General features: G+C 45.5%; 1 protein-coding gene across 4 annotated transcripts; it reads left to right on the top strand.

Annotated features, from left to right (window-relative positions):
- Positions 1-70,899: 70,899 nt before the first annotated feature.
- Positions 70,900-212,992, top strand: LOC122945262 (probable S-adenosylmethionine-dependent methyltransferase CRG1). Of its 4 annotated transcripts, XM_044304283.1 has the most exons (7): positions 70,900-71,005; positions 83,737-83,888; positions 108,367-108,533; positions 108,625-108,838; positions 109,214-109,317; positions 167,437-167,574; positions 212,791-212,989. In XM_044304283.1, exons 2-7 carry the CDS (start codon positions 83,778-83,780, stop codon positions 212,876-212,878), a joined length of 822 nt encoding a protein of 273 aa, XP_044160218.1. In that variant the 5' UTR covers positions 70,900-71,005; positions 83,737-83,777; the 3' UTR covers positions 212,879-212,989. The 4 variants fall into 4 exon arrangements, with proteins under 4 accessions (XP_044160218.1, XP_044160216.1, XP_044160217.1 ...); XM_044304281.1 differs by lacking the exons at positions 70,900-71,005; positions 83,737-83,888 and adding an exon at positions 95,236-95,502 and having other exon boundaries at positions 212,791-212,992; XM_044304282.1 differs by lacking the exons at positions 70,900-71,005; positions 83,737-83,888 and adding an exon at positions 95,236-95,484 and having other exon boundaries at positions 212,791-212,991.
- The last annotated feature ends 36,025 nt before the right edge of the window (positions 212,993-249,017 follow it).

Raw genomic sequence — 249,017 nt, 5'->3', positions numbered from 1 at the left:
ATTGCTGGTTAAATGCACTTGGTGTGACAGCTTGACCAACTACACTACTGAGGGTTAAATGCACTTGGTGACGGGCGCAGCTTGCCCCTGATGTAGTATATGGCCAAAAAATGAACAGACTATTGCTGGTTAAATGCACTTGGTGTGACAGCTTCACCCTGATGTAGGCTTTAGCCAAAAAACAACCACACCATTGAGGGTTAAATGCACTTGGTGACAGGCGCAGCTTGCCCCTGATGTAGTATATGGCCAAAAAATGAACAGACTATTGCTGGTTAAATGCACTTGGTGTGACAGCTTGACCAACCACACTACTGAGGGTTAAATGCACTTGGTGACGAGCGCAGCTTGCCCCTGATGTAGTATATGGCCAAAAAATGAACAGACTATTGCTGGTTAAATGCACTGGGTGTGACAGCTTGACCAACCACACTACTGAGGTTTAAATGCACTTGGTGACGGGCGCAGCTTGCCCCTGATGTAGTATATGGCCAAAAAATGAACAGACTATTGCTGGTTAAAAGCACTTGGTGACGGGCGCAGCTTGCCCCTGATTTAGTATATGGCCAAAAAATTAACAGACTATTGCTGGTTAAATGCACTTGGTGTGACAGCTTCACCCTGATGTAGGCTTTAGCCAAAAAACAACCACACCATTGAGGGTTAAATGCACTTGGTGACAGGCGCAGCTTGCCCCTGATGTAGTATATGGCCAAAAAATAAACAGACTATTGCTGGTTAAATGCACTTGGTGTGACAGCTTCACCCTGATGTAGGCTTTAGCCAAAAAACAACCGCACTATTGAGGGTTAAATGCACTTGGTCGCAGCTTGGATGCACTTGGTCGCAGCACCGCACAAGACACAAAATGGCCTCCGATCACCCCAGAAAAAAGTGACTGACAAACGGTCTGGGCAGCCTAAAAACAGTGAGCAATTGAATTTCAGCAGCTCAATGATGCACAGCTGCAGATCGATCGATTAATCAAGTCCTTTGGAGGAGTTAATCTGCCTAATCTCGCCCTACTGTCGCAGCCGCAACCTCTCCCTACGCTAATCAGAGCAGAGTGACGGGCGGCGCTATGTGACTCCAGCTTAAATAGAGGCTGGGTCACATGGTGCTCTGGCCAATCACAGCCATGCCAATAGTAGGCATGGCTGTGACGGCCTCTTGGGGCAAGTAGTATGACGCTTGTTGATTGGCTGCTTTGCAGCCTTTCAAAAAGCGCCAAGAAAGCGTCACAAACGCGCCAAGAAAGCGACAAACACCGAACCCGAACCCGGACTTTTACGAAAATGTCCGGGTTCGGGTCCGTGTCACGGACACCCCAAAATTCGGTACGAACCCGAACTATACAGTTCGAGTTCGCTCATCCCTAATCAGAAGCATTCAGCTCTCCATCTCATAAACCTTTGATAGAAAGCGTAAATTCCCACCTAGCCACCCTCGATCCCTGGCCCTGAATGCCAGCATTTCTAAACTACTGGTCTTTAAAATGCTGTCATTCAGGCTGGTGGAGACGGACAGCTTCAAACTGCTCATGTCGCTTGCTGTCCCACAGTACGTTGTTCCCAGCCACCACTACTTCTCCAGGAGAGCTGTGCCCTCCCTGCACAACCAAGTATCGGATAAAATCAAGTATGCCCTGCTCAACGCCATCTGTGGCAAGGTCCACATAACCACAGATAAGTAGACCAGTAAGCACGGCCAGGGGCGCTATATCTCCCTAACTGCACACTGGGTAAATGTAGTGGCAGCTGGGCCCCAGGCGGAGAGCTGTTTGGCGCACGTCCTTCCGCCGCCAAGGATCGCAGGGCATCATTCTTTGCCTCCTGTTGCCTCCTCTTTCTACTCGGCTTCCTCCTCCTCTTCTACCACCTCCTCTTCCGGTCAGCGACAGACCTTCACCACCAACTTCAGCACAGCCAGGGGTAAATGTCAGCAGGCCGTTCTGAAACTGTTGTGTTTGGGGGACAGGCCCCACACCGCGCAGGAGTTATGGCGGGGTATAGAACAACAGACCGACGAGTGGTTGCTGCTAGTGAAATCTCGTTGCAGCTCTGGGACTAGCCGGATTAACGCACAACCCTTGCCTGGCGCATTTGCTGAATTTGGTGGTGCAGAAATTTATTCACAACTACCCTGACATGTCAGAGCTGCTGCGTAAAGTGTGGGCTGTCTGCTCTACAGCGTAACTTCAGCCTTCCCGCACACCGCCTCATATGCGACATGCCCACCAGGTGGAACTCCACCTTGCACATGCTGAAGAGACTGTGCGAGCAGCAGCAGGCCATAGTGGAGTTTCAGCTGCAGCACGCACGGGTGAGTCACACTGCGGAACAGCACCACTTCACCACCAATGACTGGGCCTCCATTCGAGACCTGTGTGCCCTGTTGCGCTGTTTTGAGTACTCCACCAACATGGCCAGTGGCGATGACGCCGTTATCAGCGTTACAATACCACTTCTATGTCTCCTTGAGAAAACACTTAGGGCGATGATGGAAGAGGATGTGGCCCAGGACGAAGATGAGGAAGAGGGGTCATCTCTAACACTTTCAGGCCAGTCTTTTAGAAGTGGCTCAGAAAGAGGATTTTTGCAACAGCAGAGGCCAGGTACAAATTTGGCCAGCCAGGGCCCACTACTGGAGGACGAGGAGGATGGGGATAAAGCATGTTCACAGCGGGGTGGCATCCAACGCAGCTCGGGCCCATCACTGGTGCGTGGCTGAGGGGATACAGAGGACGCAGACGATACACATCCCACAGAGGACAGCTTGTCCCTACCTCTGGGCAGCCTGGCACACATGAGCGACTACATGCTGCAGTGCCTGCGCAACAACAACAGAGTTGCGCACATTTTAATGTGTGCTGACTACTGGGTGGCCACCCTGCTGGATCCCAGTTACAAAGGCAATGTGCCGTCCTTAATTCCCTCACTGGAGCGTGATCAGAAGATGCGCGACTACAGGCGCACACTGGTAGATGCGCTTCTGAGAGCATTCCCGACTGACGCCAGGGGACAAGTGGAAGCACAAGGCGAAGGCAGGGGAGGAGGAAGAGGTTGTCAGCGCCAGCACCTCAGAAGGCAGGGTTAGCAGGACCGACATGTGGAAAAGCTTTGTCACCTCGCCGCAACAACCGACCCAAATGCTCATATGGAGCGTGTTAGCAGGAGGCAGCATTTGAACAACATGGTGGAACAGTACCTGTGCAACTGCCTACACATACTGACTGATGGTTCTGCCCCATTCAACTTCTGGGTCTCCAAATTGTCCATATGGCCAGAGCTTGCCCTGTATGCCTTGAAGGTTCTGACCTGCCCTGCAGCCAGTGTACTCTCTGAACGTGTATTTAGCACGGCAGGAGGCGTCATTACAGACAGACGCAGCCGCCTGTCCACAGCCAATGTGGACAAGCTCATGTTCATTAAAATAAACTAGGCCTGGATCCCACAAGACTTGTCTGTACCTTGTGCAGAATAGAAAGTTCTAACAGCCTCAACCATCCATGCTTGTACTCAAGTGCACTTATTTCTTTTTTATATTTTTATATGTCCCAATATTTTAGGGGATACCCCTATGTAAAAATGCTAAATAACACACATCTGTGTTGGCTACCTATTCCTCCTTCGCCGCCCTCTTCCACCTAGACCGCCACGTGAGCCTATACGGCCACATCCACCCATTCACTGCCTCCTCAACCTCTTCCTCCTACATCATTCCTAATTTTTATTTTTTTAAGGTCTTTTATGTTTTTTTATTCATTTCCCTAATCACATTTGTTTGAAGAGCATTTGCCATGCTCTTAAGCACATTTTGCTGCCTTTTGCAGCCCTCTAGCTCTTTCCATGACATTTTAACATTTTTACATTTTAGTGCTCAAAAATTCAGGTCCTTATTGACTTTAATGGGGTTCGGGGTCAAGTTCGGGTCCCGAACCCGAATTTTTTTTTTCAAGTTCGGCCGAATCTGCTGAACCCGAACGTCCAGGTGTCCGCTCAACTCTAAATATGACAGCAGTATATAACGCATGAATTTCACACGTGCAGATGCAGCAAGGGCTGTAAAATTTTATATTTTGCCCAAAAAGTGTTTTTTATTAAACCCAGAAAATTATAGCTGTATTTCTATCTTAAATTGCACACTGCCTAATGCTTCAAAGGCACCAGATATAGGATATTGCCAAAAAAGGGTGTTTTTTTAAAACCAGATTTATTGCAGTATTTGAAGCTTGGATTTGAATGTCACAAAAGCACATATGCAGTGCTGGTGCACTGAGCTTGCATAAAATGGCCGCTGCTGCCCACCTAACTAACAGACGGATAAAAGTTATTTTTCTCTGTCACTGGGCCCAGGGCAGGGTAAAAAGATTGTGCACTGCACCCACACAACAAAATCTATGTAGATCGCTGAGTTCAATTGGAGTTCTGATTAAACTGTCCTATTTTCTCCCTCACAGCAGCAGCATCCTATCCCTACACTAAGAACGTCAGAGTGACATGCAGCGCTACGTGACTCCAGCTTATATAGAGGCTGGGTCACATGCTGCACTGGTCAATCACAGCAATGCCATTAGTAGTCATGGCTGTCATGGTATCTAACGGCACACAGTTAAACGCTTGTTGATTGGCTGCTCTGCAGCCTTTCAAAAAGCGCCAAGAAATCGCCGAACACCGATCTCGAACCCAAACTTTTACAGAAATGTTTGGTTTCGGGTCCTGGGTCTAAAAATCCTAAAGTTCGGTATGGGGTTTCTCCCCCAAACAGATAAGTTTTAAAACTGCCTGCTGTCGTTTACCCCTGGCTGTGCTGAAGTTGGTGGTGAAGGTGTTATGCTGACCAGATGAGGAGGCTGTAGAGGAGGAAGAAGCAGTTCTCTCAACTCTAACCGCTGGCTTGTCAGAACTGCTAGCCTGCTAACTACTGCCCAGTAAATTGTTGGACTTGGAGGCTTTTAGAAAATTTGTGGCCATTGGCACACCGCAATGGAAGGTCCCCGGTAGGAAATATTTCTCCCAGAAGGGCATCCCCGAACTATGTTGCCACTTTCAGCAGCAAGTTAATATATCTCTGGCACACACTATCGGTGCCAAGATACATCTGACCACAGACATATGGTCTAGCAAACATGGGCAGGGAAGGTACATAACTTTTACTGCCCACTGGGTGAACCTTCTGATGGCCATCAAGTATGTAACCTGTGGCACCCGTGTAGATTTGGTGTTACCGCTAGGGATTGCATGCAGGGCTGCCTTTTCTTCTGCTCCTCCTACTCCATCCTCCATCTCCTCCTCAGCTGACTCCTCCTTTTCCACCACTACTGCCTCTTCCCCAGCTCCCCAAAACCTATTTGACGTGCCAGGTGAGACGTTGCCATGCTGTGCTGCGGCTGTTGTGCCTGGAAGCCAAGAGCCACACCGATCCTGAACTCTACTTTCAGCTCTACGATCACAGGTCGATCAGTGGCTAGCCCCGCTCCATTTGACAGTTGGTAAAGTGGTGTGCGACAACTGTGCCAATGGCATACGTCCTGAACTTAGTCGTGCAGCGATTTGTTGCCAAATACCCCGGGGTTTAGGACGTCTTGCGGCAGGCCAGGGAAATCTCTGGCCATTTTAGAAGATCTTACACGGCCATGGCTCGCATTGCTGATGTTCAGCCGCGACACTACTTGCCCGCCAGACGTCTGATTTGTGACTGCCCAATGTGCTGGAACTCCACCTTGTATATGCTTGATAGGATACTCCAGCAGAAATGTGCCATTAACAACTACCTGTACGGACTCTGCGGCAGGACAGGCAGTGGGGAGCTTTTTTTTTTTTTTTCACCGTGCCAGTGGCTGCTCATGCGCGACGCAAGCAGTCTTCTGCGGCCATTTGATGAGATCACCAAACTGGTGAGTCGCAGAATCAAATGTTACCGTCTTTCTTTCAGACAAGAACTAGAGGTGCAGCACATGGACTATGGCTGTCTTTGATGATTTTTTAATCTTTCATCTCTTGGATCATCTTTTTCACAGATTGGTACATAGTTGGTTGTTTAGGCCAGTGCCTTTCTTTGATTGGAGGATGCGAACCAGTAGGGATGGTGTGCTTGATTACACTGACCTCTCCATAATCTGAAGGATGTTTACTGAAGGCTTGATGATGTTCCTTCACGACTTTTAAGACTCCTTCAATTTGTTCCTCAGGTGTAGAAGTATCTCCCACATTGAGTTCTTTCCACTATAATGTATTTGGAGTATGATCTTGAGTATTCAGCTTCCAAGTAGACTGTTCAGTTGTAGCTGCAGGTACACTGGTAACATCTTGAAAAGTGACTTGTAACCACTGAGCAACAGGGTGGTGCTTAATCAAGATTATACTGCTACTACTTAAATTCAGGAGACAAATTGCCACTTTTACCTTGAGAAACGGTCACTAAGCTTCTTGAAGCTCGGACTAGAGGATGGTCCTCTAGGTTGATAGGTTCTACTAGGGCTTTGTAGTCTTGACCTTGAATTCCAAGAGCAGCTCGGCACCATAGGAGAGTTTGTTTCACTAGTTGGTTACCTTTGAGGTGAGCACAGCAAATCTCTCCTTTCTCATTAGCAGATTTCTGTTGTGCACTTAATACACGGATGGTCTGTTGTATCACCTTTTTGGAGGCCGGTGAAGCGATAGGCATGGACTTGTGTAAAGCTTCAAGCATTTCAGTATAACAGTTCCTAAGGACGTTCATTCCTAGAACTACTGGAGGGTTGTTGTCTTCCCTGACTTGTACAACAATGATACCTTGCTGGGATAGTATGGTTCCTCCCACTTAGAGTTGGCTCCCAGTACCCATGCACTCACAGGTTTGCTGTTGCTGGCTATAATAATGCTCAGCCAGGATTCTGGTGGCTGTGTCAGCTGATCGTGGTCCCAGTATTTCTCAAATTCAGTCTGTTGGATAGTTGTGACTTCAAACCTGGTGTCCAATAAGGCAACAAAGGGAACCCCATTGATTCCGAGAACCACTTCTGGACGGTATACTACATATCTAAGCATCCAGCTGGGATTTTCTGGACCAACTGCTCTACCTCCCGAGGGGCAGTCCTTGGTCTCGGGGGCGACCTTTTAAACTGCCAGCATATCCTTTCTGTATGGCCTGGCTTGTGACAGTATCTACAGATGGGTCGCTTTTGCTCGTTAAAGCGGTCAGTGGGGCGTCCACCAGGGTTTCTGTGATAAGTGTCTCTACCATCAAGAGGGGAATGTTTCCTTGGTAACTGTGGCTCAACCTCCAACAATAGGGGTTTCTCCCACTGTTCTAGTTTTTGGCAAACTTTGACCAGACTTTTGGTTAGGAAGTGGACTTGATTTATCAAGGCAGCAACTGCATCAGGAACTGTAGCTTTGGCTTCCTGAGATATAGCTGGCTTATTCACAGACATTTCAGCAGGCCTAGCAGGCTTTGGTTGTGGGTCTTTCCCCAGGATACTGATGGCTAACTCTTTCAAGTCTAGGAAGGTAGAATTTGGGTGACGTGTAGCTAACCTCTTTAACTGGCTCTTTAAGGTTTCTGTCCTAATGCCTTCAATAAATTGTTCTCTCGGTTTTTTATCTTGATCCCCTGCTTCATGGGTGTCTACCTGTATAACGACTCACAGGGTTTCCTGTAAGGAAAATGCAAAGTCTGAGTTACTCAACGGGCTTCTGTTTCTTGCTGAAAAATCTCATCAAAAGTGGTGTAGAGTCATTCAAATATCTGCTCCACTGTTCTTCTCTCTAAACTTGGCCAGGATTTCACTTCTCTGAGGGCAGCACCTTTCAATTGTGCAATGAGGATTTCCATTTGTTGTTCTGCTGACAGAGGGTACAATCTGAATATAGCCAAAATGATTTCTTTAAATTCCCTCAAAGTATGAGCTTCCCCAGCGTATCGTGGGAACCAGGGTGCTCCTAGAAAAAGAAGGCATTGTTAAGGACATGATGCTTGGTGCTGCAGAAGCTGCGGCAGGGGACCTGCTAAGGTCAGGCTGCTTATTATATCCTTGTTCAGACATGACAATGACAGCCTGTAAATATAATACAGGTTAAATACAGTTTTACACACTTTTTGCTATGGGCAACGTCAGCAGAATTGGTGTGTGGCTCCTTTGATTGTCGCTGTGACAGCTTTATATAGAGGAGTATGGTGCTCTATAAGGCAGATTGTAATCCCAAACAGTCCTTATTAAGGTTAATTTTCCCAAACTGCACTCACTCTGACATTCATGGATAATTCTCAAACTGCAGGGAAGTTGGACCTCTATTTTATTTTTGTTTCAAGGTCGAGCTGCTTTCACTTCCTCTATGTGCACAGCAGTTTTTTCTGTCCTCCTAGGAACTTGCACTCAAAGACTTTTGTTCCTCTGTGGAGGTGGGTTGTTTGTCTCCCTCAGTATGTGGAGAGCAAAAACAAGATGGCTGCTTAACCCCTGTTTCACTAGCAGCAAATAAATGCATTACAGTCGTATGGGGTTTGCTGTAAGCTTCAGCAGTGATCTGAGAGCTCGTATATATATACACATATATATATATATATATATATATATATATAGTCTATAGTAAGGAACAGAGGATTTGAATCCAGCTTAAATAAGGAGCATAAGATTTGGATCCTGTTCGTGACACCCCAAATTATGCAGCAGACCAGACTGCAGGGGCAACACGTGGGACACAGTGGGCCAATGGGAGTAGTAGTAGTTCAACTACTCATGGTTAGCAGATCCTACCTGGGTCAGCATTCAGTGATGAGAAAGACAGCACTAAATCCTCTGGGGCACTCTCTATTGCAGGGAGCACCAGCCAGATGGTAGTTGAGGTGCCCTTGATGGTAACTGGTATCTAAGGTGCTTTGGTGGCTCGGGCCCTGTGTTGTGTTCGTGAAGCCAGCACTGTTAGGTGCAATTAGGAGATGAAGTGGAATAAGGAGACCAAGTTTCTTAATAAACTCCCAGTACTTTACTGAAGCTTATCCAAAGGTCATCAATGTATGCAAAAGTAATTTACAGCAAGGCAGCTTTTACAGTGATTCAGATTAGTTCCCAGAAGTTGCATAAGGGTCAGTTTTCTATGACAATCAATCTTTCTCCCTTGTTGCTCCAGGCTGGAGGGATGGACTATCTCTGCTGTACTGCATAATCATATACCTCTGTATCCTCGCTAGGAACACTATATTCTGACAGATGGCCTTTCTGTCCTTGGTTATGGTGGGCAGCTTGTAGCTTAGAATCTCTCCACCTAATGCAAAGGAGACAAGAGCCTGATAAACGACATTTACCTTCCTTTGCCAATATTCTTACTCCCTCTTTGAGTTGCCTGGTTCTTCTGTAATCTTCCCCTTCTATGAGCTGGTGCATGGAACAAACTTTGGAGTTTTTATAACTCTCCAAGATGGTGGCTGAGGTGTAGCTTTTCCTCAGACATCTCACACAAACACACACACACACACACACACACACACACACATTCTTCTTCTCTGTACTGTGTGTAGGGCAGAGTCATCCCTAGGAGGCTTGTTAGAACCTCCCCCTCCCTATGCAACTTTATTGGAACTCCTATAAAAGCACAATTTACATGAAACACAATCACAGTATTAATCAGTGTGTTTCAGGACACTGCACAATGACAGAGTCTGGAAGTGGCGGCAGCAGCATCAGGAGAAGCCACAGAGTGGCACAATGACCGAGTCTAGAGTTGGCAGCAGTATGAGGCAGCCACTGAGTGGCACAATGACCGAGTCTAGAGTTGGCAGCAGTATGAGGCAGCCACCGAGTGGCACAATGACAGAGTCAGCATTCAGTGATGAGGCAGACAGCACTAAATCCTCTGGGGCACTCACTATTGCAAGGAGCACCAGCCAGATGGTAGTTGAGGTGCCCTTGATGGTAACTGGTATCTAAGGTGCTTTGGTGGCTCTGGCCCTGTGTTGTGTTCGTGACGCCAGCACTGTTAGGTGCAATTAGGAGATGAAGTGGAATAAGGAGAAGGCCACCGAGTGGCACAATGACCGAGATATGACATCCCTTGCCTGGTGCATGTGCTGAATTTGGTGGTGCAGAGGTTCCTTAAAAATTACCCAGATATGTCAGCTGCTGCATAAAGTGCGGGGTGTCTGCGCGATCTTTCAGTGTTCAAACCCTGCTGCTGCTCGCCTGTCAGTGCTGCAGCGTAACTTCGGCCTTCCTGCTCACCGCCTCATATGGGACGTGCGCACAAGGTGGAACTCCACCTTGCACATGCTGGCCAGACTGTGCCCAGCTGCAGCAGGCATGGGTGAGTCACTCTGTGAAAATCACCACTTCATCACCAATGACTGGGCCTCCATGCGAGACCTATGTTACTTGTTGTGCTGTTTCGAGTACTCCACAAACATGGCAAATTAATTACTGAATAATTTATAAAATTTATTCCCGGTCACCTATGCATAGCAGGTGTTTATTTACGTCTAAAATTGTCTAATGTCAACCCAAGAATGTAACAGAAAAATTATTGAAATTTAACTAGGTAGAGGAGGGGCATATTGCACCCAAAAATTGGTGAATTTCACCAGAATATATAAATGACAATTCATTTTTTTTTAACCTGTCAGGTATAGCAGTGGTACTATACACCCAAAAATTTGTTAATTTCACCCGAAAAGTAAATGACAAAGTAGTGAAATTATATAAAATAAAACACATACAAAAAAAAATGGTTTATGAGGTGGAGTTCCATATGGAGTAGGAGTTTGAGGAGGCGGTGGACGTAGCGGAGTAGGTGCAAGCGACGGTGGAGGAGGACGAGATAGCCAACACAGATTTTTGGTTTTAATTTAATTTTGTAAAATTAAGGTATACGCCAAAAGAGTGTGAAATATCCAAAATACAAACATGAGCAATTTCGCTGCAGTATAACAATGGCTGGTTAGTGACAGTATTCATGTCTATTCTGGACAAGGTACGGACAAGTCCTGAGGGATCCATGCCTGGTTCATTTTAATGAATGTGAGCTTGTCCACATTGGTTGTGGACAGTCGGCTGCGCTGGTCTGTGATGACTCCCCCTGCCGTGCTAAACACACGTTCAGATAATACACAGGCTGCAGGGCAGATCAGCACCTCCAAGGCGTATAGGGCAAGCTCAGGCCATGTGCCCAATTTGGAGACCCAGAAGTTGAAGGGGGCAGACCTGTCATTCAGTACGTGTAGGCGTGTGCACACATACTTCTCCACCATGTTGTTGAAATGCTGCCTCCTGCTAAGACGTTCCATATCAGCTGGTGGTGCCGGTTGTTGTGGTGTGCTAACAAAGCTTTTCCATATATCGGCCATGCTAATCCTGCCTTCTGAGGTGCTGGCGGTGCCCCAGCTGCGTTGGCGACCTCTTCCTCGTCCCCTGCCTTCGCCTTGTGCTTCCACTGGGAATGCCACCAGCAGCGCGTCTACCAGCGTGCGCTTGTACTTGCACATCTTACGATCACGCTCCAGTGAGGGAATTAAGGACGGTACGTTGTCCTTGTAACTGGGATCCAGCAGCGTGGCCACCCAGTAATCAGCACAAGTTAGAATGTGGGCAACTCGGCGGTCATTGCGGAGACACTGCAGCATGTAATCGCTCATGTGTGTCAGTCTGCCCAGAGGCAACGAAAAGCTGTCCTCTGTGGGAGGTGTATCGTCTGTGTCCTCTGTATCCCCCCATCCACGCACCAATGATGGCCATGAGCTGGTCTGGGTGCCACCCTGCTATGAACATGGTTCCTCCTCCTGCATCTCCTCCACCTCATCCTCCACCTCCTCATCCTTCAGAACGGTGCCCTAGCTGGACAATTGTGTATCTTGGGTTTGTGGTTGCAGGAACCCACCCTCAGAGCCACTTGTGAATGACTGGCCGGAAACCCTACGAAATGATCCTTCTTCCTTCTCCTCCTCCTGTGCCATATCCTCTTCCATCATCGCCATGAGCAGTTTTTCAAGGAGGCATAGAAGTGAGATAGTAAAGCTGAGAACCGCGTTATTGGCACTGGCAATGTTGGTGGAGTACTCGAAACAGCACAACAAGGAACACAGGTCTCGCATGGAGGCCCAGTAATTGGTGGTAAAGTGGTGCTGTTCCGCCGAGCGAAACTCCACTATCGCCTCCACTATCGCCTGCTGCTGCTCGCACAGTCTGGCCAGCATGTGCAAAGTGGAGTTCCACCTTGTGGACAGGTCGCATATGAGGCGATGAGCGGGAAGGCCGAAGTTACGCTGCAGCGCTGACAGGCGAGCAGCAGCAGGGTGAGAACGCCGAAAGTGAGCACAGATGACCCGCACTTTATGCAGCAGCTCTGACATATCTGGGTAATTTTTAAGGAATCTCTGCACCACCAAATTCAGCATATTCTCCAGGCAAGGGATGTGCGTCAAACCGGCTTGTCCCATAGCTGCTACGAGATTTCGCCCATTATCGCACACCACCAGGCCGGGCTTGAGGCTGACTGGTACAAACCACTCATCGGTCTGTTATTCATGGCCGTCCACAGCTCCTGCGCGGTGTGGTGTTTTTCCCCCAAACAGATACGTTTTAAAACTGCCTGCTGTCGTTTACACCTGGCTGGGCTGAAGTTGGTGGTGAAGGTGTTACCTGACTAGATGAGGAGCTGGTAGAGGATGAGGAAGCAGAGTAGGAGGAGGAAGAAACAGGAAGCAAACTGAAGCGCCCTGCAATCCTCGGTGGTGGAAGGACATGCGCCAAACTACGATCCACCTCAGGCCCAGCAGCCACTGCATTTACCCAGTGTGCTGTTATAGTGATATGACCGTGCTTACTGGTCCACGTATCCGCAGTCAGGTGCACCTTACCACAGATGGCGTTGCGCAGTGCACACCTAATTTCGTCCCCTACTTGGTTGTGAAGGGAAGGGATGGCTCGCCTTGAAAAGTAGTGGCGGCTGGGCACGACGTACTGTGGAACATCCACCGCCATAAGGCCTTTAAAACTATCCGTCTCCACCAGACGGAATGACAGCATTTCAAAGGCAAGTAATGTAGAAATGCTGGCATTCAGGGCTAGTGGTCTTGGGTGGGTAGGGGGGTACTTCCTCTTCCTCTCCAGCGTTTAGGATATAGAGAGCTGAACGCTTCCGTGGGACATTGTGGAGATGCTTGGTGACCCAGGTGTTGGTGTTGCTGGCAGATCCTCTGTTTGCCCGGTGCCAGGTGGCACTGTCACTCCAAAGGTGGATGAAGAGGCCGCGACTGCAGCAGAAGAGGAAGAAGGAGGAGCCAGAGACCTTTCTTGGTTTTTAAAGGCATCTACTCCACTGCAGCTCGTGCTTTGCACTTAAATGCCTTTTCATGCAGGTTGTGCTCAGGTTGAGAACGTTTATGCCTCACTTCTGGCTCTAATTGCACATTGTGCAAACCACTCGTGTCTTGTCGTCAGCACATTGTCTGAAGAACTGCCACGCCAGGGAACTCCTTGGAGCTGGCTTTGGTGTGCTCGGTCCCTTGCTGCGGTGGGCAGTAGTAGGCGTACTGTCTAGAGGACGGCCGCTCCGCTTTTGCACCCTGCTCCCTCTTCTGCTGTGCTGGTGGCTCTGTGCGACCACCGCCTCTTCCTCCGAACTACATAGGTCACTCGCATGACTTTAAATCCAGGTGGGGTCGAGGACCTAATCGTCCTCCACATAATCTTCCACCCAGTCTTCACCCCTGCCTTACTTGTCGGTCTGCACACTTTCGAAAGCCCCAGCAGTTGGCACCTGTGTTTTGTCATCATCCGAGACGTGCTGCGATGGTCCTCCCATTTACTCATCTTGAAAGAAAAGTGGTTGGGCATCGGTGCACTCAATCTTTTCCACTTCTGGGGCAGGGCTAGGAGGATGGCCCTGGGAAACCCTGCTAACAGAGTCATCAAAAAGCAGAAGAGACTGCTGCATGACTTGGGGCTCAGACTGCTTGGCTGATTTGCAAGGGGGTGAGGTGAAAGACTGATGGACATTGGCTGCAGTTTCCAACTGTGGTCTTTAAGCAGGAGACTGGGTGGGAGACAATGTGAAGGAACTGGATCCACTGTCAGCAACCCAATCTACTATCGCCTGTACTTGTTCAGGCCTCACCATTCGTAGAGCAGCATTAGGCCCGACCAAATACCGCAGCAGGTTTTGTCGCCTACTTGCACCTGAGGAAGGGGTTTCACTTGTGCGTGTAGCTGGCACAGATTGACCATGTCCTCTCCCTGCAACAGGAGCTCCACCAGCAGCACCACGACCTGGGCCACATCCCTTATTTGACGCTCTCCGCATATTTTTTCGAATTTAGGATCTTGCCCTAAATGGGTGTTTAATTAATAGTAGAATAGAACAACAGTATGTAAAGGGAGTATCTCACAGGGCCTGAACCAGTGTAGGCCAGAAGTAAATATATCTTTGCCCAAAATGGCTGCATTTCAAATGGCTGTATTTCAAATCCCTGATTCAAACCCCTGTATGTAGAGGGGGTATCTCACACAGTGTGAACCACTATAGGCCTGAGGTCAAAATGTATTTGCACAATATGGCTGTATGTCAAATGGCTGTATTTCAAATCCCTTAATCAAACCCCTGTATGTAGAGTTGGTATCTCACATGGTCTGAACCAGTGTAGGCCTGAAGTAAATATATCTTTGTACAAAATGGCTGTATTTCAAATGGCTGCATTTCAAATGCCTGAATCAAACCCCTGTATGTAGATGGAGTATCTCACAGGGCCTGAACCACTGTAGGCCTGAAGTAAATATATCTTTGCCCAAAATGGCTGTATTTCAAATGCCTGATTCAAACCCCTGTATGTAGAGGGGGTATCTCACAGGGTCGGAACCAGTGTAGGCCTGAAGTAAATATATCTTTGCCCCAAATGACTGTATTTCAAATGGCTGTATTTTCATTCCCTGATTCAAACCCCTGTATGTAGAGGGGGTATCTCACAGGGCCTGAACCAGTCTAGGCCTGAAATAATTATATCTTTGCACAAAATGGCTGTATTTCAAATGGCTGTATTTTAAATGCCTGATTCAAACCCTTGTATGTAGAGGGGGTATCTCACACGGTCTGAACCACTGTAGTGAAAAAGAGGGGCAGTAACGTATTAAAACCTAACGTTTATTAGGACAATTAAGATCCCCGGATTGGGAAAAGGAAACCCATACCAAACAAACTGAACAAACAACGGCAGGGGACCTGGGTAAGCAGGTCACCTAAAGGTCAAGTCCACATAGACACTTCTAGGTGGGGCAGAAGTGGAGCTGACCAATAAACAAACAGTGTTGAGACCACGGCAGTGTGCCAAAGGTCTAATAACATGCCACTAGGCAAAAGAAAAGGGTGGATCTTACCGGTGGTGGACGTCAGGACTGTGTAGTCCAGTACCCAAGGGGAGGGGATTCTCACGCTTGAATACGTCCTCCAATGGGTTGTACCCTAGTGCAGGAGGGCCACAGGGAAAGTCTGTCCCTGTTAATTCCCTACTTGGCCTGTTGTGCCCTAAGGTAACCTCCTAACACAGAGTCCTATCCTCGCAAGGGGTGGCCCCGTCTGGAACCTAAATTAACTAATGCCAACCTAGGCAATGAGACCTATCTTGACCCAGGTATTAGTTTAAAACTTCACTTTTATTTCTGAATAGACTAAAACCTAAATATCAATAGGTGAGCGAATAAGTTGCTTATCTTTATTAATTTTCCTACAGATCAAAAACTAAGAGTTAAAATTACAGTCCCCACTTCAACTGGAATATAACTTGATAACCAACAATGGGAAGGACGCGGGAGGGTGCACTAACTACCACCTTCTCACTGAGGTGCCTCAGTGTCGCTGTTTGCGGGGCTATTACTACCTCTATACTGCTGGCCGTTTGGCAGTGTAAAGCATGGGGGCCTATACAACGTCAACCCTCTGACAGGGGGGACAATTTGCTCCCACACACACAGCAGGTCAACTTGATACTGAAAAGCTAGGAGCACCACAACTTAGGCAGACACTATTAGGCTTGTGACAAGACTGACTAGTTGAACACTGTGCTGTATGCTAGTCCATGCTGACAACCACAGTTTATTCACTTTGAAGGAGGAGACTGCGCATTAAAACAACAAACTGCCCCCCGACATGTTTCGCCAGATAACTGGCTTCTTCAGGGGAAATGGGCAGCAATTCTGAGATCAACTGAGACGCTTTATGCGCTATTCACATGGTGGGTTGATATTCCCATTTCTCCCACCACTCTATATGGCTGTTATTACAACCATTCTCAGCTGGCAGAGTCACCACGGACGGTGGTACAGTAGTGTTCTGCCCTTACAGTGGTAAGGGTGAGAGAGAGTGCACATCTCTTCACCCTGCCTAATTGTCAAAGCAATACACTTACCAGTGAAGTGGTGTACTGTGTTTTTTAACACCCCTTAATTTTTGGGTTCTGTTTAAGTTCAATTAAAGAGTGCACCTCGCACACACTTAGCATTTAGGTTTTACTTGTATTCAAATAAAAGGAAGTATTAATTTATACCTGGGTCAAGACAGGTTCTATTGCCTGGATAGGCATTTGTAAATAAACTAGTAAAATTACCTTACCCAGGTCAGGTCCTAATTATCGGAGCAGGATCCTCTGAATCACATCCCCCAGGAAAAATGTGAGACAACGCATCTGCCTTGACGTTTTTAACCCCCGGGTGAAAAGTAACCACAAAATTGAACCTTGTAAAGAACAGTGACCATCTAGCCTGTCTAGGATTCAGACGCTTGGCAGATTGCAGGTAAGCCAAATTCTTATGATCAGTGTATACCGTAACGGGATAAGACGCCCCCTCCAACCAGTGACGCCATTCCTCAAAGGCCAATTTGATGGCCAGCAATTCCCTCTCTCCTACATCATAATTCCTCTCGGCAACCGAGAGCTTCTTGGAAAAAAAAAAGCACACGGAACCCATTTGCCAGGAGATGAATCCTGCGACAGCACAGCTCCAACCCGCACTTCTGATCCATCAACCTCCACCACGAATGGCTGAGACACATCGGGCTGCACCAGAATGGGAGCAGACGCAAAACATTCCTTAATAGCCGAAAAGGCCTGCAATGCCTCCTCCGACCAGACAGAGACGTCAACGCCCTTCTGAGTCATATCGGTCAGAGGTTTTACAATGGTAGAATAGTTCAAGATAAATTTTCTATAATAATTAGTAAACCACAAAAACCGCATCACAGCTTTCTGATTCTCCGGTCGGTCCCATTCCAGAACCCCTCGGACCTTTTTGGGGTCCATAGGAAAACCAGTTAGAAAGCAGATATCCCAGAAACGGAAGCTCCTACACAGAAAACACACATTTCTCCAATTTAGCATATAATTTATTCTCCCGAAGGATCGACAAAACCTGTCTCACGTGATCCTGATGGGTCTTCAGATCAGGAGAGTAAATTTGAATGCCATCCAAGTAAACTACCACGAACCTCCCCACAAAATGATGGAAAATGTCATTGACAAATCGCTGAAATTCCGCTGGTGCATTAGTTAACCCAAAAGGCATAACCAGATTCTTGAAATGACCCTCATGCGTGTTGAAGGCCGTTTTCCACTCATCCCCTTCCTTGATTCTGAGCAGATTGTAGGCCCCTCTTAAATTCAACTTGGAGAACACCTTGGCTCCAACAATTTGATCAAAAAGACCGGAGATAAAAGGAAGGGGATACGGATCAATTCCCGGAAATCCAAACAAGGTCTCAGCGATCCATCCTTTTTCTTTACAAAGAATAAACCAACTGCAACTGGAGACTTAGATGGCCTAATATGACTTTTTGCCAAACTCTTGGCAATATACTTCCGCATGACCTCTCTTTGAGGTTGAGAAAGATTGTAAAGCCGAGACTTTGGTAACTTAGCCCCTGGGATGAGATTAACTGGACAATCATAGTCACGATGAGGGGGCAATTCCTGAGCCCCACCCTCCAAAAAGACATCCGCAAAATCTGAGAGATACTGAGGTAAAGCCGTAATAGACACACCAGAGATAGATGTGCTAAGACAATTGTCCGAACAAAATTCACTCCAACCAATGATCTGTCTTGCTTGCCAATCTATAATTGGGTTATGTTTTGTCAACCACGGTAAACCTAAGACTATAGGAGCGGGCAAGTCCTTCATGACAAAACAAGACATGAACTCAACATGTGAATCACCCACCCTTAACTGGATACCATGAGCAATATGAGTGAGACTCCTTTGAGAAAGAGGGGAAGAATCAATTGCAAAAACCGGAATCTCTCTTTGTAAATAGTGTTGATCACGAATATTCGAATTTCGAATTTTTATCGCGAATATAGGTACTTCGAAAATTCGCGAATATTTCGAATATAGTTATATATATTCGTAATTTCGAATATTCTATTTTTTTCCCGATTTTTTCCTTTTTTTTTTTTTTTTTTATCAGTACACATGATCCCTTCCTGCTTCTAGCTTGTGGGCCAATAAGAGGGCTGCAATATACTTGACTTTAGGAGTAGTGATGAGCGGCAGGGGTCATATTCGAAAATGCACGATTTTTTTTTCTTGAAAAAATCGGCAAGGTAATGAATGTGTAATATGCGAATTTTCGTAATTCTAATTTTCGGATTCGAATTTTTTATTGCAAATTTTTCAACTTTTAGACAAAGAAGATTATAGCACTATATTAGTTAAATTGCTCTATATTCGTTTTTTCGAATATTCGCTATATTGCTATATATTCTTGTTTTAGAATATTACAAATATTCGAAAAAACGAAGTTATAGCAATATAGCGAATATTCGAAAAAAAACGAATATAGAGCAATTTAGCTAATATAGTGCTATAATCTTCTTTGTCTAATAGTTGTAATTTTTTTCTCATCTGAAGTTCAGATTGGAAAAAAATTACAACTATAAAAAAAAGATTATAGCACTATATTAGCTAAATTGCTCTATATTTGTTTTTTTCGAATATTCGCTATATTGCTATAACTTCGTTTTTTCGAATATTTGTAATATTCTAAAACAAGAATATATAGCAATATAGCGAATATTCGAAAAAACGAATATAGAGCAATTTAACTAATATAGTGCTATAATCTTCTTTGTCTAATAGTTGTAAGTTGAAAAATTCGCAATAAAAATTTGAATACGAAAATTCAAATTACGAAAATTCGCATATTACACACTCATTACCTTGCCGATATTTTTCAAGAAAAAAAAATCGCGAATTTTCGAATTTTCGAATATTCGCCGAATATTCTAAAAAATATTCGCGAAATATCGCAAATTCGAATATGACCCCTGCCGCTCATCACTATTTGTAAAGTGCAAGTACTTATACACAGATTTTGAAGAAAAAGAAAATCAATAAGGTTTACCCCAGCACCACAGTCAATGAATACTTAAACAATAAATTTTCTTGAGTCTAGCGCCACCATAGCTGGAAGGAGAAAATGAGTATTACACGGAGCTTGCATACCTGCTTGCTCCACCAGCCCATTCACACTACCAAGAGTCAGGGATGTTTTTTTTTTTTCTTTAAGTAAACCTCTTTGTGATTCTTTCTCATCAACATGCAGTTTAACAAAAGGACAAGCAAAAATAAAATGACCACTTTTTCCACAGTTTATGCAACCTCCTAAAGTTCCTACTACCACAACGGATAGACACCTGACCCGGCTGCATGGGTTCCTCCCCTACCCCAGAGTTACATGTCATATCACTCTGGGGAGCAGGTAGGATGAAACCACTCACAGAAGGGATCCCTTGTGCTGAGGGAATCTTACACCTCTCTCTAATACATCTATCGAACTGTACTGCCAAAGACATAGCATTCTCCAATGTATCCGGGTACTCATGAAAAGCAAGGGCATCTTCAATCTCTCAGATAACCCCTGACAAAACTGACTACGTAATGCGGGGTCATTCCACTCTGACTCAGAAGCACATCTCCTAAACTCAACGCAGTAAGCCTCTGCAGTATGTTCACCTTGTAATAAATTACGCAGATTCTGCCATCGAGACCCGATCTGGGTCATCATAAATTAATCCAAGACTTTAAAAAATGCCTCCACCGACCGGAGGGCCAGAGAACCGGAAGGCAGAGAAAAGGCCCAGGATTTTGCATCCCCTTTAAGCAGGGATATGATTATCCCTACCCTCTGACTCTCATCACCAGACGAAGATGGACGCAGCCGAAAATACAGCTTGCATGTGTCACCACCAGACATCTGAGAAGCTCTGACAGACATTCTTCAGAACCTCCTCCTTGAGGTTCCTTTTGTTTTGCTTTCATTTTCTCATCTCATTAGCCTCTCTCAGCTGTCATGTAGGTGCACTGATTGCATCCCTTTAAATCCCTTCCCATACTGCATCACTTTGCGGTTTATACAACTTCCTGGAGTGTGTGCATGTTGGATGCTACTACTGAGTCTTCTACAGATAAGTTTTGTTCATTCATTTGTATTTTCCTGTTTGCTGGATCCCAGGTGACCCTGACTCCCTCCGTATCAAGTGTAGGGAGCCGGTGGTCATGTCCCCTCACTATTATAGGGTGTTCAGGTGTTATACAGTCGAGGAACGAGGATATGCGATCATCTACCATTGAGATTTTTGCATAGGCTGAGCAGTTAGGGAGAGAGCCAGGTCTGTTGCAGGGCTATCCCTTTGGTTCCTTAGTTTTGGATCCAGTCAGTCGGATCTTCATTTTGTGTCTTCTAGTTTTCTATACACCTTCCGTGACAGCATGACTCTCTAAAGCAGATAAAGTCATCCCCACCCCCTGCAAATCTATCAGGGAGAGCGACTGCAGGCTCCCCATAAATTTGACTTCCTTCTATTGCACCTGATGCCAGAGCATTCTGACACCGTGTGACCGAATTACGCAGATTAGTAACCTCTAGGGATAATCCCTGCATGCAATCAACTAGCGCATCAATTGACTCCATCTCAAAACAGCAGAGAAATGGCAGTCTAAGTATTGGCGGGTTATAATATCACGCTGGACAGGATACAAGATACACAAAAGACCACCAAACAAGTGTCTAGGCAAGAAGCTGGGGATAAAGGTCACCTCCTAATAAATCCCTACCAGCTCTCCCTAGACTTCTATGCCCACGTTCAGACCCTAATGGTGGGAATAAACGTGTCCCCGTGCCTAGGCTGAAGACTCCCTAAAATCTCTAAGATGGTGAAAGGGGGAAAGAGGCAGCCTGCTCCCTCAGGACCTGGAGGTGGCAGGCGTCTCTCTAACAGCCTAGACAGAAAACCACAAGAAAAACAAAATCAACTTATCTTGCTACTGAGAAGGAACAGCAAATCCTTCCTTCCTTCTTCTGAGCAAGACAGAAGCTATAACCCGCACAGGACACTGGGAGTGGGCGTAATTTAAACTTATATCAACGACCCCACCCAGTGCACCTGAAGGGAGGCGGATACATCCCAAAACAAAAACAAAAGGCTACACACGTATTGCTAACCTGGCAGACCTCCGCACATAACCTGAGCAGGGCATGACAATGACATGGTAGTGTTCGGGGCTTCCTTTGAAGATTACCTCCAGAAGCTGCGACAAGTCTTGGGACGGCTACAAGTCCATGGGCTCAAGATCAAGCCAAAGAAATGCCAGCTGTTCCGACAACATATAGAGTACTTAGGACATGTGGTCACCCAGGAGGGGTAAAACCACCCCCCAGCAAGGTGGAGGCCGTTCAGAAGTGACCCGGCTAAGTACGCTACGGGAGGTACGGGCATTCGTGGGACTGGCCGGCTACTACAGGAGGTTTATACCCAAATTCGCTCATCTGGTGGGCCTGTTAAACGAGTTGCTAAGACGCACAGCTGGAGGCCCGAAGAAACGCCCCATCAACTGGGGGCCCCAACAACAAGAGGCCTTTGAAGCGGTGAAAGAGGCGCTGACCAATGCCCCGATCCTGGCTTACGCGCGGTTTGATACCCCATTACTGCTGTATACTGATGGAAGCCTACATGGTCTGGGGGCCGTATTGTCCCAAGTCCAGGATGGATGGGAGAGAGTCATCGCCTATGGGAGCCGATCCCTAAGAGAGTCAGAACGCAACCCTGATAAATATGGCTCCTTTAAACTGGAACTACTGGCACTGGTGTGGGCCATGACCGAAAGGTTTGCAGAATATCTGACTGGTGCAGAAGTGACCATGATAATGGACAACAACCCATTGGCACACCTGGAGAATGCCAAGCTCGGCGCACTCGAGCAAAGATGGTTGGCCCGCCTCTCTAAGTACCAATACCACATCAAGTTCTGGTCTGGTAGGGAGAACGGCAACGCCGATGCACTCTCTCGAGTTCCAGTAGGACAGTCGACTCAGAGAGCCGATGAGGAGTTGGAGGATACTGAAACTCCTAACCTTGGTCGCCTTCCTCTGTTTCCGGATGTGGCACATTCAAGTGGGGTGGCGTCTGGAATGACGCTGGTGCTGGGGAAAACGTTGACTGATTGGGAGAGAGTCCAGGATAGCTGCCAGTATTTGTGGAAAGTGAAAGAATGGGTTTGGAGCAAGATCTGGCCTCGGCCAGAAGAACAAGCCCTCCTGACCCCAGAGGGTCAGAAGTTAAGGCAGTGGGACAAGCTGACAATTACCCAGGGTCTCCTGTGCCGGATCATATACTTACAGTCAGAGCTGCAGTACCGGAAACAGATTGTTATTCCCATGTTGTTGGGATCGGAGGCCGCCAGGGAAGCTCATGAATAGGGAGCTCATTTTGGGAGCGACAAAACGTTCAAGTGGCTCCAACGGCTGGTACTGAAGAGCGGCTCCTTTGCAGAACATCCGCACCTCAGCGCCCCTAGAACTTCTGATGATCGATTTATGTACAGATCGAATATTCTACCTCGGGACACTCGTACTGTCTAGTTATGACAGATCACTTTACCAAGTATGCGGTGGCTGTGCCCGCAGAGTCGGCCACCGAAGCTGTCTGTAAACACTTTATACAGGTGTTTGGGTGTCCACGGAGGATACAATCTGACCAGGGAGCATGCTTTCAGGGTACTCTAATGAATGAACTGTACCAACTGTATGGGATTGAACGCTCCCGAACCACTCCATATCACCCACAAGGAAACGGGGCGTGCGAACAATTCAATCGCAACTTGCTTCAGATGCTGCGGACTCTGAAAGACAGAAAAAAAGCCCAGTGGCCCGCATACCTACCTGAGTTGATGTGGGCCTATAATAACAGAGTACACAGTACCACCTGATACTCTCCACATATGCTCATGTTTGGACGAGCCGGACGGGAGATTAAAGATCTCCACATGCCTAAACCGATGGAGTCCCCACCGAGAAGTACCACTGCATGGGTGCAGGAGCACCACCGCCGGCTGAGAGCGGTCCACAAGGTTGTGGGGGAGCGCCTGAGACAGGTGGAACACCCTAACCCAAGGCCAGTGCAGAAATATGGGTATGTCCCCGGTGATCGGGTGATAGTCAAAGCCAAACAGCCGTCAGGGAAGTTGGATAGACGGTGGGAGGCAGTTCCATACACGGTGAAGAGAAGGGTAGACCCTGCTATTCCGGTCTATGAGGTAGAGCCAGTAGGGACAGGGGGACCCTCACGGAACTTACACCGCAATATGTTGAGACGTTGCAATTTTGATGAGCTGGTGTGCGTAGAGGGGGTGCCTCCTCACGCTCAGGGTATGGAGCAAAGCCCCTCAGATGAGGAAGAGGATGAATGGTGGGTCGTCCCTTCTCAAGTGTCCACAGAGGTTCCGGCCGTGGCAGGTTTGCCACCCAGATGCAATGCTAAGCAATCAACAGATCCTCTCTTGTCAACTATGGCTGATGTCCCCAGTATTTCAGAAAAACCCCCAATCTGAGAAGGTCAGCGAGGCCCAATGCTGGTGTGCCTCCACAGCGTTATGCCCAGGATGAGGTTTTGTATGGGGAGAGTTGCTGAGGACGACAACTTCTAGTGGGGTGGCATGTGAGATTGTGAAACAGCTATTTCTGCATAATGTTTGTACTGAAACTGTCATTTGGCATTCCGGGCACTAGAGGCCACTGTTTTGCAGCTACAGCCAGCACACTCTGGGATTTGAATATGAAAAACAGATGATGACTCATGCTGATGACATGCTGTGTGTGCCAGACAGAGCAGGAAGTGGTGATCTGACATGGTGGAAGGATTGTGCTGTGAGGGACTGAATCCGATTCCATCCTGTCTTGCAGATGGCCGGCAGTTAATGGACACTCAAAAGAAGGAGAGTAACTGTTATACCCTTACTAAATCCAGCTCTTTTGAAAGAGAGGTTGTCCCAGGAAGACCAGTTCAGTGTGTGGACAGAAGGCCTCATCATCAAGCAAGGCTGCACGGTTGCTGAGAGGTTGGTGGCCATCCCTGGTAGGCTGCATCCTCGGGCCCAGAACAGACGCAGGTCAGTGCACCCGGTTACGGATTGCAATATATTGTGTGGCGCCTGAAGTAACAAAGACTAGCCTAGGCCTCGCGTTAGTTAGTTAGGATTATATCAGTTTGCTAGGCTTTTCTGTACTGGACTGCAGCGCAGTTATTGACTTGCAGGCTCTGCTGCGTCTGCCACCGGCTAGGGGTGTCCTCTGTAGCGGCACAGCACGACTTGCAGGCTTTGCTGTATCCACCATCGGCTAGGCCTGTCCAGTGAGCAGGGACATTGACTGTGGATTTGGGATATATAGCGTTTTTCTATGCATGTTTGGATTGTTTTGGTTATGTTTGTGATATTACTTTTTGCATGAGTAAAGTTTCTGTTCTTGCATATTAAGCTGGTGTCAATGTCGCTTTCCTTGTCTGTGACTTCACTGTATGCTGGGTAGCCCACCCCGGTACACGGCTTACAAAGGGTGTATCTCACAATGACATTTGCATCAAAGGCTGCCAACTACGTTTTTGGGCCCAAACGAGTGTTTGTTTAACAACTGAATTTGACAGCAGTATATAAGCCTGTAATTTCACACGTGCTAATGCTGCAAGGCCTGAAAATAGTGTTTTTTGTCAAAAAAGTGTGTTTTTCAAACCCCAGAAAATTATGGGTGTATTTCTACCTTTAAATTGCACACTGACTAATACAGATGTTGTAGATTGCCAAAAAAGTCTTGTGTGTTTTCTAAACCTCAGAAAATGATGGGTGTATTTCTACCTAAAATTGCACACTGACTAATCCAGATGTTGTAGTTTGCCCCCCAAAAATGGTGATTTCCAATGTCTCAAAAGCTCAGATGCAGTGCTGGTGCACTGAGCATGCATAAAATGGCTGCCGCCTCCCACCTAACTAACAGAATTATAAAAGTTTTTTTTTTGTTGGTCAATACCCTCAGGGCAGTGTAAAACGATTGTGTCCTGCACCCACACAACTATTTCTAGGTAGATCGCGGAGTCAGATTCTTTCCTATTCTCTCCCTGAAATCACAAGTCCAGCAGCATCCTCTCCCTACACTTGTAACAGCAGCGTGACGTGCAGCGCTACGTGACTCAAGCTTATATAGAGCCTGGGTCACATGCTGCTCTGGCCAATCACAGCCATGCCATTAGTAGGCATGGCTGTTATGGCCTCTTGGGGCAAGTAGTATGACGCTTGTTAATTGGCTGCTGTGCAGACTTTGAAAAAGCGCCAAGAAAGTGCCGAACACCGAACCCGAACTTTTACGAAAATGCTCGGGTCCGGGGTCCAAAAATCCTAAAGTTCGGTACCAACCCAACTTTACAGTTCAGGTTCACTAAACCCTAGTCTTGTATTGTTATTTATCGTTACTACCTTTCCGAGTCGGGGGTGGGTAATTGCTGCACGCCCCCTCCTTAACTTGGAAGTTTATGCTTCAATACTTTGTCCCACATTTCCGCTCGATTACATTTAATTTCATCCATTGACTTCCCTTGGATTTGGTATCCCTTTCTTAGGCTCCCTCTCTGGCCTGGAACTCTGATTCCCTGCCTCCCGTGATTACCATGGTAGGCGCATAAAAGAACATCGAAAGTTGATAGAGAAGATATCCAATTGGATCGTGGACATTACGGGGATGTGCGACATGGTGGAGCAGTATGTGTGCACACGCCTACACTTGCTAAAATGATGGGTCTGCCCACTTCAACGTCTGGGTACATGGCCTGAGCTTACCCTTTATGCCTTGAAGGTGCTGGCCTGCCCTGCAGCCAGTGTATTGTCTAAACGTGTGTTTAGCACGACTCGAGGGGGTTATCACAGGTTATATTTCGCAATGTTTTGGGGTGTACCCTAATTTAAATTTTTTTTTATTTAAAGCAAAAAAGCAGTGTAGGCTACCTCCTCCTTCTCTACCACCGCTTCCACCTACACAGCCACATCCACCGCCTCCTCAACCTCCTACTCTATATGGACCTCGTCCTCCTAGATCAAGATTGCTACTTTTTATTTTTACGTATTATGTTATTTAAAGTCATTTCCCAAGAACACTTGCCATGCTCTTAACCACATTTTGATGCCATTTGCAGCCCTCTAGTTCTTAACATGACATTTTTGCAGCCATGTTAGTGCTGAAAAGTTCGGATCCCCATTGAATTCAATGGGTTTCGGGTTCAGGGTCAAGTTTGTGTCAAGTTCGTGTCTCGAACTCTAATTTTTTGTGAAGTTCGTGTCATGGTCTTACCTTCTGCTGTTTGACATGTGCTGGCGGCCATCTTGGTTTCTGGGTTTCTTGTAGCCTCCCACCCTGCGGCTTCTCCTTCCCACTGGGAGGAGCTGGATGCCTAGCTCATATATATATAGGAGGCCTGTGGCTTCAGTTCCTTGCTTGGTCCTCCTGTGTTCACATGCTTCTAAGACTGCTGCTGCTTCTGGTTCCTGATCCTGGCCTCGTCTGACTACCCCGCTGGTTCCTGATCCTGGCTTCGTCTGACTACCCTGCTGGTTCCTGATCCAGGCTTCGTCTGACCACCCTTCTGGTTCCTGACCTCTGGCTACGCAAGACCCTGCTTCGGTTTAGCCATCCGTTTGGACTTTTGCTTACAGCTTGATTTTCAATAAAGCCTTCTTATTTCCACTTATCTCTTGTTGTACGTCTGGTTCATGGTTCCATGACATTAGGACCAAGCCATGAATTCTGACGGTACAGGGCCATCCTCGCTACCTACGCTGGTTGCCAGACTTGATCAGCAGGATCACCTGTTGGGTCGGTTCGCTGTGGCGTTGCAAACCCTGCTTGAACGCACGGCTCATTTCGCTTCCGTTGCCGATGGGTCAGTTGTCGCTCCTGGGCCCGCTCCTACTGCCGCTCCAGTTGTTGCGCCAGAGTCTACCCCGACACCTGTTGCTGCGCCTGCGGTGTCTCGGGGTATGACCGGTTCTGCCCCCCTTCCACAGCGCTTTGGGGGAGAGCCAACTCAGTGCCGAGGTTTCCTTAACCAGGTGGGCATTTATTTTGAGTTGCTGCCACATGCCTTTCCTACTGAGAGATCAAAGGTGGGCTTCTTGATCTCGCTGCTCTCGGACAAGGCCTTGGCCTGGGCCAGCCCTTTATGGGAGAACAACAATCCGGTGGTTGCCGAGTTTTCCGGTTTTGTTGCTTCTCTTCGGAAGGTATTCGATGTGCCGGCTCGTGCTGCCTCTGCTGCGAAGCTCCTTATGCCCATCAGACAGGGTTCACGATCCGTAGCTGAATACGCCATTGAGTTTCGTACCCTGGCAGCAGAGGTGGGCTGGAATAATGAGGCTCTGGTCGCTGCTTTCTCTCATGGTCTCTCGGATGCCTTGAAGGATGAGGTTGCAGCTAAGGACCTACCAGTGGAGCTCGAGTCTCTTATTTCTTTCCTGATTTTGATTGACACCAGACTCAGGGAGAGACCTTCCTTTAAGGAGAGCCTGCGGAGGTCTTCTAACAGATTGGCGCCTACGTTTGCTGTCCCACCCGTGCCTCCCTCTCCTCCCACGCCTCCTGGGGATGACTTGTCTGGGGGTGAACCCATGCAGCTGGGGTTTGCTCGCCTGTCCGAGGGGGAGAGGGTACTCCGGAGACACGAGGGCCGATGCATGTACTGTGGTCTCGGTGGGCATTTTCGGTTGGCATGTCCGAACCGTCCGGGAAACGCTCGCACCTGAGATCCTGTCGGGGGCAGATCTTGGGTGGAGGCTCCTCGTCCCCGGTTTCCCGTGTTGACAAACCACTGATCACTGTTGTCCTCTCCTGGGTCGGGGGCTCGGTGACGACCCAGGCGTTGGTGGACTCTGGTGCTGGTGGTTTGTTCATTGATAGTGTGTTCGCTGCCGCCAATTCCATTCCTCTGCAGCCTCGTGGTTCCCCACTGGCTCTTGAGGCGATAGACGGCAGACCCCTTCTGCCGCCACACGTGACTCATGAGACCCTTCCAGTGGGGATAGCCATTGGTGCCGTTCACAGAGAGTCGGTCTGTCTCCAGGTGATTTCGTCTCCACACTACTCGGTGGTCTTGGGGTACCCCTGGCTCCAGAAGCATAATCCGACTTTCGATTGGAGATCGGCCGAGATCCTCTCGTGGTCACCGCAGTGTGGGGCTAGTTGCATCCATGGGCCTGTCAAGTTGCTGTGTACTTCCTCAGACTCTCTGTTGCCTCCTGAATACGAAGAGTACCGGGATGTATTCGATAAGGTGCGCGCGGTTGCCCTACCTCCGCACCGCCCATACGATTGTGCCATAGAGTTACAATCTGGTGCCGTTCCTCCTCGTGGCAAAGTCTATCCACTGTCGGTAGCGGAGAATGAGGCCATGGAGGAGTACGTGAGGGAGGCGCTTTCACGCGGACACATTCGCAAATCCTCGTCTCCGGCAGGGGCTGGATTTTTCTTTGTGAAAAAGAAGGGCGGTGAGTTGAGGCCTTGCATCGATTACAGGGGTCTCAATCGCATCACGATCAAGAACGCTTACCCGATACCCTTGATTTCCGAGCTGTTCGATCGCCTCAAAGGGGCCACGGTCTTTACCAAACTCGACCTGAGGGCGGCATATAACCTGGTAAGGATCAAGGCGGGCGATGAGTGGAAGACCGCGTTTAACACCAGGACCGGTCATTATGAATCCTTGGTTATGCCCTTTGGGTTGTGCAATGCGCCCGCAGTCTTCCAGGAATTCATCAACGATGTTTTCCGTGACCTGTTGCAGCAGTGTGTGGTGGTCTATTTGGATGACATCTTGGTATATTCTGAATCCATGGAGGCCCACATTATGGATGTCAGACGAGTGTTGCAACGGTTACGAGAGAACAGGCTGTTCGGTAAGCTTGAGAAATGCGAATTTCACCGATCCCAGGTAACCTTCTTAGGTTACATCATTTCCGCTGAGGGGTTCTCCATGGATCCTGAGAAGGTTTCGGCTGTCTTACAGTGGCCCCAGCCCAGTGGTCTCCGTGCCCTGCAGCGCTTTTTGGGCTTCGCCAATTATTATCGGAAGTTCATCAGGGACTTTTCTATGCTAGCCAAGCCTCTCACGGATCTGACCAGGAAGGGCAGTAATTTCCAGGTCTGGCCGCTCGAGGCCATCCGAGCTTTTGAGGCTCTAAAGTCCGCCTTTGTGTCGGCTCCGATTCTGTCGCATCCCAACCCTGGGTTGCCCTTTGTCCTCGAGGTGGACGCGTCTAAGACGGGAGTAGGCGCCCTTCTGTCTCAGCGTAGAACACCAGAGGGCCCTCTGCTTCCTTGTGGGTTTTACTCCCGGAAACTGTCTTCCGCGGAGTGCAACTATCAGATTGGTGACAGGGAGTTATTGGCCATCGTGCAGGCCCTTAAAGAATGGAGGCACTTGCTCGAGGGTTCGGTGGTTCCGGTTCTCATCCTGACGGACCACAAGAATCTGACCTACCTTTCTGAGGCCAAGAGATTGACACCACGTCAGGCCAGATGGGCTCTGTTCTTGTCACGTTTTAATTACGTGGTCTCCTACCTACCCGGTTCCAAGAACATCAGAGCGGATGCCTTATCACGGCAGTACTCCGAGCTGTCCGGGGAGGAGTCGATTCCGACTTCGGTCATACCTCCGAATCAGATCCTGGCCGCCATTCGCACCAGCCTGACCTCTCCCCTGGGTGAGCAGATTTTGGCGGCTCAATCTGGTGCTCCCTCTGGGAGCAGATGTTTTGTGCCTGAGGAGTTGCGCACTCGGTTGTTGCGAACCTACCATAACTCCAAGGCCGCGGGGCATCCTGGAAAGAATCAGCTGTCCTGGGCTGTTTCACGTCTGTTCTGGTGGCCTTCTCTACGTTCCGACATCGCCGCATATGTAGCGGCATGCTCCGTTTGTGCCCAGAGTAAGTCCCCTCGGCACCTTCCGTTGGGCCTTTTGCAACCCATAGCCACCGGGGAGCGCCCATGGTCACACCTGGGGATGGATTTCATTGTGGACCTCCCTGCATCCCGAGGCCATACGGTCATTCTCATGATTGTGGATCGGTTTTCCAAAATGTGCCACTGTGTTCCTCTCAAGAAGTTACCCTCTGCACAAGAGTTGGCCACGATTTTCGCCAGGGAGGTCTTCCGGTTGCACGGTTTGCCCAAGGAGATTGTGTCGGATCGGGGGGGTCAGTTTGTGTCCAGGTTCTGGCGCGCCTTTTGCTCCCAGTTGGGGATTCATCTCTCTTTCTCCTCGGCCTACCACCCTCAGTCCAATGGGGCCGCAGAATGATCCAATCAGGCCTTGGAGCAATTCCTTCGTTGCTATGTCTCCGATCACCAAGACAATTGGGTTGACCTCCTGCCTTGGGCTGAGTTTGCCAGGAACACGGCGGTGAACTCTTCCTCTGGGACGTCTCCCTTCATGGCCAATTATGGGTTCCAACCTGCCGTGTTACCGGAGGTATTCTCTCCCCAGGATATTCCGGCTGTGGAGGATCACCTTTCCGTCCTACGTGCTTCTTGGGTACAGATCCAGAGGTCCCTTGAGGTCTCTGCGCAGCGCCAGAGACTCCAGGCTGATCGCAGATGAGCGCCCGCTCCTTCCTACCAGGTCGGAGATCGTGTATGGTTGTCCACCCGCAACCTCAACCTTTGAGTGCCCACTCCCAAGCTGGCGCCTCGCTTTGTTGGTCCCTTCCGAGTGCTTCGCAGGGTAAACCCGGTAGCCTATGCCCTTGCGCTTCCTCCTGGCATGCAGATCTCCAACGTGTTTCATGTCTCCCTGTTGAAGCCATTGGTGTGTAATCGTTTCACTTCCTCGGTTCCTCGGCCCCGTCTGGTCCAAGTGGGCAATCGTGAGGAATATGAGGTGAGCAATATCCTGGACTCACGCCTGGTCCGCGGTCGGTTGCAGTTTTTGGTCCATTGGCGTGGTTATGGTCCAGAGGAGCGTTCCTGGGTTCCCTCCGCAGATGTCCATGCTCCTGCTTTGCTCCGAGCCTTCCACGCACGCTTCCCTCAGAAACCGTTCCTTACTCCGCGGAGGAGGGGCCCTTGAGGGGGAGGTACTGTCATGGTCTTACCTTCTGCTGTTCTCCTTCGTTTGACATGTGCTGGCGGCCATCTTGGTTTCTGGGTTTCTTGTAGCCTCCCACCCTGCGGCTTCTCCTTCCCACTGGGAGGAGCTGGATGCCTAGCTCATATATATATAGGAGGTCTGTGGCTTCAGTTCCTTGCTTGGTCCTCCTGTGTTCACATGCTTCTAAGACTGCTGCTGCTTCTGGTTCCTGATCCTGGCCTCGTCTGACTACCCCGCTGGTTCCTGATCCTGGCTTCGTCTGACTACCCTGCTGGTTCCTGATCCAGGCTTCGTCTGACCACCCTTCTGGTTCCTGACCTCTGGCTACGCAAGACCCTGCTTCGGTTTAGCCATCCGTTTGGACTTTTGCTTACAGCTTGATTTTCAATAAAGCCTTCTTATTTCCACTTATCTCTTGTTGTACGTCTGGTTCATGGTTCCATGACAGTTCGGCCGAACCCATCGAAGCCGAACATCCAGGTCTCCGCTCAACTCTAGAGGTCAGCCAATGGGCAAGACTATAATCTGGCATAATCTTTTACATTCTAACATTTGGGCCATGGAAGCTTGTCTTATCCCAGATGATTGCGACGACGGCACGGTTGAAGGTGGAATGGAGAACAAATGGGAGGAGATAGGAGAAGGAGAAAAGGCAGGACGTGGAGCGCCGGGAGTGTGCCTTTGTGGGTTCTGAAGGTATTGCTCCCACTGGGCTCGGTGATGGGAGGCAAGGTGCCTTCTTAAGGCGTTCGTCCCTAGTTGAGTGTTGGGCTTACCGCAAATTATGAGTTCACAGCACAGGCTGCAGATAGAAACACTACTGTCAGCAGCTGACACATAAGAAAACAGCCCACACTGTGGAACCAGGAGCCGGCGTCCTGGGAGCGCAAGCTGTGACTGTGCATGGTGGATGGCTTGCTCCTGATACATTTGCAGTCTGCGAGTTCTGTCTGCTTCTCCTCCTCCTCTTTATCTGCTGCTCCGTATCTCCCTCTGAACTCCCCTCCTCTTCCTCTCTTGTGGGCACCCATGTGCTGTCCATCGACACATCATCATCATCACCTTCACCACCACTGACATTAGAGATCTCTGAGTAGGCAGCAACAGCGAGGACCACCCTCCTTGGGTTGATCTGGGTACTGTCGTCAGAATGCTGGTTGACGGCCGTTGCTACCTCCTCTTCCTCATCCGATGCCAAGAATGGATGCACATCGGTAAGGTCTGGGAATGGATGGGAAAATAATTCCTCTGACTCGAGTGGAGGGACTATGGTGGTGGTGGTGGTGTTTTTGGGGGTGCACACAGCAGAGAGTGAGGAGGGTGCAGAAGCGGTAGGCTGAGTGAGCCACTCAACCAACTCTGGTGTGCCCTTTGAAGTTATAGCACGCGCCTTCTCCAACTTGCCACTTAGGCTACGGCCTGGTTCACCTGCCCGACCCCAACCATCGCTGCATAACGGTCTGCCTCTTCCTTTGCCTGTCATTTTCTAAATGACCCTCTGCCTAAGTCTGTAGAGAAGACCAGTATTTGTGGAAGAAGGTATATCGCATCCCTCAATCAGTATTTGGTGGAAGATGGTATATATCAATAGCACCCCTCAATCAGTATTTAGTGGAAAAAGGTATATGGCACCCCTCAATCACTATTTAGCAGAAACAGGCATATGGCACCCCTTAATCAGTATTTTGTGGAAGCAGGTATATTGCAGCGCTAAATCAGTATTTGGTAGAAGAAGGTATGTAGCAATAGCACCCCTCAATCAGAATTTAGTGGAAGAGGGTATATGGCACCCCTCAATCAGTATTTGACGGAAACAGGTATATGGCACCCCTCAATCAGTATTTTGTGGAAGCAGGTATATCGCAGCCCTCAATCAGTATTTGGTGAAAGAAGGTATATACCAATAGCACCCCTCAATCAGTATTTTGTGGAAGAAGGTATATGGCACCCCTCAATCAGTATCGTGGAAACAGGTATATAGCACCCTTCAATCAGTATTCGGCGGACACAGGTATATGGCGCCTCTCAATCAGGATTTTGTGGAAGAAGGTAGATCGCAGTCCTCAACCAGTTTTTTGGGGGGCAACAGGTACACTACACCCGTTGCAATTAGTTACTCTATTAGCATTTGCCCCTCTATCTAGCTGCGGTATCGCAGCAGAACCACACACAACTGCTGCACAATACAAATACACTATAATATAATTTATATGTTAGAAAGTATATTATAAGTATTTCACACCCCTCTATATCACACCTATCAATAGCACACCTATACCAGTCCTTAAAAGGACTTTTGTGGCCCTATTAGCTAGCGTTTGGTGTCCCTAACTGTCCCTGCTCCAAAATGCAACCTCTCCCTACATTGGAAAAACACATAATGTAAAATGGCTGCCAGATCGGGTTCTGTTATAGGGTTGGGGGTGTGTCCATGTGCTGGAACGTCTCAATTGGCTGTCCCATCCACCTGATGGAAGTGTCATGGGTCAAAGTTCGGCGCTATACAAAAAAATATGGCACGTGCGAATATCGCCATATGTTTGCATTTTTGGCAAATCGCAAACGAGCAAAGTTCACCGCGAAATGACTGCCGGGTGAAACACACGACCATCTCTATTTGCAATGCACCTGGAACTTTCCAAAGATTAATGCAACGCTGTTTAGGCCACAAGAACTTTGAAACTGTCTTGTTATACCTAGATGATGTCATCATCTACTCTAAATCCTATGAAGACCACTTAAAACATCTTACAGAAGTTTTTCAAGTCCCCATCAAGCACGGACTCAAGATAAATGTGTCTAAGTGCTACCTACTAAAACCAGAAGTCAAGTACCTGAAGCATGTTGTTAGTTCTGAAGGTGTCAAGCCAGATCCAGAGAAGATAGCTGCATTCCAGAATTGGCCTACTCCTACCACATTAAAAGAGTTGAGAAGTTTTCTTAGTTTTGCAGGATACTACAGATGTTTCATCCCTCACTTTGCCCAGCTTGCTGAACCACTACAAGAACTCCTGAGAGGACATCCCAAGAAGTACCGGAAAGCCAAGATACCAATCGAATGGAATTAAGATAGAGATATCGCTTTCTAACTCATGAAGAAGTTGACCGAACCACCTGTCTTAGCCATTCAACCTCTACACTGATGCCAGTAAGAAAGGCCTGGGAGCTGTTCTGTCTCAACTGCAAGAAGGTAAGGAATGAGAAATTACCAGAACTACAGTTACTTCAAGATGGAATTCCTCGCACTCATGTGGACTGTCACTGAAAAATTTAAAGACTACCTCGCAGCGACCCCATTTGTGATAACAACCCGCTGGCGCAGCTCAACACAGCCAAGTTAGGAGCCCTAGAACAAAGATGAGCCTCAGGTATTGCCAACTACAACTTCGTGGTCAAGTACAGAACAGGCAAGTCAAATGAAAATGCAGATGCCTTATCCAGCCTGCCTACAAAAGAAGACCCTATTGAACAGGAAGACATTTGGGAAGTAGAGATGCCGGATTTCTACAAACAATTTGCCCAACAAGATCAACAAGATCACCATCAAAGGTAAAGAAGTCCTCAACTTCAAACAATGTAGAAATCCTGAATCGCAAGTTGAGAAAGAAAGAAAGGTGGATCAAGTTGCAAGCTGACAGCAGAGTATTAGGTGAGCTACATGATTTCTTCACTAGTGGAAGAACACCAGATAGAATCTGCAGAAAGTATGCAGATCCAGAGCTGCCCAAGCTATGGATACACAGAAAGTAACTGTTTATGCAAAAGGGACTTATGTTAAGAAGAACCCTAGATCCCGTCACCAATGATCGGCTGCATCAAATTATAGTATCACGCCGAGATGCCAGAATTGTCTTTGAAATGTACCATGATAGGTCAGGACACTTTGGTGTACAAAAAACAGAAGGTACAATCCGCCGAAGATTTTATTGGGTTGGAATGTGAGAAGATGTTGAAAATTGGTGTCGAGAGTGTTCTACTTGTGCCATTGGAAGAAGTGAGAGACATGACTAAAGAGCACCATTACATCCCATTGTAAGCCAAACACCTCTAAAGATAGTGGCCATTGATCACTTGAAGTTAGAACCAAGTCTCTCAGGATATACCTACGCCATGACAATAATTGATCATTACACCGAATTTGTAGTAGCAGTACCTGTTAAAGACTTGACAGCCAAAACTGCTGCAAACGTTTTCTGGAAGAATTTCCTGCTGCCCTATTGATGCCCTGAAAATATTCTCACAGATCAAGGATCTGCCTTTAAATCCCAACTCTTCCATGAACTATGTTCACTTCACAATTGTCAGAAGAGGAGAACAACAGCTTACCATCCTCCAGGTAATGGACTTTGCGATAAAATGAACAAAACCTTGATTGAAATGTTAAGAGATGTACCACCTGCTAAAAGAACTGGCCGACTCTACTACCTCATCCATTGTTCTACTGGATACACCCCATATTACCTTATGTTTGGCCGTCAAGGCAGATTACTGTAACTGCAGATCTCACCTTGAATGTACAAGTTCTAGATTCCATCAATCTTTTACCAGCAAAAGTGAACATCAAAAATGCCTAGCTGATGCCCAAGAGATTGTCCAGATCTGCATGGCGAATGCACACCAAAAGCAACTGAGACTATGATCAGTCTGCAAAAGCAGAACCCTTAAAAATTGGTAGAACTGTAAAGTTCGGGTTCGTAACGAACTTTAGGATTTTTTTACCCCGGACCCGAACCCGAGCATTTCCGTAAAAGTTCGGGTTCGGTGTTCGGCGCTTTTTTGGCCCTCTTTCAAAGGCTGCACAGCAGCCAATCAACAAGCGTCATACTACTTGCCCCAAGAGGCCATCACAGCCATGCCTACTAATGGTATGGCTGTGATTGGCCAGAGCAGCATGTGACCCAGGCTCTATATAAGCTTGAGTCACGTAGCGCTGCACGTCACTCTGCTGTTACAAGTGTAGGGAGAGGATGCTGCTGGACTTGTGATTTCATGGAAAGAAGAGAATAGGAAAGAATCTAACTCTGCGATCTACATAGAAATAGTTGTGTGGGTGCAGGACATAATCATTGACCCAAAAAAAAATTGCTTGTATAATTCTGTTAGTTAGGTGGCGGCAGCAGCCAATTTATGCAAGCTCAGTGCACCAGCACTGCATCTGAGCTTGAGGGACATTGCAAATCACCATTTTTGGGGGCAAACTACAACATCTGGATTAGTCAGTGTGCAATTTAAGGTAGAAATACACCCATCATTTTCTGTGGTTTGAAAAGCGCACTTTTTTTTCAAAAAACAGTATTTTCTTGATCTGCAAGTGTTAAATTCAAGTTTAATATATACATCTTTCATATTTCTGTTACCAAAAAAACACAATTTTGGCAATCTACAACATCTTGATTAGTCAGTGTGCAATTTAAGCTAGAAATACACCCATCATTTTCTGGGGTTTGTTGTCAAATTCAGTTGTTAAACAATCGTTTGGGCGCAAAAAAATGTGTTGGCAGCCTTTGATGCAGATGTCATTGTGAGATACACCCTTAATACATTTGGGTTACATTCAGAGACTTTAAATACCGCCATTTGGTGCCCCAATATTGAATTCAGGCCTACACTGGTTCAGGCCGTGTGAGATACACCCTCTACATACAGGGGTTTGAATCAGGGATTTGAAATACAGCCATTTTGTGCAAAGATATATTTACTTCAGGCCTACACTGGTTCAGGCCCTGTGAGATGCTCCATCAACATACAGGGGTTTGAATCAGGGATTTGAAATACAGCCAGGGTTTATTTCCTGTTTGTGGTACTGGGTGTACCATACCCTCAATTGGGTGAACAGCATATATAATACCTACTGGTTTCCCAGAGCCCTAGCTTTGCCCTACACTTGACCGTACCTAATTGCGTATGACTTTGCGTATTTTCATGGTGTCCTTTTGTATTGACTCACCCTGTGCTTCTCCGTGTACTGTATGACAACATTCCGTTGTTTCTACACTGGTTCAGGCCTTGTGAGATACTCCCTCGACATACAGGGGTTTGATTCAGGGATTTGAAATACAGCCATTTAGGGCAAAGAAATAATGAATTAAGGCTTACACTGGTTCAGACCGTGTGAGATAACCCATCTACATACAGGGGTTTGAATCGGGCATTAGAAATACAGCCATTTTGTGCAAAGATATATATTTACTTCAGGCCTACACTGGTTCAGGCCCTGTGAGATACTCCCTCTACATACAGGGGTTTGAATCAGGGATTTGAAATACAGCCATTTGAAATACAGCCATTTTGGGTAAATAAATATTTAATTTAGGCCTACACTGTTTCAGACCGTGTGAGATACACACTTTACATACTGTCATTCTATGCTACTATAAATGTAACACCCATTGAGGGCAAGATCCTAAATTTGAAAAATATGAGGAGAGCGTCAAATAAGGAACGTGGCCCAGGTCGTGGTGCTGCTGGTGGAGCTCCTGTTGCAAGGAGAGGACGTGGTCGATCTGTGCCAGCTACACGCACAAGTGAAACCCCTTCCCCAGGTGCGAGTAGGCGATAAAACCTGCAGCGGTATTTGGTCGGGCCTAATGCTGATCTACGATTGGTGAGGCCTGAACAAGTACAGGCGATAGAAGATTGAGTTGCTGAAATTGTATCCAGTTCCTTCACCCACAGTTGGCACCTGCAGCCGATGTCCATCAGTCTTTCACCTCACCCCCGTGGAAATCAGCCAAGCAGCCTGAGCCCCAAGTCATGCAGCAGTCTCTTCTGCTTTTTGATGACTCTGTTAGCAGGGTTTTTCAGGGCCATCCACCTAGCCCTGCTGCAGAGGTGGAAGATATTAAGTGCACCGATGCCCAACCACTTATTGTTCAAGATGAGTACATGGGAGGACCATCGCAGCACATCTCGGATGATGACCAAATACAGGTGCTAACTGCTGGGGCTTTCAAAAGTGTGCAGACCGACAAGGAAGACAGGGGTGAAGACTGGGTGGAAGATAATGTGGAGCATGATAAGATCCTCAACCCCACATGGAACCAAGGTCATTCGAGTGAACTATGTAGTTCGGAAAAAGAGGCGGTGGTCGCACAGAGCCACCAGCACAGCAGAAAAGGGAGCAGGGAGCAAAAGCGAAGCGGCCGTCCTCAAGACAGTACGCCTCCTACTGCCCACCCTGGTGTGGCAGTTCTTCAGACAATGTGCTGACGACAAGACACGAGTGGCTTGCACGCTGTCCAATCAGAGCCTGAAGTGAGACATAAACGTTCTCAACCTGAGCACAACCTGCATGACCAGGCATTTAAGTGCAAAGCAAGAGCTGCAGAGGAGTAGACATCTCTGGCTCCTCCTTCTTCCTCTTCTGCTGCAGTTGCGACCTCTTCTTCCACCTCTGGAGTGACAGTGCCACCTGCCAGCAACACCAACACCTGGGTCACCAAGTATCTCCACAATGTCCCACGGAAGCGTTCAGCTCTCCATATCCCAAACGCTGGATAGGAAGAGGAAGTACCCACGCACGATCCCCAGCCCTGAATGCCAGCATTTCTAAATTACTGGCCTTTGAAATGCTGTCATTCCGTCTGGTGAAGACGGATAGTTTAAAGGCCTTATGGCGGTGGCTGTCCCACAGTATGACGTTCCCAGCCGCCACTACTTTTCAAGGTGAGCCATCCCTTCCCTTCACAACCAAGTAGGTGAGAAAATCAGGTGTGCATTGCGCAACACCATCTGTGGCAAGGTGCACCTGACTACGGATACGTGGACCAGTAAGCACGTTCAGGGACGTTATATCTCCATAACAGCACACTGGGAAATGCAGTGGCGGCTGGGCCTGAGGCGGATAGCAGTTTGGCGCATGTCCTTCCACCACCGAGGATTGCAGGGCACTTCAGTTTGCCTCCTGTTGCTTCCTCCTCCTACTCTGCTTCCTCATCCTCTACCATCTCCTCATCCGGTCAGCGTAACACCTTCACCACTAACTTCAGCACAGCCAGGGGTAAACGACAGCAGGCAGTTTTAAAACTTATGTGTTTGGGGGACAAACCCCACACCGCGCATGAGCTGTGGACGGGCCTTGAACAGATCGATGAGTGGTTTGTGCCAGTCAGCCTCAAGCCCGGCCTGGTGGTCTGCGATAATGAGCGAAATCTCTTAGCCGCTCTGGGACAAGCCGGTTTGAGGCACATCCCTTGCCTTGTGCATGTGCTGAATTTGGAGGTGCAGAGATTCCTTAAAAATTACCCTGACATGTCATAGCTGCTGCATAAAGTGCGGGCCGTCTGTGAGCGCTTTCGGCGTTCTCATCCTGCTGCTGCTCGCCTGACAGAGCTGCAGCGTAACTTTGGCCTTCCCGCTCACCGCCTCATATGCGACATGCCCACAAGGTGGAACTCCACCTTGCACATGCTGGCCAGACTGTGCGAGCAGGAGCAGGCGATAGTGGAGTTTCAGCTGCAGCACGCACGGGTAAGTCGCTCGGTGGAACGGCACCACTTCATCACCAATGACTGGGCCTCCATGCAAGACCTGTGTTCCTTGTTGCGCTGTTTTGAGTCCTCCACCAACATGGCCAGTGCCGATAATGCCATTCTCATAGTTACTATCCCACTTCTATGCCGCCTTGAAAAAGTGCTCCTGGCGATGATGGAAGAGGATGTGGCACAGGAGGAGGAGGAAGAAGGATCATTTCGTAGGGTTTACGGCCAGTCATTCCCAAGTTGCTCCGAGGGTGGGTTCCTGCACCCACAAACCCAGGGTACACAATTGTCCAGCCAGGCCACAGTTCTGGAGGATGAGGAGGTGGAGGATGAGGAGGAGGAGATGGAGGAGGAGGAACCATGTTCACAGCAGGGTGGCACCCAGACCAGCTCATGGCCATCGCTGGTGCGTGAATGGGGGAATACAGAGGACACAGATGATACACCTCCCACAGGGGACAGCTTTTCATTGCCTCTGGGCAGCCTGGCACACATGAGCAATTACATGCTGCAGTGTCTCCGCAACGACCGCCGAGTTGCCCACATTCTGACTTGTGCTGATTACTGGGTGGCCACGCTGCTGGATCCCCGTTTCAAGGACAACGTACCGTCCTTAATTCCGTCACTGGAGTGTCATCGTAAGATGCGCGAGTACAAGCGCACGCTGGTAGACGGCCTGCTGCTGGCATTCCCACCTGAAAGCAGGGGCGCAGCAGCCATTGTTATACTGCAGCACAATTGCTCATGTTTGTATTTTGGAAATTTCACACTCTTTTGGAGTGTACCTTAATTTTACAAAATTAAATTAAAACCAAAAACCTGTGTTGGCTATCTCGTCCTCCTCCACCACCGCTTCCACCTACTCCGCTACGTCCACCGCCTCCTCAAACTCCTACTCTATATGGAACTCCACCTCATAAATCCTTTTTTATTTTATTTTTTGTACGTGTTTTATTTTATATCATTTCACTACTTTGTCATTAAAATTTTTGGGTGAAATGTACCAATTTTGGTGTGTATAGTACCACTGATATACCTAGTGGAACGGTTAAAAAAATAAAAAAAATGTCAGTTACATTTTCTGGCGAAATTCACAAAATTTTCGGTGGAATATTCCCCTCCTCTACCTAGTTGACAGCTTAATAAATTTCAATAATTTTTCTGTTACATTCTTGGGTTGATATTATACAATTTTAGACGTGAATAAACACGTGCTATGCATAGGTGACAGGGAATAAAATGTAATAAATTATTTAGTACTTAATGCGCACCTTTCATTCAATGCTTAAACTTTAAAAAGTTGTCACACTTTTATGCTTTAATAATTTCTCCCATATTTCAACTCTAATTTTAAATTTGAAAAAATGAATCCTCCCTTGGATGTGGTCTCTCTTTCTCACGCTCCCTCTCTGGCCTGGAACCCTGATTCCCCGCCACCCTTGGTCACCATGGTAGGCGCATAAAAGAACATTGAATGTTAATAGAGCAGATATCAAATTGGATCGTGAACATCGCGGGGACGTGCAACATGGTGGGGCAGTAAGTGTGCACACGCCTACACGAACTGACTGACAGGGGTCAGCCTCTGCAACTTCTGGGTCTCTAAATTGGGCACATGGCCTGAGCTTGCCCTTTACCCCTTGGAGGTGCTGGCCTGCCCTGCAGCCAGTGTATTGTCTGAATGTGTGTTTAGCATGACTGGAGGGGGTTATCGCAGGTTACATTTCCCAATGTTTTGGGGTGTACCCTAATTTTAAAAATAAAATTTAAAACCAAAAACCAGTGTAGGCTACCTCCTCCTCCACCGCCACTTCCACCTACACCGCCACATCCACCACCTCCTCAACCTCCTACTCCATATGGACCTGGTCCTCCTAGATCAAGATTATTTATCTTTTTCTTTTTTTCTTTTATGTTATTTTAAGTCATTTCCCTATCCACATTTGTTTGCAGAGCACTTTCAATGTTAACCACATTTTGACGCCCTCTAGCCCTTTCCATTACATTTTTACAGCCATTTTAGTGTTCAAAAGTTCGAGTCCCCCTTGACTTCAATGGGGTTCGTGGTCAAGTTCGGGTCCTGAACTCTTTTTTCTGAAGTTTGGCCGAACCCATCGAACCCGAACATTCAGGTGTCCGCTCAACTCTAGTAACCACGTGTGGCTGAAAAATAATCATCACCTATTATTAGACTCAGAACCTCCACACTGTTTTTTTACACCATGGCTTAATCTCCTTGTTCCCGCAAAATCGAATACAGTCCCACTTCAGCCAGAACTACCTAGTAAAGGATTCTCACTAGCTCAAGATGTACCAAGTTACCTGCCCGATAGCAGGATTAACTGTTACTGCATTCCTGCATCATTTGAAGCTACAGAGCCAGGGTAAGAGACTCATTGCTTTGATTATTTGCCTTGCTCTAAGGACTCTCTAAAGACTCCTCTGCCCTTGTTTTGCAACGTTCGAGTCATGTGCCCGGAGATGGACTTTCACGCACTAAAGCCCTCCGTGATGTTCTGCAACCATTATTCTTTATGTCCAGGGAACTGACTCATGCCCTGTGAGCCTCCTGAGAAGTTTCAATTTTTTGTTTACATTATGGATTATCCTGGTCTTTACTGTTCGCTGTGCCAGGTCAGCGCCCCCAGATCCCCAATTACAAGAGAAACTATGGCCCTTTACAATCATTTTATATTGTGATATTCCTGATATGTATGCCTAACCCAATTTTCTTATAGGCAAAGAAGAGAAACCACAAGAATGGGGTAATAATACTGTGTATATGCATGCATGCCCCTTTTTTATTTTTCAGGTGATGAATCATCGTGGCAAGAGTGCGCCGAGGACGACATACATTAAAGCAGGGGGGATGCACTGTCTTGAAACACACTGCTTAGCTTAATATTGTGATTGTGTTTCATGTAAATTGTGCTTTTATAGGAGTTCCAATAAAGTTGTATAGACAGCGGGAGGTTCTACCAAGCCTCCTAGGGCTGACTCCGCCCTACACACAGAACAGAGGAGGAGAAGAAGGAAGTGAGTGTGTGTATGATGTCTGAGGAAAAGCTGCACCTCAGCCACCATCTTGGAGAGTTAGAACCAGGCAACTCAGAGAGGGAGTGAGAATATTAGCAAAGGAAGGTAACTGTTGTTTATCAGACTCTTGTCTTCTTTGCATTAGGTGGAGAGATTCTAAGCTACAAGCTGCCCACCATAACAAAGGACAGAAAGGCAATTTGTCAGAATATAGTATTCCTAGAGAGGATACAGAGGTATATGATTATACAGTACAGCAGAGATACTCCATCCCTCCAGCCTGGAGAAACAAGGGAGAAAGATTGATTGTCATAGAAAACTGACCCTTATGCAACTTCTGGGAACTAATCTGAATCACTGTAAAAGCTGCCTTGCTGTAAATTACTTTTGCATACATTGATGACCTTTGGATCAGCTTTAGTAAAGTACTGGGAGTTCATTAAGAAACTTGGTCTCCTTATTCCCCTTCATCCTCCTAATTGCACCTAATGGTGCTGGCATTACGAACACAACACAGGGGCTCATTCACCAAAGCACCTTAAAGGGGTTGTCCAGGTTCAGAGCTGAACCTGGACAGCCCTCCATTTTCACCCAGGCAGCCCCCCTGACATGAGCATCGGAGCAGTTCATGCTCCGATGCTCTCCTTTGCCCTGCGCTAAATTGCACAGGGCAAAGGCATTTTTCTGAGTTCCGGTGACGTACCGGGCTCTCTGAGGGGCTAACAGGAACCCTGGTGACGTCACCGGCACTGATGGGCGGGATTTGGCTCTGCCCTAGCCAGTAAAACGGCTAGGGCAGAGCTAAAGCCCGCCCCCAGAGCCGGTGACGTCACCGAACACACTGCTGGGCGGAAGTTACCGCCCGGCAGTGTGTTATTGAAAACACAAGAGCCTGTGCCCTGCGAGATCTAGCGCAGGGCACTGGAGCGCATCGGAGCATGAGATGCTCCGATGCTAGGCTCAGGGGGGCTGCCGGGGTGAAAATAAGGGTATGTCCGGGTTCAGCTCTGAACCTGGACAACCCCTTTAAATACCAGTTACCATCAAGGGCACCTCAACTACCATCTGGATGGTGTTCCCTGTAATAGAGAGTGACCCGGAGGAATTAGTATTTCTCATCACTGCCTGCCAAGCAGGGAGGCTCTGTTAACCGTGAGTAGATGAACTACTACCTGAACTACTACCCCCATCGGCCCACTGTGCCTCACGTGTTGCCCCTGCGGTCTGGTCCGCTGCAATTGTGGCACTCGGTGGCCTACTGCTGATGCTGACAACTCCATACTCCGTCATTGTGCCACTCAGTGGCCTTCTCCTGATGCTGCTGCCGCCACCTCCAGACTCGGTCATTGTGCCACTCGGTGGCCTCCTCATAATGCCTCCAACTCCATACTCTGTCATTGTGCCACCCAGTGGCCTTCTCCTGATGCTGCCAACTCCATACTCTGTCATTGTGTCACTAGGTGGCCTTCTCTTGATGCTGCTGCTGCCACCTCCAGACTCAGTCATTGTGCCAGTAGGTGGCTTCCTCATACTGCTTCAACCTCTAGACCCTGTCATTGGGCCACTCTGTGGACTTCTCATGCTGCTTGAACCTCCCCACTATGTCATAGGTAGAGTTGGCCTTGCGGTTCGCCCGGCGGTCTTTTCACGGCAAACTTTGCTCGTTTGCAATTCGCATATGCTGATGTCCGCCGGTGCCAAATTCTTTTGCATTGTGCCGAACATTGACTCGTGACACATTCATCCGGTGGGATAGGACAGCCAATTGAGACGTTTCAGCACATGGACACACCCCTACCCTATAAATAAACCCAATCTGGGTTACATTCAGTCTTCTGCCAGTGTAGGGAGAGGTTGCTGTGTGGAGCAGGGACAGACTGTTAGGGACACCAAACGCTAGCTAATAGGGCCACAAAAGTTGTTTCAAGGATCAGTGTAGGTGTGACATACTGAGGGGTGTGATATACTTTCTAACATAGAAAGTATATTATAGTGCATTTGTATTGTGCAGCAGTTGTGTGCAGTTCTGCTGCAATACCGCAGCTATTTAGAGGGACAAACGCTATTGGAACAACTAATTGCAACTGGTGTGATATACCAGTTGCCCCCCAGAAAAACTGATTGAGGCCGTGGTGTGATATACCTATAATATACTTTCTATATAATGCCTTGCTATTGTTCGGTTCTGCTGAGAGCACGCAGCTATACAGAGGGACAAACGCTATTGAAACAACTAATTGCAACTGGTGTGATATACCTGTTGCCTCCCAGAAAAACTGATTGAGGCTGTGGTGTGATATACCTATAATATACTTTCTATATAATGCCTTTCTATTGTGCGGTTCTGCTGAGAACACACAGCTATACAGAGGGACAAACGCTATTGGAACAACTAATTGCAACTGTTGTGATATACCTGTTGCCCCCAAAAAACGGATTAAGGGGTTGATATACCTGCTTACAGCAAATACTCATTAAGGGGTTCTATATATCTGCTTCTACAAATACTGCTCTTCTATAGGGACTTTGTCACAGGGCCATTTTGAAAATGACAGGCAGAGGAAGAGGCAGGCCATAGCCCTGGGAAACCCTGCTAACAGAGTCATCAAAAAGCAGAAGAGACTGCTGCATGACTTGGGTCTCAGACTTCTTGGCTGATTTGCAAGGGGGTGAGGTGAAAGACTTATGGACATCGGCTGCAGGTGCCAACTCTGATCTTTCAGAGACTGGGTGGGAGACAATCTGAAGGAACTGGAGGCACTGTCAGCAACCCAATTTACTATCGCCTGTACTTGTTCTGGCCTCACCATTCGTAGAGCCACATTAGGCCCTACCAAATACTGCTGCAGGTTCTGTCGCCTACTTGGACCTGAGGAAGGTGTTTCACTTGTACGTGTAGCTGGCACAGATCGACCACTTTCTCTCCCTGCAACAGGAGCTCTACCATCAGCACCACGACCGGGGCCACCTGCCTTATTTGATGCTCTCCTCATATTTCTCAAATTTAGGATCTTGCCCTAAATGGGTGTTTTTTAATAGCTGAATAGAACAACAGTTTTTAAAGGGTGTATCTCACAATGACAGATGCAGCAAAGGCTGCAAAATTAAGATTTTTGGCCAAATGGGTGTTTTTTTAATACCAGAATAGCACAACAGTATATAAAGCTTGTATCTCACACGTACAGTTGCAAACAAGGCCACAAATTAAGTATTTTGACCAAAATGGGAATTTTTTTTTTGCAGCAATGCCTGTAAAATTGAGTATTTTGCCCAAAAAGGGTGTTTTTTAAAACCCTGAAAATTATTGCTGTATTTCTAGCTTAAATTGCACACTGACAAATGCGGCAAAGGCACCAGATGTAGGATATTGCCAAAAATGGGTGTTTTAAACCCAGATTATTATTGCAGTATTTCAAGCTTGGATTTGAATGTCACAAAAGCACATATGCTGTGCTGGCAGTGGCAAAGCTACAGGGGTCGCAGCGGTCGCAATTGCCCCTCCACTGCCTCCTATTCAAAATCCAGGCCACTAAGTTGTGATCTAATAGGGTGCAGTGCCAGAGGGGGCGGCCGCGGAGGCAGACATTGAGTGAGGTCTGACTGAGTGAGGAGGAGCCGGAGGCGTGGTTTTCGCGCATCTCTGGATCCCAGTCAGACACTCAGAAGCAGGTGGCAGTGCGGACGTGCGGTGGCTGGCGGCGAGGTGAATTTTGACTAGTCTCTGAGTGGCAGGCGGTGGCAGCGCAGAGCAGAGCCCAGCCCAGCCCAGAGTCCAGCTTGATGATGGGATGGAAATGGAATGGGACTCTGAGTGGCAGGCGGCAGCAGTGCAGAGCAGAGCCCAGCCCAGCCCAGGCCCCAGCTTGATGATGGGATGGGAATGGAATGGGATGGGATCATGGAGTGAGTGGGACAGTGGGAGTCTGGGACTCTGAATTCTGTGGGAATCTGTCTCAGTGGCTGAAGTGGTTACTGGACACACTACTTACTGTGTGTGTGCCAGGCCCAAGGGGCAGGCCGCAGGCAGGCAGTGTGTGGGCCTGCACCAGGCAGGGGCACTGGCCCCTGGCCTGGGCAGGCCAGGCAGTGACTGCTGTTACTGTGAGCCAGGAGAAGCAGTGCACTGCAAGCAAGTGTGAGTGCATGCCACTGTGCCAGCCTGCCAGGGGCAGGCAGCAGGCAGCGGCCCGGGCCCTCAGCGTGATGCCCACTGTCTGTTGCTGACTGGTGCTGGGCACTTAAATTAATGACAGTGTGTGTGTGCCAGGGGCAGGCCACAGGCAAGCAGTGTGTGCGCCTGCACCAGGCACGGGCACTGGCCCTCGGGTAGGCAGTGACTATGAGCCTTGTGTGCAATAATGCTGGACTGACCCATACATCGGCTATATACGATATTACCAGTCCGTCCGTATATAGCAGGTTAATGGGTCAGTCCAGCATTATTGCACACCATGTGCTGTCTGAAGAATTTTTTCACTGCACATCTATCAAATTTCGCCCTGAATTTAATTTGTAAATATATTATTCATTGTATTTAAAAAAATAAAAAAAAATAAAAAATAAATAAAAAATATATTAGCAATTAAAATCAAAATAAGAACTTTTACTACTTTTAAATGGCATCCTTATTATTATGCATTTATTGGATCAAAATGTATTTTCTCTGTGAGATTTTAGTTCTGCCATTAGGCGTACATGGGCCTGGTGGTGTTATGAAACGGTATTGAGGGTAGGGGGGTCCAAACTGAACTCTTGCACCAGGGCCCATGAGCCTATAGCTACGCCCCTGTGTGCTGGTGCACTGAGCTTGCATAAAATGGCTGCCACCGCCCACCTAACTAACAGACGGATAAAAGTTATTTCTCTGTGTCACTGTGCTCAGGGCAGGGTAAAAAGATTGTGCACTGCACCCACAAAACTAAACCCATTAAAAGTGTCCTGTCTGACCCAGGAAGAAGTACATCAGCGACTTAAAAAGATTAAAATAGACAAATCTCCAGGACCGGATGGCATACACCCCCGTATCCTAAGGGAATTAAGTAATGTCATAGCCAGAACCTTATTTCTAATATTTGCGGACTCTATACTGACAGGAAATGTCCCACAGGATTGGCGCATGGCAAATGTGGTGGCAATATTCAAAAAGGGTCCAAAAACAGAACCTGAAAACTATAGGCCGGTAAGTTTAACATCTGTTGTGGGTAAACTGTTTGAAGGTTTTCTGAGAGATGATATCTTAGAGCATCTCAACGGAAATAAGCAAATAACGCCATATCAGCATGGCTTCGTGAGGGATCGGTCATGCCAAACTAATTTAATCTGTTTCTTTGAGGAGGTAAGTTCTAGACTTGACAGCGGCGAATCAATGGATGTCGTATATCTGGACTTCTCCAAAGCATTTGACACTGTACCACATAAAAGGTTAGTATATAATATGAGAATGCTCGGACTGGGAGAAAACGTCTGTATGTGGGTAAGTAACTGGCTCAATGATAGAAAACAGAGGTTGGTTATTAACGGTACACACTCAGATTGGGTCACTGTCACTAGTGGGGTACCTCAGGGGTCAGTATTGGGCCCTATTCTCTTAAATATATTTATTAATGATCTTGTAGAAGGCTTGCATAGTAAAATATCAATTTTCGCAGATGACACTAAACTGTGTAAAGTAATTAACACTGAAGAGGACAGTATACTGCTACAGAGGGATCTGGTCAGATTGGAGGCTTGGGCACATACCTGTAAGTGGCAGATGAGGTTTAACACTGACAAATGTAAAGTTATGCACATGGGAAGGAATAATGCAAGTCACCCGTACATACTAAATGGTAAAACACTCGGTAACACTGACATGGAAAAGGATCTAGGAATTTTAATAAACAGCAAACTAAGCTGTAAAAACCAGTGTTAGGCAGCTGCTTCCAAGGCCAATAAGATAATGGGTTGCATCAGAAGGGGCATAGATGCCCGTGATAAGAACATAGTCCTACCACTTTACAAATCGCTAGTCAGACCACACATGGTGTGAGTTCTGGGCTCCTGCAAACAAGACAGACATAGCAGAGCTGGAGAGGGTCCAGAGGAGGTCAACTAAAGTAATAACTGGAATGGGGCAACCACAGATTATCAAAATTAGGTTTATTCACTTTAGAAAAAAGACGACTGAGAAGAGATCTAATTAATATGTATAAATATATCAGGGGTCAGTACAGAGATCTATCCCATCATCTATTTATCCCCAGGACGGTGACTGTGACGAGGGGACATCCTTTGCGTCTGGAGGAAAGAAGGTTTGTACACAAACATAGAAAAGGATTCTTTACGGTAAGAGCAGTGAGACTATGGAACTCTCTGCCTGAGGAGGTGGTGATGGTGAGTACAATAAAGGAATTCAAGAGGGGCCTGGATGTATTTCTGGAGCATAATAATATAACAGGCTATAGCTACTAGAGAGGGGTCGTTGATCCAGGGAGTTAGTCAGATTGCCTGATCGGGAAGGAATTTTTTATTCCCCTAAAGTGGGGAAAATTGGCTTCTCTTTCACAGTTTTTTTTTTGCCTTCCTCTGGATCAACATGCAGGATAACAGGCCGAACTGGATGGACAAATGTCTTTTTTCGGCCTTATGTACTATGTTACTAGGTAGATCGCTGGGTTAACAAGCACTTCTGATTTAAAGATTCTTTCCTATTCTCTCCCTCACAGCAGCAGCATCCTCTTCCTACACTAGTAACAGCAGAGTGACGTGCAGCGCTACGTGACTCCAGCTTATATAGAGGCTGGGTCACATGCTGCACTGGCTAATCACAGCCATGCCATTAGTAGGCATGGCTGTGATGGCTTCTAAGGGCACAGAGTTTAACGCTTGTTGATTGGCTGCTCTGCAGCCTTTCAAAAAGCGCCATAAAATAGCCGAACACCGAACCCGAACTTTTACTGAAATGTTCACGTCCGGGGTCCAAAAATCCTAAAGTTCAATATGAACCCCAACTTTACAGTTCGGGTTCGCTCAACCCTCCAGCGACATAACTACTTGATCTTTTCTGTACGTTGAAACGCTAAATTTTTGGGGCCTGTAATGTAACTGGCCAATAGTAAAATTGTTCTATGGTGACCGCCTAATGTACCTCCAGCCACATAATCACTTAATGTTTTCTGTCCGGTGAATGCCTAATGTCTGGGGCCTGTACTCCACTGGCCTGCAGTAAACTTAATATCCATTGACCGTCTACTATACCTCCAGCTACATTATCACTTGATGTTTTCTGTCCGGTGAATGTCTAATGTTTGGGGCCTGTACTCCCCTGGCCTAAAATACAAATTTTCTAGGTTCCAGCAGGGCACATTTTTGAGAGTTTCCCTTCAAGACGCATAAAAATGGCCCCTGATTAAAATACATATTTATTGTGGGAATGTTTGCCATTGATGCACCTCTGGTATGTTACTGTCCATGTTGTGGGATGATTTGTCCACTTCTAGTAAGTATTTGGTGGCTGCAAATATGACCTGAAGGCTTTTCAGGTTCACCTGCCATTAAAGTGAATAGGGCCCGCCGCAAACTTGTGGTTCGTGAACATCTGATTGCGTTCATGCATTGTCCTGGCCGATGTGCAGCCCGCAGTGTGTTATGTGAGACCGCCATACTCCCTTCCTGGCTCACAGATATGCATTTACCCTGCTCTGGTTTAGAAGGGGTCACCCAGCACAACCCTGTTACTAAGCCTCTCTTGATTACTCCCTCCACTAAGTCCCAAAGCCAATCTCCACAGTTACATCTGCCCACTGGAGTAATGTCACAATTTGTTGTAAGCCAGACATGTCCTTATAACCTATTAGGCTCAGATTTTCTTCAGAAAATACGGGCCAACATCCAGTTCAAGGAAAATGGTACAGTTGTTTTAGGTACGGCGTTGAGTCCTGAAGAAACCTGCCTCCTAATGGCATTAAAATCCCAGTCACTTGAATCACATGAACAAGGGGATTCGCTGCAAAGCATTTTGCACCTCATCCCTGATACCCTTTGGACCAAAGGTCCCCAAGACATTGGGCGTCTCAAAGTCCCGCCAGTCACTGTAACCTTGAAGAATCCTAACTTACTGCCATATAAAGCACAATACCCTCTCTCCATTTCCCAGAGAGATGCTATCACCCTCCAGATACAGGCTCTTCTTGCAAATGGAGCTATTAAAATTACCACCTCACCATGTAACACTCCCTTATACCCAATTAAAAAGAAGAGTGTGAAGGGACAGCCTCCTGTATATCGCATGGTACAAGACCTCAGAGCAATTAATGAGGCTACGGTCTTTGAAACCCCCATTGTACCAAATCCCCACACTTTGCTTGCTAGCATTCCTCCTGTGGCTGCTATCTTTACTGTCATTGATCTAGCAAATGCCTTTTTCTCTGTCCCATTACATGAAGACTCCCAATTTCTCTTTGCTTTTACACATGATGGAAAACAATACACCTGGACGGTGTTGCCTCAAGGAGCTCATAATAGTCCTTCCTGCTTTAGCAAAGCAATGGCATCCATCTTACAACCATGGCAAGCAGATCACCCAGAGGTGGAACTCTTACAATATGTGGATGATTTACTCCTCTGTGCTGACTCACACCCCGTCTGCCTGAACTCATCTGCCTCACTTCTTGCCTACCTGGCGGATGCTGGGTGCAGAGTCTCACGTTCTAAATTACAGTTGTGTCTTCCAAAAGTTGTTTTCCTAGGTCACTGCATCTCACAAGGCAGTAAGCATCTTACGGACGCCAGAAAGATAGCAGTCTCAGACATCCCACTGCCAGATACCCCTCACCAACTGCAAACCTTTCTGGGACTAATTTCATACTGTAGACCATGGATCCCTGATGCATCCGTTCTGATGCAGCCACTGTTTGATTGCATACCCCGTATTGCTACTGTCCCTTTCCAAATGACTGCAGAAGCCATAAAAGCATTCCAATCTCTCAAACAAATCATTGTCACTGCCCCAGCTCTTGGCATCCCTAACTATCAGCTTCCCTTTCGCCTTTATGTCATGGAACGTCAGGGTCATGCCACTGGAGTTCTCACCCAGAGCCATGGGGGTCGTAGTAGACCTCTAGGCTACTTCTCAAAACGTCTAGACCCTGTAGCCAGAGCCACCCCTTCCTGTGTCAGGGCCGTTCATGCTGCTAGTTCTCTCCTGAACGCTACCGCTGACATCGTCCTGGGACACCCACTCACCATCATGGCTCCCCATGACATCTCAGCTATCCTGCAACAAACACAACCTAAACACCTCACTGCACAACGCCACCTCAGGCTCCAGTGTAGTCTGCTTCTGCCAGATAATGTCACCATCCAGAGATGCCACATCCTCAATCCTGCTGCACTCCTTCCTCTCCCAAGGGGGGAGTATACTGCAGATGGAGATTCTGAAGATTTTATTGATCTACGTGCTGAAGAAGATCTTCAGTAAGAAGAACTATGGGCCTCAACCGACTCTCTTTACAAAGAACAAGAACATGATTGCATTACAATGATGGAAGCTGAAGTAGGAACTCCACCATCAATACAGGATACTCCTTTGCAAAACCCACACTGGACACTCTTTGTAGACGGTTCAAGGTATGCCGATGACAAAGGGAAATTCCATACAGGCATGGCAGTTACTAGTGAGTATGAAGTACTGTGTGCAAGGCAATTGCGCCCAGACCAGTCAGCACAAGAGGCTGAACTCATAGCCCTTACTAAGGCCTGCCTCATAGCAAAAGACTCCACTGCTAACATCTACACAGACTCCAGATATGCTTTTGGAGTAGTTCATGATTTCGGAATAATATGGAAGGCCAGAGATTACATTACAGCAGCAGGAACCCCAATTAAACATGCTTTAGCAGTGGAGGCTTTGATGACTGCAGTACTCCTGCCCACCAAAGTAGCAGTAATCAAAGTAAAGGCACATACCCGTGCTGACACACCAGAAGCCAAAGGAAATGCATTGGCTGACCAAGCAGCCAAACAGGCAGCAATGGAAGAGGAAAGAGCACAGCCAGATAAAATCATGTTAGCACAACCGGATGTCAAGCAACAAGAAGTATCATGGGATCTACTGAAACAGATGCAGAAGCAAGCCACCCGCTCAGAAAAGGAAACCTGGCTAAAGGAGTCAGCCCTGGAAGAAGAATCCGGACTTTGGACACAAGGGAAGAAAGTGTGCTTGCCTAGAGCACTCTATCCTGTAATAGCCTCTGTGGCCCATGGGCCCACTCATCAATCTAAGACAATAATGAAAGAACTCATCGATAAAATATGGGTAGCCCCAGGAATCACTCCTGTACTAGTGAAATATGTCCAGTCATGTTTAATCTGTGCCCAATGCAATCCAGGTAGGACTGAGCCCACGCCCACAAAATGTCTCCCAAAAGCCTTATACCCCTTCCAGAGGATCCAGATTGATCATATCCAGATGCCAATGTGCCAAGGGTTTCAATACGTGTTAGTAGTGGTAGACATGTTCTCTGGGTGGCCAGAAGCCTACCCCGTCAGGAATCAGACAGCAACAACTACTGCTAAAAAATTGATACAGGAAACTGTCTGTAGGTACGGGGTACCTGAGGTCATTGAGAGTGATCAGGGCCCAGCATTCACTGCTAACCTAACCCAAGAGGTCTGGAAGATGGTAGGGTCACACCTGGCATTCCACACCCCTTACAGACCCCAAAGTAGCGGCAAAGTCGAGAGACTGAATGGGGTATTAAAGTCAAAAATGCTGAAAATGACTAGGGAGACAGGGCTCAATTGGGTTCAGTGTTTACCAATAGCACTCTTTGCAGTCAGACACACTCCCAAACCTCCCCATAAGCTGACTCCACATGAGATATTGTTTGGGTCGGGACCCCGGATGGGGCTGTACTTCCCTCAACAGTTGCAAATGCATTATGAATCTGTTTCAAAGTATGTGATAGCTTTGAGCAAACAGTTGTCTAACATCCATGTACAAGTCTTTTCTTCCATTCCAGATCCTGACTCCCTAGAAGGCAGCCACACTCTGAAACCAGGAGAGTGGGTAGTGGTCAAGAAACACGTCAGAAGTACCCTAGAACCACGCTTCGAGGGGCCTTACCAAGTACTACTGACCACTCCAACTTCTGTAAAGCTCGAAGGGAGATCCACCTGGATCCACGCCTCTCACTGCAAAAGGATAAGGAACCCGCCAGATTCAGAAATAACAAAATGATTTTCTTTTATCTGCTAGCACTGGTGACACTCACCAGTGCATACATTCCTCCCCCGGCAGAAATGGATGATGACGGGTGGGACAATAAGTTTGTCAAACATCATCAAGTGTTGTATAAAAGCCTGAAGGAAGGTGATTCTGACACCACCACCTCTTCACTAAAAGATTGTTGGATATGTACACATGGCCCAGTAAATGCTAGAGCTATGCCTTATTTAGCTGTGCCCCTAACCTTCCAAGAGATAAAAGATTTGGCAGGATCAGCTGTTTTCCTTTCTAGCATAAATGAGGTTAATACCAAAAATGCCAACAGAAAAGCTTCCCTAATAGTAGTAGCATGGGATGGGTCCCCATGGCTAATGATAAACAGAACAGGACCCTCAGCTCAGAATAGCAATATGCCCTGGAATGACTATATGTGGAGCAATGTATCCTGCTTCCCAAATTGGACCCACTGTTACTGCCTACAGGTACAAACCCATGGTATGGTTTTCAGTTCCCATAACAGATCAGGCTGTAATGATTCCAACCCAGACAGTCCAGTACAGTGCATTGGTATATATGCTGAAGCAAGTGGTGATCTGGCCTGCGCCCGGCGCAGTGTAAGGGACTTGACAATAGGAATAACTAGTAAAACCACAGAGGGTCAAGAAAAGGGTCAAAAACTAGCAGAAGGTATCATATTAGCCCACTTAATCACTCGTTTGTTCAATAGTACAGTGGTTTCGGTCCCAAAAAAATATATACCTAGTATGTGGACACAGGGCATATAAATGGCTCCCTTCGGATTTCAAAGGTTTATGTACAATTGCTAGGCTCACACCAGCCACTTTTACACTGCCTCATGGAAAATTAAATGTCAATACTATCCCCAAACACACCTTATATAAAAGAGCCGCAGATAACATTCCTAGACCAAATGGAAAACCCCATCTTGTAGAAATGAGTGGTGCCAACAAGTTCTTTAGTACTCTATTAATCTATCCTATGCTTACACAAACATATGACAAACTAGTAATGGCTACCGACTACTTGGATGATCAGATTTGGGAAATTATGAAACTGATGAATACATCTAATGTTGTCCAGAATCAGCTCATCATAGTCACTAATCAACACACTTTAGTATTAGACTATTTGACTGCAAAGGATGGAGGTATGTGTCAGGTAGTAGGTACTGCATGCTGCCATTATATCGATCCACAAGGTAATCTACAAGTAAAAGCTGGTTTGGAAAAGATGAGTGAGATACGTGATGAATGGCTAGAGGCTCACAGTGCAGATGAGTCAACATGGTGGTCTGACACTTTCTCATTCCTTAATCCCAGTAACTGGTTCAAGGGAATTAGTGGATGGACGATGGGAATAATTCAGGGAATATTACAGATAGCCCTAATATTGATGGTAATCTACATATTTATCAAAGTTGTTGTTTCCTGCATTAACCGCATCACCAACAGAAAGAAGCCTGCTGAGGAAACCATACTACTTCTCTATGAACAAATGGCTAGCACCGCAATAGATGTGGATGTGATCCCTGCATTCCCGACACCCCCGCCTTCTCCAACTCCCGCTGATGAAGCTCCTCTACCCAGGCCTGAAGATCCAAGAGATGATGAGAATTAGGGACAAATGAATCCCAGGGTATTACCAGAAGTCCGCTCAATCGGGAACTTATTCACAAGGGATAAGTTGTCGCCACTGTGGGTGAAGAGGATACGAATGGTATGCCAGGGGATTCGCTAGGTTTAGGGAAAGTCTACAATCAAGTCTACAAGGGGGGACTGTTGTGGAATCATATATCTAGTATCAAATGTATACTTGCTTGTATTATATCTAACAGTTTGCTTAACAAAATGGCCCCTGAAGTAGCAGCCAGCTCCCTTAATAATCCCTTACTAATCACTTTATGATATTGAAATTGCTGACATATTGCTGACATAATGCTGACTTTTGCTAAAGTATGGAGTGATAATGTGATACGTTATCATGGGACTTAGTAATGTGACAATTAGATCATCAAATTAGCCGAGTCATAAAGTTCCCCTTTTCCTGCTATAAAAAATCATGTAATCTGAATAATAAACGGAACATCTAGCATTGACTTCTCTGTGACAGTCTGTGTGTGATCTCTCGAGGCGTACGTATGCCTATCATTTCATACCATTCGGAGCAGTACATCAACCTTCCCTGACTATTAGGTCAGATCCAGAATCAGAGCCATATCAGGTTCACTCTGTGGACTTCTTATGCTGTTCCCACCGTCCCCACTTCATGACTAGTCCACTATGTTGGCTTTCGGCCTGGCTGACATCCTCATTTATTTGACCTTTCTTCTGATCTGTCAGAAGGAAGGAAAAATGAGATGCACAATGGATCCTGTCTGTGTAACAGCTGTAAGGCCTGTATGGTCCCATCAGAATTGGCTTATGAATTGGTAGCCAAAAGCAGGAGTGGGTACAAAACACAATATACATTGACAATAGAATACCCCCAACCAACTGACTTGGTAATGTATGTCTTGAGAAAGTATCCATCTGATAATTATGGGCCATGGGGACAGTTCTACCTTAAGGTTATCACAAAAAGGCCTGTCCCAAATCCTACCCCCAGTTCACTCCCAGTACAAGAGCTCAACCCCTTGTTACCAGGGAAAGTAACTAGACCCCTGTTCACAGTAGAGGAAACACTAGCAGTGGAAACAGGATTCTCTGACTGCAACATTTGTTTGTAATGGATGAAGTATACAGCATCACAGGTAAACAGATCTGGGTGTATCACCTGCGCCACAGCCAGGCCACACTTAGTAACTTTTCCCCTCCACCTGAAACCTAGTCAATATTCATGTTTTACAAGCATGTATGTGAATCAGACTGCCAATAAGACTGAATGCAAGGTATATGCGAGGGATAACCATATACAAAGGGTATTACACATGCTTTGAAGTTGCGGACAAAAAAGGGAAAAACATGGGTAGGTTTCCAGAAGGGTATTGTGGAACTGTGGTGAATACCACTAGGGAAACCTACCAAAGCCGTTTGATGAATCAGACACAAGCATTGGGAGATGTTATATGGTTGTGCGCAGATATGAAACTGAGGACAAAGTTGGCATTTGTCTGGCATGGACAATGTGCCTTAGCCTTAGTGTTAATGCCTTTCCATGTATTTATCCCCCTTGACTGGAAAAAAAATAACTGTAGTAAAATTAAGGAATCCTGAGTTAGGATTTGATTATGCCCAAGGGGAGGCAATGGTAAGAAGAAAGCGGGATACCAGCCCTGGAGGCAGCCTCGATTTCCATGTATACATAGATGCCATAGGAGTGCCCAGGGGGGTCCCAGATGAATTCAAAGCCAGGAGTCAAGTGGCAGAAGGGTTTGAATCTCTAATACCTAGAGTCACTATAAACAAAAATGTGGATTGGATCAACTATATCTATTATAATAAACAGAGATTTGTAAACTACACCAGGGATGCACTAAAGGGTATAATCGAACAACTGGGGCTCACTAGTGTTACGGCATTTCAAAACAGAATGGCCCTGGACATGTTACTAGCAGAAAAAGGGTGTGTGTACAAAATGATTGGTAAGACCTGCTGCATTGTAATTCCTGATAACTTAGATCCAAATGGCCAGGTTATGAATGCACTCAAGGGGCTTACTTCCCTCTCAGAAGAATTAAAGAGAAATTCTGGGATAGACAATTGATGGGAGAATTGGTTTGAAAACTGGATTAAAAATTGGAAACACACCTGGTTACAAATTGTAATTATTATAGTCAATGTATTATTGATCCTTGCAATAATTGTCTGTTGTGTCATCCCCTGCATTAGGAGGCACCCCGGAGATGATTATGGGAGAGCTGCATGAGGATAAGAGACAAGGTCCACTTAATTCTATTGGTCCCCCCCTTACAATACCATCTGGAGAGATCATCAACAGTAGGGACAGATGCAATGTGCCAGACCGCAGGGGCAATGGTGTGCCAAATGGGTGTAGTAGTTGTACTCACTTTTCTGTAGCTCCCTGGGACAGCATTGCAGTGGAGGGGAAGACAGCACGAAATCCTCCGGGGCACTGTCTATTGCAGGGAACACCAGATGGAAGTTGAGGTGCCATTGATGGTAAAGAGTATGCTTATGGTGTTTGGGTGGCTGGGCCCCTGTGTTCGTGATGCCAGTACTGTGAGATGCAATTAGAAGATAGATTAGAATGATGAGGAAGGCAGTAGTTGAACCAAACAGGAACTTTACTTGTGAATCTTAATCTTGCAATAAGTATGATCCAATAGCAGCACTTTGTCATACATCAAGATGGTATAACTGCAAATCCCAATAGCAGGTTTAGTGAGGTGGTGTAGGTAGGTCTTCAGCCCAACTATGTAGAAGTGATGATCTTACTATACATGGTTCCTGATCTTGCTCTGGTTACTCAGCCTTTCAATATAGTGTGGATCCTCTGTAACTTAATAGTCATCACTCAGCAATATTCAGTGCTTCAGTGATTCAGCAACCCAAGGGTGGTCTCTCTCGTGGCAGGCAAACTCTGTGCACAAGATACTGCAATTATTCTCTTAATCCACTGAAGGGATCACTGGAAGGGTGTATTACAGTAAAGGATCAATAAATCCTAGTCTTGGACTACAAAGGTTGCAGTAGGATTGTCCCCTGGGCTAGGCCCAGGAGGACAGAGCCAAGTCTTTCCTCACCTCCTCATTCCTAATCTCTCTTCTCCCTCCTCCTAACTCCTGTAGCTGACCTATATAAATGGTGTTAGAGACCTCTAGTGTTGGATGTATGTAATGCACCCACCAGCCTGTAATAGGAATTTAGCAGCATTGACAAAGGAAAATACAATAAATAGTGCAAAATGACCTCGAAACACATCTGGTGCTGTATACTGATGCTTTAAAAGATTCCTTTAAGCATGGCCATGCGATTTAAAAACTCTACAAACGAATCTAGCGATCTGTGAGACGATCTTTCAGCCACATTAGAATACAACGCAAAAAGAAACCGAGCCCGTGACATCGCACTCAAGTTCCCACGAGAACTATACACGGAGCCATACACAGAGCAGTTTGAACAACTGCACGACAGTCGGACCCCACCACAGGTTATCGATCCGCTCCAAGTGCGCACACAGGAGCGCGCACCAGCCAGTGTGAAGACCCTATGCCAGGTGGGGTGAGTGCTCAGTGAGCAAGATTTTACTATCCGCATGTTGACACTTTACTGCGGTTACAAACTTTCCCAGCTCGCGGTTCCAACATAACCCGCAGACAAGCTATGTTAGAAAGTATATTATAAGTATATTACACCCCTCAGTAAGTCACACCTATCGATAGCACACCTATACCAGTCCTTAAAAGGACTTTTGTGCCCCTATTAGCTAGCGTTTGGTGTCCCTAACAGTCTGTCCCTGCTCCACACAGCAAACTCTCCCTACACTGGCTGAACGTAACATGGCGGCCAGATCAGGTTTATTTATAAGGTTGGGGTATGTTCATGTGCTGAAACGTCTCAATTGGCTGTCCTGTACCACCTGATGGACATGTCATGGGTCAAAGTTCTTCACAATGTAAAAGAATATGGCGCCGGTGAACATCGCCATATATTCGCCATTTAGGCAAACCGCAAACAAGCAAAGTTCGCAGCAAAACAACTGCCGGGCGAACAGCAAGGCCATCTCTAATTAGGGTCTAATTTTTTGCAGGATGAGATGACTGTTTCATTGGTCGGATTTTAGGGTGCGTATGAATTTTTGATCACTTGGTATTACACTTTTTGTGATGTAAGGTGACAAAAATAGCTTTTTTTACAATTATTATTTTTTTTTTTACGATGTTCACCTGAGGGGTTTGTTCATGTGATTTTATACAGCAGGTTGTTACAGACGCGGCAATACCTATTATTTATTTATACTTTTTAAAATGTATTTAAGTTTTACACAATAAAATAATTTTTGAAACAAAATCATATTTAAGTGTCTCCATATTCTGAGAGCCATATTTTTATTTTATTTTTTTGGGCGATTGTCTTAGGTAGGGTCTCATTTTTTGCTTTTTTTACACCATTTTAATTTCACTTTTTTTATGGTGTTCATCTGAGGGGTTAGTTCATGTGATATTTTTATAAATTAGGTTCTTACGGACGTGGCAATACCTAATATGTATACTTTTTTCATTTATTTAAGATTTACACAATAGCAACATTTTTGAAACAAAACAATCATGTTTCAGTGTCTCTATATTCTGAGAGCCATAGTTTTTTTAATTTTTTTGGTCGATTGTCTTAATTAGGTTATTATTTTTGGCAGGATGAGATGATGATCAATAGGTTTTGGAACCGCGCTGCTGGACACTATGTGTTCCGGTTACAAGTGGATGATGCAAGGGTGTCCACCCCTCTCCTTAATGCCAAGGAATACGATCCTCACAGATCTCCTCCTCTACAGGATTTAAGGTGATACGAAGAATAGTGAAGCACCCTTGAGAATCTTATCTTAAAAGGTTTTATTCTACTTACAACAGATCAGTAGACAAAAGGCATAAAATACAAAATGATCGTCACATTCCTTCCCGACCCGGGTTTCGCTGCCTCGCTTCTTCAGGGGCAATAACCGAGCATGCTCACCATCGAGCCCTTTAAATAGCCCAGCTGTCTCATTATACTAGTGGGTGTGATTCCGATCAGTATAATATACTTTCAAATTTCAAGTTTTAGATCATATATCATAAAATTACAATCAACAATTCATTAGGTGCAATCACCTTTAAAATATAGACAAAGATAACGTAAAATACAAACACACAAGAGAGCAACTTCTTACTCCCTATTATCAAGTTAGACTAGTTTCCGCTAGTATCCGCATTCAATATATAATCAGCCTTCTTATAGGGATAATTCCTCCAAACAGTTTTCTCATATCTTAAAAGTATTCCAACTCTAACTATTATGGTCCTATCTTCCTATCTATTCCGTCCCGTCCTAGAATATTCAGCAGGTAATATCCGTCTGCTCCCAGAGCATCACGTAGATGGCTACCGCCCACTTTTGGAGCGTCCGTTCATTTCTGGGGCGTCACTCAATTAATCAACTCCCATTCTTGGAGCATCACTAGGGCGGACACCACCCACTCCGGCAGCGTCATTCAGGTGCTCTCGATCCAGCCTCCACCTCTGATGCTCCTACCACGAGCCGTCATTGACCAGTGAAACAGCCAGGATCCTGACGTCATTCAAAGGTCCTTAGGAGGCTAGGTAGAGAACAGTCAGATGGCGCCACCAGTAATTTCATTTTACAGTAAGCACGGTTTCAGGTCAAACTCAATGTTGAGACCACTGGGTTGGAGGGTCCCTAGCTGATAAATCCACTCCACCTCTTTTTTATTGATTTGTGTCAGCGAGTCCCCTCCACGCCAGTGTGGCCCAACAATTTCAACTCCAGCGAACTTTAGCCCATAAGGATTCTTGCCGTGTATTAATTTAAAGTGTGCTGATACACTATGGGTCATTAGGCCTTTTCTGATGTTCCGTAGGTGTTCTTGTATCCTAACCTTCAACTTCCTAATTGTCCGTCCTACGTACTGGAGCCCGCACGGGCATTCCAGTACGTAGATAATGCCTTCATTTTCACATGAGCAATTGCTCTTTATACGAAATTCAACCCCATTCTTTTTGGACACTATATGTTTAATATTTATTTGGCGTTCTTTAGAGTTCCGATTTTTACAGCCTGCACAGAAACCACACCAAGTAAATTTACCTTCTTTTTTCTTTTTTAAGTTTGTTGGGGGTATGGCACTGCGTACGAGTTTTTCTCTGATGTTGGTCGCTTTTTTAAAGATAAAGGATGGGTTCGCAGGTATTATTTTACTTAATGTTGGATCATTTTTTAGCACCCCCCAGTTCTTTTTCACAATTTTTTTGATGTTGTCTGACATGGAGCAAAATTTGGTCACAAACTAAAATCTGTAGTCCTTATCTTCCTTTTCCACTATTCCTTTTGTATGTTCCTTTTTTGTTTTTGTTTCCACCTCTACATTTTGTATGCATGCATCTAGATTGGTCTCATCATATCCTCTCTCCACAAATCTATTTTTTAATACCCCACATTGTGTTCTATAGTCACTCACTTCTGTGCAATTCCGGGCCATCCTTTTGAACTGCCCTTTCGGAATGTTCTTCAGCCATGGACCATAGTGACAACTCTTCATATCAATGTAAGAGTTCACGTCTGTTTCTTTAAAATAGGAGCTGGTGAGAAAACGCCCCTTTTCTATACGGATGCATAGGTCCAGAAAATTAATACTTGTATTGCTGATTTCTCCCACAAATCGTAGATTCCAATCATTCTGGTTCAATTCTGCGATGAAGGACTCAAGTCCCTCCCTCCCTCCTTCCCACACTAGGAGACAGTCATCAATATACCTCCTCCAGAAGGTCAATTTCCCCCCTGGAGTGTCTGCTCCTAGTGTGGGAAGGATGAAGTTTTCCTCCCACGCCCCCATGAAGATATTAGCAAAGCTGGGGGCGAATTTCGCCCCCATCGCCGTGCCAATACACTGTACGAAATATGAATCTTTGAACCAAAAATAATTGTAATCAAGGCAGTAGCTGAGGCATTCCAAGATAAAGTTACCCTGTTGGTTCCCCATTCTTACATCATTTTTTATTCTGTTCTCCACTGCATCCATTCCTAATTTCTTTGGAATCACTGTATACAGGGATGCCACATCAATAGTGGCCATCCATGTATTCACAGTGGGGGGATTTAGATCTTTAATGAGCTCCAGTACAGACCCAGTGTCTTTCAAGTGGGAGGGATTTTGCAGAACATATCCTTGTAAGAAGAAGTCAACATACTCCGTGACTCTGCACGTCAATGAGTTGAGCCCCGAAATTATCGGTCTCCCCGGGGGGGTCTACTGGATTTTTGTGGACCTTGGGCAGATGATATATTACTGGCACCAAGGGAAAAGGGATGGTGAGATAGTTAAACTCTTTTTTATTAAGTATTCCTTTTTTGAGGCCCCCTGTTAATATACCATCAAGAATTCGTTTGTATTCCTGGGTAGGGATATTCTGGAAGAGATGAATATGGAGAAGGCGACATATAATCTCACCTATAAAGAGAGAAAAGCTCTCAAAGATCTGGAAAAAAATCCGGATATAATTGTGAAACCGGCAGATAAAGGGGGAGGGGTGGTGGTAACGAGCAAAGTGAAATATGAGGCCGAAATGGCAAGACTGGTATCCGATACTACAACCTATAGGAAATTGAAGAATAACCCTACCCAGGAATACAAACGAATTCTTGATGGTATATTAACAGGGGGCCTCAAAAAAGGAATACTTAATAAAAAAGAGTTTAACTATCTCACCATCCCTTTTCCCTTGGTGCCAGTAATATATCATCTGCCCAAGGTCCACAAAAATCCAGTAGACCCCCCGGGGAGACCGATAATTTCGGGGCTCAACTCATTGACGTGCAGAGTCACGGAGTATGTTGACTTCTTCTTACAAGGATATGTTCTGCAAAATCCCTCCCACTTGAAAGACACTGGGTCTGTACTGGAGCTCATTAAAGATCTAAATCCCCCCACTGTGAATACATGGATGGCCACTATTGATGTGGCATCCCTGTATACAGTGATTCCAAAGAAATTAGGAATGGATGCAGTGGAGAACAGAATAAAAAATGATGTAAGAATGGGGAACCAACAGGGTAACTTTATCTTGGAATGCCTCAGCTACTGCCTTGATTACAATTATTTTTGGTTCAAAGATTCATATTTCGTACAGTGTATTGGCACGGCGATGGGGGCGAAATTCGCCCCCAGCTTTGCTAATATCTTCATTGGGGCGTGGGAGGAAAACTTCATCCTTCCCACACTAGGAGCAGACACTCCAGGGGGGAAATTGACCTTCTGGAGGAGGTATATTGATGACTGTCTCCTAGTGTGGGAAGGAGGGAGGGAGGGACTTGAGTCCTTCATCGCAGAATTGAACCAGAATGATTGGAATCTACGATTTGTGGGAGAAATCAGCAATACAAGTATTAATTTTCTGGACCTATGCATCCGTATAGAAAAGGGGCGTTTTCTCACCAGCTCCTTACATTGATATGAAGAGTTGTCACTATGGTCCATGGCTGAAGAACATTCCGAAAGGGCAGTTCAAAAGGATGGCCCGGAATTGCACAGAAGTGAGTGACTATAGAACACAATGTGGGGTATTAAAAAATAGATTTGTGGAGAGAGGATATGATGAGACCAATCTAGATGCATGCATACAAAATGTAGAGGTGGAAACAAAAACAAAAAAGGAACATACAAAAGGAATAGTGGAAAAGGAAGATAAGGACTACAGATTTTAGTTTGTGACCAAATTTTGCTCCATGTCAGACAACATCAAAAAAATTGTGAAAAAGAACTGGGGGGTGCTAAAAAATGATCCAACATTAAGTAAAATAATACCTGCGAACCCATCCTTTATCTTTAAAAAAGCGACCAACATCAGAGAAAAACTCGTACGCAGTGCCATACCCCCAACAAACTTAAAAAAGAAAAAAGAAGGTAAATTTACTTGGTGTGGTTTCTGTGCAGGCTGTAAAAATCGGAACTCTAAAGAACGCCAAATAAATATTAAACATATAGTGTCCAAAAAGAATGGGGTTGAATTTCGTATAAAGAGCAATTGCTCATGTGAAAATGAAGGCATTATCTACGTACTGGAATGCCCGTGCGGGCTCCAGTACGTAGGACGGACAATTAGGAAGTTGAAGGTTAGGATACAAGAACACCTACGGAACATCAGAAAAGGCCTAATGACCCATAGTGTATCAGCACACTTTAAATTAATACACGGCAAGAATCCTTATGGGCTAAAGTTCGCTGGAGTTGAAATTGTTGGGCCACACTGGCGTGGAGGGGACTCGCTGACACAAATCAATAAAAAAGAGGTGGAGTGGATTTATCAGCTAGGGACCCTCCAACCCAGTGGTCTCAACATTGAGTTTGACCTGAAACCGTGCTTACTGTAAAATGAAATTACTGGTGGCGCCATCTGACTGTTCTCTACCTAGCCTCCTAAGGACCTTTGAATGACGTCAGGATCCTGGCTGTTTCACTGGTCAATGACGGCTCGTGGTAGGAGCATCAGAGGTGGAGGCTGGATCGAGAGCACCTGAATGACGCTGCCGGAGTGGGTGGTGTCCGCCCTAGTGATGCTCCAAGAATGGGAGTTGATTAATTGAGTGACGCCCCAGAAATGAACGGACGCTCCAAAAGTGGGCGGTAGCCATCTACGTGATGCTCTGGGAGCAGACGGATATTACCTGCTGAATATTCTAGGACGGGACGGAATAGATAGGAAGATAGGACCATAATAGTTAGAGTTGGAATACTTTTAAGATATGAGAAAACTGTTTGGAGGAATTATCCCTATAAGAAGGCTGATTATATATTGAATGCGGATACTAGCGGAAACTAGTCTAACTTGATAATAGGGAGTAAGAAGTTGCTCTCTTGTGTGTTTGTATTTTACGTTATCTTTGTCTATATTTTAAAGGTGATTGCACCTAATGAATTGTTGATTGTAATTTTATGATATATGATCTAAAACTTGAAATTTGAAAGTATATTATACTGATCGGAATCACACCCACTAGTATAATGAGACAGCTGGGCTATTTAAAGGGCTCGATGGTGAGCATGCTCAGTCATTGCCCCTGAAGAAGCGAGGCAGCGAAACCCGGGTCGGGCAGGAATGTGACGATCATTTTGTATTTTATGCCTTTTGTCTACTGATCTGTTGTAAGTAGAATAAAACCTTTTAAGATAAGATTCTCAAGGGTGCTTCACTATTCTTCGTATCACCTTAAATCCTGTAGAGGAGGACATCTGTGAGGATCGTATTCCTTGGCCTTAAGGAGAGGGGTGGACACCCTTGCATCATCCACTTGTAACCGGAACACATAGTGTCCAGCAGCGCGGTTCCAAAACCTATTGATTTGACTTTGCCAGTGTGAAACCTACCACACTATTCCGGGACCAGCAGCAGCGCAAGTAATTGTCCGTGTTGGGACAAAGGACTGACCTCTTTGTTATATCGGGATGAGATGATGGTTTGATTGGTATGATTTTGGGGTGCGTATTACTTTTTTGATCTCTTGTTATTACACTTTTTGTGTTGTAAGCTGACAAAAAATTGCTTTTTTTACACCATTTATTTTTTTTATTTTTTTTGGTGTTCACCTGAGGGTTTAGTTCATCATATTTTTATACCGCAGGTTCTTATGGACGTGGCAATACCTAATACTGTATGTGTACTTTTTTTTATTTCGTTAAGTTTTATACAATAACAGCATTTTTTAAACCCAAAAAAATCATGTTTCAGTGTCTTCATATTCTGAGAGCTGAGAGCCATATTTTTTTTTTTCTGGGCAATTGTCTTAGTTAGGTTCTCATTTTTTGCGGGATGAGAGGACTGGTATGATTTTGGGGGATGCGTATGACTTTTTGATCTCTTGGTATTACACTTTTTGTGATGTAAGATGACAAAAAATAACTTTTTTTTTACACCGTTCTTATTTAATTTTTTTTATGGTGCTCACCTGAGGGGTTAGTTCGTGTAATATTTTTATACAGCAAGTTCTTATGGATGTAGCGATACCTAATACTGTATGTTTAATTTTTATTTTATTTCTTTAAGACCTCCTGCACACAACCGTAGGTGTCCCATTGCCGTATTGTGGACTGCATTTGCAGGTCCGCAATACACGGGCACCGTTCTGCGTGCATTTTGCATCACAGATATGGACCCATTCACTTCAATGGGTCTGCAAATCCAGAGATGCGGAATGGTGCGGAACGGAAACACAGAACGGAACCCTACGGAAGCACTGCGGAGTGCTTCCATGGGGTTTCGTCCCGTACTTCTGTTCTGCAAAAAAAGAGAGGACATGTTCTATCTTTTTGCGGAACAGGTGGATTGCAGACCCATTAAAGTGAATGAGACCCGCCCCAGCTTTCCCAGGGTAGATGTTCGTGCAGTGTGGCCCGCAGTACGGCCACTGGGTGCACACGTTCGTATGTAGGAGGCCAAAGTTTTAAACAATAACAGCATTTTTGACAAAAAAAATCATGTTGTAGTGTCTCCATATTCTGAGAGCCATATTTGTTTTTATTTTTTGGGCAATTGTCTTTGGTAGAGTCTCATTTTTTGCGGGATAAGATGACAGTTTCATTAGTATGATTTTGAGGTGCATTTGATGTTTTAATCGCTTTGTATTACACTTTTTGTGATTTAAGGCGACAAAAAATTTCTTATTTAACATTGTTTTTATTTAAAAAATGTTTACGGTATTCATCTGAGGGGTTCGTTTATGTGATATTTTTATATATCAGGTTGTTTCGGACGCGGCAATACCTAATATGTATACTTTTTTTATTTATTTAAGTTTTACACAATAAAAGCGTTTTTGAAACGAAAAAAATATCATGTTTCATATGTCTACATATTCTGAGAGACATAGTTTTTTTATTTTTTGGGCGATTGTCTTAGGTTCTTATTTTTTGATGATGTAATGATGATTTGATTGGTTTGATTTTGGGGTGCATATGACTTTTTGATTGCTTGGTATTACACTTTTTGTGATGAAAGGTTTATATATGATTTTATATAAAACATAGTTTTTTTTAATTTTCAGTGATTGTCTTATGTAGGGTGTCTTTTTTTGCGGGATGAGTTAACTGTTTGATTGGAATGATTTTTGGGTGCATATGACTTTTTTATTGCTTAGTATTACACTTTTTGTGATGTAAGCATTTTTTACACAGTTTTTTTTTATGGTGGTCACCTGAAGGGTTAGTTCATGTGATATTTGTATATAGCAGGTTATTCCGAATGCGGCGATACCTAATATGTATAATTTTTATTATTTTATTTAAGTTTTTATAAAATAAAGCATTTTTGAAACAAAAAAAAAATCATGTTTCAGTATCTCCATATTCTGAGAGCCAGTGATTGGTGATTCTTAAGTAGGGTCTAATTTTTTGCGGGATGAGATGACTGTTTGATTGGAATGATTTTGGGGTGCATATGACTTTTTAATCGCTTGGTATTACACTTTTTGTGATGTAAAGTGGCAAAAAACTGCTTTTTTTATGGGGGTTAGTTCATGTGATTTTTTTTTTTTACAGCAGGTTCTTACGAATGCGGAGATACCTAATATGTATTTTTTTATTTATTTAAGTTTTACACAATAACAGCATTTTTGAAACAAACAAACAAAAAATCATGTTTCAGTGTCTATATTCTGAGAGCCATAAATATTTTTTTTTTGGGTGATTGTCCTTGTTAGGTTCTAATTTTTTGCGGGATGAGATGACTGTTTGGTATGATTTTGGGGTGCGTATGACTTTGTGATCGCTTGGTATTACACTTTTTGTGAAGTAAGGCGACAAAAAATGACTTTTTTACACTTTTTTTATTTTATTTTTTATGGTGTTAATCTGAGGGGTTAGTTCAGTTCATGTGATAATTTTATAATAGCAGGTTGTTATTATACCTAATATGTATACTTTTTTTTATTTTTACACAATAAAAGCATTTTTGAACCCCTTAAGGACACGGCCATATTTCACCTTAAGGACCAGGCCATTTTTTGCAAATCTGACCAGTGTCACTTTATGTGGTGATAACTTTAAAACACTTTGACTAATCCAGGCCATTCTGAGATTGTTTTTTCGTTACATATTGTACTTCTAGACACTGGTAAAATGGAGTTAAAAAATAATTTTTATTTATAAAAAAATAGCAAATTTGCCAAAATAGTTATTACTTTACATTCCCCATATGTTATGTTTGGGTCATTTTGGGAATGATATTTTATTTTTTGGGGATGTTACAAGGCTTAGAAGCAAATCTTGAACTGTTTCAGAAACTTTCAAAAACCCACTTTTTAAGGACCAGTTCAGATCTGAAGTCACTTTGTGAGGCTTACATAATAGAAACCACCCCAAAATTACCCCATTCTAGAAACTACACCCTGCAGGGTATTCAAAACTGATCTTACAAACGTCATTAACCCTTTAGGTGTTCCACAAGAATTAATGGAAATTAGAGATACAATTTCAAATTTTTTTGGCAGATTTTCCAGTTACAAAGCAAGGGTTAATAGCCAAACAAAACTCAATATTTATGGCCCTGATTCTGTAGTTTACAGAAACACCCCATATGTGGTTGTAAACTGCTGTACGGGCACGCGGCAGGGCACAGAAGGAAAGGAATGTCATACGGTTTTTGGAAGGCAGATTTTGCTGGACTGGTTTTTTGACACCATGTCCCATTTGAAGCCTCCCTGATGCACCCCTAGAGTAGAAACTCCAAAAAAGTGACTCCATTTTAGAAACTACTGGATAGGTTGGCAGTTTTGTTCCTACTAGTTTAGGGTACATATGATTTTTGGTTGCTTTATATTACACTTTTTGTGAGGCAAGGTAACAAGAAATAGCTGTTTTGGCACCGTTTTTTTTTTGTTTGTTATTTACAACATTCATCTGACAGGTTAGATCATGTGGTATTTTTATAGAGCAGGTTGTCATGGACGCGGCAATACCTAATATGTATACTATTTTTTTATTCATGTAAGTTTTACACAATGATTTAATTTTTGAAACAAAAAAATCATGTACAGTATTAAAACCAAGTTTTATGTGAATCGACTTCGGACTTTCCATCCGACGTCGATTCGCTCATTCCTAGACAGCACAGCAGGGCCGACTAGTACTAGTAGCATAACTGTGCAAAGCAGGTTACTAAGCTCCTGTGTTGCACTGAAAGAGTTAACAGGACAGCTCTGATCTGGAAAGGAAAGGGTTACCCAGATGCTGCCACTTGCTGTATTTCTGTGATTTAGGGCAGCAGGAATGACAAAGGCGAGCAGCTCAGCCAATAAAAGAGAGAAGGTGAGTCAGGACAGCCAATCAGATGTAAGACCCTCCCTGTCTGCAGTTCATAACAGAGTAAAAACACATGCTTCTGCCTGGGCTCTTAGGTTTGCCAGAAATAGCAAGGTGGGGAACACTGCATTGTGTATATTGTGTATATTGTGTATATGGGAGGGGGGGGGTCAGCGACTACATAGTGTATAATGTGCTTATGTGACATGGGGGTGACTGCATAGTGTAAAGTGTGCTTATATAATGTGGGGGTGACTTCATAGTGTATATTGTGCATATGTGACACACATCACACTGTGTTGCCATGTTGGCTGGCTGCCTATACTGGCTGCGGTTGATTATTCTCTTTTGTGTGCTGGTTGTTTGTGTGGTGCATGCTGGCTGCAGTGTTTTGTGGCGATGTGTGAACCTGTCTCCTATGACCTGTGTGCTCTGTGTTTATATTCGTGGCGACAGCTATTTCCTGGCTACAGAGAGCTTTTATAGTGGTGTAGAACACTGTGCCTTGCAGTAACACGCATAGGGAGTCTGCTGTGCTATTGAAATAATACTGAGTCAGTATGACTTGCAGATGACAGGCGTCGCTCTTAGAATCACTGCACACTTCATTTATTTGGGCAGTCACGGGGCCAAAACTGACCGTGTATCCGCAAAACATGGATGGTTTCCGTGTGCGTTCCGCAATTTGCAAAATGGCACAGACAGCCATTAATATAACTGCCTATTCTTGTCCGCAAAACGTGGTCAAGAATAGGACAGGATATATATATATATTTTTTTTTTTTGCAGACCATGGAACGGAGAAACGAATGCAGACAGCACACGTACAGAACCTGTTGTATTAAAGGCTTATACAAGTAGGGCTCCCTGACACAGTGGAGAGGGTGTCAGCAGTAAGTTTGTGTTGACGTCACAAATTATTTCGCCTTTACTCTGATCCGTCAGAACAATAACCCCCAAAAAACGGATCCTGTCTGTTGAGCATCCGACTTCACTTGGTCAGCAATTTGTAAGTTGAGATGGCTTGCGGTTTGCCCAGTGGTCGTTTCGCGGTGAACATATGGCGATGTCCACCGGCGCCATATTCTTTGCATTGTGCAGAACTTTGACCCATGACACCTCCATCAGGTGGGACAGGACAGCCAATTGAGACGTGTAAGCGCATGGACACACTCCCTACCCTTTAAATAAACCCGACTTTTACATTCCGTTTTTTACCAGTGTAGTGAGAGGTTTCTGTGTGGAGCAGGGACAGACTGTTAGAGAGTATAGATAAAGACACCAAACGCTAGCTAATAGGTCCATAAAAGTCCTCTTAACTGGTATAGGTGTGACATACTGAGGGGTGTAACATACTTAAAATTTACTTCCTAACATAGAAAGTATATTATAGTGCATTTGTATAGTGCAGCATTTGTGTGCAGTTCTGCTGAGATACCGCAGCTATTCAGAGGGACAAACTCTATTGGAACAACTAATTGCAACTGGTGTGATATACTAGTTTCCCCCCCAAAAAATGTAATTGAGGCAGGGGTGGGATATACCTATAATAGAATTTCTATATAGTGCATTTGTATTGTGCAGCATTTGTGTGCTGTTCTGCTGAGATACCACAGCTATACAGAGGGACAAACGCCATTGAAACAACTAATTGCAACTGGTGTGATATACCGGTTTCCCCAAAAAAAATCTGATTGAGGCAGGGGTATGATATACCTATAATGTAATTTCTATATAGTGCATTTGTATTGTGCAGCATTTGTGTGTGGTTCTGCTGAGATACCACAGCTATACAGAGGGACAAACGCCATTGGAACAACTAATTGCAACTGGTGTGATATACCAGTTGCCCCCCCCCCCAAAAAAAAATGATTAAGGGGTTCTATATACCTGCTTCCACAAATACTGCTCTTCACTAGGGACTTTGGCACAGGGTTATTTTGAAAATGAGAGGAAGAGGCAGGCCGTTCCACAGGGGTGGTAGGGGTCAGGCAGGTACATCAGGCCGGAGCCTAAGTGGGTAGTTGGAGAAGGTGTGTGCGATTATGTCAAAGGACGCACCAGAGTTGGTTGATTGGCTCACTCAGCCATCCGCTTCTGCACCCTCCTCATCCTCTGTATCTGCACCCTCCTCACTCTCTGCTGTGTGCACCCGCAAAGACACTACCATCACCACCATAGCTGCTTCACTTGAGTCAGAGGAATTATTTTCCCATCCATTCCCAGACCTTACCGATGCGCACCCATTCTTGGCATTGGATGAGGAAGAGGAGGTAGCAACGGCCACCACCCAGCGGTCTGACGACAGTATAAAGATCAGTCCAAGGAGGGTGGTCCCCGCTGTTGTTGCCTACTCCGAGATCTCTAATATCAGTGGTGGTGAAGGTGACTATGATGACGTGTCTATGGAAGTCACGTGGGTGCCCACGTAAGAGGAAGAGAAGGGGAGTTCAGAGGGAGAGACGGAGCAGCAGATAGGGAGGAGAAGCAGGCAGAACTTGCAGTGTACAGGAGGCAAAAAACAGACTGCAAATGTATCTGGAGCGAGCCATCCACCATGCACAGTCACATCTTGCGCTCCCAGAACGCCGGCACATGGCTCCGCAGTGTGGGCTTTTTTTTAACATGTCAACTGCTGACAATAGTGTTGCCATCTGCAGCCTGTGCTGTCAACGCATAAGTCGTGGTAAGCCCAAGAGTCACCTAGGGACCACCTCCTTCAGAAGGCACCAGGCCTTCCATCACCGAGCCCAGTGGGAGCAACGCCGTCAGAACCCACAAAGCCACACTCCTGGTGCTTAACGTCCTGCCTCTTCTCCTTCTCCTCTCTCCTCCCATTTGTCCTCCACTCCACCTTACACCTTACCGTCGTCCGTTCATCTGTCACAAATCAGGCTTTCATGGCCCAAATGTTCGAGCGTAAAAAAAATGATGATGCCGGATAATTCTCTTGCCCAATGGCTGACCGATGGTTTGTCAGCACTGCTAGCCCGCCAACTACTGTCATATAAATTGGTGGACTTGGAGGCCTTTAAATTTGTGGCCATTGGCACACCACAATGGAAGATCCCCGGAAGGAAATATTTCTCCCAGAAGGCCATCCCTAAACTATATGGCCACGTTCAGCAGCAAGTTAATATACAGTATCTCTGGCACATAGTGTCGGTACCAATATACATATGACCACAGACACGTGGTCTAGCAAACACGGGCATGGAAGGTACATAACTTTTACTGCCCACTGGGTGTACCTTCTGATGGCCGTCAAGCATCTAACCCGTTGCACCCATGTGGATTTAGGGTTACCGCCACGGATTGCATGCAGGCCTGCCTCTTCTCCTCCTCCTACTCCCTCCTCCGTACCCTCCGTAGCTGACTCCTCCTTTTCCACTGCTACCGCCAATTCTGATGCACCCCCCAAGCTCCCCAGAACCTAGTTGTCGGGTCAGGTGAGACGTTGCAATACTGTGCTGCGGCTATTGTGCCTGGAAGCCAAGAGCCACACCGGTCCTGCACTCCTTTTAGCTCTGTGGTCACAGGCCGATCAGTGGCTAACCCCGCTCAATTTGACAGTTGGTAAAGTGGTGTGTGACAACGGTGCCATCCTGCTGAGCACGCTGAAACAGGGCAAAATGACACACGTGCCGTGCATGGCACACGTCCTGAACTTAGTCGTGCAGCAATTCGTTGCCAAATACCCCGGGGTCCCGGACGTCTTGTGGCAGGCCAGGAAAATCTCTGGCCATTTTAGAGGATCTTACACGGTCATGGCTCGCCTTACTGACGTTCAGCATTGACATCACTTGCCCGTCAGACGTCTGATTTGTGACTGTCCGACACGCTGGAACTCCACCTTGCATATTGTTGATAGGCTTCTCCAGCAGAAACGTGCCGTTAACGACTACCTGTACGAACTCTGCGCCAGGACAGGTTCTGGCGAGCTTGGTTTTTTTTCACCGCGCCAGTGGCTGCTCATGCGCAACGCATGCAGACTTCTGCGGCCATTTGATGAGATTACCAAACTGGTCAGTCGCAGCCAGGGCACCACCAGTGAGCTTGTACATTACACCTTTCTGGAGTGTGCATTGCGTTGTCATTGATCAAGCCGTCGAGGAGCAGGAACAGGAAGATGAGGAAGACGCAATGCTGAATGAATTACCAGGGGGGCTACTCCATCTGAGACAAGTTAGCAGGAGTCTAAAGAGGAGTCAGAGGAGGATGGTGCCTGGGGGGAGGAGGAGGAGCAAGAAGAATAGGCTTTAAACTTTTAGGGGATCCCTGGTGTTGTCCATGGATGGGGAGGAGGAGACCAAGGACGACATTCTCCTTGGTGATGAGCAGGTGCCACTGTTTCCAATTTAGTGCAAATGTGGGGCCTTCATGCTCCAGTGTTTGAACAGGGACCCCCATATAAAAAGCATAAGGGCAAGGAATAGTACTGGGTGGTAACGTACTTAGACTCCCGGACATGTTACCAGCATCACAGAGGGCTATCAGTAGTAATAATGCAGCATTTCCAGGCCTTGCTGCGAGAGAGGCTGCATTCTACTGTTGCGGGCACTGGCAGAGGAATTTCCACCCACAGAGTAACAGTTGCGAGTACCAATCCTACAGCGCATGCAAGAAGAGGGCGGTTTGAAGATGTGTTGGTCACTTCGGATATGAGATCATTCTTGCAGCCAACCCAGCGACTGCCGCACTCTGGATCCAGCCACAGGGATCGCCTAGACCGACAAGTGTCCGACTACATCGGGTTAACGGCCAATGTGGACGCTCTGAGAAGCGAGGAACCCCTTGACTACTAGGTGTGCAGGCTTGACCTTTGGCCAGAGCTGGCACAATTTGCCATGGAACTCTTGGCTTGTCCCTTTTCGAGTGTCCTGTCCGAAAGGATGTTCAGAGCAGCAGGGGGGATCGTGAGACCGATAAGCGCACGCGCCTAGCTCACAACAGTGTGGACTACCTCACATTTCTGAAAATGAATGAGGTATGGATCTCGGAGGAATTAAACACCTGTGACGACCACATTTAATTGAATTTGCTCATGACAGACGACAAATATCTGCCACTACCCAGAACAAATAATGGTCCCTGTCTTAAGTAAAAACAGCGGCATAAAAGGCCTTTTCTGTCCGGTGAATGCCTAATGTTTGGGACCTCTGAGAAATTCAACACCTGTGACGACCACGTGTTATCAAATTTCAACAAAGGGGGAGGATTTTGTTAGCCATGGTTTTTAATCCAATTTTATATTTTTTGTTCTTTTAAACATATGTATTTGACATCTATTTGTACTGGCCTGCAGTAAAATATATATCCAATGACCGTCTAATATACCTCCAGCCACATAATTACTTGTTCTTTTCTGTCCGGTGAATGCCTAATGTTTGGGGCCTGCAAAATATTTACTTTAATTGTTAGGGTACTTAAACACTTGTGGCAGAGGATTCCAGCAGGCAGTTCCGTCGCCGGAACTGCCTGCCAGATCCGTCAAAACGTATGCAAACTGATGCCATTTGTCAGACGGATCAGGATCCTGATCCGTATGACAAATGCATTGAAATGCCGGATCCGTTTCTCCGGTGTCATTGTTATACGGTACTACACTGGCCTGTACTACACTGGCCTGCAGTAAAATTGTTATTGAATGGCCATCTAATATACCTCCAGCCACATAATCACTTGATCATTTATGTACGGTGAATGCATAATTTTTGGGGCCTGTAATCTAACTGGCCAACAGTAAAATTGTTATACAGTGACCGCCTAATGCATTTCCATCTACATTATCAATTGTTCTTTTCTGTATGGTGAATGAATAATTTTTGGGCCCTGTAGTCCACTGGCTAGCAGTAAAATAGATATCCAATGACCGTCTAATATACCTCCAGCCACAAAATATTTACTTTAATTGTTAGTGTACTTAAACACTTGTGGCAGAGGATTCCAGTAGGCAGTTCTGTCGCTGGAACTGCCTGCCAGATCCGTCAAAACGTATGCAAACTGATGCCATTTGTCAGACGGATCAGGATCCTGATCCGTATGACAAATGCATTGAAATGCCGGATCCGTTTCTCCGGTGTCATTGTTATATGGTGACCGCCTAATGTACCTCCAGCCACATTATCAATTGTTCTTTTCTGTACGGTGAATTAATAATTTTTGGGGCCTGCAGTCCACTGGATAGCAGTAAAATTGATATCCAATGACCGTCTGATATACCTCCAGCCTCAAAATATTTACTTGTTCTTTCTGTTCGGTGAATGCCTAATGTTTGTGGCCTTTACTCCAGTGGCCTACATTAAAAACATTTTTATCCATTGACCGCAAAATGCACCTCAAGCCACATAATCACAATTTATTTTATGCCAGGTGAATGCCTAATTTTTAAGGACCGTACTCCCGTGGCCTAAAATAAAACAAATTCTAGGCTCCAGCAGGGCACATTTTTGAGAGTTTCTCTTTAAGACATTCAAAAATGGCCCCTGATTAAATACATCTTTTTGGGGCTATTTTTGCCATTGATTTCCCTCTGGTATGGCCCTGTCCCTGTTGTTGGACGATTTGTGCACTTCTTGTAAGTATTTGGTGGCTGCAAATATGACATGAAGGTTTTTTATTTTCGCCTGCCATTAAAGTGAATGGGGCCCATTCGCGAATCGTCCCGGCCAATGTTCGTCCATCACTATTGATGAACAATCCATCAGTATTGTTAATGTCCCAAAAAAACTGGAGTGGATCCAAAACAGAGATGACTGAGTCAACCATTCAAGAACCGCTGGGTTGCTGGTCAAGACACGACCACTAGATGACACTGGTTGCTCAGGCCTCTCGCTGCGACTCCTGCTGCCACTCCCTCTTACTCTGCTGCGACCTGTGCCAGAAACATTTAGGTCTCTGCCACCTACCTGTGCAGGGCCTGGCATTTCTCTGTCTAACATACTGTTAGATCAGATAAATAAAAAGGAAATTAAAACACCCTCAAAAAAGTCTGTAATTTTCTCACTTCACCACACTTCGGCTAATAAGCCTTTTTTTTTTCTTCCACTAATACACGACAAAAAGGGCTGTAATTTTCTCGCTTCACCACACAATGGCAAATACTTTTTTTGTGCCACTAATATGTGCAAAAAGGGCTCTAGATATTAAAACTGCACCGCTGAACGGCAAATATATTTTTCTTTTACCACTAATACACAACAAAAAGGACTTTAGAACATATAACTGCACCGCTGAACCCTTATTTCCCTTATTTTTTTCCACTTATACACAACACAAAAGGCTTTAGAACATATAACTGCACCGTTGAACGGCAAATTATATTTTTCTTTTTTACACTTATACACTCCACAAAAGGGCTTTAGAACACAGCTGTACAGCAAATAGGCCCTTATTTTTTTTACACTTATACATGACACAAAAGGCTTTAGAATGTATAACTGCAATGCTGAACGGCAAATAGGCCCTTATTTCTTTCCACTTATACTGTATTTCTGGTAGGTGACTTTGCTTCAGGTCCCTAGTAAACCAGAGTAATTTGGTGAGGTTGACTGTAATGCTTATTTGGTATGCTTAGTCCTTTTGTTTCTGTATCTTCCAAGCCCTTAAACAGGTAGCTATTATGTATTCAATGTATGGTGAGGCTGCGTGTAGCTAGATTGTCCTCCACCATGTGCAAAGGTGCCCATTAAGCCTTTAGTAGTGGCTGTTATCACCAATGTCTCTCTTTAGCTTGGTTATCTTCTTCCAGGGATGAAAATGCTATCCTCTGGTTATAGGATCTAGGATCTAAGAGGGTCACAGGAGGAAAATGCTCTCCTGCGCCTCATACCTTGGCTCTACCTAATTTCTGTATCTTGCTTCACCCACTATTCCGTGGTATGTAGCCTCGGTTTCACAACTGGCTCTGCTCTTCACCTAACCTCCTAATGACTCTAGAACCATCCCACTAGGCCTGCACTAAGTATTTATATGACTTAAGTACTATCTCCATCTAGTGGTGGGATGTATAAATTACACCAGACCAGCATATGAACAGGGATACAACAGGTGTTGCAATACAAAATGACATGCAGTAGGATAATGCTGTTTTACAGTAATTTTGCAGTTCCCACGTTTCCTGAGTGGGACGCTGCATACACCCATGGTAAAATATAAGTCGCCCTCGAAGTTGGTAATATCTGAAGCTGTGGATCTCTAAGCCAATTCCTGAACTACACCAAATACACACCACCAAGTATACACATATGGATCTAGACATTGCAATGCAATATCATTACTCTTCGATAACCTCCTGTAAATAAAGAGTTATGCACAAAAACACATTCTATGCAAATATATAAGATATCACATACACTTTTTTATTTTTTTGAGGTAAATGTGTTACAGACAAAAATGCTGATTGAATAATGATCTCACATAAGGGCAGTAAAGTCCATGATATGGTTCAAAATACATAGTCTATACCTAAAATGGGGTATAAAACATGTATAAAAACTTTTTAAAGTGCAAAATGTTTTGTATAAAAAGGATGTGCACAGAAAAGTCAGGGTAGTGTACTTTAAACATTACATCAACATAGTCCCTTGATAACCTGAAAATGGGATAAAAAAAGGGGTTAAATAGATTAAATAAATTAAAACACAAATAAAGTGCAACTATGATTCTTCTTTGGATTCAAGTGGAGTCCTTGATGGAGTCCTTGCAAATACAACACCGAGAGGTTCTCAAAACAAAAACAATAACAGAAGTCCTCTCAAACAAATGGCAGCTCCTGCTCCATATAAGGGTTTAGCAACGGCCTACTTTAATTGTAGGGATCTGAACAGGATGACACATCCGTAGGGATTGGACTTTCAGAATCCCAGGAATCAGGAGAAGATCCTTCTGGATGTCCCTCCATCATCCGCTGTTTAGGATTGGATGGCAAGTTCAGTTCCTTTTTCACCTTTTCAAAGATAGGGGGCTGTTCTTTTTTTAAGGTTGTAATCCAGCGCAATTGCAGGGTCAATCCTGGTTACAGGGTTTGATTGCTCTGGTGGATCTTTCATTGATGAAGAATTTGCTGGTTTCTCTTTATAGGTTGGGATAGTGTATCCCTGATGCTGTTGTACAGCTAGTTGCTGAAATAGAACTGCACAGTCCTCTACAGCTGTACTGAGGCTTTTTGGTTTGGGCCTTCTTCTCCTAACCCGTTCCCTCTGGGGTCTAGGTTCACTGACAGGGTCTTTGGTAATAATGGTGGGCTGCCATAGAATATTGGTGCCTGCAAATCCTGTGGCATATTGGTTCTGAGTGCTAGGTGGCACATACTTTGCAGGCCGCATGGGGGCGGTAGAAGGTTCTTGTTCCAGATCCTCCTCAGACTCAGAGTCTTTGGCAAGCTCCTGGGTCTCCTTGGGCTGTCCTGGCCGACGTACTGCAGTAGTGCAAGGTCCACGCGTATCTTCTGCAGGGGTGAACTCAACCACTCATTGACATACAGACTATGTAGCCAAGCAGAGAGCTCCTTTCTCTTCACAGATCGGCAATGTACGTAATAGTCCCTGTTAGTCTCCACTCTCCATATCACGGATAAATCCAAATACTCATTGCTTACAAAAGTCAAGAACTCGGCCCAATCTCTGCACCAGAACCGAGAAGTCTTTTACAGGTTCCTCTATTAACTTGCGAGTTAGACCCTCGTTATATTTCTTACAAGCATGGGTGCGCGGGAGTGGAGCTGACTTAATCTCCGCTGACAACTTGGCCCAAAGTGCTGTCTGTTCAGTAGTGCGCCACGCTATGGTGGGGGAATCAGCAACCAGACCAGACCTGTCGGCATAATGTGGAGGCCGGTGTCGCAGCATCGCGACTGCGTACTGACCTGCACTGTAATCCGCCGATTCAGTGTTGCGAACCACACTGCGTTCCCTCCAGTGGCGATCCCATAAGTCCTGGACACGAACCTGCAGTTCAGGAGTAATAGGCGTAGTGGTCCATGTCGGAGCGCGCAACAAGGTCCCGTCCGGATCCAATCTCTTGTGCAGAGCTCTCTCGCTTCTCTGCCATGCTGCTTCGGCAAAACACCTCTCTCTCCATGAAGCAATCAGCGTCTCTCTTTTCAACGTGCGCACGCACGTCACGCTCTTCCTGAGTGTTAGGCCCGCCTCCCAGGTCTGTATGACTGACAGGAGCGACGCAAACATTATCCACCGTACAAGGGGCGGTCTCAGGGAGTCGGGTGTCCGGAGCAGCACTGGTCAGTATTCCACTTGGGTTTGGTGGTTTGATGACACACAATAATGGAGCAGTTTTTTTGTGCATTAAGGCCTCTTTCACACTTGCGTTGTCCGGATCTGGCGTGTACTCCACTTGCCGGAATTACACGCCGGACCCGGAAAAACGCAAGTGTACTGAAAGCATTTGAAGACGGATCCGTCTTCAAAATGCTTTCAGTGTTACTATGGCAGCCAGCACGCTATTAAAGTCCTGGTTGCCATAGTAGGAGCGGGGAGCGGGGGAGCGGTATACTTACAGTCCGCGCGGCTCCCGGGGCTCTCCAGAATGACGTCAGAGCGCCCCATGCGCATGGATGACGTGCCATGCGATCACGTCATCCATGCGCCTGGGGTGCCCTGACGTCACTCTGGAGCGCCCCGGGAGCCGCACAGATGGAAAGTATGCTGCTCCCCCGCTCCCCACTACACTTTACCATGGCTGCCAGGACTTTAGCGTCCCGGCAGCCATGGTAACCATTGAGAAAAAGCTAAACGTCGGATCCGGCAATGCGCCGAAACGACGTTTAGCTTAAGGCCGGATCCGGATCAATGCCTTTCAATGGGCATTAATTCCGGATCCGGCCTTGCGGCAAGTGTTCAGGATTTTTGGCCGGAGCAAAAAGCGCAGCATGCTGCGGTATTTTCTCCTGCCAAAAAACTGAACTGAAGACATCCTAATGCATCCTGAACGGATTTCACTCCATTCAGAATGCATTAGGATAATCCTGATCAGGATTCTTCCGGCATAGAGCCCCGACGACGGAACTCTATGCCAGAAGACAAGAACACAAGTGTGAAAGAGCCCTTAGATAATCATATGTGGCTATATTTTTGTCACAACATCCAATAGGTGGGCACATCGATATTCCACACATGGTTCCACACATTCAGTTCTGTGGCAGAACTTTTCACAGGGCAGAGGAGGCGGTGCTGCGTTTGCTTACAGGGTTCGGCCTCTCAGAGTTGATACAGCAAAGGTAGGATAGGCTTGGCTGGACAATTTTACATAAGTGGGCGGCACTAGGTTTTCCCGCTCTTCAGGGGGTGTTACTAACTTATCCACAGTGATGGTGCAGTATTTTTTCAAACAAGAAGGCCTCCGGCGGCCATCTTAAGTGCATAGAAACAGTCTATTCAATGACAGCAAGCCATTTTAGTGACACACAAATGTCTGCTTCTCTCACTTTTAACACTGTGATTTCTATGCTGATGACTAGTATAGCACTTCCATGCAATTTTCAAACAGTTTAAACAGTTCTGTAGCCCAGTGGGCTTATTCACATGCGACAGTCTCTAAAATATGGCGCAGGGATTAATATCTTGTTCGTAACACCAAGAAAATATATGCAGCCAGCCAGAACCGCAGGGGCATCACGTGAGGTGCCCGGTGGGCCGATGAGGGGCCAAACAATAACACAGTTCATCGGTTTACTCACGGTTAGCAGAAAGCCTCTCTGGGCTGGCAGCACAGTGTTGAGGAAGACAGCACAAAATCCTCCGGGGCACGCTCTGTGAGAGGGAAGCATCAGCCTAGATGGAGGTTGAGGTGCCCTTGGTGGCAGTGGTGTTTAGGGTGCTTGTGGCAGCTGGGTCCCTTGGTGTTATTTGTCGTGACGCCTAGTACAGTTAATGGTGGTACAACCAGTGGTAAGAATGAAGTAGACAGTGGTAGGATACAACTCACAACTTTTACTGATGTTTGTTCCAGTTGTGGCATATACATCCAGACAGAATACAGTCTTTTGCAATTTAGAGGAATTCTGTTGATCCACTGTTAATAGGTTTGGCTGGGTTTAGCTTAGCTTGAAGGTTCTGTATAAGTATTTCTGGTTGGTGACTTTTCTTCAGGTCCCTAGTAAACCAGAGTAATTTGGTGAGGTTGCCTGTAATGCTCATTTGGTATGCTTAGTCCTTTTGTTTCTGTATCTTCCAAGCCCTTGAACAGGTAGCTAGTCTGTATTCTTCAATGTATGGTGAGGCTGCCTGTAGCTAGATTGTCCTCCACCATGTGCAAAGGTGCCCATTAAGCCTTTAGTAGATGGCTGTTATCACAGATGTCTCTCTTTAGCTTGGTTATCTTCTTCCAGGGACGAAACTGCTATACTCTGGTTATAGGATCTAGGATCTAAGAGGGTCACAGGAGGAAAACGCTCTCCTGCGCCTCATACCTTGGCTCTACCTCATTTTTGTATCTTGCTTCACCCACTATTCCGTGGTGTGTAGCCTCAGTTTTACAACTGGCTCTGCTCTTCACTAACCTCCTAATGAATCTAGAACCATCCCACTAGGCCTGCCCTAAGAATTTATATGACTTAAGTACTATCTCCATCTAGTGGTGGGATGTATAAACTACACCAGACCAGCCTATGAACAGGGATACAACAGGTGTTGCAATACAAAATGACATGCAGTAAGATAATGCCGTTTTCCAGTAATTTTGCAGTTCCCACGTGTCCTGAGTGGGACGCTGCACTTTCCCTACACATTGAATAATCTTTCCGTGAACTTGTAAATCCTTTTTTTAGCACAATGAAGTCTTTCCTAGCACTGTCCCTAGCGCCTGCTGAGGTCTCTCCCTGCACTAAGTACACTGGAAAATGACAGAATCCAAGATGGCTGATGCTATTTACAGGGATGTGATATCACAGGGCTGGCTGGCTGCTGATTGGCTGCATGCATGACATTATGGGTGATCCCGCGTTCCCAGAGTTCCTTGCTCCATATCCTCACACATGCAGCAGCCATTTTAGGAAAAAATGTGATTCGTTACCATGAAGCTTAAGAACTTTGGATTCAGTGCAAATCTTATTTCTCCTGAAATTCGGATCGAATTCCACTTCATCAACTTCGATTCCCTCACCTCTAGTTGTCACAGTTTCATTAGCTTTGTCTGACTGGGAATGCCATGCATCCATTCTGCATGGGTTCAGGTGTCATGTCTGAGCAGCTCTGTCTGTGACCGCCATGCATCCATTCCGTATGGGGTCCAGGCATCTGCCTGTCTCATGTCTGTGCAGCTCTGTCAATGACCTCCATGCATCTGTTCCTCATGGGGTCCAGGCATCTGCCTGTCTCATGTCTGTGCAGCTCTGTCAATGACCTCCGTGCATCTGTTCCTCATTGGGTCAAAGCATCTGCCTGTCTCATGTCTGTGACAGGCCAATCTCTTTTTGGACAAGTCAGAAAAGAGTATGTAAATCCTAGTTGTGCCAAATTGAGCCACTTTTTAGACACCTTCTAAGTGCAGACATTTTATTACATTTGAGCCTTTCAATGTACATAGATTGATGCTGTTTATAAAGAATACCATTAAATGTTCATAAAAAAATTAAAATATTGGGGCAAAAATTGTTTTTATTTGACAGATTTTTACATTACAACTGCAACAGCCAAAGCACATATCACCATGGCAGTCGAAGTGTTCCAGAAGGCGACATTCTCTTCTGTGTATCAAAAATATATGATTCCTGCCTCCAGTGAAATCTGTAATATGATTCTATCCTACATGAAAGCAAAAGTAAGATATGTTATTAAGTGGATTATTACAAGCCTATTTATTTGTAATGTAGTTTAAGAGGACTAGTCGTCCCCAGGTATGTCTGTTTAAAGGGATGTTTCCGGACCAGGGCTGGTTCATTCCATCCAGCCGCTGCTTGATTCCAAACTACATTTGGGACTTGCCAGTATATGTCAGATGACACCTACAGCCAATCACTGCCTGCCACAGTGGCTGCGGTGGTGGTGTTCCACATACCTGCTCATCACTAGGTCTGGATTGGTTGACAAGGTGAGCCCCCTCTCTGAAAACCAATTAATGCCGTGATTCCTATTGACCAAGGCATCAAACAGACTAAATGGTGGGATCAGTGTTACCTCAATTTCAATTGCTGCACAGCGTGTATAGATTACCTTTATATGTGTGGCACATTGGGAACGCCTTCCAAATAGTGCCATCTATATGGTATATGGTGGATGTTGGGAAGACATTATTGAAATTATTTTCATTTTCAGTTTTTTGGTTTTGTTAATGTTTTATTAATATTTTGTATACAATATTTTGAGATATTCTCGGCGTAGTATTGTTACCTAGATCTCAAATGTAGCTTTTCAGATAGCGGCGTGTAATGCAGTGGATTCAAGATTATATGAATAAAGATGTCAAACACAAAATATATATCAATCTGTTCAGCTCATCCTGCTCTGTAACATGATGCCTGCAGATTGTACTACATTTCATGATGACAAGTCCTGTTTAAATACTATATAAATCTCTGTTTGACTATGTATCACAACCAGTTCCCAAAATGTGACTCCCTAATCTTGTTTAGTATTAGAGATGAGTGGACTGATTCCAAGAGAGAAAGAGACTTGAGACACTCAGTACTCTTGTGTACTCCTGCATGTCTCACTTAGAGAAGTATTGTCTCTCTCTTTCTGGTCTTATAGGAACTATATTTTCCCTGGTATTTGATATATGAAATTATATGATGTCCTAGGAGTAGTGTTGTGCGAATTTGCGAGTTTTCAAGCTTCGGGTTATCTAACTCCATAAGTGTTAACAGAATTCCATAACTGAATTCTTAGATAACCCGAACCTTGTACGCTGAACTTGAAAACACAAGTTCCCTCATCCCTACCAAGGAGATCTTAGAGTGTTACATACCAACTAACAGGACAATTTGTGCATATTTAATTCAGTTAGAATCAATTCGGACCCGAATAAAGAATTTTCAACAATTCAGTGAATGAGAGATTAAATGAATTTCAAGAAGTTTGCTCAGCTCTACTTAGTATGAAAGTAAACATTAGTCTTAACAACAAGTGTGTTTATTATGTAAAACAGGGGTGTTTGCCAAGATGTATGTGGCGTGACAGTCAGCATGCACATCCTGCTTCCTGGTTGAACATAGACATTATTGGGATCATTTAGATGCCTGTTTTAATAACCCTTGCGCTAGAGCATAATGTGCCTACGCTATGTATAGGCACTGGCCTCTATGTAACTTAGGCACATCCACTGCTGATGTAAATCTATGCTAGCCCCCTTGCTGGAGTAGAATTCATTCATTTTCTACGCCTAAAACGGGCCTAGAAAATGATAAATGACAGCATGTAAATTGTTGCTTTGAAAAAGGACAAAACAGTTGGCTCACTTTGGTTTGACCACGCCTGGTGCTCAGGATCAAAAGAAACACCCCTAGTTCTGAATAAAATTTGCAAAAGATGGAACCGGCACTCAAAACACTTGTAGTTCACGTGGAGATAAAATAGATACAATTTATTAAATGTACATGTGCATATATAACCTAAAATGTCAATTACAATAAAATTCTAATAGCAATAAAATTCTATACAGGATCGCAGATGGCTCTATAATCGCACAGGTATAGGTGTATCAGATTTCGGATCCGCTAAATCGAACCCACTGCATCCGTATCTCCCCAGTGGGGGTGATTATTAGATCGCAGTTAGTTCAGATAGAGCGGTTTCCCCAGCCTGACCTAAACCGTTGCCGGCAACACAGATTGTGACGTTGCTATAGATGTTTCTATACGTCTTGTGTTAGATCCAAACAGATGGTAGATTAAATGATGGATTAGATGGTGTACATCTTTTCTTTTAAATGATCTTACTTAATATAACATTCAAATTGTCCATCCAGTTTGTGATATCCTATTGTGCCAATGTGTCATATGCAGTCCCAGCCGTATTTCGGCTGTTTGCCCCCAAGTGAAGGAGGCTTTGTGTCCTTATTCAATATCGATCTATTCAAATAATATCGCTACTCACTGTGTACCCCGATACTTTGTCTCATTCGGTGTGCGGGAATGTCTGCTGTGGCGTCCCACAGATCAGCTGTTCTCCTCTCCGGCAATGTTAGTTCTGGCTTGATCGAGATCTCGTCTTGCTTCCTGCTTGAGCTTGGTACAGACGTGAGTAGGATAATACTTCTTTCGATAGTGCTTTTTTCGGTGAAGTCTCACTCAGATTTTCGCATGTTAGTACATGGCCATTGTCGAGATTCCTTATTACACAGGTATTCCGCCCAGACGCGTTTTGAGACCCCCTTGTCTCTTCCTCAGTGGGTGACCTGTGTGTTATGTGGTCTCGACTTTATACCTTCCTCATTATCCTTTTAATTGATTTCACTTGGTATGTGAGGCTTGGCACTTATGACGTAATCCTCTAGCTATGCAAATTTTCCGTGCAGCTTCTCATGTGGCTTGTCATCAAGTGATTTTCTGTGCGATTTTTGTATGGTCTTAACTCCATGTCCCTTCACATTATCATACAATTTTCGATCCAAATATTATTTCCCTATCAATATCTGTGTAAATGTATACGGGAAGAGCAATTCTCGTTCTAATACAATAATAATACAGTACTATAATGATCTTCATACATAGCAATCCCTATGTAAAAATATATAATACTTCTTTACAAATAAAATTTCTCGTAGGTGTCCTCCCGATAGTTTTCCCAAAAGACTCCACCGAGACATCTCGAAGAATCTTCCGAGAAAAACGGTGAAGGCAACTTTCGAGCATTAAAATCTATCTAACACTAAAGATGAATATCTCAGTTTTCTGAACATCATTGGGATCACCTCTCAGAATACTCTAATATTATCGAGAAAGGTTTTTAAATATTAATATGTCTTAGATCGAATTGCATATTATCTTGCTTATCTCGATCTTTAATCAAATCTTCTCCAATATGTGTTTTTCATGCGTTTTATTTTTATGCTTTATTTTTTTCCGCACCTGCGTTTTTTTCAAGAGTCATTTAGATAGCCCTATATATCTTGTGTGTGTATATATATATATATATATATGAATATAAATGAGCAGGGCACTCAAGGAAAACCGTGACCATGTAGTGAAAGCAATGATAAGCTTTTATTACTAAAATAGATATAATTAATAAACAAGATATGTTTGATAAAACAATGTATCACAATAGGATATACAACATACAATAAACTGCCGATAACATATGATCAATTGACCAGCTAGCAAATGATCAATATCCAATCGAACGAATATACCTCCAGTCCAATGGTTAGCATCCGAAAAACATTATCGAAAATTCTGATCGTTATTTATCGAATCCAAAAAAGTCCTGCAATGTTCCAATTTAACACGGCGGTATCTCGCCGAAACAACGTGGGTAGCGGCGTCCCGCTACTAAATAGCTTGCAAGTGAAAGTGATCCGTTACCTTTATATCGACCTGATGTTCGTCCGAAAATATTACATGAGCCTTCAGATGTACTCACTCCTAGAATATGCCTTTTGATGTTTGTAGCACTATTCAGTCAGGATATTGAAGACGGCTCACTATTTGGTTGCGGTCGGTTTGTTGGTAAGGTAAACGTCTCAGTACAGCAATGGGGTGTAGCACCAGACGCGTTTCGGGGTCCAACCCCTTCCTCAGTTGCATGCTTCACCCCATTGAAAGACCCCTCTTTTATACTGAATTTTCTTTGCTTTAATTGGTCTCAATTTAATCGTCACATCCTGTTTGCCGATTGACTCAGGTGTTCTCCATTACAGCTCCAGCATGGATATAGTGTTGTGTGGAATACAAAAAGTTATATGGAGAAGCTGTAGAAAAAACTGTCATTTGGGTAGAACATAAATCTGTCATACAAAGGATCCCCCGCAAGTCGAAATTATGACGTTGATATTTATTATTGTAGTAAAGATGTTTGGGGGGACAAGTCTTGTCCGTATTCTATTGAAAAAGCGAAAAACACATGGTTGCCGCATCAAAAACGCAGAATGCATGGATGCGTTTTTTATTTTAAATAATGCAGAAAATAGTAATATATAACTGGAAAAAATTGCAGAAGTATGTTGAATTGCTAAAGGTGTCTAAAAAGGTTTTTTCTACAGCTTCTCCATATAACTTTTTGTATTCCACACAACACTATATCCATGCTGGAGCTGTAATGGAGAACACCTGAGTCAATCGGCAAACAGGATGTGACGATCAAATTGAGACCAATTAAAGCAAAGAAAATTCAGTATAAAAGAGGGGTCTTTCAATGGGGTGAAGCATGCCACTGAGGAAGGGGTTGGACCCCGAAACGCGTCTGGTGCTACACCCCATTGCTGTACTGAGACGTTTACCTTACCAACAAACCGACCGCAACCAAATAGTGAGCCGTCTTCAATATCCTGACTGAATAGTGCTACAAACATCAAAAGGCATATTCTAGGAGTGAGTACATCTGAAGGCTCATGTAATATTTTCGGACGAACATCAGGTCGATATAAAGGTAACGGATCACTTTCACTTGCAAGCTATTTAGTAGCGGGACGCCGCTACCCACGTTGTTTCGGCGAGATACCGCCGTGTTAAATTGGAACATTGCAGGACTTTTTTGGATTCGATAAATAACGATCAGAATTTTCGATAATGTTTTTCGGATGCTAACCATTGGACTGGAGGTATATTCGTTCGATTGGATATTGATCATTTGCTAGCTGGTCAATTGATCATATGTTATCGGCAGTTTATTGTATGTTGTATATCCTATTGTGATACATTGTTTTATCAAACATATCTTGTTTATTAATTATATCTATTTTAGTAATAAAAGCTTATCATTGCTTTCACTACATGGTCACGGTTTTCCTTGAGTGCCCTGCTCATTTATATTCTTATGCTTTCTTGTATTGAGTGAGTGGTCTCAACTTGCAGGAGCACCTGGTGTTGTTTCAGTGCCTTAGTGCGACATTTCATTCATTTGTCATATATATATATATATATATATATATATATAAAAAATACAAAAAAAGAGGGGACAATCTATCACTTTTTGCCATTCCATTATATGGCGATTGTCCATTTTATCATTTCTTATTTTAATTTTAATTTTTCTAAGTATTGCTCTAATTTTAGAGGCGTCCATATGGATTTCTCTTTTGTGGTGCTTTGATATTACATGTAGTAGAGTTTTGGACCTAATCTATTGCAGACTAAACAACCTGTATCACATATAGAGAGGAGGTCACATTCTCAAGACAGACAGCTAGAAAGAGGGGAAAATGGCAATAATGACCAGGGTGGGTACAATATACCCATACAAAACAGATATAAAACTCTACAAGACCAGTATTTTTTAGACAGGACCCCACCACATCACAAACCACGAATAAGACACAGACTATCACGATCACCAAGACTAATTCAACACATACGGACACCATCAAGGAATTATATACAACAAACTCCCCCAATACATCCATACAATCTGAGACAGCGGAACCTGTCCCCAATATACCATCAACAACCATACAAACGATCATACAAGGGACCACATCACCAACCAATGAATCCAACTGTAGAAAAACAAGGAGAGGACAGAGAAAGAAGAGGGAGAGACAGAGGGAGACATTAACCACCTCACCAGACTCAATAGTAAATTTGAGTTCTATAACACTCACTGATACACAGAAGAAACTCCTGGATAGGGGCTTAAAATTTGCACCTACGTCTAAACTGAATAAATTTGACACATATATTGGACTACAAAAATGTATGAGGAAGGTATGTCTGAAAAAACACTACCAGAAGAACCTGATAATAGTAGAACCTCCAGTGAAAAATAGTTATGAACAAGGTGAGATAATACAACATACAGGGTTAAAAAACAAGTCAAAAAAATTCCCAAGAGGCGAAATTGGCCATGATATGGCCACTTTCCAGAGATCAGTCGAAAATGACTTGAAAAAAATCAAGGTAAAGAATGAGGGGAACAACCTGACAGGAAGAGAAATCCGAGCGATCAAAGATTTACAGAAGCAGGAAAATATCACAATACGCCCTGCAGATAAAGGGGGGCTATAGTGATCTTGGACACAACACAGTACAATGAGGAATGCCTAAGACAATTAGGGGATATAACCACGTATAAGAAATTAAAAGGCAATCCGGGACAGGATTTCAATAAAATCCTAAGTACTGTGATAGGGGTCTGAAAGAGAAAATCTTATCTGATCAAGAACGGAATTTCATCTTGGGCACACAGGGAAGACTACCTGTCTTCTACTGTCTGCCCAAGATCCACAAGAATTTAGAGAACCCAACAGGACGCCCTATAGTCTCTGGAATAGGGTCAATAACATCGAACCTTTCCCAGTACATCGATGTATTACTGCAGCCTGTGGTGAGGAAGACCCAGTCATATATTAGAGACACCACTGACATCATTGGGACAGTGGAGGGTCTGGACGTCCGGCCCGGCTGGATCCTCGGCACGCTGGATGTCCAGTCCCTTTACACTAGTATCAAACATGACCAGGGCCTCGCTGCAGTAAGATCACAATTGGAAATGGACGGTACCATGGGCTCCAAACAGATAGAATTTTTGATGGAGGGTATTAAATCTATACTACACCACAATTATTTCCACTTTGAGGGTGACCATTTTTTGCAGCTTTGTGGGACAGCCATGGGGACCAGGTTCGCCCCGAGTTATGCAAATTTATTTCTGGCGCAATGGGAGCATCACCCCGAGGCTGGGGGCGGACCTGATCCTCTGGCGTCGCTACATCGATGACGTTCTTTTTATTTGGGGGGGTGATACCCATCAGTTACGTCCATTTTTGGAGAATCTCAATAACAATGACATGAACCTGGTCTTCTCTAAGATGGGAGAGGAATTTACAGAATTCCTGGACATTCAGATTACACGACGGGAAAACCAATATATGTGCAATACCCACCACAAACGGACAGCTATAAATAGCTTTATACCTTTTTCTAGCTGTCACCTACCCCAATGGCTCCTAAATATCCCCTCAGGCCAGTTTTGTCGAATAAGACGTAATTGCACTGACGAAACAGACTTCGAATTTGAGGCCCAGAGGATGAAACAACAATTTGAGTGCAAAAATTACCCAGAGAGAATCCTACAAGACGCCTTAGAAAAAACAAGGAAAATAGATAGAAGTACATTCTTTTAGCCACGTATGCACACAGATATAATAAAAGAGTGTGAACTTAGGATAATCTTACCATACAGTGCACAATTTAAGCAAGTTCGTCACATTATAAACCAACACTGGCACTTTTTATTAAGAGACAAGGTCATTGGACCTACACTTCACACCTTTCCCCTAATCACATTCACTAAATCACCAAATTTAGGTATAAAAATTGCACCGTCAGTTAAAAATCACAAGAAAAGAGAAGCACCAACAGTTTAAAAATGGCTGAACATGAATGGGTTCTATAGATGTGGGAAGTGTCTAGGGTGTAGGAACACGTCATTCCCAAAGAAGACAACTAATGTTCAATCCACTCAAAACCAGTTCGCCTTGGACATCAAAGATTGTTTAACATGTGACTTCTCCAGTGTGGTCTACCTTATCCAGTGCCCCTGCCATAAACAATATATTGGCAGAACAAAGTGGCCCCTGAGAGTGAGAATAACAGAACACCTAAACAACATCAAAAAAGGATATGAGAACCATTCCTTATCCAAACACTTCAAGGTGGCACACAATAGTGACCTCAGGGGCATTACGTTTGTGGCCCTGGAGAAGGTGGACACACACTGGAGGGGTGGCAATCACATCATGAGGATGTCCCGGGCAGAATCGAGAAGGATTTATGATTTTGGTAGCCTTCTCCCTGCAGGTCTGAATTCAGACCTGGAGATTTTTGGTTTTAATTGAAGTATCAATATTAATATCAATACTACTATAGCAATAACATCTATTAATAATACTGATGAGTGAGAGATAAGTAGCAGGAATAATATTCCAAAACTCTACTACATGTAATATCAAAGCACCACAAAAGAGAAATCCGTATGGACGCCTCTAAAATTAGAGCAATACTTAGAACAATCGCCATATAATTAGGAATGGCAAAACGTGATAGATTGTCCCCCCTTTTTAAATATTTTTTATATATTTTTATATATATATATATATATATATACAAGATATATAGCAGGGCTGGCCAACCTGTGGCTCTCCAGCTGTTGTAAAACTACAACTCCCACCATGCTTTGCTGTAGGCTGATACCTGTAGGCAGTCTGGGCATGCTGGGAGTTGTAGTTTTGCAACAGCTGGAGAGCCTCAGGTTGGCCATCCCTGATATATAGGGCTATCTAAATGACTCTTGAAAAAAAACGCAGGTGCGGAAAAGAAAAAAAGATAAAAGAAAAAAGAAAAAAAAGAAAGAAAACTTAAAAATAAAACTTTTGAAAAAAGCATATTGGAGAAGATTTGATTAAAGATCGAGATAAGCAAGATAATATGCAATTCGATCTAAGACATATTAATATTTAAAAACCTTTCTCGATAATATTAGAGTATTCTGAGAGGTGATCCCAATGATGTTCAGAAAACTGAGATATTCATCTTTAGTGTTAGATAGATTTTAATGCTCGAAAGTTGCCTTCACCGTTTTTCTCGGAAGATTCTTCGAGATGGTCTCGGTGGAGTCTTTCGGGAAAACTATCGGGAGGACACCTCAGAGAAATTTTATTTGTAAAGAAGTATTATATATTTTTACATAGGGATTGCTATGTATGAAGATCATTATAGTACTGTATTATTATTGTATTAGAACGAGAATTGCTCTTCCCGTATACATTTGCACAGATATTGATAGGGAAATAATATTTGGATCGAAAATTGTATTATAATGTGAAGGGACATGGAGTTAAGACCGTACAAAAATCGCCTCACATACCAAGTGAAATCAATTAAAATGATAATGAGGAAGGTATAAAGTCGAGACCACATAACACACAGGTCACCCACTGAGGAAGAGACAAGGGGGTCTCGAAACGCGTCTGGGCGGAATACCTGTGTAATAAGGAATCTCGACAAAACATGGCCATGTACTAACATGCGAAAATCTGAGTGAGACTTCACCTAAAAAAGCACATTATCCTACTCACGTCTGTACCAAGCTCACGCAGGAAGCAAGACGAGATCTCGATCAAGCCAGAACTAACATTGCCGGAGCGGAGAACTGCTGATCTGTGGGACGCCACAGCAGACATTCCCGCACACCGAACGAGACAAAGTATCGGGGTACACAGTGAGTAGCGATATTATTTGAATAGATCGATATTGCATAAGGACACAAAGCCTCCTTCACTTGGGGGCAAACAGCCGAAATACGGCTGGGACTGCATATGACACATTGGCACAATAGGATATCACAAACTGGATGGACAATTTGAATGTTATATTAAGTAAGATCATTTAAAAGAAAAGATGTACACCATCTAATCCATCTTTTAATCTACCATCTGTTTGGATCTAACACAAGACTTATAGAAACATCTATAGCACAATCTGTGTTGCCGGCAACGGTTTAGGTCGGGCTGGGGAAACCGCTCTATCTGAGCTAACTGCGATCTAATAATCACCCCCACTGGGGAGATACGGATGCAGTGGGTTCAATTTAGCGGATCCAAAATCTGATACACCTATACCTGTGCGATTATAGAGCCATCTGCGATCCTGTATAGAATTTTATTGCTATTAGAATTTTATTGTAATTGACATTTTAGGTTATATATGCACATGTATAATAAATTGTATCTATTTTATCTCCACGTGAACTACAAGTGTTTTGAGTGCCGGTTCCATCTTTTGCAGATAAATGAGAGCAGCCTGTAATAATAAGCAGATATTTGCAGTAAAGTGATCTGTATAGACCATGAAGTGGAACTGATTATTAGTGGGGATGAGCGAACACCTGAAAGTTCGGGTTCAGCCGAACTTCAGCTCAAAGTTCGGGACCCGATCTTGGCCCCAAAGCCCACTGAAGTCAATGGGGACCAAACTTTGGGGCACTAAAATGCCTGTAAAATAGACATAGACATAGTGAGGGCTGCAAAAGGAAGCAAAATGGGGGTAAGAGCAGGACAATTGCCCTGCAAACAAATGTGGATAGGGAAATGACATAAAATAGAAAAAAGTTAAAAAAATAATAATCTTTGACTAGGAGGCGGAGGTCAAAGTGGAGTATAAGGTTGGGGAGGCGGTAGACGTGACTGTGTAGGTAGAAGTGGTGGAGGAGGTAACGAACCCTTTATTTTTTATTTTTTTATAAATTTGGGAAGACCCTAAAACATTGGGAAATAGAAAAGAGAATGCAAAGAGAAAGTGCGATGGAGTATAACAATGCCTGGTTGCAGCCGGTATACTTGTCTATTCAGCACAAGGTACGGACAAGTCCTGTGGGATCCATGCCTGGTTCATTTTATTCAACGTGAGCTTGTCCATATTGGCTGTGGACAGGCGGCTGCGCTTGTCTATGATCACCCCCCTACCGTGCTAAACACTAGTTTGGACAATACACTGGCCACAGCACAGGCCAGCACCTCCAAGGCGTAAAGGGCAAGCTCAGGCCATGTGCCCAATTTAGAGACCAAGAAGTTGAATGGGACAGACTCATCAGTCAGAACGTGTGGGTGTGAGCACACTTACTTTCCACCATGTTGCTGAAATGCTGCCTCCTGCTAAGACGTTCCATATCAGCTGGTGGTGCTGGGTGTTGTGGCTTGCTGACAAAGCTTTTCCACATTTCAGCCATGCTAACCCTCCCTTCTAAGGTGCTGGCAGTATCCCATCTGCGTTGGCGACTTCTTCGTCCTCCTCTGCCTTCGCCTTGTGCTTCCACTGAGCCCCCACTGTCAGGTGGGAATGCCAATGTAAGATGGAGAAACAGCTCATACTGTTTCTGTACACATTACTTTATTAGAACTGTCATTCTGCATTTTGGCACAAGAGGCCGCTGTTTCCCTACACAGCTAACATACTGCAATAATTGAATATGCATTGAGAGGTTTTTTTTACTAGCTGAAGAAGAACCAGGAAATGACTCGACAGACACAGAAGCTGGAAGGCAGCATCTAGTGGCATCCAGGTGCCAGTAAGATCTGGAGTGGCCAGAGTCACTGTTGGAAGTGACTGATGACTGTCAGCAATCCAGATGTCATCCAGGAAAGAGAGGATTGGTTCCCGGAAGGCTGGAAAAGTTGTGGAACTGAGCTACAGACCCTGCAGGGCCTCATTGTGGACATACTTGTTATTTGGTTTAAGTCACTATCTGATGAAGAACAGACCCGGGTCGGTAAGACAGATCGTGTATGCACCGCAGTATTTTGTGTGAGCCTGGAAAAACTAGAGACTGTGATCTAGCTTGCATTTAGTTAGTCAGATAGTGATCCTGTGTGAGGCAGGCTGCAAGGATTGTGCTACAAAGATTCTGAAATTTCCCAACACCAGGACCTACTATTGTAAGTTTATAGCTCGCTCCTGGATGAAACAAGGGACTTCACTGCAAACTTCAGCTACTCCAGCGTCTTGACTGGGAGTATTATGGACACGTGTCACGGTGTCGTTTAGGAAGAAGGGAAGGGAAACTATTATATAAACCTGTAAGATTGTGAGCTCTTGTGCTGCACTGCGGGCCACCTATATCTAGCACCACACACAATTGTTCCCGTTTCCTAGGGTAATAAGCGGTATGGCGGGTCAGTGATAGTTGTGCCCGCAATAGGTAAATTATTGCAAGTGGTGTCTGTCGGCCATCTTAGGGCACCGTGTTGTGCAGCACAGGGGTCTCAGCGTCCAGGCCAAGCGTATGTAACTTTATTATATGTTCACTACATTTGAGATTGTGTTTCATTCTTTTGTTCAGTAAAGTTTTTGTTTTCTGAACAGCTGGTGTCGGTGTTGCTTTCCTTGTCTGTGACTTTGCGGTATCCCGGGGAGCCCACCTCAGTTCATGGTCTTCAGCAGCAATCAGCGGCACGTCTACCAGCATACGCTTGTACTCGCGCATCTTCTGATCACGCTCCAGTAACGGAATTAAGGATGGCACAGCGGCACGCTGTCCTTGTAGCGGGGATCCCGAAGGGTGGCCACTCATTAGCAGCACTGGTTAGAATGTGGGCAACTCGAAGGTCTTTACACAGGCACTGCAACATGTAGTCGCTCATGTGTGCCAGGCTACCCAGAGGCAACGACTTCCTCTTTCTCTCCACTGTTTGGGAGGTGGACAGCTGAACGCTTCCATTAGATCTTTCATGGTTTTTTAGGTGTTTACTCCACTGCAGCTCGTGCTTTGCATTTAGATGCCTGGTCATGCAGGTGGTGCTCAGGTTTAGAACATTTATGCCTCACTTCAGGCTCTGAATGCAAAGCGTGCAAACCACTCGGGTCTGGTCGTCAGCACATTGTCTGAAGTACTGCCACGCCAGGGAACTCCTTGGAGCTGGATTTGGTGTGCTCAGTCCCTGGGTGCGGTGGGCAGTAGAAGGCGTACTGCCTAGGGGACAGCCACTCTGCTTTTGCACCCTGCTCCCTCTTGCTATGCGGCTGGCGCTGTGTGACCACCACTTCTTCTTCCGAACTGCACACGTCAACTCACATGTGCAATGAGCAGGACACTAGTACAGTGGGTCAGTATATATGTGTAGTAGTTCGTGACGCCAATTGCAGCTTGCGCAGGTACTGTAGCAGGGCCCTTTAAGATGTTATAGCTCACGTACCAGGTGAGGAATGCCAGAGGGGGATAATGTCTCTGTATTGTAGATATGGTAGTTTCAACGGTGTCTCCTACCTTGGTATGGCTGGACTCCTGGATCCTGGCTCACTTGCAATAAAATTGAGTGTGGTCAGTAGGAGTAATTAAGGAATGATTGAGATCCAGACAGGAGATATAATCCAACTTGTCTTTACTTAATGGCAACAGATATCCATACGAGTTACAGCTTTACTCTTTTGGGTCCCAGCAGGTATTGGCAATATGTTGCAGGAATTTATATCTATTCTGCTTCTTGGCATATGCCTAGTGAATCTGGCAGGTATTTGTCTTCTGCTCTGTCTGTCTTCTGCTTGTAATGGGCCTGACTAGCTGAGGAGGTATTTGGCTTCTTCTAGACTCTGGATTAGTACTCACAGGAATGCTTGCAGGGAATGGCCTCCTGGAGATCTGAAGTTCTAGAGGTTGTTGCTTGCTTGTAACCCGCTGAGGTAGATGACTCAGGCTGGGAAGAGTGATCCTTGGCCTCAGCCGAGGCTGGATCCTAGGTTGGGATCCCTGTAACCGGGAGCTCCTACTAACACAGCCCTTCCCAGCAGGGGGGCTGGTACACACTAACTTAACTTCCTCTCCTCCTCATGAGACAGGACATGGGACAATCCCACTTCTGCTCACACAGGGGAGGCTAGACTGGAATGGACTATTCCAGGCTAGGTATACTAAACTGGCTATGGCCTGCTAAACATATTGCTGCCACCTGCTGGTGGACAGGGAAATGACAGCATAATATATCACACAGGCCTGGAAAATACATATAATGATGGAAATGCACAGTTAAATTACACAAGATGACAATAAATATAAACTTAACATGTTGTAGCAGGGAGACATAGTTTAGTAACATACTCTGGGATGTTACACATGACCTTGATTCCATGTGGGGTCTAGGACCTCATCATCCTCCAAATTATCTTCCACCCACTCTTCACTCTGCCCTCCTTGTTGGTCTGCACACTTCAGAAATCCACAGCAGTTGGCACCTGTGTTTCGACATAATAAGAGATGTGCTGCGGTGGTCCTCCCATGTCCATATCCTGAAACATAAGTGGTTGGGCATCGATGCTAGCAATCTCTTCCACTTCTGCGGCAGGGCTAGGTGGACGGCCCTCGGAAACTCTGCCAGCAGAGTCATCAAAAATCATAAGAGACTGCTGCGTGACTTGGGGCTTAGACTGCTTGTCTGATTTGCAAGGTGGTGAGGTGAAAGACAGATGCCCATGGGCTGCAGGTGCCAACTCTGTGCTTTCAGCAGGGGACCGGATGGGAGACTATGTGAATGAACTGGAGGCACTGTCAGCTACCCAATCTACTGCCGCCTCTACTTGTTCTGTCCTCACCATTCGTACACCGGTATTCGGGCCTACAAAATAACGCTGAACATTCTGTCGCCTACGTGCACCTGAGGAAGGTGTCTCATTTGGGCTTGTAGCTGGCACAGATCGACCACGTCTTCTCCCTGCAACAGGAGCTCCACCAACACCAGCAGCACCACGACCAGGACCACGTCCCTTATTTGATGCTCTCCTCATTCTTTGAGGTCACCCACCAAACTAACAGACGTATTAACTATATTTAATTTCCCTGTCACGTATGCAATGCAGATGTACCTCACACAAAAATGTTGTATATTTCACACACCGAACTAACAGATGAATTAACTATATTTATTTCCCTGTCAGGTATGCAGTGTAGGCGTACCTCACAACAAGAATTGGAATATTTCACACACCAGTCTAACAGACGGGTTAACTATATTTATTTCCCTGTCACGTATGCAGTGCAGGTGTACCTCACACAAAAAAGGGAATATCTCACCCACTGAACTAAGACAGATTAACTATTATATTTTTGTGTCGGGTTACAAAGAGGGTGGATTACACCGATAGGATCCCCCATGATCTCCTGTACGGTACTACCTGTGCCCAGAGCGGTGGTCAACACTCCCTCTTTATGTATGTATGGGAGAGCCGACTATACAGCACTTGTGTTAAATATACACATATGATGTAAGAGTATTTATTTTCACTTAAAACACTGCTGACAAATGTATTGCACATTTAATACAGACTAAAGGATACTATACCAAGTGTTTTTGTTTGTAGTTGATCTTTATTATCGCTTACATATCTTTTGTTCGTGGGGTCCTCATGTTCGAGTTTCGCCTAAGGCCTCACAAAGTCTAGAGCCGCCTCTGCCTAACACTCTCCCTCACTTCAGCTGCCAGCTTCCTGTCCCTGCAATACTCAGAGCTGATGGGCGGTGCTATACGTGATCCAGCTTTTATAGAGGCTGGGTCATATGATGCACCAGCCAATCACAGCCATGCCATTGAAAGGCATGGCTGTGATGGCTTCTAAGTGCCTACAGCTTAAAAGCTTGTTGATTGGCAGCCCTGCAGCCTTTCAACAAGTTTTATTAAATGCCCAAACACAGAACTCGAACCCAAACTTTTCTGGCAAAGTTCGGGTTCGGGTCCAGGTACCCAAAAATTTTGGTACAGACCTGAACTTTACAGTTCGGGTTCGCTCAACACTAATTATTAGGCTTAGTGGCCAGTGTGAGAACTGCAGGATTTTTTGTTAAAATTTTTTTTTAACATAGATAGTGACGTGGAAACGTAAAGGCTATGTACACCTGTGGGGGCAATTTATTTTAAATTATCTCATTATACCTTTTTTGAGCTAAAAATAATTTTTTCAGTTGGTCTTTATTAACAATATGGAATCCTTTTTTGTGTACAGAGCTGAGATGCTCTACTAGCTGCCTGTGGATTTTTTGCCTTTTCCCTCATCTAGGAGTAGATGCAGGCTCGGACTGGCCCACAGGGGTACAGATGAATCCCCCAGTGGGCCCCTGAGCAAGGTGAGTCCCTAGTCTCCCCTTGCACAAGTGGCACATAACACAGTAGACTTTTTGCACTACATATATCCAGTGTACAGCATCTCGACCAGCCTATGTTCATATAAAAAAAAACTTGATAGATTATTAACCCCTTAGCGCCATTTGACATGTACACTCGTCATGGAGCACTGATACTTTGCGCTCCATGACGAGTATACACATCATGGCATTAAACTGTCACCACAGTAGCGTAGTGTGGGTTGCTAGCACCCGGGGCAAGCTAAGTATTGCGCCCCCCCCCCCTCCAACCTGTGGCCACGCCCCTTTTTACAGATAATGTAGTAGATATCACTTGCAGTCATACGTAACACCTCAGATAACACAGTGATAACTCTCTGAGTACATATAATGGTAGATGGGTGTGAGCCCCAAGAATTCAGAACACGGATAATGTGACCTGAAGTCTGGGGCCAGGATGCGGCAGGGTGGGCCAAATTCTATAGCCACCCTGCCGTCACTACAGAACATATAGGGTAATACAGCTCCCCATACCTCTTACATCCAGTGATGTCTCCTTTGATGTAGATGTTCTCTTTTCTCATCTTCTCCTTTCAGACCAGACCACCTTTTTTCAGCCATTTTTAATCTCTGCAGTTTGACAAAAAAAATCTTAGTTTACTACTTTTCCATCATCCTCCCATCTTCTGGACAAATCATCCTACCACCCCCAATACTGTGCCGCTGTGCTCCCCAATATTATACTGCAGAAACTAATAAACCCCCTGAAAATACTAGTACCATGCAAATAATGCCCCCTTAAATAATTATTGGCACACAGTGCCCTAAAATACCTGTGCCCAGCAAATAGTGCCCCTGACACTAATAGTGTAAACATAACGTCCCCAAAAATAATTGTGGTAAGCTGATACTGTGCCAAGGTGCCCCCACAGTAATAGTGTTCCCAAAAGTCCCACCAATAGGAATAATTCTCTGCTAGAGCACACACAGTGCCCCCCAACATATCTCTGTGCCCCAGAGGTAATACTGCTCCCATAGTGCCCATACTATTAATCATGTTCCCCATAGACCCCCAGTAGTAATAAAGCCCACCGTTATACCCCCAGTAGTAATAATTCTCCTTATATTGTGACAGTACAAAAAATGTCCCCTATAATGTGTGTCAGTGCAAAAAATACTCCCTTTTAATGCCCCCAGTTGAGCTAATGTCCCAATAAAAAATTCCCCATATATAGTGCCCCGGTAGATGCAAATTATGGGGGACACTAAGGGCATCTACTGGGGCACTATATATGGGGCATTTTTTATTGGTACATTATGGTGGGCACTAGGAGGAAGCGGGGAGAGGAGCACTATGGTGGCATTTACTGGGGGTACTATATAGGGGCATTTTATACTGGCACATTATGGGGGACACTGAGGGCAAGTATAAAATACCCATTCTTAGTGCCCCCCGTGGATGACCCCATAGTACCTCTCTCCCCCCTTCCCCATAGTACCCACTAGAGATGAGCGAATTTCATATTTTGAAATTCGCTCACAATTCGTTTGGTGGTAAAAGGTGAATTACGTTATGGATTCCGTTACCACAGACCATAATGCAATTCTATGACGAAATGCATAACGGAATATTAGGAATGCCTAACGTCATAGTAGAAGTCTATGGGCTGCAAAATGCATCCGTCCTGTTTCCGTTGTGCATTCCGTCATAGAATTACGTTATGGTCTGTGGTAACGGAATTAATAACGCAATTCACCTTTTACCACCAAATGAAGTATGAACGAATTTCAAAATATGAAATTCGCTCATCTCTAGTACCCACCATAATGTTTCCCAGTATAAAATGCCCCCATACAGAGCCCCCCCATATAAAATACCCCTTCTTTGTGGCCTCTGCAGAAGCCCCCATAGTGGTCCTCTCCCCCCTTCCCCTATAGTGCCCCCATATAAAATACCCCTTTTTTGTGGTCTTATTAGATGCCCCCATATTGCCCCCAATAATGTGCCAGTAAGAACAGCACATCTTCCTTTGAAAGGCATTTACCACCTTAACATTTCCTTTAAATGTGCTCTTGCTGCCTGTCTGATAAAGAATTTTTGCACATTTGTGTGTGAAAGCCAGGTCCCAGGATCCTTATTTATGACCTCATATGGCCAGCTGACACTGTCATCACTCACGGTCTGTCAGTGTCATGTCGCTCAGTCACACACAGGCCGCCGCTGCACTCTGTCCTGAAGTGGCAGCCATCTTCTTAAGTTCTTCTTCTTAAGTTCTCAGTGTCTGGAAGGTGGGTGGAGCCTATACAAGGGCGTACTGCCGTGCGCGCCCTGGTGATTCATCAAGTTGTGTGCTCCTTCAGCTGACAGTTTACCGCTCCTCGCTCACTCTGTGCAGTGCAGCATAGCAGAGCGAAAACATTAAGTCAGTGTTTTTTGCTCCAGCGGCCAGCCAGCCACCCCTGCAGTCTGGCGCCTGGGACAACGCCCACCCCCCCGCCCATGGTGACAGCGCTGAGACCCCGGATGTTACACACAGCCAGGGATCTCAGCTAAACCGCCCGGGACCAATGAGGGCGGTCCCGGGCCGGCGATCGCTCTGATTGGCTAGTCTGTACAGACTAGCCAATCGGAGGATTCTGATGCTGGCTGTCAGGTTCTGATGCCCACATTCTGTGACTGTGGGCATCAGAACATTGTTATATATGTGTGTGTGTGTATGTATATGTGTATATATATATATATATATATAAAAATAATAATAATTAACCCCCCCCGCAGCTTCTTATCTGCCCCCTAATTTCAGGATGGCCGGGCGCGATCCCCTGCCCCTCCTCCCCCATTTTCAGGATGGCCAGAGCAGTTTGCAGATTGTCAGCACATAGTGCTTGAAACTACTGACATTGGTGTTGGCACCGATGGCAGCCGTTTAACCCCTTCCATGCCGCAGTCCATAGGGACTCCCCCATCGGGCGCTGCACTGCTGTGGCAGCAGTCCCGATGGTTACCATGGCAACAGGTCGCCTTCACAGGCCATTGGCTTGCCATGGTATAGTTAAGCCTGATCAGCCTCCTGCTAAAGGCAGGAGGCTGATCAAGCTGTGTAAAGTCACAATACACTGCAGTACACTACGGTATATAGCATACTGCAGTGTATTATAGAGGAATCAGATCCACTGGATCTGCAAGAACCAAGTGGGTCTGGGTTAAAAATAATGTAAAAAAAAGAAAGGGGTAAACAAGTTTAAAAAAAAAAATCTAATTTCTTCTTATAGCCGCACATTAATAATTGATTAAACATTTAAAAAATAAAATATACTACACATGATCTATAAAACGGTCATGTTACTTTCTCCGCAGGGTGAACGCCACAGAAAATAAAAAACTATATGAAAAAAATAACTATGATGGAAACTTTTCCTAAAAAAGGTATAAAAGTGATCAAAAAAGTTGTATGTACCCCGAAATCGTACCAATCAAAACGTAACCTCATCCTGAAAAAAATAGCCCCTATGTGAGACAATCGCCCAAAAAATAAAAAATAAATATGGTTTTCAGAAAATGGAGACACAAAAACATGAATTATTTTTTTCTAAAATGTTATTATTGTGTTAAAGTAAAATAAATTAAAAAAACATACATATTGGGTATTGCTGCGTCCGTAAGAAAAAAAAACAATTTTTTGTCACCTTACATCACAATAAGGTATAATATCAAGTGATCAAAAGTCATATGCACCCCAAAATAAGTATCAATCAAACCATTATCTCATACCCCAAAAAATTAGCCCCTACATAAGACAGTCGCCCCAAAAACTAAAAAAAACTATGGCTTTCAGAATATGATACACGGAAAAAATCTTTTTTTTTAATGCTTTATGTCAAACTGAATCAAACAACCAAAAAAGTTGTCATATTTGGTATAGTCGCTTTCGTAACATCCTGCTCTATAAACATACCACATGATCTAACCTGTCAGATAAACACAGTACATAACAAAAGATAAAAACAGGCCAAAAACAGCTATTTTTTGTTACTTTGCTTCACAAAAAGTGTAATATACAGTAACCAAAAATCATATGTACCCTAAAATAGTACAAACAAAACTGCCACCTTATACTGTACTTTCTAAAATGGGGTCTTCTTTTGGAGTTTCTACTCTAGGGGTGCATTAAGGGGTCTTCAAATGTGACATGACAGCTTAAGTGTAAAAAAATAAAAATAAAATCTAATTTCTTCTTATAGCCGCACATTAATAATTGATTAAACATTTAAAAAATAAAATATACTACACATGTTTGATATTACTTTCCCCGCACGGTCAACGCCACAGAAAAAAAAAAAGAAGTGAAATCTGCCCTCCAAAAACGATTTCCTTTCCTTCTGTGCCCTGCCGTGTGCCCATACAGCAGTTTACGACCACATATGGGGTGTTTCTGTAAACTACAGAATCAGGGCAATAAATATTGAGTTTTGTGTGGCTGTTAACCCATGCAGAGCAAGCCCTAAGTCCACAACTGGTCGACCATCCTTATGCTGTTAAGTGCATGGAGTCCCAGGATTAAAACCTGATCGGTCATGACTTGGCGCTCCATTAGTCAATGGGGGGATGAAGAAGCCCAGACCGCAGCAAAAGAGGGAGCAGGAGAAGCCTTAGATCTTTTGTGGTTTTTCAGGTGTTTACTCCACTGCAGCTCGTGCCTTGCATTTAGATGCTTGGTCATGCAGGTGGTGCTCAGGTTAAGAACATTTATGCTTTGCTTCAGGCTCTGGCTTCAGGCTCTGACTTCACAGCGTGCTATCTTGTCATCAGCACACTGCCTGAAGAAATGCTGTGCCAGGGAACTCCTTAGAGCTGGCTTTGGTGTGCTCAGTCCCTTGGCGTGGTGGGCAGTAGCAGGCATACTGGCTAGGGGCCAGCCACTGTGCTTTTGCACCCTACTCCCTCTTTTGCTGTGCGGCTGGTGCTGCGTGACCACCACCTCTTCCTCCACATCATCTTTCACCCACTCCCCACCCGTGCCCTCCTTGCTGGTCTGCACACTGCAGAAAGCTGCAGCAGTTGGCACCTGTGTTTCGTCATCGTCCAAGACGTTCGGCAGTGGTCCTCCGATGTCATCAACCTCAAAATAAGCGGTTGGGCAACAATGCCCTCAATCTCTTCCACTTCTGGGGCCGGGCTAAATGGATGGCCTATGGAACCCCCACCAGCAGAGTCATCAAAAAGCATAAGTGACTGCTGCATAACTTGGGGCTCAGACTGCTTGGCTGATGTGCAAGGGGTTGAGGTGAAAGACTGATTTCCGTGAGCCGCCGGTGCCATCTGTGCACTTACAGCAGTGGACTAGCTAAAAGACAATGTGAAAGAACTGGAGGCACTCTCATCAATCCAATCTAATACCGCCTCTACTTGTTCTCTCCTCACCATTCGTACAGCAGTACTTGGGCCTACAAAATGACGCATGCACCAGAGGAAGGTGTTTCATTTGAGCCTGTAGCTGGCACAGATCAACCACGGCATCTCCCGGCAGCACTACCAATACCAGCAGCACCACTGTCACGTTCCTTATTTGTCACCCACAATATTGACAGACAGACGAACAATTGTATTTCTGTGTCAGAGGTGCAAATGAGGTGTATCTCACCCCAAAAAATGTCTATAGGTCACACACAGAATTAACATAAAGATGAACAATAGTATTTGTTTCACAGGTGCAGAGCCTTATTGCAGACTGCACACACAGCATTTTGCAGACTTTAACCAGAACATTATTGCACACTCTGCCTAAAAAGCGGTTTTGCAGACTGCCCCTTCACAGCCTTATTCCCAACTGCACCCAGAGCCTTATTCCTGACTACACCCAGAGCCTTATTCCTGACTGCACCCAGAGCCTTATTGCCGACTGTACCCAGAGCCTTATTGCCTAACACTGTGCCTCACTCGAGCTGTGTCCTGTCTCCTACCCTATTTAGAGCAGAATGGCAGCACCACACGTGAATTGGCAGTTATACGGGCCGTGTCACTTGCTGCGCGGGTTCAATCACAGCCATGCCAATACTAGGCATGACTGTGATGGCTTTGAAGTATCCACAGCTAAAAAGATTTTAGATTGGCTGTGCTGTAGCCTTTCAACAAACTTTATTCAGCATCTGAACACAGACTTTAGTGACAAAATTCGGTTTCAAGTGCCTGAACCCCCGATGTTTGGTACGAATCTGAATCTTTCAGTTCGGGTTCACTTGTCCCTACTCACTAAACACTTTTACAAAATCTGTGTGGGGTGTAGTTTCCAAAATAGGTTCACTTTTTGGGTACCTCAGGGTGTCTTCCAGAAAATGAAAATAAAAATGGAGAACATTTTGAAATTTCACCCTTATTTTCCTTTTAATTCCTGTGGAACACCTAAAGGGCTAATAAAGTTTGCAAAATCAGTTTTGAATAATGTGAGTGGTGTAGTCTCTAAAATATCATTTATGAGTGGTTTCTATGTCGTAAGCCCCACAAAATGACTTCATACCTGAGATGGTCCTTTAAAAATTCGGTTTAGGACATTTTCTGGATTTTTTTTTTAATTGCTTCTAAAATGTTGAGCCTTCCATCTAACATCCTAAAAAAATTAAATTACATTTACAAAATGATGCCAACATAAAGTGTAAATATGGTGAATGTTAAGTAATTATTTTATGGAGTATTGTAGCAGACCTTGGGGGTACTACAGCAGGATATGGATGGCAAAGGGTTAACAAGGAACAGGGCTAACCAACCTGTTCCTCCCCTCTTGTTAGGGGTGGGCTGGTACTGCTTTCTGCCAGGAGGGGGGGGGGGGGGTTTCTGTCAAGAGACGGAGTGGAGAGGAAGCTCACGGAGTGGAGAGGAAGCTCAAGTCCGGGCTCCTGCTCTGAATACTCCCAAGAGATCAATCATTCATCTTTCTCAAGGAAAGACTTGAAATACTAGACAGCAGAGTGAACTGCTTTGACCAGCATTAAAGACAGTGCTGCAAAGTGAGGGATTACAGCCAAGACACCCACCACCTAAAACAATACTAAGTCAGTACAACCTAAGTGCTAAATTGCCGCCATCCAACCTTCCTCTGTAATCTTTGTTGGTGCAAGAGAAGATTTGCACTTAGTCTGCTGCCACAGAATGCATTTGAAGTTCTACGTTGCACTTAATATAAAGACTTTGTTGCGTTTAATTTTGGCCTAGTTCTTTAATGCTACATTTCCACATCACCAATATACAGGGAGCAATGGCCTGAGGGAGTACAGCGTTAGCCCTCATTCACACATATACGAGGATTTTCACGGACCACGGTCCATGAAAACGCAGCCTGCCATCCTGCTGAGTACACGAGCGCACAGCGTCATTGGTTGCTATGACGCCATGTGCTTCGTGCCACCGCTTTACATTAATATACTCCTATGATTTATGCAAGTGTTTTACTGTACAGCGGCGGCAGGAAGCTCACGGCGTCATAGCAACCAATGACGCCGTGCACTTAGCAGGACGATATACTTCATCAGGGACACTTATACTCCCATCCTCCACACTAGCTCCTCCAGGGCTTGCTGCAGTATCAGTCTCAAAAGCAGAGAAACTCAAATATTGAAAACTGGTAATTTTTTCCTAATTTTCTATAATTTTTGTATTTAATAAAGATAAAACATTAAGTACAAACCTGAAATACAATATGTTACAAAAAAAATCTCTATCTCAATTGCTTGGAAAAGTAAAAGCATTTCAAAGTTATTACCACATAAAGTGACACATGTCAGATATGCAAGAAATAACCAGGGTCAGGATTCAGGAGGATTAATAATGCTCATTTGTGTAAACAGACATTTCTTTACAAATGTCCCCTAATGTTCTCAAATGAAATACAATGTATGGAAGTTGACAGACACAAACCAAATGACAATTGTATGTACCATGTACTGCTGTCATTATAACAAACATAATGTGGAAGATTTATGCACCAGCATACATTCAATTAAAACTTTTCAATAGTAAATGTGATAAAGTAATAGAAGGAAGAATTGATGCTCACCATTTTTCTTTCCCGCCTAATCCAGCATTGTGCTCTGGTCCTACACAGATGAAGTCATCTTCTTGGCTGCAGCAGTGATGTCCCATACACAACACACTATGTCAAAGAGCAACCAATCACTGCCTCAGCAGAGTACTACACACGAGTGCGGAAGCAGTGATTGGCTGCAGTGGTGATGTCGGGTGTGCAGGACGTCACTGCTGCACCCAGGAAAGTAAACACTGACGAGGAGGATTGTAGGACAGTGCAAGAACTGATATCACTAGTTTTGCATACAGTATTTACTCGAAATGTGCTTTTAGCTAAATTGTGGCATGAGGTAAGATAATGGATGGGATAAACTCAGCCTAGATAGTCGAAAGGTGAGCGGGATTGATCATCCCCCATCAACAAATGTGATTAATCCGTTGCATTTTTTGACGTGATTAGTAAAACTGCCCCAATGTGTTTAGAAAAATTTCAGCTTTACAAAATATCCTCTTCCCTTCTCTACAGACAAATGGGCAGCCCCTTGGAATGCTGGTGGATGTTGCCTGTGGGACTGGACGCTACACTTTACCTCTAGCTCCTCACTTCGAGAAGGTCCTGGGAATAGACATTAGTGAATCCCAAATGAATTTGGCTAAACAAAGTACATCCGCAAACAACAATGTGTCGTACATGTGAGTACTGCGCTGGAATTACTAGTTCTGCTAATATAATGAGAGGATTAGATGGCCTCAGTCACCCTGGGAATCACTCTTCTGTCTATAGGGTGGCTTCAGCAGAGAAGATACCTGTGAAGAATGATTCTGTGGACCTGGTGCATTCTGGACTTGCTGCACATTGGTTTACAATAGACAAGTTTCTCAGTGAGGCAGTTCGAGTACTGAAGACAAATGGATGCCTGGCTTTACATGCTTTTTATCCAGCCACTGAGATTGAATACAAGGATTTGTCACGTGATCTGAGCGCAGTAATGTCAGAGGTAACGTGCTGATGAATATTAGTGATAATGCAGATATAATTTGTACATCTTTTTTGTGTATACTAGAATTCTGTGCTGTATTTGTATATGGACTTAGGATTCTTGGGCCCACCAGAGCAATTGATTCTGAGGGTACATCCTCCACCTATACAGAACATGTGTCCATGTTTAATTGCAATCTGTTATCATAGGTTGTGCATTATATCAATAAGGTCTAATAGGTTTTTTGTTTATGACACCAATGAGGTTTTATTGTACCTTTGGAGACCTGATATATTGTGTCAGGGCCTTGGCACACTAAAGGATTGCGGATCAGTTCAACCCTCATGAAAGTAATCATTCAATTAATTTATTGATTGATTGTATTTTTTGCAGGTATGGGATACTTTGCTCCAGTATGTTCAAAAAAGCGTAATACAGCCCCTGCTTTGCCAGTACCAAAATATATACGAGGCTATTCCACTAAAGGACAAGGAATTGTAAGTTTTTACATAATTAATGCAGAGATAAGTGAACCTTTTGTGATTCGGTTTGATTCAGGTCTGGCGAAATTTTCAAAAAGTTTGATTTGGACTTGAATCGATTCTACCCAATCCCAAATTGTTCCAATTGCCCTGAAAATTGTTATATGGCTCCATCTAATCTCCTAGGAAAAAAATGAAAATTATTTAATGCATTTTTGTATTTTTTTTCTACCCCCTCGCCTCCCTAATCTCTTGAATTCAATGACATCAATAGTAAATCATGTCTGAATGACTGACTGACATAAATAGCTATGGGTATACTACGCATGGTTGATGGTGTTAATAGCTTATATAAAAACACTGCACGATCACATAAGTTATGCCTTTTCATAATAAAAGGTTCCAAAAACTATTTTAAAAAATGTATTGGGGCAGATAATGATTAAATACAACTACGGTGTTATGAGAAATTACTGTCACGGACGGTGTACAGGAAACAAGACAAAGCAACATGCATATATGACTGAGTGGATCCAAAGCTAAGGAACCAAAAGGGAGACCCCTGCACAAGACCTGAGACTTTCCCTGGCTGCTCAGCCTATGCAAAGATCCGAAAGGTGGAAGGTTGCATATCCACGTACCTCGACTATATAACCCCTGAACACCCTACAATAGTGAGGGGACACGACCACCGGCTCCCTACACCAGACACGGAGGGAGTCAGGGTCACCTGGGATCCAGCAAACAGAAAATAACAGATAAATGTTCAGCACTTAACTTTGTAGCAGACTGGAAAACAAGATCAGCATGCACACACACTCCAGGAAGTAGTATAAGCCGCCCAGTAATGCATTATGGGGCGGAATTTAAAGGGATGCAATCAGTCCAACTCCATGACAGCTGAGAGAGGCTAACGAGATGAGGAACTGAACAGCAAAACAAAGAGAACTCAAGGAGGAGGTTCTGAAAGGCCTCTGTCAGAGATTCTCAGCTGTCTGGTTGTGACAGTACCCCTCCCTCTACGAGTGGACTCCGGACACTCAGAGCCCACCTTCTCAGGATGGGACCTATGGAAAGCCCTGATGAGACAAGAGGCCTTAATGTCCGTCACTGGGACCCACATCCTCTACTCAGGACCATAACCCTCCCAATGAACAAGGTACTGAAGAGAACCGCGGACAAGACGAGAATCCACAATCCTAGAGACCTGAAATTCAAGATTCCCATCAACAATAATTGGAGGAGGAGGCAAAGGCGAGGGTACAATGGGTTGAACATAAGGTTTCAATAAGGATTTATGAAAAACATTATGGATCTTCCAAGTCTGAGGAAGATCAAGACGGTAGGCAACAGGATTGATGACAGACAGGATTTTGTAAGGCCCAATAAACCTAGGACCCAACTTCCAGGAGGGAACCTTCAATTTGATATTCTTGGTAGACAACCACACCAGATCACCAACATTCAGGTCCGGACAGAGCACACGTCTCTTATCTGCCACACGCTTATATCTCTCACTCATGCTCTTTAGATTATCCTGAATCTTTTGCCAAATAGATGACAAAGACGAGGAGAATCTGTCCTCATCAGGTAAACCAGAAGACCCCTCTCCCGAGAAAGTCCCAAACTGCGGATGAAACCCATATGCACCAAAAAATGGTGACTTATCAGAGGACTCCTGGCGACGGTTATTTAAAGCAAACTCAGCAAGGGACAAAAAAGAACACCAATCCTCTTGATTCTCCGCCACAAAACAGCGCAGATATGTCTCCAGATTCTGATTGACGCGCTCTGTCTGGCCATTCGACTGCGGGTGGAAAGCAGAAGAGAATGACAACCGAACCCCCAAGCGAGAACAGAAAGCCTTCCAGAATCTGGAAACAAACTGCGTGCCCCTATCAGAGACTATGTCTGAAGGAATACCGTGCAATTTGACAATGTGATCAATAAATGCCTGCGCCAGCGTCTTAGCATTGGGCAAACCAGGAAAAGGGATGAAATGCACCATTTTGCTAAAACGGTCCACCAGAATCACAGTCTTCCCCGAGGAACGAGGCAGGTCCGTTATAAAGTCCATGGACAGATGTGTCCATGGATGGGAAGGAATGGGTAAGGGAAGGAGAGGACCTGATGGCCGTGAATGAGGGACTTTGGCACGAGCGCAAGTCTCGCAGGCTGCCACAAAACCCTCAACCGACTTACGAAGCGCAGGCCACCAGAATCTCCGAGCGATGAGATCCAGTGTGGCTCTTGCCCCCGGGTGCCCAGCAAGGACCGTATCGTGGTGTTCCTTAAAAATCTTGTGTCTTAAAGCGAGAGGCACAAACAACCTCCCAGGAGGACAAAGATCAGGAGCCTCTGACTAGGCTGCCTGCACCTCTGCCTCCAATTCAGAAAAGAGAGCAGAGACCACCACACCTTCAGCCAAAATGGGACCCGGGTCTTCAAAATTCCCGCCTCCCGGAAAACAACGTGACAGGGCATCTGCCTTCACATTCTTAACTCCAGGGCGGAACGTGACCACAAAATTAAACCTAGAAAAGAACAAAGACCATCTGGCCTGTCTCGGGTTCAGACGCTTGGCTGACTCCAAGTAGGCCAGATTTTTATGGTCAGTAAATACGGTAATAGGGTGTCTGGCTCCCTCTAGCCAATGGCGCCATTCCTCAAAAGCCAACTTGATGGCCAACAATTCCCTATCTCCCACATCGTAATGTCTCTCTGCGGAGGAGAGTTTTTTCGAGAAAAAGGCACACGGTCGCCATTTGGCAGGAGAGGAACCCTGAGACAAGACCGCCCCCACACCCACCTCAGAAGCATCAACCTCAACTATGAAGGGTAAAGAAATATCAGGTTGCACCAAGATGGGAGCGGAAGCAAAACTCTCCTTGATATTAGAAAAAGCCTTACGCGCCTCTACTGACCAAGAAGAAAAATCTACCCCCTTTCTGGTCATATCAGAGAGTGGTTTAACAATAGAGGAATAATTCAAAATAAACTTCCTGTAATAATTGGCAAAGCCTAAAAACCGCATCAGCGCCTTCTGATTCTCAGGAAGCTCCCACTCAAGCACAGCACGGACCTTCTCGGGGTCTATGCGAAAACCAGAAGTGGAGAGAAGGAACCCCAGAAATTGAATTTCTGGAACCGCAAACACACATTTTTCCAGTTTCGCATATAATTTATTCTCCCGCAGGATGAGCAAGACTTGACGTAAATGTTCCTTATGAGTTTTGAAATCAGGAGAAAAAATCAAAATTTCATCCAAATACACTAATACAAATTTTCCCATCAAATGATAAAAAATGCTGTTCACGAAATGCTGAAAAACAGCTGGGGCATTCATCAAACCAAAAGGCATAACCAAATTCTCAAAATGGCCCTCAGGGGTATTGAAGGCTGTCTTCCATTCGTCTCCTTCTCTGACCCTGACCAGGTTGTATGCCCCTCTTTGATCTAATTTGGAAAAGACTTTAGCCCCAACAACCTGGTTAAACAGGTCTGGGATCAGAGGAAGCGGATAATGGTCACGAATAGTGATACTGTTCAGCTCCCTGAAATCCAGACAAGGTCTTAAAGAACCATCTTTTTTCTTTAACAAAGAAAAAACCAGCGGCAACAGGTGACTTCGAGGGTCGTATGTGTCCTTTTCTCAGACTCTCAGAGATATAAGCACGCATAGCGATCCTCTCAGGTTGGGAAAGATTGTATAAACGAGATTTAGGCAGTTTGGCGCCTGGGATGAGATTAATAGGGCAATCGTACTCCCTGTGCGGGGGCAAATCCTTAACTCCACTCTCAGAGAAGACATCCGAAAATTCAGAGAGAAAAGATGGTACAGTCTTAGTAGCAACCTCAGAAACAGATGTCGTGAGGCAATTCTCTCTGCAAAAGTCACTCCAACCATTTATTTGCCTCGCTTGCCAATCAATGGTGGGGTTATGTTTAGTGAGCCAGGGTAGCCCCAACACTAGAGGAGTAGGCAAACCGCTAAGGACGAAACATGACACATCCTCAACATGAGCATCACTCACAATTAAACGGATATTGTGAACTATGCCCTTTAATGATTTCTGAGAAAGTAAAGCGAAATCAATAGCGAAAACAGGAATATCCTTTCCCAAAGTGCGCACCTGGAAACCATGAGTTATCGCAAATTGATTATCAATGAGATTGACCGCTGCTCCACTATCCACAAAAATCTCACAAAAAATGTTCTTGCTCTCTAGCGCCACCCTAGCCGGCAGGACAAAACGAGAACTACAAGCAAACGGAAAACCTTCAATTTCCGCCTCAACCCTGCCAATAGTAACAGACGGAACATTTTTAAAAGATTTTTTCCTGTTTGTTTCTTTATTACTCCCAGAAAACTGCCTGAATCTCCTAGAGGGACAAATATTTGCCAAATGATTTATACCTCCACAACAAAAACAAACCCTCCCATGCGAGCTGAATCTTCTATTGTCAGAAGCAATCAACCCCAGCTACATGGGCTCCTGCTCAGAAGGGGCTGACAGCGACTGAGACCCCTGCGCACAGAATGGGACCGCTGCACTGTCCTGGGACTGAGTATGACAGGAAGGGGACATCTCTCCTCTCTCTCTAAGACGCCTGGCAATACGAACGGCCTGAGACATAGCAGAGTCCAAAGAAATAGGCCTCTCATGAAAGGCAAATGCATCTTTCATTCCCTCTGAAAGACCATGGCAAAATTGACTTCGGAGTGCAGCATCATTCCAACCAGTATCAACTGCCCATCTCCGAAATTCTGAGCAGTATATTTCTGCGGATTGTTTACCCTGGCATAATAGACGTAGTCTAGACTCAGCCAGAGCAATACGATCCGGATCATCATATATCTGACCCAGGGCTAAAAAGAATTCATCCACTGAACGGAGAGGCCGTGCCCCCTCCGGCAGCGAAAAGGCCCAGGACTGAGCGTTACCCCTGAGCAGCGATATAATGATCCCCACCCTCCGTTCCTCATCACCAGAGGAATGGGGAAGAAGGCGAAAATGGAGTTTGCAAGCCTCTCTAAAAGGCACAAAATTCTCACTACCCCCGGAGAACGTATCCGGGAGCGAGATCTTAGGCTCAGAACAAACTCCATGAACGCAAGCTGAACCGGTCACTTGAAGCTGAGAAAAAGTCTTACGGAGATCAGCTACCTCCAATGAAAGACCCTGGAAGCGTTCAGCCAAAAGTGAAACCGGATCCATGCTTGAGACGGTTTTGGGCGGCTTATAATGTCACGGACGGTGTACAGGAAACAAGACAAAGCAACATGCATATATGACTGAGTGGATCCAAAGCTAAGGAACCAAAAGGGAGACCCCTGCACAAGACCTGAGACTTTCCCTGGCTGCTCAGCCTATGCAAAGATCCGAAAGGTGGAAGGTTGCATATCCACGTACCTCGACTATATAACCCCTGAACACCCTACAATAGTGAGGGGACATGACCACCGGCTCCCTACACCAGACACGGAGGGAGTCAGGGTCACCTGGGATCCAGCAAACAGAAAATAACAGATAAATGTTCAGCACTTAACTTTGTAGCAGACTGGAAAACAAGATCAGCATGCACACACACTCCAGGAAGTAGTATAAGCCGCCCAGTAATGCATTATGGGGCGGAATTTAAAGGGATGCAATTAGTCCAACTACATGACAGCTGAGAGAGGCTAACGAGATGAGGAACTGAACAGCACAACAAAGAGAACTCAAGGAGGAGATTCTGAAAGGCCTCTGTCGGAGCTTCTCAGCTGTCTGGTTGTGACAATTACACCTTAATGGGGGCAGAATGCCTGCCCATATAACACGCACAACTGTCGAAGAAGAAAAAGTGGCTTGTTGGGAACAGGTATCCAAAAATTATACGTTAATGGGGGCAGAATGCTTGCCTGTATCTATACATGCACAAGTGCTAATTGTCAGAAGATAGAGTGGCTCATTATGTAAAAGTCTAGAAAAATTCTCCCTGCAGGAGTACAGTGTAGATGTGGAAAGGGTAATCGTGGCATGTTGCTGCAACAGTAGACTCTCAGACTTCAGTGGTTAAGAGTCCAAATGGGGTTTTATTTTTCATCCAAAACAACACAATACAGGTTCCAAGTTAACTGTCCCTTGGGGTGAAGACACAGCACATAAAGCAAAACACAAAAATATCAAATGAGCACCTGCCCATAGGTGCTCTAACTATACAGAGAACTTCTCTATACCTTCAGCATGTTGGGGGGTGGGGGGGGGGGGGTAGAAGGCTTTGCACAGCCACATGTTCAAACAGCCACCATGCTCTGACACTAACTGAGGCTTCTATTTATTCACCAGTAATGATCCCTGTAGACGCACTTGAGATTGCCTCAGGCTGGGAAAAGTGATGTACTGAATTGGGAAGGGAGTGGCATATCCACTGCCAAACCTGTATGCCACTACATTTGAGTCCAATCCATAAATTCTTAAATAACCTGTTTCAACAAACTGCTTTACTGAGACAACTTGGCTTTCAGAATTCCTCTTCTCACCCATTCTGGGTGAAATATACTCCCCTTCTAGCATTTTTCCCCAAACATTGTTACACAGAAAAGACAGTAGATTGGTTGTTTAGGGGTTGTAGTAGTGGTGGTAGGTGGTGGTTGGTAGTCCAAGTATAAAAAAAAATGGATTTGTCTGCTTTGCCGAATTTTACGAAAAAATTTGCTTTGTGACTAATTACTTTATCACAAAGCGCATTTCTTTGTAAGTAGCTGGTGCAATGACTTGCGCCGCTCACCATCATTGTATCCTTTAGATACCACGTTCATAGCTGATTGAAGCATAAAACAGAGTGTCAAATAAATAAATAAAAAATCACTTAACTCATCCATTTGCTCGTGAAGGGTCGGCTGTTGCTATCTTGATTGAAGATCTAGTGTAAAGTCTCACGAAGCCCATACGGTATTTTATACAATATATTCAATCAAGATGGCAGCAGATGGCCCATCCCGAGCAAATTGATTAGATAAGTATGTTGTGTTTACTCTTCTTGCGCAGATGCTCTAGCATGTGCAAAGGAAAATTCCAGGGAGTTGGAACATAGCGGATTAAGCAGTCTAACGGCAGACCATTCTTTCGCTGCAAGTCCAGGAGGGAGTTCTTTGCCAAATAAGAATTGCTGAAAAGCAAGGACAGTCTCCTAGACATTGCCAGCACTTTCCACAAGCCAGTTTTTAAAAAGCATTGCATGACTAGATTTATCACGGGAGCAGGGTTTTCACCCAAGTTCAGTATGGCCATGATGTTGCAGCTATTGTCGCTAACCACCCTGCCCAGTTGGAGTTGGTAGAAAGAAAGCCAGTGGGATGATTGCTACTTAATGCACATTAGCAAGCGATCAGCTGTGTGGCTACTCTCGCCCAGGCTGATAAGCTCTAATACTGCATGTTAACACTTGACTTTACATATGAGATAGGAGGGATTGAGAGTAAGGCCTCATGCACACGACCGTTGTGTGCATCCGTGGCCGTTGTGCCGTTTTCCGTTTTTTTTCGCGGACCCATTGACTTTCAATGGGTCCGTGGAAAAATCGGAAAATGCACCGTTTTGCAGCCGAGGCCGTGATCCGTGTATCCTGTCCGTCAAAAAAATATGACCTGTCCTATTTTTTTGACGGACAACGGTTCACGGACCCATTCAAGTCAATGGGTCCGTGAAAGAACACGGATGCACACAAGATTGGCATCCGTGTCCGTGATCCGTGGCCGTAGGTTGCTTTCATACAGACGGATCCGAAGATCCGTCTGCATAAAAGCTTTTTCTGATCTAAGTTTTCACTTCGTGAAAACTCATTTCCGACAGTATATTCTAACACAGAAGCGTTCCCATGGTGATGGGGACGCTTCTAGTTAGAATACACTGCAAACTTTGTACAAGACTGCCCCCTGCTGCCTGGCAGCACCCGATCTCTTACAGGGGGATATGATAGCACAATTAACCCCTTCAGGTGCGGCACCTAAAGGGGTTAATTGTACTATCATATTCCCCTGTAAGAGATCAGGGCTGCCAGGCAGCAGGGGGCAGACCCCCCCCCCTCCCCAGTTTGAATATCGTTGGTGGCACAGTGTGCCCCCACCATCGCCCCCCCTCCCTCCCTCTATTGTATTAAATCGTTGGTGGCACAGTGTGCCAACCACCATCGCCCCCCCTCCCTCTATAGCAGTAACATTGGTGGCAGTGTGCGGTCTCAACAGTAGAAGATTCATACTTACCTGCTTGCTGCTGCGATGTCTGTGAACGGCCGGGAGCTCCTCCTACTGGTAAGTGACAGTTCTTTAGCAATGCGCCGCACAGACCTTTCACTTACCAGTAGGAGGAGCTCCCGGCCGGACACAGACATCGCAGCAGCAAGCAGGTAAGTATGAATCTTCTACTGTTGAGACCGCACACTGCCACCAATGTTACTGCTATAGAGGGAAGGGGGGGGGGGCGATGGTGGTTGGCACACTGTGCCACCAACGATTTAATACAATAGAGGGAGGGAGGGGGGCCGATGGTGGTTGGCACACTGTGCCACCAACGATTTAATACAATAGAGGGAGGGAGGGGGGCCGATGGTGGTTGGCACACTGTGCCACCAACGATTTAATACAATAGAGGGAGGGAGGGGGGGCGATGGTGGGGGCACACTGTGCCACCAACGATATTCAAACTGGGGAGGGGGGGGGGCTGCCCCCTGCTGCCTGGCAGCCCTGATCTCTTGCAGGGGAATATGATAGTACAATTAACCCCTTTAGGTGCCGCACCTAAAGGGGTTAATTGTGCTATCATATCCCCCAGTAAGAGATCGGGTGCTGCCAGGCAGCAGGGGGCAGTCTTGTACAAAGTTTGTAGTGTATTCTAACCTGAAGCGTCCCCATCACCATGAGAACGCCTCTGTGTTAGAATATACTGTTGGATCTGAGGTTCACGAAGAAGCTCATATCCGACAGTATATTCTAACATAGAGGCGTTCCCATGGTGATGGGGACGCTTCAAGTTAAAATATACCATCGGATTGGAGAAAACTCCAATCCGATGGTATAAAAGAACTCCAGACTTTACATTGAAAGTCAATGGGGACGGATCCGTTTGAAATGGCACCATATTGTGTCAACATCAAACGGATCCGTCCCCATTGACTTGCATTGTAATTCAGGACGGATCCGTTTGGCTCCGCACGGCCAGGCGGACACCAAAACGACTTTTTTTTTCATGTCCGTGGATCCTCCAAAAATCAAGGAAGACCCACGGACGAAAAAACGGTCACGGATCACGGACCCACGGACCCCGTTTTTGCGGACCGTGAAAAAAAACTGTTGTGTGCATGAGGCCTAATAGTAATGCTCTGCCCTGCTGTTGTTGGGGATGGGAGGATGTCCATGGAGGAGGAGGTGTAGGAAGAAATAATGCCGGCTAGGCATCTTCGAGCAAAGCTGAAGGAACACCATTAGCTCCCTAAAAGTAGAATACTCTACTAAACGTTACAGCAGTGTCTGCACCACCAGTAACTTGTCCAGGTGGGAATTAAGCTTGTGCACCATTAGATTGGTGAGCCTGTAGAGCTGTTTCCTGGCCACACATTCTGTTATTAATGGCTGACGACGAAGCGGAGTAGGAGACTGAGAAGTACGTGGTGACAAGGACACTGGACTGCCTGTGGATAGTTACATAGTTAATACGGTTGAAAAAAGACATGCGTCCATCAAGTTCAACCAAGGGATAGGTGGGGATGCAAATCCCAAAAGGAATTGAGACTCTGATTTCTACACAATTTTATAAGCATTAAAGTTTTTTACTTTTAAGAATTTGTCTACACCCTTTTTGAAACTGTCTACTGTTCCTGCTGTGACCACATCCTGAGGAAGTCTATTCAATAGCTTCACAGTTCTTACAGTAAAGAAGCTTTGACGCTTCTAGAGATGGAACCTTTTCCTCTCCAATTGGAGGCAGTGCCTCCTTGTCTTTTGAGTGCATTTTACATGGAACAGCTTTTCACCGTATTTTTTGTATGGCCCATTTATATATTTGTATAGGTTAATCATGCCCCCCCCCCCCCCCCCCTTAGACATCTCTTCTCAAGACTAAATAAATTCAATAATTTTAATCTTTCTTCATAACTAAAACCTTCCATTCCCCTTATCAGTTTAGTTGCTCTCCTCTGTACTTTCTCCAGCTGCACTGTGTCCTTACTATATACTGGTGCCCAAAACTTAACTGCATGTTCCAGATGAGGCCACACCAATGCTTTGTAAAGTGGTAATATTACATCCCTCCGCAGCGAGTCCATGCCTCGTTTAATGCATGACAATATCCTAGTGGCCTTAGAAGCAGCTGATTGACATTGTATGGTGCAATTTAATCTACCATCCACAAGGACACCCAAATCCTTCTCTAAGTGACTCTCCCAGTTCTACATCACCTAGGACATATGAGCTACAGAGATTATTACTACCAAGATGCATTACTTTACATTTGTCCACATTGGGCATTAACTTGGCAAATTAGGTTCAATCACTCAGAGTGTTCAAGTCAGCTTGTAGATTATGGACATCTTCCATAGACTGTACAGTTCTACACACCTAATTGTTATCTGCAAAAATAGATATGGTGCTATTAATCCCCTCCTCAATGTCATGACGGGGGTACTGGGTATTTACACTCGACCCTTCACCCCTTTTACCTCAACTCACCCCACCCCACTATATCCTCCGCATCCCCACCTTAACCCAATAATGACACAGACACCATATTTTGGATTAAATTTGGTCACAGCAGCCTTTTATTAACAAACATACAAAAATTAACCTTTTTCCAGATACCAACATTACAAATGTTCAGTCCCCGAGGGGGAGGTCCTTGAAGCCCCAAGACCACTGAATAACCATATTGGGGTGAGCCAACTTACCTCCAGCCGTTGACCGCTGGCTCGGGGGCACCCCTGCCGGCTCACCCCAACAATTCAGCCACAGCCGCCCACCGACCAATGGGAGTCCAGCCCCCACCGTGGGGCCCTCCCATCCTCATCACCTGATAAACTCACCAACTCCAAGGACCTCCCACTGCCACAGACACACCGGCTTGACCCCTTAAGCCTGTGCGTCCCTCCACACATGCACAGCAATCTCCATTTCCTCCTGCAACGCTTAACACCGCATGTCCAAACCCAGAGCATTAAGATGTACCCCCTCATTACACCAAAACCCCCCCACTCCCTTCTCAAGCTCCCTGTGTCTAATCGACAAGGCCCCATTCCGAGACTTAAACCGAAAAATAGCCCTGTTAACTTTAATCCTGGCCTTGTTGATACCATCAACTGACCGCGCCCCTCGCCACACCGTCCTCGGAACAATATCCGACCAGACCGTTACCATCTTTGGAAACATCACCCAAAATCGCAGCAGGTCAAATTTCACGTCCCGTACAAGCTCCCTAAACGGCCGGGCAGCCAAATCATTCCCTCCTACATGCAAGACTAATATGTCTGGGGCCCTATCCTGCTTGACATACCTGTGAAATTCCGGTAAGACCCCACTCCATATCATGCCCCGCCGACCTATCCATCTCACCACCGCCACCTCCCGAGCGAAACCAAGCTGCTGACCGTCCGGCCTGACCGCTGCCCTGAGAGCGCCCCAAAAAACATAAGAGTGTCCTAGAACCTAAATCAACACCGGAGTAAACCCACACGCCACCTCCATAGAGAAATAAACATCTCTAACCCACCTTAATAATATTTACCCCCCCCCCCCCCCCCTTTTCCCTTTGCCTCACAGCCTCTCTGGCCTGACGTATGACCGGAACCGTACAGATTCCCACTGCCCGATGCTCCTGATAACATCATCACCCAAACCCCATCTGGCAGTTTCGGTCGCTGCCCCTATTCTAAACGAATGGCCCGAATACCCCTCCCCCTACCTATTCGCCCCAAACACCATCTAAACACAGCTGTAAACTGATAACGCGAGAGAAATGAGCCATCCTGATGAACCAACAACGGAGCCCACCCTGTCCCCACCTCCGGACAATACTCCCTCATGCAACGCACCGGACATATTAAACAATCCGAATCTCAAATAACACTACCCTACGACCTCTCCCTTCCACGTCCGTTTTTTATCGTCTAATCACGAATTCAACCCTGTCCGAAAAAATGTAAACATCATCTCTCAATAACCCACCCCCTCTATGACCCGAGGGACAAACTAACTCCTCCAACCGCAACGCCCCAAAAAACGCCAACGAGAAAGCAAAGCGAAATAACCTAGGTTCCCACCTTGAATTACAGACCCCGTCCAACTGCTCACCTAACTGCAACAGTAATGTGAAAGATACCAGCTGCCGATCATCACCTCCCCTTTTTCCCGACGCAAACCCTTCAAAGCCCTCGCCACCAAGAATGACTTCGTTAAATCCACTAACTTTCTGACCCGAAAACCAAAAGCTAACCCCGCCATACAGCCATTCATTTTTGCAACAGACCAACTCTCATCCCTACAGTGGCCTATAAACAACAGAAGCGCAATCTCCCCAACCCTCTCCACAGCCCCTAAGCTACCTGTCCACTCCTCCCACCGCTGCCACGCTGCCACGCTCCCACGTACCAGGTGCTAATGAAGACCATATAAGACCCACTACAGTCACTCCAGCACTTCCCAAAGACAGGTTGGACACTCCAGCTCTACTTCCGCTGCCCCCGGAGCCAGCTGACGGAAACGGTCCCACTGCGAACGAGAGAGAGCATCAGCAATACAGTTGTCAACCCCAGGCACATGCACCACCACCCCTGCGTTAATTGACAGACACTCCTACACAAATTTCTGCAATAACCGAACTACCATGATGATGAGGCTGACAAACCATTAATCGCTTGCACCACCCCCAGATTGTCGCAGTGGAACCGTATTTTCTTATTCTCAAACACCCGCCCCCACAACATCACCGCCAGGACTATCGGGAACAGTTCTAACAATGCCAAATTTTTAACCCAACCCCTCAGAACCCAACTGTCCGGCCACGTCCCTGCACACCATTTTCCCCCACAATAAACCCCAAAACCACAACCCCCTGCCGCATCCGAAAAAAGGTCAAACCCAAACTAATCCACCATCTCGTCCATGAACAAGGAACGGCCATTATATTTGTCCAGAAATGCCCCCCAAACCAACAAGTCCCCTTTTAGCTCCCGCCCCAACCTAATGAAATGATGAGGCACCTGAACCCCCGCCGTCGCCCCGCCAATCGTCTGCTGAAAATCCTGCCCATGGGCATAATGCAACATGCGAAATTAAGCTTTCCCAGAAGTGACTGAAGCTCTCGTAACTGAATTTACCGTAACTGCCCTGCCCGTGCCACTTCCCGTTTCAAGTGCACTAACTTATGGGGAGGAAGCCTACATTCCATATGTTCAGAATCAATCTCTATCCCAAGAAAGCTCAATTTTGTCGTGGGGCCCACAGTCTTCTCCCTAGCCAAAGGAACCCCAAACAAACCGAACAACCCCTCCAACGTATGCAACAAAACCGAACAAACCCTGGAATCTTTTGGGCCGACGCAAAGAAAATCATCCAGGTAGTGAATAACTGAATCACACCCAGCGGAATCCCTAACCGCCCACTCCAAAAAAGAACTAAACAACTCAAAATATGCGCATGACAATGAACAGCCTATTGGTAGACACCTATCTACAAAAAACCCTCCGTTCTGAAAACAGCCCAAAAGGTGAAGACCATCGGGATGTAGAGGCAAAAGCCTGAACGCCGCCTCGATGTCAGTCTTCACCAATAGCGCTACCCGACCGAAACGCCTCACCCATGCCACTGCCGCGTCAAACGACGTATAGACCACCGAGCATAAGGCTGGGTCAATGCCGTCGTTAACAGACATTCCCTTAGGGAAGCACAAGTGGTGAATCAACCGAAACTTATTTACCTCCTTTTTTGGGACCACCCCCAACGGGGACACCCACAAACCCAACAAGGGGGGCTCCTCAAAAGGGCCAGCCATCCTCCCTAGTGTAACCTCTTCTTCCAACTTTTCCGAAACCACCCCCGGGTGTTCCAATGTTGAACGCAAATTTTTTGTAACTAACCTAGCGCCAGATGGAACAAATGGTATCCAAAAACCCAACGCAAATCCCTCCCCTAGCATCCCTGCTTCCTTTCTGTCGGGATACCTAGCGAGATACGGCCCCATCTTTTCCAGCCGAACCGACGGGTGAGTTGCTCTGCTGAACAGCACCACTTCACCACCAATGACTGGGCCTCCATGCGAGACCTGTGTTCCTTGTTGCGCTGTTTCGAATACTCCACAAACATGGCCAGTGCTGATAACGCCGTTCTCAGCGTTACTATCCCACTTCTATGCCTCCTTGAAAAAATTATGCTGGCGATGATGGAAGAGGATGTGGCACAGGAGGAGGAGGAAGTGGGATCATTTCGTAGGGTTTCCGGCCAGTCATTCACAAGTGGCTCCGAGGGTGGGTTCCTGCACCCACAAACGCCAGGTACACAATTGTCCAGCCAGGGCACAGAGGTGGAGGAGGAGGAGGAGGAGATGGAGAAGGAGGAACCATGTTCACAGCAGGGTGGCACTCAGACCAGCTCATGGCCATCACTGGACTGTGGCTGGGGAGGGATACAGAGGACACAGACTATACACCTCCCACAGAGGACAGCTTTTTGTTGCCTCTGGGCAGCCTGGCACACATGAGCGATTACATGCTGCAGTGTCTCCGCAATGACCGCCGAGTTGCCCACATTCTAATTTGTGCTGATTACTAGGTGGCCACGCTGCTGGATCCCCATTGCAAGGACAACGTAACATCCTTAATTCCCTTACTGGAGCATGATTGTAAGATGCGCGAGTACAAGAGCACGCTGGTAGACTCGCTGCTGGTGGCATTCCCACCTGACAGCGGGGGCACAGTGGAAGCACAAGGCAAAGGCAGAGGAAGAGGTCGCCAACGCAGCTGGGGCACCGTCAGCACCTCAGAAGGCAGGGTTAGCATGGCCGAAATATGAAAAAGCTTTGTCAGCACGCCACAACAACCAGCACCACCAGCTGATATGGAACGTCTTAGCAGGAGGCAGCATTTCACCGACATGGTGGAGCAGTATGTGTGCACACGCATACACGTACTGAATGAAGGGTCTGCCCCCTTCAACTTCTGGGTCCAGGCATGGATCCCACAGGACTTGTCCGTACCTTGTGCAGAATAGACATGTTATACTACAGCGCAATTGCTGATTCTTGTATTTTGGATATTTCGCACTCTTTTGGAGTGTACCCTAATAAAAAATAAAAATTTGAACCAAAAAACAGTGTTGGCTACCTCGTCCTCCTCCACAGCCGCTTCCACCTACACTGCTATGTCCACCGCCTCCACAAACTCCTACTCCATATGGAACTCCACCTCGTAAATCAAATTTTTTATTTTTTTGTATGTATTTTATGTCATTTCACTACTTTGTCACATTTTCGGGTGAGATTCACCAATTTTTGAGTGTGATGTACCACTGCTGTACCTAGTAGACAGGTAAAAAAAAAAATTGTCAGTTACATTTTCGGGTGAAATTCACAAATTTTTTGGTGCAATATACCACTCCTCTACCAAGTAGACAGGTTAATAAATTTCTGTAACTTTTCTTTTACATTATTGGGTTGACATTTTACAATTTTGGACGTGAATACACCCCTGCTCTGCATAGGTGACAGGGAATACAATTTCAGAAATTCTTCTTTAATTGATGCACGCCACCTCCTTTTATTCAATGCTTAAACTTTAACAAGTTGTCCCAAATTTGCTCTTCAATAATTTTTCCCACATATGCGCTTTAATAATTTGTCCAACATTTGCGTTTTGGGGTTGTCTGGATGACCCCTTCCTCAGTGAGGTAAAGAACGGCAACATTTACCCACGCTTTGTCGCTTAAGTGGGCTATAAGATTTTCCATTTCATATGGGACTTTTTTTGAAAGAATATCATCCATTGGAACTGCTTTTTTTTTGCTTTTTTCAGACTGAAATAAGAATTGCGGTATTTTGAATTTCAAGCCGCTTATATTGCTGCTACAATATGTGAATTATATATTGCTGCCATTAACTGGTGTTTGATTTCTGTGATTTTACATATTTTATTGCTATCATGGGAATATTCCCTTATTAAATAGTTTGACCAATTACTCCATATTTGAGTGCCTGGTTTATTCTTGGTATTTCTTTAAACTTTAACAAGTTGTCCCACATTTGCACTTTAATTCTTTGTCCCATATTTCCACTCTATCATATTTAATTTGAAACAATTAACCTCCTTTGGATGTGGTCTCTTTCTCCGGCATAGAACCCTGATTCGCCAATAACTGTGATCAACATGGTAGGCTCAGAAAAGAACATCGAAAGTTGATAGAGAAGATATCCAAATGTGTGATCATGCAGAAGTTATCTAGCGTCAACAAAGCGGCAGCAGGGCCTATCCTGGCTAACGTTTCCAAATACGAAATACCACAGTGATATTCCCAATAATTTTTTTTATTAATCATTCTAATAGCAGGGCATCTTAAGAGTCCTGTATTGTTATTTATTGTCACTACCTCCCTGAGTCGGGAGTGGGTAATTGCCGTGCGCCCCCCTAATTTCCTCAAAATTCTTACGCTTTAATAGCTTCTCCCACATTTCCGCTCGATCAGAATTAAATTTAATCCATTTCTCTCCCTTGGATGTGGTCTCTCTTTCTCACTCTCCCTCTTCGGGGTGGAACCCTCATTTGCAGATACCAGTGATCAACATGGTAGGCGCAGAAAGGAACATCGAAAGTTGATAGAGCAGATATCCAATTGGATCGTGAACATCACAGGGATGTGTGACATGGTGGGGCAGTATGTTTGCACACTCCTACATGAACTGACTGATGGTTCTGCCTCCTGCAACTTCTGGGTCTCCAAATTGGGCACATGGCCCGAGCTTGCCCTTTTTACGCCTTGGAGGTGCTGGCCTGCCCTGCAGCCAGTGTATTGTCTGAACGTGTGTTTAGCACGACTGGAGGGGGTTATCACAGGTTATATTTCCCAATGTTTTGGGGTGTACCCTAATTTAAAAAAATAAAAATAAATTTAAAACCAAAAAAACTGTGTAGGCTACCTCCTCCTCCACCGCCGCTTCCACCTACACCGCCACATCCACCGCCTCCTCGACCTCCTACTCCATATGGACCTCGTCCTCCTAGATCACGATTATTATTTTTATGTACTTTGTTATTTAAAGTCATTTTCCTATCCACTTTTGTTTGCAGAGCACTTGCCATGCTCTTAACCACATTTTGCTGTCATTTCCAGCCCTCTAGCCCTTTCCATTACATTTTTACAGCCATTTTAGTGCTCAAAAGTTCGGGTCCCCATTGACTTCAATGGGGTTCGGGGTCAAGTTCGGGTCCCAAACGCTAACTTTTTTGTGAAGTTCGGCCGAACCCGTCAAACCCGAACATCCGGGTTTCTACTCAACTCTACTTATAATATTATTTATAGTCACATACTCCTGTAAATAGTCCCTTAAGACTCCTTCAAACATTTTTCCCACAGCAGAAGTTAAACTAACTGGTCTATAATTACCTGTGGAGGACCTTTCTCCTTTTTTGAATATGGGCACCATGTTTGCCTTGCGCCAATCACTTGGCATTGTACCAGTATCTAGAGAATCTTTAAAAATAATAAACTGGGGCACAGCAATGACTGAACTGAGCTCTTTAAGCACTCTTGGGTATAATCCATCTGGACTCGAAGCCTTGTTAACATTTACCCTATTTAACTTCTCTTGGACCATATGTACAGTTAGCCAATTGAGTATATTACTGGATGTACAGCGCCACAGATATCAGCTCCTTTCTCTTCTTTTGTAAATACAGAGCTAAAAAACCTATTTAGGAACTCTGTCTTTTCCTTATCTTCAGTGACTACCCCCCCTTTACCATTATTTAAGGGACCCACCTGCTCTGACCTAGGTTTTTTAGCATTTATATATTGAAAAAACTTTTTGGGATTTGCTTTGCTTTCTTTTGCTATCTGCTGTTCGTTTTGTATTTGCTAATTTTATCTCCTTTTTGAAGATTTTTTTTAAGCCCTTTGTAATCTTCAAACGCTACAGCTGACCCCTCAGATTAGTATTTTTTAAATGCCCTCTTTTTGTCTTTTATTGCCCTTTTTTACAGTAGCTGTAAACCATGGGGGGTTTCATTTTAGCCGTTTATACTTGTTACCTAAAGGGATACATTTTTTGGTGCAATTACTCAATGTGGATTTGAAGCTCTCCCATTTATCCTCAGTATTATTATGTGACAGTAGCTGCTCCCAGTCTAGGCCCTGAAATGCTGAATTTTGAAATTCGGTGTCTTTACTCTGCCTGACAGTTTGCTTTTTATAGTTTAGGGGTAATATAATTATATTGTAGTCACTATTACCTAGTGTTTCTCAAACAGTAACATTAACAACAAGCTCTGCATCATTAGGAATCACCAGATCCAACAGAGTATCGCCCCAAGTGGGAGCTTCTACAAACTGGCCCATAAAGTGGTCCAATAGCAAGTTAAGGCATTTTCTCCCCTTTGCGGTTGAGGCAGAACCATGACCCCAGTCAATATCTGGGAAATTTAAATCTCCCATTATGACCACTGTACCAGCCTGTGCCGCCTGCTCTATTTGGTTAAACAGTTGCATTTCTATCTCTTCTGTGATGTTAGGGGTCTATAGATTGAAAAAAAATCACAGAAATAAGATAATAATGCACTTAGTAAAGTAGATGCAAGCATTATATATGGACAAAGTCCTCACTTCTGATATGATAAAATTGAAGCCATTGGGCTTCTATGTTCAGGAGTGCAGATGCTGCACATCTACATAATGCTTGCATCTACTTTACTAAGTGCATTATTACCTTATTTCTGTGATTTTCTTCAATAATATAGCCAGGGACATCCGGACATTTATATATCATACCATGCAGGATGTTTTTATCTTAGTTTTTCTTAGTGATATATATTTTTTGGTCTATGGAGTCTATAGATTACACCAAGTATTATTTTTTCAGTGTTTATATCCCTTTGAACTTCCACCCATAAGGTTTCCACATCCTCACCATCCGCACCCACAATTGCCTCTTTCACACTTGTCTTCAGGTCACTCCTCACATACAGGCATACACCACCACCTTTTCTATTGACCTGGTCTTTCCTAAATAGTGTAAAACCCTCAATATTAACAGCCCAGTCATGCGAAGAGTCCAACCATGTCTCAGCCACACTGACTACATCTATGTGTTCTTCTAGTACCATAGCCTCCAGCTCCCCCATTTTTCTAGCTAGACTTCTGGCATTTGTGAAAATACATTTTAAATTACTATTACCTGTAAAGTTAATATCCAGATTTTTTGGGTTACCTTGGTTGATTTTTGTATGCAACAGGTTCTTGTTACCAGCAGTTCTTTTTTCATAAATGTATAGTTATGCCTAGTCTTCTTCCTATTTTTCTCGCTAACCCAAGCCCCCACTAAATCTCCACAGTCCCTTTCTATAACCCACTCTCTATCTACCTTATCTACCCCTTTATTAGTATGACCCCCTAACTCCCCCAGATCTTAGTTTAAAAGCTCCTCTAATCATTTTTTCCCCCAGATCAGTTGCACCCTCCCTATTAAGGTGTAGCCGGTACTTACTGTAGAGCCTGTAAGTTTGTAACCGACCGAGATGTCGGCCCAGTTCTCTATGAACCCAAACCCTTCCTTCCTGCACCAGCTATTGAGCCACTTATTTAACTCCCTAAGCTCCCTTTGTCTCTCTGGTGACACTCGGGGCACTGGTAGTATTTCTGAAAGCACTACATTGGAGGTCCTGGACTTAAGCTTCCCATCTACTTCCCTAAAATCGTTTTTAAGGACTTTCCATCTCCCACTGACTTTGTCATTGGTGCCAATGTGTGCCATGACCGCCGGGTCTTCCCTAGCCCCACCCAGCAATCTGTCAATCCGATTCGCAATATGCTGAACCCGAGCACCTGGCAGACAACACACTGTTCGGCATTCACGGTCTTGACGACAGATGACCTGGCTGCAGAAAAGCAGACCAGTAGGAAGAAACTTTTGTTGCGCTAGCTGGCGGACACCTCTGTCTTCCCACTGGATTGGGTGATGCTGCTTCGTATGGTTCAATAGAGCTGTGGTGCCTATGTTTGTATTTGACTACCCACTGTTTATTGTACTCTAGCATATCTTGCACAGGGAAAATCTGTTGTCTTCCAACAGCATAGAGAAAAACGTCCAGATGGGAGATACTTGCACAGTCCGTACAGAGCCAAGCGTGGCTTAGCTCTGGCACATTTTGGGCCTGCTGCACCTACAGTGGCATCACCAGTTCCCAAAAATACAATCGCTGTCAGAGTACTCTCCCTCCCCACCATTTTTCTCAGACTGATGTTTCATTGTGAGCTCCTTGGCCCCCTCCAGATTCCCTTCTCTGTATTTGCCCAGAGTGCCACTGTCACTTTCACTGCCCCTACAGCCACTACTGTGGCTACAAGTGCAATCACCTCTAATGCCGCTATGCATGGGATCCTCTGCTTTCCCCTGAACCACCTACCTTGACAGTCCAAACGTTGACTGCTCTCGCACAAGTAACCAACAGGGAGACAGTCTTCACTCTCTGCTGTAGTGCGTGGTGGGGTTTTGTTGCCTCTTAGGAAAAATAAGGTACCCTAACAGGAAGGGGGCAGTAAAGACAATGTAACTGAAAAGCTTCTCTGGAGGTACAGGAGGAATGCCATGACCTCAGGCTTTAAGGCACGGTGTCATAATATATATACTGTGGGGAACTGTACTCACAAGACCAGTGTTCAAAGGCAGGGACAGCAAACCGTTCATCAAAAGTCCGCTTTATTTAGGCTTTTCATGTCAGTACAGCCAGTACATCTGGATCACAGCCAGGTTCAGCAGTCGTAGCACACTCTGACAGTGTTACCTCACACTGTCTGCCTTTCCTCCAGACTGAGACACATCTAAGATACAGCAGCAGGATTAAATAGGATCCCTGGACATTAGCATGCCTCAAGTCCCGGACTGGAACCTGGGGAACAGGCACCCACCCAACACATTGGCTGTTCCCAGTAAAAGCCCACTATGAATTAGCTGAACCAGCTACACTATCTATATGGTGTCCCCCAACTACTTTAGTGGACACCTAAACTAGGGCTTTTACTCCACCCAGGCTGGACACCTTGGTGACACATTCCTGGTATAAGCAAGCTGCTTTAGAATACTTCCTGCAACATTCTGGGTGACACATATCACAATACTTATAGAATATACCATATATAGTATATACCAGTATTTTTCACCCTATAAGACACTTCCCCCACCTGCTCAAAACCAAACACATAGCATCAAATGCAATTAAAGTTAACAGTTGCATAAATACAATGCTTGGTAAGGAGAACATTTATTAAATATGAACATGGAAAGCTAGATGTAGAAAACAATGACAAGGTGTAAATTTGTAGTGCCCCCTATCTGGGGTATTGTGTGTGTGTGTATAGATGTACTGTATAAAGATTATACACACTGCACCAATACCCACGGTGTGGTAGCCATTTCCGTGTGTGTTAAGTAGAAATTGAGAGTCACGCGTCAACCGTCCATTTACGTATCTTCAGTTTCCACACCATTGGAATAAACTTTTTTTTTTGCATTGTTATATCTAATTAAATAAGTATATATGTGATTGCTGCTATACCTTGTGTGTTATAGTAATCTACCTGTGCATTAACGAGAAATTCAGTGTCAGACTGTTTACGTGAATTCTATTTCCACGCAATTGGAATTTAATTGTTTGGGACTTGTTCAATTTAATTAAACCAGCATATAGGTGATCAAGTCCAAAACACAGGCCAACACACAAAAGTATCTGTGAGGGATAACCAATTTAGGCCTAAAATCATTTTCATTTTATTTCTGTGTTCACAAACACATTTCAAATCAATAGTTTTTAATTTTTTTATTTATTGGGGACTGATTATATTCAAACTAGCAGCATATATGCATGATTACTACTAGGCTTGAGCCAATCGAGCTTCAGGTCATAGATTTAAAGTCAATTTGTTCAAAAACTACGGTGTTAATGCAGTTGCAGTAACGCATTAAAATGTATTTGCTCTGTGGAGCCAAACTTCACCTCGCCCGAAGTTGTGCAAAACTTCGGTGAATTGCTATGATATTCCTATCTGCGTATTTAAAAGACATTTTAAAATGGGAATCTGAAGTGGGCTTTGGTACCGAGGTACAATCCAGTACCAAAACCCACTTTGGATTTCTATTTTAAAATGTCTTCAAATACGCAGATAGTAACACCGTAGTAATTTACCGATGTCTCATGTGACTTTGGGCGAGACGAATATTGGCTTCACTGAGCAAATACATTTTAATGCTGTACGGCAACAGCATTAACTCTGAAGTTTTACCGATCGGATATTTGATTCGCTCAAGCCTAATTACTACACCAATAGACAGGGTAGCACACAAAAGTCACAAAAATATACGAATGACTGGCTCACGGAATAGGTTTACATTTATTATTACGAACATATACATATCATACTTTATTATTGGAAATAGGAGTCAAAAATTGTTGAATATAATGTAATGAGATCTCATTAACACATACAGTGAGGCAAAAAAGTATTTAGTCAGCCACCAATTGTGCAAGTTCTCCCACTTAAAAAGATGAGAGGCCTGTAATTTTGATCATAGGTATACCTCAACTATGAGAGACATCCATAAAATCACATTGTCTGATTTTTTTTGAATTTGCTAAATTATGGTGGAAAATAAGTATTTGTTCAATAAGAAAAGTTAATCTCAATACTTTGTTATATACCCTTTGTTGGCAATGACAGAGGTCAAATGTTTTCTGTAAGTCTTCACAAGGTTTTCACACACTGTTGCCAGTATTTTGGCCCATTCCTCCATGCAGATCTCCTCTAAAGCAGTGATGCTTTGGGGCTGACGCTGGGCAACACAAACTTTCAACTCCCTCCAAAGTTTTTCTATGGGATTGAGATCTGGAGACTGGCTAGGCCACTCAGGGACCTTGAAATGCTTCTTTCGAAGCAACTCCTTTGTTGCCCGGGCGTGTGTTTGGAATCATTGTCATGCTGAAAGACCCAGCCAAATTTCATCTTCAATGACCTTGCTGATGGAAGGAGGTTTTCACTCAAAATCTCACAATACATGGCCCCATTTATTCTTTCCTTTACACGGATCAGTCGTCCTGGTCCCTTTGCAGAAAAACAGCCCCAAAGCATGATGTTTCCACCCGCATGCTTCACAGTAGGTATGGTGTTCTTTGGATGCAACTCGGCATTCTATCTCCTCCAAACATGAGGAGTTGAGTTTTTACCAAAAAGTTCTACTTTGTCATATGGTCAGATGAAACCATTCTCCCAATCCTCTTCTGGATCATGCAAATGCTCTCTAGCAAACTTCAGATGGGCCCGGACACATCTGGCACTGCAGGATTTGAGTCCCTGGCAGCGTAGTGTTACTGATGGTAGCTTTTGTTACTTTGGTCCCAGCTCTCTGCAGGTCATTCACTAGGTCCCCCCGTGTGGTTCTGGGATTTTTGCTCACTGTTCTTGTGATCATTTTGACCCCACGGGGTAAGAGATTGTGTGCCTAGATCAAGTGAGATTATCAGTGGTCTTGTATGTCTTCCATTTTCTAATAATTGCTCCCACAGTTGATTTCTTTACACCAAGCTGCTTGCCTATTGCAGATTCAGTCTTCCCAGCCTGGTGCAGGTCTACAATTGTGTTACTGGTGTCATTCAACAGCTATTTGGTATTGACCATAGTGGAGTTTGGAGTGTAACTGTTTGAGGTTGTCGACAGGTGTCTTTTCTACTGATAACAAGTTCAAACAGGTGCCATTAATACAGGTAACGAGTGGAGGACAGAGGAGCCTCTTAAAGAAGTTAAAGGTCTGTGAGAGCCAGAAATCTTGCTTGTTTGTAGGTGACTAGAGTTGAGCGGCCAACTGGATGTTCGGGTACGACGGGTTCGGCTGAACTTCACAAAAAAGTTCAAGTTTGGGACCCGAACTTGACCCAAACTTGACCCCGAACCCTATTGAAGTCAATGGGGTTCCGAACTTTTGAGCACTAAATTGGCTGTAAAAATGTCATGGAAAGGACTAGAGGGCTGCAAATGGCACCAAAATGTGGTTAAGAGCATGGTAAGTGCTCTGCAAACAAATGTGGATAGTAAAATGACTTTAAATAACATAAAATATGTAAAAATAAAAAATAATAATCTTGATCTAGGAGGACGAGGTCCATATAGAGTAGAAGGTTGAGGACGAGGTGGATGTGGCGGTGTAGGTGGAAGCAGCAGTGGAGGAGGAGGAGGAGGTAGCCTACACTGCTTTTTGGTTTTAAATTTTTATTTTTATTTTTTAAATTAGGGTACACCCCAAAACAGTGGGAAATATAACCTGTGATAGCCCCCTCCAGTCATGTTAAACTCATGTTCAGAAAATAAACTGGCTGCAGGGCAGGCCAGCACCTCCAAGGCGTAAAGGGAAAGCTCAGGCCATGTGCCCAATTTGGAGACCCAGAAGTTGAAGGGGGCAGAACCATCATTCAGTACGTGTAGGCGTGTGCACACATACTGCTCCACCATGTTGCACATCCGCGTGATGTCCACGATCCAATTGGATATCTTCTTTATCAACTTTCGATGGTCTTTTATGTGCCTACCATGGTGATCACGGGTGGCGGGGAATCGGGGTTCCAGGCCGGAGAGGAAGCCTGAGAAAGGGATACCACATCCAAGGGAGGTCAATGGATGAAATGAAATGTAATCGAGCTGAAATGTGGGACAAAGTATTGAAGCATAGGCTTCCAAGTTAAGGAGGGGGTGCACGGCAATTACCCACTCCCAACTCGGGGAGGTAGTGACGATAAATAACAATACAGGACACTTAAGATGCCCTGTTATTGGAATGATTAATAAAAAGAGATATTTAACTGAGATATTTAAATTTGGAAACGTTAGCCAGGAGAGGCCCTGCTGCCGCATTGATGACTCTAGATAAATTCCCTGTAATGTCCAACATCCATTTCGATATCTTCTCTATCAACTTTCGATGTTCTTTTTTGAGCCTACCATGTTGATTACGGTTATCGCCGAATCAGGGTTCCACGCCGATGAGGGAGCGTGAGAAGGAGACCTCATCCAAGGGAGGTCAATGGCTGCAATCGGATAAAGCTGAAATGTGGGACAAGTTATTAAAGCAGAAGGATCGAATGAAAGGGCCAATTAAAGACAAATTTTAGAAATTTAAGTCCCTGTCACCTATGCAGAGCAGCGTTTTTTCATCGCCAGAATTGGGTTAATGTCACCCACCATTGGAACAGATTATTTTAAAAAATTTCGGTCCCTGTCACCTATGCAAAGAAGGGTTTTTTTCACGGCAAAAATTCTAAAATGTCAACCCAAGAATGTAACAGAAAAATTTGTGAAATTTATTAACCTGTCTACTAGGTAGAGCAGGGGTAGATCACACCCAAAATTGGTGAAGTTCACCCGAAAATGTAACAGACAAATTAGTGATTTTTTTTTCCTCGTCTACTAGATATAGGAGTGGTATATCACACCCAAAAAATTGTGAATTTCACCCGAACATTTAACAGCCAAATTAGTGAAATGACATAAAATAAAATACGTACAAATAAATAAAAACGTGATTTATGATGTGGAGGTCCATATGGAGTAGGAGTTTGAGGAGGTGGTGGACGTGGCGGGGTAGGTGGAAGCAGCGGTGGAGGAGGATGAGGTAGCCAACATTGGCTTTTGGTTTTAATAATTTTTTTGTGTGAAATATCCAAAATACAAGAATGAGCAATTGTGCTGCAGTATAACAATGGCTGGTTAGTGCCGGTATACATGTCTATTCTGCACATGGTAAGGACAAGTCCCGTGGGATCCATGCCTGGTTCATTTTAATGAACGTGAGGTTGTCCACATTGGCTGTGGACAGGCGGCTGCGCTTGTCTGTGATAACGCCAACTGCCATGCTAAACACCCGTTCATACAATACACTGGCTGCAGGGCAGGCCAGCACCTCCAAGGTGTAAAGGGAAAGCTCAGGCCATGTGCCCAATTTGAAGACCAAGAAGTTGAAGGGGGCAGACCCGTCATTCAGTACATGTAGGCGTGTGCACACATACTGCTCCACCATGTTGCTGAAATGCTGCCTCCTGATAAAACGTTCCATATCAGCTGGTGGTGCTGGTTGTTGTGGCGAGCTGACAAAGCTTATCCACATTTCGGCCATACTAACCCTGCCTCCTGAGGTGCTGGCCATGCCCCAGCTGCGTTGGCTACCTCTTCCTCTGCCTTCGCCTTGTGCTTCCACTGTGCCCCCACTGTCGTTTGGGAATGCCACAAGCAGCGCGTCTACCAGCGTGCGCTTGTACTCGCGTATCTTATGATCATGCTCCAGTGAGGAATTAAGGATGGTATGTTGTCTTTGTAATAGGGATCCAGCAGCGTGGCCACACAGTAATCAGCACAAGTTAGAATGTGGGCAACTTGACGGACATTACGGAGACACTGCAGCATGAAATCGCTCATGTGTGCCAGGCTGCCCAGAGGCAACGAAAAGCTGACCTCTGTGGGAAGTTTATCGTCTGTGTCCTCTGTATCCTTTCAGCCACGCACCAGTGATGGCTATGAGCTGGTCTGGGTGCCACCCTGCTGTGAACATGGTTCCTCCTCCACCATCTCCTCATCCTCCACCTCGTCATCCTCCAGAACTGTGCCCTGGCTGGACAATTGTGTACCTGGCATTTGTGGGTGCAGGAACCCACACTCGGAGCCACTTGTGAATGACTGGCCGGAAACCCTACGAAATGATACCTCTTTCTCCTCCTCCTCCTGTGCCACATCCTCTTTAATCATCGCCAGCAGTGTTTTTTCAAGGAGGCATAGAAATAGGATAGTAACGCTGAGAATGGCACTGTCCATGTTGGTGGAGTACTCGAAACAGCACAACAAGGAACACAGGTCTCGCATGGAGGCCCAGTCATAGGTGATGAAGTGGTGCTATTCCACAAAGCGACTCACACGTGCGTGCTGCAGCTGAAACTCCACTATGGCCTGCTGCTGCTCGCACAGTCTAGCCAGCATGTGCAAGGTGGAGTTCCATCTTGTGGGCACATCGCATATGAAGCGGTGAGCGGGAATGCCGAAGTTACGCTGCAGCGCTGATAGGCGAGCAGCAGTAGCATGAGAACGCCGAATGCGCGCACAGACGGCCCGCACTTAATGCAGCAGCTCTGACATATCGGGGTAAGTTTTTAAGGAATCTCTGCAACACCAAATTCAGCACATGTGCCAATCAAGGGATGTGCGTCAAACCGGTTAGTCCCAGAGCTGCTACGAGATTTTGCCCATTATCGCATACCATCAGGCCGGGCTTGAGGCTCACTGGCACAAACCACTCATCGATCAGTTGTTCAAGTCCCGTCCACAGCTCCTGCGCGATGTGGGGTTTGTCCCCCAAACAGATACGTTTTAAAACTGCCTGCTGTCTTTTACCCCTGGCTGTGCTGAAGTTGGTGGTGAAGGTGTTACGTTGACTGGATGAGGAGCCGGTAGAGGATGAGGAAGCGGAGTAGGAGGAGGAAGCGACAGGAGGCAAACTGAAGCACCCTGCATTCCTCGGTGGTGGAAGGACATGCGCCAAACTGCTATCTGCTCAGGCCCAGCCGCCACTGCATTTACCCAGTGTGCTGTTATGGAGATATAATGTCCCTGACCGTCCTTACTGGTCCACATATCCATAGTGAGGTGTACCTTGCCACAGATAGCGTTGCACAGTGCACACCTGATTTTGTCCCCCACTTAGTTTTGCAGGAAAGGGATGGCACGCCTGAAAAGTTGTGGCGGCTGGGCGCGACATACAGTGGGACAGCCACTGCCATAAGGCTTTTAAAACTCTGTCTCCACCAGAGGGAATGACAGCATTTCAAAGGCCAGTAATTTTGAAATGCTGGCATTCAGGGCCAGGGATCGCGGGTGGGTAGGGGAGTACTTCTTCTTCTTACGCTCCAGTGTTTGGGAGATGGAGCGCTGAACGCTTCCGTGGGATATTGTGGAGATGCTTGGTGACCCAGATGGTGGTGTTGCTGGCAGATCCTCTGTTTGCGGGGTGGCAGGTGCCACTGTCACTCCAGAGGTGGATGAAAAGGCCGCGACTGCATCAGAAGAGGAAGCAGGAGGAGCCAGAGACCTTTCTTGGTTTTTGAGGTGTCTACTCCACTGCAGCTTGTGGTTTGCACTTAGATGCCTGGTCATGCATGTTGTGCTCAGGTTGAGAACGTTGCCTTGCTTCAGGCTATGATTGCACAGCGTGCAAACCACTCGTGTCTTGTCGTCAGCACATTGAAGAACTGTCACGCCAGGTAACTCCTTGGAGCTGGCTTTGGTGTGTTTGGTCCCTTGCTGCGGCGGGCAGTAGCAGGCGTACTGTCTAGGGGACGGCCACTCTGCTTTTGAACCCTGCTCCCTCTTCTGCTGTGCTGGTGGCTCTGTGCGACCACCGCCTCTTCCTCCGAACTACACAGGTCACTCACATGACCTTGATGCCATGTGGGGTTGAAGACCTCATCATACTCCACATCATCTTGCACCCAGTCTTCCCCCCTCCCCTCGGTCTGCACACTTTCGAAAGTTGACACCTGTGTTTCGTCATCATCCGAGAGGTGCTGCGATGGTCCTCCCATGTACTCATCTTAAAAGATAAGTGGTTGGGCATCGGTGCAAGGATAGGTGGATATCCCTGGGAAACCCTGCTAACAGAGTGATCAAAAAGCAGAAGAGACTGCTGCATGACTTGGGGCTCAAACTGCTTGGCTGATTTGTAAGGAGGTGAGGTGAAATACCGATGGACATCGGCTGCAGGTGCCAACTCTGATCTTTCAGCAGGTGACTGGGTGGGAGACAATATGAAGGAACTGGAGGCACGGTCAGGGACCCAATCTACTATCGCCAGTACTTGTACTTGTTCTGGCCTCACTATTCGTAGAGCCGCATTAGGCCTGACCAAATACCGCTGAAGGTTCTGTTGCCTACTTGCATCTGAGGAAGGTGTTTTACTTGTGCGTGTAGCTCGCACAGATTGACCACATCCTCTCCCTGCAACAGGAGCTCCACCAGCAGCATCACGACCGGGGCCACATCCCTTATTTGATGCTCTCATATTTTTCAAATTTAGGATCTTGCCCAAAATGGGTGTTTTTTTAATAACAGAATAGAACAACAGTATCTAAAGGGTATATCTCACACGTACAGATGCAGACAAAGCCGCAAATTAAATATTTTGCCCAAAATGGGTGTTTATTTAATACCAAAATGACAGCAGTATATAACGCTTGAATTTCACACGTACAGATGCAAACAAGGTCGCAAATTAAGTATTTTGCCTAAAATGGGTGTTGTTTTTTTAATACCAGAATAGCACATCAGTATCTAAAGAGTGTATCTCACACTAACAGATGCAGACAAGGCCGCAAATTAAATATTTTGCCCTAAATGTGTGTTTTTTAAAACCCAGAAAATTATAGCTGTATTTCTAGCTTAAATTGCACACTGACTAATGCGGCAGAGGCCCCAGATGGAGGGTATTGCAAAAAATTTATGTTTTTTTAAAACCCAGAAAATTATTGAAGTTTTTAAAGCTTGTTTTAACAATAACAGATGCAGCAAGGGTTGCAATATTAAGTACTTTGCCCAAAAAGTTTTTTTTTTTAAATAACCAAATATGACAGCAGTATATAACGCTTGAATTTTAGGCTACTTTCACACTTGCGTTCAGTGCGGATCCGTCTGGTATCTGCACAGATGGATCCGCACCTAAAATGCAAACAATGGTATCCGTTCAGAATGGATCCGTCTGCATAACAGCATTTTCAGATCTGAGTTTTCAAGATCGTGAAAACTCAGATCCGACAGTATATTTTAACACAGAGGCGTTCCCATGGTGATTCCGATGGTATTCAAGTTAGCATATACTAAGAACTGTGTACATAACTGCCCCCTGCTGCCTGGCACAACCCGATCTCTTACAGGGGGCTGTGATCTGCACAATTAACCCCTCAGGTGCCGCAATTACCAGTAGGAGGAGCGTCGGCCGGCCACAGACAGCGCAGGTAAGTATAAGCTACGTAACCATGGCAGCCAGGACTGCAGTAGCATCCTGGCTGCCATGGTAACCGATTGGAGCCCCAGCGATAACTGGGACTCCGATCGGAAATGCCACTCCGCTGCCACCAATGATGGGGGGAGGGAGGGAGGAGGGGCCGCACTGGCCACCAATGCTAATACTGGGGAGGGAGGGAGAGGGGGGGCCGCACTGGCCACCAATGCTAATACTGGGGAGGGAGGGGGGCCGCACTGGCCACCAATGCTAATACTGGGGAGGGAGGGAGGGGGGCCGCACTGGCCACCAATGCTAATACTGGGGAGGGAGGGGGGGCCGCACTGGCCACCAATGCTAATACTGGGGATGGAGGGGGGGGGGCCGCACTGGCCACCAATGCTAATACTGGAGAGGGAGGGGGGGCCACACTTGCCACCCATGCTTTTAATACTGGGGAGGGAGGGGGTCTGGCCCCTGCTGCCTGGCAGCACCCGATCAGGGGGCTGAGATCCGCACAATTAACCCCTCAGTTGCGGCACCTGAGGGGTTAATTGTGCGGATCACAGCCCCCTGTAAGAGATCGGGTAGTGCCAGGCAGCAGGAGGCAGTTATGTACACAGTTTTTAGTATAATCTAACTAGAAGCATCCCCATCACTATGGGAACGCCTCTGTGTTAGAATATACTGTCGGATCTGAGTTTCCACGATCTAACTCAAATCCGATGGTATATTCTGACATAGAGGCGTTCTCATGGTGATGGGGACGCTTCAAGTTCAAATATACCATCGGATTGGGGAAAACTCTAATCCAATGGTATATTAATAGGGACTCCTGACTTTACATTGAAAGTCAATGGGGGACGGATCCGTTTGCAATTGCACCATATTGTGTCAACGACAAGCTGATCCATTCCCATTTACTTGCATTGTAAGTCAGGACGGATCCGTTTGGCTCCGCACGGCCAGGCGGACACCAAAACGCTGCAAGCAGCGTTTGGGTGTCCGTCTCCTGAGCGGAATGGAGGCGGAACAGAGCCAAACTGATGCATTCTGAATGGATCCGCATCCATTCAGAATGCATTGGGGATGTACGGATCTGTTCGGGGCCGCTTGTGAGAGCCTTCAAACGGATCTCACAAGAGGAACCCCAAACGCAAGTGTGAAAGTAACCTTACATGTACAGATGCAGCAAGGGCTGTAAAATTGAGTGTTTTGCCCCAAAAAGGTGTTTTTTAAAACCCAGAAAATTATAGCTGTATTTCTAGCTTAAATTGCACACTGACTAATGCTGCAAAGGCACCAGATATAGGATATTGCCAAAAATTGGTGTTTTTTTTTTAAACCCAGATTATTATTGCAGTATTTCGAGCTTGGATTTGAATGTCACTAAAGCACAGATGCAGTGCTGATGCACTGAGCTTGCATAAAATGGCCGCCGCCGCCGCCCACCTAACTAACAGACGGATAAAAGTTATTTTTCTCTGTCACTGGGCTCAGGGCAGGGTAAAAAGATTGTGCACTGCACCCACACAATAAAATCTATGTAGCTGAGTTCAATTGCAGTTCTGATTAAAGTTTCTTTCCTATTCTCTCCCTCCCAGTAGCAGCATCCTATCCCTACACTAAGCACAGCAGAGTGAAGTGAAGCTCTACATGACTCCAGCTTATATAGAGGTTACAGTTCGGGTTCGCTCAACCCTATAGGTGATCAATTAATACATTAGAAATCCTACAATGTGATTTCCTGTATTCTTTCCTCCCATTCTGTCTTTCATAGTTGAAGTGTACAGGCCTCTCAAGTGGGAGAACTTGCACAATTGGTGGCTGACTAAATACTTTTTTGCCCCGCTGTATATCCCCCAATAGAATAAAAAAAATAGATGAAATAGGTGAGCCTACCTATTCATGAATTTGTAATATAGCACACAAAAGTATCTGGGAGTGAAATAAATTTGGACCCAAATCAGTTTCCCTATACTAAAAATTTTTTAAGGGGTTGTTGATTATATTCAAACTAGCAGCATATATATATATATATATTTGTGGTCAAGGCTCCGGGGGGAGTGTGGGAACGAAGGAGGAGACACCGGACGTGGTGGGACCTAACTGGCTGGTGGTGTGCCTTTAGCCATGTGACGCGGGTAGCCAAAAAAGGGGGCTAACCCGGGGAGTCTGAGTTGAGGGTGAGACTGGAGATGAGGGAGGGTCGGGTGCGGCACTGCACGAGCCGCGATGCCGACACCTGGGAGGAGAGCGTGGGGCCGGCTAAATACCCTACGCCCCTCCCACAAATGCAGGCTGGGAATCCAGCCTGCCATACTTGTGGTCAAGGCTCCGGGGGGAGTGTGGGAACGAAGGAGGAGACACCGGACGTGGTGGGACCTAACTGGCTGGTGGTGTGCCTTTAGCCATGTGACGCGGGTAGCCAAAAAAGGGGGCAAAACATGGATTTAGGCTGTTTATTGAAATGAGAATTTATAAGACCAAACTGGAGAAAGCTTTGGCGATCTCGACCCGTGGATGTGGGATGTAACGGGAGAAACATGTGGATTGCCATCGTCCCATCTTTCGTATGACGTGAGCGGGAACGCCATGTTTGGAAGCTGCGGATGCGGCCCCTATCCGGAAAGAGTGGCCGGAGATGGAGGCACCATGGAACCCCAGACCTGAAACTATGGAGCGAATGTGCTTGATGAATTGCGCGGATGTCATTGGAAGCACGGGAAAAGGCAGTAGGGGGCTGTCGGGAGTTCTCTCGTGGAGAATGGAGAGTAGCTGATTGAATACCGACACTGGGCACCAAGGATTGGACGAATTGAAATACTCGATCTGGACCGGTGGACCGACTTGGGAGGTTTTGGAGGAAAGTAGAGAGAGGGTGAAGTGGTCTGAACTACGGCTTAGCTGGCTGATTGCTGGCCCTGGGTTCTGGGCTGAGGTGCAGCAGAATTCCCCAGGCCTGAGGAACCCATAGAAGCTGAGATAGAGGGCAGCTTTGAGGATCAGACTTCGGAAAGGGCCAAAAGGACTGCCATCTAGGGCGCCAGAAATTTTTTGGAATAAGTCCCCTGTGACTGGTTGTCTGGAGGGAGTGGGAGGAGAAGAGAGCTTCTGGATGCCTCTCAAGGCCGCCTTGACCGCCTGGGAGGAAAAGAAAGAGGTATGACTGGGGTGACTAATCATGTGGTGGTGCTGGATGCCTGCTAGGTAAAGTCTGATGGTGTTGTGGGACAATCGGAGCTCTTTGTGGCAGTATGCCAGGAAGGCCAGGATGAAAGAGACTCTGTCCCTGTCCCCCCTGGGATGAAGGTGTGCGAACCGCCTGAAGGTGTTCCACCCCGTGAGATAGTTGCGGGCTGAATTGACCGAGAGGGACCTGCGGATGAGACCGTGGGCCGCGGAAATGTATTCCTCTAATCCATGATCAGGGCTTCGAACCCTGGTGGGTTGATCCCGACTCTCTGTGCTCCCGGCATGACCTGAAAAAACAAATTGAAATTTAAACGGGACAGAGCATCGGCTGCGGTATTTTTCTTTCCCTCTATGTGTCTGCAGGAGACATGAAAATTGTACTGGAGAGACAGCCAGGTGAGCTTACGGACCAGACGCATGACCTTCGGTGAACTGGACCTACCCCTGGCGAGGATGTCGACGACTGCCTGGTTGTCGGTCATGAAACGCACCGGCCTATTGCTCCATGACTGCCCCCAGATGAGAGCGGCTGCGACTATGGGGTAGACCTCGAGTAGGGGCGAGGACCTGGCAGCCTCCTGGTCCGAAGAGACCTGCGTGGGCCAAGGGCCCGCAAACCATTGGTCCCCGCAGATGGCCCCGAAACCGAGAGAAGCCGCAGCATCAGAGAAAACCAAGGGGGAGGCATCGTCCCACTGAGGAACGAAGAGGGAGATGCCATTCCAGCTGGACAAGAATAGGGACCACATGGCCAGATCTGCCAACGCATCGCGTCCGAGGTAAATGAGGGCATGCTGATCAGAGGCTGTTGGGAGGAGTCTGAGCAGGCCGGCGGTGAATGATCTGCCCTGTGGCATGATCCTGGCGGCAAAGTTGAAGGACCCCAACAGAGACTGGAGTTCCAACTTTGACACCGTGCGGGTACCCACAAGCCTGGCCACCGAGTCCTTTAGCCTGCTTAGTTTGTCCAGGGGAAGGCTGGCCTCCATTTTGACTGTGTCCAGGGTGATACCCAGGAAGGTGATTACCCTGGAGGGGCCTTCCACCTTCGCTGGGGCCACCGGAACTTTCAGGCGATTGAACAGGCTGAGGAGGCTGACCAGCCTGTCCGGGGCATGCTCAGGCTGCTCAATGAGCAAGAAGTCGTCCAGATAGTGGATGACCCTCGGGCAGTGGACGTGATTGACCAGGACCCAGTGGAGAGCTTGGGCGAACTGGTCAAAGAGCCAAGGACTGCTCTTTGACCCGAACGTCAAGCGGGTGGCAAAATAATACTTTGCCCTCCATTTGATGCCGTAGAACTTCCACAGGTGGGGCAGGATAGGCAGTAACTTGAAGGCATCGGAGATGTCCGCTTTTGACAACCAAGCTCCTGCCCCGACCTGTAAGATGAGCTCCACGGCCTCGTCCAGTGAAGAGTACTGCATGGAGAATTCGTCCGACGGGACCAGGGAATTTAGGCTGGGGATGCTGGACGCATGAGGAGCGGACAGGTCGTAGATCAATCTCTTTTTATTAGATGATTTTTTGGTCACCAAACCTATGGGGCTGACTCGGTACACCGGGAAAGGGGACTCAGCGAATGGACCGATCATGAAGCCCTTCTGTAACTCCGCCTCCAGCAGTTCATCCACCGCTCCGGGATCCGCAAGAGAAGAGAGAAGGTTGGGGCACTCATGAGTGGACTGTGGAAGGGTGACTAGCCCTGTATGGAACCCCTCCGTGAAACCCTGTTTGAGGAACAGGACAAAACTGGGGTCATGATGTTGCTGGAGGAGGGAGAGTAACAGGTCGATGTTGACCCCGCCTAGTCACGGGCGTTTGGCCGTGCGTTGGGAACAAGAGGACTGAGGGTGGGCCCTAAAACAAATGGAGCAGATGTGCCAGGCTTTGCACTTATCGAAACTGCAGAAACCCAGGTTGAAATTGTTACAGATTTGATTCTTCCCTAGGAAGGTGATGGGACGACCTAGTTTGTCCGTGGCGGGGTTGGGTTTCTGCGCTCCGGAGCTGAACAAAGGCCTGGCCGGGGATGGGTTAGGGACATGGGGGCACCAGTCAGACGAATGGAGAACTGACTGGCAACCGGCACAAGCAGGGGATTTCAGCCCGGCGAAATGCCTGCAAAAGATCTCCATGTCCAAGACCGCCCAGTTGGTGACATGCTGGTGCTGGAGGAACGCTGCTGCCGCTTTGGCGGAGAAGGACCGGTGGTATTCATAAAAAGCGGAACCGCCATATTTGTATCCCAACTCAGTGACCTTGTACATGTATATGTCCAGTTCCTCCCTGCGGTGGGGATGAATGGAACACACGATGTCCCGGTACAGGCTGAAGGTCAGCATAAACTCAGGGATGGTTAGCTTCTTGTTTAGGCGGACGTCCTTGGACCTCAGTACCACTGACACATCACCGCAGGCGATTGTCCGGTTTTCGACCGTGTCATGTGTGGAGATCAGGATGGCGGCCAAATTGATGTCCTTCCCTGCCAGGATATCCCGCCTGATGTTTTCTGGAATGAAGAAAGCGGGGGCGATGTCGGGCGAAGCAAGGCTCGTACCTGGGGTGTTGGCGTAGGAGGTTGACGGAACAGCTTCGGGCTCAGCGGGAGGAGGAGGTGTGGCAATCGTGTTCTCGACGGCCTGGAGCCTTGAGTCGATGTGCGATATGGAAGATGCCAGGTTGTTGATGGTTGCATGGAGTTGGGTTAAGGAGAGCTGAATCGTTGACATGGAGACCAGGTCTTCAGTGGCTCCGGGTGGTTCGGAAGCCCTGGGTGACTGGGGAAAGAGCAGGCGATACAATTCCGCCTTTCGCGCTGATGCCGAGTGGCGGATCCCTTTCCTTTTGAGCTCGGCGACCAGCCTGGGGACGGTCCAGTGTCTGTAGGACGCGCGGCTGGCTGCCTCGGAGACCGCTGATTCAGGAATGGACATTGAGTCCTCAATGTCCGAAACGTGGGACATGGTCTCGGGGAGAGGGCACGCCGTTTGGGTCGGACCCTGTTGGGAGGATCTGGATTGAAAAGACAAACTCATGCAAGAGAACCCCCAAAAGGGGGAAAAACCGAAATTAAAAAAAAAATAAAATTCTTACCTTGGGCCCAGCGGAATTTGGGGTGGAAAAGGGGAACCTGGGAATGAGCAAGAAAGAACCCGGGAAGGTCCGCAGGGAGGGTGAGACTTGCACCTCGTAACCTGGGATTGGTGAGCGAGGAGGAAATTTAACAGGTACCTGCGTGGAGAGGTATACCAACAAAATTTCTGAAAATGGAACTTACGCGGATGACGATCAGGAAAAGAACGAGACCTGAATGGGGGAAGAAAGAAATGACAACCTGAGCGGGTCAGGAATTACACGAGAGTGATGGAACGTGCCGGCTGATCGGACTGAAGACCCCATGGTGTGCCAGGAGATGGGTTGCTGGAGAAGAAGAAGACGGTGCCATGGCCGAGTGGCCCTTGTGAAGCCGTGATGGCAAGATAAAAACGAGAATGAAGGTAAGTAAAAGATGAAACATGAAAAACAAAAAGGCCTGCGTGCGTGAGGAAAAGAAGAAGCAAGAGCTGGTTGACAGGTGACTGGAAGGAGTTGGGTCCTGTGAAACAAACCGAAGGCCGAGATGCCCCTGGTGATGAGGCCTCAAACGTACGCCAAAGTGGACTCCTACCAGAGCGACGGCCAGTGAGGCGACATGACCCGCGCATGGCAGCAACGGAGAGCCACACGGGACCCGCGTGTGAGAGGTGAAGAGCCTGACCGTGATACGTATACCTGAGGCGGGAAAGGCGGCGTGGCAGGATGGTGAGAGACAAGTTGAAACGTGGGTGTGACAAAGAGGTGAAGGCCCTAACGGGGATGGCCATGGAAGTGAGTGAGTGTGGGAGTGTCAGGCAACCGGCCCTGAAAATCCGTGCGTGATGGGAAGGAGACAAGAACGGGGCCTGACAGGGCAGGTGGACATGAAAACCTGAACGTGCCAGGTGAACAGGACATGAAGAGTGACGGAAAACGACAAGAACCTGAACGTATCAGGTGACAGGACATGAAGTGAAACCGAACGTGACAGGAGACAGGACATGAAGCGAACCTGAACGTATCAGGTGGCCGGACATGAAGGGTGACCTGGACAGGGAGGGAGCCTGGATTCAAGGTGACTGGACAAGAGGAAAACCTGAACAAGTCAGGTGACAGCACACAAAATGAACCTGAACGTATCAGGTGACGGGACATGAAGACGAGCCTGAACGTATCAGGTGACGAAATGAGGAGAACCTGACATGATGGGTGACCAGACACGAAAAGAACCTGAACGTATCAGGTGACTAAAACACGAAACGAACGTATCAGGTGACTAAAACACGAAACGAACCTGAACGTATCAGGTGACCAGACACGAAACGAACCTGAACGTATCAGGTGACCAGACACGAAACGAACCTGAACGTATCAGGTGACAAGACAGGAACGAACCTGAACGTATCAGGTGACAAGACAGGAACGAACCTGAACGTATCAGGTGATAAGACAAGAAAACGGACCTGAACGTATCAGGTGACAGGACGTGAAGAGTGAAAAGGACATGACGAGAACTTACTCAGGTGACAGGACACGAAAGAGAAACATATCAGGGGACGGACACGGATATTTTACACGCCCCGGCGCGGAGCCCGGCTGCAACCCCCACAAGGCCGGAGGGCGTCACTTAGTGGAATGCATCCGGGCTCCCAGTGGGGTGCTCCCGGGCGTTGGAACGCGCAGTCAGCCCCCCGAGAGGAAAGGCGCGGCAGGGGTTAAATATGGCAGAGACGGTGCGCCTCCTGACGAACGGCTCAGGGGCGCCCAGTAGTCCGAATGTCTGTGCCGGACAGAGTTCATATCTGCTGACATTCCCCGGCGCTGCAGGGTCTGCCAATCTGGGAAGTTTATTCCTGATGCACACATACACAGGGCAATTATGTGCCACAGACCCACAATGGACACCCAGACTGCCCTGCCACGTGTTCCCAAGACCGGACCCCCACGCCCGAGCGGGGGGAGTGATGAAAGGGACCGGTCCCGAGAAGCGGCGCAGGAGCGGGCGGGAGATGGGCGGAGAAGGAGGCGTGTCGTTCCGGCCGGTTTGGAATGTGAGGCAGCGGGTGGTCATGCGCGATGCGGGCGGCAGTAAGCGGCGGACCCCTCAGGCCCGGAGGAATGCGTGGAGGCGCGCGGCAGACTGCGGCCGCGCAAACACCCGACCTGTAAAGGAACCGAGGCACGGAGCCTACTTACCAACGCCGCAGAGGAGATGGACGAAGCCGGGAGACGCGGTCGCCGCTACACGCAGGAGCTGGGAGCCGGAACCGGAAGTCGCACAGGTAAGACGTCACACTGCACGAGCCGCGATGCCGACACCTGGGAGGAGAGCGTGGGGCCGGCTAAATACCCTACGCCCCTCCCACAAATGCAGGCTGGGAATCCAGCCTGCCATACATATATATATACATATGTATATATATATATATATATATATAGATATAGATATATATATATAGATATAGTTACTAAACCAATACACAAGTTAGTGCACACCATTATCTGAGAGGCCCAAAAATATATAGGTTACAAAAGGGTTCCAAACGAAAGCTAGAATGTGGGTAGCAGCACCATCTATCCGGCCAGAAGTAGTGATAGTATTAGTAGGCCACGGTTGTCTCTGCTGGCTTCAGAAAGGTGCAACATTGTTGAAGAGAAAGGGGAGGATATTGTGGATTGGATGGCCCACTCCTCCTCTGTCACAGCAGGATGACGTGGAGATGACTTCAGAGTCCGATACTGTGCCGTGGAGCCAGGGGTCACAACGTTCCTCCTGCTCCTCCTCCTTGCAGCCCCAAAGAAGACTTCAGGTGGAGTCCTCTGTCTTCACTGGCCCTTCCCAGCGGGGCACATTCCTTTTTCCTAAGAAGTGGCAGGAAAACCCCACCACAGCATATAGCAGATAGTCAAGAGTCTCCCTGTTGACGACTTTTCTGAACGCTCTCATCGTTTGGGCTGCCTTAAGGAGGAGGTTGGGGAGGAGGCTTGTGATCCCATGCATACTTTTGTTGATGGTGGTGGTAATAGTGGCACCTGTAGAATTGATGTTGGGGGGCACCGACAGTGGCAGTCGGGGAAAACACAGCAGAGGAGGGGGGGCCCAGAAGCCCACCATATCTGTCTGATAAAAGCTGCAGGGTGAGAACTCAGATGATGATTGTGTGCTGGACATTACCTGGGAGTTGAATCGGGGTGCTAAGGAGAAGGAAACCTCAGTAGAGATGGGTGTTGGTGGCAGCAATAAAGAGCTGAGGCAAAGTACCTCTCAAAGAACAACCAGGGCCATGTCTTCTTCAGGATCTGGTGATGCCGCTGATTGAATGGGTGGGTTAGGCCCAAAAGGTGCCAGAGCTAAGCCCAGCTTGGCTGCCTGTAGCTTTTTGAGAGCAACTCCCATATGGCGCTTTTTCTCCACAAAGCATGCACACAAAACTACAGTGGTTGCAAGATCTGCAGGATCAGAATAAGGCGTGGCGTTTCAAATACAATTCTATGTACCAGAGGTCTATTGAAGCACTTGAGGTGAAATTGGCTTTTTTGGGAATGCTGGCCAGTTGTATTTTCCCACTCAGAACAAGTCTGTCCTGTTTCTCCTGGTCCTCTTTGTGGCCAGACTGCATCACCAAGCAATACAGAATCTTTGTCATCATCATCACCTTCTTCTTCTCCTGCTAAAACTTCTCCTTTTCCTCGGCTCCATCATGAGACATCTATAGCAAAATTTTAGGCCATGAAAAAAACAGCAATTAGCTTGTGACCATGTTGCTGGCAGTGCAGTGGCTGTAGTACCATTGTAGTAGAGCCTTGTACTTTCACGTGGCAGAGAATGAGGGCCACTCCTTGCGATTCTTACTGTGCATCATCTGCACTCAACGGTGGACACTTGGAGCAGCTTTTATGGGCAGGGACAAGTAAATGCCTTTCACAGCCCACTGGGTCAATGTATTTTGCAGCAGTGGAGAATCTGCACCCCAGCACCATACCCAGGTCATTTTGACCCCTTCCCAGCATATCATGGGGCTGGCTCCCACAGCAGGCACTTACCTGCCTCGTCCACCTGCTCCTCCATGGATACGGTTCTGTCTTCAACAGCAGCAGGGCACAGCGTCGCTCACACTACCCATCCTTCCTTGCACACCGGTAGACACACCGGCGAGCAATTGCTCAAGTAAATTGAGCAGCAAACATCCTGCTGGCTGTCACCTTGCGAACCACAACTGAGCAAGGTGGTCAGTGACAATGGGTACAACTTCCTGGCTGCCCAGATCCTGGAGGAAAAACACATGCTCTCTGCATGGTCTTTAAAAAAAAAAAAAATGCACTGGCAGTGTCTAGTAGACTGTCCCTCTTTTCAGCCATTCTCACGTGGTGAGAAACACTCTCCTGAACTTGCAGTGTCTGAATGGTAAGCAGCTGCACTGCTTAATCTGTGACGTTCCAATTCTCTGGAATTCAACACAGCACATGCTTGAGTGTCTATGTAAGCCGTGTACTGGGGTGGGCTCCCCAGGATACAACGAAGTTACGAACGAGGAAAGCAATTCCAACACCAGGTTTGCTAAAACAGTATTTGACTTAAACGTGGTAATGAGCACGACTACAAATGCACAATTAAAATTTACATACACCCAGTCATATGGCTGAGACCCTTGTGCTGCACAGCGTGGCGCACTCTTGTGGATGCTGAAGGTAAATGCTGAAGGTAAAAACGTTAATTCACCTACTGGCGGCTCAACTAAAACAGCCACGCTTTACCTGTCATCTTGTACGTTATCTTGTAGTAAAAAATTGTGTAGCATTTGCGATATGAAAATGACACGTGAACACAGCCTTAGGTCTCATGCACACGACCGTTGTGTGCATCCGTGGCCGTTTTCCTTTTTTTTTTTCGCGGACCCATTGACTTTCAATGGGCCCGTGGAAAAATCGGAAAATGCACCGTTTTGCAGCTGAGACCGTGATCCGTGTATCCTGTCCGTCAAAAAAATATGACCTGTCCTATTTTTTTTACGGACAACGGTTCACAGACCCATTCAAGTCAATGGGTCCGTGAAAGAACACGGATGCACACAAGATTGGCATCCGTGTCCGTGATCCGTGGCCGTAGGTTACTTTCATACAGACGGATCCAAAGATCCGTCTGCATAAAAGCTTTTTCAGATCTAAGTTTTCACTTCGTGAAAACTCATATCCGACAGTATATTCTAACACAGAAGCGTTCCCATGGTGATGGGGATGCTTCTAGTTAGAATACACTACAAACTGTGTACATGACTGCCCCCTGCTGCCTGGCAGCACCCGATCTCTTACAGGGGGCCGTGATCAGCACAATTAACCCCTTCAGGTGCGGCACCTGAAGGGGTTAATTGTACTATCATATCCCCCTGTAAGAGCTCAGGGCTGCCAGGCAGCAGGGGGCAGACCCCCCCCTCCCCAGTTTGAACCTCAGTAGAAATGGGTGTTGGCGGCAGCAATAAAGAGCTGAGGCAAAGTACCTCTCAAAGAACAACCAGGGCCATGTCTTCTTCAGGATTTGGTGATGCCGCTGATTGAATGGGTGGGTTAGGCCCAAAAGGTGCCAGAGCTAAGCCCAGCTTGGCTGCCTGTAGCTTTTTGAGAGCAACTCCCATATGGCGCTTTTTCTCCACAAAGCATGCACACAAAACTACAGTGGTTGCAAGATCTGCAGGATCAGAATAAGGCGTGGCGTTTCAAATACAATTCTATGTACCAGAGGTCTATTGAAGCACTTGAGGTGAAATTGGCTTTTTTGGGAATGCTGGCCAGTTGTATTTTCCCACTCAGAACAAGTCTGTCCTGTTTCTCCTGGTCCTCTTTGTGGCCAGACTGCATCACCAAGCAATACAGAATCTTTGTCATCATCATCACCTTCTTCTTCTCCTGCTAAAACTTCTCCTTTTCCTCGGCTCCATCATGAGACATCTATAGCAAAATTTTAGGCCATGAAAAAAACAGCAATTAGCTTGTGACCATGTTGCTGGCAGTGCAGTGGCTGTAGTACCATTGTAGTAGAGCCTTGTACTTTCACGTGGCAGAGAATGAGGGCCACTCCTTGCGATTCTTACTGTGCATCATCTGCACTCAACGGTGGACACTTGGAGCAGCTTTTATGGGCAGGGACAAGTAAATGCCTTTCACAGCCCACTGGGTCAATGTATTTTGCAGCAGTGGAGAATCTGCACCCCAGCACCATACCCAGGTCATTTTGACCCCTTCCCAGCATATCATGGGGCTGGCTCCCACAGCAGGCACTTACCTGCCTCGTCCACCTGCTCCTCCATGGATACGGTTCTGTCTTCAACAGCAGCAGGGCACAGCGTCGCTCACACTACCCATCCTTCCTTGCACACCGGTAGACACACCGGCGAGCAATTGCTCAAGTAAATTGAGCAGCAAACATCCTGCTGGCTGTCACCTTGCGAACCACAACTGAGCAAGGTGGTCAGTGACAATGGGTACAACTTCCTGGCTGCCCAGATCCTGGAGGAAAAACACATGCTCTCTGCATGGTCTTTAAAAAAAAAAAAAATGCACTGGCAGTGTCTAGTAGACTGTCCCTCTTTTCAGCCATTCTCACGTGGTGAGAAACACTCTCCTGAACTTGCAGTGTCTGAATGGTAAGCAGCTGCACTGCTTAATCTGTGACGTTCCAATTCTCTGGAATTCAACACAGCACATGCTTGAGTGTCTATGTAAGCCGTGTACTGGGGTGGGCTCCCCAGGATACAACGAAGTTACGAACGAGGAAAGCAATTCCAACACCAGGTTTGCTAAAACAGTATTTGACTTAAACGTGGTAATGAGCACGACTACAAATGCACAATTAAAATTTACATACACCCAGTCATATGGCTGAGACCCTTGTGCTGCACAGCGTGGCGCACTCTTGTGGATGCTGAAGGTAAATGCTGAAGGTAAAAACGTTAATTCACCTACTGGCGGCTCAACTAAAACAGCCACGCTTTACCTGTCATCTTGTACGTTATCTTGTAGTAAAAAATTGTGTAGCATTTGCGATATGAAAATGACACGTGAACACAGCCTTAGGTCTCATGCACACGACCGTTGTGTGCATCCGTGGCCGTTTTCCTTTTTTTTTTTCGCGGACCCATTGACTTTCAATGGGCCCGTGGAAAAATCGGAAAATGCACCGTTTTGCAGCTGAGACCGTGATCCGTGTATCCTGTCCGTCAAAAAAATATGACCTGTCCTATTTTTTTTACGGACAACGGTTCACAGACCCATTCAAGTCAATGGGTCCGTGAAAGAACACGGATGCACACAAGATTGGCATCCGTGTCCGTGATCCGTGGCCGTAGGTTACTTTCATACAGACGGATCCAAAGATCCGTCTGCATAAAAGCTTTTTCAGATCTAAGTTTTCACTTCGTGAAAACTCATATCCGACAGTATATTCTAACACAGAAGCGTTCCCATGGTGATGGGGATGCTTCTAGTTAGAATACACTACAAACTGTGTACATGACTGCCCCCTGCTGCCTGGCAGCACCCGATCTCTTACAGGGGGCCGTGATCAGCACAATTAACCCCTTCAGGTGCGGCACCTGAAGGGGTTAATTGTACTATCATATCCCCCTGTAAGAGCTCAGGGCTGCCAGGCAGCAGGGGGCAGACCCCCCCCTCCCCAGTTTGAACCTCAGTAGAAATGGGTGTTGGCGGCAGCAATAAAGAGCTGAGGCAAAGTACCTCTCAAAGAACAACCAGGGCCATGTCTTCTTCAGGATTTGGTGATGCCGCTGATTGAATGGGTGGGTTAGGCCCAAAAGGTGCCAGAGCTAAGCCCAGCTTGGCTGCCTGTAGCTTTTTGAGAGCAACTCCCATATGGCGCTTTTTCTCCACAAAGCATGCACACAAAACTACAGTGGTTGCAAGATCTGCAGGATCAGAATAAGGCGTGGCGTTTCAAATACAATTCTATGTACCAGAGGTCTATTGAAGCACTTGAGGTGAAATTGGCTTTTTTGGGAATGCTGGCCAGTTGTATTTTCCCACTCAGAACAAGTCTGTCCTGTTTCTCCTGGTCCTCTTTGTGGCCAGACTGCATCACCAAGCAATACAGAATCTTTGTCATCATCATCACCTTCTTCTTCTCCTGCTAAAACTTCTCCTTTTCCTCGGCTCCATCATGAGACATCTATAGCAAAATTTTAGGCCATGAAAAAAACAGCAATTAGCTTGTGACCATGTTGCTGGCAGTGCAGTGGCTGTAGTACCATTGTAGTAGAGCCTTGTACTTTCACGTGGCAGAGAATGAGGGCCACTCCTTGCGATTCTTACTGTGCATCATCTGCACTCAACGGTGGACACTTGGAGCAGCTTTTATGGGCAGGGACAAGTAAATGCCTTTCACAGCCCACTGGGTCAATGTATTTTGCAGCAGTGGAGAATCTGCACCCCAGCACCATACCCAGGTCATTTTGACCCCTTCCCAGCATATCATGGGGCTGGCTCCCACAGCAGGCACTTACCTGCCTCGTCCACCTGCTCCTCCATGGATACGGTTCTGTCTTCAACAGCAGCAGGGCACAGCGTCGCTCACACTACCCATCCTTCCTTGCACACCGGTAGACACACCGGCGAGCAATTGCTCAAGTAAATTGAGCAGCAAACATCCTGCTGGCTGTCACCTTGCGAACCACAACTGAGCAAGGTGGTCAGTGACAATGGGTACAACTTCCTGGCTGCCCAGATCCTGGAGGAAAAACACATGCTCTCTGCATGGTCTTTAAAAAAAAAAAAATGCACTGGCAGTGTCTAGTAGACTGTCCCTCTTTTCAGCCATTCTCACGTGGTGAGAAACACTCTCCTGAACTTGCAGTGTCTGAATGGTAAGCAGCTGCACTGCTTAATCTGTGACGTTCCAATTCTCTGGAATTCAACACAGCACATGCTTGAGTGTCTATGTAAGCCGTGTACTGGGGTGGGCTCCCCAGGATACAACGAAGTTACGAACGAGGAAAGCAATTCCAACACCAGGTTTGCTAAAACAGTATTTGACTTAAACGTGGTAATGAGCACGACTACAAATGCACAATTAAAATTTACATACACCCAGTCATATGGCTGAGACCCTTGTGCTGCACAGCGTGGCGCACTCTTGTGGATGCTGAAGGTAAATGCTGAAGGTAAAAACGTTAATTCACCTACTGGCGGCTCAACTAAAACAGCCACGCTTTACCTGTCATCTTGTACGTTATCTTGTAGTAAAAAATTGTGTAGCATTTGCGATATGAAAATGACACGTGAACACAGCCTTAGGTCTCATGCACACGACCGTTGTGTGCATCCGTGGCCGTTTTCCTTTTTTTTTTTCGCGGACCCATTGACTTTCAATGGGCCCGTGGAAAAATCGGAAAATGCACCGTTTTGCAGCTGAGACCGTGATCCGTGTATCCTGTCCGTCAAAAAAATATGACCTGTCCTATTTTTTTTACGGACAACGGTTCACAGACCCATTCAAGTCAATGGGTCCGTGAAAGAACACGGATGCACACAAGATTGGCATCCGTGTCCGTGATCCGTGGCCGTAGGTTACTTTCATACAGACGGATCCAAAGATCCGTCTGCATAAAAGCTTTTTCAGATCTAAGTTTTCACTTCGTGAAAACTCATATCCGACAGTATATTCTAACACAGAAGCGTTCCCATGGTGATGGGGATGCTTCTAGTTAGAATACACTACAAACTGTGTACATGACTGCCCCCTGCTGCCTGGCAGCACCCGATCTCTTACAGGGGGCCGTGATCAGCACAATTAACCCCTTCAGGTGCGGCACCTGAAGGGGTTAATTGTACTATCATATCCCCCTGTAAGAGCTCAGGGCTGCCAGGCAGCAGGGGGCAGACCCCCCCCTCCCCAGTTTAAATATCATTGGTGGCCAGTGCGGCCCGCCCCCCCTCCCTCCCTCTATTGTAATAATTTGTTGGTGGCACAGTGTGCGCCCCCCCCCGCCCCCCCTTCCTCCCTCTATTGTAATAATTCGTTGGTGGCACAGTGTGCGCCCCCCATCGGCCCCCCCTGTAGCATTAACAAGATTGGTGGCCAGTGTGCGGCCTCCAATCTCCCCCCCCCCGATCATTGGTGGCAGCGGAGTTCGGTTTGGAGTCCCAGTTTAATCGCTGAGGCTCCGATCGGTAACCATGGCAACTAGGGCGCTACTGCAGTCCTGGTTGCCATGGTTACTTAGCAATAGTACAATAGTAGAAGATTCATACTTACCTGCTGGCTGCTGCGATGTTCGTGTCCGGCCGGGAGCTCCACCTACTGGTAAGTGACAGGTCTGTGCGGCGCATTGCTAAATGAACTGTCACTTACCAGTAGGAAGAGCTCCCGGACGGACACAGACATCGCAGCTCCCAGGTAAGTATGAATCTTCTACTATTGTACTATTGCTAAGTAACCATGGCAACCAGGGCTGCAGTAGCGTCCTGGTTGCCATGGTTACCGATCGGAGCCCCAGCGATTAAACTGGGACTCCGATCGGAACTCCACTGCCACCAATGATCGGGGGGGGGGAGATGGGAGGCCGCACACTGGCCACCAATGTTGTTAATGCTATAGAGGGAGGGGGGGCCGATGGGGGGTGCACACTGTGCCACCAACGAATTATTACAATAGAGGGAGGAAGGGGGGGGGCGGGGGGGGCGCACAGTGTGCCACCAACAAATTATTAAAATAGAGGGAGGAAGGGGGGGGCGGGGGGGCACACACTGTGCCACCAACAAATTATTACAATAGAGGGAGGAAGGGGGGGGCGATGGGGGGCGCACACTGTGCCACCTATGAATTATTACAATAGAGGGAGGAAGGGGGGGCGGGGGAGGCCGCACACTGTGCCACCAACGAATTATTACAATAGACGGAGGAAGGGGGGGGCGGGGGGCCGCACACTGTGCCACCAACCTATTATTACAATGGAGGGAGGGAGGGGGGGCCACCAATGATATTCAAACTGGGGAGGGGGGGGTCTGCCCCCTGCTGCCTGGCAGCCCTGATCTCTTACAGGGGGATATGATAGTACAATTAACCCCTTCAGGTGCGGCACCTGAAGGGGTTAATTGTGCTGATCACGCCCCCCTGTAAGAGATCAGGTGCTGCCAGGCAGCAGGGGGCAGTCATGTACACAGTTTGTAGTATATTCTAACTAGAAGCGTCCCCATCACCATGGGAACGCCTCTGTGTTAGAATATACTGTCGGAAATGAGTTTTCACGATCTAACTCATATCCGACAGTATATTCTAACATAGAGGCGTTCCATGGTGATGGGGACGCTTCAAGTTAAAATATAACATCGGATTGGAGAAAACTCCGATCCGATGGTATAAAAGGGACTCCAGACTTTACATTGAAAGTCAATGGGGACGGATCCGTTTGAAATGGCACCATATTGTGTCAACGTCAAACGGATCCGTCCCCATTGACTTGCATTGCAATTCAGGACGGAGCCGTTTGGCTCTGCACGGCCAGGCGGACACCAAAACGACTTTTTTTTAATGTCCGTGGATCATGCAAAAATCAAGGAAGACCCACGGTTGAAAAAACTGTCACGGATCACGGACCTACGGACCCCGTTTTTGCGGACCGTGAAAAAATACTGTCATGTGCATGAGGCCTCCTTCTACATTTAGAACCCATGGTACCTTGTTTTTTGTCAAAATGGGAGAAGATAACATCTCTGACCCAAAGCACATAAGGTCTTACAATAGTTGTTAACATAACATTGCACAGGCTTTAAATGTTTTATGCAAAAAATGAAGTCCTCCTTCAGTCTGCATCGGTCAATCATCTGCAAACATGCCCACTCTTATTAAAAGTTAATGGTTGGCACCCTGGTCAGGCTTGTGCTCAGTGGTAGGAGACAGTCTAAAATGTCTGTTCTCCTTATCTATCAGAACCGATTGTTTATTTTTATTTTTTAAATCCTTTATTTTGAGCATCTGTTGTGGTCATTTTGCATCCATTTTTGTCAGTTCTGGCAGAGGATCCGTTATTTTAGACGGGAGAAAAAGTCATCCACGAAGTTTTCTCTATCGTTTTAACATAACACAGAGGTGATACATAAACAAATACATTTTTATTACTTTACTATTTCAACATTGACCCTGTCTTGTAGCACTGTTCAATTCACCAATGCACGCAGTAGACGTCAGCTTGCGCTGTGGGTTTTCTCAGCAGCACGTGGATGAGAGATCTGAAATGTCGTTAATTTCTAACAATAATTTGTTTTCCCTTAGTCCTAACAGCAGCACAGATGGGGTTAACTGCCCCCCGTGGACTGGTAGGACCGGCTGAATTTTTAATGAGCCCAAAGATTAAACCAATAAAAGAACTCCAGCTCCCTTAAAGGGAGGGGTTCATCCCCCAGCCCACCGTGTATATCACAAGAGAAAAGTACTTTAGGGCGGGAAATTTGTGTGCTGCTGTTAGGACTAAGGGAAAACAAATTATCGTTAGAAATTAACGATTCCCTTACGTCCTACCAGCAGCACAGATGGGGAGATAGCAAGAAGAATCCCCTAGGGAGGGTCCTCATGCTCGGCAGAAGTAAGGACTGTCTGCTCAAAGGCCGAGAACTCCGATATCCTAGCATCGATCCTATAATGGGAGATGAAGGTAGACTCAGAGCTCCAGGAAGCTGCCTTACAGATAAACTCTAGGGGGAGAAGATTTCTCTCCGCAACAGAGGTAGCTACGGCCCTTGTAGAATGGGCCCTCACAAACTCCGGAGGATCTAAGGCTTGGGAAATGAAGGCTTCCCTAATGGCTTCCTTAACCCAGCGACTAATAGTTGTTTTAGACGCTTTACGGCCTTTTGACTTACCGGCAAACAGGATAAAGAGATTTTCATCCATCCTGAACTCTTTGGATCTATCCACATAGATCTGAAGGCATCTAGCTATATCCAGTGGATGTCAGACTGGAACATCAGAGGAGGAGGCAGAGAGCAATACAGGTAGAGAGACTACCTGATTAATATTTTGAAAGGTAGAAACCTTAGGTCTAAAATAAGGTAGAAATTTCAGAAGCACCCTATCTTGTAGAAACATGGTATAAGGGTATGACGCGGAGAAAGCTTGAAGCTCCGAAACTCTTTTGGCCGAAGTTATGGCCAGAAGAAAAAACATCTTAAGTGTTAAGAGTTTAAGACTTGCCTCCTCCAAGGGTTCAAAGGGGGGAGATGCTAGCCCCCTAAGAACAACTGACAAATCCCATTGAGGAACGGGTCTCAGTATTGTAGGCTTCAATCTTTCCGCTCCTTTAAGGAAGCGCTTGATGAGCGGGTCCCGAGAATATGGTCTGTTAAGACAGGCCGAGATGGCAAACACTTGGACCTTCAGGGTAGAAGGGGAGAGACCTCTGTCTATCCCATCCTGAAGGAACTGTAAGATCGCTGCGAGGGGCGGATCTGCAAACGCCACCTGGTTGGAGCTACACCAAGAGGTGAAGATCCTCATAATCCGGGAGTAGGCCTTTCTGGTAGACTCTGCTCTGGAATGCGATAATGTTCTCAGGACCGACTCAGAGAGCCCTTCCACTCTGGGAAGGGACTGGTCAACCTCCAGGCTGTCAGGTTGAATCTGTGCAGATCTGGGCAGAGATAAGTGTCCCACGACACCAGGGTCTGCTCCGGGGGGAGTCTCCAATATTGTCCCCGACTCATCTGAATGAGCTGGGTAAACCAGGATCTCCTGGGCCAAAACGGTATGATGGCTATTACCGAGGCCTGATCCTGACGGATTTTCATCAATACCCTCGGGATCATGGAAAAAGGAGGGAAGATGTACGGCAGCCTGAACCTCCACGGTATTGTCAGAGCATCTATCGCCAGGGGGTTGTCCTCCCTGTATAGGGAACAGAACCTCTGTACCTTGGCGTTGAACTTGGTTGCCATGAGATCCACCTCTGGCATCCCCCACCTGAGGACTAATTGTTTGAAGATCTCCGGATGTAATGACCATTCCATGGTCGGTAGGCCGCGACTTAGGCGGTCCGCGATGACATTGAGGGAGCCTCTGATGTGAGTGGCGGATAGATGGGATAAGTTCAGCTCTGCCCACCGAAGAATTACCCCAATCTCTAAAAGAAGGGGTAAGGATCTTGTGCCTCCCTGCTTGTTTATATAAAGCACGGCAGTCATGTTGTCTGACTGGACTTTCACTGCTTTGCCCCGAATCCGAGGGGTGAAGTGAAGGAGGGCTAGCCGGATAGCACGCATCTCGCGGAGGTTTGAAGAAAGATGCCGCTCCTGAGGAGACCAGGATCCCCGAACTGGGGACCCGTCTAGATGAGCGCCCCAGCCTACAAGGGACACGTCCGTGGTCAATATGAGCCAAGCTGGTTGGGTCATAGACTTCCCTTCCGGTAGATGGAACCACCATCTGAGGGAATTCCGGGTTTGATTGGATAGGGAGCACAGGGAATCTAGCCCCTTGGGGCTGCCGTTCCATTTGCTTAAGACCTCCGATTGAAGGGGTCGGAGGTGCCATAAAGCCCAAGGGACTGCAGCCGCTGACATGAGCCCCACCATCTTCATGAGGGTCCGTATGGAGACTCGTCGTGGTACGTAAAGGAACCTTGCTAGGTCCTGAATCCGCATTCTTCTTTCTGGTGTCAACTGTATGGACATCTCCAGAGAGTCGATTATGAATCCCAGATAATGGATAGAAGTCGAAGGGCTCACGTTCGACTTCGGCCAGTTGAGCATCCAGCCTAGGCGGAGCAGAAAAGAAATTGCGACATGAATATGGTGGGAAAGTAGAGGGACTGAAGGGGCTAGAAGAAGCCAGTCGTCCAGGTAAGGGACAATGGTCAGACCTTGGAGTCTCAATGCTGCCACTACCGATACTACCACTTTGGTGAAGATCAGGGGGGCAGACGAGATTCCGAAGGGAAGGGCAGCAAACTGGAAATGTTTGCACACTCCTGATATCTGGACCGCGATCCTGAGAAACTTCCGGGAGGAAGGATGGATCAGGATGTGGAGGCAAGCGTCTTTGAGGTCCAGAGTAGCCATCACATCCCCAGGGTTGAGGAGGTGGCTGACTGACCTTATGCTTTCCATGCGGAACCTGGTCCTCCTTATGAAACGATTGAGAAATCTCAAATCTATAATCATCCGAAGATCTCCCGTCTTTTTGGGTACCAGGAATACTGGAGAATAAATCCCTAGACCCTTCTCCCCTGCCGGTACCTCCTCCAGGGCTCCCTTGGAAAGGTAGTCTTGGATATAGGCTTCCAAGATCCTTTGCCTGGTTGGCAAAAAACTGCGTGTGGCAATAAATCTTCCTGGGGGGGGAGAAATAAGGTCTATTAGATAGCCAGCGGCTACTATATTTTGGACCCAGGGGTCCCGGATTTCCTGGGCCCATACGTGCCTGAAGAAAAAAAGACGCCCCCCCCCCACAGGGAGGTGGGGGAGGGGTACGGGAAAAACCAGAGGCGTAACGGCAGGGATAGCAGGGTTTATCCAAGAGCCTCTGAGAGGCCCATAGTCAGGAGGGCTTTGCCTCCCTGGTGGGTTTGCGGGAACGTCTAGAAAACTTTCTAGGCGGCCCCCCCCCAATCCTTACGTCCCTGCTGTCCTGGTCGGCCCCCGCGGGCTTGTCTTCCCCTGCCTCGGAAGGGCTGTTGGGGAAGGCTCTTCCCCTTTTTGTCTGAGAGACCCTCCATAATGGTGTCTAGCTCAGATCCGAATAGACGGGTAGGTTCAAAGGGGAGCCCACAGAGGTTATATTTGGACGCGTTATCCGCATTCCAAGGTTTGAGCCACAGAGGTCTCCTGGCGGCAGACACTAAAGCCATAGTCTTGGCCGCCAACTTTAACTGGAGTTGGGCTGTGTCACAGAGAAAATCCATGGCTAAATTGACGGATTTAAAGGCAGCGAGGATATCGTCGCGAGAGACACTCTGGTCAACATTCGTCTGGATCTGGTTCAGCTTGGTTCTGAGGAAGGAGGAGACCTCTGTGGCAGCAATGGAAGTCGAGGCCGAGGCTGCGGCCGCCGAGTAACTTCTTCTGAGGGTGCACTCTGCCCTCCTATCTAGAGGGTCCTGCAGGCTAGACCCATCGTCTGCAGGGACCAGAGTGCGCCTGGACAACTTGGCAATCGCCATGTCCACCTTAGGAATGGAACCCCATGATTCCACTAATGGTATAGCCATAGGAAACATTAATTTAAACTTCCTGGTAAGGACTGGGCCTTTTTCTGGCTTTTTCCACTCCGTGCGCATCACAGAGAGAAGGGTCTCATCTGCCCTAAAGACCCGCTGGGTCCGGCAGGCGGGATCGGAAGACTCCCCTACGTCAACATCATGGTCCCCCGACCTGATGGACCTTAGAAGCTTCTGGGTCTTTTCCGGTGGAAAGAAACCAGAAGTCGATTCTTCCTCATCCGAGGAAGATGACCCCACAGAAAGGGGCATAGGCCTATCGGTGGGGGCGGCCACCTCCATAGGCGTTTGGGAGGGAATGGGTAGTCTCTCGTTAAGGAGACTTACGACCCCCTTAATGGAGTCGTCGACATAAGTCTTAGCCCCTGGTACATGTCCTGCATTGAAGGCTCTGTAGCAGTGGCGGAACGACAGCTGTTGCATCTAGAAAACGGGCAGATGTCCTCAAGAGGCATATTGCAGTCATAGCAAGCCAGGTGTCTCCTCTTGGTGGCTGATTTCCGTGGCTGATCGGGCTCTCTGGGAGAGGCCATAGCTGAAAGGGAACAAAAGGAGAAGAATTTAAAACATCATAAGAACGGAAATAAGGGAAATCCCTCCATGATCTTAGAGCACGAACCAGAGGAGAATACAAAGATAGCTGAACAGCAAAAAAAGACCGGTCTGAAAGGCAATATCTCACAAATGGCAGGAGACTCTGGAGCTAGCTTGTTAAAGCAGCGCAGCCAGAGACCGACTGAGGGAATCAGGGAGCTTAAATAGAGTAGCTCCGCCCAGGGGAGTGGTGAAGTCCAGGTCTAAACCTCCCCCTTAAAGGGAACCTGTCACCTGGATTTTGTGCATAGAGCTGAGGACATGGGTTGCTAGATGGCCGCTAGCACATCCGCAATACCCAGTCGCCATAGCTCTGTGTGCTTTTATTGTGTATAAAAACCGATTTGATACATATGCAAATTAACCTAAGATGAGTCAGAGCTTGAAAATATGACTCTTCTCTGGGGCACACAAGTAAGATATGACTCTTTTATGTTAATTTGCATATGTATCAATTCGGGTTTTTTACACAATAAAAGCACACAGAGCTATGGGGACTGGGTATTGCGGATGTGCTAGCGGCCATCTAGCAACCCATGTCCTCAGCTCTATACCCAAAATCCAGGTGACAGGTTCCCTTTAATACAGCTATCCAAACAGTCTTCCCTTGCAAAGAAGGGGGAAAGAAAGGCCTAAGCCTAGTGAGAGTGTCCCCACACATCCACCTATTCCCCCCCGCGAAAGAAAAAGCGGCCGGAAAAGACCGGCCCGCTGACGCCGGGGAACCGGAAGTGACGCCGCGGCTAGGCCCGCGTCACTTCTGGTCATGGCGGCGCCCAGGCCAAACTTAACAGCGGAGCGCCGCCGAGCTATCGCAGGGGAAAAGATGGAGGGAAGGACCTGCGAGCGTGTGGAAAAAACCCCCGCTGCAATGGGGCGCAAATATAAGCGCACTAAGATAAAAAGGGACTAAAGGAGACCTCTCAGGTCAGTACAATAACGTCCCTAACTCCCATTTAAAAAATAAACCAGGGAGAGAGAAACTCGCCAGTCCACCTGTCCAAAGGACAGAAAAAAACACGGTGGGCTGGGGGATAAACCCCTCCCTTTAAGGGAGCTGGAGTTCTTTTATTGGTTTAATCTTTGGGCTCATTAAAAATTCCGCCGGTCCTACCAGTCCACGGGGGGCAGTTAACCCCATCTGTGCTGCTGGTAGGACGTAAGGGAATCAGCTACTTTGCTTGTTCTTCAAATGTTGTGTTTTTTCTGAATGAAAATCTGCTGCAGAAAATCCACAGTATTTATACATGTGGTTGTATCCTTATAACTATAACTTATTGCTTAGAAATCTGCTGACAGGAAATATTGTATCATTTTATATTTTCAAAAATATTAATTTTTATCCATTTTTATTTTTACTAAGATAACTATAATGCTGGCATATATTTTAATCTGTAGTATTTAGACTACACGTTGCCATACACTTAGGTAGCCTTCACACGCTGCAGATTAGGTTGCAGAAATTTCCGTGACTGAAAATCAGTTCCATTTACCCGAACGGGGCTTGTAGAAATCCATGTGCTTTCTCCCTCATTCAAATTTATGGAAATAATTTTCAGTACCTGAAATTTCTGAAACCAATTCCCAAGCATGAAAAGACACACTTAAAGGGAACCTTTCACCTTCAAAAACCATCTGAAGCCGCCTGCAGTACCTGAGAGTAGCCAGCAGTGCGTTCCTGATTATTGTTTTGTTCCTGAAGGCAGATGCGGCAAAATCTCTGAAACCTTCCTTTATCCCCTGCCAGCACGCTTCTCTGGACATGCTTGAAGAAAAGGTAACCATGTTCCCTTCCCTGCCCCTTTGCTGTGATGGATGGATGGATGCAGAGAGTTCAGCAAAGCCAGCCAAACTGCCGGCTGTCAGTCACAGGGGCAGAGCTTTTGCCACATCAACCTTCAGGAACATAACAATCGTCAGAAACACACTGCTCGCTACTCCCAGGTACTGCTGGCAGCTTCAGATGGTGTTTGGAGGTGACAGGTTCCCTTTAACCGCCTCCGGACCGCCTAACGCAGGATCGCGGTCCGGAGGCGGCTATCTCAGGCAGAGTGACGCATCTAGGCGCGCGCGTTCACAGGATCGGAAGGTAAGAGAGTGGTTCTACAGCCTGCCAGCGGTAATCGCTGGCAGGCTGTAGATGCGATTTTTTTTAACCCCTAACAGGTATATTAGATGCTGTTTTGATAACAGTGTCTAATATACCTGCTACCTGGTCCTCTGGTGGTCCCTTTTGCTTGGGTCGACCACCAGAGGACACAGGCAGCTCAGTAATAAGTAGCACCAATCACCACACCCCCTGTCACTTATTAACCCCTTATTAACCCCTGATCACCCCATATAGACTCCCTGATCACTCCCCCGTCATTGATCACCCCCCTGTAAGGCTCCATTTAGACATATTTTTAGCACAAGTTAGCGGGAATTGATTTTTTTATTTTTTATTTTTTTTTATTACAAAGTCTCATATTCCACTTGCTTGTGTCAAAAAATTTAATCTCACATGAACTCACTATACCCCTCACGGAATCCAAATGCGTACAATTTTTTAGACATTATATGCCAGGGCAGTATAAATACCCCACATGTGACACCATTTTGGAAAAAGGACACCCCAAGGTATTCGCTGAGGGGCATATTGAGTCCATCAAAGATTGAACTTTTTGTCCCAAGGTAGCGGAAAGGGAGACTTTGTGAGAAAAAAAAATAAAAAATCAATTTCCGCTAACTTGTGCCCCCCCAAAAAAATTCTATGAACTCGCCATGCCCCTCATTGAATACCTTGGGGTGTCTTCTTTCCAAAATGGGGTCACATGTGGGGTATTTATGCTGCCCTGGCATTTTAGGGGCTCTAAAGCGTGATAAGAAGTCTGGGATCCAAATGTCTAAAAATGCCCTCCTAAAAGGAATTTGGGCCCCTTTGCGCATCTAGGCTGCAAAAAAGTGTCACACATGCGGTATCGCCGTACTCAGGAGAAGTTGGGCAATGTGTTTTGGGGTGTCATTTTACATATACCCATGCTGGGTGAGACAAATATCTTGGTCAAATGCCAACTTTGTATAAAAGAAAAGTTGTCTTAGGATTTCACAGGGCATTTTTTACACATTTTGATTTCAAACTACTTCTCACGCATTAGGACCCCTAAAATGCCAGGGCAGTATAACTACCCCACAAGTGACCCCACTTTGGAAAGAAGACACCCCAAGGTATTCCGTGAGGGGCATGGCAAGTTCCTAGAATTTTTTATTTTTTGTCACAAGTTAGCGGAATATGATGATTTTTTTTATTTTATTTTTTTCTTACAAAGTCTTATATTCCACTAACTTGCGACAAAAAAATAAAACATTCTAGGAACTCGCCATGCCCCTCACGGAATACCTTGGGGTGTCTTCTTTCCAAAATGGGGTCACTTGTGGGGTAGTTATACTGCCATGGCATTTTAGGGGCCCTAATGCATGAGAAGTAGTTTGAAATCAAAATGTGTAAAAAATGCCCTGTGAAATCCTAAAGGTGCTCTTTGGAATATGGGACCCTTTGCCCACCTAGGCTGCAAAAAAGTGTCACACACGTGGTATCGCCGTACTCAGGAGAAGTTGGGGAATGTGTTTTGGGGTGTCATTTTACATATATCCATGCTGGGTGAGAGAAATATCTTGGCAAAAGACAACTTTTCCCATTTTTTTATACAAAGTTGGCATTTGACCGAGATATTTATCTCCCCCAGCATGGGTATATGTAAAATGACACCCCAAAACACATTGCCCAACTTCTCCTGAGTACGGCGATACCACATGTGTGACACTTTTTTTGCAGTCTAGGTGGGCAAAGGGGCCCACATTCCAAAGAGCACCTTTAGGATTTCACAGGGCATTTTTTTACACATTTTGATTTCAAACTACTTCTCACGCATCTGGGCCCCTAAAATCCCAGGGCATTATAACTACCCCACAAGTGACCCCATTTTGAAAAGAAGACACCCCAAGGTATTTCATGATGGGCATAGTGAGTTCATGGAAGTTTTTATTTTTTGTCACAAGTTAGTGGAATATGAGACTTTGTAAGGAAAAAAAAATCATAATTTTCTGCTAACTTGTGACAAAAAATAAAAAGTTCTATGAACTCACTATGCCCAGCAGCGAATACCTTAGGGTGTCTACTTTCCGAAGTGGGGTCATTTGTGGGGTTTTTCTACTGTCTGGACATTGTAGAACCTCAGGAAACATGACAGGTGCTCAGAAAGTCAGAGCTGCTTCAAAAAGCGGAAATTCACATTTTTGTACCATAGTTTGTAAACGCTATAACTTTTACCCAAACCATGTTTTTTTTTACCCAAACATTTTTTTTTATCAAAGACATGTAGAACAATACATTTTGAGAAAAATTAATATATATATGTCATTTTGTATTTTTATTTTACAACTGAAAGTGAAAAATGTCATTTTTTTTGCAAAAATTTTGGTAAATTTCGATTAATAACAAAAAAGTTTAAATGTCAGCAGCAATGAAATACCACCAAATGAAAGCTCTATTAGTGAGAAGAAAAGGAGGTAAAATTCATTTGGGTGGTAAGTTGCATGACCGAGCAATAAACCGTGAAAGTAGTGTAGTGCAGAATTGTAAAAAGTGGTCTGGTCATTAAGGGTATTTAAGCTAGGGGGGCTGAGGTGGTTAAAGGGTAATTAATTAGTTGTAAATCTGCTGAAAGGAAATATTGTGTTTATTCTATTTTTAAAAATTTCTTACCATTCATTTTTAGTTTTAATAAGATACTACAGTGTATATTGCAAGCACATTATTTTTTTTCTTACAGGATCACGGATATACCAGTCACCATGCAGATGTCCATTTCTGAAATTATTGGATTTATCCAGTCAATTTGTATGTACGACGCATTCATAGAGAAGGATGCGAAAAAAGCAGGACAGTTTCTTATACAGACTGAAAAAAGGTGCAGTATAAACACATGCTTCCTTTTGCTTACAAGGGTGTGGTAGGCGTAGCACTATGAAGTGCCTTTTGCGCTGTGGCATTAGAAGAATTTTGATATCTCTGACTTTTAGTCTAACCAGACTGTCTATTACTCTGTAAGTAGAGTTGAACTGACACCTGGATGTTCAGGTTCGGCGGAACTTGAAAAAAAAGTTTGGGTTCGGGACCCAAACTTGACTCCGAACTCAAACCCCATTGAAGTAAACGGGGACCCGAACTTTTGGGCACTAACATGGCTCTACAATAGTCCTGGAAAGGGCTAGAGGGCTGCAAAAGGCATCAAAATTCTGCAAACAAATGTGGATAGGGAAATGACTTAAAATAACATAAAATACAGAAAAATAACAATCTGGATCTAGGAGTAGCAGGTTAAGGAGGCGGTGGATTTGGCGGTGTAGGTTGACGTGGTGGTGTAGGTTGAAGGAGGGATAGGTAGCCAACACTGATTTGTTATTTTTTATTTTTAAATTGGGGTCTCCCCCAAAATATTGGGACATATAACAAAATAAAACAAAGAATAAGTGCACTTCAGTACAAGATGGATGGTTGAGGCTGGTAAATGTCTATTCTGCACAAGGTACGGACAAGTCCTGTGGGATCCATGCCTGGTTCATTTTAATAAACGTAAGCTTGTCCACATTGGCTGCGGCCTATGATAATGCTCTCTGACGTGCTAAACACACGTTCACACTATACACTGGCTGCAGGGCAGGTCAGCACCTCCAAGGCTGACAAAGCTTTTCCACATTTTGGCAATGCTAACCCTGCCTTCTCAGGTGCTGGCGGTGCCCCAGCTGCGTTGGTGACCTCTTCCTCCTCCTCTGCCTTCGCCTTGTGCTTATACTGTGCCCCCGCTGTCAGGTCAGGTGGGAATGCTATCATCAGCGTGCGCTTGTAGTCGCGCATCTTCCGATCAGTAACAGATGTTTTCACTAAATTTAGTTCCCTGTCAGCAATGCAGAGCAGGGGTTCATTCACGGCAAAAGGGGGTTCATGTCACCCAGCAATAGAACAGAGGATTTTGAGAAATTTAGGCCCCTGTCAGAAATACAGAGCAGGGGTTCATTCACGGCAAAAGGAGGGTTCATGTCACCCAGCAATACAACAGAGGATTTTGAAAAATTTAGGCCCCAGTCACCCAGACACAGCAGGGGTTCATTCACGGCAAAAGGGGGTTCATGTCACCCAGCAATAGAACAAAGGATTTTGAGAGATTTAGGACCCTGTCACCCAGGCACAGCAGGGGTTTGTATGCGCCAAAAATGGTAAAATGGCACCCGACAATTGAAAATAAGAATTCTTTCAATTAATGGCACTAAAATTGGCACTTTTTTAAATTAAAATGGCTCTAAAATAGTCCTTGAAAAGGCTAGAGGGATGTAAAGGCAGTAAAATGTGCTTAAGAGCATGGCAACTGCTCTACAAACAAATGTGGCTAGGGAAATAACTTAAAATGAAATAAAATAACTAAAAATTGCAAATTATTAACCTGCAACTCAGAGATGGAGGTGGATATGGAGTCAGAGGTTGAGGAGGCGGTGAATGTGGTGTTGTAGGTGGAGGCAGCAATGGAGGAGGAACAGGTAGCCAACAATGTTTTTTATTTTTTTATTTTATTGGGGTAGGTAGCCCCCAAAATATTGGGACAAATAAAAACAAAAAACAAAGAATCATTGCACTTGACTTGAGTACAAGAATGTATGTTTGATGGTGGTATAAATGTCTATTGTGCACAAGGTACAGACAAGTCTTTTGGGATCCAAGCCTGGTTCATTTTAATGAACGTGAGCTTGTCCACGTTAGCTGTGGACAGGCGGCTGCGTCTGTAATGACTCCTCCTGCCGTGCTAAATACACGTTCTGAGAGTACACTGGCTGCAGGGCAGGCCAGCACCTCTAGGGCATACAGGACAAGCTCTGGCCATGTGGACAATTTGGAGACCCAGAAGTTGAATGGGGCAGAACCATCAGTCAGTACGTGTAGGCGTGTGCACAGGTACTGTTCCACCATGTTGTTCAAATGCTGCCTCCTGCTAACACATCACCACATGTCGGCCATGCAAACCCTGCCTTCTGAGGTGCTGGCGCTGACACAGCTGCGTTGGCGACCTCTTCCTCCTCCCCTGCCTTCGCCTTGTGCTTCCACTTGTCCCCCGGCGTCAGTCGGGAATGCTCTCAGGAGCGCCTGTAGTCGCGCATCCTCCGATCACGCTCCAGTGAAGGAATTAAGGACGGCACATTGTCTTTGTAACTGGTATCCAGCAGGGTGGCCACCCAGTAGTCAGCACACGTTAAAATGTGGGCAACTCTGCAGTCGTTGTGCAGGCACTGCAGCATGTAGTCGCTCATGTGTGCCAGGCTGCCCAGAGGTAAGGACAAGCTATCCTTTGTGAGAGGCATATCGTCTGTGTCCTCCGTATCCCCCCAGCCACGCACCAGTGATGGGCCCGAGCTGCGTTGGATACCACCCCGCTGTGAACATGCTTCATCCCCATCCTCCTCCTCATCCTCCAGTAGTGGGCCCTGGCTGGCCAAATTTGTACCTGGCCTATGCTGTTGCAAAAATCCTCTTTCTGAGCCACTTCTAAAATACTGGCCTGAAAGTGTTAGAGATGACCCCTCTTCCTCCTCCTCGTCCTATGCCACATCCTCTTCTATCATCGCCCTAAGTGTTTTCTCAAGGAGACATAGAAGTGGTATTGTAATGCTGATAATGGCATCATCGCCACTGGCCATGTTGGTGGAGTACTCGAAACAGCGCAACAGGGCACACAGGTCTCGCATGGAGGCCCAGTCATTGGTGGTGAAGTGGTGCTGTTCCGCAGTGCGACTCACCTGTGCGTGCTGCAGCTGAAACTCCACTATAGCCTGCTGCTGCTCGCACAGTCTCTCCAGCATGTGCAAGGTGGAGTTCCACCTTGTAGGCACGTCGCATATGAGGCGGTGAGCGGAAGGCCGAAGTTACGCTGTAGAGCAGACAGCCGAGCGGTGGCAGGATAAGAATGCCGGAAGCGCACACAGAAGGCCGCACTTTATGCAGCAGCTCAGACATGTTGGGGTAGTTGTGAATGAATTTCTGCACCATAAAATTCAGCACATGGGCCAGGCAAGAGATGTGCTGAAGTTGGTGGTGAAGGTCTGTCGCTGACAGGATGAGGAGGTGGTAGAAGAGGAGGCAACAGGAGGCAAAGAATGATGCCCTGCGATCCTTGGCAGCAGAAGGACGTGCGCCAAACATCTCCAGCCTGGTGCCCAGCCGCCACTACATTTACCCAGTGTGCAGTTAGGGAGATATAGCGTCCCTAGCCGTGCTTACTGGTCCACGTATCTGTGGTTAGGTGGACCTTGCCACAGATGGCGTTGCGAAGCGCACACTTGATTTTATCCGATACATGGTTGTGCAGGGAGGGCACGGCTCTCCTGGAGAAGTAGTGGCGGCTGGGAACGATGTACTGTGGGACAGCAAGAGACATGAGCTGTTTGAAGCTGTCTGTCTCCACCAGCCTGAATGACAGCATTTCAAAGGCCAGTAGTTTAGAAATGCTGGCATTCAGGGCCAGGGATCGAGGGTGTCTAGGTGGGAATTTACGCTTTCTATCAAATGTTTGTGAGCAGTGGCGTACACACAATCCATGGGGCCCCGGTGTGAAATTGATCCATGGGCCCCCCCCCAACCCGCCGCCGCGCCCACCCCCACTACCGCCCCTACCATTCACCCAACATGCCTCCAGTCCCAATAGTACCACTTTGTGCGGTAAAGTCTGATTTTTGAATGCCAATCTTGCTGTCCTGCCAAGCTCTACCTCTGAGCGAATTGCCAGGGGTAAGAGTTGGGAGGTATGTACATTTTATGTCATAAGCACGCAGAATGAAAAAAAAAAATGATGCATACTGTACTTACTCCACCAAAAACAAACTTTATTTAGGGGCATTAACAGTTTGGTGTTCTTCCAAAAACTATCCTCATCCTTCTTGAAAAAAGACATACCTACAAAATAAGAAAAGGCAGACACATTCATACAGGAATTTTAATTCTGTTGTGATAAACTAGTCTATGAAGCTAATTTTCATTCACCAATTTAAAAGACATTTTTATTTACCATCCTTTTTTTGCCTTTGCCTCTATTGTGACAATTATTGTACAAATGGACCAAGAAAAAAAATAATAACTCAACTTACTAAATTCTCCGCTGGTTCCGAACCGTATTTTATTTGCTACGGCAAGCTGAATGAAGACTGAACCTGCAGAAATAAGAAACAGCAATAACTTACCACTTTATTCTATTTCCACTGTAGTTCAGACACATAATAGAAGTAACTTACTCAAATCTTCCGTAACGAGGAATCTTATTCATGAAACAGGATTGCAAGACAAACAATGGTAACTTCCAACTTGATAAATTCAAACGTGATGCCTTCCAGCTCCGTAACATTAAAATCTTCTTCTTTAACAGAACTTTTCAACAAACATCCACAACACAACGAGAAGATCGATCTGCAGAAAGTAACCAAAGAACAACCATGTATTAGCACCTTTTAGTAACAATAAAGCAAGAAAAATAATAAACTGTTAAATAACTTGGTTAGTACAACAATTTAAAACAATGCAACAAAGGTTAGTATAAAATCAAAACTGCAAGCCAAACTAAGGGCCAAAACGAGGCCCGAACTCAAGGCCGAACACAAGGCAGAACTGAGGGCCGAACTCAAGGCCGAACACAAGGCAGAACTGAGGGCCAAACTGAAAACTTACGAATCTCTTTAAAATGGACGCTGCCGTGCTTTCATTTCAGCAAAGTTGTACACAATGGCTTCAATGTTAAGTCTTCTAGCTCTCTGATTTTCAATACTTAACAGAGCTAGGCCAGAAAGTCTCTGTTGGGACATGGTGCTTCTCAAGTAATTTTTTTATAAACTTTAAATTTTGAAAAGGACCTTTCTGCACTTGCAACTGTAACTGGAATGGTGAGGAACAGCAGCAACGCTATGCACACATCTTGTAGATTGGATGACAAGGCACAATTTTCAACAATTAGGTGAGAAAGGTCCTTTACAGTGGAGCATCTACGAATCTCTTCCTGAAATGTTGATCGGAAGCTCAGAAGCTGTTCTGGGAAAGCTGGTGACATGTCCTCTGGGTAGCATTCCTGTAGCTGTGAAGCAGCTTTAAACAAATCATCATCGGTTTCAGAGGCAAGTACTGTAGGCTGTAGTATATTAAAATCGCTGCATGACATTGCTCATTCCAGCAAATCGGTTAGACAGCTGGTTGGTCACAATGTCTAAACACCTATAAAACACACCGGTTTTAAAGTATTGTTCTGGATCCTGCAACCTTTCATCTATTGAAAGTTCATCAAAGTGACGCTTCACTTTTCTTGCTCTCTTGTTTTCAAACTGCGGCTGGATGTCCCACTTTTCTGCCAGTTCTACCGCTGTTTGTTTTGCTCCATCAAAATTATCCCTGTATTTTGAAAGGACTTGAGCTACCTTTTGTATAAAATGTGCTGCACTGGATAAATCTATATTTTTTGACTGCATCAATTTAGAAACCACATTTATGGTGTCAAAAATCTTGCTTTGCAGGACAATGAGACAAACAAATTGAAAAGATCCTAATTTTTTTCTAAGGCGAGCAGCATAATCCCTTTCTTTTGGCTTGGATGACATCAAGTTTATTTTTGTTAAAGCTTGCATAATGTCCACAAAACGAAAGCGTAGAGCAAGCAGTGAATCATGGCGAGATGACCATCGAGTGGGGCAAAGTTTTTTCAATGTAATTGAGGACTCTGTAGAGAATGATGAAAGAATGTTCCATCTGCGGATGCTTTCCCCCCAAAAAACATACAATTCCTGGACCACTTAAAAAAAAACTAGAAATTTCTGGTATGTTCCCAACAGCATCCTGAAGTACCAGGTTGATATTGTGAGCTGCACAATGTACATACAAGGCATTGTTTTCTCTCTTTGCAATTCGAGCCTGAACACCAGAATACACCCCACTCATTGTCGCTACCCCATCATACCCCTGGCCACTACATTTTGTTATATTGAGGCCATTGCTCTCTATGCACGAGACAATGTCATGTTCAAGGCCTGCAGCACTCTGGTCCTCAAAGGCATGAAACCCTAATAAAGCCTCTTTGATCTCCACACTAGTTGCTCTCTGGTTTTCATTTCTTTCCACAGAAACATATCTTATTATTTGACTCATTTGGTCCACTTTTGATATATCCTCTGTAGTATCCATTATGATAGAAAAAAAAGGTGCCTGTTTTATTTCAGACACAATGATGTTCCAGACCTTATTTGAAAGTATGTCTTTAATTTCATTTTGGATTCTAGGACTCAAGTATCTTACTGATTTTTGGGGTAACTGGAGGAGTTGCTTTAGAACAGGCTCATACTCCGCGAGCAGCTCTATAATGGAGAGAAAATTCCCATTGTTTACCTCGCCAAGTTTTTCTCTATGACCACGGAAGGAAAGATTAGCCATTGACATTGTCAACGTTACATTGACAATCCTATGTAATACTTGTCTCCAATAGTTTCTTTCCTGTCTAATTTGCTTTTCATTTTCCTCATCTATTGTTTTTTTCTTCCTCCACTGTTTTGGAAGACTCATGAGCCTGAATTCTTGCAGAAAGCCTTTGCCATTTCTGTATTCCTTTTGCCCATGCAGGTTCAAATCCTGTCTTTTTATGGTCCCAAAAGATCCAGCATGGTTCACAGTAGGCTACGTTAAGTTTAGGTGAGTAGCATAGCCACATCACAGTGATCTTAAGGCCTGTTTTTGTAACTCGTTCATAATAGCTTTCAGAAAAGCACCTTCTCTCATCAACTCGTGGAAAAGGTCCTGGAGGTCGGCACGGGTAATGAGCTATTATAAATCTTTTGATATTTGAATCCATTATTGTAATAGGGTAATGTCTCCTATCAGTAACATGTTTCTCTCCCACAATAAAACTTTCTATAGAAGCCTTTGTAGATTTCAACAATTCAAAATCACCTGATTTGGTGGTTTCTGTTGACTGCACCATTTCTTTAGTTGGTAGACTTGTGCTACTACCTTCAAAGGGAATCTCGTCACCTGCTACATCTAAAGAACTGGAGTAAGTGCACTCGCTGATTTCCACCTCTCGGACATCAACAGCACTTTCCACCTCTCGGACATCAACAGCACTTTCCACAGACATTTAATTTTCAGTGTTACTCTGTACAGGAGGAACACTAGCAGGTGTAGGAGTGGAAAAGTAGCTGCTTATTTTTGGAAGTTTGGAAGTTCTCAAACTGTCTTCCCTTTTCTGTTTACGTTTCTGAGCACCACTCTTATGTTGATAGAATGCCATACTTTGAATAATTAGTCTTCTGTAAATAAAAAAAAAACAAAAAAAAACCTTAACCTAATTATTCTTATAATTCCACCATAAACTGCAGCCCTGAATATGCGTCCCCAACTCCTCCATGTGTCTCTCCAATATGGAGCATGCTGGAATAACCTGGACATCTCCTGTTATGTATATAATTATATATGTACAGCTGGTATTACTTATACATCTTCCTGTATATAGTGATATGGACCATGCTGGTATAACCTGGTATCTCCTTATATGATTATATATGTAAAGCTGGGCAGCTGGTATAAGTTATACATGTTAATATACCAGAAGATGTATACCTTATACCAGGTCAGCTCACATATAATAATATACATAACATACCAAGGCCAGATAAGAACTATTACCTGAGCTGGCTCCAGCTGAAAGCTGCTGAATCGACCTGCTGAAAGTCAGTGGCAACTGGCAAGGCTGAATGCTAGAGGCTGGATGGGCTCAGTGTGTGCTCTGGCTGGCTGAATGAGTGCTGCTCCTGGGCCAGGTTCAGGCTGGCAGAAATGTCTGGCAGAGAGAGAGAGAATGAGGCGGGGTGAGTGACTGTAGTATAGAGTCAGGCAAGGGGGCAGTGGCAGACGAGCAGTGACTATGCCTAAGCCGGACTTGCCTTCCCATCATCTTTAACAACAAAAAAGGGGGACTTATTATGGCCGTTCGTCCTGGCCTTGCGTCGGACCAGGAGTCTAAAATCCAGACTGTCAGGCCTAAAACCGGACGTCTGGCTATCCTAAAAGCAGCAGTGGCAGAAAGATTGAATACAGCAGCAGTCATTACAGTCAGATTAGAGACAAAGCTGCAGAGTAGCTGTAATCTAACTAAAATGGCTGCTGCTGGCCTCAGTGAGTCTCTCTGCCACTGCAAAGAGACCTCATATCAGCTACCTCAATCCCCATCAGACCTCAGATCAGCCCAAAGACCCCCCACTCAGCCACCAGATCAATCATCAGCCCAAAGACCCCCCCAGTCATCCCCCATGCCCATCAGACCTCAGATCAGCCCAAAGACCCCCCATCAGACCCCCACTCAGCCACCAGATCAATCATCAGCCCAAAGCCCCCCAGCCATCCCCATGCCCATCAGACCTCACATCAGCCCAAAGACCCCCTTCCCCATCAGCCACCAGATCAATCAGCCGAATTGCCTTGCTTTGATGGGATTGAAAGCAAAGACCCCTCAGATGATCAGATCAGCCCAGGCCCCAATCTGGCAATCCCATCAATAAACTCAGGCTGCCCCCCAGGGCCCCACTGCTGCAGGTCATTGTTCTCAGCAGCAGGCCAGGGCCCCCAGGGCCCCCTACTCGAGTAGTCAGACTCTGTGTGCCCTGTTGCCGGCTTTTCCTGCCAGAGACGAGTGCCAGTGACTGTGACGGCAAACACCCCCCCCCCCCCCGGTCATCTGGGCCCTCACTACTATTCCAACTACAAGTTCAACTACTACTAGTCTCCAATCATCAGCCGAATTGCCTTGCTTTGATGGGATTGCCAGATTGGGGACTGGGCTGATCTAATAAGTGTGCCCTGTTGCGGGCTTTTCCTGCCAGAGACGAGTGCCAGTGACTGTAAACCCTCCCCCCCCGGTCACCTGCCGGGGGGGCCTGGGGCCCTCACTACTATTCCAAATTTCCATCAACAAATTCAAGTTGCGGCCTAGCCCACGGCTTTTCCTCACTTACCGTCGAGTTACCAGCTGTCAGGGCAGGGGAACTTCAGTTCTTCTGTTCTTTCGGTCGGTCGGCGCCTCGACGGTCCTCTTCTCGTCCTCTGTCACGTCCGGATCCCGTCTGAGTTCAGGCGCGTCAGGAGTTCACACAGGTCTCGCGGGTGTTCACGGGCCTGGCGCCAGCGCTGACCGCAAGGAGGAGGGAGGAGGCAACTTAACTGGGAATCGAACATGGGAACTTGAAGTGACTAACTTGTCTGTGTCAGACGCAGCTGCAGCAGGGGCCAGGGATCTGCAGGCGGCCGGGCCCCCTGGGGTGCTGGGCCCAGTCGCAACTGCGACCCCTATATGTATGCCACTGTTTGTGAGATGGAGAGCTGAACGCTTTTGTGTGACATGGTGGAGATGCTTGGTGACAGAGGTGGTGTTGTTGGTAGCACATCCTCTGTTTGCTGGGCGGTAGGTGCCAACGTTCCTCCAGAGGTGGAGGAAGAGGCCGAGGCATCAGCAGAAGAGGGAGCAGGAGGGGCCTGAGCCCTTTCCTGGTTTTGAAGGTGCTTACTCCACTGCAGCTCGTGTCTCGCATGTAGATGCCTGGTCATGCAGATTGTGCTAAGGTTCAGAACGTTAATGCCTCGCTTCAGGCTCTGATGGCACAGCGTGCAAACCACTTAGGTCTTGTCGTCAGCACATTGTGTGAAGAAGTGCCATGCCAGGGGAACCCCTTGAAGCTGCCTTTGGTGTGCTCGGTCCCTGGTGACGGTGGCCAGTAGCAGGCGAACTGTTTTGGCGATGGCTGTTCTGCTTTTGCACCCTGCTCCCGCTTTTGCTACGCTGTTGGCTCGGCCTCACCACTGCCTCTTCCTCCGAGCTCTAAAAGTCAGTGGCATGACCTTCATTCCATGTGGGGTCTAGGACCTCATCGTCCCCTGCATAGTGTTCCACCCAGTTTTCCTCCCTGACCTCCTTTTCGGTCTGCACACTGCAGAAAGACGCAGCAGTTGGCACCTGTGTTTCGTCATCATCAGAGACGTGCTGAGGTGGTATTCCCATGTCCTCATCAGGAAACATAAGTAGTTGTGCGTCAGTGCAGTCCATGTCTTCCACCCCTGGGGAAGGGCTAGGTGGATGCCCTTGTGAAACCCTGCCAGCAGAGTCTTCAAATAGCATAAGAGACTGCTGCATGACTTGAGGCTCAGACAGGTTCCCCAATATGCACGGGGGTGATGTGACAGACTGATGGGCATGGGTTTCAGGCGTCACCTGTGCACTTTCTGCAGAAGACTGGGTGAGAGATAATGTGAACGTGCTGGATCCACTGTCGGCCACCCAATTGACTAGCGCCTGTACTTGCTCAGGCCTTACCATCCTTAGAACGGCATTAGGCCCGACCAAATATCGCTGTCGATTCTGGCGGCTACTGGGACCTGAGGTAGTAGGTTCAGTAGGACGTGTAGCTGTGGCAGAATGGCCAAGTCCTCTCCCTGCATCAGAGGCTCCACCAACACCACCACCACGACCAGGACCGCGTCCCTTATTAGATGTTGCCTCATAGTTAGCGTTCACAAAGCAAAGTAAAAAGTGGTTAAGTCTGTTAAAAATAATTAACCACCAATAAAAACCCTGATGTAGGGTATTGCAATCAATTTTTTTATTTTTTTAACTCTAGCAGTATTTGTGGCCTAAATTTCACAGTAACTTATGCATGTCTAATCCCAGATGTGCAGTATATCAGAGTTTTTTTTTTACCCCAGTAACCAAAAAGCCGTATTTCTGGCCTACGGTAATTGTGACAGTCACTTATGCATGTCTAATCCCAGATGTGCAGTATATGAAACAGATGGGTTTTTTTTCACCACAGTAAGAAAAAAACTGTATTTCTAGCCTAAATGTGACACTCACTTATGCACGTCTAATTTTTTTTAACCCCTCCAGCCCTATTGTACTATGCATTCTGTATTCAGAACGCTATTATTTTCCCTTATAACCATGTTATAAGGGATAATAATACAATCTACACAACCTTGAAGAAGTCCGGGTCTGGGTACCACATTCAGTTTTTTATCACGCGCGTGCAAAACGCATTGCACCCGCGCGATAAAAACTGAACAAAGGAACCCAATCGCAGTCAAAACTGACTGCAATTGGGTACCTACTCACGCGGGTTTGCTGCAAAGCATCCGGACCTTATCCGGACACGCTCGTGTGAAAGAGGCCTAAGTCAAAACAGATCCTTCTTGAAAGTAAATGGGGGACGGATCCGTTTTCAATTGCACCATATTGTGTCAGTGAAAATTGTTCCATCCCCATTGACTTACATTGTAAGTCAGGATGGATCCGTTTGGCTCTGCATCGTCAGGCGGCCACCAAAACGCTGCAAGCTGCGTTTTAGTGTCCGCCTCAAAAGCGCAACGGAGACCAAACGCAGCCAAATCGATGCATTCTGAACGGATCCTTATCTATTCAGAATGCATTGTGGCTGAACTGATCCATTTTGGGCCGCTTGTGAGAGACCTGAAACGGATCTCCCAAGCGGACCCAGAAACATCAGTGTGAAAGTAGCCTTACTTGCATAAACGTTCACTAGGAAACAATCTTCCAGCTTTGTCTTGGTCACCAGCAGACTATGGCATGAATTCTGGCAGGCAAGCACACTTGGCTCTGCTACATCAGTTGCTCCAGGCTCCTGAGGCTTGTAGCTTGGGCCTCCAGGTCCCCCAGAGCTGATGCTGCTTTAGCAGGGCCCATTCAGCTGGGACGAGGGCCTGCTTCCTTCCCTTTAGATGGGGTCCTCTTAACAGCTCTTCACTAACTCTCTAGAGAGGACTAGAATGGAAAGAAAGGCTCCATTCCAGGTAAACTAGCTGTGCGATTACTGCCGCCATCTGCTGGTGAACCAGGCACATTACATTTTAACAGTTGCAAAATCAGGATTACAGATACACAAAGTGCAGGACCTGGAATAAATACGCATGATGACATTAAATCAACCATAGAACATAGTGGGGGGGTGAAAAAAAGGTGGTAATGTACCTCTGGGGCATTACAAGTGCACACGTACTGCTGTATTTTTGCAATCGCTTCGGTGATCGATTGCTGACTTAATGACGGGGAGTAGGAGGAGCAGGAGCATCAGGACCAGTAGATGAGGGGAAAGAAAGACAGCTCCCTTTGGCTTAGGTGGTGGAGCCTTGACTGCAGAAAAAGGATTGCGGGCCACTGGGTGATGTAGCCGTTGCTGCTGCAGGGTTTGTAATCGGAGCCACTCTATGGTGACGCTGCATGTGTTGAGGCAGGGGATGTGGTGCCCACATTGGCACCCTAGTCACCCTTCACCTTCTAACCACAGATTTGGCAAATAACCATGTTTACCTCCTGGCTGCGACTCCTGCTGCCACCCCCTCTTCTTCTGCTTCTGCTTCTGCCTGTGCCAGAAACATTTTGGCCACTGCCCATTCCCTGTCACATGTCTGTCTGACATTCGGACGAACTTTGGAAAAAAGTTAGAGTTCGGGACCCGAACTTGACCCCGACGCCGAACCTCATTGAAGTCAATGGGGACCCGAACTTTTGAGCACTAAAATGGCTGTAAAAATGTCATGGAAAGGGCTAGAGGGCTGCAAATGTCGTCAAAATGTGGTTAAGAGCATGGCAAGTGCTCTGCAAACAAATGTGGATAGGGAAATTACTTTAAATAACATATACGTAAAAATAGAAAATAATCATCTTAATCTAGGAGGACCAGGTCCATATGTAGGAGGTTGAGGAGGCGGTGGATGTGGTGGTGTAGGTGGAAGTGGCAGTGGAGGAGGAGGAGGTAGCCTACACTGCCTTTTGTTTAAAAAAAATATAAAAAATTACATTGGGGTACACCCTAAAACATTGGGAAATATAGCCCTCCAGTCGTGATACACACGTTCAGACAATACACCGGCTGCAGGGCAGGCCAGCACCTCCAAGGCGCAAAGGGCAAGCTCAGGCCATGTGCACAATTTGGAGACCCAGAAATTGCAGGGGCTGACCCCTGTCAGTTAGTTTGTGTAGGCGTGTGCATACTTACTGCCCCACCATGTCGCACGTCCCCGTGATGTTCACGATCCAATTTGATATCTGCTCTATCAACTTTCGATGTTCTTTTATGCGCCTACCATGGTGATTACAGATGGCGGGGAATCAGGGTTCCAGGACAGAGAGGGAGCGTGAAAAAAATTTAAGGGAGATAAAGTTCTTAAAAAAAATTGGGATTGAAAAGAAATGTAGGAAAAGCTATTGAGGCGCAAGTGTGGGACAAATTGCAGAAGCCCAAATGTGGGGCAAAAGAGCCAAGCGGAAATGTGGGAAAAGCTATTGAAGGGAAAACGGGTATATTACACCCAAAAGTTGGTGAATTTGACCCTAAAATGTAACTGACAATTTTTTTTATTTTTTTGTCAACCGGCCTACTAGATATAGCAGTGGTACATCACACCCAAAAAATTTTGAATTTCACCATAAAATGTAACAATTTTTTTTATTGTTTAACCTGTCTACTAGGTATAGCAGTGGTACCTCACACCCAAAAATTGTGGAATTTCAACAGAAAATGTAACTGACAAATATATTTTTTTTGTTAACCGGCCTACTAGGTATAGCAGTGGTACTATACACCCAAAAATTGGTTAATTTCACCAGAAAATGTTAATGACAATTTTTTATTAGTTTTTTTAACCGGCCTACTAGGTATAGCAGTGGTACTATACACCCAAAATTAGTGAATTTTACTTGAAAATGTAAATGACAAAGTAGTGAAATTATATAAAATAAAACACGTACAAAAAAAAAATGAATTTATGAGGTGGAGTTCCATATGGAGTAGGCGTTTGAGGAGGCGGACGTAGCAGAGTAGGTGAAAGCGGCGGTGGAGAAAGACGATATAGCCAACACAGGTTTTTGGTTTTCATTTAATTTTGCAAAATTAAGGTACACTCCAAAAGAGTGTGAAATATCCAAAATACAAACATGAGCAATTGCGCTGCAGTATCACAATGGCTGCTTAGTGCCGGTATACATGTCTATTCTGCACAAGGTAGGGACAAGTCCTGAGGGATCCATGCCTGGTTCATTTTAATGAACGTGAGCTTGTCCACATTTGCTGTGGACAGGTGGCTGCGCTTGTCTGTGATGACTCCCCCTGCCGTGAAAAAACACACGTTCAGACAATACACTGGCTGCAGGGCAGGCCAGCACCTCCAAGGCGTAAAGTGCAAGCTCAGGCCATGTGCCCAATTTGGAGACCCAGAAGTTGAAGGGGACAAACCCGTCATTCAGTATGTGTAGGCATGTGCACACATACTGCTCCACCATGTTGGTGAAATGCTGCCTCCTGCTAAGACATTCCATATCAGCTGGTGGTGCTGGTTGTTGTGGCAGCTGCCATACGCAGGACGCCGGTGAGGACATCCGCATTGTGTCTGCTTACAATGAACATTGAACAGATAAGTAGAATTATTGGTGACTCAGTGCCTCTGAACAGACGCTGCTTAGCGCCTTTCGGCACACCTCTTTGAACAGTTGGAAACATTTATTGGCATAATCTGACCATAATGTCTGTTTCAATGTTAGGGAGTGCACCAGATGAGCTTTTTGTGCATTGAACAAAGGTGTATTCGGGCTGATTGGACTTGATCGGCTCGGATGACAACTGCACTGTGCTTTCTTGACACACTATATTTGCGACTTGATATCCTATGGTCATAAGGAAAGTGGATCTGGGCTGATTATTCTATATCAACCTGGACTGTAATCTATCTGTGTCACTTGGAGACATGGGAGTTTTGACCAGTCATCTTGTGGTCATATTTGTATAATTTAGTCCCCTGAGGAATTGGTAAAAACTAATGAAACGCGTCGGGACATGTTTAATTACAACTATAAGGGATACAACCAGGTCCCTTAATTATTGAGTGATATTAGTGCTGCATCATCAAGACCTGATTTAGTCAGGTTGGATCACTAGATTGCCAAATTTTTCTATTTCTCTGCTAGTTGTTTTTTTGGGATTACCAGTGGTGTCAGGAGTTACTGGACCTGTTCACATCTGCTGGACGAAGCTGGGCAGTCTAAATCTAGGAAGGGAGACTCTAGGGTTTACAAGTTAGAGTGGGGACAGAGACAAACTTAGGGACACCTAGGGTTTGAGACCCAGCACTGTGTCCTTCCGTCTGTTTTTCCTCTCACTCTGTCTGTATTGCTGTCCCTATACTGGGTCTCTTCCTCATTTACAGCTATACTGCAATTTAACACACATTTGCAGCTCTTGAGTTGCATTCAATGCAAAAAAATTTATACCTTTATGGGCCTATTATTTTACATGCAAACATTAAATGTTAGTTTTACTAAAGCTACCCACTATTTGTGAAATATTATTAGATTAAAGGGTCTAGCTCACATTTGATATCAAAAGCTTAACCATCTTTTCGTGGTTGTGTTTAATCACCTTGTTGTGGCGTGCTGACAAAGCTTTTCCACATTTCGGCCATGTTAACCCTGCCTTCTGAGGTGCTGGCGGTGCCCCAGCTGCGTTGGCGACCTCTTCATCGTCCTCTCCCTTCGCCTTTTGCTTCCACTGTGCCCTCGCTGACAGGTGGGAATGCCACCAGCAGCGCGTCTACCAGCGTGCGCCTGTACTCGTGCATCTTACGATCACACTCCAGTGATGGAATTAAGGACGGTACGTTGTCCTTGTAACGGGGATCCAGCAGCGTGGACACCCAGTAATCAGCACAAGTTAGAATGTGGGCAACTAGGCGGACGTTGTGGAGACACTGCAGCACATGTAATCGCTCATGTGTGCCAGGCTGCCCAGAGGCAACGAAAAGCTGTCCTCTGTGGGAGGTGTATCGTCTGTGTCCTCTGTATCCCCCCATCCACGCACTAGTGATGGCCATGAGCTGGTCTGGGTGCCACCCTGCTGTGAACATGGTTCCTCCTCCTCATCCTCCACCTCCTCATCCTCCAGAACTGCGGCTTGGCTGGACAATTGTGTACCTTGGGTTTGTGGGTGCAGGAACCCACCCTCGGAGCCACTTGGGAATGACAGGCCGGAAACCCTACGAAATTATCCCTCTTCCTCCTCCTGTGCCACATCCTCTTCCATCATCGCCAGGAGCGTTTTTTCAAGGAGGCATAGAAGTGGGATAGTAACGCTGAGAACAGCGTGATCTGTACTGGCCATGTTGGTGGAGTACTCGAAAAAGCGCAACAAGGAACACAGATCTCGCATGGAGGCCAGCATGTGCAAGGTGGAATTCCACCTTGTGGGCATGTTGCATATGAGGCGGTGAGCGGGAAGGCCGAAGTTATGCTGCAGCGCTGACAGGAGAGCAGCAGCAGGGTGAGAAAGCCAAAAGCGCACACAGATGGCCCGCACTTTATGCAGCAGCTCTGACATATTGGCGTAATTTTTAAGGAATCTCTGCACCACCAAATTCAGCACATGCGCCAGGCAAGGGATATGCGTCAAACCGGCTAGTCCCAGAGCTGCTACGAGATTTTGCCCTATTATCGCACACCACCAGGCTGGGCTTGAGGCTAACTGGCACAAACCACTCATCTGTCTGTTGTTCAAGGTCCCCAAACAGATATGTTTTAAAACTGCCTGCTGTCGTTTACCCCTGGCTGTGCTGAAGTTGGTGGTGATGGTGTTACGCTGACCGGATGAGGAGCTGGTAGAGGATTGTCATACATCTTCTATAAAAAAAAAATCTTCATATAAAAGAGAGGATAAAAAAACCCCATAAATTATATTATCCTTCAGGCGGACATAAACACGCCTCTAAGTTTTTTTTTATCAAGTATCTTAATTTGATTTGTGCAAGCAGTGAGATAAAGGGACAATTATATATGCAAAAATATATAATCGTTTATTATAAAACAAAGAATATAAAATCAATACAATTGCAAAACAAATAATTAAGTTACAAAATAATACCCAAAATGTACCACACAGTGGTGTTAACACACCCCTATCTGATCAGCACAGTGTGACTTAGTGATTTATGACGACCAGTGTCATACTTTTAACAAACAGACTCATATACCAAGAGAAACTTAGGATCTTCTGTTAGGCTATAACAGGCTATAACAATAAAACACGGATTATACAGGAAAATAACTGTTATCCCTTGACTCTGTTTTCCTATGACCAATCAAAAATATATGATATTACTATAATAAAATATTCAGCTCGGCAATCAGACTATGGAAAATAACTTTCCAAGGGTTTTAGTCCTCTTTTCAAATAATGTCAGATCTTTCATTAACAATATGCATCTTTGCTAAGAGAATAATCAGCATTATGGAGGCACCTAACACTATATATTTCCACAGTATGGGAACTCTTGGCTATATACCGAGAGAATTATCTTATTAATATCACGAATAGTAAACAAAATATACGTTACCGGGTCAAAGGTAGACAGAGTTCAGATGGGACCAGAACTTTCCTAGTAATAAAAAAATAATAATAATCCAAGTTTCTTCTGGTAAAGTTTTCTTTTTGAATAAATGGATGGATGGATGGATCTATGGCTCTATGGATTAATATGGATCTATGGATCCCTGGATCTCCTTTGTTGCTCCGCACAAGAGTAATTATTCCCCTCCTTATCTAAGAATGATCCCCTTTAGATTAGGGATTCCCAATCAGGTAAGGTAGGTATATTCGCATGCTAATAACACCATGATGTCTTATTAACTCCTAATATGGCATAGAACAAATAATGAAATAATATAATATTGTCCATCTGCCTCCAGATGGCACTGCGGTACTGCAGATGAACATCACATTTGATGACCTATATCCTGGACTTGTTGGAGTTGGCTGTTTTCTCCTATCTTTTTGAAATATAGGTTGACTTGATAAAAATTTTATATAACGGCTTTGATGCTTGGTATCGGAACTTGTGCATTCACTTATCTACAGCCATGAATAACTATTGTTTTGAAATAACCTTTACTCTTTTCAGAAATCCAATTAACATAAACTTACTTCAATGTTTCTGTACCTTCTACAATACCTTCTAAATGATAAATACATGGTAAAACATATATATAAAATCGATACATTGTTACACATAGATAACACATTATATGAATTATTGATTGAAATATGTTATAAACTAAATATACCATACAGAGATATATATAATCTAATTATGAATATATAAATTGAACCTCATACAGCAGGTGTGCCTCAAGGATATGAACCCTTATCACGTCATGGCTTATTCATGAAACAACCTTGTTCCCTCCAGACAGACATGTCTTAGAAAGTTGGTATACTCCCCATAGATAATCCCATATCTTTAGTAATAACTTTTAAATACAATGTCCGTTCATGTTGACTATTTTTATATAAACTGAACTTGCCATGAACTCATCTTGGCTTCCTCAGCCACATAATAGAACTTTGATTCAGACTGCTATCCGCCTCAGGCCCAGCCGCCACTGCATTTACCCAGTGTGCTGTTATGGAGATATAACGGCCCTGACTGTGCTCCACATATCCGTAGTCAGGTGCACCTTGCCACAGATGGCGTTGCGCAGTGCACACCTAATTTTGTCCCCTACTTGGTTGTGAAGGGAAGGGATGGCTCGCCTTGAAAAGTAGTGGCAGCTGGGAACGACGTACTGTGGGACAGCCACTGCCATAAGGCCTTTAAAACTATCTGTCTCCACCAGACGGAATGACAGCATTTCAAAGGCCAGTAACTTAGAAATGCTGGCATTCAGGGCTAGGGATCGCAGGTGGGTAGGGGGGTACTTCCTCTCTAGCGTTTGGGATATGGAGAGCTGAACGCTTTCGTGGGACATTGTGGAGATGCTTGGTGACAAAGGTGTTGGTGTTGCCTCTGTTTGCGGGGTGCCAGGTGGCACTGTCACTCCAGAGGTGGATGAAGAGGCCGCGACTGCAGCAGAAGAGGAAGCAGGCGGAGCCAGAGACCTTTCTTGGTTTTTGAGGTGTCTACTCCACTGCAGCTCGTGCTTTGCACTTAAATGCCTGGTCATGCAGGTTGTGCTCAGGTTGAGAACGTTTATGCCTCGCTTCAGGCTCTGATTGCACAGCATGCAAACCACTCGTGTCTTGTCGTCAGCACATTGTCTGAAGAAGTGCCATGCCAGGGAACTCCTTGGAGCTGGCTTTGGTGTGCTCGGTCTCTTGCTGCGGTGGGCAGTAGGAGGTATACTGTCTAGAGGACGGCTGCTGCGCTTTTGCACCCTGCTCTGCCTTCTGCTGTGCTGGTGGCTCTGTGCGACCACCGCCTCTTCCTCCGAACTACATAGGTCACTCGCATGACCTTGATTCCATGTGGGGTCGAGGACCTAATCGTCCTCCACATCATCTTCCACCCAGTCTTCACCCCTGCCTTCCTTGTCGGTCTGCACAATTTCGAAAGCCCCAGCAGTTGGCACCTGTGTTTCGTTATCATCCGAGACATGCTGCGATGGTCCTCCCATGTACTCATCTTGAAAGATAAATGGTTGGGCATTGGTGCATCTCTTCCACTTTTGGGGCAGGGATAGGTGGATGGCCCTGGGAAACTCTCCTAAGAGAGTCATCAAAAAGCAGAAGAGACTGCTGCATGACTTGGGGCTCAGACGGCTTGGCTGATTTGCAAGGTGGTGAGGTGAAAGACTGATTGACATCGGCTGCAGGTGCCAACTGTGGTCTTTCAGCAGGAGACTTTGTGGGAGACAAGGTGAAGGAACTGGATCCACTGTCAGCAACCCAATCTACTATCGCCTGTACTTGTACTTGTACTCAGGCCTCACCATTCGTAGAGCAGCATTAGGCCCGACCAAATACCGCTGCAGGTTTTGTCGCCTACTCTTACCTGAGGAAGAGGTTTCACTTGTGCTTGTAGCTGGCACAGATCGACCACGTCCTCTCCATGCAACAGGAGCTCCACCAGCAGCACCACGACCTGGGCCACGTCACTTATTTGACGCTCTCCTCATATTTTTCGAATATAGGATCTTGCCCTAAATGGGTGTTTAATAGTAGAATAGAACGACAGTATGTAAAGGGTTTATCTCACATGGTCTGAACCAATGTAGGCCTGAATTAAATATTTCTTTGCCCAAAATGGCTGTATTTTAACCCCTTAAGGACTCGGCCCTATTTCATTTTACGGACTTGGCCATTTTTTGCAAATCTGACCAGTGTCACTTTAAGTACTGATAACTTCAAAACGCTATGACTTATCCCCCCAAAAAATATATTTATAAAAAAAATACCAAATTTAACCAAAATTTGCAAAAAAATTGCAAATTTCCAATTTTCAATTTCTCTACTTCTATAATACATAGTAATACCTCCAAAAATAGTTATTACTTTACATTCCCATATGTCATCTTCATGTTTAGATCATTTGGATATTTTATTTTTTGGGGATGTTACAAGGCTTAGAAGTTTAGAAGCAAATCTTGAAATTTTTCAGAAATTTTCAAAAACCCAATTTTTAGGGACCAGTTAAGGGCTGAAGTCACTTTGTGAGGCTTACATAATAGAAAACACCCAAAAATGACCCCATTCTATAAACTACACAACTCAAGGTATTCAAAACTGATCTTACAAACTTTGTTAACCCTTTAGGTGTTCCACAAGAATTAATGGAAAAAAGAGATACAATTTTAAAATTTCACTTTTTTTGCAGATTTTCCACTTTAATAATTTTTTTCCAGTTACAAAGCGAGGGTTAACAGCCAAATCAAACTCAATATTTATGGCCCTGATTCTGTAGTTTACAGAAACACTCCATATGTGATCGTAAACAGCTTTACGGGCACACGGCAGGGCGCAGAAGGAAAGGAATGCCATACAGTTTTTGGAAGGCAGATTTTGCTGGACTGTTTTCTTTTTTTTTACACCATGTACCATTTGAAGCCCCCCTGATGCACCCCTAGAGTAGAAACTCCATAGAAGTGACCCCATCTAAGAAACTACACCCTTCAAGGTATTCAAAACTGATTTTACAAAGGGTTAAATGTCTTTAACCCTTTAGGTGTTCCACAAGAATTGATGGAAAATAGAGATACAAATTCGAAATTTCACTTTTTTGGAAGATTTTCCATTGTAATAATTTTTTTCCAGTTACAAAACAAGTGTTAAAAGCCAAACCAAACTCAATATTTATGGCCCTGATTCTGTAGTTTACGGAAACACCCCATATGTGGTCGGAAACAGCTGGGCAGGGCGCAGAAGGAAAGGAATGCCATACGGTTTTTGGAAGGCAGATTTTGCTGGACTGGTTTTTTGGACACCATGTACCATTTGAAGCCCCCCTGATGCACCCCTAGAGTAGAAAATCCAAATGGCCCCATTTTAGAAACCACGGGATAGGGTGGCAGTATTGTTGGTACTAGTTTAGGGTACATATGATTTTGGTTGCTTTATATTACACTTTTTGTGAGGCAAGATAAGAAATGGCTAATAGTAAGAAATAGCTGTTTTGGCACCGTTTTTATTTTTTGTTATTTACAACATTCATCTGACAGGTTAGATCATGTGGCATTTTTATAGACCAGGTTGTCACGGATGCGGCGATACCTAATATGTATACTTTTTTTAATTTATGTTAGTTTTACACAATGATTTCTTTCTTGAAGCAAAAAAAAAATCATGTTTTAGGCTGGTTTCACACAGGCGTTGCGGGAAAAGGTGCATATGCGTTGTGGGAACATGCACGATTTTTCTGCGTGAGTGCAAAACATTGTAATGCGTTTTGCACGCGCGTGAGAAAAATCTGCATGTTTGGTACCCAAACCCGAATTTCTTCACAGAAGTTCGGGTTTGGGTAAGGTGTTCTGTAGATTGTATTATTTTTCCTTATAACATGGTTATAAGGGAAAATAATAGCATTCTGAATACAGAATGCAAAGTAAAATAGGGCTGGAGGGGTTAAAAAAAATAATAATTAACTCGCCTTAATCCACTTGATCGCGCAGCCGGCATCTCTTCTGTCTTCTTCTTTGCTGTGCACAGGAATAGGACCTTTGATGACGTCACTGTGCTCATCACATAGTCCAATCACATGGTGAGGGACCATGTGATTGGATCATGTGATGTGACGTCACCACCGGTCCTTAGCCGGCAGCTCAACATTACAGAAGAAGACAGAGATCCGCAACTACGCGATCAAGTGGACTCGGTGAGTAATTTTTTTTATTTTTAACCCCTCCATCACTATTTTACTTTTCATTCTGTATTCAGAATGCTATTATTTTCCCTTATAACCATGTTATAAGGGAAAATAATACAGATTGGGTCCCCAGCCTGATCGTCACCTAGCAACCATGCGTGAAAATCACACCGCATCCGCACTTGCTTGCAGATGCTTGCGATTTTCACGTGGCCCATTCACTTCTATGGGGCCTGCGTTGCGTGAAAAACGAAGAATATAGAGCTTGCTGCGATTTTCACGCAACGCACAAGTGATGCGTGATTATCACAGCTCATGTGCACAGCCCCATATAAATGAATGGGTCAGTATTTAGTGTGGGTGCAATGCGTTCAACTCGCGCATTGCACCCGTGCGGAATACTCGCCCATGTGAAAGGGGCCTTAGTGTTTCCATAGTCTGAGAGCCATAATGTTTTCAGTTTTTGGGGGATTACCATGGGTAGGGTATGTTTTTTGCGGGATGAGATAACTGTTTTATTGGCACTATTTTGGGGTGTGTGTGACTTTTTGATCGCTTGCTATTACACTTTTTGTAAGGTGACAAAAAATTGTTTATTTAACAGTTTTTACATTTTATTTTTTCTGGTGTTTATCTGAGGGGTTAGGTCATGTGATATTTTTATAGAGCCGGCCGATACCAACGCGAAGATACCACATATGTAAACTTTTTTTTAATTTATGTACGTTTTACACAATAACAGCTTTTTAAAAAAAAAAAATGATGTTTTAGTGTCTCCATATTCTGAGCCATAGTTATTATTTTTTTTTTTGGGGCGATTGTCTCAGGTAGGGGCTCATTTTTTGCAGGGGTGACTGTTAGATTGGTACTATTTTGGTGGGCAAACGCCTTTTTAATCACTTGCTGTTGTACTTTTTGTGATGAAAGGTGACAAAAAATTGTTTATTTAGCACAGTTTTTATTTTTTACGGTGTTTATCTGAGGGGTTAAGTCATGTGATAGGTTTATAGAGCCGGTCAATACGGACGTGGCGATACCTAATATGTATACTTTTTTTTCCCCCTATTTTTTTAGCTACATTTGGGGAAAATTACGTTTTTTTTTTTTTTTTACTTGAAACTTTTAATTTTGGGGGGGGAAAACTTTATTTTTTCAACTTTTTTTTCACTTTATTTTTTGTTCCACTTTGGGACTTGAACTTTTTGGGGTCTAATCCTTTACAATGCATTCCAATACTTCTGTATTGGAATGCATTGGCTGTATAAGTAATACAGTGTGTATTACTCATACAGCTTCCAGCCTGTGAGATCCAGGGGGCTGGATCTCAAAGGCTCTTCACCGGAAGGCAGCATGATGCCTTGATTAGGCATCGCGCTGCCTTCCATGCCATCGGGTTCCCCCCACAGCCCCATGGGGACCAGATGGCACCGCCGCTGCACCAGGTAAAAGCTGCAAACCTGAATTGACGACACGGGGGGGGGGGGGGGGGGTCAAGGGACCCCCCCGCACATTTAGTCATGGTGCCTGCTCAATGATTTGAGTAGGCACCGTGTCACGATCACCGCTCGCTGGTGATCGGAACTATAGATGACGTACAGGTACGTCATGGGTGCCTAAGGGGTTAAATGGCTGTATTTCAAATGGCTGTATTTCAAATCCCTGATTCAAACCCCTGTATGTAGAGGGGGTATCTCACACGGTCTGAACCAGTGTAGGCCTGAGGTAAATATTTATTTGCCCAAAATGGCTGTATTTCAAATCCTGGAATCAAACCCCTGTATGTAGAGGGAGTATCTTACAGGGCCTGAACAAGTGTAGGCCTGAAGTAAATATTTATTTGCACAAAATGGCTGTATTTCAAATGCCTGTATTTCCAATCCCTGAATCAAACCCCTGTATGTAGAGGGAGTATTTCACAGGGCCTGAAACAGTGTAAGCCTGAAGTAAATATTTCTTTGCACAAAATGGCTGTATTTCAAATCCCTGAATCAAACCCCTGTATGTAGAGGGAGTATCTCACAGGGCCTGAACCAGTGTAGGCCTGAAGTAAATAATTCTTTGCCCAAAATGGCTGCATTTCAAATTCCTGAATCAAACCCCTGTATGTAGAGGGGGTATCTCACACGGTCTGAACCAGTGTAGGCCTGAAGTAAATATTTATTTGCACAAAATGGCTGTATTTCAAATTCCTGAATCAAACTCCTGTTTGTAGAGGTGGTATCTCACAGGCCTGAACCAGTGTAGGACTGAAGTAAATATTTCTTTGCACAAAATGGCTGTATTTTAAATGGCTGTATTTCAAATCCCTGAATCAAACCCCTGTATGTAGAGGGAGTATCTCACAGGGCCTGAACCAGTGTAGGCCTGAAGTAAATATTTATTTGCCCAAAATGGCTGGCTGTATTTCAAATCCCTGAATAAAACCCCTTTATGTAGAGGGTGTATCTCACACGGCCTGAACCAGTGTAGGACTGAATTCAATATTGGTGCATCAAATGGCGGTATTTAAAATCTCTGTATGTAACCAAAATGTATTAAAGGGGTTGTCCAAGTTATATTTATTGGACAAGGGGTTGTCCAATATCAGATCGGCGGGGGTCCGACACCCGGCACCCCCTCCGATCAGCTGTTTGAAGAGAAGGAGCGCGCGGTGTCAGCGCTGCCTCCTCTTCACTGTTTACCTTCTAGCCGTTGCATCTGCAGTGGTGAGCAGGTGTAATTACACCCAAGCCTTCCCATTGAAATGAATGGGACGGCTTGGGTGTAATTACACCTGCTCACCACTGCAGATGCAATGGCTAGAAGGTAAACAGTGAAGAGGAGGCAGCGCTGACACCGCGCGCTCCTTCTCTTCAAACAGCTGATCGGAGGGGGTGCCGGGTGTCGGACCCCCGCCGATCTGATATTGATGACCTATCCTGAGGATAGGTCATCAATAAATATAACTTGGACAACCCCTTTAAGGGTGTATCTCACAATGACATCTGCATCAAAGGCTGCCAACTAAATTTTTTGTGCCCAAACGAGTTTTTGTTTAACAACTGAATTTGACAGCAGTGTATAAGCCTGCAATTTCACACGTGCTAATGCTGCAAGGCCTGAAAATATTGTTTTTTGAAAAAAATAGTGTGTTTTTCAATCCCCAGAAAATGATGGGTGTATTTCTAGCTTAAATTGCACACTGACTAATCCAAATGTTGTAGATTGCCAAAAAAGTGTTTTTTTGGCAACAGACTATGAAAGCTGTTTATATTAAACTTGAATTTAACACTTGCAGATCTGGAAAATACATTTTTTGGGAGAAAAAAAAGGTGTGTTTTTCAAACCCCAGAAAGTAATGGGTGTATTTCTAGCTTAAATTGCACACTGACTAATCCAGATGTTGTAGTTTGCCCAAAAAATTGGTGATTTGCAATGTCCCAAAAGCTCAGATGCAGTGCTGGTGCAGGACCTGGGAACAGACCTGTTTGCCTGCAGTGATGGCATCCAGGGATCTTCTTTTTTCTCTGGGGAAGCATCGGCTCAGCATGGGGTGTCATGGCTACAGGAGCAGCTTGTTCTGGCATTAGGTGAGGAAGAGGTCACTCAGCAGGCTCCCACTTGTACGCCCCCTTACCGCTGCCGCCGACCACCTGCCGTGTCAGAAGCCCCAGCTTGCGTCCTCCGGTCCCCTCAGAAAATGAGCAGTGCGATTCCACCAAAGCCAGGATCGGGATGATTCATCATACACGGCGGGGGCCTGCTCCACGTGGTGCCCAATGTTCTTCTGTGTCTTCTGATCCCCGTGCCTCTACATCGCCGGCACCCACCCCTACAGCCACATCCCCACCTGGACCAGTGTCTGCTGTGCTCTCTCCTCTGCCTGTTCGGGGGGCAGTCTGCAATGCCTCCAAGAGCCTGTGCTGCCTCCTCCTCCTTCAGCTTCCTGTTCACGGAGGTGGCAATACCAGCACAGACCACTAGAGGGCGCGAGGAACCACAACTTGCTGCCGACATCCCTGAATCTGCCTCTCTTGTGCAACATGTAAAGCATAGGTCTGTGAAAGACCGCTTTGCGGAGCGTCTTGCAGTTGCTGTGGAGATGACGTCGCCTTATGACTATGCAAACAGTCTGAAAGATAGGGAGCTGCCACCTTCGCGTCCGCCATCTGACCTGACTGCTGTTCCGGATCCTGTCCTGAGTCAGCCGGGTGAGTCCACTGCGGTGTCTCTTCCCCTTTCTATAGCCTCTTCTATTTTGTCTTTGTTGAATGTGTTTGGGTCGTCACTTGTGCCACAATGGGGAGTTGCTGTGACACTGGGGAGGCTTTCGCGCAATTTTTAGCTGGAATTTAAAACTTTAAGCCCCCTGTTCTCCAGCCTCAGGTTTCGTCAGTGTTGGCGTGATTGGGTACTGCAACAGGTGAGGTGCTTTCAGAACCACTTAGGATGGGGGCAGCCGCAGGAGTTAATGTTCCGGGAGTTGCTGCGGGTGTCGGTGGGGAGGTTCAGCCTAATTTTGAATCAGTAGGGGCTTTAAAGGGAGTGAGTAACCCATCGGTGCATATGGTGGACGCGGCCCATGGCAGAGTTTTATGTTGGTTTTGACGGTCCTCTCAGGGCCCATTTAAACCAGGAAGTGGGGGAAAAAATATGGATAGAAGAGTATGTCGAGATATTTACCCTGCTCCCCCTTGAAAAACTTTATTTGGACAGAGGAAAACCGGATGTCAGTAAGAAATAGGAGGAAACGTGTCGGTATCGTTTGATACAGCTCATTTTTTCCAATTGGCTTCAGGCGTTCGCTATATTGGCCATTGTTATTGGTGAACGTGCTCCTCAGAATTGCTCGGCCCTTTTTTGTTACATGGGACTCGAAAGGTGAAGCTTAATCGGGTTTATGGTGACGTAGCCTGGCTCCAGTACGATGAGCAATTCTCGCAGAGCAAGGCAGTCTGTCCCTTTTTTGCGGTGGGACCACAAGGATATCTCCTTGTGGATGCGTTTGATGGTGGCTGCGCGGGCTCCTGCACAGCCTGTTCGTCCAGGTGCCAGGGGTTCACCCTCAGGGGCTGGGTCCCTGGCTAACCAGCGACCCAGTTGTTGCTGGCAGTTTAATGAGGGACATTGCGGCTTCGGGGCCTCCTGTCATTTTAAGCACGAGCGTGTGACCTGCGGAGGAATGCACACTCAAGCGAAGTGTTTTAGGTGCAATGCGAGGCCTCGTCCCGGCAATTCTGCTGGAAAAAGGGACGACAACTCTGAGATTTGAAGCGATGCTCCAGTTTTTAAGTGATTATCCAGACAGGGACTCTGCCCAGTTTTTGGTGAAAGGTTTTGGTTTTAAAATCTCTTTTGTGCCCAATGCACCGTTTTTTCGTCCTCGGAACCTGAAGTCAGCCCGACAGCACCGTCATGTGGTGGCGGATAAGTTAGCCAAGGAGGTGACCTTGGGATGAATGGCGGGTTCGTTTCTTGACTCGCCGTGGCCCCACTTGCGGGTCTCTCCTTTAGGAGTGGTGCCCAAAAAGGAACCCAATAAATTCTGACTGATCCATCCTTTGTCCTTTTGGCGGGGTTTTCCGTCAATTGGACAGGAGTTGAGTTTGGTAGTATAAATCTCTTTTGACCGGGCAATGGATTGGGTATGTCTGTGCGGGGCGGGAGCCCTCATGGTCAAGACTGATATTGAAACGGCTTTCCGTTTGTTACCAGTGCATCCTGAGAGTTTTCACCTTTTGAGTTGCATGTGGGATGACCGTTTTTTATGTCGATCGATATCTGCCCATGGGCTCCATTTCCTGTTCGCACTTTGAGGCGTTTAGCACTTTTTTGAATGGGTAGTACGAAGAAAGTCAGGTTTTCAGTCAGTGCTGAATTACTTGGATGATTTCCTTTGTATAGGTCCTGCTGCTTCTCGGCAATGTTCTCTATGGCTTCATACTGTCGAACAGGTGGCGCACCGTTTTGGGGTTCCTCTGGCCCCCGACAAAACTGTTGGGCCAGTGACACTGCTTTCCTTTTTGGGTATTGAGTTGGATTCCGTTGCTATGGAATGCCGTTTGCCTCTAGACAAGTTAACAGAGTTGCGTAACCTAGTTCACCACCTATCAGGGATGCGGAAAGTTTGCTTGCGACAACTTAAATCATTGTTGGGCAAGTTCAACTTTGCATGTTGCATTATACCGATGGGGGCATGTTTTTAGTCGACTGTTAGCGCTGGCTACGTCAGGGATCTGAAGCCCCTTACATTTCCTTCATTTAAATGTTGATCACAAGGCAGATCTTAGGGTTTGGGCAAAGTTTTTCGATTTGTTTAACAGTCAGTCACACTGAATATTAGGGAGTATGCTTCTCATTCATTCAGGATTGGGGCCACCACGGAAGTGGCTAAATGGGGTTGTTCGCAGGACTGGAGGTGGGAGTCTGGGAGATTCCTGTCCTATGTGCATCTGTCTAGTTTGTAAATTCATTATATTCTGTTCCTGGATTTAATTTTAACTTTTCTTCTTTTTAGCCTCTGGACATTGCCTAGTTTGGATCGTGGGCCACTCCTATGTATACTGGGGAGCCCTGCGTGCCGATGTACACCAAGATGGCAGGCGGCTTGGTTTCCCTAGGAGTGAGGTGAGCCTTACGTTGGATCGAAGTGCGAGGCTTGTTATGGGGTGAAGTGCTTTCAGAGTTGTATTTTTACTCACGGTTAGACAGGGCGCCTGATGTATTGGTTTTACATGCTGGTGGGAATGACCTCGGGGTTTGTTCTTTCAGGCAGCTGATCTGGGATATTACGTTCGATATCCTAAGATTGTTATCCTTGTTTCCAGGTATCTTGTTGGTATGGTCGGAAATGGTAGCCTGTTTGCGGTGAAGGTATGCTCGTTCAGTGGAGAAACTGAATAGAGCGAGGGGTAGGATTAATAAGGAGGTGTCCCATTTTGTTTCCCGTAACGGTGGGGTGGTGGTTCACCACAGAGACCTCAAAGTGCCTGATCGAGATATGATGAGATCAGATGGTGTGTATTTGAATGAGGTGGGCATGGACATTTGGAATATCTATTTACAGGAAGGGGTGGAGACGGCTGTCAAGGTGTGGCGGAATTCGCAGGCACAAGGAGTCGTGTCTACTTTTCTTGGCAAGGAGGAGGTCATGCATTGAATTGATTGAGGTGGTAGTTGGGGAACCATTGGAGAGATGGCGCTCCCCCCTCCCCAACAACGAGTGGTTTAAGGGATCGGTTTCCGGATACCAGAAGTTATCATCCCTGAGTCGGTGTGTTGCGACTGGGGATGTCAGGGAAACCATGACTTCCTCTCCTGACAATGTGTCTGGGTTTAATATGTTTCATGATGTTCATGATGTTTATAACATGTTCATTAATAAAGATGCTGCTGTGTTCAACTTTTCTCCTACTCTGCAATACCCTAGTCAAGTGAGGGGAACAAAGGGCAAAGCTACTGCAGGCCCGACATGGCAGGGTTTGCAGGGGAGAGTAGGAATGGAAGGGGTTAATAGTTAAAGTGGTGTTAAGGGCGTGGGGGTTAGGGATTGGGTCAAGCAAGGTCACATGGACCTGGGAGTGTGGATAATGCCTTTCTATCCTTTTTCTACACTTTGAATGATCTTTCCTAGTGTTGATTGAGCATGCTCGGCCGAACACCCTCTCCATGCTCGTCAGATTGCGGTATTCGGCCGAATACCGCATGTGCTCAAGTGCAAAGCTCGAGTCTCCTCCCTACACGTTTCTTGGCTGCTTCGCAGCCCAAAAACTTGCAGGTAAGTACTGCCCTCACTGTAATGCCATAGCCATGTTGGTTACTGGCATTAAATTGATTGGCTGGCTGGAACGCATCACCGGGTGCTATATAGCCGTCTACGCCAAACAGAATGAAAGCATTTCAAAGGCCAGTCATTTAGCAATGTTGGCATTCCAGGCTAGGGATCGTGGGTGGATAGGGGGGTACTTCCTCTTCCTCTCCAGTGTTTGGGAGATGGAGAGCTGAACGCTTCCGTGGGACATTGTGAAGATGCTTGGTGACCCAGGTGGTGGTGTTGCTGGCAGATCCTCTGTTTGCGGTGTGGTTCTGCTCAGGTTGAGAACGTTTATGCCTCGCTTCAGGCTGTGATTGCACAGTGTGCAAACCACTCGTGTCTTGTCGTCAGCACATTGTCTGAAGAACTGCCACACCAGTGGCTTTGGTGTGCTCGGTCCCTTGCTGCGGTGGGCAGTAGCAGGCATACTGTCCAAGGGAAGGCCGCTCTGCTTTTGCACCCTGCTCCCTCTTCTGCTGTGCTGGTGGCTCTGTGCGACCACCTCCTCTTCCTCCGAACTACATAGGTCACTCGCATAACCTTGATTCCATGTAGGGTCAAGGACCTCATCATCCTACATATCATCTTCCACCCAGTGTTTACCCCTGCCCTCCTTGTCAGTCTGCACACTTTTGAAAGGCCCAGCAGTTGGCACCTGTGTTTCGTCATCATCCGAGACGTGCTGCGATGGTCCTCCCATATACTCATCTTGAAACATAAGTGGTTGGGCATTGTGCACTCAATCTCTTCCACTTATGGGGCAGGGATAGGAGGACGGCCCTGGGAAATCCTGCTAACAGAGTCATCAAAAAGCAGAAGAGACTGCTGCATGACTTGTGGCTCAGACTGCTTGGCTGATTTGCAGGGGGTGAGGTGAAAGACTGATGGACATCGGCTGCAGGTGCCAACTCTGATATTTCACCAGGAGACTGGGTAGGAGACAATGTGAAGGAACTGGAGGCACTGTCAGCAACCCAATCTACTATCGCCTGTACTTGTTCAGGCCTCACCATTCGTAGAGCCGCATTAGGCCCTACCAAATACCGCTGCAGATTTTGTCGCCTACTCTTATCTGAGGCAGGGAGGGGTTTCACTTGTGCGTGTAGCTGGCACAGATCGACCACGTCCTCTCTGCAACAGGAGCTCCACCAGCAGCACCACGACCTGGGCCACATCCCTTATTTGACGCTCTCCTCATATTTCTCAAATTTAGGATCTTGCCCTAAATGGGTGTTTAATTAATAGCAGAATAGAACGACAGTATGTAAATGTTGTGCCTCAGCCTCACATGTACAGATGCAGACTAGGCCACAATTAAAGTTTTTTGCCCAAAAAGGGTGTTTTATTGATAGAAGAATATAACCACAGTATCTAAAGTGTGTATCTCACACTTACTAATACAGACTAGGCCGCAATTAAAGTTTGTTTTTCAAATAACTGAATAGAACCACAGTATCTAAAGTGTGTATCTCACAATGACATACACAGCAAAGGCTTATGTGGACAGCCAATGTGGACAAGCTCACGTTCATTAAAATGAACCAGGCATGGATCCCACAGGACTTGTCCGTACCTTGTGCAGAATAGACATTTATACCAGCCTCACCCAGCCATTGTTATACTGCAGCGCACTTTCTCATTGTTTTATTTTTTATATTTCCCAATTTTTTAGGGTGTACCCTAATTTAAACACCAACAAAAAAAATAAAACTGTGTTGGCTACCTCCTCCTCCTCTACCGCCGCTTCCACCTACACTGCTACATCCACCGCCTCCTCAACCTCCTACTCCATATGGACATCCACCTCCTATATCAAGATTATTTATTTATTTTTTATGTATTTTATATTTTTTTAAGTTCTTTCACTATCCACATTTGGTTGCTGAGTACTTGCAATGCTCTTGAGCACATTTTGCTGCCTTTTGCAGTGAAATATAATCAGTAAATACAACTTTGACATTGTTTGTGAAAAAAAAAACTTTTTTTTTGCCATAAAGTACCTTTGCGGCATTCACTGTATTTGTGTTGGTGAAAGAAAATCTGTTAAATCCATCTGTTTCATTGTTGGTGAAAAAAATATATATATCTTTGTCCAGAAAATACCTTTGCAGCCTGTGCTGCATATGTGACAGCCAGGCAAATAAATACACTACATTCATCTGTGGGGTGACATATTCACAGTTTGGTTTTTAAACTAACCCTGTGGCCTGCACTGCATATGTGACAGCCAGGCCAATAAATTCAGCAAATCCATCTGTTTGTGTGTGGGGTGACATTTCCACGGTTATCAGGCCAGTCATTCACAAGTGGCTTGAATGTTGGGTTCCTGCACCTACATAGGCCAGATACACAATTGTACAGCCAGGGCATGTGTGCAATACACAATTTTTACACCCCTGACACAGAAAGATAATTTATCTGTATGTTCAATCTGCGGCTGACCTTCCTACAGAGATTTTTTTTTTTTTTTTTTGTTTGTGGGCACAATAAATATAAATAATTTAATAATTAATCCGTCTGTTAGTTCGGTGGGCGACAAAATTTTTTTTTGTGAAGTACACCTGCACCTGCACATATGCCAGGGATAGTAATATAGTTAATTAGTCTCCGAGTCCAGGGGTTGACTTATTTGCATATATGGCTGTGATATATCCCTGTTCTAAATAGCGGACAGGGAAGTAACTTAAAAAAATTTGTCTGTTACATTGTTGGGTGACATTCACCAATTTTTGGCTGTGATATACCCCTGCTCTACATAGCGGACAGAGAAATAAATTAAAATAATTCGTCTGTTACATTGCTGGGTGACATTACCCCCCTAAAAGGATTTCTGACTAGGGTTGATCGGATTTTTGGACCCTGGACCCGAACCCGAAAATTTCAGTAAAAGTTTGGGTTCGAGTTTGGTGTTCGGCTATTTAATGGCGCTTTTTGAAAGGCTGCAGGGCAGCCAATCAGCAAGCTTTTTAACCTGTTTGCCCTTAGAAGCCATCACAGCCATGACTACTAATGGCATGGCTGTGATTGGCCAGTGCAGCATGTGACCCAGCCTCTATATAAGCTGGAGTAACGTAGCACTGCACGTCACTCAGCTCTTGCTAGTGTAGGGATAGAATGCTGCTGCTGTGAGGGAGAGAATAGGAAAGAATCTGATATCAGAACTTGTTGTTAACTCTGCGATTTACAGCAATTTTTATTTAATTTTTTTGTGCGGGTGCGATGCAACATTTTTGTACCCTGCCCTGAGCCCAGTGACACAGAAAAATAAGTCTTATCAGTCTGTTAGGTGGGCATCGGCGGCCATTTTGTGCAAGTTCAGTGCACCAGCACTGCATATGTGCCAGGGACAATAAATTAATCCTGTTCTTTTAGTTCAGTGGGCAACATATACCCATTTTTTTTAAGTGCACCTGCACTGCATATGTGCCAGGGGAAGGGGAAATAATATAGGCAATCTGTCAGTGAGTTCAGGGACCCAGGGGGTGACATTTTCAAAAAAAATTTTTATGTAAAGTACCCCTGTGATACATATGAGTGTAATCAATTCAGTAAATCCATCTGTTAGATTCTGGGGGAGACAAATATTTTTTTTTAGCTAAAAGTACATTTGTGCCCTGCACTGAATTTGTGATAGTGAAAGAAAATGAGTTAAATCCATTTCTTTCATTTGCGGGTGAAAAAAATCATATTTTTTTTTTGGCCAGAAAGTACCTTTGCGGCCTGCACTGGAAACCTTATAGTGAAATAAAATCAGCAAATCCATTTGTTTCACTGTATGGAAAAAAATATATGATTTTTTCACCCAAACTTTGCGGAATACGCTGCATTTCTGACAGTCCAATACAACCGTTAAATACTGCTGTTATGTTTTTGTTTGAAACAAACACCCTTTTTGTGCTAGATAGTACATTTGCAGCCTGCGCAAAGTATTTGTATTAAATTAACTGTCACACTGTTGTGCGACCTCAAGAATTTTTTTCTCTTTATGACACCGCCACCGCCTTACTGTCAGTGAACTTAATTGTTGACTATTGGTGGTTACATTGTCACCTGACATAAACCATCTGTTAGTTTGTTAGGGTGAATGCAAAGAATGAATAGAGTGTCAAATAAGGGACGTGGCCCTGGTCGTGGTGCTGCTGGTGTTGGTGGAGCTCCTGTTGCAGGGAGAAGACGTGGTCGATCTGTGCCAGCTACATGCACAAGTGAAACACCTTCCTCAGGTGCGAGTAGGCGACAGAACCTTCAGAGTTATTTGGTAGGCCCGAATGCCGCTCTAAGAATGGCGAGGCCAGAACAAGTACAGGCGATAGTAGATTGGGTGGCTGACAGTGCCTCCAGTTCCTTCACAATGTCTCCCACCCAGTCCCCTGCTGAAATATCAGAGTTGGCCCCTGCATCCCATGGCCATCAATATTTCACCTCACCCCCTTGCAAATCAGCCAAGCAGTCTGAGCACCAAGTCATGCATCAGTTTCTTCTGCTTTTTGATAACTCTGCTAGCAGGGTTTCCCAGGGCCATCCACATAGCCCCGCCCCAGAAGTGGAAGAGATTGAGTGCACCGATGCCCAACCACTTATGTTTAAAGAGGAGTACATGGGAGGACCACCGCAGCACGTCTCGGATGATAACGAAACACAGGTGCCAACTGCTGTGGCTTTCTGCAGTGTGCAGACCGACAAGGACGGCAGGGGTGAAGATTGGGTGAATGATGATGTGGAAGACGATGAGGTCCTCGACCCCACATGGAATCGAGGTCATGCGAGTGACCTGTGTAGTTCGGAGGTAGAGGCGGTGGTCGCACGGAGCCATTCGGCACAGCAAAAGAGGCAGCAGGGTGCAAAAGCGGAGCGGCCGTCTCCTAGACAGTACACCTGCTACTGCCTACCGCACCAAGGGACCGAGCACACCAAATCCAGCTCCAAGGAGTTCCCTGGCATGGCAGTTCATCAGACAATGTGCTGAAGACAAGACATGAGTGGTTTGCACGCTGTGAAGCGAGACATAAACGTTCCAAACCTGAGCACAACATGCATGACCAGGCATTTAAGTGCAAAGCACGAGCTGCAGTGGAGTAGGCACCTCAAAAATTAAGACAGGTCTCTGGCTCCTTCTGCTTCCTCTTCCTCTTCTTGCTTCCACCCCGCAAATAAAGGATGCGCCAGCAACGCCACCACCTCGGTAACCAAGCATCTCCACAATGTCCCATGTAAGCAAAACACTGGTGTGAAAGAGGAAGTACCCACCCGCGATCCCTGGCCCTGAATGCCAGCATTTCGAAATTCCTGGCCTTTGAAATGCTATCATTCCATTTGGTGGACACGGACAGTTTTAAGAATCTCATGGCGGTGGCCTTCCCACAGTACGTTGTGCCCAGCCGCAACTACTTTTCCAAGCGAGCCATCCGTTCCCTGCACAACCAAGTGGGGGACAAAATCAGATGTGCACTGCGCAACGCCATCTCTGGCAAGGTCCACCTAACTACGTATACGTGGACTAGTGAGCACGGACGGGGACGTTATATCATCCTAACAGCACACTTGGTAAATGCAGTGGTGGATGCGCCTGAGGTGGATAGAAGTTTGGCGCATGTCCTCACACCACCAAGGAATGCAGGATGTTTCTCTTTGCCTCCTGCTGCTTTCTCCTCCTACTCCGCTTCCTCATCCTCTACCGCCTCCTCATCCGGTCAGCGTAACACCGTCACCACCAACTACAGTACAGCCAGGGGTAAACGACAGCAGGCAGTTTTAAAATGTATCTGTTTGGGGGACAGACCCCACACCACGCAGGAGCTGTGGACGGGCATGGAACAACAGACCGATGAGTGGTTGGTGCCAGTGAGCCTGGTGGTGTGCAATAATGGGCGAAATCTCGTATCAACTCTGGGCATATCCCTTGCCTGGCGCATGTGCTGAATTTGGTGGTGCAGAAACCCCAATATTTCAGAGCTGCTGCAAAAAGTGCAGGCCGTCTGTGTGCACTTTCGGCGTTCTCACCCTGCTGCTGCTCGCCTGTCTGCGCTGCGTAACTTCGGCCTTCCCACTCACTGCCTCATTTGCAACATAACCACAAGGTGGAACTCCACCTTGCACATGCTGGCCAGACTGTGCGAGCAGCAGCAGGCGATAGTGGAGTTTCAGCTGTAGCACGCACGGGTGAGTCGCTTTGCGGAACAGCACCACTTAACCACCAATGAGTGGGTTTCCATGTGAGACCTGTGTGCCTTGTTGCATTATTTCGAGTACTCCACCAACATGGCCAGTGCCGATGACGCTGTTCTCAGTGTTACTATCCCACTTCTATGTCTCCTTGAAAAAACGCTTCGGGCGATGATGGAAGAGGATGTGGCACAGGAGGAGGAGGAAGAGGGATCATTTACAAGGGTTTCAGGACAGTCATTCACAAGTGGCTCAGAGGGTGGGATCCTGCACCAACATACGCCAGGTACACAATTGTCCAGCCAGGTCACAGTTCTAGAGGATGACGAGGTGGAGGATAAGGAGATGGAGGAGGAACCGTGTTCACAGCAGGGTGGCACCCAAACCAGCTCATGGCAATAACTGGTGCATGGCTGGGGGAGAAACAGAGGACAAAGACGATACACATCCCACAGAGGACATCTTGTCATTGCCTCTGGGCAGCCTGGCACACATAAGCAATTACATCCTGCAGTGTCTCCACAGCGACCGCCAACATGGCCACATTCTAACTTGTGCTGATTACTGGGTGGCCACGCTGCTGGATCCCCGTTACAAGGACAATGTAATGTCCTTAATTCCGTCACTGGAGCGTGATCATAAGATGCGCGAGTACAAGCACACGCTGGTAGATGCGCTGCTGATGGCATTCCCACCTGACAGCAGGGGCTCAGTGGAAGCACAAGGCAAAGGCTGAGGAGGAAGACGAGGTCGCCAAAACAGCTGTGGCACCACCAGCACCTCAGAAGGCAGGGTTAGCATGGCCGAAATGTGGAAAAGTTTTGTCAGCACACCACAACAACCAGCACCATCAGTTGATATGGAATGTCTTAGCAGGAGGCAGCATTTCAGCAACATGGTGGAGCAGTATGTGTGCACACACCTAGACTGATGGGTCTGCCCCCCTTCAACTTCTGGATCTCCAAATTGGGCACATGGTCTGAGCTTGCCCTTTACTCTTTGGAGGTGCTGGCCTGCCCTGCAGACAGTGTATTGTCTAAAGGTGTGTTTAGCATGGCAGGGGGCATTATCACAGACAAGCGCAGCCGCCTGTCCACAGCCAAGCTCACGTTTATTAAAATGAACCAGGCAGGGATTCCACAGGACTTGTCCATACCTTGGGCAGAAAAGACATGTATACCAGCCTCACCCAGCCATTGTTGTACTCCAGCGCACTTTCTCTTTTATTTTTATATTTCCCAATGTTTTGGTGTCTACCTAAATTTAAACCTTTTTTTTTTATAATACAATAAAATAAAAACCAGTGTTTGCTACCTCCGCTTCCACCTACACCGCCACATCCACTGCCTCCTCAACCTCCTACTCCATATGGACCTCTTCCTCCTAGGTCAAGATTATTATTATTTTTTTTTACATATTTTTTTATTTCAAGTCAAATGTTAATTAGAACTCAGAAAAAGATTAACAGAAGGTAAAAGAATTCCACGTACCTTGTCATACCAACTTGAGTCCAGACCTTGAGATGAAGTTCAATGGCAGCTTTACTTGAATAAAACTTTTTCATAGAAAGAAAGCAGCTGCCACATTAAGCAAAACACAAGAGGCACCAGAGCTAGGAGTCACTTCCCTGCACACTGGATGCAGCGACGGCCGTTTCGCACACTATGCACTTCGTTAGCCTGCTACAGGTGTATGCACCTGCACTCCACCTCTTAAAGCACTTTACGTCAAGGCATCAGCTGTGCAATCAGTGACGCCCTCCTGGTGCTGATACACATTGGTTAAAAACAAACTGCTACATTGTCCCCAACGGGTCTATTGATTCTTCCAGCTCAAATAGAATATTGGCTCCCTCATTGGGACGGTGGATACGGGACAATCAGTTCTATGACACGTTTAGGTGTTTAAATGCAAATTCTAGGGAATATAGCTTCTACTCTGCTAGACATAGATCATTCTCCCGAATTGATCTGTTTCTTTCAGACAGATCTCTTTTGCCTAAGATTTCCAAATCTTCAATTGGGAAGACATCTTGGTCGGATCATGCGCCCATATATTGTTCTATCTCCCAAATCTTACCGACAAACACACAAAGATTGTGGAGAAACAATACTTTTCTTCTCCGTCATCCCACGTATCAGGCACGTACAAAATCAGCTTTGATGGAGTATTTTTCCCTCAATAACACAAGTGATGTTAGTAACTTTACTATCTGGCAAGCTCATAAAGCGACTATTAGAGGAGAACTGATTAAACAAAGCTCTCACTTCAAAAAAACAAGGGAAGCTAAACTGACATCCCTCCTAGATGAAGAAGCCAGACTGGAAAGACAACTTAGCTCAGACCCGTCCTTACTACTACATAAAACATTAATGTCTCTCAGACATGAAATTCACTCTACCCTCCAGATGGATTATGATAGACAGCTAACCTCTATGCGTCTAGCGTATTACAAGTCATACAATAAACCAAGTAGATTAATGGCGAGGAAAGTAAAACCGCTGGCCCAAAAAATTAATATTCCTTTTATACTAGCCCCAGACAAGATATCTAAAATCACTCATCCAAATAAAATAGCAGAAGCATTCAATCAGTACTATTCAAAGCTATACAACCTTAACAAAGATGCTTCCACTCACCAACCATCCACAGAAAGCATTGACGCTTTTCTCCAAAAAATTAATTTGCCCTCTTTAAACTCTGAACAACTAACGGAACTAAATTCCCCAGTCTCCATTTTCGAAATAGAAAGTATTATTAAATCTCTTAAAGCTAACAAGTCACCCGGTCCGGATGGATTTTCCAACGAATACTATCAGATATTCTCCTCCGTTTTGCAGCCACATCTAGTGAAACTCTTTAATGGAGTCTTACTTGGGGACCAATTTCCATCTGAAATGCTGCAAGCCACCATCGTCACCATACCTAAACCGGGGAAAACACATGACTCCCCCGCAAATTTCCGCCCTATCTCGCTTCTTAACTGTGATATTAAGCTTTATGCCAAATTACTCGCTCATAGACTTATGAAATTTATGCCTATAATAATTCACAGCGATCAAGTAGGCTTTACGAAGGGCAGAGAGGCCCCAGATGGGACTAGGAGGATGCTGGGTTTATTGCAGAAAGCTGGGTCCATGGCGTCGCCTTCTTTGCTTCTTACCCTGGATGCAGAGAAGGCGTTCGACCGGATCCACTGGGGATTTGCATCAGCAGTTCTAGATAAATTTGGGTTTAATGGCTATATAAAGAATGCGATTTTAGCTCTTTATACTTCCCCCTCAGCTAGAGTATTGGTAAATGGGTCCTTATCATCCCCTTTTTTAATTACAAATGGCACTCGCCAGGGTTGCCCCCTTTCGCCTTTCCTTTTTTTAATGGTTATGGAGCCTTTTGCAGAAATGATAAGGGTGTCAAGCGAGATTAGGGGTATCCCAGCCGGTAACCGCCAACATAAAATAGGACTGTTCGCGGATGACGTCATCCTTTCAATCACTGATCCCATCCCTTCCTTAAGAGCGGCTTCTCAGATTATTAAAGAATTTGGAGAGGTATCGTATTATAAGGTTAACGAGTCCAAATCCCAAATGCTAGCTATAAAAGTCCCTCCACCCTTGAAAGAGTTATTAGGAAAAGAATTCCCTTTCCAATGGGCAGAACAATCTATTACATATTTGGGTGTCCAATTGTGCTTTCCTCTATCTAGAATAGTAAAGTATAACTACGATACAATGTACAAATCTCTTCAAGCCGACTTGATCAGATACTCCAAAATAGAATTGTCCTGGCTGGGACGAATAACAATATATAAAATGATGATTCTACCAAAAATTCTATATCTGTTCAGAACACTTCCTATTCCCATCCCTGCTTCAGTCATAGCTAAGTTTAAGACTCAAATGCTTTCATTCATATGGAACAAAGGTCCTCATAGAATTGCAGCCTCTATACTTTATAACCACAGGTCCAATGGAGGCCTAGGTGTCCCTAATCTTCAGGGGTATTACAACTCCTTTATCTTAAAACAGCTAAAACTTTGGCTTAGCACAGAGCAATATCCAAGCTGGAAACAGATAGAAATGGATCTTAATAAGGGGAAGACTCTCCGTTCACTTCTGCTATTACATGCAAAGGATAAGAAATTTCCGCTACCCACAGCACCGACAATGAAAGCCACTATCCAAACATGGAAAATAATGTTACAGAAGGATGAGCCTAAAGTGCCGGTGAAAACCTTGCAGATCCCTGTAGAAATTCTGCAATATTATATTCCAGACATCTCGGTGAGCGGGTGGCGGAAAGCTGGGATTAGGGTATTGAATGATTTCTATGAGGGAGATACTATTAAGTCCTTTACATGTCTGAAATCCTCACATAATCTACCGGACTCTTATAGCTACCAGTTTACTAGAATAACCCACTTTTTAGTTAAAGGACCTAAAAGGGAAGTAAATGTCCCGATAATTCTGCTCCATACAGCACTTGGCCCACAAGGAATTCCTCAGGTGCCTACAAAGGTTATATATAATTACGTGACAAATGATGACCACTTTACTAAGAAAGCACATTTACTTAACTGGGAAAGGGATTTTAAAATCTCTTTTCCCCTGGCTAAATGGCAGATTGCGATTAGAACTACACACAAAGCCACAAGAAACGCTAATCTGGTTGAAGGGTATTTAAAACTCCTAGCACGGTGGTACTTCACCCCAGTCAAACTTGCCAGATTCTATCCTAACTTTGAAAATACATGTTGGCGATGCCAAGTGAAGCCTGGTAATTTGATCCATATTTTTTGGGATTGCATTGGACTCCGCACCTTCTGGGTAGAAGTAAATAAACTAATTGAAGATGTCTTAGGACGGAGTCTAATGCTATCCCCAGCTATGGCACTTTTGTCATTAGGCATTGACACAATCCCCCCCCCAATTTAGACCTTTATTATGTCATATTTTATTAACAGCTAAATTATTGATTGCTAAACATTGGAAATCATCTAGGAGCCCTTCCGTGAACGAACTAGCAAAAAGGATATCCACAAATGTCATTTTTGAACATTTATGGGCACAAAGAACGAACAGGTTAAAATTTTTCTATACTTCCTGGTCTCCTTGGCTGGCTAAATTTCCTATGCCTCAGTAATCAATCTCCTCTGTATGCTCTTGTGCATTTCCCAGGGATACCCTGAATTGGCCTAATATAGGTAGGAAATTATATGTCTATGGATGCTTCTCAACAACACCATCTCTCTCATTTTTCTTTTTCTTGTTCTTTCCCCCCCCCCCCCCTCCCCCCTCATGACTTACCTTCGGGTGACTTACTGAATTGGTTCTTTATTTTTGTTACCCTAAGTTCTATGTTGGCAGCACCCGAGCGGGTGCCATAGGACTTTCTACATTAACAAAAATGTTGTCAATTTACCAAAATGGTGGCTGCGCCCACCAATTATCGAGTTTAAATGTTTGAAGAACTCTTGTGTGGCTGCGTCCACAATATGTCGTTGTCACTTGCTATACATTTTGACAATAAAAATTTCTTGAGAAAAAAACTAAAACAAACTGCTACATTCAACATATTTTGTCACAGAGCATTTATGCAAGTTACAACAAAACTCTACAATCCAGTCTATCATTCAAGCCTGAATTTCCTGTAGCCTGTGTCAGCAATATCCATCGCGCTTCACACTGCAATAATTGCCGATGTCTATCTCCTCCATTCAAGGGGGGAGAAACAGACTCATTCCCTGCAAATTTTAATGAACTCCCACATCTCCGGCGTGCACTTCCCTAAAATGTTCAAAGCCAAGCTACAGAGTGGAAGCAGCGGTTGGTGTCCAGAGGGTACCCAGAGCATGAGGTGAATGCAAAAAGTGCTGAGTGATTTTTCTCAGCATGATTTATTGAAAAAAATCAAAAGGAAATAAAAAACAATTCACGAAAAGGGGACATGGAAACGAGGATAAAGAACTGGACAGTTTTATCTTTACCTTCAGGTTCAGCCTAATGGCCAAAAAAATACGGTCAGTCATTTTCTGCAATTGGAATATTTTGGAGAGGGATTCATCCCTAGCAATGATCACTAAGAATAAACCCTGTATCTCCTTTAGAAGGTGCCATACCATAAAAGACAAAATAGTGAGAAGCAGATTTGTCACTCCTCCAAACACCACCTGGCTTACTAGGAATGTCCCTATAGGAAATTTCAGATGTGGGTGCTGCTCCCTGTGTAGACGGAACTCTCAATCAAAATTTATCAAGGTGGCTGGTTTGAACTATAAAGTTTGCAGCTTGATGAACTGCCGCAGGCCCACAGCACATATGTTGTGTACATGGTGACCTGCGGTTGCAGGCGGTTTTATATTGGCAAGACGATTCGCTCCATGTTTGAACGTGTTAGAGAACATGCAAGTTCAGTAGACACAGGGAAGGGCTCCCCCAGACTCATTGAACATTTTTAGGGAAGTGCTCGCTGGAGATGTGAGTTCCTTAAAATTTGCAGGGATTAAGTCTGTTCCTCCCCCCTTGAATGGAGGAGATAGACATCGGCAATTATTGCAGTGTGAAGCGCGATGGATATTGCGGACACAGGCTACAGGAAATTCAGGCTTGAATGATAGACTGGATTATAGTGTTTTGTTGTAACTTGCATAAATGCTCTGTGACAAAATATGTTGAATGTAGCAGTTTGTTTTTAACCAATGTGTATCAGCACCAGGAGGGCGTCACTGATTGCACAGCTGATGCCTTGACGTGAAGTGCTTTAAGAGGTGGAGTGCAGGTGCACACACCTGTAGCAGGCTGACGAAGCGCATACTGAGCAAAATGGCCGTCTCTGTAGCCAGTGTGCAGGAAAGTGACTCCTAGCTCCGGTGCCGCGTGTGTTTAGCTTGATGTGGCAATAAAGCAATATCTATATTTCCACGATGGTGAATGCCACCCGCTTTCTTTCTATGAAGAAGTTTAATGTCCTGGACTATTGTCTGTTTGGGCTTGTGCACCACTGAGATCGTGATATTGAAGGAGAGCTATGTGGGATCTACAGTCCCGGGTTGTTGTGGGATAGATGTGGAGTGTGCCGCTCAGAATCCTACTTAAAGTGTAATTTGTATTTACTTGAATAAACATTTCTCCAGACAGTTTCAGGCTTTGTCTTGGTTCCAGCAGGCTTTAGCATTAAACTTGGAGGCAAACTCAACATTGTTATATATCTTTCTCTCTGACTCTGCTCTACTGACAGGCTGGCTGTATAACTCAGCTTCTTTTGTATGCTGCACTTCTTCTCTGTAGTCTCAGCTGAGGAACTAATCTTTGGGCTCTTAAAGGCTTCTATGCTTCAGCCTCCATGGCCAGCATAGCTTAGGGTGCTCTGGCTGGCATAGGCATGTCCAGCAGAGACATGACCCTGCACACCCTTCCCCTAGATGTAGGTGAACTAGACTAACTCTAACTGGTCCACACCCTTCCTGGAGGAAGTAGGACTAGCCCACTCATCTCCAGAGGGGGGTATGAATGGAATGGTAAGTTCCATTTTTCTAAGATAGCTCTGCCGTGTTTGCTGCCAGCTGCTGATGAACCAGGCATATCACATGAACCTAACAGTTGCAAACAGATTAGGAATGCACAGATATACACAAGATGACATTATATTAGCCCATTAGAGATAGTAGCAGGGTGCAGTAGTGGTGACACCACTCTGGGGTGTTACAAATGTTAACCCATCTTGTTGGAAAAAGCAGGTCATTTTTTCTTTTGGTGTTTGTTGTAAAACTGTTCAAAGATGTCCAGGTTAATTTGCAGCATTTACTGTTGATTTTAAGAAAATTGGGACCACCATTCGTGTTCATGACACTAAGCCCCAAATGCCAATTTTCTGGGATTTCACATGATCTGATAAACTAAACTAAGCTTTGTCGGTCATGAAGTACAGCAGTGGGTCCAAATGTCTGTCAGCTACCAAGAACAGTAATTTACGCGTTTAGCTTTGTCAGACTCTTTCGGTTCCTACGCACACGTTATTCGGCATGGTTCCAGGTTCAGAGATTTCTGCACTTGCTGACATGCCGTTCGTGATACACCAACTTGCTGAGACTGTCTTTGAGTTGAATTTTGGGGGCTACATGCAATCTGCTGCTGAATTTTATGCACAACTTCAGCCATCCTGATTGATGTAGGCCTCGGTTTCTTCATGTTTGCAACAGAGCCAATTCTGAACCAGACTCTGAATAATACCAGGTTTAGCTGGTGGTTTTGTTGCTGGGTTCTTATAGGCAAAGGTCTCTTGCGTTTCCTTAATCGATCTGCTTCGCACATAGCATTCCACAATCACTATTTGCTGGGAGAGCACCATCTTTCTGACACAATAGGCCACTATCAAACTGAATAATAAATCGGCCTTAGGCTACTTTCACACTAGCGGCAGGACGGATCCGACAGGCTGTTCACCCTGTCGGATCCGTCCTGTCGTTATTTTGCCATGCCGCCGCTCCCCCCCATTGACTATAATCGAGACGGAGCGGAGCTCCGGCGCAGCACGGCAGTAGGCTTCCAGACTAAAGGTACTGCATGTCTAACTGTTTTGTCCGGTGGCCTCTCACCTCGAACTGCCGTGCTGTGCCGGAGCTCTGCCCCCTTCCCCATTATAGTCAATAGGGACGGAGCGGCGGTCCGACAGCACTACAAAATAGCGGCAGGACGGATCTGACAGGGTGAACAGCCTGTCTGATCCGTCCTGCTACTAGTGTGAATGTAGCCTTAGTTGCCCATAGGAACCAAGGCTTTGAAAAAATGAAAGCTGAGCTCAGATTGGTTGCTATTAACAACTAAAACAGATTTACTATTAAGCAGTTTGATTGTATATGAAAAATAACCTATATAGAAAGATACGTTTTATTTTAGAAGACCAATATCACAGTAAAAAGTTTAATAAGCACATATAAGATACTGATGCCATTTCTATGATGTTGCTGAATAAATCTTATTGTTTCAGATTCCGAGAGATACTTGGAGAAGAGGCTGATTCTGTCCGGCTGAATGTGCTTGTAAAACACTTCTGCGTCTTTGCTTGCAAACATTAAGATGGAGACCTGCTGAATCTATACATAAGAAGAAGTTTTCTTTTTTCATATTATCCTGAACAGAACTAATATGAGTAAAATAAAAAAATAATTAAAGAGCGTGTGTCAGCAGTTTTGACTATCCCAAACCGGCTACATTCCTAGGAGAGCAGTCCAAATAGACATTTTGTGGAGCTTTTATTAGTTCACTAGCAGAAGGACCCGGCTTTGCACGGGTATACTTCATCCATTTCATTTGATGTTTCTGTGTGTCGTTAAAAGATATCCACAGTATCCCCCATAACAGTGACCTCTACAGCACCCTGCCCTCTTAACAGTGAACTCCACTGCCCCTCTCTCCTTAACATTGACCCCTCCATAGTGCCCCGCCTCCTTACAATGGGACGTCTACAGCAGCTCGTCCCCTTAACTTTGAGCTTCATAGCAGCCCACCCCTTTAATAGTGAGTTTCACAGCACCTCACTTCCTTGACATTGAACTTCTCAGGGGCACCCCCCCCCCCCCGTTAACAGTGACTTATACAGCACTCCACCCCTTTAACAGTCACCTTCCCAGTGCCCGTCCCTTTAACAATGGCCTCCACAGTGCCCGCCCCTTTAACAGTGACCTAGACGGGGCCCATTCTGTCTCAACAATTTTAATAATGATAGGCTATGGTGTCGCACTGTGACATGCAACATGTTGCGCCCGCGACACAAAAAATCCATCCTAGATGGATGCATGTAGCAATGTAGTTGTACCCTATGTTTCGAGCGACTTGGGTTGGCTGGGTTTTAATGGCAACCTGGAGTAAAGCTGTGTGTGTGTGTGTGTGTGAAGAGTAAGGACCTGCGAGCTTCTATTGGCTGATAAGGGACATGTGACCGTGTGTATGGCAGTTGGCATATGAAGAGAAAGACTTGTGCAGCCAGCCAGTCGCAGGGGCAACACGTGAATGTTGGTGCATGGTGGACCGATGAGGGGCCAAATCATATAACACACAGTTCATCAGTTTACTCACTGTTAGCAGCCTACCTGGGCTGGCAGCACAGTGTTGAGGTGGACAGTACGAAATCCTCTGGGGCACGCTCTGTGGTAGGAAGAATCAGCCAAGGTGGTGATTGAGGTGCCCTTGATGTTAGGGGTGCTTGTTGCGGCTGAGTCCCTTGATGGTTTTTACCGTTAATGGTGGTACAACCATAGGTAATAATAATGAGGTACGTAGACAGTGGTAAGATGCAACTCACAACTTTTACTTTGGATGTCTTTTAGTTGCAGTAGTACAAATATGCAGTCTCTAGATGGTACAGAGTAAATTCTGCAAATCCACAGTTTTAGGCTTGTCAGGTTTCTTGGTTTTTTGGAGCAGTTGGTTACTTCTACGTTAGTGGAACTTCTGGTGAGGTGGCCGGAGGCTATGGTATCCTTCACCTAAATTATCCCAAAGGTCCTTTATGCCTGGGTTTCAGCTTTTATCCTTTGGATGAATTTAAATTTGTCCTTCTCTCTTGTCCCTTTCTGGACTAAGACTTATTTTTAGAGCTGAAGTGCTGGATCTGCACCTTTTCACTCTCTGATCTTTACACTGACCTGTGGTCTCACTCTATTCAACCTCCACTAACCTGAACTGATCTGTCTCACTAGGCCTGACCTGGGTATATATAGGACCTGAACTTTATCCCCATCTAGTGGTGGGATGTACAAATTGCACCTAATAGGCCTGTTAACAGGGATTCTGCAGATACAGAAATGCAAAGTTATACCATACTGTACAATGCAATTGTTAGGATCAAAAAGTACTTTTAAGCAGTGCCCACACACACGTAGTGGGACGCTGCACTTGCAGGCTTGTATTGGCTAATGGAGGGCATTTTTTGGAAATATCTCAGGAATGGTACGTCCTACAGAGATGAGACCCCCACAAGATTTCTTTCCAGGTAGCAAGGGATGTGTATACCAATCGATGGTTGCGTTTTTGAGTGATCGCGGAACATACATGCACACATACACACACACATATATATATATATATATATATATATATATATACGTCCTTTTTTATATATACAGATTGCTTTTATTTTATTAGTAGTTTGAATATAAATTTCATTCTACCAGTTTCTGCTCCCCGAGTGCCCAGGAGGAGAATGTTTGCTGTGAAGTGCCTTTTGCATTGAGCTGCTTCACAGAGCCATCACTTTGCAAGGAATAACAGCTATAATTGTCTGGTGGTTGGATGGTAACGATGTGACTCAGAGAAGAGGATTGGGCTATGAAACAGCTCACTGAAGAGATCACAGCACCTCACAGTACCTCACAGTGAAACACTGCCTCCTGGGCAATTGCAGGAGCAGATCCTATCAGAATAAAAGTTAATATTTACACTACTCCTGATAATAAAAGCTCCACAAAGGCATTTTTGTCCTGCTTGCTAGTGATGAGCGGCAGGTGCCATATTCGATTTCGACAAAATTCGCGAATATTCGATAGAATATTCGTTTTATATTCGTCGAAATCGAATATTCGTCATTATTCTTGTTATCGCGATTAATATGCGATTTAAATAATCGAATTTCGATTTTAACTTAAAGGCTACTCTCCTATTGAAATAGCAATGCGATTATTTCAAGTTATAATAATCGAATTTCGATTTTAACTTAGCACTGCTATATTCCATATTCGTTAATTCTAGCCTAATATGGAATATAGCAGTGCTAAGTTAAAATCGAAATTCGATTATTATAACTTGAATTAATCGAATTGCGATTTCAACTTGGACCTGGTTTACTATGGTTGGCTTGGTAGAATTAGCGAATATGACGAATATATTCGTTATATTCCACAAAACGAATATGGCGAATGTATTCGTTATATTCCACAAAACGAAGATAACGAAATATTCTCCATCTTCGTTTTAGCTACCTATTCATCAACTTCGCTAATTCTAGCAATCATATAGGAAAGTTTACTATAGAGACAGCTAAGTTTAATTCGCTATGCGATTATATGACTGCTTTTTAAAAAAAAAACAAATGGAATAATTATAATACCTGATAATTATTATAATTATTCTATTTATAAAAAAAAAAGCAAAGTAATATAATCGCATAGCGAATTAAACTTAGCTGTCTCTATAGTAAACTTTCCTATATGATTACTAGAATTAGCGAAGTTGATGAATAGGTAGCTAAAACGAAAATGCTGAATACTTCGTTATCTTCGTTTTGTGGAATATGACGAATACATTCGTTATCTTCGTTTTGTGGAATATAACGAATATATTCGTCATATTCGCTAATTCTACCAAGCCATTGAAGCCAACCATAGTAAACCAGGTCCAAGTTGAAATCGCCATGCGATTAATATAACTCGAAGTAATCGCATGGGGATTTCAACTAGGTAATTACATTCCTCCGCTCTCACACTCCTTCATCCAGCATAGGGCTGCTTCCCCAGGCTGTCAATCCAAGTCACCTCCCCCTCCTAACCCTACTATCCACAGCAAAGACAAAGACTTATATACTACCGGCACATACTGCAGCGCAGTGTCCGGCTTCACGTCTCACTCTGCCGATTCGGCTGTGTGCAGAGCAGTAGTTATGATTGCGATATTATGTCCCAGTTGTATATTCAGATTGTTACACCAGGGTGGAGGGGGGGGGAGAGAGCTTGGACATAATATCGCTATCATAACTACTGCTCTGCACGCAGCCAAATCGGCAGAGTGAGACAAAAATTTGCATAGAAAGATAGCCTAATCCCTAATTAAATAAATAAAAATACATACAGTACAAATATATATTACTGCATATGGTGTTACTTTACTTTATGAATAAAAATGAATAATTTATATACATGTATATGTGCGTGTATATAAATATATATTATAATTATTATTATTATTATTTATATTATAATATAACTTGTAATATATTTTTATATTTGTAAAAAATGCATTGCTAGTTATCAATAATATCAGTATTTACATTTCTATGCAGTCATGCATTGCGATTGGTAGTGGAACTATGTATATACACAATATACTGCTGCACTGGATATAAATATAACATTAACTTATAACAATAAACTTCTGGGGACTTAAGCTTATATTAGCAAATGTATATCAAATGAACTTTACTGAGGCTCTGAATAAGGTTGCACCCCATACCCCCTCCCCCTACAGGCAGTCTGTGAATGAGATCGCACGCTATCTTTCTGCACACTGATGCCCTGCCCTCCCATTCACTGAAAGCCCGTAGACAAAAGGAACTCCCTGTTTGGGGGAAGGGGAGTATTGTCTGCAGGCTGAAAGTGCAGGTTATTTTCTGGCTGGAGACCCTTTCACTGCGCTTCTGGTGGAGTACGTGTTTATTAACTAAAATCAGGACAATAGCTAAAATAATGACCAGCAATAAAAAATAGCAATACATATAAATAAGTGATAGATCCAGGAGCATACACAAATAAATTAATATCCCATAAATACTGTAGGTCCTTCACTAACTGCCTGCTGTCTCTGTTATATGGCAAATTCCATTAAAAGGTTGAAGCGCTGACATTGATCGTTACTTACCAACTACTGACACCTTGTCTATACTGCAACAAATTGCTGTGAACTTTGATACATATATATATATATATATATTCTCTATTCTCCTATTCTATGCTGCTACAATTATATTAGAATATGGAAGTGTCTTATTCCCCTCTGTGAATTGGAACACTATCTAACTCTGCTACATAAACTATGATATTTATGGGATATTAATTTATTTGTTTGTGTATGCTCCTGGATCTATCACTATTTTAAATGTATTGCTATTTTTTATTCATTGCTATATTTTATTGCTGGTCATTATTTTAGCTGCTATATTGATTTATTATATGTAAATATATTTTATATATTTATATTATATATACATTTACATATAGTATAATTAGTGTAATATTGTATAATTATTTTTTTAATACAGAGGTTATCTATATATGTCCATTATACTGTACAATACATTATATCTAAATCACCATACCTCATATGGATCATGGAATAAATAATTATACAATATTACACTAATTATACTATATGTAAATTTACATATAATATAAATACTGTATTAACATTCAGCCACTATAGGAACATAGTTAATAAATACACTGTATCCACTACGTCAGAGAAAAACAAATAAATAAAAATAAATATGGAAAACTCCATCAAGATACAAAACAATATACACTTGAAGGATAAAAAAAACAGATGAATGCAATAATATTGATTGTGTATCTGACATACTTGAAGCAAACTATCTTATTACTTGAAATTGGGACATTCTCTAATAACTTTCTTATCCCCTAAACACTGAAGGTATTTACATGCAAATCGCGATTCATATGCTAATGCCGCCCTTCATTAAGGTTGCAAGTACATACAAAAGGATCGACTAATGGTGTACATTGCAGTATTATACCTCAGTATCGCTGACTACACTGCCTGCGCCTAACTGGAAGCAAACTATCTTATTACTTGAAATTGTGACATTCTCTAATAACTTTCCTACCCCCCACTCTCAGTATGGCTACAATAGGATCTAAGGCCCCTTTCACACGGGCGAGGAAGGGCTGGAAGGGTTAAAAATAGGGCTAATGGGGTTAAGAATAAATAAAAAAATAATAAACTACTGTACAATGGACTAACTATACCTTCATATATTTATGTACTGAATCACAATTATGATTCAATACATCTAGAATATTAGACTATATATTTGCATATGCAGCTCTATAATATATCTGTATACACCGCTCCATTATGTCTTTAGATCTGTGATACAAGTGGATTAGATTTGGATAACACCTGGTGATACATTGTACCGGATTTTGTGCGGTCTACTGCATACAGATATATAATAGAGCGGTGTGTACAGATATATAACGAAGTGTTGTATACAGATATGCAATGGAGCAGTGAACAGTTTGGTCATCACATGGTCCGTCACATGATCCATCACCATGGTGATAAGCGCAGTGACGTCACCACAGGTCTTTTACCCAGGTCCTGAAGAAAGAAGACAGAAGAGAAGACGGGCTGCGCGAACAAGTGGATTAAGGTGAGTTAAATTATTTTTTATTAATTTTTAACCCATCCAGCCCCTCCTCGCCTGTGTGAAAGGGGCCTTAGATCCTATTGTAGCCATACTGAGAGTGGGGGTAGGAAAGTTATTAGAGAATGTCACAATTTCAAGTAATGAGATAGTTTGCTTCAAGTTTGTCAGATACACAATCTATATTATTGCATTCATCAGTTTTTTTTATCCTTTAAGTGTATATTGTTTTGTATCTTGATGGAGTTTTCCATATTTATTTTTATTTATTTGTTTTTCTCTGAAGTAGTGGATACAGAGTGTATTTATTAGCTATGTTCCTATAGTGGCTGAATGTTAATACAGTATTTATATTATATATAAATTTACATATAGTATAATTAGTGTAATATTGTATAATTATTTATTCCATGATCCATATGAGGTATGGTGATTTAGATATAGTGTATTGTACAGTATAATGGACATATATAGATATAGATAGATAGTAAGATAGATAACCTCTGTATTAAAAAATAATTATACAATATTACACTAATTATACTATATGTAAATTTATATATAATATAAATATATAAAATATATTTATATATAATAAATCAATATAGCAGCAACGCTGTATATATTGGTCTATTTTTGCCTGTAAACTTTTGGTGTATTTTAAAACTTACCCAGCGCTGGAGCTGTATTAATTTATTTATTTTTGTTTTTCATGTAACAATATTATTTGTTTTAATGGTGTCAGTGTTAACATCATAATTCATATTAGGTTTCCATTGCGCAATTGTGGAGAAAGAGATCCAACATCAAGAATAGCAAGAATAGGTGTGGGAATTGTCCTGGCAGAAGGGGGGGGGGGGGCTGCCGTCAAGGAGGAAATGTTCAAAAGGCTTTGCTAAATACAAATGTATCCATACTGTACATGTTGTTTTTCGATACTGTAATAACATTCAGCCACTATAGGAACATAGCTAATAAATACACTCTGTATCCACTACATTATATATCTGTATACTGTTCACTGCTCCATTACATATCTGTATACAACACTTCGTTATATATCTGTACACACCGCTCTATTATATATCTGTATGCAGTAGACCGCACAAAATCCGGTACAATGTATCACCAGGTGTAGAGTTGAGCGAACACCTGGATGTTCGGGTTCGAGAAGTTCGGCCGAACATCCCGGAAATGTTCGGGTTCGGGATCCGAACCCGATCCGAACTTCGTCCCGAACCCGAACCCCATTGAAGTCAATGGGGACCCGAACTTTTCGGCACTAAAAAGGCTGTAAAACAGCCCAGGAAAGAGCTAGAGGGCTGCAAAAGGCAGCAACATGTAGGTAAATCCCCTGCAAACAAATGTGGATAGGGAAATGAATTAAAATAAAAATTAAATAAATAAAAATTAACCAAAATCAATTGGAGAGAGGTCCCATAGCAGAGAATCTGGCTTCACGTCACCCACCACTGTAAGAGTCCATTTTCATAAATTTAGGCCCAGCACCCAGGCAGAGGAGAGAGGTCCCGTAACAGAGAATCTGGCTTCATGTCAGCAGAGAATTAGTCTGCATGTCATAGCAGAGAATGAGGCTTCACGTCAGCCACCACTGCAACAGTCCATTGGCATATATTTAGGCCCAGCACCCAGGCAGAGGAGGGAGGTCCCGTAACAGAGAATCTGGCTTCATGTCAGCAGAGAATCAGTCTGCATGTCATAGCAGAGAATGAGGCTTCACGTCAGCCACCACTGCAACAGTCCATTGGCATATATTTAGGCCCAGCACCCAGGCAGAGGAGGGAGGTCCCGTAACAGAGAATCTGTCTTCATGTCAGCAGAGAATCAGTCTGCATGTCATAGCAGAGAATGAGGCTTCACGTCAGCCACCACTGCAACAGTCCATTGGCATATATTTAGGCCCAGCACACACACAGGCAGAAAAGAGAGGTCCCGTAACAGAGAATCTGTCTTCATGTCAGCAGAGAATCAGTCTGCATGTCATAGCAGAGAATGAGGCTTCACGTCAGCCACCACTGCAACAGTCCATTGGCATATATTTAGGCCCAGCACACACACAGGCAGAGGAGAGAGGTCAAGTAACAGAGAATCTGTCTTCATGTCAGCAGAGAATTAGTCTGCATGTCATAGCAGAGAATGAGGCTTCACGTCAGCCACCACTGCAACAGTCCATTGGCATATATTTAGGCCCAGCACACAGGCAGAGGAGAGAGGTCCCGTAACAGAGAATCTGGCTTCATGTCAGCAGAGAATCATTCTGCATGTCATAGCAGAGAATCAGGCTTCACGTCACCCAACATTGGAACAGTCCATTGGCATATATTTAGGCCCCGGCACCCAGACACAGGAGAGGTTCATTCAACTTTGGGTAGCCTCGCAATATAATGGTAAAATGAAAATAAAAATAGGATTGAATGAGGAAGTGCCCTGGAGTCCAATAATATATGGTTAAGGGGAGGTAGTTAATGTCTAATCTGGACAAGGGACGGACAGATCCTGTGGGATCCATGCCTGGTTCATTTTTATGAACGTCAGCTTGTCCACATTGGCTGTAGACAGGCGGCTGCGTTTGTCTGTAATGACGCCCCCTGCCATGCTGAATACACGTTCAGACAAAACGCTGGCCGCCGGGCAGGCCAGCACCTCCAAGGCATAAAAGGCTAGCTCTGGCCACGTGGACAATTTAGAGACCCAGAAGTTGAATGGGGCCGAACCATCAGTCAGTACGTGGAGGGGTGTGCACACGTACTGTTCCACCATGTTAGTGAAATGTTGCCTCCTGCTAACACGTTGCGTATCAGGTGGTGGTGCAGTTAGCTGTGGCGTGTTGACAAAAGTTTTCCACATCTCTGCCATGCTAACCCTGCCCTCAAAGGAGCTGGCATTGACACAGCTGCCTTGGCGACCTCTTGCTCCTCCTCTGCCTTGACCTTGGGCTTCCACTTGTTCCCCTGTGACATTTGGGAATGCTCTCAGTAGCGCGTCTACCAACGTGCGCTTGTACTCGCGCATCTTCCTATCACGCTCCAGTGCAGGAAGTAAGGTGGGCACATTGTCTTTGTAGCGTGGATCCAGCAGGGTGGCAACCCAGTAGTCCGCACAGGTTAAAATGTGGGCAACTCTGCTGTCGTTGCGCAGGCACTGCAGCATGTAGTCGCTCATGTGTGCCAGGCTGCCCAGGGGTAAGGACAAGCTGTCCTCTGTGGGAGGCGTATCGTCATCGTCCTGCCTTTCCCCCCAGCCACGCACCAGTGATGGACCCGAGCTGTGTTGGGTGCCACCCCGCTGTGACCAAGCTTCATCCTCATCCTCCTCCACCTCCTCCTCATCCTCGTCCTCCTCGTCCTCCAGTAGTGGGCCCTGGCTGGCCACATTTGTACCTGGCCTCTGCTGTTGCCAAAAACCTCCCTCTGAGTCACTTCGAAGAGACTGGCCTGAAAGTGCTAAAAATGACCCCTCTTCCTCCTCCTCCTCCTCCTCCTCCTCCTGGGCCACCTCCTCTTGCATCATCGCCCTAAGTGTTTTCTCAAGGAGACATAGAAGTGGTATTGTAACGCTGATAACGGCGTCATCGCCACTGGCCATGTTGGTGGAGTACTCGAAACAGCGCAACAGGGCACACAGGTCTCGCATGGAGGCCCAGTCATTGGTGGTGAAGTGGTGCTGTTCTGTAGTGCGACTGACCCGTGCGTGCTGCAGCTGAAACTCCACTATGGCCTGCTGCTGCTCGCACAGTCTGTCCAGCATGTGCAAGGTGGAGTTCCACCTGGTGGGCACGTCGCATATGAGGCGGTGAGCGGGAAGGCCGAAGTTACGCTGTAGCGCAGACAGGCGAGCAGCAGCAGGATGTGAACGCCGGAAGCGCGAACAGACGGCCCGCACTTTATGCAGCAGCTCTGACATGTCGGGGTAGTTGTGAATGAACTTCTGCACCACCAAATTCAGCACATGCGCCAAGCAAGGGATGTGCGTCAAATTGGCTAGTCCCAGAGCTGCAACGAGATTTCGCCCATTATCGCACACCACCAGGCCGGGCTTGAGGCTCACCGGCAGCAACCACTCGTCGGTCTGTTGTTCTATACCCCGCCACAACTCCTGTGCGGTGTGGGGCCTGTCCCCCAAACATATGAGTTTCAGAATGGCCTGCTGACGTTTACCCCGGGCTGTGCTGAAGTTGGTGGTGAAGGTGTGTGGCTGACTGGATGAGCAGGTGGAAGAAGAGGAGGAGGAAGCCGAGAAGGAGGAGGTGGCAACAGGAGGCAAAGAATGTTGCCCTGCGATCCTTGGCGGTGGAAGGACGTGCGCCAAACAGCTCTCCGCCTGGGGCCCAGCTGCCACTACATTTACCCAGTGTGCAGTTAGGGAGATATAGCGTCCCTGGCCGGGCTTACTGGTCCACGTATCTGTGGTTAGGTGGACCTTGCCACAGATGGCGTTGCGCAGTGCACACTTGATTTTATCGGATACTTGGTTGTGCAGGGAAGGCACGGCTCTCTTGGAGAAGTAGTGGCGGCTGGGAACAACATACTGTGGGACAGCAAGCGACATGAGCTGTTTGAAGCTGTCTGTGTCCACCAGCCTAAATGACAGCATTTCATAGGCCAGTAGTTTAGAAATGCTGGCATTCAGGGCCAGGGATCGAGGGTGGCTAGGTGGGAATTTACGCTTTCTCTCAAATGTTTGTGAGATGGAGAGCTGAACGCTGCCGTGTGACATGGTTGAGACGCTTGGTGACGGAGGTGGTGGTGGTGGTGTTGGTGGTACATCCCCTGTTTGCTGGGCGGCAGGTGCCAACGTTCCTCCAGAGGCGGAGGAAGAGGCCGAGGCGGCAGCAGCAGAAGAGGCCGAGGCGGCAGCAGCAGAAGAGGTAGCAGGGGGAGCCTGAGTGACTTCCTTGGTTTTAAGGTGTTTACTCCACTGCAGTTCATGCTTTGCATGCAGGTGCCTGGTCATGCAGGTTGTGCTCAGGTTCAGAACGTTAATGCCTCGCTTAAGGCTCTGATGGCACAGCGTGCAAACCACTCGGGTCTTGTCGTCAGCACATTGTTTGAAGAAGTGCCATGCCAGGGAACTCCTTGAAGCTGCCTTTGGTGTGCTCGGTCCCAGATGGCGGCGGGCAGTAGCAGGCGGAGTCTCTTGGCGGCGGGTGTTCTGCTTTTGCCCACTGCTCCCTCTTTTGCTACGCTGTTGGCTCGGTCTCACCACTGCCTCTTCCTCCGAACTGTGAAAGTCAGTGGCACGACCTTCATTCCATGTGGGGTCTAGGACCTCATCATCCCCTGCATCGTCTTCCACCCAGTCTTGATCCCTGACCTCCTGTTCAGTCTGCACACTGCAGAAAGACGCAGCAGTTGGCACCTGTGTTTCGTCATCATCAGAGACATGCTGAGGTGGTATTCCCATGTCCTCATCATCAGGAAACATAAGTGGTTGTGCGTCAGTGCATTCTATATCTTTCACCGCTGGGGAAGGGCTAGGTGGATGCCCTTGGGAAACCCTGCCAGCGGAGTCTTCAAACAGCATAAGAGACTGCTGCATAACTTGAGGCTGAGACAGTTTCCCTGGTATGCATGGGGGTGATGTGACAGACTGATGGGGTTGGTTTTCAGGCGCCATCTGTGCGCTTTCTGCAGAAGACTGGGTGGGAGATAATGTGAACGTGCTGGATCCACTGTCGGCCACCCAATTGACTAATGCCTGTACCTGCTCAGGCCTTACCATCCTTAGAACGGCATTGGGCCCCACCATATATCGCTGTAAATTCTGGCGGCTACTGGGACCTAAGGTAGTTGGTACACTAGGACGTGTGGATGTGGCAGAACGGCCACGTCCTCTCCCAGCACCAGAGGGTCCACTAACACCACCACGACCATGTCCACGTCCGCGTCCCTTACTAGATGTTTTTCTCATTGTTATGGTTCACCACAACAACAAAAATATTATTTGGCCCAATGTATTGTATTCAAATTCAGCGGGATATAAATTTGAGGCCTAGTATTTAGGCGCTGGGTGACCGGTATGGATTTAGTGACAGAATTAGACTGGGATATGGCCAAAAAATAACCACACTATTGCTGGTTAAATGCACTTGGTGACGGGCGCAGCTTGCCCCTGATGTAGTATATGGCCAAAAAATGAACAGACTATTGCTGGTTAAATGCACTTGGTGTCACAGCTTGACCAACCACACTACTGAGGGTTAAATGCACTTGGTGACGGGCGCAGCTTGCCCCTGATGTAGTATATGGCCAAAAAATAAACAGACTATTGCTGGTTAAATGCACTTGGTGTGACAGCTTCACCCTGATGTAGGCTTTAGCCAAAAAACAACCACACCATTGAGGGTTAAATGCACTTGGTGACAGGCGCAGCTTGCCCCTGATTTAGTATATGGCCAAAAAATGAACAGACTATTGCTGGTTAAATGCACTTGGTGTGACAGCTTCACCCTGATGTAGGCTTTAGCCAAAAAACAACCACACCATTGAGGGTTAAATGCACTTGGTGACAGGCGCAGCTTGCCCCTGATTTAGTATATGGCCAAAAAATGAACAGACTATTGCTGGTTAAATGCACTTGGTGTGACAGCTTCACCCTGATGTAGGCTTTAGCCAAAAAACAACCACACCATTGAGGGTTAAATGCACTTGGTCGCAGCTTGGATGCACTTGGTCGCAGCACCGCACAAGACACAAAATGGCCGCCGATCACCCCAGAAAAAAGTGACTGACAAACGGTCTGGGCAGCCTAAAAACAGTGAGTGAGAATTTGAATTTCAGCAGCTCAATGATGCACAGCTGCAGATCGATCGATTAATCAAGTGAAGTCCTTTGGAGGAGTTAATCTGCCTAATCTCGCCCTACTGTCGCATCCGCAACCTCTCCCTACGCTAATCAGAGCAGAGTGACGGGCGGCGCTATGTGACTCCAGCTTAAATAGAGGCTGGGTCACATGGTGCTCTGGCCAATCACAGCCATGCCAATAGTAGGCATGGCTGTGACGGCCTCTTGGGGCAAGTAGTATGACGCTTGTTGATTGGCTGCTTTGCAGCCTTTCAAAAAGCGCCAAGAAAGCGTCACAAAAGCGCCAAGAAAGCGACGAACACCGAACCCGAACCCGGACTTTTACGAAAATGTCCGGGTTCGGGTCCGTGTCACGGACACCCCAAAATTCGGTACGAACCCGAACTATACAGTTCGAGTTCGCTCATCCCTAACCAGGTGTTATCCAAATCTAATCCACTTGTATCACAGATCTAAAGACATAATGGAGCGGTGTATACAGATATATTATAGAGCTGCATATGCAAATATATAGTCTAATATTCTAGATGTATTGAATCATAATTGTGATTCAGTACATAAATATATGAAGGTATAGTTAGTCCATTGTACAGTAGTTTATTATTTTTTATTTATTCTTAGGCCTCTTTCACACTACAGTATTTTGCGTTCCGTATACGGTCCGTTTTTTGCGTTCCGTATACGGTCCGTATACGGAACCATTCATTTCAATGGTTCCGCAAAAAAACGGAATGTGTTCCGTATGCATTTCCATATTTCCGTTTTTCCGTTCCGTTGAAAAGATAGAACATGTCCTATATTTGGCCGCAAATCACAGTCCGTGGCTCCATTCAAGTCAATGGGTCCGCAAAAAAAACGGAACACATACGGAAATGCATCCGTATGTCTTCCGTATCCGTTCCGTTTTTTGCGGAAGCATCTATTGAAAATGTTATGCCCAGCCCAATTTTTAATATGAAATTACTGTATACTGTATTTGCCATACGGAAAAACGGAACGGAACAACGGAACGGAAACGGAACCACAACGGAAGCAAAAAACGGAACAACGGATCCGCGAAAAACGGAACGCAAAACACTGAATTCAACATACTGTAGTGTGAAAGAGGCCTTAACCCCATGAGCCCTATTTTTAACCTTTCCAGCCCCTCCTCGCCCGTGTGAAAGGGGCCTTAGATCCTATCGTAGCCATACTGAGAGTGGGGGGTAGGAAAGTTATTAGAGAATGTCACAATTTCAAGTAATAAGATAGTTTGCTTCCAGTTAGGCGCAGGCAGTGTAGTCAGCGATACTGAGGTATAATACTGCAATGTACACCATTAGTCGATCCTTTTGTATGTACTTGCAACCTTAATGAAGGGCGGCATTAGCATATGAATCGCGATTTGCATGTAAATACCTCCAGTGTTTAGGGGATAAGAAAGTTATTAGAGAATGTCCCAATTTCAAGTAATAAGATAGTTTGCTTCAAGTATGTCAGATATACAATCAATATTATTGCATTCATCTGTTTTTTTTTTTATCCTTCAAGTGTATATTGTTTTGTATCTTGATGGAGTTTTCCATAGTTATTTTTATTTATTTGTTTTTCTCTGAAGTAGTGGATACAGTGTATTTATTAACTATGTTCCTATAGAGGCTGAATGTTGATACAGTATTTATATTATATGTAAATTTACATATAGTATAATTAGTGTAATATTGTATAATTATTTATTCCATGATCCATATGAGGTATGGTGATTTAGATATAATGTATTGTACAGTATAATGGACATATATAGATAACCTCTGTATTAAAAAAATAATTATACAATATTACACTAATTATACTATATGTAAATGTATATATAATATAAATATATAAAATATATTTACATATAATAAATCAATATAGCAGCTAAAATAATGACCAGCAATAAAATATAGCAATGAATAAAAATAGCAATACATTTAAAATAGTGATAGATCCAGGAGCATACACAAACAAATAAATTAATATCCCATAAATATCATAGTTTATGTAGCAGAGTTAGATAGTGTTCCAATTCACAGAGGGGAATAAGACACTTTCATATTCTAATATAATTGTAGCAGCATAGAATAGGAGAATAGAGAATATATATATATGTATCAAAGTTCACAGCAATTTGTTGCAGTATAGACAAGGTGTCAGTAAGTTGGTAAGTAACGATCAATATCAGCGCTTCAACCTTTTAATGGAATTTGCCATATAACAGAGACAGCAGGCAGTTAGTGAAGGACCTACAGTATTTATGGGATATTAATTTATTTGTTTGTGTATGCTCCTGGATCTATCACTTATTTATATGTATTGCTATTTTTTATTGCTGGTCATTATTTTAGCTATTGTCCTGATTTTAGTTAATAAACGTACTCCACCAGAAGCGCAGTGAAAGGGTCTCCAGCCAGAAAATAACCTGCACTTTCAGCCTGCAGACAATACCCCCCTTCCCCCAAACAGGGAGTTCCTTTTGTCTACGGGCTTTCAGTGAATGGGAGGGCAGGGCATCAGTGTGTAGAGAGATAGCGTGCGATCTAATTCACAGACTGCCTGTAGGGGAGGGGGGATGGGGTGCAACCTTATTCAGAGCCTCAGTAAAGTTCATTTGATATACATTTGCTAATATAAGCTTAAGTCCCCAGAAGTTTTTTATGTTATATTTATATCCAGTGCAGCAGTATATTGTGTATATACATAGTTCCACTACCAATCGCAATGCATGACTGCATAGAAATGTAAATACTGATATTATTGATAACTAGCAATGCATTTTTTACAAATATAAAAATATATTACAAGTTATATTATAATTAGAGTTGAGCGAACACCTGGATGTTCGGGTTCGAGAAGTTCGGCCGAACATCCCGGAAATGTTCGGGTTCGGGATCCGAACCCGATCCGAACTTCGTCCCGAACCCGAACCCCATTGAAGTCAATGGGGACCCGAACTTTTCGGCACTAAAACGGCTGTAAAACAGCCCAGGAAAGGGCTAGAGGGCTGCAAAAGGCAGCAACATGTAGGTAAATCCCCTGCAAACAAATGTGGATAGGGAAATTAATTAAAATAAAAATTAAATAAATAAAAATTAACCAAAATCAATTGGAGAGAGGTTCCATAGCAGAGAATCTGGCTTCCCGTCACCCACCACTGGAACAGTCCATTCTCAGATATTTAGGCCCCGGCACCCAGGCAGAGGAGAGAGGTCCCGTAACAGACAATCTGGCTTCATGTCAGCAGAGAATCAGTCTTCATGTCATAGCAGAGAATCAGGCTTCACGTCACCCACCACTGTAATAGTCCATTTTCATAAATTTAGGCCCAGCACCCAGGCAGAGGAGAGAGGTCCCGTAACAGACAATCTGGCTTCATGTCACCAGAGAATCAGTCTGCATGTCATAGCAGAGAATGAGGCTTCACGTCAGCCACCACTGCAACAATCCATTGGCATATATTTAGGCCTAGCACACAGGCAGAGGAGAGGTTCATTCAACTTTGGGTAGCCTTGCAATATAATGGTAAAATGAAAATAAAAATAGGATTGAATGAGGAAGTGCCCTGGAGTCCAATAATATATGGTTATGGGGAGGTAGTTAATGTCTAATCTGGACAAGGGACGGACAGGTCCTGTGGGATCCATGCCTGGTTCATTTTTATGAACGTCAGCTTGTCCACATTGGCTGTAGACAGGCGGCTGCGTTTGTCTGTAATGACGCCCCCTGCCGTGCTGAATACACGTTCAGACAAAACGCTGGCTGCCGGGCAGGCCAGCACCTCCAAGGCATAAAAGGCTAGCTCTGGCCACGTGGACAATTTAGAGACCCAGAAGTTGAATGGGGCCGAACCATCAGTCAGTACGTGGAGGGGTGTGCACACGTACTGTTCCACCATGTTAGTGAAATGTTGCCTCCTGCTAACACGTTGCGCATCAGGTGGTGGTGCAGTTAGCTGTGGCGTGTTGACAAAAGTTTTCCACATCTCTGCCATGCTAACCCTGCCCTCAGAGGAGCTGGCCGTGACACAGCTGCCTTGGCGACCTCTTGCTCCTCCTCTGCCTTGGCCTTGGGCTTCCACTTGTTCCCCTGTGACATTTGGGAATGCTCTCAGTAGCGCGTCTACCAACGTGCGCTTGTACTCGCGCATCTTCCTATCACGCTCCAGTGCAGGAAGTAAGGTGGGCACATTGTCTTTGTAGCGTGGATCCAGCAGGGTGGCAACCCAGTAGTCCGCACAGGTTAAAATGTGGGCAACTCTGCTGTCGTTGCGCAGGCACTGCAGCATGTAGTCGCTCATGTGTGCCAGGCTGCCCAGGGATAAGGACAAGCTGTCCTCTGTGGGAGGCGTATCGTCATCGTCCTGCCTTTCCCCCCAGCCACGCACCAGTGATGGACCCGAGCTGCGTTGGGTGCCACCCCGCTGTGACCATGCTTCATCCTCATCCTCCTCCACCTCCTCCTCATCCTCGTCCTCCTCGTCCTCCAGTAGTGGGCCCTGGCTGGCCACATTTGTACCTGGCCTCTGCTGTTGCCAAAAACCTCCCTCTGAGTCACTTCGAAGAGACTGGCCTGAAAGTGCTAAAAATGACCCCTCTTCCTCCTCCTCCTCCTCCTCCTCCTGGGCCACCTCCTCTTCCATCATCGCCCTAAGTGTTTTCTCAAGGAGACATAGAAGTGGTATTGTAACGCTGATAACGGTGTCATCGCCACTGGCCATGTTGGTGGAGTACTCGAAACAGCGCAACAGGGCACACAGGTCTCGCATGGAGGCCCAGTCATTGGTGGTGAAGTGGTGCTGTTCTGTAATGCGACTGACCCGTGCGTGCTGCAGCTGAAACTCCACTATGGCCTGCTGCTGCTCGCACAGTCTGTCCAGCATGTGCAAGGTGGAGTTCCACCTGGTGGGCACGTCGCATATGAGGCGGTGAGCGGGAAGGCCGAAGTTACGCTGTAGCGCAGACAGGCGAGCAGCAGCAGGATGTGAACGCCGGAAGCGCGAACAGACGGCCCGCACTTTATGCAGCAGCTCTGACATGTCGGGGTAGTTGTGAATGAACTTCTGCACCACCAAATTCAGCACATGCGCCAAGCAAGGGATGTGCGTCAAATTGGCTAGTCCCAGAGCTGCAACGAGATTTCGCCCATTATCACACACCACCAGGCCGGGCTTGAGGCTCACCGGCAGCAACCACTCGTCGGTCTGTTGTTCTATACCCCGCCACAACTCCTGTGCGGTGTGGGGCCTGTCCCCCAAACATATGAGTTTCAGAATGGCCTGCTGACGTTTACCCCGGGCTGTGCTGAAGTTGGTGGTGAAGGTGTGTGGCTGACTGGATGAGCAGGTGGAAGAAGAGGAGGAGGAAGCCGAGAAGGAGGAGGTGGCAACAGGAGGCAAAGAATGTTGCCCTGCGATCCTTGGCGGCGGAAGGACGTGCGCCAAACAGCTCTCCGCCTGGGGCCCAGCTGCCACTACATTTACCCAGTGTGCAGTTAGGGAGATATAGCGTCCCTGGCCGTGCTTACTGGTCCACGTATCTGTGGTTAGGTGGACCTTGCCACAGATGGCGTTGCGCAGTGCACACTTGATTTTATCGGATACTTGGTTGTGCAGGGAAGGCACGGCTCTCTTGGAGAAGTAGTGCCGGCTGGGAACAACATACTGTGGGACAGCAAGCGACATGAGCTGTTTGAAGCTGTCTGTGTCCACCAGCCTAAATGACAGCATTTCATAGGCCAGTAGTTTAGAAATGCTGGCATTCAGGGCCAGGGATCGAGGGTGGCTAGGTGGGAATTTACGCTTTCTATCAAATGTTTGTGAGATGGAGAGCTGAACGCTGGCGTGTGACATGGTTGAGACGCTTGGTGACGGAGGTGGTGGTGGTGGTGTTGGTGGTACATCCCCTGTTTGCTGGGCGGCAGGTGCCAACGTTCCTCCAGAGGCGGAGGAAGAGGCCGAGGCGGCAGCAGCAGAATAGGCCGAGGCGGCAGCAGCAGAAGAGGTAGCAGGGGGAGCCTGAGTGACTTCCTTGGTTTTAAGGTGTTTACTCCACTGCAGTTCATGCTTTGCATGCAGGTGCCTGGTCATGCAGGTTGTGCTCAGGTTCAGAACGTTAATGCCTCGCTTCAGGCTCTGATGGCACAGCGTGCAAACCACTCGGGTCTTGTCGTCAGCACATTGTTTGAAGAAGTGCCATGCCAGGGAACTCCTTGAAGCTGCCTTTGGGGTGCTCGGTCCCAGATGGCGGCGGTCAGTAGCAGGCGGAGTCTCTTGGCGGCGGGTGTTCTGCTTTTGCCCACTGCTCCCTCTTTTGCTACGCTGTTGGCTCGGTCTCACCACTGCCTCTTCCTCCGAACTGTGAAAGTCAGTGGCACGACCTTCATTCCATGTGGGGTCTAGGACCTCATCGTCCCCTGCATCGTCTTCCACCCAGTCTTGATCCCTGACCTCCTGTTCAGTCTGCACACTGCAGAAAGACGCAGCAGTTGGCACCTGTGTTTCGTCATCATCAGAGACATGCTGAGGTGGTATTCCCATGTCCTCATCATCAGGAAACATAAGTGGTTGTGCGTCAGTGCATTCTATGTCTTTCACCGCTGGGGAAGGGCTAGGTGGATGCCCTTGGGAAACCCTGCCAGCGGAGTCTTCAAACAGCATAAGAGACTGCTGCATAACTTGAGGCTGAGACAGTTTCCCTGGTATGCATGGGGGTGATGTGACAGACTGATGGGGTTGGTTTTCAGGCGCCATCTGTGCGCTTTCTGCAGAAGACTGGGTGGGAGATAATGTGAACGTGCTGGATCCACTGTCGGCCACCCAATTGACTAATGCCTGTACCTGCTCAGGCCTTACCATCCTTAGAACGGCATTGGGCCCCACCATATATCGCTGTAAATTCTGGCGGCTACTGGGACCTGAGGTAGTTGGTACACTAGGACGTGTGGATGTGGCAGAACGGCCACGTCCTCTCCCAGCACCAGAGGGTCCACTAACACCACCACGACCATGTCCACGTCCGCGTCCCTTACTAGATGTTTTTCTCATTGTTATGGTTCACCACAACAACAAATATATTATTTGGCCCAATGTATTGTATTCAAATTCAGCGGGATATAAATTTGAGGCCTAGTATTTAGGCGCTGGGTGACCGGTATGGATTTAGTGACAGAATTAGACTTGGAAATGCACAGAAGCGTGTGTGTGAAGTTATTCTGAATGACCCTATGTGCACCTTCAATATGATCTACCCTTTTAGGGATAGATTTCAAATAGCTCTGATATAGCAGAAACGACTAAATTATGAAATTGCTAAATTGGGAATTGTATTTCAACCCAGAACAAAAAATGTGCTTTGACGGACACTAAATAACTTTCCCAGCCACAACAGGACAGCGGTAACGAGAGATTTAGCGGGATATAAATTTGAGGCCTAGTATTTAGGCGCTGGGTGACAGGTATGGGTTTAGTGACAGAATTAGATTTGGAAATGCACAGTAGCGGGTGTGTGAAGTTATTCTGAATGACCCTATGTGCACCTTGAATATTATATACCCTTTTAGGGATAGATTTCAAATAGCTCTGATATAGCAGAAACCACTAAATTATGAAATTGCTAAATTGGGAATTGTATTTCAACCCAGAACAAGAAATGTGCTTGAACGGACACTAAATAACTCGCCCAGCTACAGCACTAGGGACAGATTTAGCGGGATATAAATTTGAGGCCTAGTATTTAGGCGCTGGGTGACAGGTATGGGTTTAGTGACAGAATTAGACTTGGAAATACACAGTAGCGGGTGTGTGTGAAGTTATTCTGAATGACCCAATGTGCACCTTGAATATTATATACCCTTTTAGGGATAGATTTCAAATAGCTCTGATATAGCAGAAACCACTAAATTATGAAATTGCTAAATTGGGAATTGTATTTCAACCCAGAACAAAAAATGTGCTTTGACGGACACTAAATATCTTGCCCAGCAACAACAGTACAGCGGTAACGAGAGATTTAGCAGGATATAAATTTGAGGCCTAGTATTTAGGCGCTGGGTGACAGGTATGGGTTTAGTGACAGAATTAGACTTGAAAATACACAGTAGCGGGTGTGTGTGAAGTTATTCTGAATGACCCAATGTGCACCTTGAATATTATATACCCTTTTAGGGATAGATTTCAAATAGCTCTGATATAGCAGAAACCACTAAATTATGAAATTGCTAAATTGGGAATTGTACTTCAACCCAGAACAAAAAATGTGCTTTGACGGACACTAAATAACTTTCCCAGCTACAACAGGACAGCGGTAACGAGAGATTTAGCAGGATATAAATTTGAGGCCTAGTATTTAGGCGCTGGGTGACAGGTATGGGTTTAGTGACAGAATTAGACTTGGAAATACACAGTAGCGGGTGTGTGTGAAGTTATTCTGAATGACCCAATGTGCACCTTGAATATTATATACCCTTTTAGGGATAGATTTCAAATAGCTCTGATATAGCAGAAACCACTAAATTATGAAATTGCTAAATTGGGAATTGTACTTCAACCCAGAACAAAAAATGTGCTTTGACGGACACTAAATAACTTTCCCAGCTACAACAGGACAGCGGTAACGAGAGATTTAGCGGGATATAAATTTGAGGCCTAGTATTTAGGCGCTGGGTGACAGGTATGGGTTTAGTGACAGAATTAGACTTGGAAATACACAGTAGCGGGTGTGTGTGAAGTTATTCTGAATGACCCTATGTGCACCTTCAATATGATCTACCCTTTTAGGGATAGATTTCAAATAGCTCTGATATAGCAGAAACCACTAAATTATGAAATTGCTAAATTGGGAATTGTATTTCAACCCAGAACAAAAAATGTGCTTTGACGGACACTAAATAACTTTCCCAGCTACAACAGGACAGCGGTAACGAGAGATTTAGCAGGATATAAATTTGAGGCCTAGTATTTAGGCGCTGGGTGACAGGTATGGGTTTAGTGACAGAATTAGACTTGAAAATACACAGTAGCGGGTGTGTGTGAAGTTATTCTGAATGACCCAATGTGCACCTTGAATATTATATACCCTTTTAGGGATAGATTTCAAATAGCTCTGATATAGCAGAAACCACTAAATTATGAAATTGCTAAATTGGGAATTGTACTTCAACCCAGAACAAAAAATGTGCTTTGACGGACACTAAATAACTTTCCCAGCTACAACAGGACAGCGGTAACGAGAGATTTAGCAGGATATAAATTTGAGGCCTAGTATTTAGGCGCTGGGTGACAGGTATGGGTTTAGTGACAGAATTAGACTTGAAAATACACAGTAGCGGGTGTGTGTGAAGTTATTCTGAATGACCCAATGTGCACCTTGAATATTATATACCCTTTTAGGGATAGATTTCAAATAGCTCTGATATAGCAGAAACCACTAAATTATGAAATTGCTAAATTGGGAATTGTACTTCAACCCAGAACAAAAAATGTGCTTTGACGGACACTAAATAACTTTCCCAGCTACAACAGGACAGCGGTAACAAGAGATTTAGCGGGATATAAATTTGAGGCCTAGTATTTAGGCGCTGGGTGACCGGTATGGATTTAGTGACAGAATTAGACTGGGATATGGCCAAAAAATAACCACACTATTGCTGGTTAAATGCACTTGGTGACGGGCGCAGCTTGCCCCTGATGTAGTATATGGCCAAAAAATGAACAGACTATTGCTGGTTAAATGCACTTGGTGTCACAGCTTGACCAACCACACTACTGAGGGTTAAATGCACTTGGTGACGGGCGCAGCTTGCCCCTGATGTAGTATATGGCCAAAAAATAAACAGACTATTGCTGGTTAAATGCACTTGGTGTGACAGCTTCACCCTGATGTAGGCTTTAGCCAGAAAACAACCACACCATTGAGGGTTAAATGCACTTGGTGACAGGCGCAGCTTGCCCCTGATTTTGTATATGGCCAAAAAATGAACAGACTATTGCTGGTTAAATGCACTTGGTGTGACAGCTTCACCCTGATGTAGGCTTTAGCCAAAAAACAACCACACCATTGAGGGTTAAATGCACTTGGTGACAGGCGCAGCTTGCCCCTGATTTTGTATATGGCCAAAAAATGAACAGACTATTGCTGGTTAAATGCACTTGGTGTGACAGCTTCACCCTGATGTAGGCTTTAGCCAAAAAACAACCACACCATTGAGGGTTAAATGCACTTGGTGACAGGCGCAGCTTGCCCCTGATTTTGTATATGGCCAAAAAATGAACAGACTATTGCTGGTTAAATGCACTTGGTGTGACAGCTTCACCCTGATGTAGGCTTTAGCCAAAAAACAACCACACCATTGAGGGTTAAATGCACTTGGTGACAGGCGCAGCTTGCCCCTGATTTTGTATATGGCCAAAAAATGAACAGACTATTGCTGGTTAAATGCACTTGGTGTGACAGCTTCACCCTGATGTAGGCTTTAGCCAAAAAACAACCACACCATTGAGGGTTAAATGCACTTGGTCGCAGCTTGTGCTGGCGCACCACAAGACACAAAATGGCCGCCGATCACCCCAGAAAAATGTGACTGACAAACGGTCTGGGCAGCCTAAAAACAGTGAGCAATTGAGGATCAGCAGCTCAATGATCCACAGCTGCAGATCGATCAGTTAATCAAGTCCTTTGGAGGAGTTAATCTGCCTAATCTCGCCCTACTGTCGCAGCCGCAACCTCTCCCTACGCTAATCAGAGCAGAGTGACGGGCGGCGCTATGTGACTCCAGCTTAAATAGAGGCTGGGTCACATGGTGCTCTGGCCAATCACAGCCATGCCAATAGTAGGCATGGCTGTGATGGCCTCTTGGGGCAAGTAGTATGACGCTTGTTGATTGGCTGCTTTGCAGCCTTTCAAAAAGCGCCAAGAAAGCGTCACAAAAGCGCCAAGAAAGCGACGAACACCGAACCCGAACCCGGACTTTTACGAAAATGTCCGGGTTCGGGTCCGTGTCACGGACACCCCAAAATTCGGTACGAACCCGAACTATACAGTTCGAGTTCGCTCATCCCTAATTATAATATAAATAATAATAATTATAATATATATTTAGATACACGCACATATACATGTATATAAATTATTCATTTTTATTCATAAAGTAAAGTAACACCATATGCAGTAATATATATTTGTACTGTATGTATTTTTATTTATTTAATTAGGGATTAGGCTATCTTTCTTTGCAAATTTTTGTCTCACTCTGCCGATTTGGCTGCGTGCAGAGCAGTAGTTATGATAGCGATATTATGTCCAAGCTCTATATTCCACAAAACGAAAACGAAGATAACGAATGTATTCGTCATATTCCACAAAACGAAGATAACGAAGTATTCTGCATCTTCGTTTTAGCTACCTATTCATCAACTTCGCTAATTCTAGCAATCATATAGGAAAGTTTACTATAGAGACAGCTAAGTTTAATTCGCTATGCGATTATATGACTGCTTTTAAAAAAAAAAACAAATGGAATAGTTATAATACCTGATAATTATTATAATTATTCTATTTATAAAAAAAAGCAAAGTAATATAATCGCATAGCGAATTAAACTTGGCTGTCTCTATAGTAAACTTTCCTATATGATTGCTAGAATTAGCGAAGTTGATGAATAGGTAGCTAAAACGAAGATGGAGAATATTTCGTTATCTTCGTTTTGTGGAATATAACGAATATATTCGTCATATTCGCTAATTCTACCAAGCCAACCATAGTAAACCAGGTCCAAGTTGAAATCGCAATTCGATTAATTCAAGTTATAATAATCGAATTTCGATTTTAACTTAGCACTGCTATATTCCATATTAGGCTAGAATTAACGAATATGGAATATAGCAGTGCTAAGTTAAAATCGAAATTCGATTATTACAACTTGAAATAATCGCATTGCTATTTCAATAGGAGAGTAGCCTTTAAGTTAAAATCGAAATTCGATTATTATAACTTGAAATAATCGAATTGCGATTTCAACGTAATTCTCAAATCCGACAGTACATTCTAGTATATGGAGACGTTCCCATGGTGATGGGGACGCTCCATGAGCACGCAAGTAGCCAGGAAGCCAGGAATCCAAAGGACAGGTAAGAACAACGTTAGGGAAGTGGGAAAGAAAAAAATATAAAAAAAAAAAAAAAAAAAAAAAAAGAATATTCGAAATATCGAATTTATATCACTATATTCGAAATATTCGCGAATTAGCGAAGTGCCGATATTCGCGAAAAAAAATTGATATTCGAATATTCGCGCTCAACACTACTGCTTGCATGGTCAAAATTGCTAAGGCTCCTTTCATTGCCATTTAGAAGAACGGATTACCACTCTAATCTTTTAGCTTATGTCACGGACGTACCCCTGACAGGTGGCAGGAGATCGGTGAGACTGGCAACACCTGGTTTGATCTGACAGGCTTCCTTGTGGATCAATAGGCGTCTGTGTTGTTTCTGGTAATGGCCACACCCCTTGCCTCAGGTGTTGCTAATGTGGTCATTTAACTTTCCTTATTTATAGTTGCTTCTCCCACAATGCTGTGCTGTTTATAGCTTCTGTTTGGACCTTTGGATAGATTGTGGTTGGCTCTCGGCTGAGTTCCTGGTGCTTCTGTTTTAACTACTAAGACATTACCCTCTTTTATATGTGATCTTATTCCTGGAGCTAAATTGCCAAAATCTAGGTTGTATAACCTTTCTGAACCTGAAAGACTGGCCATGAGCGAGTATATTACCGAGAGTTTGGCTAAAGGACACATAAGACCTTCCAAGTCTCCAGTGGCAGCAGGGTCCTTCTTTTGTTTAAAAAAAATAAATTAAAAAAATGAGGTCTTCGGCCATGTCTGTATTTCTGTGCACTCAATAGGATTACTGTCCGTGATCCTTACCCCCTTCCTTTTGATTCCCAATTTGTTTAACCAGTATTGGTGCCAAGGTGTTCTCCAAGTTGGCTCAAGGGGGGCATATAATCTGGTTTGGATCGAGGAAGGGGATGGATGGAAGACTGCTTTAATTACTCCTGGGTGGCACTTTGAGAACCTGGTCATGCCTTTCGGGTTGACCGATGCTCCTGCAGTTTTCCAGCATTTTGTGAATTACATTTTTGATCACCTTGTGGGCAGGTTTGCAGTTGTGTATTTTTGGATGACATTCTAATTTATTCTCCAGACGTGGAAACACATCAGGATCACGTTAGACAGTTGTTACAGATCCTAAAGGACAATAAAGTGTGTTTTTGCTGTACACGAGGTGCAGTTTTTGGGCTACCTGCTGTCATCTTTAGGTTTTTGGATCCAGAGAAAATACGTGCTGTATTGGACTGGGATTGACCCGGAAATCTGAAGGCTCTCATGCAGTTTTCAGGGTTCACCCACTAACTAATATAAAAATGTATTATTCAACAATAGTAAAAACCTTAACTGACATGACTAAGAAAGGGACAGATGTCTGTGTAGTCTGATTCGGTGTTGTAAGCCTTTTCTGCAATTAAAGAATGCTTCTCCTCTGCCCCAATATTGGTGCAGCCAGACGCGTCCGAGGGGTGGTAGGAGCATTTTTATCACAGGGCCCATCGCCTGGTAAATAGCATCCATGTGCCTTTTTCAAAAAAAATAAAAAAAACTCTCTTCTGCAGAGAAAAATTATGATGTGGGTAACAGAGTTACTGGTCATTAAGTTGGAGTTTGAGGAATGGCGTCATTGGTTGGAAGGGGCGATTCATCCGATCACTGTGTTCACAGATCACAAAAAACTGGCTTACCTGGAGTCGGCTAAACGACTGAACCTGAGGGAGGCCAGATGGTCTTTGTTTTTGAGCAGATTCAATTTCATTGTCACCTATCTTCCTGGGCTTACAAAAGTCAAGGCAGATGCCTTGTCACGTTTTCCTGGAGGTGGTAAATTTGAAAATCCGAGCCCTATACTGTCCGAAGGGGTGGTGATATGCGGTCTTTACCCTGACCTAGAGGGGAAGGTGTTAGAGGCCCAGGGAGACGCACCAGATTCTTGTACCTCTGGTAAACTGTTTGCGCCATCGGAATTGTGTCACAAGGTGTTTGAGGAACATCACTATATGGTTCTTACGGGACACCCTGGGAGTAGATCCACTGCCGAGCTAGTCTCTCGTAGATTCTGGTGGCCAGGGTTGCACAATTGTGTTGAGGACTATGTGTGAGCCTGTAGTACCTGTGCACGTACTAAGGTGACATACTCGGCCTTTCGGATCTCTACTTCTGTTGCCCATCCTGTCCAGACCATGGACTCACTTATCCATGGATTTTATCACTGTGTTAGCAATACAGGTTTTGGAAATATGTGCATTATGTTGCATTATATTTTTTAGATTATGAGGGATTTATTTGTGTGAATCAGAGACGGGTAGGTTGGTCCTGGGTGCCCGGATGGGGTACTGTCACTGACGTTTCCCCAACAGTTAGCAGGAGATCTGGCAACATGTGGTTTGATTTGACGGTTTCCTTGTGGATCAATAGGCGTCTGTGTTGTTTCTGGTAATGGCCACACCCCTTGCCTCAGGTGTTGCTAATGTGGTCATTTTAACCTTCCTTATTTATAGTTGCTTCTCCCACAATGTTGTGTAATTTATAACTTCTGTTTGGACTTTTGGATAGATTATGGTTGGATCTCTGCTGAGTTCCTATTGCTTCCATCGCTCCTTTTGAAGTTAAGGCTTTCCTATCCCTTTTTGTATTTTGTTCGGGTTCTGTGTGTTGCATTTTCCTATTGTTTGAATTAAGCCTGAAGAAGGCTCCTGTTTGTCCATCCTTTTGGAGGAACAGGTAGTCTTGTCCCTGTCATTAGTAGCAGGGTCCTATAGGGCTAGATAGGACTCTAGGTATTCCTGCGTATGAACACACCTACCTCTGGGGTATATTCATACTGGTAGTCAGTCAGGATTTTGGATAGGAGGTGGTGGTGTCCATTTTCCTTCCCTAGTTCTCAGGCCTGATTCTCTGTTGCCCCCTTCCCTCTTATGCTCTGTGTAGTTTTTCCCTCCCACACTGAAGCGTGACAGCTTAACCTTTCCCTATTTTATTTTATTTTTTACGGTGGCAGTGGCCATAAAGTGTCACTGATGAGATGTACTAAATTACAGTATAGGAGAAAATAAAATTGGTCAAGGGTGGGTTGGCATTGGTAGCACCCTGTTACCAACAGAAAATTAGGTCAGCCAAAATGAACATATGATATTTTATATTTTCATTTAACACGGTAAATGCTTAGTGTGATTTATAGTCTGGTAGTAGAAGTCTGTGGGATTTTATTTTTTTACATGTGTACGCTAATGCAGGCAGTACTGGGGGCACTATTGTGGTGGAGGATCATTATAAACACTATAGAGATTAAATACAAACAGTACACTAATACAAAGGGAGCCATTATATACAGTGAGTCACAGAAGTATGAACACCCTGCAATTTTGCAAGTTTTCCCACTTAGAAATCATGTAGGGGTCTGAAATTCACATTCCCACTCTGAGAGACAGAATTTAAAACAAAAATTTTGGAAATCACATTGCACGCTGCTGAACATAGGTATTTGAACACTTGAGAAAATCAGTGGTAATATTTGGTACAGAAGCCTTTGTTTGCAATTACAGAGGTCAAACGTTTCCTGTAGTTCATGAACAGGTTTGCTCACACTGCAACAGGGATTTTGGGCCACTCTTGCACACAGATCTTCTCTAGATCTGTCAGGTTTTGGGGCTGTCGCTGAGCATCAAGGAGTTTCAGCTCCCTCCAAAATATTCTATTGGATTTAGGTCTGGAGACTGGCAAGGTCACTCCAGAACCTTGATATGCTTCTTACGGAGCCACTCATTGGTTATCCTGGCTGTGCTTCAGGTCATTGTCATGTTGAAAGACGCAACCACGACCCATTTTTAATGCTCTGACTGAGGGAGGGAGGTTCTTGCTCAAAATCTCACAATACATGGCCCCATTCATTCTCTCCTTAATACAGTGCAGTAATCCTGTCCCCTTCGCAGAGAAGCACCCCCAAAGGATGATGTTACCACCCCCATGCTTCACAGTAGGGATGGTGTTCTTGGGATGCAACTTTTAGACCAAAAAGTTCTACTTTGGTCTCATCTGACCACAGGACTTTCTCCCATGCCTCCTCTAGATCATCCAGATGGTCATTGGCAAATAGAGATGGCCTTGCGGTTTGCCCGGCAAAAAAAGGGAACATATGGCGATGTCAGCAGGCGCCATATTCTTTTGCATTGTGCCGAACTTTGACCCATGACACATTCATCAGGTGGGACAGGATAGCAAATTGAGATGTTTCAGCACATGGACACCCCCCTATCCTATTAATAAACCCAATCTGGCAGCCATTTTACATTGTTTTTTGCCAGTGTAGGGAGAGGTTGCTGTGTGGAGCAGGGACAGACTGTTAGGGACACCAAATGCTAGCTAATAGGGCCACAAAAGTACTTTCAAGGACTGGTATAGGTGTGCTATCGATAGGTGTGACATACTATGGGTGTGATTAACTTATAATATATTTTCTAACATAGCAAGTATATTATAGTGCATTTGTATTGTGCAGCAGTTGTGTGGGGTTCTGCTGCGATACTGCAGCTAGATAGAGGCACAAACGCTATTGGAATAACTAATTGCAACAGGTGTGATATACCTGTTGCGCCACCCCCCCCCCCCAAAAAAAAAAACAAAAAAACTGAGGGGTGTGATATACCTATAATATACCTCCTAACATAGAAAGTATATTATAGCGCATTTGTATTGTGCAGCAGTTGTGTGCGGTTCTGATAAGATACCGCGGCTAGATAGAGGGACAAACGCTATTGGACTAACTAATTGCAACTGGTGTGATATACCTGTTGCCCCCCAAATAGACTGATTAAGGGGTGCAATATACCTGCTTCCACAAAATACAGATTTAAGGGGTTTAATATACCTGCTTCCAGTAAATACTGATTGAGGGGTGTGATACACCGGCTTCCGCCAAATATTGATTAAGGGGTTTGATTGATATACCTGTTTCCACAAAATACTGATAGAGGGTATTGATATACCATCTTCCACCAAATATTGAGGCCTGCGATACACCGACTTCCACCAAATATTGGTTAAGGGGTTTGATTTGCTGTCTTCCAGCAAATACTCATTAAGGGGTTCTATATGCCTGTTTCCACAAAATTCTGATAGAGGGGCTTGAGATACCGGCTTCCACCAAATATTGATTGAGGCCTGCGATACATGGGCTTCCACTAAATATTGATTAAGGGGTTTGATTTACCAACTTCCAGCAAATACTCATTAAGGGGTTCTATATACCTGTTTCCACAAAATACTGATAGAGTGGATTGATATACCGGCTTCCACCAAATATTGATTGAGGCCATTAATATACCTGCTTCGACAAATGCTGCTCTTCTATAGGGACTTTGTCACAGGGTCATTTTTAAAAGGACAGAGGAAGAGGCAGCCCATTCAGCGGGGGGGGGGGGGGTAGGGGTCGGGCAGGTGCACAAGGACCGGAGCATAAGTGGGAACTTGGATAAGGTGCGTGCAATTAGATCAAAGGACTCAAGGACAGAGTTGGTTGAGTGGCTCACTCAGCCTTCTGCTTCCGCACCCTCCTCATCCTCTGTATCTGCACCCTCCTCACTCTCTGCTGTGTGCACCCCAAAGACACCAGCACCAAAGCCCCTCCACTCGAGTCAGAGGAGTTATTTTCCCATCCATTCACAGACCTTACCAATGCGCAGACATTCTTAGTATCATTTTAGGAAGAGGAGGTAGCAACGGCCGCCACAGAGTGGACTGACAGAACCCAGATTAGCCCAATGACTGAGGTCCCCGCTGTTGCTGCCTACTCCAAGAACTCTAATGTCAGGGAACTTGAGTGATATGGTAGAGACGGTAGAAGAATCTGAATCAAAGCTTATGGCAGCATATGTCAACCTGCAGTCATTTACGACACCTTCCCAGGATATTGTAAGGAACATAGACACATGTACTGCGGTCACTAAAGATTTGGTAAAGCTCATGAGAGAACTATCATCTGCAGAAAACTATGATGAAATTAAATGAAGCACCAAAACTACTTCCCATATATGTAACAAATCCATATATGATAACATAATCAACCAAAAAGAATATATGGATACCCACTAAATCATATGAAATAATGTACCAACGCAAAGTATAATGAAACCATGCACAATTTTATTATAATCACAGAAATAGTCAAGATTGACAAAACACAAGATAAAAACCATAATAAAAAAGCTCTGGGGCTGGTGGTGCATGATTGGTGGGTCAAAAGGTAAAGTGCGGGTGCAAAAGTGCGATCATCAACAAAAATAAATAGAAAAATCCATATCTTCACCAACAGTAATATGATCACTGATTTAATCAATGGAGGAAAAAGAAAAACATACACCAGAACAGTATGTACCACTGGCGCCACAATGTGGCACACAAAAGGCGTATGGTGATACAATATAAATAACCAGAGCTAGATAAAGCTATATATAAAAACACCAGCAATTTGTGACATGTAGGAAAGAGAGGAATAGTGAAAGCAATATTGTAATATATACTGACCACAGTTAGTCCACAAACCATCCAGGCACCACCAGTCCACTCCCCCCGACGTGCTGCTTTCTCAAGGGAAGTGGCTAGAATGGTGTCGATACTGGGTATATATGGGAACACATTCTACAAAACAGATGGCGATGATGTTCATAGATTGGCCCAAACCTCTAGGCATAATAGATAGGGATGAGCGAACCCGAACTGTATAGTTCGGGTTCATACAGAATTTTGGGGTGTCCGTTACACGGACCCGAACCCGAACATTTTCGTTAAAAGTCCGGGTTCGGTGTTTGTCGCTTTCTTGGCGCTTTTTGAAAGGCTGCAAAGCAGCCAATCAACAAGTGTCATACTACTTGCCCCAAAAGGCCGTCACAGCCATGCCTACTATTGGCATGGCTGTGATTGGCCAGTGCAGCATGTGACCCAGCCTCTATTTAAGCTGGAGTCACGTAGCGCCGCACGTCACTCTGCTCTGATCAGTGTAGGGAGAGGTTGCAGCTGCGACTGTTAGGGCGAGATTAGGCAGTGTTTAACTCCTCAAAAACACTTAAGTCAGTGATCGATCTACAGCTGTGGATCATTAAACTGCTGCTATTCAAATGCTCACTGTTTTTAGGCTGCCCAGAGCGTTTTTCAGTCACTTTTTTCTGGGGTGATCGGCGGCCATTTTGTGTCTTGTGGTGTGCCAGCACAAGCTGCCACCAAGTGCATTTAACCCTCAATGGTGTTGTTGTTTTTTGGCTAAATCCTACATCAGGGTCAAGCTGTCACATCAAGTGCATTTAACCAGCAATAGTCTGGTTATTTTTTGGCCATATACTACATCAGGGGCAAGCTGAGCCTGTCACCAAGTGCATTTAACCCTCAATGGTGTGGTTGTTTTTTGGCTAAATCCTACATCAGGGTCAATCTGTCACACCAAGTGCATTTAACCAGCAATAGTGTGGTTATTTTTTGGCCATATACTACATCAGGGGCAAGCTGAGCCTGTCACCAAGTGCATTTAACCCTCAATGGTGTGGTTGTTTTTTGGCTAAATCCTACATCAGGGTCAAGCTGTCACACCAAGTGCATTTAACCAGCAATAGTGTGGTTATTTTTTGGCCATATACTACATCAGGGGCAAGCTGAGCCTGTCACCAAGTGCATTTAACCCTCAATGGTGTGGTTGTTTTTTGGCTAAATCCTACATCAGGGTCAAGCTGTCACACCAAGTGCATTTAACCATCAATAGTCTGGTTATTTTTTGGCCCTATACTTCATCAGGGGCAAGATGAGCCTGTCACCAAGTGCATTTAACCCTCAATAGTGTGGTTGGTCAAGCTGTCACACCAAGTGCATTTAACCATCAATAGTGTGGTTATTTTTTGGCCATATCCCAGTCTAATTCTGTCAGTAAACGTATACCTGTCACCCAGCGCCTAAATAATAGGCCTCAAATTTATATCCAGCTAAATCTGTCGTTACTGCTGTGGCTAGTCAAGTTATTTAGTGTCCGTCAAAGCACATTTTTTGTTCTGGGTTGAAATACAATTCCCAATTTAGCAATTTCCTAATTTAGTGGTTTCTGCTGTATCAGAGCTATTTTAAATCTATCCCTAAAAGGGTATATAAGATTCAAGGTGCACATAGGGTCATTCTGAATAACTTCACACACACGCTACTGTGCATTTCCAAGTGTAATTCTGTCAGTAAACCTATACCTGTCACCCAGCGCCTAAATACTAGGCCTCAAATTTATATCCAGCTAAATCTGTCGTTACTGCTGTACTGCTGTGGCTGGTCAAGTTATTTAGTGTCCGTCAAAGCACATTTCTTGTTCTGGGTTGAAATACAATTCCCAATTTAGCAATTTCCTAATTTAGTGGTTTCTGCTGTATCAGAGCTATTTTAAATCTATCCCTAAAAGGGTATATAAGATTCAAGGTGCACATAGGGTCATTCTGAATAACTTCACACACACGCTACTGTGCATTTCCAAGTGTAATTCTGTCAGTAAACCTATACCTGTCACCCAGCGCCTAAATACTAGGCCTCAAATTTATATCCAGCTAAATCTGTTGTTACTGCTGTACTGCTGTGGCTGGTCAAGTTATTTAGTGTCAATCAAAGCACATTTTTTGTTCTGGGTTGAAATACAATTCCCAATTTAGCAATTTCCTAATTTAGTGGTTTCTGCTGTATCAGAGCTATTTTAAATCTATCCCTAAAAGGGTATATAAGATTCAAGGTGCACATAGGGTCATTCTGAATAACTTCACACACACGCTACTGTGCATATCCCAGTCTAATTCTGTCAGTAAACATATACCTGTCACCCAGCGCCTAAATACTAGGCCTCAAATTTATATTCAGCTAAATCTGTCGTTACTGCTGTGCCTGTATTAGTGTAATACGGTACCTAAATAGATAGCCAGATAGTGTTAGGTGTCTGTAAAAAAAGGCCTGAATTTGAATTCAATACATTGGGCCAAATAATATTTTTCTTATTGTTGTGAACGGTAACAATGAGGAAAACATCTAGTAAGGGACGCGGACATGGTCGTGGTGGTGTTAGTGGACCCTCTGGTGCTGGGAGAGGACGTGGCCGTTCTGCCACAGCCACACGTCCTAGTGTACCAACTACCTCAGGTCCCAGTAGCCGCCATAATTTACAGCAATATTTGGTGGGGCCCAATGCCGTTCTAAGGATGGTAAGGCCTGAGCAGGTACAGGCATTAGTCAATTGGGTGGCCGACAGTGGATCCAGCACGTTCACATTATCTCCCACCCAGTCTTCTGCAGAAAGCGCACAGATGGCACCTGAAAACCAAGCCCATCAGTCTGTCACATCACCCCCATGCATACCAGGGAAACTGTCTGAGCCACAAGTTATGCAGCAGTCTCTTATGCTGTTTGAAGACTCCGCTGGCAGGGTTTCCCAAGGGCATCCACCTAGCCCTTCCCCAGCGGTGGAAGACATAGAATGCACTGACGCACAACCACTTATGTTTCCTGATGATGAGGACATGGGAATACCACCTCAGCACGTCTCTGATGATGATGAAACACAGGTGCCAACTGCTGCATCTTTCTGCAGTGTGCAGACTGAACAGGAGGTCAGGGATCAAGACTTGGTGGAAGACGATGCAGGGGACGATGAGGTCCTAGACCCCACATGGAATGAAGATCGTGCCACTGACTTTCACAGTTCAGAGGAAGAGGCAGTGGTGAGACCGAGCCAACAGCATAGCAAAAGAGGGAGCAGTGGGCAAAAGCAGAACACCCGCCGCCAAGAGACTCCGCCTGCTACTGACCGCCGCCATCTGGGACCGAGCACCCCAAAGGCAGCTTCAAGAAGTTCCCTGGCATGGCACTTCTTCAAACAATGTGCTGACGACAAGACCCGAGTGGTTTGCACGCTGTGCCATCAGAGCCTGAAGCGAGGCATTAACGTTCTGAACCTTAGCACAACCTGCATGATCAGGCACCTGCATGCAAAGCATGAACTGCAGTGGAGTAAACACCTTAAAAACAAGGAAGTCACTCAGGCTCCCCCTGCTACCTCTTCTGCTGCTGCTGCCTCGGCCTCTTCTGCTGCTGCCGCCTCGGCCTCTTCTGCTGCTGCCGCCTCGGCCTCTTCCTCCGCCTTTGGAGGAAAGTTGGCACCTGCCGCCCAGCAAACAGGGGATGTACCACCAACACCACCACCTCCGTCACCAAGCATCTCAACCATGTCACACGCTAGCGTTCAGCTCTCCATCTCACAAACATTTGAGAGAAAGCGTAAATTCCCACCTAGCCACCCTCGATCCCTGGCCCTGAATGCCAGCATTTCTAAACTACTGGCCTATGAAATGCTGTCATTTAGGCTGGTGGACACAGACAGCTTCAAACAGCTCATGTCGCTTGCTGTCCCACAGTATGTTGTTCCTAGCCGGCACTACTTCTACAAGAGAGCCGTGCCTTCCCTGCACAACCAAGTATCCGATAAAATCAAGTGTGCACTGCGCAACGCCATCTGTGGCAAGGTCCACCTAACCACAGATACGTGGACCAGTAAGCCCGGCCAGGGACGCTATATCTCCCTAACTGCACACTGGGTAAATGTAGTGGCAGCTGGGCCCCAGGTGGAGAGCTGTTTGGCGCACGTCCTTCCGCCGCCAAGGATCGCAGGGCAAAATTCTTTGCCTCCTATTGCCACCTCCTCCTACTCAGCTTCCTCCTCCTCTTCTTCCACCTGCTCATCCAGTCAGCCACACACCTTCACCACCAACTTCAGCACAGCCCGGGGTAAACGTCAGCAGGCCATTCTGAAACTCATATGTTTGGGGGACAGGCCCCACACCGCACAGGAGTTGTGGCGGGGTATAGAACAACAGACCGACGAGTGGTTGCTGCCGGTGAGCCTCAAGCCCGGCCTGGTGGTGTGCGATAATGGGCGAAATCTCGTTGCAGCTCTGGGACTAGCCGGTTTGACGCACATCCCTTGCTTGGCGCATGTGCTGAATTTGGTGGTGCAGAAGTTCATTCACAACTACCCCGACATGTCAGAGCTGCTGCATAAAGTGCGGGCCGTCTGTTCGCGCTTCCGGCGTTCACATCCTGCCGCTGCTCGCCTGTCTGCGC

Source organism: Bufo gargarizans, chromosome 8 (assembly GCF_014858855.1).
Source record: "Bufo gargarizans isolate SCDJY-AF-19 chromosome 8, ASM1485885v1, whole genome shotgun sequence".
NCBI lineage: Eukaryota > Metazoa > Chordata > Amphibia > Anura > Bufonidae > Bufo > Bufo gargarizans.
The sequence above is the reverse complement of the archived record's forward strand: the minus strand, read 5'-3'. Positions and strand labels throughout refer to the sequence as shown.

Bases quoted from the DNA above. Each gene is read 5' to 3' on its own strand.
- LOC122945262 (XM_044304281.1), top strand. From the start codon at position 95,329: ATGACTGTCAGCAATCCAGATGTCATCCAGGAAAGAGAGGATTGGTTC. The intron at 95,503-108,366 runs GTATGCACCGCA...CCTTCTCTACAG, and splicing joins GGGTCGGTAAGACAGATCGT to ACAAATGGGCAGCCCCTTGG. The intron at 108,534-108,624 runs GTGAGTACTGCG...TTCTGTCTATAG, and splicing joins AACAACAATGTGTCGTACAT to GGTGGCTTCAGCAGAGAAGA.